Source organism: Salmo salar, chromosome 24 (genome assembly GCF_965601325.2).
Source record: "Salmo salar chromosome 24, fSalSal1, whole genome shotgun sequence".
Lineage (NCBI taxonomy): Eukaryota > Metazoa > Chordata > Actinopteri > Salmoniformes > Salmonidae > Salmo > Salmo salar.
The window spans coordinates 1,491,228-1,707,796 of NC_138314.1; the positions used below are offsets into that span (position 1 = coordinate 1,491,228).

General features: G+C 42.3%; 1 protein-coding gene and 1 long non-coding RNA gene across 6 annotated transcripts; both read right to left on the minus strand.

Annotated features, from left to right (window-relative positions):
* Positions 1-1,257: 1,257 nt before the first annotated feature.
* Positions 1,258-163,242, minus strand: msh3 (mutS homolog 3 (E. coli)). 5 transcript variants are annotated; one of them, XM_045707200.2, is made up of 25 exons: positions 162,952-163,242; positions 162,591-162,705; positions 155,714-156,021; positions 155,017-155,259; positions 154,758-154,874; positions 154,343-154,460; positions 154,031-154,170; positions 149,528-149,694; positions 130,539-130,648; positions 130,070-130,184; positions 129,877-129,961; positions 125,467-125,576; positions 124,113-124,245; positions 104,703-104,890; positions 93,239-93,407; positions 90,883-90,947; positions 90,501-90,617; positions 85,036-85,143; positions 84,700-84,814; positions 79,552-79,709; positions 58,519-58,705; positions 34,475-34,601; positions 30,137-30,305; positions 4,547-4,610; positions 1,258-4,437 (listed from the first exon to the last, which is right to left on the minus strand). In XM_045707200.2, the coding sequence occupies exons 1-25, from the start codon at positions 163,141-163,143 to the stop codon at positions 4,429-4,431; spliced, it is 3,429 nt and encodes a 1,142-aa protein (XP_045563156.1). In that variant the 5' UTR covers positions 163,144-163,242; the 3' UTR covers positions 1,258-4,428. The 5 variants fall into 5 exon arrangements, with proteins under 5 accessions (XP_045563156.1, XP_045563157.1, XP_014025956.2 ...); XM_045707201.2 differs by lacking the exon at positions 30,137-30,305; XM_014170481.3 differs by having other exon boundaries at positions 1,258-4,610.
* Positions 163,243-172,567: 9,325 nt separating this feature from the next.
* Positions 172,568-176,174, minus strand: LOC145863994 (uncharacterized). Its single transcript, XR_014382596.1, has 2 exons — positions 173,174-176,174; positions 172,568-172,961 (listed from the first exon to the last, which is right to left on the minus strand). It is a non-coding gene; the product is annotated as an uncharacterized LOC145863994 (long non-coding RNA).
* Positions 176,175-216,569: the final 40,395 nt, after the last annotated feature.

Consider the following 216,569-nt stretch of genomic DNA (forward strand, 5'->3'; position numbering starts at 1 on the left):
CACATTTGTGGCCTGCTGGAGGTCATTTTGCAGGGCTCTGGCAGTGCTCCTCCTGCTCCTCCTTGCACAAAGGCGGAGGTAGCGGTCCTGCTGCTGGGTTGTTGCCCTCCTACGGCCTCCTCCACGTCTCCTGATGTACTGGCCTGTCTCCTGGTAGCGCCTCCATGCTCTGGACACTACGCTGACAGACACAGCAAACCTTCTTGCCACAGCTCGCATTGATGTGCCATCCTGGATGAGCTGCACTACCTGAGCCACTTGTGTGGGTTGTAGACTCCGTCTCATGCTACCACTAGAGTGAAAGCACCGCCAGCATTCAAAAGTGACCAAAACATCAGCCAGGAAGCATAGGAACTAAGAAGTGGTCTGTGGTCACCACCTGCAGAACCACTCCTTTATTGGGGGTGTCTTGCTAATTGCCTATAATTTCCACCTGTTGTCTATTCCATTTGCACAACAGCATGTGAAATGTATTGTCAATCAGTGTTGCTTCCTAAGTGGACAGTTTGATTTCACAGAAGTGTGATTGACTTGGAGTTACATTGTGTTGTTTAAGTGTTCCCTTTATTTTTTTGAGCAGTGTAATTAAATGGCTACCCAGACTATTTGGATTGCCCCCCCTGCCCTCCTCTACGCTGCTGCTACTCTGTTATTATCTATGCATAGTCACTTTAATAACTCTACCTACATGTACATTTTACCTCGACACCGGTGCCCCCACACATTGACTCTGTACCGGAACCCCCTGTATATAGCCTGCTTTTGTTATTTTACTGCTGCTCTTTAATTATTTGTTACTTTTATATCTTACATTTTTTAGGTATTTTCTTAAAAATGCATTGTTGGTTAAGGGCTTGTAAGTAAGCATTTCACAGTAAGGTTGTATTCGGTGCATGTGACAAATAAAATTTGATTTGATAGACCTTTCTGGTTTATATGGTATGATGGTCATAACGCTTTTTGACAGTTTCATAAAGTGTATTCTCTTAGTCTAAGTAAAGTAACACATGATGGTCATAATGCTTCTTGTTATTTAAAATAATATGAAAAAACATGACTTTAAATAAAATGTGGGTTTTGAAACTAATTTAGGCGTCATAACCATCCATAAAATAACACAATGTCACATATTATGTCTGCTGTTATGACACTGGGTGTCAAGTAAAGCGTTACCCAAACGGTATCACTGAAACTAAATCAGACATTAAAAAAGGAAGGTAAGTATTTCATTAGACAGTGAATTTCACACTAGAGAAATTAACACAGATTCAACAGTATTTATTTTATTGAATTGTACAAGTCTGAATTCATTCTACCCACACAGTCTGAATTAGCCTGGGTAACATTCCACTCCTGCCACTTTCCAAATGACAGGAGTGGCAAGCAGTGGAATGATAGCTAAACAGACTGGTACCCAGACTAAATCTGAATTAGGGATTAACATGGGTAACCAGGAGCCTGGGACTGTCCCCGCTATTCACATTTCCCCCAAAAATGTAAATGACAAGAACTGGGAAATTACAAAAATATTACCCAATGTCGGCACTAATGCATTTCCACAAAATACACAACATACACAGCATCAGATTAGCAGAAAATAAAATAGCACATTATCCAAACAGGTTGTCGCATGGAAGCCTTTAGCCTAGCGTATTTACTTCACACAAAGTCGCCATGAATTCAAAGCACACTGCTGAACTGCACACGGGACCTGAATGCAGTTAATAAACCCTACAGAAAACCCCTACAGTAACCTATAAAATAACATGTGCCTCTTTGAGCTGTCATTGTGTCTCTTCAGACAGTCTCAAATTTGATAGGCCCATGCAAAATTCACTACATACAGTGGGGCAAAAAAGTATTTAGTCAGCCACCAATTGTGCAAGTTCTCCCACTTAAAAAGATGAGAGGCCTGTAATTTTCATCATAGGTACACTTCAACTATGACAGACAAAATGAGAGAAAAAAATCCAGAAAATCACATTGTAGGATTTTTAATGAATTTATTTGCAAATTATGGTGGAAAATAAGTATTTGGTCACCTACAAACAAGCAAGATTTCTGGCTCTCACAGACCTGTAACTTCTTCTTTAAGAGGCTCCTCTGTCCTCCACTCGTTACCTGTATTAATGGCACCTGTTTGAACTTGTTATCAGTATAAAAGACACCTCTCCACAACCTCAAACAGTCACACTCCAAACTCCACTATGGCCAAGAACAAAGAGCTGTCAAAGGACACCAGAAACAAAATTGTAGACCTGCACCAGGCTGGGAAGACTGAATCTGCAATAGGTAAGCAGCTTGGTTTGAAGAAATCAACTGTGGGAGCAATTATTAGGAAATGGAAGACATACAAGACCACTGATAATCTCCCTCGATCTGGGGCTCCACGCAAGATCTCACCCCGTGGGGTCAAAATGATCACAAGAACTGTGAGCAAAAATCCCAGAACCACACGGGGGGACCTAGTGAATGACCTGCAGAGAGCTGGGACCAAAGTAACAAAGCCTACCATCAGTAACACACTACGCCGCCAGGGACTCAAATCCTCCCGTCTGAAGTTTGCTAGAGAGCATTTGGATGATCCAGAAGAGGATTGGGAGAATGTCATATGGTCAGATGAAACCAAAATATAACTTTTTGGTAAAAACTCAACTCGTCGTGTTTGGAGGACAAAGAATGCTGAGTTGCATCCAAAGAACACCATACCTACTGTGAAGCATGGGGGTGGAAACATCATGCTTTGGGGCTGTTTTTCTGCAAAGGGACCAGGACGACTGATCCGTGTAAAGGAAAGAATGAATGGGGCCATGTATCGTGAGATTTTGAGTGAAAACCTCCTTCCATCAGCAAGGGCATTGAAGATGAAACGTGGCTGGGTCTTTCAGCATGACAATGATCCCAAACACACCGCCCGGGCAACGAAGGAGTGGCTTCGTAAGAAGCATTTCAAGGTCCTGGAGTGGCCGAGCCAGACTCCAGATCTCAACTCCATAGAAAATCTTTGGATGGAGTTGAAAGTCCGTGTTGCCCAGCGACAGCCCCAAAACATCACTGCTCTAGAGATCTGCATGGAATGGGCCAAAATACCAGCAACAGTGTATGAAAACCTTGTGAAGACTTACAGAAAACATTTGACCTGTGTCATTGCCAACAAAGGGTATATAACAAAGTATTGAGATAAACTTTTGTTATTCACCAAATACTTATTTTCCACCATAATTTGCAAATAAATTCATTAAAAAATCCTACAATGTGATTTTCTGGATTTTTTTTCTCATTTTGTCTGTTATAGTTGAAGTGTACCTATGATGACAATACAGGCCTCTCTTATCTTTTTAAGTGGGAGAACTTGCACAATTGGTGGCTGACTAAATACTTTTTTGCCCCACTGAAGGCCTCTCTGTCACAGACATGAAGTCCTAACAATTCAGAGAGGCATGAGGGAAAACTATCTTCTCCTGTCCTAGAGCCTAGGCCATTTTCCTATCCAGTCCCAATCACACTGAAACCAAAATCCTAAATCCTGTCTCGAATGCAAATTCCTGACTTCATTCTGTAAACCATAGGTTGCATTATCAAAGCATGTCTCTCGCCTATGCTTGTCAAAATAACTATATTCCCTGCTTCTCTGCGCGGTCTCATACTGGAATCACAGCAAGCGTGCAGCCATGCCATTAATGCTATGAGTTTCCCTAACCATAGATAAACTTGCTGTTTCAGCTGGTATTGACCAACAATCTATGTGGTAACTGGGTACTTTTAGGTATTTACTTACTTTAATACAATTAAACTACCTGGTACCAAAGAAAAACAATATTATTAATTCATTATTATGCATGCACTGCTCTATAACGCACCTTGGATTGAAATCCCGGCCAAAGACTGAGAGATAATCTATGCTGGTCAGAGGAAGCAGACACACACACAGACATTATAGTGATGGAGATGGCCATTGTGGTCCTAGCGGCCTTCAGGCAATTACTGGTTCTGAAAAATCCAGGATCACTGTTCCGTCTCTTTGCTGACTTGGGGCTCCCGAGTGGCGCAGTGGTCTAAGGCTCTGCATCTCAGTGCTAGAGGCGTCACTACAGACACCCTGGTTCAAATCCAGGCTGTATCATAACTGGCTGTGATTGGGAGTCCCATAGGGCGGCGCACAATTGGCTCAGCGTCGTCCAGGTTTGGCCTGTGTAGGCCGTCATTGCAAATAAGAATTTGTTCTTAACTGACTTGTCTAGTTAAATAAAGGTTCAATAAAAAAATGACTGGGTTTAGAGATAGGTCTCGCATCACTTGTCCCGCTAATCCGCCGCGCACTTGCATGTGCTCAGGCATTTAATGGTATGTGTGTCCATTTTCTATAGACACAGAGATTAATGCTGTTCCTCCTGTTCCCTCAGGGCTTTAGTCCTTCCTGAGTCAGGGCTAGAGAGACTTTATGGAGAACACAACAGGACAAACCAGGCTTAGAGTCACAACGGCCAGGGATTTCTGTGTGTGTACATTCGTGCATGCATGTGTGTGATCAGGAGTTTAGCTGTACCCAGTCCAAAAGAGCCTTTCTGTCGTCGATGCGCCACAGTTCAGCAAACAACCTCTTGCTCTTTCTAGAGAGAGAGAGAGAGAGAGAGAGAGCGAGAGAGAGAGGTTTTAATTCGATCCAATATAAGTGGAGGCCAACAGAGAATCATATGGAATTATTCTACTACAAATATTTCAGTCTTGAAGTAAATCCATTTTGTGTGTTCTGAAATGTTGCCCAATATCAAGCCCCCCGCCATTTATGTAGATCTGAAAGGACTGATAAGTGTCCGCAATATGGTAGAATCAGAGTGCAGCCGGACCAGATAGTCACATATAAAATGCTACGCTCTGAAAAGTATGTTTTACACTCATGGATATATATTCCTTTGCTACTACTGGTATGCAATTGACATTTGGCGCTAGTTGCAGGTGGAAATTTACTAGATCCTTTAAAGGAATGGGCTGGTGTCAGGATGGTGGAACCTGCAAAAACCAATCTGATTCTTTGAGAAAGATTTGGGGTTCTCTCACTAAAAATAAGACACCGGTCCCCAGGGGTGAACTGAGCCTTGATGGTAGAGGAATGAGTGGCAAGCCAGTACTCTACTGCATCCCACGGGCTCTGACTGTCTGGCACGAGACACACATTTCATATGGAGGGGATTACATGGTGTGTGTGTGCCTCTGCTGACAGGTAATTCCTATGGAGAGGATTAAAGAGGGAGACTGACTAAACTAGCTCTGTACGCCCTGGCCTGAGGGTTGCCTGACACAAGCAGACCCTGCGCAATAACCATCCTCACGATTAGAATATCTTGATTTTATTAGGGGAATGATAATTTCATATTCCGTAATAGTTAAATCTGAGTGTCACGACTTCCGCAGAAGTTGGTGCCTCTCCTTGTTCGGGCCGCGTTCGGCGGTCATCGTCACCGGCTTTCTAGCTACCACCGATCCACGTTTCTTTTTCCATTTGTTATGTCTTGAGTGGTCACACCTGGTTCCCATCTCATTATGATTATATCCCTATTTAACCCTCTGGTTCTCATTATGTTTTGTGCGTGGTTGTTTCTTGACTTCGTGTCAGTTGTTTTGTGTCAGGATTGTTATCCCTGCGTGGATTATTGGTTTATGATTTTTTCCGAGAGTAAAGTACGTTATTTTACTCAGTTCTGTGTGCTGCGCCTGAATCTATCCTCACCTCCACATAACTGACGACTGACACGGAGTTAGAAATTAAACAAAAATAAATCACTATTTTAGAAAAAGCACAAAATCTTTATAGGGTAAAGAAGAAAATACAATTTCTGAACATAAGCAGGAATATGATCTTTTACTTTTGAAGTGAGCCAACACATACAGGTTAATCTCCAATAAAGCCTACTACTCAAATAAACCTGGTAAACATCTTGCAGCCCTCATAAAATGAATACATGCCAAATCAGTTTAATTTAAAACGATAAAGATACAAATGCGTTAATTACAAAATGTATTTCAGAAGAACAGAATATGAGTTGGCCTACTGTATGTTATCTGGCTATGGGCCATGCTATAGTCTGTAGGTGTGTTCATATAGCTGACAAGATATGCGTAGAAGTCCCATTCCATTATTTTGTTGTAAGAAGAATATAATTGAACTTAGTTGAATAAAATAGAAAGGATATTTTTCCCATTCCAGAGCAAGTGCGCATATGAAAAGGCTAAGTTGAGCATAAATGTGATAATTTCAAACAGGTCCTATATGCTACATTTAGAGTTATTTGGCAACTTTAGTTGTGAATGATAAACTTTAGACTGTCTTAGAAATTAAAACATATGGGCTGCATGATGCGACTATACGCTACTGATAATTTGAGAAAGTCACAAAAAGCTTGCGCTCTCTTCCTTGCCTCAGGCTAGTTTCGTTTTAGAATGGCCCATTATCAAATGGGCAGGAACAGGCATTCGAATAGCGAATGGAGGCCGCTTTCCCACTGGCAGGCTACTCCGGTTATTTCACTTCATGCCTCAACCACTGTTTGAGGAGCATGCAGCCTCTTGCTGCTCGAAAGGTGATATTCCGCCCAAACTCTGTATGCCGTGCGCCCTCCAACCCTGTTCCTGCACCTACCCAGTGCTTCATATGGGAAACCAAGTGAAATCTGTTCGGGAACATTGATAGTAACATGTTTTCACAACAAACATATTTCATTAAACTGTTGACTGCCCCGATCTCTGCATGCTCCAGAAAGGAATGGAAGGTGAGAGAAGAGATGAAATGCATGATGGTGAGATATTCTGTTGCTAAAAGTAATGTGTCAGCCTATTAATTATGAAAATATAAAAAATGTAATCAATAAATCAACAGCTTCGCATAGGCCTGTAAGTTCTCTCCCAGACTCAAATATATACATTTTTTGAGCATAGCATAAGGTAACTAGTCCATCCAGTATGCATAATAATACAGTCCACACTCAAAGGTGATTATCAGTACCAAAGACACCTTAAATCAGTAAAAAAAAATATATATATATGCAGATATGCGTAATATGTGGTTGGCTATGTCATTGTATAACTGCACAATCATTATTTTAATTCAGTTTTTTTTGGGGGTGCTCAAATATAGGCCTATGCTTATGTATAATTTATGCATATTTGGATTTGCATAACACTTTTTTGGTTACTACATGATTCCATATATGTTATTTCATAGTTTTGATGTCTACAATGTAGAACATAGGAAAGAAATTAAGAAAAGCCCTTGAATGAGTAGGTGTCCAAACCTTTGAGTGGTACTGTATGTAAATAAGGTATGTTTTTAAAAATTATTAATACATTGGCAAAAAATTCTAAAAACCCGTTTTCGCTTTGTCATTATGGAGTATTGTGTGTAGATTGCTGAGTATTATTTTTTTATTTAATCAATGTTAGAACAAGGCTGTAACGTACCAAATGAGGAAAAACTCCAGGGGTCTTAACAGTTTCCGAAGGTACTGTACATATTACCTCAATTACCTCAACTAACCCATCTGTACCCAATACACATTGACTTGGTACCCCTTGTATATAGCCTCTATTGTTACTATTTTTCATTTGGTTTATTTAGCAAATTTTTCTTACTTTTTAAAAACTCTGCATTGTTGGTTAAGGGCTCATGAGTAAATATTTCCTGGTAAGGTCTACACCTGTTGTATTCGGCGCATGTGACAAAGTAAATTGATTTGAAAGACCAGGGAGGTTTTCCAATGCCTCCAAAGAAGGGCACCTATTGTATTTATTATGGATCCCCATTAGCTGCTGCCAAAGCAGCAGCTACTCTTCCTGGGGTCCAGCAAAATTAAGGCAGTTTATACAATTTTAAAACATTACAATACATTCACCGATTTCACAACACACTGTGTGCCCTCAGGCCCCTACTCCACCACTACCACATATCTACAGTACTAAATCCATGTGTATGTATAGTGAGTATGTTATCGTGTGTGTGCGTGTGCATATGTCAGTGCCAATGTTTGTGTTGCTTCCCAGTCCCCGCTGTTCTATAAGGTGTTTTTTTTTTAAATCTAATTTTACTGCTTGCGTCAATAACTTGATGTGGAATAGAGTTCCATGTAGACATGGCTCTATGTAGTACTGTGTGCCTCCCATAGTCTGTTCTGGACTTGGGGACTGAAGAGACCTCTTGTGGCGTGTCTTCTGGGGTATGCATGGGTGTCCGAGCTGTGTGCCAGTAAATAAGACAGACAGCTCGGTGCATTCAACATGTCAATACCTCTCATAAATAAGTAGTGATGAAGTCAATCTCTCCTCCACTTTCAGCCAGGAGATAGACATGTATATTATTAACATTAGCTCTCTGTGTACATCCAAGGGCCAGCCGTGCTGCCCTGTTCTGAGCCAATTGCAATTTTCCTAAGTCCTTTTTTGTGGCACCTGACCACACGACTGAACAGTAGTCAAGGTGCGACAAAACTAGGGTCTGTAGGGCCTGCCTTGTTGATGGTGTTGTTAAGAAGTCAGAGAATCACTTTATTATAGACAGACTTCTCCCCATCTCAGCTACTACTGCATCAATATGTTTTGACCATGACAGTTTACAATCTAGTGTTACTCCAAGTGTTTATTCATCTCAACTTGCTCAATTTCCCCATTATTTATTACAAGATTTAGTTGAGGTTTAGAGTTCAGTGAGTGTTTTGTTCCAAATACAATGCTTTTAGTTTTAGAAATATGTAGGGATAACTTATTCCTTGCCACCCACTCTGAAATGAACTGCAGCTCTTTGTTGAGTGTTGCAGTCATTTCAGTCGCTGTAGAAGCTGACGTGTATAGCGTTGAGTCATCCGCATACATATAAACTCTGGCTTTACTCAGTCAGTGGCATGTCGTTAGTAAAAAAATGTAAAAGCAAGAGGCCTAAAAAGCTACCTTGGGGAATTCCTGATCTACCTGGGTTTTGTTGGAGAGGCTTCCATTAAAGAACACCCTCTGTGTTCTGTTAGACAGGTAACTCTTTATCCACATTATAGCAGGGGGTGTAAAGCCATAACACATACATTTTCCCAGCAGCAGACTATGATCAATAATGTCAAAAGCCGCACTGAAGTCTAACAAGACAGCCCCCACAATCATTTTATCATCAATTTCTCTCAGCCAATCATCAGTCATTTGTGTAAGTGCTGTGCTTGTTGAGTGTCCTTCCTTATAAGCATGCTGAAATTCTGTTGTCAATTTGTTTACTGTAAAATAGCATTGTATCTGGTCAAACACAATTATTTCCAGAGTTTACTAAGGGTTGGTAACAGGCTGATTGGTCGACTATTTGAGTCAGTAAAGGGGGCTTTACTATTCTTGTGTAGCGGAATGACTTTAGCTTCCTTCCAGGCCTGAGGGCACACACTCTCTAGTAGGCTTAAATTGAAGATGTGGCAAATAGGAGTGGCAATATTGTCTGCTATTATCCTCAGTAATTTTCCATCTAGATTGTCAGACCCTTTATGCATATTTACTAGACGACAATACTTTTTTCACCTCTTCCACACTGACTTTACGGAATTCAAAAGTAAAATTCTTGTCTTTCATAATTTGGTTCGATATACATGGATGTGTAGTATCAGTGTTTGTTGCTGGCATTTCATCCCTAAGTTTCCTTATCTTGCCAATGAAAAAGTAATTTAAGTAGTTTGCAATATCAGTGGGCTTTGTGATGAATGAGCTATCTGATTCAATAAATGAAGGAGCCGAGTTGGCTTTTTTCCCAAAAATGTAATTTAAAGTGCCCCAAAGCTTTTTACTATCATTCTTTATAGAATTTCTTTGTTTCCTAGTGTAGTTTATTTTTCTTTAGTTCAGACACATGATTTCTTAATTTGCAGTACGTTTGCCAATCAGTTGGGCTGCCAGAATTAATTGCCATACCTTTTGCCTCATCCCACTCAACCATACAATTTTTCAATTCCTCATCAATCCAAGGGGATTTAACAGTTTTTACAGTCATTTTCTTAATGGGTGCGTGCTTATTAGTAACTGGAATAAGTAGTTTCATAAATGCGTCGAGTGCAGCGTCTGGTTGCTCCTCATTACACACCACAGACCAGCAAATATTATTTACATCAACATATGAATCACTAAAAAACTTATTGTATGACCTCTTATACACTATATTAGGCCCAGCCTTTGGAACTTTGGTTTTCCTATATATGGCTATTATATTGTGATCACTACATCCTATGGATTTGGATACTGCTTTAAAGCAAATATCTGCAGCATAAGTAAAAATGTGATCAATACTTGTTGATGATTCATTCCTGTGCTGTTTGTAACTACCCTGGTAGGTTGACTGACAACCTGATCCAGGTTGCAGGCACTGGTTACAGTTTGAAGTTGTTTCCTGAGTGGGCAGCTTGATGATAGCCAGTCAATATTTAAATCACCCAGAAAATAGACTTCTCTGTTGATATCACATACATTATCAAGCATTTCACACATATTTTCCAGATACTGACTGTTAGCAGTTGGTCTATAGCAGCTTCCCACAAGAATTGGCTTTAGGCGAGGCAGATGAACCTGTAGCCATATTACTTCAACAGTATTTAACATTAGATCGTCTCTAAGCTTTACAGGAATGTGGTTCTGAATATAGACCGCAACACCGCCTCCGTTGGCATTTGTGTCTTTTCGGTAGATGTTATAAACATGTATTGCTACCACTGTATCATCAAAGGTATTATCTAAGTGAGTTTCAGAGATTGTCAGAATATGAATGTCATCTGTTACAAGAAAGTTATTGACTTCATGGACCTTGTTTCTTAGGCAACATATGTTAATATGGGCTATTTTTAGCACTTATGGGTTGCTTGATTGTTTTTAATGCTTTACTGGGAAGCTTATCACTTACTCATGTTATTTACATTGGAGCTGATAGTGCAGGGTGAGCTGCATAAAGTTGTCTTCCTACTATTGCACACTGCCTCAGTGCTAACAGTGTAACTCTGGTTTATAGGCTCATGATTACTGTTTACAATAGCTGTAGGGTAAACAGATGTATTTGGTGCAATTAGGGGTACATAAATTAAATGACTTGTGACTTGTGTTTGCCAATGCCCCTAAGATCATGTATATTTGATGCAGCATTATGACGACTCATTGTCACAATGGTAGGGATTAACTGAGGTGGTCTTGGATCATTTACCAGTCATTGTTTCAACGCAGCCTTGAAATGCGTGGACAGAGTCCAGGAGCCAAGATGATTTGGATGGATCGTCATTCCTGTAGAGTATCTTCTGTTTCTAGAAGGTGTCAAAATTATCAATAAAAGTGACTCCAGCAGAGCTACAGTAGTCTTAGCCTGATGTGTAATGCCAGCAGTCTGCTGAATCTTTCACACCCGTGGCCCAACGATGGTACTGGACCTGAAATTATTGGCTGTTTTTTGGAGTCTTTTAATGCTAAAATCAGTTCTTTAAAATCAATTTTCAAATGTTCCGAGCTAGCCCTCCTGATGTCGTTTGACCCCACATGGACACTACGACAGTGTCAGCTCCCGGCATCTGTGGTAGAACAGTCAGAGGCAGCGTTGTTATGTCCTGTACTTGTGCTCCTGGGTTGCACAGGGTTTTTGCCTTGGGGACAGAGATGTATCTCACCATAGAGCTGCCTGTAATGTTGAATGGGCCGGTCTCTCAGGCAGCCTCGCGGTATGGTGAGAGCTCCGAGGATGGGAGCTCCGAGGATCTGAACCCGAGGTAGAAGCCACCGGAAAGGGAGACAGAGCCGAGGACGAAGATGCAGGTACCTCCGGATCCAATCTTGATTGGGAAGCCACCACAGATGAAGGTGCCGGAACCTCTGGATCCAGTGCGGCAAAGCTGTTTCTGGTCTGTGTCAGTTCCGAGCTCAACATCTCCATTGAGACCCCCGTTGTCAGAGGACACCTTCTTCGACTTCCATGGCGTGTGACGTCCCTCCATGGCTAGTTGGTTGGGTCGAGATCAGCTCCGTTCTCCAGGAAAGGGGGAGACCCCTTCCGGGATGGAACCCTGCCTGGCACCGGCCAGTTGGCTGTGGAGAGCCGACACGGCGGTGAAACTTCCACCAGACAAGAGAGGCGTACGGCTACTGGCGTGGAAGAAAAAGTAGGTGGGCGTGGGTTCCCCAGTAGCTTATGTAGATTTTCTAATTGCTTGCTAAGAGTAGCTACTTCGCTCCTGTAGTCCTCCGCAAGCAAAGCAGTTGCTACATTGAAAGTCAACGCGGTCCACATTGTCCCGGAACAAAGCAAAGTAAACGCAGCTCCTGCTTTTTTGGAAACGTTCAACAGCGACCTCCACTTGAGACACTCTAGGCTAGCTGGGCTTTCACCCAGCTAGCAGGATCCCTGGACAGATAGCAGCGCTCACAGCAATTTAGCCCAACAGAGCCGCAGGATTCAAAATCAAATAAAAGTATATAAAAACACTGTCAGCTTTTAAACCGAGGTCTTTAGTTCAGGTTTCAGCGTTCGACAGCATTCAACAACAACAAACATACGTTGCGCTCTGATGACGTCAGTGTTTCATCTGTACTACTGGTAGATTAAAAAAAAAACAGACACTGAATGTCCCCTTGAGCATGGTGAAGTTATTAATTACACGTTGGATGATGTATCAATAAACCCAGTCACCAGTGGTGGAAAAAGTACCCAATTGTCATACTTGAGTAAAAGTAAAGACACCTTTATAGAAAGTAGTCACCTAGCAAAAAAAGTAAAAGTCTAAAAGTATTTGGTTTTAAATATACTTAAGTATCAAAAGTAAAATTCCTTATATTAAGCAAACCAGACGGCAAAATGTTGTTCTTTAAAAAATGTACAGATAACCAGGGGCGCACTCAAACATTCAGACATAATTTACAAACAAAGCATTTGTGTTTAGTGAGTCCGCCAGATCAGAGGCAGTAAGGATGACCAAGGATGTTCTCTTGATAAGTGTTTGAATTGGACCATTTTCCTGTCCAGCTAAGCATTCAACACCTAACCTAACTGACAGAGTGAACAGAAGAAGCCTGTACATAATACAAAATATTCCAAAACATGCATCCTGTTTGCAACAAGGCACTAAAGTAATACTGCAAAAAATGTGGCAAAGCAATTCACTTTTTGTTCTGAATACAAAGTGTTATGTTTGGGACAAATCCAATGCAAGACATTACTGGATAACACTATCCATATTTTCAAGCATAGTGGTGGCTGCATCATGCTATGGGTATTATTGGAATCATTAAGGACTGGGGAGTTTTTCAGGATAAAAAAGATGTGGAAAGGAGCTAAGCACAGGCAAAATCCTAGAGGAAAACCTGGTTCAGTCTGCTTTCCACCAGACACTGGAAGATAAATTCACCTTTCAGCAGGACAATAACCAAAAACACAAGGCCAAATCAACACTGGAGTTGCTTACCAAGAAGACAGTGAATGTTCCAGAGTGGCCGAGCTACAGTTTTGACTTAAATCCACTTAAATATGTATGGCAAGACCTGAAAATTGTTGTCTAGCAATGATCAACAACCTATTCAACAGCTTGAAAAAATGTAATCAGATATTTCTGTATTTAATTATCAACAATGAAGCTAACATTAACAACTTCATAGTTAAGGACACTAACAATATGGAAGCATATTTTACGTATTCTACAAGAATCACTCCCGAAAATCACTCCCGAAAAACACAACCCTATGGAACAATCCACGGACATATTTTTAGAATTCAATGATAAATTGGTTCATATGGAAAAGTAAAGGTATAGAAACCGTAAATTACTTGGTAATAGGAAATAAATATATTTCCTTGACGGAATTAAAAAGCAATGTTTGGACTGACCAATGCAGATATTTTTTAATACATGCAACTGAAAAGTTTCATATCAAGACATTTTGATTTGAAATCTTTTGGACATCAAAGCAATCTTGAGGAAATCCTATTTGAGTTAGAAAAAGATATTCGTATGATCGGTAAGATATACAAAACCTTGCAGAGAGCCTATCCATCTGACAATCTCTTAGAAAAAATATCAACTATTGGAACCAAGACTTAAAAATAACTGACATTGGCACAAGATGCAGGGAACGAAATTAGAGTTAATGGAAATGTATGCTTAATCCAGTATAAAATAATGTATAGAATGAATTACACAAGACACAACATTCACAAATTCTACGGCATGTCTTAAGTGTAAAACTAACAATGACTCAATAAGAAGGTAGCATGGCGGTTAAGAATGCCTTGTGAAAAAGCATATAAATGAATGTCCCTAAAACTGACTAAATAATAGTACTTTTACGCTGATCTGCTCACTCGTGCGCAACAACATCCAAACTGGATAACTCAAAACAGCTTCTAAGGCCAGAGAATTGTATAGACAAAGACAACCAACACAGTCAACACCAAATCATAGCAGAGAGTAAACACAGAAAGAATAGAGAACCAAACTATATAGGAAAATGTATAGACTCTTTGACTGACACGGATTACCTATTTCACCACCCTGTACGTGGAAACCGAACTGCTAAAATCTATAAATGATAAATTAGGTGTGCTTGGGCATGTCCGTAAAAAGATGAAGGCAAGCCTAGAAATAAGAAATAATAAAATAGAACAATTAAGACTTTAACTATAAATACACTATACTATTCAATTTAGGGAATGTTGTAAAATGTTTGCTATTATATTTTTTATGTATAGTATTTATAAATAGATAAAAGATAGGATAATTCATGAAATAATAAATAACCAAATACAGTGAGGGGAAAAAAGTATTTGATCCCCTGCTGATTTTGTACGTTTGCCCACTGACAAAGAAATAAATGATCAGTCTATAATTTTAATGGTAGGTTTATTTGAACAGTGAGAGACAGAATAACAACAAAGAAATCCAGAAAAACGCATGTCAAAAATGTTATAAATTGATTTGCATTTTAATGAGGAAAATAAGTATTTGACCCCCTCTCAAACAGAAGGATTTCTGGCTCCCAGGTGTCTTTTATACAGGTAACGAGCTGAGATTAGGAGCACACTCTTAAAGGGAGTGCTCCTAATCTCAGCTTGTTACCTGTATAAAAAGACACCTGTCCACAGAAGCAATCAATCAATCAGATTCCAAACTCTCCACCATGGCCAAGACCAAAGAGCTCTCCAAGGATGTCAGGGACAAGATTGTAGACCTACACAAGGCTGGAATGGGCTACAAGACCATCGCCAAGCAGCTTGGTGAGAAGGTGACAACAGTTGGTGCGATTATTCGGCTCCATGCAAGATCTCACCTCGTGGAGTTGCAATGATCATGAGAACTGTGAGGAATCAGCCCAGAACTACACGGGAGGATCTTGTCAATGATCTCAAGGCAGCTGGGACCATAGTCACCAAGAAAACAATTGGTAACACACTACGCCGTGAAGGACTGAAATCCTGCAGCGCCCGCAAGGTCCCCCTGCTCAAGAATACATTTACATGCCCGTCTGAACTTTGCCAATGAACATCTGAATGATTCAGAGGACAACTGGGTGAAAGTGTTGTGGTCATATGCGACCAAAATGGAGCTCTTTGGCATCAACTCAACTCGCCGTGTTTGGAGGAGGAGGAATGCTGCCTATGACCCCAAGAACACCATCCCCACCGTCAAACATGGAGGTGGAAACATTATGCGTTGGGGGTGTTTTTCTGCTAAGGGGACAGGACAACTTCACCGCATCAAAGGGACGATGGACGGGGCCATGTACCGTCAAATCTTGGGTGAGAACCTCCTTCCTTCAGCCAGGGCATTGAAAATGGGTCATGGATGGGTATTCCAGCATGACAATGACCTAAAACACACGGCCAAGGCAACAAAGGAGTGGCTCAAGAAGAAGCACATTAAGGTCCTGGAGTGGCCTAGCCAGTCTCCAGACCTTAATTCCATAGAAAATCTGTGGAGGGAGCTGAAGGTTCGAGTTGCCAAACGTCAGCCTCGAAACCTTAATGACTTGGAGAAGATCTGCAAAGAGGAGTGGGACAAAATCCCTCCTGAGATGTGTGCAAACCTGGTGGCCAACTACAAGAAATGCCTGACCTCTGTGATTGCCAACAAGGGTTTTGCCACCAAGTACTAAGTCATGTTTTGCAGAGATGTCAAATACTTATTTCCCTCATTAAAATGCAAATCATTTTATAACATTTTTGACGTGCGTTTTTCTGGATTTTTTTGTTGTTATTCTGTCTCTCACTGTTCAAATAAACCTACCATTAAAATTATAGACTGATCATTTCTTTGTCAGTGGGCAAACGTACAAAATCAGCAGGGGATCAAATATACTGCTCAAAAAATAAAGGGAACACTTAAACAACACATCCTAGATCTGAATGAAAGAAATAATCTTATTAAATACTTTTTTCTTTACATAGTTGAATGTGCTGAGAACAAAATCACACAAAAATAAATCTATGGAAATCCAATTTATCAACCTATGGAGGTCTGGATTTGGAGTTACACTCAAAATTAAAGTGGAAAACCACACTACAGGCTGATCCAACTTCGATGTAATGTCCTTAAAACAAGTCAAAATGAGGCTCAGTAGTGTGTGTGGCCTCCACGTGCCTGTATGACCTCCCTACAACGCCTGGGCATGCTCCTGATGAGGTGGTGGATGGTGTCCTGAGGGATCTCCTCCCAGACCTGGACTAAAGCATCCGCCAACTCCTGGACAGTCTGGTGCAACGTGGCGTTGGTGGATGGAGCGAGACATGATGTCCCAGATGTGCTCAATTGGATTCAGGTCTGGGGAACGGGCGGGCCAGTCCATAGCATCAATGCCTTCCTCTTGCAGGAACTGCTGACACACTCCAGCCACATGAGGTCTAGCATTGTCTTGCATTAGGAGGAACCCAGGGCCAACCGCACAAGCATATGGTCTCACAAAGGGTCTGAGGATCTCATCTCGGTACCTAATGGCAGTCAGGCTACCTCTGGCGAGCACATGGAGGGCTGTGCGGCACCCCAAAGAAATGCCACCCCACACCATGACTGACCCACCGCCAAACCGGTCATGCTGGAGGATGTTGCAGGCAGCAGAACGTTCTCCACGGCGTCTCCAGACTCTGTCACGTCTGTCACGTGCTCAGTGTGAACCTGCTTTCATCTGTGAAGAGGACAGAGCGCCAGTGGCGAATTTGCCAATCTTGGTGTTCTCTGGCAAATGCCAAACGTCCTGCACGGTGTTGGGCTGTAAGCACAACCCCCACCTGTGGACGTCGGGCCCTCATACCACCCTCATGGAGTCTGTTTCTGACCGTTTGAGCAGACACATGCACATTTGTGGCCTGCTGAAGGTCATTTTGCAGGGCTCTGGCAGTGCTTCTCCTGCTCCTCCTTGCACAAAGGCAGAGGTAGCAGTCCTGCTGCTGGGTTGTTGCCCTCTTACGGCCTCCTCCACGTCTCCTGATGTACTGGCCTGTCTCCTGGTAGTGCCTCCATGCTCTGGACACTACGCTGACAGACACAGCAAACCTTCTTGCCACAGCTCGCATTGATGTGCACTACCTGAGCCACTTGTGTGGGTTGTAGACTCCATCTCATGCTACCACTAGAGTGAAAGCACCGCCAGCATTCAAAAGTGACCAAAACATCAGCCAGGAAGCATAGGAACTGAGAAGTGGTCTGTGGTCCCCACCTGCAGAACCACTCCTTTATTGGGGGTGTCTTGCTAATTGCCTATAATTTCCACCTGTTGTCTATTCCATTTGCACAACAGCATGTGAAATGTATTGTCAATCAGTGTTGCTTCCTAAGTGGACAGTTTGATTTCACAGAAGTGTGATTGACTTGGAGTTACATTGTGTTGTTTAAGTGTTCCCTTTATTTTTTTGAGCAGTGTACTTTTTTCCCTCACTGTACAAGGAACTGGTACACAAAGTACCCAAAGCCAAAAGGTAGGCTTAATCAACAAGATAGAAATAAAAACTCTACAAACAGAGGACATTGGGGAGGACAGGCTCTTGGTGAAGGCTGGAGCGGAATGGTATCAAATACATCAAACACATGGTTTCCTACTGCAAGTAGGCTATGCAGCCATGACAGAAATGTGAACGCAGTCAGAGACTCACTGAAGCAGCACCACCCCCTCAAGAGTCTGAGCCTGCCTGGCAGAGTAGGTCCATAAGTCTAAGCCCCCGAATGGGTGAGCATAATATACTAGGATTTTCTCAAAGCTGCTAATGAGAACCCATACCTAGCCGGTGGGAATTCCAGTGGAGTACCCCCAGGTACTGGCATTGCTGGCTACACTGGCTGCAGTAACCCATGGGGAGGGAGTCACACTAGGACAATCAATCAGAGAGGGGGCATATTATTGTGGCCATGGCGGCACAGAATAATCAAAATGGTCTAACTGCACAGAGGTTCTTGATAAGATTGGTCATAACGGGGGACCAGCGTGTGTGGGTGTTGGGGGGAAGAGGGGTATCTGAGCTCTATAAGCTAGGACTAGATATTGGTTAATTAAATCTTCCCAATGCTGCTCAATTTGTATATAGACAAACTGTTTTACACATTCACACATCAAGTCTTCCCTTGAGTTGGGGCCCAGGATGGAACAACTGCTGAACATTTTAGCTTGTGTGTGCGGGGGGGGGGGGGGGGGGGGTCGATCTATGGGCGGAAGGGGAGAGAGGGGCAGAGGTGTTTGTTTGGATGGGGTGGGTTCAGTGTGTCTATGCATCCCACATCTGTTGACAAAATGTAGAATTCATACTGCCAGCCCTTGTTACAGGTAACAATCCTTCGTGGAAGTGCTGATATTATTATGTGAATTATTCGTCAATTGTGGGAATAAATTAAGATATGCAATGTTTTTTAATATATATTTTTAAATAACTAGATTCAGTAAAACAGAGGTGAAGGCCTTCAAAATGCTGTTGGCTGAGAATCTGGTTCTGTACTGTAAGTGGCAATGTGCTATTTTTAAAGGATCAAATCAAATGTTATTGGTCACATACACATATTTAGCAGATGTTATTGCAGGCATAGTGAAATGCTTGTGTTCCAAGCTCCAACAGTGCAGCAGTATCTAAACATTCACAACAATACACAAATCTAAAAGTAAAAGAATGTCATTAAGAAATATATAAATATTAGGACGAGCAATGTCAGAGTGGCATTGACTAAAATACAGTAGAATAGAATACAGTATATACATATGAGATGAGTAAAGCAGTATGTAAACATTATTAAAGTGACTAGTGTTCCATTATTAAAGTGGTTAGTGATTCCATGTCGATGTATATAAGGCAGCAGCCTCTAAGGTGCAGGGTTGAGTATCCGGGTGGTAACCTGCTAGTGATGGCTATTTAACAGTCTGATGGCCTTGAGATTGAAAAATAGCTTCTGTCTCTCATTCCCAGCTTTGATGCACCTGTACTGACCTCGCCTTCTGGATGATAGCGGGGTGAACAGGCCGTAGCTCGGGTGGTTGATGTCCTTGATGATCTTTTTGGCATTCCTGTGACATCGGGTGTTTTAGATGTCCTGGAGGGCAAGCAGTGTGCCCCCTGTGATGCGTTGGGCAGACCACACCATCCTCTGGAGAGCCCTACGGTTGCAGGCGGTGCAGTTGCCGTAACAGGTGGTGATACAGCCAGACAGGATGCTCTCAATTGTGCATCTGTAAAAGTTTCTGAGGGGCCATGCCGAATTTCTTCAGCCTCCAGAGGTTGAAGAGGCACTGTTGCACCTTCTTCACCACACTGTCTGTGTGGGTGGACCATTTAAGATTGTCAGTGATGTGTATGCCGAGGAACTTAAATATTTTCCACCTTCTCCACTGCGGTCCCGTCGATGTGGATAGGGGAGTACTTCCTCTGCTGTTTCCTGAAGTCCATGATCAGCTCCTTTGTTTTGTTGACGTTGAGGGAGAGGTTATTTTCCTGGCACCACTCCGCCAGGGCACTCACCTCCTCCCTGTAGGCTGGGCCCGTATCTCTTAAAGGCCCTAGGATCCATGTGTACAGGGATTGCCAGCCAGTCACTGGGACGACAACCCGACTTGGGATGGGGGAGGTTTTAGCTGGTGGAATATTGGAGAACAATTAGAGGTCACATGTGCCGAATACAACAGGTGTAGGTAGACCTTACAGTGAAATGCTTACTTACAAGCCCTTAACCAACAATGCAGTTTTAAGAAAATACCTACATAAAATGAAAGAGATAAGAAAAACAAATAATTAAAGAGCAGCAGTAAATAACAATAGCGGGGCTATATACAGGGGGTACTGGTACAGAGTCAATGTGTCAATGTGCGTGGGCACCGGTGTCGAGGTAATTATGTACATACAGGTAGGGTTATTAAAGTGGCTATAATAACAGAGAGTAGCAGCAGCAGGGGGGTGCAAATAGTCTGGGTAGCCATTTAATTAGCTGTTCAGGAGTCTTATGGCTTGGGGGTAGAAGTTGTTTAGTAGCCTCTTGGACCTAGACTTGATGCTCCGGTACCGCTTGCCATGCGGTAGCAGAAAGAACAGTCTATGACTAGGGTGGTTGGAGTCTTTGACAATTTTTCGGGCCTTCCTCTGACACCGCTTGGTATGGAGGTCCTGGATGGCAGGGAGCTTAATCCCAGTGATGTACTGGACCGTATGCACTACCCTCTGTAGTGCCTTGCGGTCGGAAGCCCAGCAGTTGCCATACCAGGCAGTGATGTCACCCGTCAGGATGCTCTCGATGGTGCAGCTGCAAAAACCTTTTGTATGGGATCTGAGGACCCATGCCAAATCTTTTCAGTCTCCTGAGGGGGAATAGGTTTTGTTGTGCCCTCTTCACGACTGTCTTGGTGTGCTTGGACCATGTTAGTTTGTTGTTGATGTGGACTCCAAGAAATTTGAAGCTCTTAACCTGCTCCACTACAGCCCCGTCGATAAGAATGGGGGAGTGCTCGGTCCTCCTTTTCCTGTAGTCTACAATCAACTCCTTTTTCTTGATCACGTTGAGGGAGAGGTTGTTGTCCTTGCACCACACGGTCAGGTCACTGACCACCTCCCTATAGGCTGTCTCATCATTGTCGGTGTGTCATCAGAAAACTTACTGACGGTGTTGTAGTTGTACCTGGCAATGCAGTGATGAGTGAACAGGGAGTACAGGAGGGGACTGAGCACACACCCCCTGAGGGGACCCCGTGTTGAGGATCAGCGTGGCGGATGTGTTGCTACCTACCCTTACCACCTGGGGGCTGCCCGTCAGGAAGTCTAGGATCCAGTTGCAGAGGGAGGTGTTTAGTCCCAGGGTCCTTAGCTTAGTGATGAGCACTATGGTGTTGAACGCTGAGCTGTAGTCAATGAATAGCATTCTCACATAGGTGTTCCTTTTGTCCAGGTGTGAAAGGGCAGTGTGGAGTGCAATAGATATTGCATCATCTGTGGATCTGTTGGGGCGGTATGCAAATTGGAGTGGGTTTCTGGGATAATGGTGATGATGTGAGCCATGACCAGCCTTTCAAAGCATTTCATGACTACAGACGTGAGTGCTACAGGGTCGGTAGTCATTTATTCAGGTTACTTTAGTGTTCTTGGGCACAGGGACTACGGTGGTCTGCTTGAAACATGTTGGTATTACAAACTCAGACAGGAAGAGGTTGAAAATGTCAGTGCAGACACTTGCCAGTTGGTCAGCGCATGCTCGGAGTACACGTCCTGGTAATCCGTCTGACCCAGCGGCCTTGTGAATGTTGACCTGTTTAAAGGTCTTACATCGGCTACGCGGAGGGTGATCACACAGTCATCCAGAACAGCTGATGCTCTCATGCATGTTTCAGTGTTACCTCGAAGCAAGCATAGAAGTTATTTAGCTCGTCTAGTAGGCTCGTGTCACTGGGCAGCTCTCGGCTGTGCTTCCCTTTGTAGTCTGTAATAGTTTGCAAGCCCTGACACATCTGACAAGCGTCAGAGCCGGTGTAGTACGAATCAATCTTAGTCCTGTATTGACGCTTTGCCTGTTTGATGGCTCGTCGGAGGGCATAGCGGAATTTCTTATAATATATCAAGGAGTCCCGCTCCTTGAAAGCGGCAGCTCTACCCTTTAGCTCAGTGCCAATGTTGCCTGTAATCCATGGCTTCTGTTTGGGGTTTGTACGTACAGTCACTGTGGGGACGACGTCATCGACGCACTTATTGATAAGCCAGTGACTGATGTGGTGTACTCCTCAATGCCATTGGAAGAATCTCTGAACATATTCCAGTCCTGTAGCTTAGCAACTGCTTCATCTGACCACTTTTTCATAGACCGAGTCACTGGTGCTTCCTGCTTTTATTCTTACTTGTAAGCAGGAATCAGGAGGATAGAGTTATGGTCAGATTTGCCAAATGGAGGACGAGGGAGAGCTTTGTATGCATCTCTGTGTGTGGAGTAAAGGTGCTCTAGAATTTGTTTCCCTCTGGTTGCACGTTTAACATGCTGATAGAAATTCGGTAAAACCGATTTAAGTTTCCCTGCATTAAGGTCACTGGCCACTTGGAGCGCCGCCTCTGGATGAGCATTTTCCTGTTTGCTTATGGCAGTAATACAGCTCATTTAGTGCGGTTTTAGTGCCAACCTCGCTCTGTGGTGGAATGTAGACAGCTCCGAAAAAAAACGGATAAACTCTCTAGGTAGATAGTGTGGTCTACAGCTTATCATGAGATACTCTACATCAGGCGAGCAAAACCTTGAGACTTCCTTAGATATCGTGCACCAACGGTTGTTTACATAAGTCCATAGGCCCCCGCCCTCTGTCTTACCAGAGGCTGCTGTTCTGTCTTGCTGATAGAGTGTATAACCCGCCAGCTGTATGTTCTTAATGTTGTCGTTCAGCCACGACTCGGTGAAACATAAGATATTACAGTTTTTAATGTCCCATTGGTAGGATATACGTGCTTTCAGTTCGTCCCATTTATTTTCCAGCGATATAACGTTAGCTAGCAGAACGGAAGGCAAGGAAAGATTAGCCACTCGTCGCCTGATCCTCGCAAAACACCCTGATCTTTTGCCTCGAAATCTCTGTTTCCTTCTCCAGCGAATCACGGGGATCGGGGCCTGGTCGGGTGTCTGCAGTATATCCCTCGCGTCCGACTCATTGAAGAAGAATTCCTTGTCCAATTTGAGGTGAATATTCCAAGTTCTGATGTCCAGAAGCTCTTTTCGGTCATACGAGACAGTAGCAGCAACATTATGTACAAAACAAGTTACGAACAACACGAAAAAACTAACAAAATAGCATGATCGGTTGAGAGCCAATAAGACGGCAGCCCTACCTTCCGGCGCCATCACTGTCCCACCCACATTATGCTTAACAGTGAAAATATCATCGTACAGCTATATGGACACTCAATTATCATGGTATTTCTTAATGGTAAGTTTACAAACATATTATGGTATGTATAATCGAAACGTGTATCTCATTATGGTAAGTGGTGAAATAAGTATAGCTGGTTATAATTGTAATGGTTTAGCAGATAATAATAAAAGACGATCAGTCTTTACCTGGCTAAAAGAGAAGGAATATAATATCTATTGTTTACAGGAAACTCATTTTACACCTTTAGAAGAAGTCAAAAGGGGTGATGATATTAATGAACAATAATTTTGATCCGAATGTGCAAACTGTTCAAACAGATCAGCAAAGAAGGTGGATCCTTTTAAATATGCTACTGGACCATAAACAGATTTGGCTCATTGATCTACATGGTCCAAATAATGATGATCCACGCTTCTTCAAAAATATATACACTACCGTTCAAAAGTTTGGGGTCACTGAAAAATGTCATTGTTTTTGAAAGAATAGTCATTTACAACATTAATGTCTACACTGGATTTCTGATCAATTTTATGTTATTTAAATGGACAAAAAATTAGCTTTTCTTTAAAAAACAAGGACATTTCTAAGTGACCCCAAACTTTTGAACGGCAGTGTATAATAATTTATCGAGTTTACAGGCAATACATGACTCAATTATTACAGTAGGAGATTATAGTATGGTTTTAAGTACCTCAATGGACCGTAAAGGAATTCACATTACAAACTATCACCCTCATGCACTTAAAGAAATTACGAATATTATGGATATATTGGAACTAGTGGGTATATGGAGGCTTAAATATCCTGACCTAGTGAGATATACATGGAGGAGGCTCAATCAAGCAAGTCGTCTTGACTAATTCCTTATGTCATTTTCGTTGCCAGCAAATGTTTAAAGAGTGTTGATTGGGGACAGAATGCGGTCGGACCATCAAATAATTGGTATACACATTACTCTTACAGAATTTCTGCAAGGGTGAGGATACTGGAAATATAGTCAAAGCTTACTGGATGACAACTTGTTTTTAAACCAAGACAGAATAGTTTTTAACCAAGACAGAATCATTTATAACTGACTTTTTCCTACAGAACATAGGTACAGCAGATAACCTTATTGTTTGGGACACTTTTAAATGTGCCTTTAGAGGCCATGCAATTCAACACTCATCTCTAAAACAAAAGCAATTTAGGGTCAAAAGAGTCCATATTAACAAAGGAAATAGAAGGTCTAACAGTGCAGATAGACGGTAATAAAAATTGTACCATAGAGGCACAGGATAAGTTAGAGGAAAAACAAAAAGAAATGGAGGAACTTATTGAAGAAAGATCAAGTGTAATATATTATAAAAATAAGGCGAACTGGAATACGGGGAAAAATGCACCTAATTCTTTTTTTATCTTCAACATAGAAATGCGACCAAAAATAATTTACTGAAACTTGCTATAAATGACAGCGTCATCCATGATTCATGTTTTAATTTCAGTCTCCTCCATCTCCATTAACTGAAGTTAATTGTAAGGATTTTTTTCTATTAATAGAGTAAAATTAACAGCTATACAGAAAGACTCATGTGAAGGTCTAATTACAGAGGAATAACTTCTAGATGCAATTAAAGCCTTCAAGTCCATGAAAACTTCAGGGCTGGGTGGCATACCAGTTGAGTTGTATCAAATATTTTTCGATGTACTCAAAGTTCCCTTTTAACCACTCCTATAAAAGCAATAGACTATCAGATACTCAGCAAGAAGGTCTGAATTCACTATTACTGAAATAGGACCCAGGTGGTAAATACCGTATAAAGATCCAGTTCACCTAAAAAACTGGAGACCCCTTACACAGTGTTGTGATGCCAAAATCCTAGCAAAATGCATAGAGCATTTCATTAAATGCCTGGACCATCAGAATTTTGAAGAATCTCTTATACAATGGGTTAAAGTTATGTATAGTAACCCCAGGTGTAAAATAGTAAATAATGGCTACTTATCAGAAAGTATTAAATTGTAAAGAAGAGTAAAACAAGGTTGTCCATGATAGGCATTTCTATTTATTACGGCCATCGGAAAGTTAGCTATTAAAATCAGATCCAACAAAAATATCAAGAGGCTAGAAATCCAGGGCTTAAAAACAAAAGGTGTCATTGTATGCTGATTCATGTTTTCTTTTAAATCCGCAATTTGGATCCCTGCACAGCCTCACAGAGGATCTATATAACATTTCTAACCTCTCTGGATTAAAACCGAATTATGATAAATGCACCATATTTTATATTGAATTACTAAAAATAAAAGTTTGCCATTACCGTGTTGTTTACCAATAAAATGGTCAGACGGTGAAGTGGACATACTTGGTATTCATATCCCGAAAGAATGAAATGATCTCACTACAATACATTTTATTAGAAAGTTAGCCAAATTAGATCAAATCTTGTTACCGTGGAAAAATCACCCTGATTAATTCTTTAGTCATATCCCAGCTTACCTATTTGCTTATGGCACTGCCTACACCTAATGACTTGTTTTTTTAAATTATATGAGCAAAGACTATTGCACTTTATTTGGAATGACAAGCTTGACAAAATTAAACGGGCCTATTTATATAATGAATATGAATTCCAGGGGCAGAAATGATTAATTACTAAAGCATTGGAACTCTTAATAAAGTCTTCAATCATACAAAAACTATACTTAAATCCTAACTGGTTCTCACGCAGATATGAAACAATAGCTCACCTCATGTTCAAGAATGGACTTTTCCCATCATTCAGATTACAACCTTTCACTTTCGATTATTTAAAAATGAAATAATCTCCAAAATATTGCTATTTTTAAAAGAAGCCATAGAAAGGGGCGGCAGGTAGCCTAGTGGTTAGAGCGTTGGACTAGTAACCGAAAGGTTACAAGATTGAATCCCCAAGCTGACAAGGTAAAAATCTGTCGTTCTGCCCCTGAACAAGGCAGTGTTCCTAGGCCGTCATTGAAAATAAGAATTTGTTCTTAACTGACTTGCCTAGTTAAATAAAATAAAACATTTAACCTGTTATGGCTAGGGGGCAGTATTTTCACGGCTGGATAAAAAACGTACCCGATTTAATCTGGTTACTACTCCTGCCCAGTAACTAGAATATGCATATAATTATTGGCTTTGGATAGAAAACACTCCAAAGTTTCTAAAACTGTTTGAATGGTGTCTGTGAGTATAACAGAACTCATATGGCAGTCAAAACCTGAGAGATTCCTTTACAGGAAGTGGCCTGTCTGACCATTTCTTGAACTTCTTTGCCATCTCATTCAATTACAAAGGATCTCTGCTCTAACGTGACACTTCCTACGTCTTCCATAGGCTCTCAGAGCCCGGGAAAAAAACAGAATGTCGTCATCCCAGCCCCAGGCTGAAACACATTATCGCCTTTCTCAAGTGGCCGATCAAGGGACTGTGGGCTTAGGCGCGTGCCCTGGCCGCCCCCGTCTTTGTGAATTTTCCTCTGTTTGCCGAAAAGGAGATTCCCGGTCGGAATATTATCGCTTTTTTACGAGATAAATTGCATAAAAATTGATTTTAAACAGCGGTTGACATGCTTCGAAGTACGGTAATGGAATATTTATACATTTTTTGTCACGAATTGCGCCATGCGCGCGACCCTGATATACCATTTCGGATAGTTTCTGGAACGCACAAACAAAACGCCGCTATTTGGATATAACGATGGATTATTTGGGACCAAACCAACATTTGTTATTGAAGTAGCAGTCCTGGGAGTGCATTCTGACGAAGACAACAAAGGTAATAACATTTTTGTAATAGTAAATCTGATTTTGGTGAAGGCTAAACTTGCCGGGTGTCTAAATAGCTAGCCCGTGATGGCTGGGCTATGTACTTAGAATATTGCAAAATGTGCTTTCACCAAAAAGCTATTTTAAAATCGGACATATCGAGTGCATAGAGGAGTTCTGTATCTATAATTCTTAAAATAATTGTTATGCTTTTTGTGAACGTTTATCATGAGTAATTTAGTAAATTGTTAGTAAATTCCCCGGAAGTTTGCGGGGGGTATGCTAGTTCTGAACGTCACATGCTAATGTAAAAAGCTGGTTTTTGATATAAATATGAACTTGATTGAACAAAACATGCATGTATTGTATAACATAATGTCCTAGGTGTGTCATCTGATGAAGATCATCAAAGGTTAGTGCTGCATTTAGCTGTCTTCTGGGTTTTTGTGAGATTATATGCTAGCTTGAAAAATGGGTGTCTGATTATTTCTGGCTTGGTACTCTGCTGACATAATCTAATGTTTTGCTTTCGCTGTAAAGCCTTTTTGAAATCGGACAGTGTGGTTAGATAAAGGAGAGTCTTGTCTTTAAAATGCTGTGAAATAGTCATATGTTTGAAAAATTGAAGTTTTTGTATTTTTGAGGAATTTGTAATTCGCGCCACGCCTATCATTGGATATTGGAGCAGGTGTTCCGCTAGCGGAACGTCTAGATGTAAGAGGTTAAATGTTTGTTTTTTTTAAAAAGCTGGTTGCAATTTCATTTTAATATGGTATAATCTTTGTAAATTATATCATAAACAGGACTGTTCGAGTTACGTCACACATGCAGTTAACAAATATATGGAAATGTCTGCTCTATCCAAAATTACAACTGATTGCAGCATTACTACAAAAATGGACAAGGCAAGTGGAAACGGGAGAAGGTAAGGAACATGTCTGTCGGCCCTGCACTAAAGACAAAAAATTGGCTATGAATAAATTATTTGAATAAATTAGGAATAAAACAGTATACCAGTTTGATTTAAGGACCAAAAAATTGACAGCTGCGCAGATGCAGTTGGGAGGAGATTTGACACACCGATTCCATGGCACATGGTTTATGAACTGATACACAAAATGACGCCGGATTCAAAACTGAGTTTTTCTATTTAAATTATTATACAAATTCTTGCAACCAATAGAATGTTATATATATGGGGAATACAACCATCCTAGCTCTGCAGATTTAGCTGTGAAAAGACAATCACTGGTTTTGGTACTGCCCAAATGTACACTACATGACCAAAAGTAAGCAGACACCTACTTGTTGAACATCTCATGGGCATTAATATGGAGTTGGTCCTCCCCTATGCTTCTATACCAGCTTCCACTCTTCTGGGAAGGCTTTCAACTAGATGTTGGAACATTGCTGTGGTGACTTGCATCCATTCAGCCACAAGAGCATTAGTGAGGTTGGGCACTGACGTTGGGTGATTAGGCCTGGCTAGCAGTCTGCGTTACAATTCATCCCAAAGATGTCTGATGTGGTTGAGGTCAGGGCTCTGTGCAGGCCAGTCAAGTTCTTCCACACCGATCTCGGCGAACCATTTTTGTATGGACCTCGTTTTGTGACCGAGTACAATCCATTGCCCTGATGAAACAGGAAAAGGCCTTCCCCAAACTGTACCCACAATGTTAGAAGCACAGAATTGTCTAAAATGTCATTGTATGCTGTGGTGTTAAGAATTTCCTTCACTGGAACTAAGGGGCCTAGCCCGATCCATGAAAAACCACCCCCAGACCATTATTCCTCCAACAACAAACTTTACAGTTGGCACAATGCATTGGGGCAGGTAGCGTTCTCATGGCATCCGCCAAACCCAGACTCATTCATCGGACTGCCAGATGGTGAAGTGTGATTCATCACTCCAGAGAACACGTTTCCACTGCTCCAGACTCCAATGGCAGCAAGCTTTACACCACTCCAGCCGACACTTGGATCTACCAAGGCAGCAGCCACTTTTCCTGGGGTCCAGCAAAATTAAGGCAGTTTATACCATTTTAAAAACAATACATTCACTTCAGATTTCACAACAAATTGTGTGCCCTCAGACCACTACTCTACTACCACATATATACAACACAAAATCCTTGCGTACGTGTGTGTATAGTTTATCGTGTGTGTGTATGCATGTGTCTGTGCCTGTGTTTGTGTCTCTTCACAGTCCCTGCTGTATTTGTTTCTGTTTTTATCTCATTCTACTGTTTGCATCAGGTATTTGATATGGAATAAAGTCACATGTAGTACTGCGTGCCTCCCATAGTCTGTTCTGCACTTGCGGACTGTGAAGAGACCTCTGGTGGCATGTCTTGTGGGGTATGCATGGGTGTCAGTAGCGCCAGTTGTTCAAACAGACAGCTCATTGCATTCAACATGTCAATACCTCTCACAAATACAAGTAGTGATGAATTCAATCTCTACTCCACATTGAGCCAATTTTCCAAAATCCCTCTTTGTGGCACTTGACCACACGACTGAACAGTAGTCCAGGTGCGACAAAACTAGGGCCTGCAGGACCTGCCTTGTTGATAGTGCTGTTAAGGTAGAGCAGCGCGTTATTATGGACAGACTTCTCCCCATCTTAGCTACTGTTGTATCAATATGTTTTGACCATGACCGTGTACAATCCAGGGTTACTCCAAGCAGTTTAGTCACCTGAACTTGCTCAATTTCCACATTATTTATTACAAGATTTCGTTGAGGTTGCTTTTAGTTTTTCAAATATTTAGGACCTTATTCCTTACCACCCACTCTGAACCTAACTGCAGCAATTTGTTAAGTGATGCAGTCATTTCAGTCGCTGTAGTAGCTGAAGTGTATAGTGTTGAGTTATCTGCATACATAGACAAACTGGATTTACTCAAAGCCAGTGGCATGTCATTAGTAAAGATTGATTTAAAAAGTTTTGCAGAAGTGTTCTCATACTCAGTCATTGGACTGCTCAGCCGAAAGAGTGTCCCACTGTGTGGGACAGTGTGTGTCTTTGTATGTGTACCTCCGGGCGTCGACGATGTTCTTTAGTTCCTGTGCTTTGCGTGCGGCGATGTGGAGTATAGCTTCTGGAATCTCAGCCAATCGGGCAACATTTAGCCCATAGCTCTGCCCTGCCGCCCCCTCAGTCAGCTGGTACAGGAAGGTGATGAACTCTGGCTGCACCTCAATGTCTACACACACGCACACAGAAAGGTATAAACACAACTTCGCTATGGTTAGCCTTACTGGACTTAAGTCCACCGTCCTAACTAACCCTTAATAAACCCACAGCCTTGGTTAAACTCTACACAATGTTATTTCTATAAATAATAGGGCAATGTGTGACATTGTTTAATTGTTTTGAAACAAAAATAAAAAGGAGTTGTATGCAGTTCTATGTGTAATTAGAGGAATAATAGTGAATATATGCAAATTGGCCCATAACTCCACCTATACTACAACATATGGCTAGGACTACACATCCTTCAAGCAGGGTTCATACAGACATTGGCAAGTCAAATTCAAGGACTTTCAGGGACTTTTTCAAGTACTTATTTGTAATTTTTAAGGACCTCAATGTTATACAATTGTACATACGCTGAGTATTCCATGACAGACTGACCAGGTGAAAGCTTTGATCCCTTATTGATGTCACGTGTTAAATCCGCTTCAATTAGTGTAGATGAAGGGGAGGAGACAGGTTAAAGAAGGATTTTTAAGCCTTGAGACAATTAAGAAATGGGTTGTGTTTGTGTGCCATTCAGAGGGTGAATGAGCAAGACAAAATATTGAAGTGCCTTTGAACAAGGTATGGCAGTAAGTGCCAGGTGCACCAGTTTGTGTCACCAACTGTAACGCTGATGTTTTTTTCACACTCAACCATTTCCATTGTGTATCAAGAATGGTCCACCACCCAAAGGACATCCAGCCAACTTGACAACTGTAGGTAGCATTGGAGTCAACATGGGCCAGCATCCCTGTGGTGCTTTCGACACCTTGTAGAGTCCATGTCGGATGAATTGAGGCTGTTCTAAGGGCAAAAAGGGGAGGGGGTGACCAACGAACACAATTGCATTTTATCGATGGCAATTTGAATACACAGATATACTGTGATGAGTTTCTGAGTCGTGCCATTCATCCGCCACCATCACCTCATGTTTTAGCATGATAATGCACAACCCCATGTCGCAAGGATCTGTACACAATTCCTGGAAGCTGATAATGTCCCAGTTCTTATGGCCTGCATACTCAGACATGTCACCCTTTAAGCATGTTTGGGATGCAAATATCCAGTTCCCGCAAATATCCAGCAACTTTGCACAGCCATTGAAGAGGAGTGGGACAACATTCCACAATCAACAGCCTGATCAACTCTATGCGAAGGAGATGTGTCGTGCTGCATGAGGCAAATGGTGGTCACACCAGATACTGACTGGTTTTCTGATCCACGCCCCAACCATTTTTTAAAGGTATCTGTGACCAACAGATGCCTACCTGTATTCACAGTCATGTTAAATCCATAGATTAGGGCCTAATAAATTACATTCATAAATTAATTTCAATTGAATTATTTCCTTATATGAACTGTAACTCAGTAAATTCTTTGAAATTGTTGCATTTATATTTTTGTTCGGTGTAGCAGACACACAATAAAGCGTATGTAGCAGGAATCAAGGTAAGACCCAGATGTAGACTGTCGAAGTAAAAATGTTTATTGTAGCAATTGTAGCAGGCAAGACAGGTCAAGGCAGGCAGGGGTCGAAGATCCAGGGTAAGGCAAAGGTACAGGACGGCAGGCGGACTCCGGGTCAGGGACAGGCTGAGTTCAGTTATCCAGAGGTGGAGCAAAGGTGGAGCTTCCGGGTTCCAGGCACTCCACTTCACGGTCTGCCACACTGAGGGTGTCCTGCCGAAGCTGGAGTAACTTCCGGGCAGCCTCTCTCCCAGACACCGGAGCCTCAAACACCTTTCTCACCTCTGCCACAAATACCTCCAGACTGAAGCAGACGGCGGATTGTTGCTCCCAAACCGCCATGGCCCAGGCAAGTGCCCCCCTGGACATTAGCGTAATAATATACGCTATCTTTGAGCGGTCTGAGGGGAACGAAGAAGGCTGCAGCTCGAAAACGAGGGAGCACTGGGAGAGAAAGGCCCGGCAGGTTCTGGAATCGCCATTATAGCGCTCCCCTGGAGGTAAGCGGGGTTCCTGGGAAACCAGGGTGATGGCGCTGCTACCAGACGGTTTACAGAAGGGCTGGGAGGTTACCGTCGTGGTTGGCTGCTTAGTAGGCAACCCACGGACTTGCTCCCGCACAATGTCCAATGCTAGGTTAAGATGCTCGGCCGTGGTCTGGAACCCCTCCGTCATACCGCGAAGCAACACCTTGTGCCTACCAATGGTGGCTCCTTGGGAGGAGATGGCGTAGCAGAGCTGGTCCAAGTCTGCTGGGTCAGTCATGGCCAGTTCGTACTATCAGGGAATCAAGGTAAGACCCAGATGCAGACTGTCGAAGTAACAATGTTTATTGTAGGAACAGGGGCAGGCAAGACAGGTCAAGGCAAAGCTACAGGACGGCAGGCGGACTCCGGGTCAGGGACGGGCAGAGTTCAGTTATCCAGAGGTGGAGCAAAAGTACAGGACGGCAGGCAGGCTCAGGGTCAGGCAGAGAGGTCGGGCGGGTACAGGGTCAGGACATGCAAAGGTCAAGAACCAGGAGGATGAGGAAAGAGAGGCTGGGAAACGATAGGACCTGACAGGAAAAACGCTGGTTAGCTTGAATGAACAAGACGAACTGGCAACAGACAGACAGAGAACACAGGTATAAATACACAGGAGATGATAGGGAAGATGGGCGACACCTGGAGAGGGGTGGAGACAAGCACAAGGACAGGTGAAACAGATCAGGGCGTGACACTATGTTCATGAATAGCGGTAACAACTAAATCTCACAATTACTGTTTTTATAATGAGAAAGAAACCAAAAAACTGGTTCCTTTTGTAATGGAAGGATTTGTATGGAAAGCCAAGTTGAAACCAACATTAGATGTTGTCGTCCACATAATAACCGCACTGCAACAGAGTAGAGCAACACCCTTCAATTGAAGCAGCGGGAAAATGATGAAAGTGGACACATCTCCCACCGGCTGAATCCACGTTGTTTCCACATTTCAATGAAACTACATTGAACCACATTGAACCAAGACATTGAACTGAAGTCTGTGCCCAGTTGGCTCTCACAAAAAGTAATGAAATAAATAGATACAGAAAATTATAAGGGAGCAGGAGAACTTAGAAATTGGCAACAATAATTACAAGGACTTTTCAAGCACCAAATTGAGGAAATGTCTGATTTTAAAGGTAGGCTCATTCCAGTACTTACATTTCTGAGCCCCATATTCAAGTAGGCTACTTCAAGCCCCTTGTACTGTTTAAAATTGCAGGTGTAACATGTAAACAAAAATGTATTTGTCATGTTATTTCAATACCAGATCATATTGTGAATAAGCCCTCTAGGCTATGTAATTTGTTATACTTATATCCGGTGTTGCACAATAGTCTATCCTACACAATTGCGCACAGTAGACTATGTTCAATCCATGGCACAAAAACATATGAAAAGAGGAACTCATTACCTTGATGCTTTCTGTTACATCTAATGAGACACCTCACCCCTAATGAGACATTTTTATTTTATTTAACCTTTATTTAACTAGGCAAGTCAGTTAAGAACAAATTCTTATTTACAATGACGGCCTACCCTGGCCAAACCCGGACGACTCTGGGCCAATCGAGCGCCGCCCTATGGGACTCCCAATCAAGGCCAGATGTGATGCAGCCTGGATTCGAACTAGGTACTGCAGTGACACGTCTTGCACTGAGATGCAGTGTCTTGCGCCACTCGGGAGCCCAAATCATGCAGACAACAGATGATCAACATCAATTCGCTAGGGATATTAGAGCCAACGTGGATCCAGGCACAACTGTCTTCACCGGCGTAACGAATGACACAAAATACTCTGGACATTCCTCAAACAAATGTATGTTTTATGTCACACGATTCTGGACAAATCCATCAAGACACCAACCATGAGAAAGGATTAAACATGTAATGACAAAAATAAATTGGCAGATTATTATCAAATGACTTATAACAGCTGTAACAAGTTGTCAAGTGTAGGAAATCCCCACTAAGACCCACAAGCATGTGTACACACACACACACACACACACACACACACACACACACACACACACACACACACACACACACACACACACACACACACACACACACACACACACACACACACACACACACACACACACACACACACACACACACACACACACACAGCGTACCGTCTGTGGTGATGTCTGGTTCATTGAGGAGGAAGGCCATGTGGAAGTTGCCTACATGCAGAGGATACACCTTCTCCAGCTCACACAGAGGAGGGTAGTGGGTCACAAACAGAGTTAGAGACTTCACCTGAGAGGGGTAAGGGGGAGGAAAATGGATGAAGATAGAGAGAGAGGATGTGAGAGAAAGGGAGAGAGGGCGATAGAGACCAAGGGAGAGCAAGAGATTGAGGTCAAACATTCAACAGTAAGTGAATAATCATATTTTCAATTTCATTGAGATCACCTGTATAAATAAAAAGAAAAGTGTATGACCCTATTCAATCAACCCAGGTAATAATTTTTCTTCATGCTATTGCTTTACACTTATTGTGAAACCTGTTTAGAGGCTCTGACTGAGCTCTGAGACAGATCTCATATATTTTTACTTTTTCCCTCACTCAACTTTTTTCCTCACTCAACTTTTTTCATTCATCCCCGGAGGTTTTATCTGGACATGGTTCGTCAGGACTTCAAACAGCCGAAGCTAAGTAACATTAACATGATGCCTTCTAATTGCAGTCGTTGTACTTATAATATACAGGAGAACGATCGCCTTACGGCAAGGATAGCTGTGCTGCAAGCCCAGCTTCAGACGCGATCGTTAGGCAAGGGTAATTTCAGTGTAGGAAAGGATGAAACAGCGTCTGTGCCACCAGTAAGTACAGATAGTAACGTTAGTATAAACCCCCTCGCACGGTCCCCGCAGCCGGACATCTTTCTCATGGCTTCTGGAGGGAAACGCTGTAGGAATGCTCAACCGGTGTCGCTTATTCAGCCGACAGAAACTTTCAACCGGTTCTCCCCATTAAGCGAGTCGGAGTCGGAGGCCGAGACTTCTCTGGTCTCTACTCCTCCCGTTGTGGGGTCTGAGACGCCGACGGCTCCCACCATTAGCTCTGACAAATTGAAAACCCTAGTCATTGGCGACTCCATTACCCGCAGTATTAGACTTAAAACTAATCATCCAGCGATCATACACTGTTTACCAGGGGGCAGGGCTACCGACGTTAAGGCTAATCTAAAGACGGTGCTGGCTAAAGCTAAAACTGGCGAGTGTAGAGAGTATAGAGATATTGTTATCCACGTCGGCACCAACGATGTTAGGATGAAACAGTCAGAGGTCACCAAGCGCAACATAGCTTCAGCGTGTAAATCAGCTAGAAAGATGTGTCGGCATCGATTAATTGTCTCTGGCCCCCTCCCAGTTAGGGGGAGTGATGAGCTCTACAGCAGAGTCTCTCAACTCAATCGCTGGTTGAAAACTGTTTTCTGCCCCTCCCAAAAGATAGAATTTGTAGATAATTGGCCCTCTTTCTGGGACTCACCCACAAACAGGACCAAGCCTGGCCTGTTGAGGAGTGACGGACTCCATCCTAGCTGGAGGGGTGCTCTCATCTTATCTACGAACATAGACAGGGCTCTAACTCCTCTAGCTCCACAATGAAATAGGGTGCAGGCCAGGCAGCAGGCTGTTAGCCAGCCTGCCAGCTTAGTGGAGTCTGCCACTAGCACAGTCAGTGTAGTCAGCTCAGCTTCCCCCATTGAGACCGTGTCTGTGCCTCGATCTAGGTTGGGCAAAATTAAAAATGGCGGTGTTCGCTTTAGCAATCTCACTAGTATAAAGACCTCCTCCATTCCTGCCATTATTGAAAGAGATTGTGATACCTCACATCTCAAAATTGGGTTACTTAATGTTAGATCCCTCACTTCCAAGGCAGTTATAGTCAATGAACTAATCACTGATAATAATCTTGATGTGATTGGCCTGACTGAAACATGGCTTAAGCCTGATGAATTTACTGTGTTAAATGAGGCCTCACCCCCAGGTTACATTAGTGACCATACCCCCCGTGCATCCGGCAAAGGCGGAGGTGTTGCTAACATTTACGATAGCAAATTTCAATTTACAAAAAAAAAAACAACAATGACGTTTTCGTCTTTTGAGCTTCTAGTCATGAAATCTATGCAGCCTACTCACTCACTTTTTATAGCTACTGTTTATAGGCCTCCTGGGCCATATGCAGTGTTCCTCACTGAGTTCCCTGAATTCCTATCGGATCTTGTAGTCATAGCAGATAATATTCTAATTTTTGGTGACTTTAACATTCACATGGAAAAGTCCACAGACCCACTCCAAAAGGCTTTCGGAGCCATCATCGACTCAGTGGGTTTTGTCCAACATGTCTCTGGACCTACTCACTGCCACAGTCATACTCTGGACCTAGTTTTGTCCCATGGAATAAATGTTGTGGATCTAAATGTTTTTCCTCATAATCCTGGACTATCGGACCACCATTTTATTACGTTTGCAATTGCAACAAATAATCTGCTCAGACCCCAACCAAGGAGCATTAAAAGTCGTGCTATAAATTCTCAGACAACCCAAAGATTCCTTGATGCCCTTCCAGACTGCCTCTGCCTACCCAAGGACGTCAGAGGACAAAAATCAGTTAACCACCTAACCGAGGAACTCAATTTAACCTTGCGCAATACCCTAGATGCAGTTGCACCCCTAAAAACTAAAAACATCTGTCATAAGAAACTAGCTCCCTGGTATACAGAAAATACACGAGCTCTGAAGCAAGCTTCCAGAAAATTGGAACGGAAATGGCGCCACACCAAACTGGAAGTCTTCCGACTAGCTTGGAAAGACAGTACCGTGCAGTATCGAAGAGCCCTTACTGCTGCTCGATCATCCTATTTTTCCAACTTAATTGAGGAAAATAAGAACAATCCGAAATTTCTTTTTGATACTGTCGCAAAGCTAACTAAAAAGCAGCCTTCGCAAATGGAGGATGGCTTTCACTTCAGCAGTAATAAATTTATGAACTTCTTTGAGGAAAAGATCATGATCATTAGAAAGCAAATTACAGACTCCTCTTTAAATCTGGGTATTCCTCCAAAGCTCCATTGTCCTGAGTCTGCACAACTCTGCCAGGACCTAGGATCAAGGGAGATACTAAAGTGTTTTAGTACTATATCTCTTGACGCAATGATGAAAATAATCATGGCCTCCAAACCCTCAAGCTGCATACTGGACCCTATTCCAACTAAACTACTGAAAGAGCTGCTTCCTGTGCTTGGCCCTCCTATGTTGAACATAATAAACGGCTCTCTATCCACCGGATGTGTACCAAGCTCACTAAAAGTGGCAGTAATAAAGCCTCTCTTGAAAAAGCCTAATCTTGATCCAGAAATTATAAAAAACTATCGGCCTATATCGAATCTTCCATTCCTCTCCAAAATTTTAGAAAAAGCTGTTGCACAGCAACTGACTGCCTTCCTGAAGACAAACAATGTATACGAAACGCTTCAGTCTGGTTTTAGACCCCATCATAGCACTGAGACTGCACTTGTGAAGGTGGTAAATGACCTTTTAATGACGTCAGACCGAGGCTCTGCATCTGTCCTCGTGCTCCTAGATCTTAGTGCCGCTTTTGATACCATCGATCACCACATTCTTTTGGAGAGATTGGAAACCCAAATTGGTCTACATGGACAAGTTCTGGCCTGGTTTAGATCTTATCTGTCGGAAAGATATCAGTTTGTCTCTGTGAATGGTTTGTCCTCTGACAAATCAATTGTAAATTTCGGTGTTCCTCAAGGTTCCGTTTTAGGACCACTATTGTTTTCACTATATATTTTACCTCTTGGGGATGTCATTCGAAAACATAATGTTAAATTTCACTGCTATGCAGACGACACACAGCTGTACATTTCAATGAAACATGGTGAAGCCCCAAAATTGCCCTCGCTAGAAGCCTGTGTTTCAGACATAAAGAAGTGGATGGCTGCAAACTTTCTACTTTTAAACTCGGACAAAACAGAGATGCTTGTTCTAGGTCCCAAGAAACAAAGAGATCTTCTGTTGAATCTGACAATTAATCTGGATGGTTGTACAGTCGTCTCAAATAAAACTGTGAAGGACCTCGGCGTTACTCTGGACCCTGATCTCTCTTTTGAAGAACATATCAAGACTGTTTCAAGGACAGCTTTTTTCCATCTACGTAACATTGCAAAAATCAGAAATTTTCTGTCCAAAAATGACGCAGAAAAATTAATCCATGCTTTTGTTACTTCTAGGCTGGACTACTGCAATGCTCTACTTTCCGGCTACCCGGATAAAGCACTAAATAAACTTCAGTTAGTGCTAAATACGGCTGCTAGAATCCTGACTAGAACCAAAAAATTTGATCATATTACTCCAGTGTTAGCCTCCCTACACTGGCTTCCTGTTAAGGCAAGGGCTGATTTCAAGGTTTTACTGCTAACCTACAAAGCATTACATGGGCTTGCTCCTACCTATCTTTCCGATTTGGTCCTGCCGTACATACCTACACGTACGCTACGGTCACAAGACGCAGGCCTCCTAATTGTCCCTAGAATTTCTAAGCAAACGGCTGGAGGTAGGGCTTTCTCCTATAGAGCTCCATTTTTATGGAATGGTCTGCCTACCAATGTGAGAGACGCAGACTCAGTCTCAACCTTTAAGTCTTTACTGAAGACTTATCTCTTCAGTAGGTCCTATGATTAAGTATAGTCTGGCCCAGGAGTGTGAAGGTGAACGGAAAGGCTGGAGCAACGAACCGCCCTTGCTGTCTCTGCCTTGCCGGTTCCCCTCTTTCCACTGGGATTCTCTGCCTCTAACCCTTTTACAGAGGCTGAGTCACTGGCCTACTGGTGTTCTTCCATGCCGTCCATGGGAGGGGTGCGTCACTTGAGTGGGTTGAGTCACTGACGTGGTCTTCCTGTCTGGGTTGGCGCCCCCCCCCCCTTGGGTTGTGCCATGGCGGAGATCGTTGTGGGCTATACTCGGCCTTGTCTTAGGACGGTAAGTTGGTGGTTGGAGACATCCCTCTAGTGGTGTGGGGGCTGTGCTTTGGCAAAGTGGGTGGGGTTATATCCTGCCTGTTTGGCCCTGTCCGGGGGTATCATCGGATGGGGCCACAGTGTCTTCTGATCCCTCCTGTCTCAGCCTCCAGTATTTATGCTGCAGTAGTTTATGTGTCGGGGGGCTAGGGTCAGTCTGTTACATCTGGAGTATTTCTCTTGTCTTATCCGGTGTCCTGTGTGTATTTAAATATGCTCTCTCTAATTCTCTCTTTCTCTCTTTCTGTCTTTCTCTCGGAGGACCTGAGCCCTAGGACCATGCCTCAGGACTACCTGGTATGATGACTCCTTGCTGTCCCCAGTCCACCTGGCCGTGCTGCTGCTCCAGTTTCAACTGTTCTGCCTGCGGCTATGGAACCCTGACCTGTTCACCGGACGTGCTTGTTGCACCCTCGACAACTACTATGATTATTATTATTTGACCATGCTGGTCATTTATGAACATTTTAACATTTTAACATTTTGACCATGTTCTGTTTTAATATCCACCCTGCACAGCCAGAAGAGGACTGGCCACCCCTCATAGCCTGGTTCCTCTCTAGGTTTCTTCCTAGGTTTTTGGCCTTTCTAGGGAGTTTTTCCTAGGGAGTTTTTCCTAGCCACCGTGCTTCTTTCACATGCTTTGCTTGCTGTTTGGGGTTTTAGGCTGGGTTTCTGTACAGCACTTTGAGAATATCAGCTGATGTACGAAGGGCTATATAAAAATAAATTTGATTTGATTTGATTCATACACAGAGGGAGGAGAGACAAGGAGGCAAGAGGAAGGGAGGAAAGAGGAGGATAAATAGAGATGAGTAGTCACCTGGTGGCAACTTTTCCTGACCTGAAGAGGAGAGGAGCTTTGTACTAGGGAACTTACTACCTGTATCATAGCCAGCACTATGAATATGTGTGTGTGCCAATTTGTGTACCTTGGTTAACCTGCTGTCTGGTGTTCAAGGTAAAAGGCCATTATAGCACTATGGGCTAGTTTCCCAGACACAGGCTATGCCTAGTCTTGGACTAAAAAGCTATTTCAACTGAGAATCTCCATTGATCAGGTTTTTCAGTGCAAAACTAGGCTCAATCTGTGTCCGGGAAACCGGGCCTATTTTTATTTATTTTGTTCCTTTATTTAACTAGGCAAGTCAGTTAAGAACAAATTCTTATTTTCAATGACGGCCTAGGAACAGTGGGTTAACTGCCTTGTTCAGGGGCAGAATGACAGTTTTTTACCTTGTCAGCTCGGGGATTCAATCTTGCAACCTTTCGGTTACTAGTCCAACGCTCTAACCACTAGGCTACCTGCCGCCCCAGTCGTGTATCCTAAGGTCAACAACAGATTGCCAGGACAACCCCACCTGCCCTCCCGATGACCCTCGGAGGTTAGAGGTCAGGGTACAGGGTGGGACCACTCATCTAATAGAAGTCATTGTAGTCTAACAGGGGTTGGTATTGTGGTGTTAATTGTAATAATAGCAAGCTATTTCCAGGGCCAAATTCCAAAACCAGTTCTCACATGATGGTGCTGAAATGATGAAAATAAGGTCAATGAAGTTAAAATGCCTTGCAGTTGTATATAGTCATACAAGACAATGTGGGAGTAACAGTGCAGACTGTGAAATGTAAAAGGCGTCATTGTAAATAAGAATTTGTTCTTAACTTACTTGCCTAGTTAAATAAAGGTTAAATAAAATAAATAAATAAATGTGCTAGATATGTAACATTATTATGTTAACAGGCTGTCAAAGGAGATTAGTGCTAGGCTGGAACTAAAGCCTGCACACCATGTATCTCACCAGACCAAGTGCTGGTTCTGTGACTGCCAACGGAACTCCTCTGAGCTCTCTCTTTCTCCAAGTCTCTGGGAGACCTTTGCTATGGCAACCAGAGTCTCTCTCTCTTCTCCCTCCCCCTCCAAGTACCCAGAGAAAGAGAGAGAACGTTGAACTTCAAGGCTGTCTGTTCACAATGCTCCAATCAGAGTGTTAGGAAACAAGACACATACATAACTACAATCTACCTCACAGGTGAGCATAGGAGACCGGGACAGACTGGTTACTATGACAAACAGGACTCCTATTCTGATGCAGACTCATGTCGGATGGTGATGAGGGTAATGATGATGGTGTGGAAAAGAAGGAGGAAAAGGAAGAGGGGGTATGGTGATAGTATGTGTATGGACTGGAAATCACAGAAATGCATCAGGGGTATTTACTGTAGCTACCTAGTATTGCTTACAAAATGAAGGAGAAGTAAAAGCCCTGAAACAGTGCCATGTTTGTCTTTTTATAAACTCCTTCCTTTGAAGTTGTTCAAACAAAGCAATGCTATTACACAACAGGTCGTTAGCCTGTGCTTTTCTAGCCAAACAACCGCCAAAAACATCCCAGAAAGGCTTAGCTGCTACTTAAACATTTGCATTTCCCCAATTTACATAACAAGAACATTCAACTATTTATTTTGTAAAACATGAAACCTTTAGAGCTCTTTCAGAGAACTGTTTTTGTTTTACAAATGTGGATAGTTTAAAAGAGCAAATGCCCCTAAACTTCTCATTTAGAAAACAGCCTATGTGGCATCAAACATTTAATCTGTCAAAAGTGACTACAAAGCACAGCCTGTTCACACTTCTACCATTTAGAAGGCTAAGACAATATAGGTGAATCAAAGCTGGGACCGAGAGACTGATAAACAGCTTCTATCTCCAGGCCATCAGACTGTTAAACAGTCATCACTATCCGACTTCAGCCCAGTACCCTGCCCTAAACCATAGAGACTGTCACTAGCAGGCTACCACCCAGTACTCTACCCTGCACCTTAGAGACTGCTGCCCACTGGTCTCTGACTTTAATAATGTTTACATGATGTTATACCCACTCTATATGTACACTGAGTGTACAAAACATTAGGAACACCTGCTTTAAATACAATTATTTTTATTTCACCTTTATTTAACCAGGTAGGCTAGTTGAGAACAAGTTCTCATTTACAACTGCGACCTGTCCAAGATAAAGCACAGCAGTGCGACACAAACAACACAGAGTTACACATGGAATAAACAAACATGCACTCAATAATACAATAGAAAAGGTCTATATACAGTGTGTGCAAATGAGGTAGGATAAGGGAGGTAAGGCAATAAATAGGCCATAGTGGTGAAATAATTACAATATAGCAATTAAATACTGGAGTGATTGACTGTGCAGACGATGAGTGTGCAAGTAGAGATACTGGGGTGCAAAGGAGCAAAATAAATAAATAACAGTATGGGAGATGAGGTAGTTGGATGGGCTATTTACAGATGGGCTATGTACAGGTGCAGTGATCTGTGAGCTGCTCTGACAGCTGGTTCTTAAAGTTAGTGAGGGAGATATGAGTCTCCAGCTTCAGTGATTTTTGCAGTTCATTCCAGTCATTGGCAACAGAGAACTGGAAGGAAAGGCGGCCAAAGGAGGAATTGGCTTTGGGGGTGACCAGTGAGATATACCTGCAGGAGCACGTGCTACGCTGGGTGTTGCTATGGTGACCAGTGAGCTGAGATAAGGCGGGGCTTTACCTAACAAAGACTTATAGATGACCTGGAGCCAGTGAGTTTGGCGACGAATATGAAGCGAGGGCTAGCCAACGAGAGCCAGCCAACGAGAGCATACAGGTCGCAGTGGTGGGTAATATATGGGGCTTTGGTGACAAAACCGATGGCACTGTGATAGACTGCATCCAATTTGCTGAGTAGAGTGTTGGAGGCTATTTTGTAAATGTCATCGCCGAAGTCAAGGATCGGTAGGATAGTCAGTTTTACAAGGGTATGTTTGGCAGCATGAGTGAAGGATGCTTTGTTGTGAAATAGGAAGCCGATTCTAGATTTAATTTTGGATTGAAGATGCTTAATGTGAGTCTGGAAGGAGAGTTTACAGTCTAACCAGACACCTAGGTATTTGTAGTTGTCCACATATTCTAAGTCAGAACCGTCCAGAGTAGTGATGCTGGACGGGCGGGCAGGTGTGGGCAGCGATCGGTTGAAGAGCATGCATTTAGTTTTTACTTGGAGGCCACGGAAGGAGAGTTGTATGGCATTGAAGCTCGTCTGGAGGTTAGTTAAGCATGTCCCAGTTTAGGTCACCTAACAGCATGAGCTCTGAAGATAGATGGGGGGGCAATCAATTCACATATGGTGTCCAGGGTACAGCCGGGGGCAGAAGGTGGTCTATAGCAAGCGGCAACGGTGAGAGACTTGTTTCTGGAAAGGTGGATTTTTAAAAGTAGAAGGTCAAATTGTTTGGGCACAGACCTGGATAGTAAGACAGAACTCTGCAGGCTCTCTCTGCAGTAGATTGCAACTCCGCCCCCTTTGGCAGTTCTATCTTGGCAGAAAATGTTATTGTTAGGGATGGAAATTTCAGGGTTTTTGGTGCCAGGATTCAGACACAGCTAGGACATCCGGGTTGGCAGAGTGTGCTAAAGCAGTGAATACAACAAATTTAAGGAGGAGGCTTTCCATGACATAGACTGAGGGTGAATGGGCAAGACAAAATAAGTGACTTTGAACAGGGGTATGGCAGTAGGTGCCAGGCACACCAGTTTGAATATGTCAAGAACTGCAACGCTATTGTTTTTTTCCATGCTCAAGGTGAAAGGTGAATTCTCCCAGTGTCATATTTAATGGCGCCGGAGGGAATGGCTGCCGTTTTATGGGCTCCTAACCAACTGGTATTTTTTTTTGTTGCATTGTTTGTAACTCATTTTGTAAGTAATGTTGCTGCCACCGTCTCTTATGAGCGAAAAGAGCTTCTGGACATCAGAACAGCGATTACTCACCTTGAACTGGACGAAGATTTTTTCTTTAATAAGTCTGACGCAAAAGGTATACTGCTATGTCAATACAAAGCCCAAATCACTGTCATCAGTGTAAAGAAAAGACGGAGGAGAATGGGGAGAAGGGCGGGTTCCTTGTAAGAATTGGCAGACGAGTAGGTAAACCACCACTACCCTTCATATCATTGGAAAATAAACTGGACGATCTACGATTAAGACTATCCTACCAACGGGACATTAAAAAACGGTAATATCTTATGTTTCACCGAGACGTGGTTGAATGACGACACGGATAATATAGAGCTGTCTGGCTTCTCCGTGCATCGGCAGAACAGAGCATCTACGTCTTGTAAGACGAGGGGCGGGGGTGTGTGTCTATTTGTCAATAATTGCTTGTGCAGAATGTCTAAAATTTAACAAGTCTCGAGGTAGAATACCTCATGATAAGCTGAAGACCACGCTATCTACTAAGAGAGTTCTCATCTATATTATTCGTAGCCGTCTATTTCCAACCACAAACCGATGCTGGCACTAAGTCCGCACTTAACGAGCGGTATAAGGCCATAAAGAAACAAGAAAATGCTAATCTACAAGCGGCGCTCCTAGTTGCCGGGGACTTTAATGCAGACAAACTTAAATACGTTTTACCTCATTTCTACCAGCATTTCACATCTGCAACCAAAGGGGAAAAAAACTATAGACCACCTTTAATCCACACACAGAAACGCATACAAAGCTCTCCCTCGTCATCCATTTGGCAAATCTGACCATAATTCTATCCTGATTCCTGCTTACAAGCAAAAATTAAGCAGGAAGTACCAGTGACTTGCTCAATACGGAAGTGGTTAGAGATGACGCGGATGCTACACTGCAGGACTGTTTTGCTAGCACAGACTGGAACATGTTTTAGGATTCATCCAATGGCGGAGTATACAACCTCAGTCACTGGTTTCATCAATAAGTGCATTGACGACGTTGCCCCAACAGTGACCATACGTACATTTTCTGTGCTTTTCACTGTTGGGGCGACGTCATCAATGCACTTATTATTATTACAGGCAAAATCCTCAACGAACTAAAGGCTAGAGCTACTGCTTTCAAGGAGCGGGTAACTAACCCGGACACTTATAAGATATCCTGCTATGCCCTCAGACGAACCATCAAACAGGCAAAGCATCAATACAGGACTAAGATTGAATCCTACTACACCAGCTCTGACACTCGTCGGATGTGGCAAGGCTTGAAAAATATTACGGACTACAAAGGGAAACCCAGCCGCTAGCTGCCCAGATGTGAGCCAACCAGATGAGCTTAATGCCTTTTATGCTCGCTTCGAGGCAAGTAACACTGAAGCTGTGAGTATAACAGAACTGATATGGCAGGCGAAACCCCGAGGACAAACCATCCCCCCCAAAGAAAATTCAGCTTACCACTGTTTTCAATGGCTGTCACTTTATTATAAGGCGAAATCCTCCCAGATTGCAGTTCCTAGGGCTTCCACTAGATGTCAACAGTCTTTAGAAAGAGTTTCATGCTGGTTTTTGGAAAAATTTGCCAGAAATTGTAGTTTTTCTAGGTGGCTCCCATTTTGGCTGTAGTGTTTCCAAGCGCGTGGAGGAGAGCTCGTTCTTTGGTATTTTTCTCCGGTAAAGACAATAACGATTCTCCGTCTTACATTTTTGCGTTTATTTACGTATTAGGGTACCTAAGGTTTGATTATAAACGTTGTTTGACTTGTTTGGAAAAGTTTATTAGTAACGTTTGGGATTCATTTTGTATGCATTTTGATGGAGGGAAACTGGGTGGATTATTGACTGAAGCACACCAGCTAAACTGAGTTTTTATGGATATAAAGAAGGACATTAACAAACAAAAGGACCATTTGTGATGTATCAGGGACCTTTTGGAGTGCCAACGGAAGAAGATCATCAAAGGTAAAGCATTTATAATATCACTATTTCTGACTTTCGTGGCACACCTGCCTGGTTGAAATATGTTTTTCATGCTTTTGAATGCGGGGCGCTGTCCTCAGATAATTGCATGGTGTGCTTTCGCCGTAAAGCCTATTTGAAATCTGACACAGCGGCTGGATTAACAAGAAGTTAAGGTTTATTTTGATGTATGTAATGGAAATTATATGATTAAAGGTTTGACTAAATGATTTCACTCAGAAACCCTATAACCTGTTGAAATAAGGCTATAATAATGGGTTAACCTCTATGGGACCGGCGGGACGAATTCGTCCCACCTACGTAACAGCCAGTTGAATCCTGTGGCGCGATTTTCAAAACCTTTGAAATGCTATTACTTCAATTTCTCAAACATATGACTATTTTACAGCTATTTAAAGACAAGACTCTCGTTAATCTAACCACACTGTCCGATTTCAAAAAGGCTTTACAACAAAAGCAAAACATTAGATTATGTCAGCAGAGTACACAGCCAGAAATAATCAGACACCCATTTTTCAAGCTAGCATATAATGTCACAAAAACCCAGAAGACAGCTAACTGCAGCACTAACGTTTGATGATCTTCATCAGATGACACACCTAGGACATTATGTTATACAAAACATGCATTTTTTGTTCAATCAAGTTCATATTTATATCAAAAACCAGCTTTTTACATTAGCATGTGACGTTCAGAAAAAGCATACCCCCGCAAACTTCTGGGGAATTTAATAACAATTTACTAAATTACTCACGATAAACGTTCACAAAAAGCATAACAATTATTTAAAGAATTATAGATACATTACTCCTCTATGCACTCGATATGTCCGATTTTAAAATAGCTTTTCGGATGAAGCACATTTTGCAATATTCTGAGTAGATAGCCCGGCATCACAGGGCTAGCTATTTAGACACCCGGCAAGTTTAGCCTTCACCAAAATCCCATTTACTATAACAAAAATGGTCTTACCTTTCCTGTTCTTCGTCAGAATGCATTCCCAGGACTTCTACTTCAATAACAAATGTTGGTTTGGTCCCAAATAATCCATCGTTATATCCAAACAGCGTCGTTTTGTTCGTGCGTTCTAGACACTATCCGAAATGGTAAATAACGGTCGTGCACATGGCGCATTTCGTGACAAAAAAATTCGAAATATTCCATTACCGTACTTCGAAGCATGTCAACCGCTGTTTAAAATCAATTTTTATGCCATTATTCTCGTAAAAAAGCGATAATATTCCGACCGGGAATCTGCAATTAGCTAAACAGCCGAAGGAAAATACTGCACGGGGTCGAATCGGGCACGCGCCTAATTCCATTGTCCTCTGATGGGCCACTTGGAAAAGGCGATAATGTGTTTCAGCCTGAGGCTGCCTCGTCATCGTTCAGGTTTTTCCCGGGCTCTGAGAGCCTATTGGAGCCCTAGGAAATGTCACGTTACAGCTAAGATCCTGACTCTTCAATACACAGAAGCAAGAACAACAACACCTTGTCAGACAGGCCACTTCCTGCATGAAACCTTCTCAGGTTTTTGCCTGCCATAGGAGTTCTGTTATACTCACAGACACCATTCAAACAGTTTTAGAAACTTTAGGGTGTTTTCTATCCAAAGCCAATAATTATATGCATATTCTAGTTACTGGGCAGGAGTCGTAACCAGATTAAATCGGTACGTTTTTTATCCGGATGTGAAAATACTGCCCCCTAGCCCAAAGAAGTTAAAAACTATATTGCAATACTGTGTGTAAGACACTGATACCACTTCAAAATTAGCAGGGCAGAGTTGATAAAACGACCTTGGGAAAGGAACAGGAGAAGAGGCCTCCTTAAGTTAGGGAGAGAAACAACGGCCTGGGAACAGCTAGGTTGGTAAAAGATAAGGTGACAGGTGGTCTGGGTACTGTGGAAAAATACAGTCGCTTAAAGCTGGGTGGAGTTCTCTACTGATGTAACTTAGTGTGTGTGTGTGTTAATATAAAAGGCTTTGTACATTGTAAGGATTTTCAGAGCTCTCATAAATAAACGGTTTGAACCTTTTAGGCTGGCTATCCGTCTGCTTCATTCAACCAGAATCTTACACACTCTGGTGGGGTAGACTGAGTAGTTTAATTGAAGTTCGGCTTAAGAACATTGATAACTTAATTCACATAACAATGTATTACACTTGTGATTTTATGAAAGTTAAATATTTATAATTCTGAGGTTTGAATTTCGCGCTCTGCAATTTCACTGGATGTTGGCCAGGTGGGACGCTACCTAAGATTAAACAGGTCAACATTCACAAAGCTGCGGGTCCAGACGGATTACCAGGACTTGTACTCAAAGCATGCGCAGACCAACTGGCAAGTGTCTTCACTGACATTTTCGACCTCTCCCTGACTGAGTCTGTAATACCTATATGTTTCAAACAGACCACCATAGACCCTGTCTTCCATGCTGATTCTCAGCACCGCGTGCTTAGTCCCATCCTGTACTCCCATGACTGCATGGCTAACGATGACTCCAAAACCATCATTACGTTTGATGACGACACAACAGCGGTAGGCCTGATCACCAACAATGATGAGACCCCCCCCACCCCTTTGTTTTTACACTGCTGCTACTCGCTGTTTATTAACTATGCATAGTCGTTTTACAAATTACCTAACTTGTATCCCCGCACATTGACTCGGTACCCCTGCATACAGCCTCATTATTGTTATGTAATTTTATTTTGTTCATTTTTTATTATTATTATTAATATATATATATATATATATATATATATATATATATATATATATATATATATATATATATATATATATATATATATATATATATATATATATATATATATATATATATATATTATTTTACTTTAGTTCATTTAGTAAATATTTATTTATTGAACTGCATTGTTGGTTAAGGGCTTGTAAAGTAAGCATTTCACCTGTTGTATTCGGCACATGTGACTTGATTTGAAAGCAGACGGACCCAGGTTTTTTTTATAGGATTTTGCCTGTTCTTAGGTCTATTCCATTTCTTTTCATCCCCCCAAACTCCCTAGTCCTTGCCGATGACAAGCATACCTTAACCTGTCTGGGAACCTGGGACGCTTGCGTCCCACCCTAGTCAACAGCCAGTGGAATCTCGTCGCGCGAAATACAAATACCTCATAAATGCTATAACTTCAATTTCTCAAACATTAGATTGTTAACCTGTTGGGTCTAGGGGGCAGCATTTGCACGTCTGGATAAAAAAAATGTACCCGATTTAATCTGGTTACTAATCCTACCCAGTAACTAGAATATGCATATACTTATTATATATGGATAGAAAACACTCTAAAGTTTCCAAAACTGTTTGAATGGTGTCTGTGAGTATAACAGAACTCATTTGGCAGGCAAAACCCTGAGACATTTTCTGACAGGAAGTGGATACCTGATGTGTTGTATTGAGTTTAAACCTATCCCATTGAAAAACACAGGGGTTTAGGAATATTTTGGCACTTCCTATTGCTTCCACTAGATGTCACCAGCCTTTACAAAGTGTTTTGAGTCTTCTGGAGGGAGATCTGACCGAACAAGAGCCATGGAACGGTGATGTCCCATTAGACACCTGGCGCGCTACTTCATGTTGGGTACCCTCGTTCCAATACGTTATAAAAGGCTATGCATTCGTCCACCTTGAATATTATTCATGTTCTGGTTAAAAAAGGCCCTAATGATTTATGCTATACAACGTTTGACATGTTTGAACGAACGGAAATATATTTTTTCCCCTCGTTCATGACGAGAAGTCCGGCTGGCTTACATCATGTGCTAACGAGACGGAGATTTTTGGACATAAATGATGAGCTTTTTTGAACAAAACTACATTCGTTATGGACCTGTGATACCTGGAAGTGACATCTGATGAAGAGAATCAAAGGTAATGGATTATTTACATAGTATTTTCGATTTTAGATCTCCCCAACATGACGTCTAGTCTGTATCGCAACGCGTATTTTTCTGGGCACAGTGCTCAGATTATTGCAAAGTGTGATTTCCCAGTAAGGTTATTTTTAAATCTGGCAAGTTGATTGCGTTCAAAAGATGTAAATCTATAATTCTTTAAATGACAATATAATATTTTACCAATGTTTTCTAATTTTAATTATTTAATTTGTGACGCTGACTTGACTGCCGGTTATTGGAGGGAAACGATTTCCTCAACATCAATGCCATAGTAAAACGCTGTTTTTGTATATAAATATGAACTTGATAGAACTAAAAATGCATGCATTGTCTAACATAATGTCCTAGGAGTGTCATCTGATGGAGATTGTAAAAGGTTAGTGTATCATTTTAGCTGGTTTTATGGTTTTGGTGACCCTGTCTTTGACTTGACAAAACATTACACACAACTCTTGTAAATGTACTGTCCTAACATACTCTAAATTTATGCTTTCGCCGTAAAACCTTTTTGAAATCGTAAAACGTGGTTAGATTAAGGAGATGTTTATCTTTCAAATGGTGTAACATAGTTGTATTTTTGAAAAATTTGAATTTTGACATTTATTTGGATTCAAATTTGCCGCTCTTGAAATGCACCTGCTGTTGATGGAGTGCACCACGGGTGGCACGCTAGCGTCCCACCTAGCCCCAAGAGGTTAAGAGAGTACCCTGCCAAAAAAAAATCACACTGCCATTTTCAAAGCAACTAGCATGCATCACAAATACCCAAAACACAGCTAAATGCAGCACTAACCTTTGACAATCTTCATCAGATGACACTCCTAGGACATCATGTTACACAATACATGCATTTTCTGTTCGATAAAGTTCATATTTATATATAAAAACAGCATTTTACATCGGCGTGTGACGTTCAGAAAATATTTTCCCTCAAATGCTTCCGGGGGAATCAGTGCTACAATTTACAAAATTACTATTCGAAAACATTGTTAAAATTTTATATTGTCATTCAAAGAATTATAATAGATTAACATCTCGTGAATGCAACCGCATTGCCAGATTTAAAAATAACTTTACTGGGAAATCACACTTTGCAATAAACGAGGTGCTATGCTCAGAAAAATAGGCTAGGCGATACAGGTTAGCGCCATCTTGGAACCATCTAAAATCAAATATACTATTGTAAATATTCCCTTACCTTTGATTATCTTCATCAAAAGGCACTTCCAGGAATCCCAGGTCCACAACAAATGTAGTTTTGTTCGAAAAAGTTAGTAATTTATGTCCCAATAGCTCCTTCTTGTTAGCGCGTTCCGAAGGCTACTCATAATGTACGAGGCGCGCGGGACTTATCGTCACGAATGTGCAAAGAATATATATTTATGTTAGTTCAAACATGTCAAACGTTGTATAACATAAATCTTTAGGGCCTTTTTCAATCAGAGCTTCAATAATATTCAAGGCGGACGATTGCATCGTCTTACTAAACGTTTCGGAACTAAAGGGTACCCACGGGCGCCCGCGTCATAGTAGTAATGACCCTCCCCCTATGACCAACTTTCCAGGCCTCTCGTTCGGTCAGTTTTTACCGGAGAAGACTCAAACCACTAAATGAATCCTAACTCACGGTGTGTTTCATAGGCAAAGTGTTGAAGGTGATTCCACAAAACAGATTTCCACTTCCTGCATGGAATCTTCTCAGGTTTTTGCCGGCCATATGAGTTCTGTTATACTCACAGACACCATTCAAACAGTTTTAGAAACTTTAGAGTGTTTTCTATCCAAATCTACTAATTATATGCATATTCTAGTTACTGGGCAGGAGTAGTAACCAGATTAAATCGGGTACGTTTTTTATCCGGCCGTGCAAATACTGCCCCCTAGCCCCAACAGGTTAACATGCAGCCATTACCCTACTTGAAAATATGAAGAGTGGTACTAAGTGATGCTTTGTGTTGGATTTGCCCCAAACATAACGCTTTGTATTCAGGACATACATTTTATTGCTTTGCCACATTTTTTGGGGCGATTTGATGCGACAAAATGAACGTTTGTAGCCAATCTGAGCTCATGCCTGCCTTGAATTTAATTGTGAATATGGCTGAGATAATTGAACAAAATAATTATGCTGAGGGTCAACTAGCCAGCTAGCCAACTTGTGCCAAAGCTAGGCTGCTCGGACGAGACGTGAACCTGGGAGCCTGGCTAGCAAGCTAGCTATAAAACTAACTGAATAGATACAATTTCAATAATGTAGGCTATCTGGCCTGAATTACATTTTAAATATGGCTTAGATATGGCTGAGAACAAAATATTTTGAGCGTCAATATTGTCAGGATATAACATTAGCCTCTCTAGGCTAGGCGGGACGAATTCGTCCCACCTACGTAACAGCCACTGCTATCCTGTGGCGCGATTTTCAAAACCTTAAAAATCCTATTACTTCAATTTCTCAAACATATGACTATTTTACAGCCATTTAAAGACAAGACTCTCGTTAATCTAACCACACTGTCCGATTTCAAAAAGGCTTTACAACGAAAGCAAAACATTAGATTATGTCAGCAGAGTACCAAGCCAGAAATAATCAGACACCCATTTTTCAAGCCAGCATATAATGTCACCAAAACCCAGAAGACAGCTAAATGCAGCACTCACCTTTGATGATCTTCATCAGATGACAACCCTAGGACATTATGTTATACAATACATGCATGTTTTGTTCAATCAAGTTCATATTTATATCAAAAACCAGCTTTTTACATTAGCATGTGACGTTCAGAACTAGCATACCCCCCGCAAACTTCCGGGGAATTCGCTAACATTTTACTAAATTACTCACGATAAACGTTCACAAAAAGCATAACAATTATTTTAAGAATTATAGATACAGACCTCCTCTATGCACTCGATATGTCCGATTTTAAAATAGCTTTTTGGTGAAAGCACATTTTGCAATATTCTAAGTACATAGCCCAGGCATCACGGGCTCGCTATTTAGACACCCGGCAAGTTTAGCACTCACCATAATCATATTTACTATTATAAAAGTTTCATTACCTTTTGTTGTCTTCGTCAGAATACACACCCAGGACTGCTACTTCAATAACAAATGTTGGTTTGGTCCAAAATAATCCATCGTTATATCCGAATAGCGGCGTTTTGTTCGTGCGTTCCAGACACTATCCGAAATAGTAAAGAAGTGTCACGCGCATGGCGCAATTCGTGACAATAAAATTCTAAGTATTCCATTACCGTACTTCGAAGCATGTCAACCGCTGTTTAAAATCAATTTTTACGACATTTTTCTCGTAGAAAAGCGATAATATTCCGACAGGGAATCTCCTTTTCGGCAAACAGAGGAAAAAATCCCAAAGGCGGGGGCGGTCGGTGTCACGCGCATAAGCTAGTGTCTCTTGATCGGCCACTTGAGAAAGGCGATAATGTGTTTCAGCCTGGGGCTGGAATGACGACATTCTGTTTTTTCCCGGGCTCTGAGCGCCTATGGACGACGTGGGAAGTGTCACGTTAGAGCAGAGATCCTTAGTAAATGATAGAGATGGAAAAGAAGTTCAACAAATGGTCAGACAGGCCACTTCCTGTAAAGGAATCTCTCAGGTTTTGACCTGCCATTTGAGTTCTGTTATACTCACAGACACCATTCAAACAGTTTTAGAAAATTTAGGGTGTTTTCTATCCATATGTAATAAGGATATGCATATTCTAGTTACTGGGTAGGAGTGGTAACCAGATTAAATCGGGTATGTTTTTTATCCAGCCGTGTCAATGCTGCCCCCTAGCCCTAACAGGTTAACTAGCTAGCTAAAAACGAGTGTAGCCATCTAGCAACTGCTGCTAAGGTACAAGAGAGTGGCTAGGTTTCATGTTTGCGTAACAGCTTGGTACATATAACAGGTAGATTTCCAATGAGGACATGCTGCATATTTCACTTTGAATGAGACAGTATAGCTGTGTTCGAATACTCATACTAACCATACTATTTGTGACATAAATTGAGTATGTTGTATGCTTATTGGTCATAGTATAGGTATAGTTAGTATGCCAAAAGTTACCAAATGTAGTACTACATTCACCAAAATACAAAGAATATAGGCAGTGGACACTATTTCCGTGTTTTTAGGGCCCATAACGCAATTCTTCATAAAATGGGCGTGGCTTCACAACATTTTCAGATATAAAGAAAATCCGATGAGTGGATACAAATTCTTTGCTTTAACAAAAACATTTTTTTTGCAATGTAATAAAGTAATGCCTTTTCAAATAAGATAAGTTACACGTTATGTTGGCTAACAATTTGTTAGCTACACTATCCTTACGAACCGCATAGCATATCATTACAGCAGTATGTACCGGTATGCTAGCTTGCTACCAAACGTTAGTTGGCTACTAAAGATGTGTTCGTAAATTCAGAACGGTTCGGTTACGGAGCTGAGGAGCAGGGTTTATCCGAGCGTTCTGACCTCACAACGGCAGTCAAGCACCCAAGCTAACTGGCTAACATTGGCTAGCATGCTAGCTACTTCCAGACACAAATAAGAGAACACCTCACTCTGACCATTTTACTCGCCCTAGCAGAGCTGGTTAGGCTGTTTTCATGTTATCCTGAGCGTTGCTGACAATTTAATTACGCTTTTTTGCCGACGTTTACTGACATCAGCCATATTCAACGGGTGTTGAGTGTTCGTAAATTCATCAGTTATTCTGTGTTCTGGCACACTCAGACGGGAATGCTCTGAAATCGGAGTGAATAGCCAGAGTGAATTTACGAACGCAACCTATTGACTTAATTATTCAAGTGATTCTTAGCTTAGCTAAGTGGTATAGTCGTTGTGCGTTCTTAATGGACATTGTTAATGAAGTCGTAAGATGTCTAGCTAGCAAGAAGTTGCGTAGCAACAGCATCAACTTCCGGTAGACAGGCGAAGCGCTAGTACTCTCAACTGAAAGTTTACCGTTCATTGACAGTATATTAAAAATTAACTAATAGTATATAGTATATACTCATTAAGTATGTAGTATGTTAGTATGGGTATTTGAACACAGCTTATGATCTGTAATCCTAATTCTGTCTATCATTTTGTTTCTACTTCAACAATAATTAAATATTAGCCTGTTAACCCTATGTAATTAATTAGCTTTCCTTCATGATTTTCTGTAAAATATAGCAGAGAAAAGATTGTTGTTCATTCTCTGATATTCAACCGGAAGGCACTTCTGATATGTAATCTTTCGCTGTCATTGAAGTGTCACTGTTTTAAACTTACCGACATGTCCCTATAGAAGAATGCAACATTTCTATCCATCTTTCCAGCAAGAAAACTATCGTTGCGTCTATAATATACTGTACCATGGGGTTTTATACTGTATATTTAAATACTGTATTCTCAACATAGCTCATTCTAATATTTCAACTACTGTTCATTGCATTTTAGTTATACTGTTTATACACACCACATATCTATTTATATGCTGGAAGCTTGACATAGATAGCGCACTCTAATATATTTACTGCTGTACATACTGTATCATTCTTAGTACATCTTGCGTAAATTTATCCTGTGTATATATGAACAGATTGCATTACTGTTATAATACTTTTTGGGTTGTCAATTGGATTCGTTCCAACATTTCTTGATTTCTTTTACATTTCGATTTTTTTGTGTACTTGTTTGACAATTGTGCTGCATTGCTAGGAGCTAGTAACATAAGCATCTTGCTGCACCTGGTATAACATCTGCTAAACTGTGTACACAAGCAATAAACTTTTATGTGAACATAAAAATATTGTCTCAATTACATTGTGTAATTTATTGACGGTCCCTAACTACCCCCAGAGATCAGCTATCCAAAGTTAAACCAACTTTGCCTTGGTCGCACACCAGTCGGCTGAAGCTAATTGTCAGAATAATTTGTCTAACTCTTCCTACCTGCAAAAACACACCTGAGACACCGACATCAAACCACACACAGAAACTAACTCACGTTTGAATTCAGTCATGGCCGCTAGCGTTAATTAATTAACCAAATCTAAAACGAGGCCAGTGTTTTCTGTGATATGAATAAGATTAAATAGAAATAAAAGCTAATTGACCAACTTAGCTTGATTGCATTTAGATGAATATATTTGAGTCATTTAGCAGACGCTCCAATCCAGAGGGACAATAAGCACATTCAATTGAGGAAGGTGAACCAACAACCACATAGTAAAACCTTGATTGGATGTGTGCGCAGAGGTTGACAACAACACAGCTTTTACAGCCAGTGTGAGCATTATCATGGAGCTGCACACAGGGGCCCATTTCTCTCCAGCTCCATCAGCTTTCCAGCTAGTAAACATATGGTGGGTGATTCCTCACCACTGTAGATTCTGCTAAACAAGATACCCCATGTGCACCAATAAGCTCATTCCTCCAAGACCTGAATGTGCGCTGATAAATATATATTCCCCCTGGAGCGGTGGAGTCCAGATGGAACTAAATGAGACCTGAAAGGCAGAGAGACCATTAACATGCAGTCGCACGCACCCACATACGAGAGCACACACGCACACACAGATCAGGTAACAAGCCACTGTTCTGTCACTTAAGAGTCAAACCAGCAACAATTTTCAACAACATCCAGAGGAGTCCTGAGGGACATCAGGTAACTTCTCTACTCTCCACACCTCTATCTCTGCCTCTTCATGTCTCCTCTCCTGCTCTTTATGCATCTGCCTTCCTCTTCTCTCTACCTCCTATTTGGATCAATTCTCCCCTCCTCCTTTTAAAACAAATTTAAAAAAATGCAGTTCCTGAAGCAGAGGTGATGTAAGATCCTCTCCCACACATACACACACACAAACACTAACAAGCAGCTCCATTATATTAGCATTATAGATCAATTCTACCTCCCCCAATTATACTCCCTCTTATACTCCCTCTAGCTCTGTTCGGTTCCCAGTCTCTCTCTAGGGCCTACTCTACGTATGGAAAACAAACTATCACAGCGCTCTCACACACACACACACACAAAAAACACCCACACACAAAACACCCACACACATCACCAATAAGCTTTATTGGAGGCCATAACTTAGTGATTTGGATGGCGTCTGACATCAAACCCCACTGGAGGTGTTGACTCAGCTCTATGGGGTACAGGGGGAGGGAGGTGTGTGTGTATTGAAAAGTGTATATAGCACTATGTTACCAGTGAAGCCAGGGAGGCATATGTCAGGAAGGCTAAAACACACCATGACGACGAACGTCTAAAAGCAGTGGGTGGCTGTAGTGTTCGCAATCACCATGTGTGTGGTGATTTAACATGTAGATTCGTCAAGATTGAACAGAAAATGACCGCCGACTTTCTGGTCAGAGATGATAGGATGGCCACCCGCTGCTTTTTACCGTTCAACAGCACGGTGTGTTTTGGCCTTTACACTTACAGTCAAGTGAACTATAGTGTAGAAAATAACACCCTCTTTACAATCAAACATTGGGGAGGTTTGACAATGCTGTGGGTTTACTTTGCTGCCTCTGGTACTGGGGGCCTTGAACATGTGCAAGACATGAAACCAACAGATTATCAAGGTGTTATGGAGTTCAATGTTCAACCCTTTGTCCAAAAACTGGGTCTCCTTTGAATTTCGTGGGTCTTTCAGCAGGACAACAACCCCAAACACACATAAAAAGCACCCAGTGTTGGTTCAAGAAGAAACGGCGGACTGTTCTGGAATGGCCAGTGATGAGCCCAGATCTGAATCCCATCAAAAACCTATGGTGATATCTGAAAACAGCAGTTGGTCGAAGGCAACCCACAAACATTGGAACAGTTTGAAGTTGAAGAGCGGGCCAAAATGCCAATAGAAAGGAGCTGCAAGCTCATTGATGGCTACAAAAAGCATGTGTTGGCAGTTCTTGGCCAAGGGCTATGTACCTAGCTCAGGGGTGCCAATAATTCTGCCATTTGTTTTTATTTTCAAAATTTAAATGGTAAATTCTGTAAAAAAACTATTGGTTCTGCAATGTTGAAAATCCAATTACAGGTAGCAGGGTGGTTAGAGCGTTAGGCCAGTAACCGAAAGGTTGCTGGATCGAATCCCCGAGCAGACAAGGTAAAAATCTGTCATTCTGCCCCTGAACAAGGCAGTTAACCCACTCACCCCAGTAGGCTGTCATTGTAAATAAGAATTTGTTCTTAACTGACTTGCCTAGTTAAATAAAAGGTTAAATAAATGTAAAAAAATTAAATCTATTTCTACTTATTTTAGAAAAAAAAATGTGCAAGGGTGCCACAATATTACGTCGTAATTGTATCTAAAGCGAAGGGACCCCCCCCCCCAAAAAAAAGAGTCTTGTTGTGGAAGTATGCTCGTTCAACGACTAGGATAGGATAATAGGATGACATACAGATGCATGCACACACTCACATCTCTGATGAAGTACTCCAGAGTAGCATAGGCGATAGCTATCCCGTCGTGGGTGCTGGTGCCCCGCCCCAACTCGTCCAGGATGACCAATGACCTCTCGGTTGCCCGGGTGACAATTTCCGAGGCTTCCGTCAGCTCCTCCATGAATGTGCTCCGGCCCTTATAGATGCTGTCAGACGCCCCCATTCTACCAACACACACATTAATTATGCTTTCAGACCTTCCCATCCTACAGACCAATAACACACAGGAGAGAAGAATTTTAGAATGAAATGTGTCTATTTCATTCTACTCATTTCATTTCTACATTTTACAGGCAGAGAGGAGGAACACAGCTTTAGGGTGTTTGTGTGTGTGAGTGTGTTCCACAAGGCAGTGAAAAGACAGAACAGTTTGTATTTGTACTAATACCTACACTTGTTGGACCTGTGTGACACCAATAGCCTACTGTCCACAATCTCCTTGCACAACATTGAACCCCCTCCTACAGACTCCGACTCAACTCACAGAACAAAAAATGAACAGAGAAGAGGGAAAAGAGAGGGATTGAGAGGGACACACACACACAGGTACATGACGTAACCAAAAATACGTGGACACCTGCTCGTCGAACATCTGATTCCAAAATCATGCGCATTAATATGGAGTCGGTCCCCCCTTTGCTGCTATAACAGCCCCCACTCTTCTGGGAAGGAATTCCACTAGATGTTGGAACATTGCTGTAGGGACTTGCTTCCATTCAGCCAAATAAGCATTAGTGAGGTCGGGCACTGATGTTGGGCGATTAGGCCTGGCTCGTTGTCGGCTTTCCAATTCATCGCAAAGGTGTTAGATGGGGTTGAGGTAAGTACTCTGTGCAGGCCAATCAAGTTCTTCCACACCTATCTCGATAAACCATTTCTGTATGGACCTCGTTTTTGTGCAGGAAAGGGCCTTTCCCAATCTGTTGGCAGAAAGTTGGAAGCACAGAATCGTCTAAAATGTCATTGTATGCTGTAGCGTTAAGATTTTGCTTCACTGGAACTAAGGGGCCTAGCCTGAACCATGAAAAACAGCCCCAGACCATTATTCCTCCTCCACCAAACTTTACAGTTTGCACTATGCATTGGGGCAGGTAGCGTTCTCTTGGTATCCTCCAAACCCAGATTAGTCCGTCGGACTGCCAGATGGTGAAGCGTCATTCATCACACCAGAGAACGTGTTTCTTGGCAGTCCTGTTCTGTGAGCTTGTGTGGCCCACCTCTTCGCGGCTGAGCCATTGTTGTTCCTAGACTTGTCCGCTTCACAATAACAGGGCAGAAATGTTGACGAACTGACTTGTTGGAAGGGTGGCATCCTATGACGGTGCCACGTTGAAAGTCACTGAGCTCTTCAGTACGGGCCATTCTACTGCCAATGTTTGTCTATGAAGATTGCATGGCTGTGTGCTCGATTTTATACACCGGTTAGCAACGGTTGTGGCTGAAATAGCCGGATCCACAAATTTGAATGTCCACATACTATTTCAAGTAATTTTAGAGGCTGTGTGTGTGTGTGTGTGTGTGTGTGTGTGTGTGTGTGTGTGTGTGTGTGTGTGTGTGTGTGTGTGTGTGTGTGTGTGGACGTGTTTAACTATTCTTGTGGGGACCGGAAGTCCCCACAAGAATAGTAAACAAACAAAACATTGACCAACTGGGGACATTTTGTTAGTCCCCACGAGGTCAAATGCTATTTCTAGGGGGTTTAGGGTTAAGGTAAGAATTAGTGTTAGAATTACGTCAAGGGTTAGGGTTAGGAGCTAGGGTTCATTTTAGGGTTAGGAGCTAGGGTTTCTTTTAGGGTTAGGTTTTTGGGTTACGGTTAGGGTAAGAGTACAGGTTAGGTAGGAGTTAGGGAAAATAGGATTTTGAATTGGACTGAATTGTGTCCCCACAAGGTTAGGTGTACATTACTGTGTGTGTGTGTGTGTGTGTGTGTGTGTCAGGGTTTCTGTTAGGAAAATGTGTTTACTGAACATTTGACTGGAAAGATTTTAATTTCCCCGACACCGGATCCATATGCATCAGGAGCGCAACCTGATTAGGGCATCCACCCACAGTGCTCAGAATGACAGAAATCACATTTAGAATATGGTAATAAATACTAACAGAACATGCAAGTCGAGGATGCAACGATGTGCGGCCCCTTCCTACCGAATTCTGATTAGTTAGAATAACTGTCCACATTTACTTTCGTCAGCCAACAAGACGAGTAATGAACAGCAAAAACACTAGCTTATGTCAATCTACTATAGTAGAAACGACTAGGCTACCTATTCTATTGGTCAGCTTGTCGAGAAATAAATATTCTATTCCAAACAGACTAAGACAGTTGTGGGACGATAGATCCCAAAAGTAAACAACCAGTAGGCCTAGGCTACATAAAAAAAAAACGTTAAAACGCAATGAGTCTGAAGCAACAGATCAGAACGTTCAGCTTAAAATGTTGATAAACTATTATTTCTTCACATTATAAGCACAGCAATGTGCACAATGTAGTAGGCCAAATGTTTGTTCCATAATGCAATTAGCAAGAAAACACCATTGTCAAAAGGGCACTGCACTTGCGAGCGGTTTTTTATTTTCCCCAGCACAATGTGCACCTGTTATGATCACGCTGTTTAATCAGCTTCTTGATATGCCACACTTGCCAGATGAATGGATTATCTTCGCAAAGGAGAAATGGTCACTAACAGGTATGTAAACAAATTTGTGCACAAAACTTGAGGGAAATAAGATTTTGTGTGTATGGAACATTTCTGGGATCTTTTATTTCAGCTCATGAAACATGGGACCAACACTTTACATGTTCCGTTTATATTTTTGTTCAGTGTATATTAAAGCATTCAGGTTTCAAACAATTCAGAATGTTTGGAAAATGCATACTGCCTCCAGCTCATTGCAAAGTGGTGTGTGACGCACTGATGAAGCCTGCCTTCCATTGCCGTTTAATGCCGCATTCAAAACAACTGGGAACTCGGAAATCTCAGACTTCAGTGCGTTCAAGACAACAGGGGAAAGAAATATCTCTGACTGGGAAAAATATTTTTGAACGGTCATCCAACTTGGAATTCCAACTCGGGAACTCGGGCCGCTTTCTAGAGTTCCGACTTTCCGACCTGAAGATCACTGACGTCATGATTTGATCTCGTATATTTCAGAGTTTCCAGTTGTGTTGAAAGCACCAATCTCTTGCCCTGTCTGACAGACGTTCCACTCAAAGGCTCTGTATCTGTATGCTGTACGCATGTAATGAGATAGGTAATGGAAATACTGTACACGCGCCAATTTAATTTGTACAAGCGCTAATTTAATTCTATAAAAGTATGCAAATTAACCTATAGGCCGATAAGCATGACCAGTCAAATATATTTCCATCGACTGGTATTTCCATCATTAAATAGGCTAAAAAGCATTATTTCATAATGGGATTTTTTCCCCTAATTCTCCCGGTAAATTGACAATTTAATTTAATCTGCTTTTCGAAAATAAAATGTAAAAATAAATCGGACAAAAGCAGGCTATTAACGGCTAACGGAAATCCTGGTGTGTGTCTGCGTGTGAGCAGAGCCTTAGATTAGGATGCAGATGAGAATTCTGTTGAAATGCTGTCAGATAAACATGCAGCAAATCACAGGATAAGAGATTAATGAGACAAGACACAGAGAGAGAGAGAGAGAGAGAGAGAGAGAGAGAGAGAGAGAGAGAGAGAGAGAGAGAGAGAGAGAGAGAGAGGAGAGAGAGAGAGAGAGAGAGAGAGAGAGAGAGAGAAATCACAACTCACATGAACTAGATTAGTCTGTCCCTAGCCAGCTCTGGACTCTCACTGATAACCATTGACTAATAATGGATTGTTCACCTCTAAACATTTCAATATACAAATCAAACAATCCAAATATACAGTCAACAATACAGCCCAATTGTCCCAGTAGTATGACTACAGCCAGTTAGTGCATTGCAGGACAACTCAACTCCTACCAATACAAGCAACATTCATTTCATTTTAAATATGGTTTCCGCACCTCTCAACATGCTTATTGTCATTTGACCAATCAGATTAGCTGCTAACGTCTGTAACAACAGATGCAACTTGGGGCTCCCAGGTGGCGCAGCGGTCTAAGGCACTGCATCTCAGTGCTAGAGGCGTCACTGAACCTGAATCCAGGCTGTATTGGGAGTCCCATAGGGTGGAGCACAATTGGCCCAGCATCGTCCAGGTTTGGCCGGTGTAGGCCGTCATTGTAAATAAGAATTTCTTCTTAAATTACTTGCCTAGTTAAATAAAGGTTAAATAAAAATAATAATAATTTAAAAACCATGGTTACAGCACATGCCAGAGAGAGGGGAGGGGTGTGGGTCAGCATGCCTCTGCATCTCCTCAACCAATTAAGGTGTGCACGTTGCGTGCATGTGTGTCACACTCCAGGAAAATGTTATCAGTCAAATATATAATGTAGCCTTGCAGTGGATAGACGTAGAGTATAAGTCCATGAGGCTATTCAGCTGGCTCAGTGTTGCCATGTAGATAACATGCCAGAGCAAACTGTGTGGTCATTTATTTCTAAATAAAACAATGAAACTATTATTTGGATAATTTTATATTCTGTGGCTGTACGGACTAGCACTCACTCACAAAATAAGGAGCTGTTAGCTGCGTTTCACCAGACCATAAGCATCTGTGGACATCATGGCTGTCTGAGTTTCCTCTCGTTTAGGGAGTGATTTTCTGCTGATTCGCTGTACGCATTCATTTGTTTATTTATTCTGTTTCACTTCCTCCATTATTTAATTATTTATTCTCTCGATTAGGCCTCCAGAGTAGAGGCAGTTTGCCAGCGAAAACTCAGAGTCTAAGCGAAGCCAGATGGGTTGTAGGACCCTCCATGCCGTGCTCTAAAAAACCCACCCACCCGAAAGCCATTCCATGCCACCTCTGTCCACACTTCCAACAGAACAGACGCCAGTGGAACATTGGAAGACTTGCCCTTTACACAACAACCATGCCCTTCACACAAAACATCCCCGTCAATCCAGCTATGAAACATTCAGGGCTGGGTCTGGGTGAATGGACCATGATGAGCCTACTTGTGGACTAAAAACACTTTCAATAGAGAGTCTACATTGAAGGATGGTTTCCCAGACACAGATTAAGCCTAGTCTTAAAAGCAGGCTCAATGTAGAATCTCAGCTGAAAATGCTTTTTTAGTCCAGGATTAGGCAGAATCTGTGTCACAGAAACAGCCCTTTAAAGTCTACATAGATTGAAGGGGTCTGTCACTTCTGGAGTAAGCTTATCCTCACTCAGGGATCAATCATCTCTACTACTAAACTGTCTTTAGAAACAGCGGTCTATCAGTCCCTCCAGCATTTCACAACATTTTTGTATTATATTTGAGGGTTGATGGCTCACCTCTCTAACCGCTAGGCTACTTGTCAACCGGTAATAGTGCGGTGATTTTTCAAATCTGCATAAAATGCGGGAAATTGTTGATTTATTTAATTGATCACAAAATCCTGGAGAGACTAGTCTATCGTGTTTCTGCTGATAAGGGATTGACTACGTGTGGATCTTCTGAAGCTCAAAGTCCATGCAGGCTGCATCTAAAGCACTGTGTCAGAGAGATGCTACAATACAGACTGCAGAATCAAGACATGAAAACCATTTTGACATAATATATGACATGAAAACAGAGAAGAGAAGATAGGAGACATCAGAGAACAAATAGTAATGGCTGGTTTGAATGTACGGTCGATGTAAGGTCCTTTTCAAACAGCTTTCTACATTTCATTTCCTCTGCGGTTTCCATAACAACAATGAGGAAAAGAGAAAATATGCTCCATAACCTTCAGATTCAATATGTCCATCAGAGATAAAATACCATCAGAAACACATGGACAACACACATGCACTCGTCCATCAGAAGTCAAATACCATCAGCCCTGAACGCACAAACAACGAGACACATACACACTCTCCAACCAAGGGAACACTCTGGTGAACTCTTGAGTTCACCAGAACTAAAATAGCATTCTCTCTGTCCTTTATAACACACAGACACAAAGTGTGAGATAAAGAGAGGGATAAGACTGGCAGAGGAGGATGGAGGAATCTACCTTTTCTCTTTCAGTCATCTCAGAGGAGTATATATTCATAATGAGTTTATTATCCAGATAAAGCATAATCTTTCTCCTCTCTCCAAAACACTTAATTGTAAATGGCCATACAGCATATCTTATTTATAGTCTAGGAGAGAGAAGAGAGAGAATGAGAAAGGGATGTAGGAGAGAGAAAGAGAAGAAGAAAAGTGGGAACATGTGAGTGTTGGTACTAGAGGGAACATCAGCTACTTCTACAGGGCAGTACTTCAGAACAGAGGGGGAGAGAAATGGGGAGAAAAAGAGAGCGGGAAGAGAAAAAGCATCAGAGAAACCCTCATACTTCAAGCATTGCTGTGCTTTAAAGACTGGCAGAGCTCTGATCTACAGCCATAGTACTTAGATAGCCTTTTATACCCTACGAAAACTGTACTGTTCTTTACACCCACAACAACTGAAGTTTGTTGACCTGGTTTGACAGAAACATAGAGAGAGGAAAAAAGAGAGAGGGACAGAGGTTTCTCCTGTGTGTGCGCGAGCACACACACACACACACACACACACACACACACACACACACACACACACACACACACACACACACACACACACACACACACACACACACACACACACACACACACAGCCTGTAAATTAGCCAAAGTTGGCGCTCAGAGGAGTGATCCACATAACAAAGCAGCAGCTACTCTTCCTGGGGTCCAGCAAAATTAAGGCAGTTTATACAATTTTAAAAACATTACAATACATTCACAGATTTCACAACACACTGTGTGCCAGGCCCCTACTCCACCACTACCACATATCTACAGTACTAAATGTGTATGTAATAGTGTGTATGTTATGGAGTGTGTGTGTGTATGCATGCGTCTGTGCCAATGTTTGTGTTGTTTCACAGTCCCCGCTGATCCATAAGGTATTCTTTTATCTGTTTTTTTAAATCAGATTTTACTGTGTCAGTTACTTGATGTGGAATAGAGTTCCATGTAGTCATGGCTCTATGTAGTACTGTGTGCCTCCCATAGTCTGTTCTGGACTTGGGGACTGTGAAGAGACCTCTTGTGGCATGTCTTGTGGGGTATGCCAGTAGTTTACCTGTGTGCCAGTAGCTTAGACAGACAGCTCGGTGCATTCAACGTGTTTATTTATTTATTTTATTTTTATTTCACCTTTATTTAACGAGGTAGGCAAGTTGAGAACAAGTTCTCATTTACAATTGCGACCTGGCCAAGATAAAGGAAAGCAGTTCGACACATACAACAACACAGAGTTACACATGGAGTAAAACAAACATACAGTCAATAATACAGTAGAAAAATAAGTCTATATACAATGTGAGCAAATGAGGTGAGATAAGGGAGGTAAAGGCAAAAAGGCCATGGTGGCAAAGTAAATACAATATAGCAAGTAAAACACTGGAATGGTACATTTGTAGTGGAAGAAAGTGCAAAGTAGAAATAGAAATAATGGGGTGCAAAGGAGCAAAATAAATAAATACAGTAGGGGAAGAGGTAGTTGTTTGGGCTAAATTATAGATGGGCTATGTACAGGTGCAGTGATCTGTGAGCTGCTCTGACAGCTGGTGCTTAAAGCTAGTGAGGGAGATAAGTGTTTCCACTTTCAGAGACGTTTGTAGTTCGTTCCAGTCATTGGCAGCAGAGAACTGGAAGGAGAGACGGCCAAAGGAGGAATTGGCTTTGGGGGTGATCAGAGAGATATACCTGCAGGAGCGCATGCTACGGTGACCAGTGAGCTGAGATAAGGTGGGACTTTACCTAGCAGGGTCTTGTAGATGACCTGGAGCCAGTGGGTTTGGCGACGAGTATGAAGCGAGGGCCAGCCAACAAGAGCGTACAGGTCGCAGTGGTGGGTAGTATATGGGGCTTTGGTGACAAAACGGATGGCACTGTGATAGACTGCATCCAGTTTATTGAGTAGGGTATTGGAGACTATTTTGTAAATGACATCGCCGATGTCGAGGATCGGTAGGATGGTCAGTTTTACGAGGGTATGTTTGGCAGCATGAGTGAAGGATGCTTTGTTGCGAAATAGGAAGCCAATTCTAGATTTAACTTTGGATTGGAGATGTTTGATGTGAGTCTGGAAGGAGAGTTTACGGTCTAACCAGACACCTAGGTATTAGAAAGTTGTCCACATATTCTAAGTCAGAACCGTTCAGAGTAGTGATGTTGGACGGGCGGGCAGGTGCAGGCAGCGATCGGTTGAAGAGCATGCATTTAGTCTTACTTGTATTTAAGAGCAGTTGGAGGCTACAGAAGGAGAGTTGTATGGCATTGAAGCTCGTCTGGAGGGTTGTTAACACAGTGTCCAAAGAAGGGCCAGAAGTATACAGAATGATGTCGTCTGCGTAGAGGTGGATCAGAGACACACCAGCAGCAAGAGCGACATCACTGATGTATACAGAGAAAAGAGTTGGTCCAAAAATTGAACCCTGTGGCACCCCCATAGAGACTGCCAGAGGCCCGGACAACAGGCCATCCGATTTGACACATTGAACTCTATCAGAGAAGTAGCTGGTGAACCAGGCGAGGCAATCATTTGAGAAAACAAGGCTATCGAGTCTGCCGATGAGGATGTGGTGATTGACAGAGTCGAAAGCCTTGGCCAGGTCAATGAATATGGCAGCAGAGGATTGTTTCTTATCAATGGCGGTTACGATATCGTTTAGGACCTTGAGCGTGGCTGAGGTGCACCCATGACCAGCTCTGAAACCAGATTGCATAGCGGAGAAGGTGTGGTGGGATTCGAAATGGTCGGTAATCTGTTTGTTGACTTGGCTTTCGAAGACCTTAGAAAGGCAGGGTAGGATAGATATAGGTCTGTAGCAGTTTGGGTCAAGAGTGTCCCCCCCTTTGAAGAGGGGGATGACCGCAGCTGCTTTCCAATCTTTGGGAATCTCAGACGACACGAAAGAGAGGTTGAACAGGCTAGTAATAGGGGTTGCAACAATTTCGGCAGAACATTTTTGAAAGGGTCCAGATTGTCTAGCCCGGCTGATTTGTAGGTGTCCAGATTTTGCCGCTCTTTCAGAACATAAGCTGACTGGATTTGGGAGAAGGAGAAATGGGGAAGGCTTGGGCGAGTAGCTGTGGGAGGTGCAGTGCTATTGACCGCGGTAGGGGTAGCCAGGTGGAAAGCATGGCCAGCCGTAGCAAAATGCTTATTGAAATTCTCAATTATAGTGGATTTATCGGTGGTGACAGAGTTTCCTATCCTCAGTGCAGTGAGCAGCTGGGAGGAGGTGTTCTTATTCTCCATGGACTTTAGTGTCCCAGAACTTTTGAGTTTGTGTTGCAGGAAGCAAATTTCTGCTTGAAAAGCTAGCCTTGGCTTTTCTAACTGCCTGTGTATATTGGTTTCTAACTTCCTTGAAAAGTTGCATATCACGGGGGCTGTTCGATGCTAACGCCGAACGTCACAGGATGTTTTTGTGTTGGTTAAGGGCAGTCAGGTCTGGAGAGAACCAAGGGCTATATCTGTTCCTGGTTCTACATTTCTTGAATGGGGCATGCTTATTTAAGATGGTGAGGAAGGCATTTTTAAAAAGTAACCAGGCATCCTCTACTGACGGGATGAGGTCAATATCCTTCCAGGATACCCGGGCCAGGTCGATTAGAAAGGCTTGCTCGCTGAAGTGTTTCAGGGAGCGTTTGACAGTGATGAGTGGAGGTCATTTGACCACTGACCCATTACGGATGCAGGCAATGAGGCAGTGATCACTGAGATCTTGGTTGAAAACAGCAGAGGTGTATTTAGAGTGCAAGTTGGTTAGGATGATATCTATGAGGGTGCCCGTGTTTACGGCTTTGGGGTGGTACCTGGTGGGTTCATTGATAATTTGTGTGAGATTGAGGGCATCAAGCTTAGATTGTAGGATGGCCGGGGTGTTAAGCATGTCCCAGTTTAGGTCACCTAGCAGCACGAGCTCTGAAGATAGATGGGGGGCAATCAGTTCACATATGGTGTCCAGAGCGCAGCTGGGGGCAGAGGGTGGTCTATAGCAGGCGGCAACGGTCAGAGACTTGTTTTTAGAGGTGGATTTTTAAAAGTAGAAGTTCAAATTGTTTGGGTACAGACCTGGATAGTAGGACAGAACTCTGCAGGCTATCTCTGCAGTAGATTGCAACACCGCCCCCTTTGGCCGTTATATCTTGTCTGAAAATGTTGTAGTTAGGGATGAAGATTTCAGAGTTTTTGGTGGTCTTCCTAAGCCAGGATTCAGACACGGCTAGGACATCCGGGTTGGCAGAGTGTGCTAAAGCAGTGAATAGAACACATTTAGGGAGGAGGCTTCTAATGTTAACATGCATGAAACCAAGGCTATTACGGTTACAGAAGTCATCAAAAGAGAGTGCCTGGGGAATAGGAGTGGAGCTATGCACTGCAGGGCCTGGATTCACCTCTACATCACCAGAGGAACAGAGGAGGAGTAGGCTAAGGGTACGGCTAAAAGCTATGAGAATTGGTCGTCTATGACGTCCAGAATAGAGAGTAAAAGGAGCAGGTTTCTGGGGGCGATAAAATAGCTTCAAGGTATGATGTACAGACAAAGGTATGGTAGGTTCTGAATACAGTGGAGGTAAACCTAGGCATTGAGTGATGATGAGAGAGATTTTGTCTCTAGAAACATCCTTGAAACCAGGTGATGTCATAGCATGTGTGGGTGGTGGAACTGAAAGGTTGGATAAGGTATAATGAGCAGGGCTAGAGGCTCTACAGTGAAATAAGCCAATAAACACTAACCAGAACAGTAATGGACAAGGCATATTGACATTAAGGAGAGGCATGCTTAGCCGAGTGATCATAAGTGTCAATACCTATCATAAATAAAAGTTGTTATGAAGTCAATCTCTCCTCCACTTTCAGCCAGGAGAGATTGACATGCATATTATTAATATTAGCTCTCTGTGTACATTCAAGGGCCAGCCGTGCTGCCCTGTTCTGAACCAATTGCAATTTTCCTAAGTCCTTTTTGTGGCACCTGACCACACGACTGAACAGTAGTCCAGGTGCGACAAAACTATGGCCTGTAGGACCTGCCTTGTTGATAGTGTTATTAAGAAGGCAGAGTATTGCTATATTATAGACAGACTTCTCCCCATCTTAGCTACTACTGCATCAATATGTTTTGACCATGACAGTTCACAATCTAGTGTTACTCCAAGCAGTTTAGTCATCTCAACTTGCTCAATTTCCACATTATTTATTACAAGATTTAGTTTAAGTTTAGGGTTTAGTGAGTGTTTTGTTCCAAATACAATGCTTTAGAAATATTTTGGGATAACTTATTCCTTGCCACCCACGCTGAAACTAACTGCAGCTCTTTGTTGAGTGTTGCAGTCATTTCAGTTGCTGACGTGTATGGTGTTGAATCATCCACATACATAGACACTCTGGCTTTACTCAGTGGCATGTCGATAATAAAAATTGAAAAAAGCAAGGGGCCTAAACAGCTACCCTGGGGAATTCCTGATTCTAACTGGATTATATTTGAGAGGCTTCCATGAAATAACACCCTCTGTGTTCTGTTAGACAAGTAACTCTTTATATACATTATAGCAGGGGGTGTAAAGCCATAACACATACTTTTTCCAGCAGCAGACTATGATCGATAATGTCAAAAGATGCACTATAGTCTAACAAGACTGCCCCCACAATCATTTTATCGTCAATCATCAGTCATTTGTGTAAGTGCTGTGCTTGTTGAGTGTCCTTCCCTATAAGCATGCTGAAATTCTGTTCTGTCGATTTGTTTACTGTGAAACAGCATTGTATCTGGTCCAAAAAAAAAAGGTGGGCTTTATTATTCGTTAGCTTCCCTCCTGGCCTGAGGGCACACGCTCTCTAGTAGGCTTAAATTGAAAATGTGGCAAATAGGAGTGGCAATATTGTCTGCTATTATCCTCAGTCATTTTCCATCTAGATTGTCAAACCCCGGTGGCTTGTCATTGTTGATTGGCAACAATCATTTTTTCACCTCTTCCATACTGACTTTACGGAATTCAAAAGTACAATTCTTGTCTTTCATAATTTGGTCCGATATACCTGGATGTGTAGTATCAGCGTTTGTTGCGGGCATGTCATCCCTAAGTTTGCTTATCTTGCCAATGAAAAAGTCATTAAAGGAGTTTGCAATATCAGTGGGCTTTGTGATGAATGAGCCATCTGATTCAATAAATGAAGCAGCTGAGTTGGCTTTTTTCCCAAAAATTTCATTTAAGCTGCCCCAAAGCTTTTTACTATCATTCTTTAAAGAATTTATCATTGCTTCATAGTGTGGTTTCTTTTTCTTTTTATTTAGTTTAGTCACATGATTTCTTAATTTGCAGTACGTTTGCCAATCATTTGGGCTGCCAGACTTAGTTGCCATACCTTTTGCCTCATCCCTCTCAACCGTACAATTTTTCAATGTCTCATTAATCCAAAGGGATATAACAGTTTTTACAGTCATTTTCTTAATGGGTGCGTGCTTATTAGTAACTGGAATAAGTAGTTTCATAAATGCGTCGAGTGCAGTGTCTGGTTGCTCCTCATTACACACCACAGACCAACATATAGTCTTTATATCATCAATATATGAATCACAACAAAACGTATTGTACACTATATTAGGCCCAGCCTTTGGAACTTTGGTTTTCCGATATATGGCTATTATATTGTGCTCACTATATCCTATGGATTTGGAGTGAGTTTCAGAGATTGTCAGAATATGAATGTCATCTGTTAATAGCAAATTATTCATTTCATTAACCTAGGCTACATATGTCAATATGGGCTATTTTTAGCACTTTTCTGGGTTGCTTGATTATCAGAGGTAGACTTATGTTATTTACATTGGAGCTGATAGTGCAGGGTGAGCTGCATAAAGTGGTCTTCCTACTATTGCACACCGCCTCAGTGCTAACAGTGTAACTCTGGTTTATAGGCTCATGATTACTGCTTACAATAGCTGTAGGATAAACAGATGTATTCGGTGCAATTAGGGGTACATAAATTAAATGACTTACATTGTGTTTGCCAATGCCCCTAAGATCATGAACATTTGATGCAGCACTATGATGACTCATTGTCACAATGGTAGGGAGAACGAGGTATTTTTATTTTATTTAACTAGGCAAGTCAGTTAAGAACAAATTCTTATTTACAATGACGGTCCTACCCAAGCAAAACCCTCCCTGTACCAGCTGTTTTCTGCCGGGGGCTTGAGTGTTCCCGCCATGGCTGTGGATGCCCATCCAGCTACCTCTCCCTGTCCTAGTCAATCAACTGCCTGGGCACAGCCTGGACCACCACGGCCCCCCTCCGCTGGGCCGTGCTCTCTGGATCAGAGCTTCTCAGGTGAGTTCTGTGGCTCTGGCCTCGCAATGTTCTTCGAGGCCGTGATCATTCCGGTAATTTTTATAGGGAGTTCAATGGTGAGGCATATATCTGTACCTGGGGCAAAGACTTTGTGTTATCCTGGGGCAAAAGTTTAGGATATCACCAGGTTGCTTCCCGAGGCTGTGAGTCAGTCACCGGGTGCTGATACTGTCATGGTTCATGTGGGGTCAAATGACATTATGAAGGGCAGCTCAGAATGGCTCAAGATGGATTTTAAAGAACAGATTGAGGCTCTACTTGACACCAAGAAACGCCCCATAATATTTGGCCCTCTGCCCTCCCTAAATTGTGGCATTGAACGGTTCAGCAGACTTTTAGCCCTCCATAACTGGCTACGAGACTATTGCTGCTCTGTGGGTGTAACATTTATTTAGAATTCTGATACCTTCTGGAAAGAAAGCTTGTATTATAAGGAGGATGGGATCCACCGAAATAATTTGGGTTGCTGGATCCTTTCTCAGCATTATAAGACTTATCAATGACCCAAGTCCAGCTCATTGTGTCGCTGAGATGTCATAATGCTTCAGCAAATGTACATTATCCTAGGGGCGTTGGAAGACAATGTAAATAACCTAATTTAACATGTTAACATATGTAGCTTAAGAAACAAGGTTATTGAAATCAATAATTTGCTAGTAACAGATGACATTCACATTCTGACAATCTCTGTAACTCATTTAGATAATAGCTTTGATGATACCGTGGTAGCAGTACAAGGTTCTAACATTTACAGAAAATACAGAAATGTCGGTGTTGCGGTGTATATTCAGAACCACATTCCTGTAAAGCTTAGAGAGGATCTCATGTTAAATACTGTTGAAGTAATATGGTTACAGGTTCACCTGCCTCACTTAAAGCCCATTCAGTCAGTATCTGGATAACACGTGTGAAATGCTTGATACTGTATGTGATATCAATAGAGGTATCTGGGTGATTTAAATATTGACTGGCTTTCATCAGGCTGCCCACTCTAGAGACATCTTCAAACTGTAACTAGTGCCTGCAACCTGGTTCAGGTTATCAATCAACCTACCAGGGTAGTGACAAACAGCACAGGAATGAAACCATCAACATGTATTAGTCATATCTTTACTAATACTGCAGAAATTAGTTTGAAAGCAGTATCCAATTCCATCAGATGTAGTGATCACAATATAATAGCCATATCTAGGAAAACCAAAGTTCCAAAGGCTGGGCTAATATAGTGTATAAGAGGTCATACAATACGTTTTGTAGTGATTCCTATGTTGTTGATGTGAAGAATATTTGTTGGTCCATGGTGTGTAATGGCGAGCAACACTTGACACATTTATTTCTCATCCCAGTTACTAATAAGCATGCACCCATTAAGAAAATGATTGTAAAAACTTAAATCCATGTGGATTGATGAGGAATTGAAAAACTGTATGGTTGAGAGGGATGAAGCAAAAGAGATGGCAAATAGGTCTGGCTGTACAACCGATTGGCAAGCGTGAAGCAAATTGAGAAATCATGTGACTAAACTGAATAAAAAGAAGAAGAAACCACACTATGAAACAAAGATAAATGACAAAGAATGATAGTAAAAAGCTTTGGAGCACCTTAAATTAAATTTTGGCCAAAAAGATAGCTCATTCATCACAAAATCCACTGATATTGCCAACTACTTTAATGATTTTTTTAATTGGCAAGATTAGCATACTTAGGCATGACATGCCAGCAATAAACGCTGACACTACACATCCAAGTATATCTGATCAATTTATAAAAGACAAGCATTGTAATTTTGAATTCTGTAAAGTAAAAGGTGAAAAAAAAATTATTGTCTATCAGCAATGACAAGCCACCGGGGTCTGACAACTTGGATAGAACATTTCTGAGGATAATAGTGGATTATATTTCCACTCCTATTTGCCATATCTTCAATTTAAGCTCACTAGAAAGTGTGTGCCCTCAGGCCTGGAGGGAAGCAAAATGTATTCCCCTACCTAAGAAGCGCAAAGCCCCCTTAACTGGCTCAAATAGCCGACCAATCATCCGGTTACCAACCCTTAGTAAACTTTTGGGGAAAAATGGTGTTTGACCAGATACAATGCTATTTTATTGACAACAGACTTTCAGCACGCTTATAGGGAAGGACACTCGACAAGCACAGCACTTACACAAATGACTAATGATTGGCTGAGAGAAATTTACGCTAAAAAGATTGTGGGGGCTGTTTTTGTCATGCCGTGATCCGTTTCACCTGTCTTTGTGATTGTCTCCATCCCCCTCCAGGTGTCGCCCAACTGCCCCATTATGCCCTGTGTATTTATACCTGTGTTCTCTGTTTGTCTGTTGCCAGTTAGTTTTGTTCTTCATACCTACCAGCGTTTTTCCCTTTGCTCTTGTCTTGTCTATAGTTCCTGTTTTCAGTTTTCCCAGTGTTGATCTTTCTGACTGCCCTGACCCTGCCTGCCGTCCTGTACCTTTGCCCCACTACTCTGGACTACCGACCTCTGCCTGACCTGACCCTGAGCCCGCCTGCTGTTCCGGTGAATTACACCCAATCTGGATTATTGACCCCTGCCTGCCTTGACCTGTCATTTGCCTGCCCCTGTTTGAAGAATAAACTTCTGTTTCTTCAACACTGTCTGCACCTGGGTCATACCTTATAACCTCTTGGGGCTAGGGGGCAGTATTGAGAATTTAGAAAAAAATATGTGCCGATTTTTAACTGCCTCCTACACCAACTCAGAAGCTAGGATATGCATATTATTAACAGATTTGGATAGAAAATACTCTGAATTTTCTAAAACTGTTTGAATGGTGTCTGTAAGTATAACAGAACTCATATGGCAGTCAAAACCCTGAGACAAATTCTAACAGGAAGTGGATATCTGATGTGTTGAATAACTTTTAAGCCTATGCCATTGAAACACACAGGGACTTATTAATAATTGAGCACTTCCTATGCCATCCACTAGATGTCACCAGTCTTTACAAAGTGGTTTGAGTCTTCTACTGTGAAAACTGACCGAACGAGAGGCTTGGAAAGTTGGTCATAAGCGGATGGCCTATACTACTCTGGTGCGCGAGTGCATGTTTGGGTACTCTCGTTCCAATATGTTTTAAAAGAGTATACAATCGTCCGCCTTGAATATTATTGAAGTTCTGATTGATTGAAAAAGGCCCTAATGATTTATGCTAAACAACGTTTGACATGTTTGAACGAACGTAAAAGACGCCTGTCTTTGCATTGACAAAACATTACACACAGCTATTTTCAATGTACTGTCCTAACATAATCTAACTTTATGCTTTCGCCGTAAAGCCTTTTTGAAATCGGACAACGTGGTTAGATTAAGGAGATGTTTATCTTTTCAAAGGGTGTAAGATAGTTGTATGTTTGAGAAATTTGAATTATGACATTTAACCTGTTGGGGGTAGGGGGCAGTATTGACACGGCCGGATAAAAAACGTACCCGATTTAATCTGGTTACTACTCCTGCCCAGTAACTAGAATATGCATATAATTATTGGCTTTGGATAGAAAACACCCTAAAGTTTCTAAAACTGTTTGAATGGTGTCTGTGAGTATAACAGAATTCATATGGCAGGCAAAAACCTGAGAAGATTCCTTACAGGAAGTGCCCTCTCTGACAAGATCTTGTTCTTCTTGTCTCTGTTTATTGAAGACTGAGGATCTTTGCTGTAACGTGACACTTCCTACGGCTCCCATAGGCTCTCAGAGCCCGGGAAAAAGCTGAATGATATCGAGGCAGCCCCAGGCTGAAACACATTTGCGCTTTTGGCAAGTGGCCGATCACAGGACAATGGGCTTAGGCGCGTGCACGAGTCGACCCCATGCTTTATTTTCTTTCGTCTTTTTACCTAAACGCAGATTCCCGGTCGGAATATTATCGCTTTTTTACGCGAAAAATGGCATAAAAATTGATTTTAAACAGCGGTTGACATGCTTCAAAGTACGGTAATGGAATATTTAGAATTTTTTTGTCACGAAATGCGTCGTGCTCGTCACCCTTCTTTACCCTTTCGGATAGTGTCTTGAACGCACGAACAAAACGCTGCTGTTTGGATATAACTATGGATTATTTGGGACCAAACCAACATTTGTTATTGAAGTAGAAGTCCTGGGAGTGCATTCTGACGAAGAACACCAAAGGTAATAACATTTTTCTTATAGTAAATCTGATTTTGGTGAGTGCTAAACTTGCTGGGTGTCTAAATAGCTAGCCCTGTGATGCCGGGCTATCTACTTAGAATATTGCAAAATGTGCTTTCACCGAAAAGCTATTTTAAAATCGGACATATCGAGTGCATAGAGGAGTTCTGTATCGATAATTCTTAAAATAATTATGCTTTTTGTGAACGTTTATCGTGAGTAATTTAGTAAATTTTTTGTAAATTCACCGGAAGTTTGCGGGGGGTATGCTAGTTCTGAACGTCACATGCTAATGTAAAAAGCTGGTTTTTGATATAAATATTAACTTCATTGAACAAAACATGCATGTATTGTATAACATAGTGTCATCTGATGAAGATCATCAAAGGTTAGTGCTGCATTTAGCTGTCTTCTGGGTTTTTGTGACATTATATGCTAGCTTGAAAAATGGGTGTCTGATTATTTCTGGCTGGGTACTCTGCTGACATAATCTAATGTTTTGCTTTCATTGTATAAAGCCTTTTTGAAATCGGACAGTGTGGTTAGATTAACGAGAGTCTTGTCTTTAAAAGGGTGTAAAATAGTAATATGTTTGAGAAATTGAAGTAATAGCATTTCTAAGGTATTTGAATAATGCGCCACAGGATTCCACTGGCTGTTGAGTAGGTGGGACGATTTCGTCCCGCCGACCCTAGAGAGGTTAAATGTTTTCAAATTTGGCGCCCTTGATATTTCACCTGCTGTTGATAGGGTGTACCAGGGGTGGGACGCTTGCAAGCATATATGTCACATAAACCCAAACCACAGCTACATGCAGCACGAACCTTTGATGATCTTCATCAGATGACACTCCTAGGACATTATGTTATACAATACATGCAGGTTTTGTTCAATCAAGTTCATATTTATATCAAAAACCAGCTTTTTACATTAGCATGTTTTGTTCAGAACTAGCATACCCACCGAAAACTTCCGGTGAATTTACTAAATGACTCATGATAAACGTTGACAAAATACATAACAATTATTTTAAGAATTATAGATAGAGAACTCCTTTATGCAATCGCTATGTCCGATTTTAAAATAGCTTTTCGGCAAAAGCACATTTTGCAATATTCTGAGTACATAGCTCGGCCATCACAGGCTAGCTAATTTGACACCCACCAAGTTTGGGGCTCACTAAACTCAGAACAACTATTAGAAAAATTGGATTACCTTTTCTGTTCTTCGTCAGAATGCACTCCCAGGACTTCTACTTCAACAACAAATGTTGTTTTGGTTCCAAATAATCCATAGTTATATCCAAATACCTCTGTTTTGTTTGTGCGTTCAGGTCACTATCCGAAGTGAAGCGAGCGCATTTCATGACAAAAAATGTAAAAATATTCCATTGCTGTACTTCGAAGCATGTCAAATTTTTTCGTAAAATAGCAATAATATTCCTACCGGGCGACGTTGTATTCATTCAAAGGCTGAAAGAAAAAAAATGAGAATTCTCATGAACGCGCATCTCCAGTCTCACTGTCCCCAGCCTGACCACTCACAAAATCTGCTGCTGTTCTTCGCCCAGAGACAGGAAACACGTCATTCCACTTTCTGGCGCCTTCTGAGAGCCAATGGAAGCCTTAGAAAATGTCACGTTACAGCACAGATGCTGTATTTTCGATAGAGATGCAACAGAAGGATAACAAATTGTCAGACAGGGCACTCCTGTATGGAATCTTCTCAGGTTTTGGCCTGTCATCTGAGTTCTGTTATACTCACAGACACCATTCAAACAGTTTTAGAAACTTTAGTGTGTTTTCTATCCAAATCTACTAATTATATTGCATATTGTCGTTTCTGGGCAAGAGTAGTAACCAGATTAAATCGGGTATGTTTTTTATCCGGCCGTGAAAATACTGCCCCCTATCCCAAAGAAGTTAACGGCACTTTTAACAAGGCAGGTCCTACAGGCCCTAGTTTTGTCGCACCTGAAAATTGCAATTGACTCAGAACAGGGCAGTAAGGCTGGCCCTTGGATGTACACAGAGAGCTAATATTAATAATATGCATGTCAATCTCTCCTGGCTCAAAGTGGAGGAGAGATTGACTTCATCACAACTTGTATTTGTGAGAGGTATCGACATGTTGAATGCACCAAGCTGTCTGTTTGAACTACTGGCACACAGCTCGGACACCCATGCATACCCCACAAGACATGCCACCAGAGGTCTCTTCACAGTCCCAAAGTCCAGAACAGACTATGGGAGGCGCACAGTACTACATAGAGCCATGACTACATGGAACTCTATTCCACATCAAGTAACTCATGCCAGCAGTAAAATTTGATTTAAAAAACAGATAAAAATACACCTTATGGAACAGCAGGGACTGTGAAGCAACACAAACATAGACACGCATACAAAGAAACGATAACATGGATTTTTAACATGGATTTTGTGTTATAGATATGTGGTTGTAGAGTAGAGGCCTGAGGGACCACACTTAATATGTTGTGAAATCCTTTATAAATGTATGGTAATGTTTTTAAAATATATAACTGCCTTCATTTTGCTGGACCCCAGGAAGAGTAGCTGCTGCCAGCAGTACGGTATGAATTAGGGAAAGTCTTCTTCTAACGCTGATGTGTGTTTGTTTGGCTGCCACGCACTCAAGTTAACAATATCAAAACAAAAGTAAACATTTATGTGGCCAATACTATCCGTAGAGGTGTGTTATTGTGCAATTTGTGTATATATATATATATATATATATATATATATATATATATATATTTGTGTATATATAGATATCTATCGATCGATCGAGATATATACATATATATATATATATATATATACACACACACACACACAACACGATTTTAATATGTACCTTTCCGGTAGGGGCAGTGTTGGCCATGCAGTACTCAATATTGTCTTAAGTCTAATTTCACTAGAGAAAGAGAGAGAAAGACAAAGACAAAGAGAAAACAAAAGAAAAACAGAGCGATGGAGAAAAAAATAAAGTCTGCTGTTTTTGTATTTATTATGGATCCCAATACCTCCTTTAGTCTCTCTCTGCTCACATGGTAGCATAAGCGGTGAACAGAAACACGCTCGCTCGTGTATGTGTGTGTGCGTGCACGTGTGTGAGAGGGAGAATCGTCTCTGGTCTCTCTCATATTACCTGGCAACCACTGAGGAGCTACAAATGCCACCAGAACCACTCACAGTTGATTGCAGAACTAAGATGCTAATGAGTCGATAATGGGCAACAAGGGGCTGACAATGTGTCAATCATTAATCACATTTACTGATATATATATATATATATCATGTATATATATGTATGTATGTGTGTGTGTGTGTGTACCTGGTGTATATGCCATCCAGGATGCCCAGTCTTGCCTCTGTAGCTGGTACATATGATCCCACCTGGGCCATGATGCTGACTAGTGCCACCTGGCGGATGTAGGAGCTCTTACCCCCCATGTTTGGGCCTGATATTATCAGAGTCCTCCTCCCGTCACCCTGAACAAACGGAGAGGGGGGGACAAAGTGTAAATAGCTAATAACTAAGTGGTGTTATTTTTTTTTTTATTGACACCCCTAAGCTAAAAGCCACGACCTCCGACATATAGCAGCTGAGAAAACAACTCTAATACTTAATTTTCTTTCTCTTTAAAATCATGTGACAATCATGATACTTCTTCTTAGTTGTTTATCCTCAAAAAGATAGGGGTCAAAATGATTGATACCCCTGTTTTCAATACTTCAACTTGCAAGGATAATACCACTGAGGCTATTTATCTAAAATGTTTTATGAGATTGGGGAACACATTGGGAGGGATCTTAGACCATTCCTCCATACAGAATCCTTCCAGATCCTTGATATCCTTCGTCTGTACTTACGGTCAGCCCTCTTCAATTCAAACCACAGGTCTTCAATAGAGTCCGGAGACAGATAGCCATTGCAAAATGTTGATCTTGTGGTTAATTAACCATTTCTTTGTGGATGTGTACGTGTGCTTGGGGTTATTGTCTTGCTGGAAGAGCCACTTGTGGCCAAGTTTGAGCCTCCTCAAACTTGGCTCCTCAAACTTGTATTAGTATAAAATAATATAATTTCCCAAATATAGCTCAGTATTTGTGATTTATATTACTGTATACAGTCTTTTTTTGCTCATCTTTATCAAAAGGTACCAATATTTTTTGACCTGACTGTATATCAATTGATATTCTGACATTGAGCAGTTGTAAGCAGAGTAATCAGGCAAAATTGTTTCTGCCTGGAAAGATTTAAGACCTTAGGTGTTCAATTCTCAGTACCACCCTGTTGCAGAATCAAATGTCAATACATATTCAATCTTAATGCATAACGAATCACAATATGTATCGAATAGGGTATGTATCGTGAAATGTATCGTATCGTGAGATCCCTATCCTACTATCTTTCTATCCACCCTCTCATTGAATGTTATGACTTATGGACATGATATGAACATGGTAATATTATGAACATGAATAAACAGTCCATAGACAGTAATGACCATATGAGCACGAAGAAATAGATGCTTTTATTTTATTGCTCTATCTAGAGGGAGAGAATGAAAGAGAATAAGAGGGAAACTGAAATCCGTTTTACCTCATTTTTAACAGCATGTTACATGTACAACTTGAGATGACAAAACTCAAAATCACCTGTATTCTACACACTGAAATGGACACAAGGCCCTCCCTCGCCCTCCCTTTGGCAAATCAGACCATAACTATATCCTCCTGCTTCCTGCTTATGAGCAAAAACTCAAACTGGATGTACCAGTGATGCGCTCAATATGGAAGTGGTCCGATGGAGCAGACCGGAATATGACACAGACCGGAATACGTTCTGGAATTCACCCACATCAGTCAACGGCTTCATTAATAAGTGGATTGATTACCTCCTCCCCACAGTGACTGTAGATACTGTACATACACCAACCAGAAGCAATGGATTACAGGTAACATCTGCCAAGAAAACCTGCCTAAATGACTATCGCTGCGTAGCACTCACATCTACAGTAAAGCAATGAAATGCTTTGAAAGGCTGGTCATGGTTGACCCCTACACCATCATCCCAGACACCCTGGACCCACTCTAATTCCCATACCACCCCAACAGATCCACAGATGACTGGCCAGAAACAAAGACCTTTCTTCTGAAACTCGTCAGTCTATTCTTGTTTTGAGAAATGAAGGCTATTCCATGCGAGAAATTGCCAAGAAACTGAAGATCTCGTACAACGCTGTGTACTACTCCCTTCACAGAACAGCGCAAACTGGCTCTAACCAGAATAGAAAGAGGAGTGGGAGGCCCCAGTGCACAACTGAGCAAGAGGACAAGTACATTAGAGTGTCTAGTTTGAGAAACAGACGCCTCACAAGTCCTCAACTGGCAGCTTCAATAATAGTACCCACAAAACACCAGTCTCAACGTCAACAGTGAAGAGGCGACTCCAGGATGCTGGCCTTCTAGGCAGAGTTGCAAAGAAAAAGCCATATCTCAGACTGGCCAACAAAAAGAAAAGATTAAGATGGGCAAAAGAACACAGACACTGGACTGTCATGTGTGCTCCCTCTCCGGCCTCTAGGTCACCAGGGCGCTAGGGCGCACACCTGTCACCAGCGTTACACGCATAATGACACTCACCTGGACTCCATCACCTCCTTGATTACCTGCCCTTTATATGTCATTCCCTTTGGTTTCTTGCCCAGTCATCACCTGTTCCTGTTTCATGTCAGTGCGCTCTTTGTGTTTGTTTTGTTCATTTATTTATTCAATATATTCACTCCCTGAACTTGCTTCCCGACTCTCAGCGTACATCGTTACAGAATGAGAACTCAACAAAGGGAAGCATCAGGGAGTGTTTTTTTGTTATGTTTTTGTGTTGGGGGTGATGTCAGGTCTGGGTGTTTGAGCTACCTGGGAGGCCTCAGCCGGTTTGTAGGCTCCCATGCCTCAGCGGGTTTGATAGGCTCCCATGCCTAAGCTGGGTGAACAGGTCCCCGTGCCTCAACCGAGGCAACCGGGAAGGTCTCAGCCAGCTCATCAGGCTCTCACTCCTCAGCTGGTTCATCAGGTTTCTGCGCCTCAGCGGAGGCAACCGGTCCGCTCCGGATCCCTGGGATTGTCCCTGTGGTTGGCGTACTGCGGCTGGAGCCCGAACACGCCGGGGAGGGGGAACTTCCACGTATGCTCTCTCTCCGACACTCATGCTCCCGCGCCTTAGCCGGATCGACAGGTTCCCGCACCTTAGCAGAGGTGACCGGTCCGCTCCTGATCCCCAGGATCGTCATCTTGGTCGGCGTCCTGCGGCTGGAGCCATGCGTCGGGGGGTGCTGTCATGTGTGCTCCCTCTCTGGCCTCCAGGTCACCAGGCTGCTCGTTAGGGCGCACACCTGTCACCAGCATTACGCGCATAATGACACTCACCTGGACTCCATCACCTCCTCGATTACCTGCCCTTTATATGTCACTCCCGTTGGTTTCTTCCCCAGTCGTCATTGTTCCTGTTTCACGTCGGTGCGCTGTTTGTGTTTCTTGTTTTGTTCATTTATTTATTCAATGTATTCACTCCCTGAACTTGCTTCCCAACTCTCAGCTTACATTGTTACAGGACAGAGGAACTGTGCCTAGAAGGCCAGCATCCCGGAGTCGCCTCTTCACTGTTGACGTTGAGACTGGTGTTTTGTGGGTACTATTTAATGAAGCTGCCAGCTGTGATAACATAATTGCAAAAAGGGGTTTCTAATGATCAATTAGCCTTTTAAAATTATAAACTTGGATTAGCTAACACAACGTGCCATTGGAACACAGGAGTGACGGTTGCTGATAATGGGCCTCTGTACGCCTATGTAGATATTCCACTAAAAAATTTTTTTTTTAAATAATCGGCGTTTCCAGTTACAATAGTCATTTACAACATTAACATTGTCTACACTGTATTTCTGATCAATTTGATGTTATTTTAATGGACAAAAAATTTAGCTTTTCTTTAAAAAACAAGGACATTTCTAAGTCACCCCAAACTTTTGAACAGTAGTGCATGTAAGCATGCTGTTCATAGACTACAGCTCAGCATTCAACACCATAGTCCCCTCTAAGCTCATCACCAAGCTCAGAACCCTGGGACTGAACACCTGCCTCTGAAACCGGATCCTGGACTTCCTGGCGGGCCGCCCCTAGGCGTTGGGGGTAGGCAACAACACATCCGCCACGCTTACAATCAACACGGGGGCCACTCAGCGGTGTATGTGTAGTCCCCTCCTGCACTCCCTGTTCACCAACAACTCCAACACCATCATCAAGTTTGCTGACGACGCAACGGTTGAAGGACTGATCACCGACGACGAGGCAGGCTATAGAGAGGAGGTCAGAGACCTGGCAGTTGTGGTGCCAGGACAACAAAATATCGCTCAACGTCAGCAATACAAAGGAGCTGTTCGTTGACTACAGGAAAAGGAGGGACGAGCACGCCCCCATCTACATCGATTGGGCTGTAGTGGAACAGGTCAAGAGCTTCAAATTCCTTGGTGTCCACTTCACCGAGTTGTGAAGAGGACACAACAGTGCCTTTCCCCCTCATGACGCTGAAAAGATCTGGCATGGGCCCTCAGATCCTCAAAATGTTCTACAGCTGCACCATTAAGAGCATCTTGACTGGCTGCATCACTGCTTGGTACGGCAACTGCAAGGCACCTGATTGCAAGGCACTACAGAAGGTGATGAGTACGGCCCAGTACATCACTTGGGCTGACTCCCTGCCATCCAGGACCTCTATACCAGGCGGTGTCAGAGTAAGGCCCAATTTTTTTTTTTTTTAACTCCAGCTACCCAAGCCATTGTTCTCTCTGCTAACGCACGGCAAGCGGTACCACTGTCCGAAGTCTGGAACTCTCTCTCTTGCACTGACTATGCACACACACTGGACTCTACCCACACACTCACACATACTTACACCCCAACACATACACAATACAAACACCCACATAACATACGCACACATACATAGGCTGTTGCTCCACATACGTTGCTGCTACAGTCTATTACCTATCCTATTGCCTAGTCATTTTAGACCTACTTATATGTATATAGCTACTACCTCAATTACCTCGCACCCGTACACATCGACTTGGTACTGGTACCATGTTAATTTGACATGTTATTGTTATTCATGTCACTATTTATATTTTTTATCTTAAACTATGCATTGTTGGAAAAGGACCCATAAGTAAACATGCCATTTTCAATGTAAGCATTTCACCTGTTGTTTAAGAAGCATGTGACAAATAAAATTTGAGAGAAAGAGAGAGAACGATATATGGAGAGAGAGTGAAAGAGAGGGAGAGGTCGATATTACATTGCTGATCTGTACAGTGAGTAGGTGGGCAGTATGAGAGCTCGGATTCCTATTGGCGCCTTTCGCATTTCACAGGGAGAAGGATTAATCTACACCAGCTTGTGTGTGTGTTTGTCTGTATACCTGTAGTTCTGTGTTGTTGGGGACGTATTGTGTGTGCTCTCCCATCAGTAAGTCTATCACAGGATGTCTGCCGTCCCTGATCACGATTTGACGGTCTCCCTCACACAACACCGGCCTGGGAGAGAACACACAGTTATATACTCTGAGGTGAGAAGTAGGGGGTGTAGTTGGCGAGAGAGGGACACAGAGATAGAGGGATAGAGAGAGGGAGATGTTTAGGGTGTAGTTGGCAGTAGAACTAAGCCTTCTGGGCCCAGTCCACTCCTCCTCACAGGCTGTTTAAAACTGTAACACACACACACTCATACCTAAGGTAAAGGTCATCAGAGTGATTACCTGCAGTAGTTCCTCTGCTTAGCCACCTCAGCCAATGAGAACAGGCAGTCCACTGTTGCTAAGTTACCAACAGCCTTCTTCATAGTGTGGTAGTACTCCCCAAACTGACTGAGAGCGGGAGAGAGAGAGAGTTTGAGTGTAGAAGGGGAACAGGCAAAACTACCAAACATTAGCACCAAAAGTGATATGCGGTTGTCTTAATGTAATCGGTGTGAAATGGCTAGTTAGTTAGTTAGTGGTGCGCGCTAGTAGCGTTTCAATTGGTGACTTCACTCGCACCGAGACCTTGAAGTAGTTGTTTCCCTTGCTCTGCAAGGGTCGTGGCTTTTGTGGAGCGAGGAGAGGGACAGAAGCAATACTGTTAGATTGATGCTGTTGACCCGGATCACTGGTTGCTGTGGAGAAGGAGGAGGTCAAAAGGGGGTGAGTGTAACCAGTGCAAAATGGCTAGCTAGTTAGCGGTGTGCACCTATTTGGAACACCTATATAAACTTAAAAAAGTCTAATAAATGTATTTAATATACACCATCACAATAAATCCATTATTTATTTTGGTCAGGTCTAAAAAAACATTATGATAAAGAGAAAATGTATTTCAGAAGAACAGAATATGAGTTGGCCTACTGTATGTTATCTGGCTCTGCTCCATGTCATAGGCTTGTTCATTTAGCTGACAAGATATGCTTAGAAGTCCCATGCCATTATTTTATATGATATGATTTTATAGTAAGAAGAATATAATTGAACTTAGTTGAATAAAATAGAAAGGATATTTTTCCCATTCGGGAGCGAGTGCACATATGAAGTTGAGCGTAAAAGTGATAATTTAACAGGTCATATATGCTAGATTTGGAGATACTTGGCAACTTTAGTTGTGACCTTTGTTTGTGTATTAGAAATGATGGGCTGTGTCGTAGAATTCCAACATTATGTTAAATCACATTACTTTTATAATAGAATGTAAGCCTATATTAGTACTTACACTGTTTTTCTTAGAGGCAACATAATAGAGTTCTTAGAACTCTTATGTGTCTGTGTGGAGAGAGAAGCCTCTGAGATTTAACATTGACAGTAGATTTACGATGGCTTGGTGGTAAAACAACATTCCCTTCCATGATTAGTGTCTGTGTGCCTGTCTGTCGGTGCCAGGGAGACGCAATCTCCAGTTTATTTAAGGAAAGGACCTAGTATCTATGTTGCATTAGTATTTCTGTATAAGAAAGAAGTAAATGAACTAGAGACAGATATTTGGCGCCATGTAAATCTTGACGTTTGTTGCATGAGAGCAAAATGTACTTTTGTATAAATTCTCTCATCTGTGATTTGTCATGAATATCCAGGAGGATGGACTTTGTTATAAAATGCTGTGGCTGAGTTCTGCTGTTTGGGCTCTCAACGAATCACCTACTGTACAGGTGGGTCATTGACAAGCTCCGTTACTGCAGTAATTAAATAATAAAGTTTAATCTTGACTTTACTAATGTAAAATGTATTTCGATATACTGAACAAAAAGATAAAACACAAAATGTAAAGTGTGGGTCCCATGTTTCATGAGCTGAAATAAAAGATCCCAGAAATGTTCCATACACACAAAAATATTATTTAATTCAAATTTTGTGCACAAATGTATTACATCCCTGTCAGTGAGCGTTTCTCCTTTGCCAAGATAATCTATCCACCTGACAGGTGTGGTACCACATGTAACCAAGCCAGCCCAGGACCTCCACATCCAGCTTCTTCACCTGCGGGATCGTCTGGGATCGTCAATGATTCCGAGTAAGCTACTTCAGTTTTAGACCGAAGCATGTGCTTAATATGAGCTGCTCCAACCCTGTTCCTGCTGCTACTCAGTGCTTAATTTGGGAAACCAAGTGAAATCTGTTCGGGAACATCGAAAGTAACATGTTTTCGTACAAAAACATATTTCACTAATCTGTTGACAGCCCCTCTGAGCGCTCTAGAAAGGAATAAAGGAGAGAGAGGAGATGGAAATGCACGGTGGTGAGATATTCTCTATGGCTAAAGGTAAATGTGTCACCTAATTAATTTTGAAACTTAAAAAAATGCCCTATTACTAGGCTATTCAAAATCCAATATAAATGTACTATAATTGTAGGCTAACTCTGTATGCTGCCCTGCACAATCAATGAACCAACAGCATCGCCCAGGGCTATGCGTTCTCTCCCAGACTGCTGGATAGAAATTTGGGAGTGTAGCATTAAGTCCATCCAGTATGAATAAAGATACAGCCCACACTCAAAAGGCGATTATTCAAATTTGTTTAATTTTGGAGAATAGGCTAGACTGGAGGCGATTTTAGCATGTAAATCTTGGTGGGGCAAAACAAAATATAGAAAAGTGGGATGCATGCCAGCAAAGCCACTACACAACACTAAAGAATACATTTAGTGCACTATAACGGTGACAAACGGTGCCCACAAACTGTTAGGGCCTACATAATGCTGTCCCAACAGCAGTCCCAATACTTTACCACTGTTACATCTGGCTATCAGTATAGCCTTTTGTGGCAGCGAAACAGTTCATTCAGCCTCATTTACTGCCTTTTAAAAAAACAAAGCTGATATGGCTGACTTGCTTAAACAAATGTGGTTTCTAATGACAATTGAGATGTACAAACTATGTCATAAGGGGACAACAAGCGGATAAGAGGCAATCCATAATTTCGATTAAGACATTAATGAGCGAGCTAGGACGGACGTAGTCAATATAACTATTTGTTTAGCACTTTTGAAATGTTCTCCCTGTATGCCAAGTCAGAACCGTAGAATAAATAAAAGTGGCATATAAGCAGACAATGAAAGCTCTTACAATATTCAATGATTACATTTCTCCAAAACAAGTTATAGGCTACATGTGCACTACCAAGTCAGAACAGTAGTCTAAATTAAGAGGGGTGAATAGACCAAATTATTAGGGTGAGGCACATGGGCTACTAACATCTTACTACAAAACATACACTTATTATTACTTTCTTAGCTACAGTATACATAACTCCCTGGCATATTATATAATTCATGCAGCAGCAAACAATACATTTTTGGACTCAACTTGTTATGATGTGCTCACTTGAACAGGAAGGTGGCGCGGCGGTCCTTTGTGGGCATATTTCGTCATCAAAATACGGCATTCTCTGGATTTATGGTGCTTTCAAAACGTCTGGGAACTCGGAAAAAAAGGTTGAATCATGAGGACGTCATTGATCTTCAGGTCGTAGCTCTAGAAAGAGGCCAGATGACCGTTCAAACGTATTTTCCCTGTCAGAGCTCGTTTATTCCCGTCTTCCCAGTTGTCTTGAACTCACTGAAGTCACGTTTTCGCAGTTCCGAGTTAACAGTTGTTTTGAGCGCGACACAAATCATGCTTCATTGACAGCATGGCCAATGTTGAATGTTAATCATTTTAAGCCTGGAAAAGAGATCCTGAAACCCAGACTTGGGACCACATAGCCACTCCACAGGCTAGTGATTAACCACTGTCACTGATTCGTTCCAAACCACTCATTGTTGAATTTGCGATTTCCAACTTGTTGTGTAATGTTCATGTCTAATGGCCCAATGAGCACCGATATGTTTTATCTGTAACTTCTCTTCATTATTTCTCTTCATAAGACAAGGATTAAAAAGGATTTGCCAGTAGATTGTCGACTTGACTCATGTTGATGACTGCTAGCTAAGATTTTGAAAGTATGATGTTGACATGATCAGTTCAATCAAAGCTACAGTACATATAACGTGATTTGAAGTCATTTTATCTGTGGCCAATGACCTTGAGCCTTCTTGGATGGGCACTTCTAATGTAACTCTATGGCACTATCCAAGGGGCTACAAGTTTCTAGCTCTACCCTTAGACTTGGAGGTGACGTAGTGTCCCCATGAGTGACAGAACAGAGCCAATAATGGCGCAACGCTCCGTATTTTCTGTTGGCTTGCCACACCACCACAGAAAGAACTGAGATAGGCTGAAACACCTGCATTTTGGAGCAAGAAAACTAAAAAAAGAGACCATGTTTGTATGCGGCTTCATTGGCAAACTGATATGTGACACGTATTAATGTCAAAATAACATACAAACAGGCAAGCACCCCCACTGGGCTAGACCTATTATGTACCGTCTTAAATCAGTTTTGTTTTTTGTTTTTCTGGCATGGGTAATATGTGGTAGGCTATGTATTGTATAACGGCCTATGCATAAACTCTAATATGCGTATGGGTGTTTTAAATGAATCATCACCTTTGAAATTTCGTTCTGTTAGGCTTTGAAAAAACATCCACAACAACCATTTTTTACACTCAGTTTCAACCTGCTGTTGAAATTTCTTCAAATTGATCAGCACAGTGAGGTGAGTTTTAAAAGCATGATACTGTTTTGATGATAAGTGTTTGATGTGATTTTCGATTGCATTTGCATTGATATCAATGGTTAGAGGGACAATAGAGCCCCGTGTACCAGGCCATTAGGACCTGATGGTCATTAGCAAGTTGGGTACTACCAAAGCTTGTCCAGAGTGCATAAGAGGAGATTACCGTGACATGGAATTTTACTGCGGTCATGACACATGGCGGTAATACAGTCACCGCAACAGACCTAGTCACTCACTCCGAGACCTTGAAGTAGTTGTTGTGGAGCGATAGGTAACGGTTCTTCGAGGGTAACTGTTGTTGATGTGTGCAGGGAGTCCCTGGTTCAATCCCACATTGTGGCGAGGAGAGCGACGGAAGAAATACTGTTACATTAAGGTAGGTAAGACAAGCGCATATCACAGTCGCTGCAAGTAAAACTTTCCTCCAAGTACAGCTATTAGCACAATCAGTGATAGTAAGAAAATAAAGTGCAAGTGTTAGTGCAAGGGGGTGCTTGGGGGTTAAACCAAGAGGCTTTTGAAGAGACATTATTGGAAGCTGGGCAGGGACTCTGCTGTCTGGATTTCAGGAAGGAGCTTGTTCCTCCATTGTGGTGCCACGACAGAGAAGAGCTTTGACTGGTATTTGGGGAGCTGTCCCTCATAGGAGTGGAGGTGCCAGGAGACCTGACATGGCGGGTTGGAGGGAAGGATGTCTTTCATTTAGATTTTTTCATGCTTTTTTTTAAGGTCACTTTAAAACACCTAAAATGGCATATTACTGCTTCTTACCTTATCAGCTGGACTGGCTTGTAGTCCCAGTAAAAGTGCTAATTAGAAGTGAAATGCTAATTAGCTGCATTGTGCAGTGTTCTAAAAAGTATGTTTTACTCTCGTGGATTTCTAGCACTTTGCTACTACTGATATGTAATTGACAGTTGGTGTTAGTTGCCGGTGGAAATGTTACATGTAGCTCCTTTAAACTAGGTCTTAAACCTCCCATTGGAATTTCTGCTGTTTTACACATCAACCCCCTCCCCACTTTGGATGGATGTTAACAACATGAAATTGATGTACTGTAGGTGATGAATAAGGGATACATACTGTAGGAAGTTGGTCCATTCTTTCTGGCTGTCGATGAGCAGCTGTTCTCTGAGCTGGGACAGACTCCTACATCTTCCTATCAGGTACGGAGACTGGTACCTACTCACTGCCTTAGTACTTGAAGGAAGGGAGTAGGGGAAGGAGGGAGGGGGAGAGAGAGCGATTCATCCTCAGTCATAGATCATGGCCTTTGATTTCATTTCCCAGCTCAACAAATATCACAATTTCCTGTCAGGACCTCTATCTTACAAGACGGTGGTCAGAGAAATGAGACGGAGGGGAAAGGTAGACATAACAGGAAGAGACAACACTGATTAGAACAGATAAATAAAATGTGACAAAATGTGTAACACTCCCATCTCTGTCCTCTCTGTGTTCTCACCTGCTGATCTTAACCCAGTCGGACGGAACCACAGACACCATAGAGTTCTTCACCTCTATCAAGAACTGGGATGGGGGAGGCAAAGAGGGAAGCGGGAAGAGAGGGATGTAGTGGGAGAGACAAGGATGGAGAGAGGTTAGGAGGTAGAACAGGAGGGTAGATAAATAACTTGCCTGCAGAGACAACATCAATTTGATTAAAACACACAAACAAGCCTTAAAGATGTAAAGTCCCCTGTTTTGGGGACCTGTGTGGTTCTGGTACCGGTTAGGACAGACATTTGCGCTTATAAATCGATATGTGGACACCACAGATCGAAATGGCTTGCATTGAGAGGTAGCCCTGATTCTTACGGAAAGGAGTTTGTCTCTTCTGCCTGTGTGACGCAGGATGTGAAATCTGACACCATTTGAAGCTAGGCTGTCCCTCCTACCATTTCATTCGCTCTTCCGACTGTCCATCAACTCCTGGCTGAACCCTATTTTCATATTTGTACTGTGTACTTGAGCTTGTGTCTTCAAAAGTGACTACACCTCAGCAATGTATAACTATTTTTACCAGTAAGGGGAGATTTGAAACTTTCTTGAGCATTACTAATTATTGTTTATGGCAGGTTTTCCCAAACTCTGGGTGCACGTTTTGGTTTTTGCTGTAGCACTACATAGCTGATTCAAATAAACAACTCATCATCAAGGTTTGATTATTTGAATCAGCTGTGTATTGTTAAGCCCCCCCCCCCCCCCCCCCGCATCTAGGCGGGGCCCCAGAACAGAGTTTGGGAAACCCTGGTTTATGGCCCTCTTATGATAAATAATTACTTTGGGGGATTACATTAGGTTACATTTAAGCAGTTAATAAGTCAGACACACACATACACAACTAAAATCAGATCCCCACGGTGACCTAGCCACCTACAGAAAATGAGGCCATCAGTGCCCACCTAACACAAACACAAACGCATACACTCACCTATTCACCCGCAGCTTTTCTCACAAACATACACGCACGCCTAAATTAGATCACCACTGTGACTCAGCCACCTACACAAAAGGCATCTTCACACTTAGTAAACTTTTTGTAAAAATACCATAGACTACACATATTACTCAAATGCAAACTTGCGTACTTGCTACGTCTCGACCACTATCTCTGGAAGTAGCGCATGACACTCGCCCAACAGTTGCACCACTTGAAGCAGGGCAGTGTAAACAGAATTGTCTCGTTGAGTTAACACTCCTACAATATAAATGGTAATAGCAGTGCAATGTTTTTTAAACAGTTGAAATGTATAGACATTTTCCTAATATTTGAGACTTGTTTTATAGATTTTGTGCCTGTTACATTCTGAAATTGTCACAGTAGCCGCCGGCTGCACTGATCCTTGTAAAACTATAGAAGCCCATCCCCACCACCAAAAACATGGAAAATATAGATCATACAAATAGGATATGTTGTTTCATTTGTAGCGTTGATTTCAGAGGTGGCACCACAGGTCCCAGAGTGATGGTGGGGTAATTGTTTTCCTGGGGCCCAGAGTTTTTCCTGATCTGGTAGTATGCTAACCTAACCAACTCCGGATCCTAGTTTTAGCACATGACATAGTAATAAATCATCTGTAAAAACATTTTTATGTGGGACCAAATTAACAATAAGGTCATATGGTAAAAAAATAAATACTGGAAAGACTCCTGGCCCAGGGAGGATGAAAACAGTAAAACCATTTAAACAGACAACATCTGCGATTGGACAAAAACTAACAGGCTCGCTGTATGCAGGGTTGCATTGTGTAGGCCTTGGCAGCTGTAATTAAAAAGACACTCATCCAGTATGTCATCACTATTGTGATGATTGATTAATTAATTCCAGTCAATAATTTTGGATTCAAAAGGCCTAGGTAGCCTAGCCATCCAAAGTGTGAATTTCTCGCTACGTGATGAATACATGCTGTTAAAGCAACTGTGCTTTTGTCTACAATAGACCAACATAGCTACTGTAGTAAGTCAAAGTTGTGTGCTGGAAAACCTTGGCTGAGCATGGGTGGAGTAGGCATTGTGGTGCTCACGTGAATTTCCTTTCTTTATTGGCTTCAGACCAATGCCTCTTTCTCAATTAAAACACCATTTTTAGTTTTTAATTGTAAAATTGTCATTTTGAGCTGTGGACCAAGTATGGGACGTTGCCAGCCACAGCGAAAGGCAAGGCTGTAATGTGAATTGAAAAGTAGAATTATCAGACTCTCCTTCATATCTTGTAGTGGGAATAGGGCTAAAATGATATTAGTCTCCACCTAACACAAACACACACTCCCCTGTCCACCTGCAGCTTCTGTCACACATACTCTCTCTCTCTCCGTTACCTCTTGTCCACTGACTCTGACGTAGTCCAGTGTGGGGGTCCTGAGTGTTTTTCGGACCTCTCTCCGGTGGTCTTGTATCTCAGTCAGAACCGATTGGATCTCGACTCTCCTCCCCTGGAGCACTGGGAAGCCCGATAGGTCACAGAACAGCTCCCTCTTATCCCCTGACCTACACACACACACACACACACACACATATGTTTTACTTTCACCTGTATGCAGATGGCACTGTGGTGTATGCCATTGCCCCACAGCTGACCAAGCTTAGTCAGAGCTTCAATCTGCCTTTATTTCGAAACAGAAAACTTTTGATGAAATGAAATTTGTACTTAATGCAGGTAAAACAAGTATATGTTATTTACAAAATGACGTAAAAATGTTTCAGATGATTTGGATGGTGCCCACTTCTTAATATCTGGGCATCTGGAATGACGAAAAGCTATCAATCAAAAAGCAAGTTGATGAATTTGTTAAATTAAGAATTAATATAGACCTCATCTATAGGAACAGGTCCTGTCTTTCAGTAAATAGCAGAAAACAAATAATTAAGTCAACATTCATTCCGGTTATTGACTATGGCGATATCGTCTATAGGAATGTATTGAAGCCATTGGATGTAGTTTATCATAGCACATTGCACTTTATTACGGGTGATATGTTCAGTACACATCAATTACATTTTGTATTAAAAAGTAGGCAGGCCCTCTTTGAAGTCTCGAAGATCGATCAATTGCGCTCTTTTTGTCTATAAAGCCTGCTTGCATAAACTTCTGCAATACCTTACCTTATTGTTAACATTATTGATCATAGTCTGGTACTGGAAAAAGTATGTGTTATGGCTTTACACCCCCTGCTTTAATGTGGATAAAGAGTTACTTGTCTAACAGAACACAGAGGGTGTTCTTTAATGGAAGCCTATCAAATATAACCGAGTTAGAATCAGGAATTCCCCAGGGTAGCTGTTTAGGCCCCTTGCTTTTTTCAATATTTACTAACGACATGCCACTGACTTTGAGTAAAGCCAGAGTGTCTATGTATGCGGATGACTCAACGCTATACACATCAGCTACTACAGCGACTGAAATGACTGCAACACTCAACAAAGAGCTGCAGTTCATTTCAGAGTGGGTGGCAAGGAATAAGTTAGCCCTAAATATTTCTAAAACTAAAAGTATTGTATTTGGAACAAAACACTCACTAAACCCTAAACCGCAACTAAATCATGTAATAAATAATGTGAAATTGAGCAAGTTGAGAGGACTAAACTGCTTGGAGTAACACTAGATTGTAAACTGTCATGGTCAAAACATATTAATGCAGTAGTAGCTAAGATGGGGAGAAGTCTGTCAATAATAAAGCAATGCTCTGCCTTCTTAACAACACTATCAACAAGTCAAGTCCTACAGGCCCTAGTTTTGTTGCACCTCGACAACTGTTCAGTCGTGTGGTCAGGTGCCACAAAAAAAGGACTTAGGAAAATTGCAATTGGTTCAGAACAGGGCAGCACGGCTGGCCCTTGGATGTACACAGAGAGCTAATATTAATAATATACATGTAAATTTCTCCTGGCTGAAAGTGGAGGATTGACTTCATCCCTACTTTTATTTATGAGAGGTATTGACAATGTTGAATGCACCAAGATGTCTGTCTAAACTACTGGCACACAGCTTGGACATCCATGCATACCTCACAAGACATGCCACAAGAGGTCTCTTCACAGTCCACAAGTCCAGAACAGACTATGGGAGGCGCACAGTACTACATAGAGCCATGACTTCATGAAACTCTATTCCACATCAACTAAGTGACGCAAGTAGTAAAATTAGATTTAAAAAACAGATTAAAAAAACACCTTATGGAACAGCGGGGACTGTGAAGCAACACAAACATTGGCACAGACACATGTACAAACACACACACGATAACATATGCACTATACATACACATGGATTTAGTACTACAGATAGTGGTAGTGGTCTTTTTTTTAAGTGGGGGTAGATCAGCTTTAATATTGTGGATAGACTGTGCAGCTTCCATCAATGTAATTGTCTACATCATCTCCAATCCCCCATATATTTTGGGGAAAATATATACAGTGGGGGAAAAAACTATTTGATCCCCTGCTGATTTGTACGTTTGCCCACTTACAAAGAAATGATCAGTCTATAATTTTAATGGTAGGTTTATTTGAACAGTGAGAGACAGAATAACAACAAAAAAATCCAGAAAAACGCATGTCAAAAATGTTATAAAATGATTTGCATTTTAATGAGGGAAATAAGTATTTGACCCCTCTGCAAAACATGGCTTAGTACTTGGTGGCAAAACCCTTGTTGGCAATCACAGAGGTCAGACGTTTCTTGTTGGCCACCAGGTTTGCACACATCTCAGGAGGGATTTTGTCCCACTCCTCTTTGCAGATCTTCTCCAAGTCATTAAGGTTGAGGCTGACGTTTGGCAACTCGAACCTTCAGCTCCCTCCACAGATTTTCTATGGGATTAAGGTCTGGAGACTGGCTAGGCCAATCCAGGACCTTAATGTGCTTCTTCTTGAGCCACTCCTTTGTTGCCTTGGCCGTGTGTTTTGGGTCATTGTCATGCTGGAATACCCATCCACGACCCATTTTCAATGCCCTGGCTGAGGGAAGGATGTTCTCACCCAAGATTTGACAGTACATGGCCCCGTCCATCGTCCCTTTGATGCGGTGAAGTTGTCCTGTCCCCTTAGCAGAAAAACACCCCCAAAGCATAATGTTTCCACCACCATGTTTGACGGTGGAGATGGTGTTCTTGGGGTCATAGGCAGCATTCCTCCTCCTCCAAATACGGCGAGTTGAGTTGATGAAAAAAGGGCTCCATTTTGGTCTCATCTGACCACAACCCTTTCACCAGTTGTCCTCTGAATCATTCAGATGTTCATTGGCAAAATTCAGACGGGCATGTATATATATTCTGGAGCAGGGGGACCTTGCGGGTGCTGCAGGATTTCAGTCCTTCACGGCGTAGTGTGTTACCAACTGTTTTCTTGGTGACTATGGTCCCAGCTGCCTTGAGATCATTGACAAGATCCTCCCGTGTAGTTCTGGGCTGATTCCTCACTGTTCTCATGATCATTGCAACCCCACGAGGTGAGATCTTGCATGGAGCCCCAGGCCGAGGGATATTGACAGTTCTTTTGTGTTTCTTCCTTTTGCAAATAATCGCATCAAATGTTGTCACCTTCTCACCAAGCTGCTTGGCGATGGTCTTGTAGCCCATTCCAGCCTTGTGTAGGTCTACAATCTTGTCCCTGACATCCTTGGAGAGCTCTTTGGTCTTGGCCATGGTGGAAAGTTTGGAATCTGATTGATTGATTCTGTGGACAGGTGTCTTTTTTACAGGTAACAAGCTGCGGTTAGGAGCACTACCTTTAAGAGTGTGCTCCTAATCTCAGCTCATTACCTGTATAAAAGACACCTGGGAGCCAGAAATCTTTCTGATTAAGAGTGGGTCAAAAACGTATTTCCCTCATTAAAATGCAAATCAATTTATAACATTTTTGACATGCGTTTTTCTGGATATTTTTGTTGTTATTCTGTCTCTCACTGTTCAAATAAACCTACCATTAAAATGATAGACATAATTTCTTTGTCAGTGGGCAAACGTACAAAATCAGCAGGGGATCAAATACTTTTCTTCCCTCACTGTACATGTTGGACCCCAAGTATGCTGGCAAGAGCATCCTGTCTGGTGCAGAGATCAACAAAGCCTATGGTGTCATCACTACTTTTTCTCGCCACCTTGGCCTGGATGAGGGCAAGGTTCATGGCAGTCTGGCGAAGTACACTTCCAAGCAAGGGCTTTGGGATGGAGTTGCAATAAGGCAGTCGTGCCAACATATCTCATCAGCCACCTGGTGGAACTGACTTTGTGGATCTAAGGCTCTTTCCCCTGTTGCCGCCATCCACCTCCAAATCCCACCAACATCAGCCGCCTTAGAGTGCAACTGGTCCTTGTTCGGGAACACACACACACACACACACACCAAAGCATGCAACAGGCTGACCAATACAAGGGTTGAGAAATTGGTGGTCATCCGGGCAGATTTGAGGCTTTTTGAGCCTGACAACAAGCCATCCTCAACAAGGTTGGAAAGTTACAGTGAAGATGAGGCCTCAGAGTCTGATGTTCAAGAGGTGGACATTGAGGATGTCCAGGGAGAAGACATGGAAGCCTGAGAGGAAGAAAAAGCTTTAGTTTCTAGACTATACTTTTACAGATGTCTGTTGAAAACATTTTTGGGAGACGCGATGGATCATTGAGGATCATTCAATATTCCCTTTCTTTTGTTGTTCAGTGGAATCATCTCATTTAATGAAAGTTCAATTCATAACTAAATGTAAATGTTTTATTTCTATTGGAAGGATTTAATCATTTGCAATTATGTCAACTTATGATAAGGTAAAATGTATATGTTTCTGTCTCCATATCATATGGTAAATAAACTCAGCAAAGAAATGTACGTCCTCTCATTGTCAACTGTGTTTATTTTCAGCAAACTTAACATGCGTAAATATTTGGATGAACATAACAAGATTCAACAACTGAGACATAAACTGAACAAGTTCCACAGACATGTGACTAACATAAATGGAATAATGTGTCCATGAACAAAAGAGGGGCACCTGCAAGTTCCCGGACATTTCCGGGAACTTGCAAGGCACCTGCAAGTTCCCGGACATTTCTGAGGGGAATGGCCCTAGCCCTCACCCTCCGATCCAACAGGTCCCAGATGTGCTCAATGGGATTGAGATCCGGGCTCTTCGCTGGCCATGGCAGAACACTGACATTCCTGTCTTGAAAGAAATCACGCACAGAACAAGCAATATGGCTGGTGGCATTGTCATGCTGGAGGGTCATGTCAGGATGAGCCTGCAGGAAGGGTACCACATGAGGGAGCAGGATGTCTTCCCTGTAACGCACAGCATTGAGATTGCCTGCAATGACAACAAGCTCAGTCCGATGATGCTGTGACACACCGCCCCAGACCGTGACGGACCCTCCACCTCCAAATCGATCCCGCTCCAGAGTACAGGCCTCAGTGTAACTCTCATTCCTTCGGCAATAAACGCGAGTTCGACCATCACCCCTGGTGAGACAAAACCGAGACTCGTCAGTGAAGAGCACTTTTTCCCAGTCCTGTCTGGTCCAGCGACGGTGGGTTTGTGCCGGTGATGTCTGGTGAGGACCTGCCTTACAACAGGGCATCTTTCTTTTGGTGTTTTTCAGAGTCAGTAGAAAGGCCTCTTTAGTGTCCTACGTTTTCATAACTGTGACCTTAATTGCCTACCTACCGTCTGTAAGCTGTTAGTCTCTTAACGACCGTTCCACAGGTGCATGTTCATTAATTGTTTATGGTTCATTGAACAAGCATGGGAAACAGTGTTTAAACTCTTTACAATGAAGATCTGTTAAGTTATTTGGATTTTTACATATTGTCTTTGAAAGGCTGAGTTTAAATCCAATGCAAAAAACATCTACATTTAAATGGTATTAATATTAATGTGCATATATTCCCATATATTCCCGTTAATTCCCACGAAAAGTTTCCACCTCTGAATATTCCCCAAAATGTGCAACCCTATGTATGAACAATGCTCCATCACATATTCTGTCTTCCTTTTGTGGTGATTTTTTTGATAACTTTAATAGCAAATTAAGGGCAACAATTGATGCCAAAGCTCTTGTAAAGTTAGAGAAGGCCACGTCCAAACGGAAAGCCCCTTGGATGAGTGAGCAAACTAATAAATTAAAGAGAAAGTGCAGAAAGGCAGAGCAGAAGTGGAGAAAGTCGAAGTTGCAGGGCCATTATGATATTCTGATATCAAGGCATTTAGAAATGCCAGGCGGGCTCATTTTTCTAACTTCATCACTAATAATCATCATAATAATAAGAATAATGCAAGATTAATAATAAGACCTGATGATAAGTTTGATGATATGTGCCCTAGCATACCACGCAAAGGAACTATGAATTTATTTTCCCTGGTTGACAGACATGCTAAGGAAAGTGAAATATCAACTTAAGCCTTCTACCTGCCTTCTCGATCCTATCCCCTCCTTCTTCAAAACAGTTTTTAATTGCATATCTGAAAAAGTGCAAGCTATTGTTAATCACTCCCTGTTCACAGGTACTTTTCCCACTGCACTAAAAACTGCTATGGTGAAACCCCTTCTGAAGAAAAGTAATCTAGATGCTTTTCACTGCTACACAGACGATACCAAACTTTACATTTCTCTGTGTTAGAGCCGATTCGGACATATTTGTATAAAAAGACTGAACATACCGAGCTCCATGTACATTTGTGTAAATATATTAAATATGAATGTATATGATGAAATATTAGGTACGTACCTTTATGATTTATATTTACCTGATTGAGATATATTCATTTGTTGTTAGTGTAACTTAGATTTTGTCCCCCCCTCTTGCCCATTCATTGTACTGTGGTAAGAGTGTTAGGATAAAGGCAGGAAGTTGGGCCTTCGGGGAAGGGAGTCCTTGCTAGATGCGGGAGCGGTATAGTTTTTTGACCATACAGATATACAGACATAGAAACAGGTCATATGTATTTTCCATATCAAGTAATCTATGCTTTAAGTTGATTGGATAATAATTTTTTTGTTAGATATAAGAAGAATAAACATTTTTGTTGTACCATATCCCTGGACCTCACTGAATGTTTGGCTGTTTGGAAACGTTGAGTGTGGACTGTATGCATACCAAACAACCCCGCTTCAGGCTTGGGCAGTGGCTATGGTAAAGAGGAAGCCACAACACTCTGTCACCAGTGGATTTAAGCGCCACAGATAAATTACACTGTATTCGTGATTTAAATACTTGGATGGCTCACAACTACCAGCTAAATCAAGACAAGACTGAGGTACAGTGCGTTCGTAAAGTATTCGGACCCCTTGACTTTTTTGCACATTTTGTTACGTTAGTCTTATTCTAAAATGGCTGAAATTGCATTTTCCCCCTCATCAATCTACACACAATACCCCATAATGACAATGCAAAAACAGGTTGATAAATATTTGCAAAATATTATTATTCTTTTTTAACGGAAATGTTACATTTACATAATTATTCAGACCCTTTACAAAGTACTCTGTTGCAGAACCTTTGGCATTGATTACAGCCTTGAGTTTTCTTGGGTATGATGATACAAGCTTGGCACACCTGTGTTTGGGGATTTTCTCCCATTCTTCTCTGCATATCCTCAATTTCCTCAAGCTCTGTCAGGTTGGTTGTGGAGTGTTGCTGCACAGCCATTTTCAGGTCTCTCCAGAGATGTTTGATCGGGTTCAAGTCGGTGCTCTGTCTGGGCCACTCAAGGACATTGAGACTTGTCCCAAAGCCACTCTTGCATTGTCTTGGGTGTGTGTCTAAGGTCCTGAGCGCTCTGGAGCAGGTTTTCATCAAGGATCTCTCTGTACTTTGCTCCATTCATCTTTCCCTCGGTCCTGACTAGTCTCCCAGTCCCTGCCGCTGAAAAACATCCCCACAGTATGATGCTGCCACCACCGTGCTTCATCATAAGGATGGTGTCAGGTTTCCTCCAGAAGTTACGCTTGGCATTCAGGCCAAAGAGTTCAGTCTTGGTTTCATCAGACCATTCAACCTTGTTTCTCATGCTCTGAGTCCTGTAGGTGCATTTTGGCAAACTCCAAGCAGGCTATCATGTGCCTTTCACTGAGGAGTGGCTTCTGTCTGGCAACTCTACCATAAACGCCTGATTGGTGGAGTGCTGCAGAGATGGATGTCCTTCTGGAAGGTTCTCCCATCTCCACAGAGGAACTCTGGAGCTCTGTCAGAGTGACCATCGGGTTCTTGGTCACCTACCTGACCAAGACCCTTCTCCTCCGATTGCAAAGTTTGGCCGTGTGGCCAGCTCTCATTCTTACATTTAAGAATGATGGAGGCCACTTTGTTTTTGGGGACCTTCAATGCTGCAGAAATATTTTGGTACCCTTCCCCAGATCTGTGCCTCGACACAATCATGTCTCTGAGCTCTACGGACAATTCCTTCAACCTCATGGCTTGGTTTTGGGCTCTGACATGCACTGTCAACTGCGGGACCTTATATAGACAGGTGTGTGCCTTTCCAAATCATGTCCAATTAATATAATGTACCACAGGTGGACTCCAATGAAGTTGTAGAAACATCTCAAGGATGTTCAATGGAAACAGGATGCACCTGAGCTCAATTTCGAGTCTCATAGCAACGGGTCTGAGTACTTATGTAAATGTGATATTTCATTTTATTTATTTTTATTTCTAAGAATCTGTTTTGCTTTGTCAATATGGGGTATTGTGTGTAGATTGTTGCGGAACATGTTTTATTTAATCAATTTTGGAATAAGGCTGTAACGTAACAAATTGTGGAAAAAGTGAAGGAGTCTGAATACTTTTATTTGACAAGGCAAGTCAGTTTGTAAAAATAAGAATTTGTTCTTATTTTTACAATGACCGCCTACCCCGGACAAACTCTCAACTAACCCGGACGACGCTGGGCCAATTGTGCACCGCCCTATGGGTCTCCCGATCATGGCCGGTTGTGATATAGCCCAGGATCGAATCAGGGTCTGTAATGACACCTCTAGCACTGAGATGCAGTGCCTTAGACCACTGCACCACTCGGGAGCCCATACTTTCCGAAGACACTGTACTTATTGTTGGAGCCAAAGCACAGAGAGAGAATCTGGTCGCACATTTTAATTCATGCTGCAGTACGGGTACTGACCAAGACCAGACAGAGAGCACACATAACACTGGTTTTTAAAATAATCCACGATTGTGCACTCCAGTTCATGTTAGACATGCTTTAAAGTTATGTACCCAGTAGGTCCTTCAGGTCCTTTGGTACTGGCCTTTTAACTATCACAAAGCCTAGGACCAAGAGGCATGGAGAGGCAGCCTTTAGTTACTATGCCCCCAACCTCTGGAATAGCCTGCTAGAGAACCTGGGGGGGGGACGAAACTGTGGGAATTTTTAAACACACCTTTTTAGCTTTGTTTTTCCTTAACCTGTTATGGCTAGGGGCAGTATTTTCACGGCTGGATAAAAAACGTACCCGATTTAATCTGGTTACTACTCCTGCCCAGTAACTAGAATATGCATATAATTATTGGCTTTGGATAGAAAACACTCCAAAGTTTCTAAAACTGTTTGAATGGTGTCTGTGAGTATAACAGAACTCAAATGGCAGGTCAAAACCTGAGAGATTCCTTTACAGGAAGTGGCCTGTCTGACCATTTCTTTAACTTCTTTGCCATCTCTATCTTTTACAAAGGATCTCTGCTCTAACGTGACACTTCCTACGTCTTCCATGGGCGCTCAGAGCCCGGGAAAAACCTGAATGTCGTCATCCCAGCCCCAGGCTGAAACACATTATCGCCTTTCTCAAGTGGCCGATCAAGGGACTGTGGGCTTAGGCGCGTGCCCTGGCCGCCCCCGTCTTTGTGATTTTTCCTCTGTTTGCCGAAAAGGAGATTCCCGGTCGGAATATTATCGCTTTTTTACGAGATAAATTGCATAAAAATTGATTTTAAACAGCGGTTGACATGCTTCGAAGTACGGTAATGGAATATTTAGACATTTTTTGTCACGAATTGCGCCATGCGCACGACCCTGATTTACCATTTCGGATAGTGTCTGGGACGCACGAACAAAACGCCGCTATTCGGATATAACAATGGATTATTTTGGACCAAACCAACATTTGTTATTGAAGTAGCAGTCCTGGGAGTGCATTCTGACGAAGACAACAAAAGGTAATCAAACTTTTATAATAGTAAATCTGATTTTGGTGAAGGCTAAACTTGCCGGGTGTCTAAATAGCTAGCCCGTGATGGCTGGGTGATGTACTTAGAATTTTGCAAAATGTGCTTTCACCAAAAAGCTATTTTAAAATCGGACATATCGAGTGCATAGAGGAGTTCTGTATCTATAATTCTTAAAATAACTGTTATGCTTTTTGTGAACGTTTATCGTGAGTAATTTAGTAAATTCTTAGCAAATTCCCCGGAAGTTTGCGGTGGTATGCTAGTTCTGAACGTCACATGCTAATGTAAAAAGCTGTTTTTTGATATAAATATGAACTTGATTGAACAAAACATGCATGTATTGTATAACATAATGTCCTAGGTGTGTCATCTGATGAAAATCATCAAAGGTTAGTGCTGCATTTAGCTGTCTTCTGGGTTTTTGTGACATTATATGCTAGCTTGAAAAATGGGTGTCTGATTATTTCTGGCTTGGTACTCTGCTGACATAATCTAATGTTTTGCTTTCGCTGTAAAGCCTTTTTGAAATCGGACAGTGTGGTTAGATAAAGGAGAGTCTTGTCTTTAAAATGGTGTAAAATAGTCATATGTTTGAAAAATTGAAGTTTTTGTATTTTTGAGGAATTTGTAATTCGCGCCACGCCTATCATTGGATATTGGAGCAGGTGTTCCGCTAGCGGAACGTCTAGATGTAAGAGGTTTTAAGGTGCTTTTTAATCGTTCAGTTTTCATTGTTATTATTTAGTTTTGTTATCCTCATATGTTTGTTGTGTAATAACTATTTCAGTTTATATTTGCATTGTTTTATTTGTTTTTTCCTGTAAAGCACATTATGTTGCAGTCCATGTCTGAAATGTGCTGTATAAATAAAGACTGATTTGATTCTCCACTCAGATGAGAATTCAAAAATGGACATTCTATCAGCAATAAGGGCTCTGTGTCGCTACTTTTCTCTGGTATTTTTCTCAGTGTAGCCCACTTTTCTCAAATAAAATGCAAGATTAACTTTAAGCAATACATTAGGAAATGTAGCTGGCTACATTTTCTTTCTATGATAAACATTAGAAATATGATGGCCATGTAACGGTTTTGCAAAAAAACTTTTCATTGTCAGCTCATTTACTTGGGTGGCTGCCAGCCAAATAGCGTTGCACTTCGGGTTGTCAGTTTCTGCTAAATGCGTTGTACTAATGTATTTTCTGTGAAGGAAAACTAAAGTTGCACGCCCCTATTAAAGCAAAAAAACAAAAAAAAAAAAAACACTTGCCTTTCAATATAAAATGCGGCACCTGTCAATACACAGCTGGACTCACCTGCTCCAGCTTTCTTTCGTTGTGCTATTTACAAACAAACACGTAACTGGCTCAAATGTTCTGGGGAACTACGGTAAGCTTCATAATGTAAAACACTGTGGCAGGTGAAATGATCAATGCGATCTGCTTTATTTCCTAACGTATTGCACAAGTTGACTGCATGTATTTACTTAAAAAGTAGCTACAAAGATTAAAATGTATTGAAAAACTTCAAAGACATAGTTTCAAAGGTATTTAAAATTCATCCCGTGGCTATTTCCAAATACCCCAGTATACGGTATACCGCTCAAGCCTAACACACACACACACTGTGGTGACTCACTTGGCTGCCTTCTCGTTGAGGACTTTGAGAAAGTTGTGAGCGGGAGCCAGCAGTTCAGGTGTGTCCAATAGGAGCCCTCGGAGCAGAGTGGAGCTGAGCTGTGATTGGATGGATGGGAGCAGAGCCTGTAGTTCCACCCCCAGCCGAGAAAGACTGCTGCTGATGAGATAGAACTCCTGGGTGGAACACTGGAACACACACATGCAAACACATGGGTCATTAGAATGCAATGTGTGAGTTTGATATTAAAACTCAATTCATCTTTCATATATTTCCCTGTGGTGAGGTAATATCATTGACATAACTAAGAATGTATAAATTAGATCATGGAATAAAACAAGAGTATGTATGTGTGGGGAGAGAGATGGGATGCAAATTCCTCACTCTCATCGAATACTGATATGACAGCTGTTAAGCCTAATTTACATCTTACGCTTCCGCACTGTTAGGTCGGCTCAAATGAAATTATGCAAATATCGAATGTCTGCTACCCTCCACACATGTCCGCACGGACTTCCGAAATCTCTGTGTCCGCAGGACACTTTTCCTAGGTGGTGTGCGGACGTGGAACCCTGTGCGGAGATGTTCAATTGAAGCGGAAGGTGTAAAGTAGGTCTTAGGACACACACACTAACCTGTAAAGTAAGGAAGTAACCCTCCCTTTGAAAACAGCCTATGTGGCATCAATATAAGTCAGAATCATTTACTCTAGTGTCAAAAGTCACTACAAAAGTGTAATAGGATAATTTTGGTAATGAAGTTAATCTCGTCTAAAACAGAGTTTGGAACGTCAGTGCATCACAACAAGTAAATTAAGGTTGGGTTTGGATTACAATATGTGATAGAAAAATTACATATTTACCTGATTTGTTGGATATTTGACAATTTTATACTTAACTAAACAGTAAGACATTTCTGTTCTATTAAATGTCTGTGTGAACTGAGAAGAGCCTAAAAACCTACAGCTGGCATTCCATAGATGAGATGTGGTGGGTGTCAATGAGATCGAGATTGCCTGGAGGAACAGAACAAAGGCTGCAGTATTCCTAATTGTACTGGCATCTGGGAGACCACACCAGAGGATGAATCCAAAGTGGCTTATGGTGCTCCCCAATCTATATGGGAGGGGTTGAACCAGCTATGACTGAGCATTCTTGGTATCAGCTATATAAGGTACCGCATGGTCTGTAAAGGGGAGGCTACTCGGCCCAACATTCAAGACTGTTGGGCTGACTAGTGTAAGAATATTTCAAGATAAATACAGAAGACTAAGAGGACTAAAGGTCGAGGCCGAAAGGTCAAGAGGACTAAAAGTCAATAGAGTACTAATAGAGTACTAACGATCAATGGAAATAGTGTTTTTTTCAGAGACATGGAAGGGATTTGTCTACACATTGAGCCTGAAATAGGATACTTGTTATTTGGCCATTGGTCCAGTTTTATTGCAAGGAATCCTAATTGGTCAACCACAGGCTAGGGCTGGGTTATAAAATACATCCTGTCCCTTTGTTCTGTGGAGAGAATCACTGAGGACAGATGTGTCCGTACTTGTTGCACGTCATGTCGTCATCAGAGTGCGCAGCTGAACATTGTATGCTGGAAAACACTCGGTTTGCTATTTTTGATTGAAACAAAACCGATATTCATTAAATTATAGATGACCTGGAGCCAGTGGGTTTGGCGACGAATATGAAGTGAGGGCCAGCCAACGAGAGCGTACAGGTCGCAGTGGTGGGTAGTATATGGGGCTTTGGTGACAAAACGGATGGCACTGTGATAGACTGCATCCAATTTGCTGAGTAGAGTTTGAGGCCATTTTGTAAATGACATCGCCGAAGTCATGGATCGGTAGGATAGTCAGTTTTACGAGGGTATGTTTGGCAGCACGAGTGAAGGATGCTTTGTTGCGAAATAGGAAGCCGATTCCAGATTTAATTTTGGATTGGAGATGCTTAATGTGAGTCTGGAAGGAGAGTTTACAATCTAACCAGACACCTAGGTATTTGTAGTTGTCCACATATTCTAATCAGAACCGTCCAGAGTCGTGATGCTGGACGGGTGGGCAGGTGTGGGCAGCGATCAGTTGAAGAGCATGCATTTAGTTTTACTTGCATTTAAGATGCGGCAAAAGGAATGGCAAATAAGTAAATAAGTGCCTTTTGGCAAATAATGTGACTAAACTGAATAAAAGGAAGAAAATGGGTGCGGTTTCAACATGGCTACATAAAGATGTGTTCCAAGGCCACTCCACTAAGGGCTGATACTTCTATGTTTTAACCTTTTATCTATCAAAACAAGAACTAATTTTGCACACCTACTGACTCTAGCAACATTCGGGTGACATTATTGGATATGTCCGGAACCGGGAAAACAAGACACGTCGAAGACTAGCAACAAGATGGCAGATGCTAACGCTATGGAGACGCTAGTCACCATCCGTGCAGAAATGGCTACACTACGCTCTGATTTCATGACCAAACTTCGTTCCTCAAGTCTTCGAGCTGAAATTATGATGTCCAGTCAACTATGGCAACATTACAAACGACTTTCGCGACACAAACCCCAAAAATAAAGGATATGGAAACGCCATTGACCGACATAGATAATTGGCTTACCGAATTGGAAACAAAAAACCACGAGCTTACCTCCGAGAACGTGAAGTTAAAGGTTAGTCTAGATGAACAGGAAAAACGTTCCCGGAGACAGAACATACGTGTGGTCGGAATCACAGAAGGGACAGAAGGGCGCAATCCTACTGAGTTCATGGCCACTTTCCTGCTTGACGTCCTCGGCGGAGAGACGTTTGACCAGCCCCCAGTCATCGACAGGGCACATCGCACTCTAGCGGTAAAACCACAGCCCGGTCACCCTCCCAGAGCAATGCTGGTCCGCCTACATTACTTCCAGACCAAAGACAAAATTCTTTGCATCTACCGCGAAAGAGGACAACTGAACTACAATGGCAAGCGGATCCATATCTTCCCAGATTACTCTGCAGATCTGGCAAAACGCAGAGCTGCATACAAAGATGTGAAAGCCCACCTTCACAAGGCAGGAGTCAGATTTGGCCTGATACACCCAGATAAATGAGGATTACTTTACAGGGGGCTAGCCACACATTTGAAGATCCCCAGTCTGCGCTCACCTTCTACCGGGACAATATCCACTCTACAGCGGCACAGAACCCAGATCCGTGAAAGTTGCTAGTTGTGTTATTAGGGTGCACACATGGTCAGTGTATAAACATGAACTTGAGTAACTTTTATTTGCCCTAGCAAAATAATGCACCACATACAGATGGCTGAATACCTCGGGTCAGAACCATCTACCATGCAATGGTATTCAAAGGAATCGTTAATAAGCGTTGTGGTGTAATGTAACTAAGCTTTTTATTTATAGAACTAATGAGGTTCTTTCTCAAAAAAATGTATGAATGAATAAGCCAAATCCCAATGACGTTCCTGTTAATTTGCTCATTTAGTCGGGCAACAAGGTAGGCAAAGGGGTGTATTTACTAGGCTATATTCATTTACTTTAGGCCCGCAAGGCCAAACTCAATTTAGAGCATACAAAACATGTAAAAAAAATAAAAAATAATAATAAAGTTGTTTTTTACCAAGCAAAAATATTATGAGTTTGGTAACCGTCCGAGACATCTACTTGCACACCAAATTAAAAAAGAACAAAATGAAAGATCTATTAACTCTATAAGAACGGCAGATGGCTTCATTTCTCATGATCCATTGCTTATCAATAATGAGTTTTGCGACTTCTATAAATCGCTTTATACTTCACAATGTAGAAGATCGAACAACGAAATCACAAAATATCTGAATAAGATAACCTGTTAGGGATAGGGGGCAGTATTTTCACGGCCAGATAAAAAACGTACCTGATTTAATCTGGAAACTAGAATATGCATATAATTAGTAGATTTGGATAGAAAACACCCTAAAGTTTCTAAAACTGTTTGAATGGTGTCTGTGAGTATAACAGAACTCATATGGCAGACCAAAACCTGAGAAGATTCTATATGGGAAGGGCCCTGTCTGACGATTTCTTGTCCTTCTATAGCCTCTTTATCGAAAATACAGGATCTCTGCTGTAACGTGACATTTTCTAAGGCTTTCATTGGCTCTAGGAAGGCGCAAGAACGTTGAATGATAGCTCTGCAGTCTCTGGGAGAAAAACAGCAGGGGTTTTGGTGAGTGGTCCTTCTGAGAACAATGACACTGGTGCGCGCGTGCATGTGACGACTCCATGTTTTACTTTCAGTGTTTGAACGGATACAACGTCTCCCGGTTGGAATATTATCGCTATTTTACGAGAAAAATCGCATTAAAAATTGATTTTAAACAGCGTTTGACATGCTTCGAAGTACGGTAATGGAATATTTTGATTTTTTTTGTCACGAAACGCGCCAGCGCGTCACCCTTCGTATAGTGACTTGAACGCACGAACAAAACGGAGCGATTTGGATATAACTATGGATTATTTGGAACCAAAACAACATTGGTTGTTGAAGTGCATTCTGGGAGTGCATTCTGACGAAGAACAGCAAAGGTAATCCAATTTTTCTTATAGTAAATCTGAGTTTGGTGAGTGCCAAACTTGGTGGGTGTCAAAATAGCTAGCCGTGATGGCCGGGCTATATACTCAGAATATTGCAAAATGTGCTTTCACCGAAAAGCTATTTTAAAATCGGACACTGCGATTGCATAAAGGAGTTCTGTATCTATAATTCTTAAAATAATTATGTTTTTTGTCAACGTTTATCGTGAGTAATTTAGTAAATTCACCGGAAGTTTTCGGTGGGTATGCGAGTTCTGAACAAAACATGCTAATGTAAAAAGCTGTTTTTTGATATAAATATGAACTTGATTGAACAAAACATGCATGTATTGTATAACATAATGTCCTAGGGTTGTCATCTGATGAAGATCATCAAAGGTTAGTGCTGCAGTTAGCTGTGGTTTTGGTGACATATATGCTAGCTTGAAAAATGGGTGTGTGATTATTTCTGGCTGGGTACTCTCCTGACATAATCTAATGTTTTGCTTTCGCTGTAAAGCCTTTTTGAAATCGGACAATGTGGTTCGATAAAGGAGAGTCTTGTCTTTAAAATGGTGTAAAATAGTCATATGTTTGAGAAATTGAAATTATAGCATTTTTAAGGTTTTTCGTATTTCGCGCCAGGCGCTACCATTGGATATTGGCGAGGCGTTCCATGATAACCTTGCCCACTATATCAGATGAGCACAGAAATAGGCTAAACGCTCCCTTTACTCCTGAAAAGGTTTGGGAAACTATTAAGGCAATGCCTTCTGGCAAGGCACCTGGCCTAGACGGCTTCCCGGCAGGGTTCAACAAGAAATTCTGGTCTGAGATATGTCCCATCTTCATGCCTGCTCTAAATGATATGTTCGAAAGAGACATCATACCAGATTCTTGGAAAACTGCATCCATTAGCCTGATACTAATTAAAAGACCCTGCACTCATTGTCTCTCTCGATGCCGAAAAGGCTTTCGATAGAGTTGAATGGAAATTATTGTATTAGAAAAAGTTAATCTGGGTGACCATTTTATTAATTTAGTAAAATGTATTTTTTCCTGACCCATCAGCAGCCGTTAACACAAATGGTAAATGATCAGAAAGATTTAATATTGATAGGGGCTGTCGTCAAGGCTGCCCTTTATCTCCTGCTCTGTTCTCGTTAGTCATAGAACCACTGGCTGAGGCAATGAGGTCTAGTAATAACGTCAGGGGCATCTCTATGGGTGATGAAGAGCATAGAATTGTATTATTTGCTGATGATGTGCTTTTATACATGTCTAAACCAGAGACCTCTGTCACTGCAGTAATGGACATCATATATGAATATAGTAACCTGTCAGGGTACAAAATTAATGTGGATAAATCCATGGCATTACCTTTGAATATCCCCTCTACAATCAACTTAGAAACAATATCTCCATTCCAATTGACTGAAACAGCCTTAAAATACTTGGGCATATATGTTACTCCAAGTCTTAAAGACCTGTTCACTTCAAATTATATACCTTTGCTCACAACAATTAAACAGGATCTGATTAACTGGTCTACCCTACCAAACTCTCTTTTTGGCAGGATTAATGGCGTCAGGGTGAATATCCTTCCTTGGCTAAATTATTTATTCCAAAATATCCCGTCATATACAGTGCCTTGCGAAAGTATTCGGCCCCCTTGAACTTTTCAACCTTTTGCCACATTTCAGGCTTCAAACATAAAGATATAAAACTGTAATTTTTTGTGAAGAATCAACAACAAGTGGGACACAATTATGAAGTGGAACGAAATTTATTGGATATTTCAAACTTTTTTAACAAATAAAAAACTGAAAAATTGGCCGTGCAAAATTATTCAGCCCCTTTACTTTCAGTGCAGCAAACTCTCTCCAGAAGTTCAGTGAGGATCTCTGAATGATCCAATGTTGACCTAAATGACTAATGATGATAAATAGAATCCACCTGTGTGTAATCAAGTCTCCGTATAAATGCACCTGCTCTGTGATAGTCTCAGAGGTCCGTTTAAAGCACAGAGAGCATCATGAAGAACAAGGAACACACCAGGCAGGTCCGAGATACTGTTGTGGAGAAGTTTAAAGCCGGATTTGGATACAAAAACATTTCCCAAGCTTTAAACATCCCAAGGAGCACTGTGCAAGCGATAATATTGAAATGGAAGGAGTATCAGACCACTGCAAATCTACGAAGACCCGGCCGTCCCTCTAAACTTTCAGCTCATACAAGGAGAAGACTGATCAGAGATGCAGCCAAGAGGCCCATGATCACTCTGGATGAACTGCAGAGATCTACAGCTGAGGTGGGAGACTCTGTCCATAGGACAACAATCAGTCGTATACAGCACAAATCTGGCCTTTATGGAAGAGTGGCAAGAAGAAAGCCATTTCTTAAAGATATCCATAAAAAGTGTCGTTTAAAGTTTGCCACTAGCCACCTGGGAGACACACCAAACATGTGGAAGAAGGTGCTCTGGTCAGATGAAACCAAAATCAAACTTTTTGGCAACAATGCAAAACGTTATGTTTGGCGTAAAAGCAACACAGCTCATCACCCTGAACACACCATCCCCACTGTCAAACATGGTGGTGGCAGCATCATGGTTTGGGCCTGCTTTTCTTCAGCAGGGGCAGGGAAGATGGTTAAAATTGATGGGAAGATGGATGGAGCCAAATACAGGACCATTCTGGAAGAAAACCTGATGGAGTCTGCAAAAGACATGAGACTGGGACGGAGATTTGTCTTCCAACAAGACAATGATCCAAAACATAAAGCAAAATCTACAATGGAATGGTTCACAAATAAACATATCCAGGTGTTAGAATGGCCAAGTCAAAGTCCAGACCTGAATCCAATCGAGAATCTGTGGAAAGAACTGAAAACTGCTGTTCACAAACGCTCTCCATCCAACCTCACTGAGCTCGAGCTGTTTTGCAAGGAGGATGGGCAAAAATTTCAGTCTCTCGATGTGCAAAACTGATAGAGACATACCCCAAGCAACTTACAGCTGTAATCGCAGCAAAAGGTGGAGCTACAAAGTATTAACTTAAGGGGGCTGAATAATTTTGCACGCCCAATTTTTCAGTTTTTTATTTGTTAAAAAAGTTTGAAATATCCAATAAATTTCATCCACTTCATGATTGTGTCCCACTTGTTGTTGATTCTTCACAAAAAAATACAGTTTTATATCTTTATGTTTGAAGCCTGAAATGTGGCAAAAGGTCGAAAAGTTCAAGGGGGCCGAATACTTTCGCAAGGCACTGTATCTCAGTCCTTTTTTCTGAAAATAAATGTCAACTTATCAAAATATATCTGGAACAATGGAAACCTATAATCAAATTAACCAAACGAATTAAGCCTAGGAATTCAGGAGGGGTATCTTTGCTAAATCTGCAACTATATTACAGGTCTGCTCAGATCAAGCACATGATTAGTTGGTGCCTAGACAGACGCCCCTCACTTTGGGTTGGGATGGAATCAATAGCATGTCATCCAAGAGAATTAGCTTCCGTACCATTTATTAATAGCTTTGAAAAGATCCAGTCCTTACCTGACAATTTTACAACACATAATACACTCTTAGCTTGGAAAGATGCAAGGAGGCATCTGCAGATTCCAGACAAAATATCACTCTGCTCACCGATTGCCCTTAATCCAGATCCCCCGGAACCTACTTTACACCTGTCTGCCTTCACAGAATGTATTCCAATGCATCACAATTATGTTTCAAATGTAAACAGGATACTGGCACCTTCATGCACGTTTTTTGGTACTGTAGCAGAATCCAGTCTCATTGGAATGATATTCACTTACACATCCAGAAGATCTTGGGAAGACAATTTGAGTTTTCACCAAAGTCATATTTGCTCTACTTTGATTATAACATTGTGTTTGATCCTGACAATGAACGTCTGTTCAATACCCTTGTTTACTTAGACAAAAAAATGCATATTGTTATTATGTTCCACACCTGAAGTACCATCTGTGAGAATGTGGCTCTCTCAAGCTTCTGCTATCCAACCTCTAGAGAACCTTACCTTTGATTTACACCAGAGGTCTGATACATTTTGGAAAATCTGGTCTCCATGTTATAATTGTGATGTTTGTATATATTTTTATGACGGCCTTTTTGTATAAGGTTTTGCTCTATCCTTATTCATTTTATCCTCACTCAATTTTGTTGTCTGTGTAACCCCTGTTAAAATAAACAACATTCTAATAAAAAGATAACTACAAAAAGAAGAAGAAACTACACTATGAAACCAAGATAAAAGAAATAAAGAATGATAGTAAAAAGCTTTGGAGCATCTTAAATGAAATTCTGGGAAAAAAGCCAAACTCAGCTCCATCATTCATTGAAACAGATGGCTCATTCATCAGAAAACCAACTGATATTGCAAACTACTTTAATGATTTTTCCATTGGCAAGATTAGCAAATGTAGGGATGACATGCCAGCAACAAATGCTGACACTACACATCCAAGTATACCTGACCAAATTATGAAAGAAAAGCATTGTAATCTTAAATTCCGTAACGTTAGTGTGGAATGACATGCCACAAGAGTATGACAACTTGGATGGAAAATTACCGAGGATAATAGCAGACGACATTGCCACATCTTCAATTTAAGCCTACTAGAAAGTGTGTGCCCTCGGGCTTGGAGGGAAGCAAAAGTCATTCCGCTACCTAAGAATAGTAAAGCCCCCTTTATTGGCTCAAATAGCCAACCAATCAGCCTGTAACCAACCCTTAGTAAACTTTTGGAAAAGATTGTGTTTGACCAGATACAATACTATTTTACAGTAAACAAATTTACAAACTTTCAGCATGCTTATAGAGAAGGACATTCAACGAGCACAGCACTTACACAAATGACTGATGATTGGCTGAGAGAAATTGATGAGAAAATGATTGTGGGGCTGTTTTGTTAGACTTCAGTGTGGCCTTTGACATTATGGATCATATTCTGCTGCTGGCAAAACGTATGTGTTATGGCTTACTATATTGTAGATAACTCTTTATCTGTCTAACAGTACACAGAGGGTGTTATTTAATGGAAGCCTCTCCAACATAATCCAGGTAGAATCAGGAATTCCCCAAGACAGCTATCTAGGCCCATTCCTTTTTTCAATCTTTACTAATGAGGAAAGCCAGAGTGTATGTATGCGGATGACTCAACACTATACATGTCAGCTACTACAGCGACTGAAATGACTGCAACACTCAACAAAGAGTTGCAGTTAGTTTCAGAGTGGGTGGCAAGGAATAAGTTAGTCCTAAATATTTCTAAAACTAAAAGCATTGTATTTGGGACAAATCACTCAAGAAACCCTAAACCTCAACTAAGTCTTGTAATAATGTGGAAATTGAGCACGTTGAGGTGACTAAACTGTTTGGAGTTACCCTGGATTGTAAATTGTCATGGTCAAAACATATTGATGCAGCAGTAGCTAAGATGGGGAGAAGTATGTCCATGATAAGGCACTGCTCTACCTTCTTGACAGCACTGTCAACAAGGCAGGTCCTACAGGCCCTAGTTTTGTCGCACCTGGACGACTGTTCAGTCATGTGGTCAGGTGCCACAAAAAAATACTTAGAAAATTGCAATTCGTTCAGAGCAGGGCAGCACGGCTGGCCCTTGGATGTAAACAGAGAGCTAATATTAATAACATGCATGTTAATCTCTCCTGGCTCAAAGTGGAGGAGAGATTGACTTCATCACTGCTTGTATTTATGAGAGGTATGGACATGTTGAATCCACCAAGCTGTCTGTTTGAACTACTGGTGCACAGCTCGCACACCCATGCATACCCCACAAGAGGTCTCTTCACAGTCCCCAAGTCCAGAACAGACTATGGAAGGCACACAGTACTAAATAGAGCCATGACTACATGGAACTCTATTCCACATGAAGTAACTCATGCAAGCAGTAACATTTTATTAAAAAAAAAAAAGATTTAAAAAAAAAAAAACACCTTATGGAAAAGCGGGGACTGTGAAGCAACACAAACATAGGCACAGACACATGCATACACAATAGCATACACACTATACACTACTGCCTTAGCAGCGGCTAATGGGGATCCATAATAAATACAAATAAACATCTACCTCTCAGCATAACATCTATGCTCTTTGAATAAACCTATTTTTCTCGCCCTGATTTACTTTGGGGTCTGTGTTATTGAAGAGTAACATCAACTGCTAGCACTTGGTGCCGTGACCCAGATTAATTGGTTGTGACCAACAACAAGGAAAAACTCAACTGTGTGTTGATGCAGGGAAAAGAGAGGGCTGAGCGCAACCCACAGGATTCAACTCTTAATCTCCTGATTGCTGGGTGAGTCTAGACCGATGTCATTTAAAATAACCAAATCAGGTTAAAATTAGTGCATGCATTGAGTGATACGTATCTGTGATGTATAAGGTTTGAGTACTTTATTCTGTTACAGGGTTTAGTCGTTTATTTGCTCTGTTACAGATTTGTTAAATATCTATTATAGGGGTTCAAGTCCTCTATTAAAAGGTTTGAGTCCTTTTTGTTGCATAGAAGTGAGTTGCTATTTGAGTAGCAATTTGTACATGTGTGGGTAATGTAAGCCTTCAACAAGATTTTGAAGTTAACACAAGTTTTATGGTAACCAGGCCCTACAGAAACAATTTGTGTTCTAGAAGATAAGAGGTTTGAGTCCTCAAAAGGGGTTATACATGGGGTTATATAAATATATCAACATATAGATATATATATATTATACAACTTTTGAAGTTAATGTAATGCCATTGTTAAGTGAGAAAAACACTCTGGAGAAGGGCAGAACAGCTCCTCCGGATGTGAGCATGAAAAATATTTTAGTGATATGAAGAACCATTTCAAAGTAGACAAGTGTAGGCAAGAGATAAAGACATTCTGTCATTGTTGACAAAGATGGAATCTGTCTGATATACAAAAAGCTTGGGGGAAAATACAGAGAATGTCTAACTTGATGACAAAAACAAGACGGTATTTAAAATTTGTTAGGGATAGGGGGGCAGTATTCGGAATTTTGGATGACTGAGGTGTCCAAAGTAAACTGCCTGTTACTCAGGCCCAGCTCGGATATGCATATTCATGGTAGTATTGGATAGAAAACACTCTAAAGTTTCTAAAACTGTTAAAAGTATGTCTGTGAGTATAACAGAACTGTTTTGGCAGGCGAAAACCCAAGGACCAATTTTTTTTCTGTTGACCTTCCAGCCAATTCCAAGCTTAAGCTATTGAAACCAAAGACTTCCGCCTCCCAAATTGCAGTTCCTATGGCTTCCACTAGATGTCAACAGTCTATACATGGTTTCAGGCTTGTATTCTGAAAAACCAACGAGGAATAGTTGTTTATCCTCAGGAAGTCCCAAGGCAAAACTACTCTCATTGCGCGCATGACCGAGGGAGCACGCTGCGTTCTTTTCCTTTCCTATTGAAAATAGTTTGCTCTGTATGAAATATGACATTTTATTTAGATATTAGAGTACCTAATAATGAATTAGAGACGTTGTTTGATTTGTTTGGATAAACTTTACTGGTAACTTTTGGAACTCTTATGTCTGCATTCTGAACAGGTGGATTACTAAACTCAATGACGCCTACTAAACGGACTATTTGGGATATAAAAAGGAATTTATCGAACAAAACGACCATTCATTGTGTTCCTGGGACTCTTGTGATTGCGATCAGAGGAAGATCTTCAAAAGGTAAGTCACTTATTTTATTGCTATTTGGGATTTTGTGACGCCTGTGCTTGTTTGGATAATATGCTGTTGTGGGGCGCTGACCTCAGATAATCAAATGCTGTGCTTTCGCCATAAAGCCTTTCTGAAATCCGACGATGCTGAAGAATCATGTATGACACTTGTATTATCATGAAGGTTTAATATTACGTTTTCTGTATTTTGAATTTGGTGCTCTGCAATTTCACCAGATGTTGTCGAGGTGGGTCGCTAGCGGGACCCCTGCGCCAGAAAGGTTAACTGTATTAGCCAAAGTAAGGAAGAGGGATGAGAAATTATTTCTTGATAACAGTGTTAGTGTAATTTGCCAAGGCAAGAAACTCTGAGCGCAGCCCTATCCAGAAATCTGACAGTGGCTTCTGATTAAATTAAATTTTGATGAGGCTCTCTTGATCAGATATCAGTAAGTGGACTGGAGGCAGGGAATGAAAGGGATAACGAATCCAGTTGTTTGTGTCACCCGTTTTGGGAAAGTACCTGCGTAATTGCACACCCAGCTCACTCGGGTGCTTCGCTATATCACATTTGACATTGTCCGTAAGCTTGAGTTCATTTGCACACAAAAAACATACAATAATGGAAAGACCTGTGTGTTGTCCTTGTTAATGCAGACAGAAAAGAGCTCCAACTTCTTAATCATTCTGTCCCCCACATTGAATATAGTTATGGAGAGTCCCTGTAATCCTAGATTCAGATAATTCAGGCGAGAAACATCACCCAGATAGGCCAGTCGTGTGAGAAACTCGTTATCATGCAAGCGGTCAGACAACTGAAAATTATGGTCAGTAAAGAACTTTAAGCTTGTCTCTCAATTTAAAAAAGCGCGTCAATACTTTGCCCCTTGTTAACCAGCGCACTTCTGTATGTTGTAAAAGCGTTACATGGTCGCTGCCCATATCATTGCATAATGCAGAAAATACACGAGAGATCAGGGGCCTTGCTTTTACAAAGCTAGGCATTTTCACTGTAGTGTACAAAACGTCTTTCAAGCTGTCAGACATTCCCTTGGCAGCAAAAGCCTCTCGGTGGATGCTACAGTGTACCCAAGTGGCGTCGGGATCAACTGCTTGCACGCGCGTTACCACTCCACTATGTCTCCCTGTCTTGGCTTTGTACCATCAGTAAAGATACCAACAGATCTTGACCACCAAAGTCCATTTGATGTCACATAGCTGTCCAGTACTTTAAAAATATCCTCTCATGTTGTCCTGGTTTCCAGAAGAGGATGTCTTCCTTAATTGACACCCCATAAACGTAACGGACATATACCAGGAGCTGTGCCAAGCCCACCACGTCTGTTGACTCATCTAGGTATAACGCATATAATTCACTGGCGTCTATGCGAAGCAGTAATTGTTTCAAAACATCTCCTGCCATGTCACTTATGCGTCGTGAAACAGTGTTGTTTGATGAAGTCATTGTCTGTATAGTTTTTTGGGCCTTTTCCCCCAGCATTGTCCCAGTCATATCCGCGGTAGCAGGAAGAATTAAGTCCCCCACAATAGTATGGGGCTTGCCTGTCCTAGCCACTCGGTAGCTCACCATATAAGACGCTTCTAGCTCCTTATTAATGGTATCTGTTGCTTTTATACATGTCTTACGTCTCAAAAGTCGTCTTTATTCTCGCTCAAAAAACTCCCGTGGTTTATTTTTCAAATGGTCATGTTTCGTTTCTAAATGTCAGCGCAAGAGTGACGGTTTCCCACGAGAGAGTAACAGTTAATGTGATTGGATGTTAATTATTTGACTAGGCTACCTGTATTTGTCATTGTGTTGTTATTTCGCTGAACACTAGATGGTTTAATTTTATTTTTGGCAGTGAAACGAGGCTACTCAGGTGAGAAAAAAACCCGTTGGAAAATATAAATGTACGGTTTGAAAATGTGAAGAATTGTTTGTTTTCTTTAACAATTTCAAAAAAGAATTATATATATATATATATATATATATATATATATATATATATATTTTTTTTTTATTTGTGAATCACATTTTTATTTGGCGTACCTCCGACAGCATTGCGCGTACCCCAGTTTGGAAATACCTGGCCTACGGTATTATGTAGTATACGGGCAACACATAACAAAACCACAGGGTTGAGTCTTTGAGGTCGCCACAGGTCGACCCATGTCACAACCAGGCACGTTAAATTTGAGAAAAGCAGACGTTCACTTTATGAGTGACACAATGCTTAACTCTCTAATGCAGTAGGGGAAGCAGACAGACAAGTAAAAGAGGCGTGGGTAATAACTCCAGAGGGGGAACATGATGTAGTGTAAAAAAATATGTAACAGACACATTAGGGCCAAAATGGGAAGGTCCTTATCAAGTTTTGCTCATAATGAGGTCAGCAGTAAAAGTCCAGGGAAAATCACAATGGATACATGTCAATCATTGCAAGGTTGTCCATTTTGATGACAAAGCGGAGCCTGGAGAATAAAGAACTGATTCATTAGCAATTGGGGACTAATCTCGGGTGAAGAAGCAACGTAAGATGATCAGAACCTGACAAGCTTCTAGACCTTTCTTCTGAAACTCGTCAGTCTATTCTTGTTCTGAGAAATGAAGGCTATTCTATGCGAGAAATTGCAAAGAAACTGAAGATCTCGTACAACCCTATGTACTACTTACTCCCTTCACAGAACAGCCGCAAACTGGCTCTAACCAGAGGAGTGGGAGGCCCCGGTGTACAACTGAGCAAGAGGACCATTAGAGTGTCTAGTTTGAGAAACAGACGCCTCTCACAAGTCCTCAACTGGCAGCGTCATTAAGTAGTACCCGCAAAACACCAGTCTCAACGTCAACAGGGAAGAGGCGACTACGGGATGCTGGCATTCTGGCCATTTTGAGCCTGTAATAGAACCCAGAAATGCTATGCTCCAGATACTCAACTAGTCTAAAGAAGGCCAGTTTTATTGTTTTATTTAGGCCAGTTTTATTTAATGGGAAAAAGCTTTTCTTTAAAAAACAATGACATTTCTAAGTGACTTCAAACTTTTGAAAGGTAGTGTATGTAAATGTAGCAAAAAAAGTTGTAAAAAAACTAAATTATATTTGGGGGGGGTGGAGGGGTTAATAATAAGTTTAAAAAAAAATGTTTTCAAGAACAAACAAACAACACCTCCAGCCTGCTCACCATTGGTCAACGATGGGGAGAACATAATTAGGAGGCTTGGTCTGACCTGTTCAAACTTCAACAGAGTATAGATTTGTACAGTTGAAGTGAGAAATTTACATACACTTAGGATGGAGACATTAAAACACATTTTTCAGCCATCCCCAAATTTCTTGTTAACAAACTATAGTTTGGCAAATCGGTTAGGACACCTACTTTGTGCCTGACACATTGTTTACAGACAGATTATTTCACTTATAATTCACTGTATCACAATTCCAGTGGGTCAGAAGTTTACATACACTAAGTTGACTGTGCCTTTAATCAGCTTGGAAAATTACATAAAATTATGTCATGGCTTTACCAGCTTCTGATAGGCTAATTGACATCATTTGAGTCAATTGGAGGTGTACCTGTGGATGTATTTCAAGGCCTACCTTCAAACTCAGTGCCTCTTTGCTTGACATCATGAGAAAATCAAAAGAAATCAGCCAAAACCTCAGAAAAACAAATTGTAGACCTCCACAAGTCTGGTTCATCCTTGGGAGCAATTTCCAAACGCCTGAAGGTACCACGTTCATCTGTACAAATAATAGTACGCAAGTATAAACACCATGGGACCACACAGCCGTCATACCGCTCAGGAAGGAGACGCGTTCTGTTTCCTAGAGATGCACGTACTTTGGTGCGAAAAGTGCAAATCAATCCCAGAACCACTGCAAGGGACCATGTGAAGATCCTGGAGGAAACAGGTACAAAAGTATCTGTATCCACAGTAAAACGTGTCTTATATCGACATAACCTGAAAGGCCACTCAGCAAGGAAGAAGCCACTGGTCCAAAACCTCCAGAAAAAAAGCAAAGACAACAGTTTGCAACTGCACATGGGGAGAAAGATCGTACTTTTTGGAGAAATGTCCTCTGGTCTGATGAAACAAAAATATAACTGTTTCACCATAATGACCATTGTTATGTTTGGAGGAAAAAGGGGGAGGCTTGCAAGCCGAAGAACACCATCCCAACCATGAAGCACTGGGGTGGCAGCATCATGTTGTGGGGGTGCTTTGCTGCAGAAGGGACTGGTGCATTTGTGGGCAGAACTGAAAAAGCGTGTGCGAGCAAGGAGGCCTTCAAACCTGACTCCGTTACACCAGCCAAAAGTCACCCAACTTATTGTGGGAAGCTTGTGGAAGGCTACCCGAAACGTTTGACCCAAGGTAAACAATTTAAAAGGCAATGTTACCAAATACTAATTGAGTGTAAACTTCTGAACCACTGGGAATGTGATGAAAGAAATAAAAGCTTAAATAAATCATTCTCTCTACTATTATTCTGACATTTCCCATTCTTAAAATAAAGTGGTGATCCTAACTGACCTAAGACAGGGAATTTTTACTAGGATTAAATGTCAGGAATTGTGAAAAACTGAGTTTAAATGTATTTGGCTAAGGTGTATGTAAACTTCCGACTTCAACTGTATATCAGATTTCACCTTTTCATTCCATGTGTTACTGATGAACTCTGCCTCAACTCTGGCTACTTCTACAGATGGACGAGATGCTTTTGGTAGACGACAGCCTCGGTCCTTTGATTTGGAGACCATAATTGGGTAGGTTTTATCTGACCTGTTAAAACTTCAACATAGTACCCGTTTGTGTGTCAGATATTACCTATGATTTGGCTGGGGATTGAATTCCCAAACTTCCAATATCAGGGCGGCCACTCTAACCACAAGGGCACTGAGTTGGTCACACACTAACCTGTGTTCAATCACACAGACGTTAAAAGCCAATCTACTTCTTCAATAAAACTCAACAAAGAGCAGCACCATCTAAATCTATAACCACCATTATCTGTCCACATGACATACAGTGCCTTTAGAAAGTATTCACACCCCTTGACTTCTTCCACATTTTGTTGTGTTACAAAGTGGGATTAAAATGGATTTAATTGTCATTTTTTTTGTCAACGATCTACACAAAATACTCTGTCAAAAATGGAAGAAAAATTCTAATATTTTTAAAACATTTATGAAAAATAACACCAATAATATCTTGATTAGATAAGTATTCAATCCCAAGTCAATACATGTTAGAGTCACCTTTGGCAGCAATTACAGCTGTGGCTCTTTCTGGGTAAGTCTCTTAGTGCTTTCACACCTGTATTGCGCAACATTTGCCCATTATTAATTTCAAAATTCTTCAGTATTACTTTAGTGCCTTGTTGCAAACAGGATGCATGTTTTGGCATATTTCTTTTCTGTACGGGCTTCCTTCTTGTCACTCTGTCAATTAGGTTAGTATTGTGGAGAAACTACAATGTTGTTGATCCTTCCTCAGTTCCCTCTTATTACAGCCATTCAACTCTGTAACTGTTTTAAAAAGTTACCATTGGCCTCATTGTGAAATCCTTTGAGCGGTTTCCTTCCTCTCTGGCAACTGAGTTAGGAATTACTGTATCTTTTGTAGTGACCGGGTGTATTGATACACCACCCAAAGTCGAATTAATAACTTAAACATGCTCAAGGGATATTCTACGTCTGCTTTCTGTATTTTTACCCATTTACCAACAGGTGCCTTTCTTTTGCAAAGCATTGGAAAACCGCTCTGGTCTTTGTGTGTTTGAAATGTCTTAGCTTGTCTGATAATTGTGTGTGTGGAGTACAGACATGAGGTAGTCATTCAAAAATCGTGTTAAACACTACTATTGCACACATGGAACTTATGTGACTTGTTAAGCACATTTTTATTCCTGAACGTATTTAGGCTTGCCATAACAAAGAGGTTGAATACTTGACTCATTTTTTACTAATTGTATTATTCCACTTTGACATTATGGGGTATTGTGTGTAGTAGGCTAGTCACAAAAAAATATAAATGTAATCCATTTTAAATTCAGGCTGTAACAACAAAATGTGGAAAAAGTCAAGGGGCGGAAATACTTTCTGAAGGCACTATGTTTTAAAAATATACTATTGTTAATCATTATAGATACCACAGTTTTATTGATTCAGTGACCTGTATGTCAGTGGTGTATTACTGTTATTGGAGGGATGTGGCGTTATAGATAATATTGACTTCATATTGGCATTAAAACAGGTCAGAGGGTTAATGAGTGTCACAGTTTTAATGGTTCTCTGGCTTTGGGTCGAGTGACATGGTTTTTATGGTCGAGAGCACACGAAGGCTTGCTACCATAACCATTCCATTTCCTCTCTCCATTATGAAAATAGAGAAGCAGACCATTACACAACTCATCCATCTAAAGATCGCAAAATATGACAATTAATGTGTATGTGTATGTGTGTGTGTGTAGGGAGGGTGGAATAGTTTAGAAAAAACTTTTAACCAATCACAGTGAGGATGAAACTTTCAGCAGATTTTGAGGCAAGAGTACAAGCTGAGAAAATGATACTGTGGACAAGAGCAAGGTTTAGCATCAAATAAGCACATGCACACACTGATGAAAGCTCTTTGTCCTGACATTTGAGTGAAGCTTGTGGAAGAAAGGGACAATGTCATACTGGGAGGGGGGGAGATATGACAGTGAGGCAGAAAGAAAGAGGTGAAGCTAGAGGATTTGCTTCGCTCACAATCTGTCCGGGTGTGAGAAGCCCTTTTTTGTATTGAGGTCTATGAGAGAATATTGAATTACGTGAGGCTTGTTTGATCGAATATAAGTTTCGTAATGTTTAGGCTTTTACAAATGTACTGATATAAGTGGATGCACGTGGCATTCCAGCAACATTGAAATAAACAACTTACTTGTGCCTGTTGTTCACCCGCGTATCTTCCCTATCATTGGCTAGAATGGTCCTACCTGATCTCGCCTGCCTTCAATCATCGATGACATGCATTTCCATTGTTAGAGTGGTCACTCTTTAATCTTTGAGTGAGGCCACTGCTTCTAGACCGTGTGTGCGTGTGTGTGTGCATGCGTGAGCGTATTTGATTTGTGAGTGTTGTTTGTGTACCTTCTTGTGGTAGATGCTGCACACTCCTCTCTCCAGGTCTGGCAGTCGGAAGAGCAGGGCTCTAACGGAGGGCAGGGTGACGGCATCAGACTCCAGGATCTCACATACAGCAAATTGTCTCTCACATATAGACCTGTGGGGTGAAGAAGAGCCTCCAGGGTTGACATTCTGTATACAGAAGCACAAGTGCTATTTTCAGTTTCCTCCCCAGCAACACAATGTGCATTAGGCGTTAGAGTGGGACTGCAGAGTGCAGAGAGACATGTGCATGTGTGCAGGCATGTGTGTGTAATCTGGGTTTTATTCATGTAAGCGTGAAGCAGGGTTCTCTCATAACCTATCTGATGGTAGAATCGAAGATTTATAATCCTGACAGCAGATCTGAGCGAGTAAGTGAGATTACAGTCTCAGCCCAACCCCAAATCCATCCCTATCCCTCAGACACTAAGTGCAGATCTGAAAGGATTGCATAGGTCCGTGTGTGTACTTGCTCCAGGGTAAAGTTTCCCCTAGGTACATATTCCTAGGTTCAGCTTCCCCTCCCCTCCCCTAATCCTTAACCTTAACCATTAATGGGGGAAATGCAAAACTGACACAAGATCAGGGCCTCATGGCAACTTCACCGTACTCGGTTGCTGAAGCCCAAACCAGTCCCTTTCCTTTCCACTCGCCCCTCCATTTCCAAATTCACTCACGCCTCCACCATATGCACAAGTGATGTAAATCTGAGGGATTTAAAATGATCATGGGTTTAGGGGCCACTTTGACTGAGCCAGCAATGCTGCCAGCTCAAGAGCAAAGTGCTATCCCAACATGCACCGCAATATGTTTGGCGTTAACAATGTCATACAAAATAATGGAAAGGTGAGCCTAATTATATGCGAAATGCATTTGTTTGTGTCTGATTTCTAGGCTTGACACATGTAACAAATGAAATACCTCACAATTTAAATGTGTAACTGTTACGGAGGTTTCTATCTTGACAGGGGAAATTTGTTCATTTTAATTTAATCCTTGTTTTATTATTTAACGTGGAACATAAATTGCATCATTCAAGTCCCAAGTGTGTCCCGAAATTGATGGGTTAATTTGATCCCACAGGAGGTTGGTGGCACCTTAATTGGGGAGGACAGGCTCATGGTATGGCTAGAGTGGAATGGTATCAAATACATCAAACACATGGTTTCTATGTTTGATGCCACTCCGTTCCAGCCATTATTATGAGCCGTTGTTTGATTCACTCATCACTCTTGAAGTCATCCTCAGAGTTTCGTCAGCAACAGATGACCACGGAGGGCCCTCCAAGCAAGTTAGTATGGGCAAAGGACTGGTTTGGGATTCAGTGTGTACTTACTGTGCGTCTTTGAGGGGCTGGCTTACCCACTTCCTCATCAGTCTTCTACCAAATGAGGTGTGGGTGTGGTCTAACACCCACAACAAACTGCCCTTCATACCTCCATCTGTCTGTAACACACGCACACAAACCTTTCTGTGAAAAAGAGTACTGCACTTGGCCTAGTAATATCGTACCGTTCCAATGCTCCACAATAACAATTGCCCAAACTGAATTTAGGGCACAAAATAGCACATTTTAGGCCACGAACCCATGGTCTGACCTGAGTACCATTATATAAGATAAAGTTACATATGAAATACGGCCTTGTTGTATACAAGTAAACTGGAGGAAAAGTACAGTGGTTCGCCATGTAAAAGTTGCAGCGTACTGCAGCACAGCTTGCATGGTGCAGCAGAATTCTATGGCACGTTATTTAAGTGTCAGCCATTGTAACCATTAAAGCTAGTTAGTGCTAGTTTGACCACCAGAGGCATATTTGAGAAGCATTTGATAGCCTTCAATAGTGGCTGTACAAGAGCATATAAAACCTTTTTTGTAAAAACATAGTATATGGGACTGATTTTAATACATTTTGCTTCATTAATTTGATTAATATTATGGTGTTTCTATTCCAAGAAAAACCCTCAGGGTTTCCGTTAGGATGGAACGGAAAATATGGAGCTGTACAATGTGACGGTCGGGAGTAGGCTACAGTACTAAGAGCATAGCATGTCCACACCCTAATTGTATAATTCTAGTCTAACCAATACACAAACAGAGATTCAGTGAAAATAAAAAACTCTCATTGATTTACCAAGACCAGACCCCATACTTGTCTCAAAGCAGCGCGAAACGGTGCTAAAATAGTGACCACAGCGGGTAGGCTATTGCATCAAATGCTATTGCTTCTAACTTCAATATGCTTTTTAAATAAGACCTACACCACTTTTAACAGCACATTACTCAACACTAGTTAGACTCATGTTGCCTACAGTAGGCCTACAGTATATCGAAAATATTTTGATATTCAGATTAAAATCGCTCACTTTTATTTTTTTTACGAAATAACCTACAAAATATCGTTATTTATTATCAAGTTGATGGCACAGTCAAATAGCCCGGCAGCTACATAAAGCTGAGTGACTCACTCATTCAGGCTTTGGATCAAAATAAATATGTAGCAACATTCTTTCTGATAGTCTTTAAAAAATTACATGTTTTGGTTATCCCGACCTGGACACCATGTACATTATTATAATAGCCCTCCCGATTGGCGCAGCGGTCTAAGACACTGCATCACTGTGTAAAATGCATTGCTACAGATGCAGGTTCGTGACCAACAATTACATATGGGTATCCCGGTGGCGGCCGGCATGGGTATCGAACTTGCATCTGTAGCAATGCATTTTGCACTGCGATGCAGTGTCTTAAACTGCTGCGCCAATCAGGAGGGCTATTATAATACTGTACATGGTGTCCAGGTCAGGATAACCAAAACATTTCTTTATTAAAGACAAAAACTTCTGAGCCACAGTATTAATTATGAACACCCGGAGGTTCACTGGTAAGCAACATTTGCCTCGGGATCCATCCCAGTTGGTATTCTGTGCCAACTCGTGGCATCTCTTCGAACCCAGGAACGAGTAGCAACAAAGAAAGAAGCTGGCTTGATGAAAACAATGTCCATTTTGTCTGTCCTCTTTGGTCGCAATGTCATTTTTATTTAGATAAAGAGCTCGTTTTTGAATGGTAACTGTGTTAAGGGTGGAGTTTGGGGTGAGGTGAGGAGTACTGGAAAGGTGTGACTTTCAGCTTACAATAGACCATAAGTAGACAGCAGATCACCGATTATCCTCACTTTGATTATGCTGTAACAACATACTGTAGCACCATGACCAGGATCTCTATTCATTTAACTTCAAACGTCCCACCCTAGTCAACAGCCAGTGGAATCGCGTGGCGCGAAATACAAACACCTCAAAAATGCTAGAACTTCAATTTCTCAAATATATGACTATTTTACACCATTTTAACCTGTTAGGGCTAGGGGGCAGTATTGACACAGCCGGATAAAAAACGTACCCGATTTAATCTGGTTACTACTCCTGCCCAGTAACTAGAATATGCATATAATTATTGGCTTTGGATAGAAAACACCCTATAGTTTCTAAAACTGTTTGAATGGTGTCTGTGAGTATAACAGAACTCATATGGCAGGCAAAAACCTGAGAAGATTCCTTACAGGAAGTGGCCTGTCTGACAAGTTGTTGTTCATCTTGGCTCTTTTTATTGAAGACTGAGGATCTTTGCTGTAACGTGACACTTCCTACGGCTCCCATAGGCTCTCAGAGCCCGGGAAAAAGCTGAATGATATCGAGGCAGCCTCTCGCTGAAACACATTATCGCTTTTGGCAAGTGGCCGATCAGAGGACAATGGGCTTAGGGGCGTGCCCGAGTCGACCCCATGCTTTATTTTCTTTAGTCTGTTTACCTAAATACAGATTCCCGGTCGGAATATTATCGCTTTTTTACGAGAAAAATTGCATAAAAATGGATTTTAAACAGCGGTTGACATGCTTCGAAGTACGGTAATGGAATATTTAGAATTTTTTTGTCACGAAATGCGCCATGCTCGTCACCCTTCTTTACCCTTTCGCATAGTGTCTTGAACGCACAAACAAAACGCCGCTATTTGGACATAACTATGGATTATTTGGGACCAAACCAACATTTGTTATTGAAGTAGAAGTCCTGGGAGTGCATTCTGACAAAGACAGCAAAGGTAATAACATTTTTCTTATAGTAAATCTGACTTTGGTGAATGCTAAACTTGCTGGGTGTCTAAATAGCTAGCCCTGTGATGCCGGGCTACCTACTGAGAATATTGCAAAATGTGCTTTCACCGAAAAGCTATTTTAAAATCGGACATATCGAGTGCATAGAGGAGTTCTGTATCTATAATTCTTAAAATAATTGTTATGCTTTTTGTGAACGTTTATCGTGAGTAATTTAGTAAATTCACCGGAAGTTTGCGGGGGGTATTGCTAGTTCTGAACGTCACATGCTAATGTAAAAAGCTGTTTTTTGATATAAATATGAACATGATTGAACAAAACATGCATGTATTGTATAACATAATGTCCTAGGTGTGTCATCTGATGAAGATCATCAAAGGTTAGTGCTGCATTTAGCGGTCTTCTGGGTTTTTGTGACATTATATGCTAGCTTGAAAAATGGGTGTCTGATTATTTCTGGCTGGGTACTCTGCTGACATAATCTAATTTTTTGCTTTCGTTGTAAAGCCTTTTTGAAATCGGACAGTGTGGTTAGATTAACGAGAGTCTTGTCTTTAAAATGGTGTAAAATAGTCATATGTTTGAGAAAATGAAGTAATAGCATTTCTAATAACGCGCCACAGGATTCCACTGGCTGTTACGTAGGTGGGACGATTTTGTCCCGCCGGCCCTAGAGAAGTTAAAGTGTTGTTCTGTGCTACCCAGAGGGGCGGGGTAGGGGTCCACCCCCCCCCCCCCGCCCATCCTCATGGGCTAGGTCCGTCTTCTGTGCATGGCTCTGCGGCCCATCCCGTGCCCCTTGCACTCATGTCTTGAACCTCTCGCGCCCACTGCTACTTCAGTGGATACCAATATGACCAATATATATTGTCCTGCTAATAACAGGGTTAATAATATATATGTGTGAATATCCAAGGGGCTTTTATATCATTCTAAATTAATAATAATCGTTTTGTTTAAAAAAAAAAATATTTGAGATGATTTCGTTTGCAAATAACGTAAAATGAGCGAAAAAAAGGCAGAGAAAAAGGCCATTCTTGAACATGGGGTGAGACATTGTTACTAATTTGTAAATAAAGCCAGTTTGTTTTTTAGAATTATTTATTTCTGTTTTTAGAGGGAGAGAAACCAAAAACCTACAGTCATCTCATGGGTCTCCCATTCGAGGCCGGCACCGTTATTGAACCAGCATCTGTAGCAACACAGCTTTCACTGCGATGCAGTGTCTTAGACCGCTGCGCCACGCAGGCGTTGTACAACGTGACGGGGTCGGGAGTAGACTACAGTACTACAGTAAGAGCAAAATAATCCTAACATTTCCACATCCTAACTGCAGTGTAAGTTACTCTTAGAATAAAAACCTTAGTGTAACAACAGTTTTAGTAAGTAATACTTAAGTCGTGCACAATTATATATCTATCGATAATTAGTTAGGTGTATGTCACCCACTCATTGTCAGTTAGAGACACAGTAGGACCCAAAAGCATAATCAGTGCTCCAACTCCCCCTTGCGCTGGTCTGGAGCAATGAAGTAGTGACGCAGGGTACCATACGAAACCACAAATTACCTCTAAGTCCCGCAGCATAATCGCAAAACATTTAGTGGAGCAACCACTCATTCACTAACACGTACCTGGTTGGTGAGTATCTCCAGGTTTCTGAGAGTGGGAGCACTGAGGACCATACCGTCTGACTCACAGGAGAGGTGCCTGAACGAACTTAAAGTCACACACACACAGAGAATTACCACATACAATATTACAAGAGTCACAGGGAGTCAGTCTGTGGCAACCACAAGGGCGGTGTGTGTGTATGTGTGTGAGTACCTGTGGTGCAGTAGTACTCTCTGCAGGTTAAACTCTGTGAGGTAGTGGATGAGAGGACCCAGACAGCAGACCACAGGGCTTTCCAAAGAGGCTATACTGGAGAGAGGTCTGGAACCTGGGGATGGTCACACAAACACGCACACACTGCCATGAGTCACAACCTCGTGCCTCATTTTGTTTGAGAATACTTGTTTTGTTGATCGTCCGCCAGCGTCGCCAAAATCCACACCTACAGTACACGCTGTCCCAACAGAAAATATTTTTCACTTAAAGGACAGATGGAAGCACAGATCTGTAATTCATGACATGAAGCCTCTATTATTTTATTTTTTTCACTCACTCACACACACACACACACACACACACACACACACACACCACACACACACACACACACACACACACACACACACACACACACACACACACACACACACACACACACACACACACACACACACACACACACCTGAGTCCTGTGTGTGACAATAGAACTCAGTGACAGTGTTCATTGCAGAGGCAAAGTCAAACTGAGCACTGTCCCTCTTCTCTATACGTACACCATCACCAGCCTGCACACTGCAGAAAGAGAGAGGCAAATAGAGAGGGAGGGGAGAGAGGGAGAAGGCAGGTAGAAAAGAGTGACAGAAGGAGGGAATAGGAGGTAGAGAGAGGTTATTACACCAGCTCCTATAAGAATCAACCTGTTAGTCAGAACAACTCAGGCACAAAAATCTAAGATCAAGTAAAATATTTAAGAAAAATATACAGTACCAGTCAAAAGTTTGGACACACCTACTCATGCCAGGTTTTTTATTTATTTGTACTATTTTCTACATTGTAGAATAATAGTGAAGACATCAAAACTATGAAATAACACATATTGAATCATGTTGTAACCAAAAAAGTATTAAACAAATCAAAATATATTTTATATTTCAGATTTCTTCAAATAGCCACCCTTTGCCTTGATGACAGCTTTGCACACTCTTAGCATTCTCTAAACTAGCTTCATGAGGTAGTCACCTGGAATGCATTAATAGGTATGCCTTGTTAAAAGTACATTTGTGGAATTTCTTTCCTTCTAATGCATTTGAGCCAATCAGTTATGTTGTGACAAGGTAGGGGTGGTATACAGAAGATAGCCCTATTTGGTAAGACACCAAGTCCATATAATGGCTAAAACAGCTCAAATAAGCAAAGAGAAACAATAGTACATCATTACTTTAAGACATGAAGGTCAGTCAATCTGGAAAATTTCAAGAACTTTGAAAGTTTCTTCAAGTGCAGTCACAAAAACCATCAAGCGCTATTATTAAACTGGCTCTCATGAGAACCGCCACATGAAAGGAAGACCCAGAGTTACCTCTGCTGCAGAGGAGACCAGCCTCAGAAATTGCAGCCCAAATAAATGCTTCAGAGTTCGAGTAACAGACACATCTCAACATCAACTGTTCAGAAGAGACTGCGTGAATCAGGCCTTCATGGTCAAATTGCTGTAAAGAAACCACTACAAAAGGAAACCAATAAGAAGAAGAGACTTGCTTGGGCCAAGAAACACGAGCAATAGACATTAGACCGGTGGAAATCTGTCCTTTGGTCTGATGAAGCCAAATGAGATTTTTTCTTCCAACCGCTGTGTCTTTGTGAGACACAGAGTAGGTGAACGGATGATCGCTGCATGTGTAGTTCCCACCGTGAAGCATGGAGGAGGTGGTGTGATGGTGTGGGGATGCTATGCTGGTGACACTGTCAGTGATTTATTTAAAATTCAAGGCACACTTAACCAGCATGGATACCACAGTGATACACCATCCCATCTGGTTTGCGCTTAGTGGGACTATCATTTGTTTTTCAACAGGACAATGAATCAACACACCTTCAGGTTGTGTAAGGGATATTTGACCAAGAAGGAAAGTGATGTCGTGCTGCATCAGATGACCTGGCCTCCACAATCGCCCGACCTCAACCCAATTGAGATGGTTTGGGATGAGTTGGACCACAGAGTGAAGGAAAAGCAGCCAACAAATGCTCAGCATACACTACCGTTCAAAAGTTTGGGGTCTCTTAGAGATGTCCTTGTTTTTGAAAGAAAATCAATTTTTTTTGTCCATTAAAATAACATAAATTTGATCAGAAATTAAGTGTAGACATTGTTAATGTTATAAATGACTATTGTAGCTTAAACATCTGATTTTTTCTGGAATATCTACAGCACATAGGCATACAGAGGCCCATTATCAGCAACCATCACCCCTGTGTTCCAATGGCACGTTGTGCTAGCTAATCCAAGTTTATCATTTTAAAAGGCTAATTGATAATTGGAAAACCCTTTTGCAATTATGTTAGCACAGCTGAAAACTTGTTCTGATTAAAGAAGCAATAAAACTGGCCTTCTTTAGATTAGTTGAGTATCTGGAGCATCAGCATTGTGGGTTCGATTACAGGCTCTAAATGTCCAGAAACAAAGACCTTTCTTCTGAAACTCGTCAGTCTATTCTTGTTCTCAGAAATGAAGGCTATTCCATGCGAGAAATTGCCAAGAAAAAACAATGCAATTTCTAAGTGACCCCAAACTTTTGAAATGTAGTGTATGTGGGAACTCCTTCAAGACTGTTGGAAATGCATTCCAGGTGAAGCTGTTTGAGAGAATGCCAAGAGTGTGTAAAGCTGTCATCAATGCAAAGGGTGGCTATTATGAAGAATCTAAAATGAGAAATATATTTTGACTTGTTTAACACTTTTTTGGTTACGACATGATTCTTCATTGTTATTCTACAATGTACAAAATAGTAAAAATAAATTAAAACCCTTGAATTTGTGTCTTTTGACTGGTACCGTAGTTACAAAAAAAGTGAATAAAAATATCTAAGAAATATATTTAATAAAAAAGTAATTTAACAATAACATTGATGAAGATCGTCATATGTGACAATCTGTTTACATTATGCTTGCATTATGGGTAATTCCACGATAACGGAATTGCACCAAAAAAAACAGATTTCAAAGTTTAACAAACCATACAAGGACTATATTTAACAATGTACACTGAACATGTGCAAAAATCACATTTACTGGAAGAACTGTGCAGATGCAAAGTTTGGTAACATAATTTCTGTAAAATCTCCCTGTTTTTTGTGTGAACATGTCTTCCCAAAATTCTGTTAAATATCTGCTACGAATTAAGATTAAAATATGTCTGCAGGAAGAATGGGGTGTCAGCTATGACATGACACCTTGAGTTTATAAAAAATATATATATATAAAAAAAAAAAAAAAAAAAAAAAAAAATAAAAAAAATTTGGATTATTGAAGTGGATTTATACCTGGTAAAATAATTGCGGTTACATAATTTCATCATGGCTCCCTGATCTGTACTACACAGAAAGGCATAATTATGGATATGTAAGTCATTCTCTTCTTGGTGATGTATCCTAAATAGGTACACAAAGGTAGGAATATGCAATATCTTACTATGCATATTTGGGTATTATTCTATACACTGGCTATTATATTAATGAGCTCTGCCACCAAACACCAAATTTGGTTGGTCCAGACCAAATCTGAACCAATCATAGATGACTTAGATTGGACATCAAAGTACAGCACAGTAGAGATCAGTACAGTAGAGTTCAGTACATTATAGTTTAGTCAACTCTAGTGTGTACAGAGTAGAGTAAAGTACAGCACTGAACAGTAGAGTTCAGCACAGTATAGTTCAGTACAGTAGAGTATAGTTCAGTACATGATAGTGTAGTCAACTCTACAGTACTGTGCGGAACTCTACTTCACTATTATACTCTACTGAACAATGCTCTACTTTTCTTTACCATACTGTATTATACTGTACTGAACTATAATCTACTTTTCTTTACTGTACTCTACCGTGCTGTCCAAACTTGTGAAACAAACATCTAATGGGTTCAGATTTGGTCTTAACCAATCACGGACGTCTACGCTGAGTGTACAAAACATTAGGAACACCCCTTTCTATGACAGATTGACCAGATGAATCCAGGTGAAAGCTATGATCCTTTATTGATGTCACTTGTTAAATCCACTTCAAAATCAGTGTAGATGATGGGGAGGAGAAGGATTTTTAAGCCTTGAGACATGGATTGTGCATGTGTGCCATTCAGAGGGTGAATGGGCAAGACAAACGCTTTGAATGGGGTATGGTAGTAGGCACCAGGCACCCCAGTTTGAGTGTGTCAAAAACTGCAATGCTGCTAGGTTTTTCACACTCAAGGGTTTTCCGTGTGTATCAGAAATGGTCCACAACCCAAAGGACATTCATCTAAATTGACACAACTGTGGGAAGCATTGGAGTCAACATGGGCCAGCATCTCTGTGGAATGCTTTCGACACCTTGTGGAGTCCATGCTCTGACAAAATTCAGGCTGTTCTGAGGGGAAAAGGGAGTGTAACTCAATATTATGAAGGTGTTCTAATGTTTTGTACACTTAGTGTATGTTTGGGCCAAATTAAGGCCTGTCAAGACGTCTGTGGATGTTGAAATCAGGGCTGGTTCGGACCAACCGAATAATGTATGTAAACTAAACCGTCTGGTGTCGGTCAGTGGGTGAGGATGCTGGTTACAGTAAATGGAAAGAGATGGGGTTCATGAGTAGGTGTCAATAAGAGCTGGGAGCGGTGACATTAAATTGGAGAGAGACAGAAGAAAGAGAAGAGAGCGAGGGGTTGACCACCAGATAACAGAAAGAAGTTATTAGCTGAACATAACAGTATGCCAGCGGAAGGGAGAACATTAGCAGGTGACCCAACTGTGGTTTGTGACTGCTATGATTCCGCACTGTAGCCAATTCAATTGCTGAATTAACGTTAACGATTTTTTGCAAATTCTATTACTGATTTGGTAACAGAATCTTTTGTTTTAATCACTTAATAAAGTCAATTGATATCTGTAAAAACACTATATCTAATTGATTGGTCTACCTTTACGTGTTACTTCTTTGAACTTTCATTATCCTCCCTCCACATGCTGTATTAAAGAAATGTTAAAATATCTTAAAGATATGTTGATTTTTGGTAAGAGAAGGCCATGTTTCTTAAACTTACCGAAAAATAACCTAAAGTAAATATACAGTGCCTTCAGAAAGTATTTATACTCCTTGACTTATTCCACATTTTGTTGTGTTACAGCGTGAATTCCAAATAAACTTAGCAAAAAAAGAAACGGTTGAAAGTGAGAGGACGTTTCTTTTCTTGCTGAGTTTATTTCGAATTCAGGCTGTAACGTTTATTTTCAGCAAACTTAACAAGTGTAAATATTTGGATGAACATAAGATTCAACAACTGAGACAAACTGAACAAGTTCCACAGACATGTGACTAACAAAAATTGAATAATGTGTCCATGAACAAAGGGGGGGGGGGGGGGGGGTGGGGGTGGTCAAAATCAAAAGTCAGTATCTGGTGTGGCAACCAGCTGCATTAAGTACTGCAGTGCATCTCATCCTCATGGACTGCACCAGATTTGCCAGTTCTTGCTGTGAGACGTTACCCCCCTCTTCCACCAAGGAATCTGCAAGTTCCCGGACATTTCTGGGGGGGAATGGCCCTAGCCCTCACCCTCCCGGGCAAACAGGTCCCAGACGTGCTCAATGGGATTGAGATCTGGGCTCTTTGCTGGCCATGGCAGAACACTGACATTCATGTCTTGAAGGAAATCACACACACAGAACAAGCAGTATGGCTGGTGGCATTGTCATGCTGGAGGGTCATGTCAGGATGAGCCTGCAGGAAGGGTATCACGAGGGAGGAGGATGTCTTCCCTGTAATGCACAGTGTTGAGATTGCCTGCAATGACAACAAGCTCAGTCCGATGATGCTGTGACACACCGCCCCCAGACTATGACGGACCCTCCACCTCGATCCCGCTCCAGAGTACAGGCCTCGGTGTAACGCTCATTCCTTCGACGATAAACACGAATCCGACCATTACCCCTGGTGAGACAAAACCGCGACTCGTCATTGAAGAGCACTTTTTGCCAGTCCTGTCTGGTCCAGCGACGTTGGGTTTGTGCCCATAGGTGACTTTGTTGCCGGTGATGTCTGGTGAGGACCTGCCTTACAACAGGCCTACAAGCCTCAACCCTCAGTCCAGCCTCTCTCAGCCTATTGCGGACAGTCTGAGCACTGATGGAGGGATTGTGCGTTCCTGGTGTAATTCGAGAAGTTGTTGTTGCCATCCTGTACCTGTCCTGCAAGTGTGATGTTCGGATGTACCGATCCTGTGCAGGTGTTGTTACACGTGGTCTGCCACTGCGAAAACGATCAGCTGTCTGTCCAGTCTCCCCGTAGCGCTGTCTTAGGCGTCTCACAGTACGGACATTGCAATTTATTGCCCTGGCCACATGTGCAATCCTCATGCCTCCTTGCAGCACGAGGCATCTTTCTTTTGGTGTTTTTCAGAGTCAGTAGAAAGGCCTCTTTAATGTCTTAAGTTTTAATTGCCTACCGTCTGTAACCTGTTCGTGCCTTAACGACCGTTCCACAGGTGCATGTTCATTAATTGTTTATGGGTCAAGCATGGGAAACAGTGTTTAAACCCTTTACAATGAAGATCTGTCAAGTTATTTGGATGTTTACAAATTATCTTTGAAAGACAAGGTCCTGAAAAAGGGACGTTTCTTTTTTTGCTGAGTTTAGATTAAATATATACTTTTTCCTCACCCATCTACACACAATACCCCATAATGATGAAGTGAAAACACGTTTTTTGAAATGCTTACACATTTATTGAAAATGAAATACAGAAATATCTAATTTACATAACTTATTCACACCTGAGTCAATACTTTGCAGAAGCACCTTTGGCAGCGATTACAGCTGTGAGTCTTTCTGGGTAAGACTAAGAGCTTTCCACACCTGGATTGTGCAACATTTGACTATTTTCTAAATTCTTACAGCTCTGTCAAAGTGGTTGTGGTTCAGTTCTAGACAACCATTTTTAGGTCTTGCCATAGATTTTCAAGTAGAATTAAGTCAAAACTGTAACTCGGCCACTCAGGAACCATCACTGTCTTCTTGATAAGAAACTCCAGCGTAGATTTGGCTTTGTGTCTTAGGTTATTGTCCTGCTGAAAGGTGAATTACTCTCCCAGTGTCTCCACAGTCTTTAATGATTACAAGCATACCTATAACATGATGCAGCCACCACTATGCTTGAAAAGATGGAGGGGGAAAGGGAATCAAAGAGGTGCCTTAAATCGACATCCAGGTCTTTGGTGGTACTCAGTAATGTGTTGTATTGGATTTGCCCTAAACATAACACTTTGTATTCAGGACAAAAAGTGAATTGCTTCGCCACATTTTTTGCAATAAGGCACTAAAGTAATACTGCAAAGAGGATGCATGTTTTGGAATATTTTTATTCTGTACAGGCTTCCTTCTTTTCACTCTGTCAATTAGGTTAGTATTGTGGAGTAACTACAATGTTATTGATCCATCCTCAGTTTTCTCCTTTCACAGCCATTAACCTGCTGAGGACAGACGTTCCGCTAGCGGAACCCCGTTCCGCCTGCGGAACCCCTAGCCAACAGCCAATGGCATCGCACGGCGCCATTGGCTGTTTACACCATTTTAAAGATAACTCTCGTTAATCTAACCACATTGTTCGATTTCAAAAAGGCTTTACAGCGAAAGCAAAACATTAGATTATGTTAGGAGAGTACACAGACAAAAATTATAACACAGCCATTTTCCAAGCAAGCATATATGTCACATAAACCCAAACCACAGCTAAATGCAGCACTAACCTTTGATGATCTTCATCAGATGACACTCCTAGGACATTATGTTATACAATACATGCATGTTTTGTTCAATCAAGTTCATATTTATATCAAAAACCAGCTTTTTACATTAGCATGTGATGTTCAGAACTAGCATACCCACCGAAAACTTCCGGTGAATTTACTAAATTACTCATGACAAACGTTGACAAAATACATAACAATTATTTTAAGAATTATAGCTACAGAACTCCTTGCAATCGCGGTGTCAGATTTTAAAATAGCTTTTTGGTGAAAGCACATTTTGCAATATTCTAAGTACATAGCCCAGCCATCACGGGCTAGCTATTTTGACACCCACCAAGTTTGGGGCTCACTAAACTCAGAATTACTATTAGAAAAATTGGATTACCTTTGCTGTTCTTCGTCAGAATGCACTCCCAGGACTTCCACTTCAACAACAAATGTTGTTTTGGTTCCAAATAATCCATAGTTATATCCAAATACCTCCGTTTTGTTCGTGCGTTCAGGTCACAATCCGAAGGGTGACGCGCGAGCGCATTTCGTGACCAAAAATGTCAAAATATTCCATTACCGTACTTAGAAGCATGTCAAACGCTGTTCAAAATACATTTTTATGCTATTTCTCTTGTAAAATAGCAATAATATTCCAACCGGGCAACATTGTATTCATTCAAAGGCTGAAAGAAAAAAATGGAGTAGTCTCGTGAATGCGCATCTCAGTCTCACTGTCCCCAGGCTGACCACTTAAAAATTCTGCTGCTGTTCTTTGCCCAGAGACAGCAGACACCCCATTCCACTTTCTGGCGGCTTTAGAGAGCCAATGGAAGCCTTAGAAAATGTCACGTTACAGCACAGATGCTGTATTTTCGATAGAGATGCAACAGAAGGACAACAAATTGTCAGACAGGGCACTTCCTGTATGGAATCTTCTCAGGTTTTGGCCTGCCATATGAGTTCTGTTATACTCACAGACACCATTCAAACAGTTTTAGAAACTTTAGAGTGTTTTCTATCCAAATCTACTAATTATATGCATATTCTCGTTTCTGGGCAGGAGTAGTAACCAGTTTAATTCGGGTACGTTTTTTATCCGGCCGTGAAAATACTGCCCCCTATCCCAAAGAAGTTAAACTCTCTAACTGTTTTAAAGTCACCATTGGCCTGAAGGTGAAATCCCAGAGTTGTTTCCTTCCTCTCCGGCAACTGAGTTAGGAAGGACGGCTGTATCTTTGTAGTGACTGGGTGTATTGATACACCACCCAAAGTGTAATTACTAACTTCACCATGCTCAAAGGGATATTCATTGTCAGCTTTTTTTATTTTACCCATCGACCAGTAGGTGCCCTTCTTTGCAAGGCATTGGAAAACCTCCCTGGTCTTTGTGGTTGAATCTGTGTTTGAAATCCACTGCTCGACTGAGGGACCTTACAGATAAGTGTGTGTGGGGTACAAAAATTAGGTAGTCATTCAAAAATCATGTCAAACACTATTACTGCACACAGAGTGAGTCCATGCAATTGATTATGTGACTTATTAAGCAAATTTTTTACTCCTGACCTAATTTAGACTTGTCATAAAAGGGGTTGAATATGTATTGATTCAAGCCATTTAAGCTTTTCATTTTTTATTAATTTGCAAAAACATCAAAAAACATAATTCCACTTTGACACTTGGGCTGTATAGGCCAGTGACAACAAAATTGCAATTTTATATTTTTTTTATTCTGGCTAAAGGCACTGTAAGTGTTGATATTTGTTATAAGTGTTGTACATCAAAACATTTGTGTTGATGTACTTTAAAATCTTTTAATACTTTTTCTGGTAGATGTTTTCTAAGAGCCCCTTTTCTACCTGTTTGACAAGAAATCAAAGCCTGCTTATTCCACATTTTTGGGGTGGACACTTTTTGAGAAATGTATATATGCCTAGGGCTGTGGCGGTCATGAAATTGTGTCAGCCGGTGATTGTCAAGCAAATAACTGCCCGTCTCACGGTAATTGACCGTTAATTAGCATAAAAACATTTAGCATCTCCTGGTTTCCACACACCTACAAGCCAATGATGCAGACCTTTGGAACATCTACATTTTAAAATGTCTAATAAATCCATTTAATATAGCCTACACCATAACAATAAATCCATTATTTATTTTGGACAGGTCTAAAGAAACATATGAACAATGTAGTCTATTTCAGAAGAACAAAAAAGCATACTCTGCGTTGTCCTTATGTTAGCCCCTGATATGGCTAGAATTCCGGGCTACACTCGTTCATTTAGAGGCCAAGAGTTGTTTAGAATTCCGTGGCATTATTTTTAAAATGATTTTATAGTATGAAGAATACAATTGAACATAGCTTAATAAAAAAGTAAGTACTGTGCCGCCTTGTTCATAGATTTGTCTAAAGCTTTTGACACTGTAGACCATGTGATACATTTGGGTAAGCTGTCGTCAATAGGACTGGGATTGGATGCCTGTTGTTGGTTTCATGACTATCTAAAGGATAGAAGTCAGGCTGTTAGAGTCGACGGCATCCAGTCGGAGTCATTGGAGTTGGTCAAAGGGGTCCCAAAAGGTTCTATACTTGGTCCATTACTGTTCACTCTCTACATAAACAATATCGGTGATGAGATAAGAAAGTGTCAAATTAATTTATATGCTGATGACACTGTCATGTACTCTATCGCTTCAACGGCTACCCAAGCATTATCACTATTGGAGACAGATGAAGATATTACAAGGGTCAGCTGAAACTTGTTTTAAATGCAAAGAAAACACATTCTGATTTTTAGATTCAAAAAGTTGGTTGAAAATACACTTGCACTTACGAGCTTAGATGGCTCTCGAATTAATCAGGTCTCTCCATATAAATACTTAGGGATATGGTTGGATGATAAATTGTCTCTTAAAATGCATATTGACGAACCTTGTAAACGGCTAAAAATCAAGCTAGGCTTCCTCTATAGAAACAGGACATGTTTGTCCTCTACAAATAGAGGACAAATTGTGGAAGCTACTTTTATGTCTGTTATAGATTATGGGGATATTATTTACATGCATGCTACGGCATCCACACTTAAATCGCTGGATGCTACTTATCATTGCGCACTTAGGTTTATTATTACGGGTGCTAGCTACAGAACTCACCACTGTGTTTTATATCAAAATGTAGGTTGGACTTCGCTGTCTGTGAGACGAGAACAACATGCTCTCGTGTTTGTCTATAAAGCACTTCTGAATAAACTACCTTCTTATTTATCATCACTCATCAATATTAGAATTCCTAAAACCAGGTCTCAAGCATGGATTACACTTGAGGCCCATGCGATTTCCACAGAGTTGGGTATGGCTGCCTTTTCCTGTTACGCTCCTTGCTTATGGAATTGCCTGCAGACTAAACTTAAACTTGAGCCTCTTGTCCCCCTTGCCCATTTAAAAAATGTATTGGAGGATTTTTGTATTGCTTGTAACTGTTTCAGGTAATGCAAGTTTTTGTGCTGTTAGGGGAATAACTTGTGTGTAAATGTAATTTGCTGCTGTATTTTTTTGTGTTATCTATGATTGTTTGTCTAGTTTAGTTTCTTATATCATTGTACCTAAACTGTATGTGTAAACATGTATACGCAGGGCCCAGCTGTAAAAGAGACCTTGGTCTCAGTCTGTGTTCCTTGTTGAAATAAAGGTATAATAATAATAATAATAAAATAGAAAGGATATTTTCTCCAAACTATTTTAAAAGGAAATGCACACATGAAGCTATTCTGTGTTGAGCAGTTAACAAAGAAACTGGTCCTATTTGCTTAATTTAGAGTTATTTATGCAACTATAGTTGTAATACAAATGTTGGGCTATATGTTTAGATTTTTTATACATTCTAAGGCTGCATGATGGGACACAAGTTGCAAGCTGCACACACTTAATCAGTCTCTCATTCACAATTTGACAAGCACTTGATAATATTCTCACCAGTCCTTGAATTTCCCGGCAGCATCCCCCTTGTGTGGCCGTAATGCTCCCTAAAAAAATCCATGCCTTTTGCGGTCAAAGTGGCCGTTGGGCCAAATATAATAGGCTAATTATAATTCCCTTGTCCCGGCTGTCGTGCTCCGATGAAACTCTCACTCACATGGCTGTCTCAGATGTAGCCAATGCCCGCACAGGCATTTCAGGAAAGAAGTAGGCTACAAGTGAATGAAGACAGACACAGAGGACGCAACTGCGCACGTCCCTATTATCGAATTCCACTGCGTATATTGAAGATGTTAGAACATTTAGCCTACTTTCGTAAGCCAACAATATGTGTAGGCATAACAAACAGCAAAAGCACTAGCCTATGTCAATCTACTATCCCCATAGTACAGAATTTGACCTATTCTATTGGTCAACTTGTCCTTCTGTGCAATAAATAAATAAGCCAAACTCTGGGACAGTTGTGGGATGAGATAGATCCCAAATTAATACAACCACTCGCATCAAAAAAAAATTCAAAGCAATGAGGCTGATCGTCTAGCTTAAAATGCTGATAGCCTAATAGTTAGTTTATCATCCCCAAACTTGAAACACACTCCAGTATGTATGCCAGTTAGGCTCTATACCGGTTATAAAGCAGATTAATGTGCTTAATTTTAAGAAGTTATTTGTCCACTTTAGTTGTGATACAAACCTTATCAAAACATATAGGCCTATGGGCTAGGATACATGAGGTGTGCGACTATGATTACAAAAAGTCGCAAAAAAAAGGTATGCGCTGTTTCTTGCCTTAATGCACAAGCTGGCATCATTCAGTATAATACATCATTCATGTGATAGTCTGATGTGTGGCAATAGCCTATTCTTAATTGACTGTCTTTACATATACTAAATCATATGTGTGAAATTAGTTTTGATTTAGAATGGACCATTATCATGCACCTGTCTCAGAACAGGGGCATGGGAAAAAAACTACATGTCATCTATGCACTTAAATAACAAATGGAGGACGCTTTTCCCATGGTTCATTTTCATGCCAGCCAGGTAGGCTATGTTCCTGTGTTAAAGTGAAGCAATGTGCTTAATATTAGGAAAGTTGATAAATACAATTTAGTAGGCCCAGCCTATAGAAAGCTGATGGGACCCTCTCTTAATAGAGCCCATCAATATTCTGTGTTTCTCAAGCAATTGCATAGCCTACAGAAATGTTATGCAACATGAGCTCATGGGCACTCATGAGGTGTTTGATTAGATTTTCGAAAACATTTGCATTGATGTCAGAATGATTAGAGGGACAATAGAGTAGCAGGCAGTTAGCAAGTGTGGTACGCTACTAATGACCATCAGTAGCATCAGAGCTTGGAGAAGCCTAATTACCGTGACTAAACGGTCACGTAGATTTGACTGTCGTCATGACTTGTGACCACCGGTGTGGCGGTAATACGGTCACCATAGCAGCCCTATATAGGCCTTAATTTCTCAATAATATAGACTCTTAAGGGGTCTAACACAGTCTACGCAAACAGAGCCAATGGAAGATTCAGTATTTTTGGAACGGAGGAGACTAGTACTTCCGAGAACACAAACACCTGCATCTTTCATAGCGAGCTAGCGAGGGACTGGGAAAGAGGGGAGGGAAACAGATAAAGTAATCCTTCTAACCCCCCCTTAAAAGATTTAGATGCACTATTGTAAAGTGGTTGTTCCACTGGATATTATAAGGTGAATGCACCAATTTGTAAGTCGCTCTGGATAAGAGCGTCTGCTAAATGACTTAAATGTAAATGTAAACAGTATAGGCAGGTCGGCCACCAGACAGACAGAGTCAGAATTGTGCACTAGGCCTATCTATCGATAATCAAAAGCTGCATTTCGCAATAAAATGCTGTATCTGGCAATTTCTTGGCTTACAATGTCTCACAATTTCAGTAGAGCAGAGCCCATTATCAATGAATAGGCTAGGATATTCTACACACAACAGGCCAAAGACTGAACACCCACTCGCATCAGTAGCGAAGGGCAGGCGAGCCAGCGCGAGGGAGAGAGAGGAAGGGGCAGGCAGAAGGAATGTCTTAGTAATCTGTATTTCGCAATGTCTTGTTTTGGCAAATTCAAAGTAGCCTAAAGCTCGCCTTTTCCTTTCTGGTTTAACTAAAATTACACAACTTTCCCCAGGCCTTTATAGGCTACCGTTTAGTTAGCCAATAACATAGAAAATAATATTTTTTGTGATAACTGCACTGTGATTTTAATTTTGTGGGGGGAAAAAAACTATTATTTGTTTTACTGAATCTTCAATGTCTGTCAACATCATACAGTACCCATTTTTTGCTTGTGCCTGACAAGTATTTATTCCTATGAAAGTCTCTCTCTCCTGTGATTTCAAGGACTCTGTGGCTTTGTCATCTCTTGCTGTTTCCAAGACAACCAAAGCGCTCGAGAGAGAGAGAGAGTTGGAGGATTCTCTTTAACAGCAACACACTGCACAAACACAGACAACCAATTGAACCAACCATATATTAGTCTGTAGGATTCAATTGTTGAAAACACAGACACAAACACAAAATGCCTCCAGCTGACTTCCATTCTAGCTAGAGATGGTTATAAAATACCAGCTATAGACAGTTTCCAGCTGTGCTAACATAATTGCAAAAGGGTTTTCTAGTGATCAGTTAGCCTTTTAAAATGATAAACTTGGATTAGCTAACACAACATGCCATTGGAACACAAGATATGATTGCTGCTAATGGGCCTCTACGCCCATGTAGATATTCCTTTTTTTTTAATTAAAAGCTGGAAATAGTCATTTACAACATTAACAATGTCTACACTATTTCTGATCAATTTGATTTTTATTTTAACGTACAAAAAAATTCACTTTTCATAAAAAAACTAGGACATTTCTAAGTGACCCCAAACTTTTGAACGGTAGTGTAATTATAATTTTTTTAAGCCCTATAAGTTCGTTGTTTACTATTGCTATCGTTGACAGCCATTTTCAAGTCTTGCCATAGATTTTCAAGCCGATTTGAGTCAAAACTGAAACTAGGCCACTCAGGAACATTGAATATCGTCTTGGTAAACAACTCCAGTGTATACTTGACCTTATGTTTCAGGTTATTGTCTTGCTGAAAGGTGAATTTGTCTCCCAGTGTCTGTTGGATAGCAGACAATCAGGTCTTCCTCTAGGAATTTGCCTGTGCTTAGCTCTATTCCTTTTCTTTCTATTCTAAAAAACATCCAAGTCCTTAGCAATGACAAGCATACCCAAAACATGATGCAGCCATCACTAAGAGTTTTTTTTGCCCCAAACAGAACACTTTGTATTCAGGTCAAAATGTTTTTGCAATAAGACACTAAAGTACTACTTCAAACAGGATGCAAGGTTTGGAATTTTTGTATTCTGTACAGGCTTCCTTCTTCTCACTGTCATTTAGGTTAGTATTGTGGAGTAACTACAATGTTGTTGATCCATCTTCCGTTTTCTCCTATTCAACTCTAACTGTTATAAAGTCACAGTTGGCCTCATGGTGAAATCCCAGATCGGTTTCCTTCCTTTCCGGAATCGGAGTTAGGAAGGATGCCTGTATCTTTGTAGTGACTGGGTGTATTGACACACCATCCAAAGTGTAATTAATAATGTCACCATGCTCAAAGGGATATTCATTGTCTATTTTTCTTATTTTTACCCATCTACATCTATATTGATTCAATATGGCATTATCCAGACGGATGTCTGTATATTTATATCTCATAGGAGAGAGTCACACCTTCGCCGTGGCCTGGGGTCACTCACCAGGAGTGGTAAGTACTGACGAAACTTGAAATCAACAAAATTTATGTTAGTGTGAATTAAATTGTCATGTTTGGATTGTTTCAAGAGTTCATGAAGAGCTATGAATTTTGATATGGTTCATTGTACTGTAAGTTCTATGGATTTATTGTTACAAAGAAACTGTTATTCTGTTCGTCGGACAGTTCAAAGACAAGCGACACAGGAATGCGGCAATATAATTTAGATAAGGTTTTTGATGAGTAGATCCAAGAATGCGTGTGCTTTCATGCTTTTTGTTTGAATGTTTTGGGACATGCAAAGTGAAGTTAATTAGACGATGGGATATACTGGGATTTAGTGCTCTTGGAAGAATAAAAACTGGGTTTAAATCAAAATCTAATTTTATTTGTCACATGCGCCGAATACAACAGGTGTAGACCTTACAGTGAAATGCTTACTTACAAGCCCTTAACCAACAATGCAGTTAAGAAAATACCTAAAAAATTTAATAAAATTTAAGTAAGAAGAACAAATAATTAAAGAGCAGATGTTGGTCATGGTTTAAACACTGATCATGGAGTCATTGGTAAACCGATCTACGTTTGTATATCATAGCGGTGAATTTTCTATACTGTTAAGACATAGAATATTTTGTATTTTTATCGTGAAGATTTCTGGTATGTACCATTTGCTAATTGTATTCTTATTGCGGAACTGTAATAAAATCTGATCACTTTTAAATGTAGTTCTCACATTTGAGTAATATTTCTTGAATTATTATTTGGTGAAATGTCTAATGGTAAATGTTATTCACAACATACATAGCAATTATGCTTGGTCTCCAACTGTGCATCTGTAACTCAATAATTTAATGCTCGGCCATTGATTGCAAGATATTAGCTCCTTGTTAGAAATCTATATTATTCAATTACTACACCCACACTGCTCGCGTGCGCCAACGAGCGTCTGTGTTGCCAAGGGCTAAAATAGAAGTCAGATCTATTTCTGACACAGATTGCGCTGCAAGTCCTGCCTCTCCCATCTCCTCATTGGTTTATAGAAGCAGGTACCCACGTGCCATCTCCTCATTGGTTATACCCACGTGGGGGACTGAAGACGAACGAGGTCAGTGGCGGTAATGCACCTAATTTATGAAAGTTGCCAATCGCAATATAAAGTCAAGAGAAGAAAAAGCATGGAACGATGAGAGATGACTAGAAACGATTCGATTGACCGTTTTATGTGTGGATTAATTGGTGGAGTAGAGGACCTTGTGCATTTCAGGTAAAATAACAACTCCATGTTTATATCCCAGGACAGCAAGCTAGCTAAATAGGACAAATTAGCTAACAAGTGCAAGCTAGCTAGCTAAATGTCCATAAATGTTTAATGCTTTTCGACCTGTTCCCAAATTAATATAATTGGTTCAGAGTTTGTTTTGATATTTTAACCTGCGTGTCGTGATCGCGTTGGGAGTGGGGGGACAAAATACATTCATGCACGATGGCGCAGCCGGTTTGGGTTCCGTGTTAGCCTCTTAATAATTGCATAACGGTAAACCTAGACACGTGCATCTTATAGCATTTCTGGTTCCTCTCTAGGTTTTTGCCTTTCTAGGGAGTTTTTCCTAGCCACCGTGCTTCTACACCATGCTTCTACAGCTGCATTGCTTGCTGTTTGGGGTTTTAGGCTGGGTTTCTGTACAACACTTTGATATATCAGCTGATGTAAGAAGGGCTATATAAATACATTTGATTCCAAGTGGTGACGCAAGGCTCGCAACCTTGGTATACCCACTGGATATGATTATGGACCTTATAGCATTCACATGATAATGGAGTAGGATGGTATATCAGAGTAGGATCATAGACCCCTACACTAATTCTCTGTCATCCTTAGACAAAGTGAATTTTCACTATTCTACAATTGTAAAATGTTAAGCAAAAATGTTCTCCTGAACGTATTTAGGCTTGCCATAACAAAGGGGTTGAATACTTATTTTCACCATAACATTCACATGGGTAGGGTTGCAAAATTCCCCAAATTCCACCTGTGATTTCTAGAAAACCTCACAAGTCCAACACTGACATCAGTGTGTGCATGTGTATGGTTGCAAAATTCCTTTAGCCTGGGAATTGGGGAAAGTTTTCCAGAAATCACGGGTGGAATTTTGCAACCCTACGCATGTGAACGTTACCGTGAAAATGTTAAGGGTCTTACATTTTAGCAGCGTGAAAGACTTGACACAGCACCTACATTGGAACCCTCCCAGGATCTCATTAACTGGTCACTTGACAGCCATGTGACAACCACACAGAGACTGTTACTAAAGGGGCCTCTCTGGCTAGCCCACCACCAAAGACAAGTCAAGTTAACGTTAGTAGCACCCGGAGATGCTAAAACACATGTCATCATACAGAAGATGATATACCCACAATATAGGGCTCCCGAGTGGCGCAGCGGTCTAAGGCACTGCATTTCAGTGCTAGAGGTGTCACTACAGACCATGGTTCGATTCCAAGCAACCAGCCGTGATTGGGAGTCCCATAGGGCGGCGCACAATTGGCCCAGAATCGTCCAGGTTGGGTTTGGCCGGGGTAGGCGGTCATTGTAAATAAGAATTTGTTCTTAACTGACTTGCCTAGTTAAATAAAAATTAAATAAAAAATAAAACACCAGGCTAACCATATAAAACAACTTTTACACAATGCACATGAAATTCACAAGGTCAGGAGAATGTGAGATCATCTCCTTTTTGACACACACACACTCTTCAACAGAAGAGAGGGCAGAGGAGATGAGGTTAAGAGATTCACACAGACATGGCAGAAAGGAATAAGAGAGAAAGCTGTGAAAGAAAGAGACGTCATAAAATGAGAACAAAGAAAAAGGAAATAAATGAGTTAGAATGAAAAATGATTGAAAGATGAGGGAGAAAGGGACAGAAATGACAGCAGGTGGGAAGTTGGTCAGAAGAGTGTGAATAGAAAGGGAAAGGGATGGGAGAGAAGGAAAGTTAAGAGTGCAGAAGACATCCCTGCATCCTGCAGCCACTCACTCATAAATGACATCACTCAGAGACCATCAGCAGTGAGGAGTAAATCTTTAGACCAGGGCTGCCCAATCTTGTCCCTGGAGTGCTACCCCCGGTAAGTTTTCACTCCAACCCCAGTTGTAAGTAAACCGATTTGCTTATGAACCAGCTAATTATCAGAATCAGGTGTGCTAGATTAGGGTTGGAGCGAAACCCAAGAACAGGGTTGGGCAGCCATGCTTTATGACTAGTGGAGATGAGAACCTGACATTACCTTCTCCTCAGTGTTCACAGTCACTTAGAGAACGTACAACAATGTTTCCTTGTTCACATCCCCTCATGAATTTAAAAAGGAATTGACTGGTGTAATAAATGTAGTGGAAACTCATGCTTACCAAAACAATGACTTTAAATTAACTTTGGGGTAAAAGGGTAGATCATAGGAGCGCACAGTGTGTGTATATCTCTCTCTCACTCTCACACACAGACGTTTACTTCCCCCTAGTGTTCAGCACCTAGCACTGCCACCCAGTCAGAGATGGCACAACTGCAAAGGTTGTGCCAAAGGCTGGTCTAGCGGGAAACAACACCACCTGTAGTACACATGCACAACCCCCACGTGGGTTTGAATCCCAGCCCCATCACTATTCTGAATCTCCCTCCCTCCCTCTCACTGCATGCTATAAAATGAAAATACTTTAATATATGCAGAGGTCAGAGCAGAATCAGGCTGTGTAAGAGGTCAAATGTATTCATGTCTATTTTCCAAACCAGCCAGAAACTAGGCTGTTGTTGATGTCCCAGTCTTTTTGGGAGATGCATCACCTTTTCTTTTGTAGCAAACAAAAGCTTTAGTGCTCTTCAGCAGTCTGAGGAGAATGAGACGTCAGGGTTAGAGGTTACCTGGCAGTGACGATGCTCTGCAGCAGTCTGTGGGAGGAGTCTGAGAGGTCAGAGGGCACCAGGATCTCTACAGGTTTGACCTTTAAGACTCGCCCCTCCAGCTCACAACGCGTTGAGCCGTCCACAAAACAATCCAACAGCACGTCACCTGTACTGGGCTGCACCGCCTAACACACACACACACACACACACACACACACACACACATTGAGAGAACGGGTTAATATATATATTTGTCTACATTTCAGCACCAATTGGTAGATTCAATTATCTACAAGATCAGAATATTTAGGGTTAGGAAAGTATTTATGGATAATGAAAAATGGTTTTCAAAGCCTTTAGATACGAAATATATTGATCAATAAAAAAAAAAAAATACTGGTTCAATCCATAAAATATTGGAAGGTGAGAAAAGTGCACAATAGGAGTTGAATAATAGTCCTATAAATCTACCCTAATCCTCACTAATCATGGAACTGTAATGACAACAGTCCAGTCATTGTGAACCGTGCACCAGGCTCCAGGTTTAAACTGCTAAGTTTGGTCTGAGTTAAATAATGATTCAAATAGGCTGCAGGTACCAAATTATTGCACTACTTTAGCTTAATATTATCCACTATTGATAGCGACCCTCAGGAACAACTACACAGACAGAGGAAAGAAAGGTAAACGGAATGGAATAAAAAAAAAAAAATCGAAGAAAAAAAATAGAGCCTTTACGCAGAAATGAAAAAGGTGGTTTGATTAATTCTGAAAGCTTCAATATTCAGTTCATCAATGGTAAAATTGGAAGTAATATACAATATCATACACTGCGTGCGCAATTTTTAGGCAAGTGAGTATTCTGATCTTATCATTATTTCTATTCATATTTTCAAACTCCAAACCATATAAACTTGAATGCTTATTGGATTTAATCATTTTCAGGTGATATGTATTTGTGTAATGAGGGAGGGTGTGGCGAAAGTGAATAACACCTTATATCAAGGTGTACATAATTATTAGGCAGCCTCATTACCTCAGGTAAAATGGGCAAAAAAATAAATTTAACTGACACTGAAAAGCCAAAAATGTAAAAATGCCTTTCAGACGGATGCGACACTCTTTAAATAGCTAAACTATTGAGGTGTGACCACCGGACATTCAAACGTTTTGTTGCGAATAGTCAACTGGGGCGCAAAAAACACATGGGGAAGAAAAGGCGCAAATTAACTGCAGAAGACTTGAGAATAATTAAATGTCAAACTACCAGGAACCCATTATCCTCCAGTCCCACCGTATTCCAGAACTGAAACCCACCTGGAGTGTTCAGAAGTACAAGGTGTCAAGTGCTCAGAGACATGGCCAAGGTCAAGAAGACTGAAACAAGACCACCACTGAATAAGATTCACAAGTTGAAGCGTCAAGATTGGGCAAAGAAATACCTGAAGACAGATTTTTCAAAGGTTTTATGGACAAATGAAATGAATGTGACTCTTGATGGACCAAATGGATGGGCCCGTGGCTGGATCAGTAATGGACACAGGGCACCACTTTGAGTCAGGTGCCAGCAAGGTGAAGGAGGTGTACTGGTATGGGCTGCTATCATTGAGGATGAGGTAGTTGGACCTTTTCGGGTTGAAGATGGACTGAAACTCAGCTCCCAAATCTACTGCCAGTTTCTGGAAGATTCTTTCGTCAAACAGTGGTACAGGAAGAAGTCCTCAGCATTCCAGAAGGCCATGATCTTTATGCAGGACAATGCTCCATCACATTCATCCAAGTACTCCACTGCTTGGCTAGAAAGCAAGGGCCTCAAAGATGCCTGAATAATGACCTGGCCCCCTTCCTCACCGGACTTAAATCCTATTGAGAACTTGTGGGCCCTTCTCAAACGTGAGATTTACAGTGATGGAAAACAATACACCTTTTTGAACAGCATTTGGGAGGCTGTGTTTGCTGCTTCAGCGAAAAGTGATCATGAACAGATAAAGAAACTGACAGACTCCATGGATGGAAGGCAGTTATTGAAAATAAGGGTGGCTATATTGGTCACTGAATATTTTTGAAAGGCCAAAAATGTTATATAATTGTCATTTTGTGTTACTTATCTGTTACACTTACTCTAAAAATTGAGAATAAACAAGTGAGTTGAGAGAAATTATTTTTGTAATTTAGTTGCCTAATAATTCTGCACACTTATATATTTCCCTGAGAAAGACAAAACTCACTTTTCCTTTGTTAAACATTCAGGTTTGAGGTTCAATAACATTTTGGATTGACTGAGAGCATTGTGTTTGTTCAACAATAAAATTAATCCCGAGGAATACAATTTGCCTAATAATTGTGCACGCAGTGTAATATGGAGAATAGTATGATAAAATATACCCTAATTGCCCGCACTGATCATGAAACTGTGCGATGACAAGTGCCAAGTCTTGCGCCATGCGTCAAGTTCAAAGTAATGGTTTGAGCTCCATAATGATTTAATAAGCTTACTGTACATGTCGTGATTTATTTTTACTATAAATTTGTAATTGGCCTTCATAAAATAGTATCCACTATTACTTGACCCTCAATAACAAGGACAGGACAGCATTTACTGAAGAAACAAATAAAGTTAGGCTAAGTCAAACAAAGAGGAATGGAATTCTATGAATGTAAGGAAAGGGAACAAACACTAAATTATTAAATATTTATTACTTATGGTCGCTACCGATAGTGGCTAATAATATTTAACTTATAGCCTACAAATTGAAGAAAACTAGGGCTGGGAATTCACATGGACCTCACGATACGTATTGCGATTCGAAACTGTGATTTGAGGTTCCAAACATATAGCTCACCATATGTCTGAGCAGAGGGACAAGAGTGAGCCATGAGAAAACAAGTTGACTGGCAGCTTCATTAAATAGGACCTGCAAAACACCAGTCTCAACGTCAACAGTGAAGAGGCAACTCCGGGAAGCTGGCCTTCTAGGCGGAGTTGCAAAATAAAAAACAAACAAAAAAAAAGCCATATCTCAGACTGGCCAATAAAAATAAATTAAGATGGGCAAAAGAACAGACAATGGACAGAGGAACTGCCTAGAAGGCCAGCATCCCGGAGTCACCTCTTCACTGTTGACGTTGAGACTGGTGTTTTGCAGGTACTATTTAATGAAGCTGCCAGTTGAGGCATCTGTTTCTCCAACTAGACACTCTAATGTACTTGTCCACTTGCTCAGTTTTCAGCTGTGCTAACATAATTGCAAAAGGGTTTTCTAATGATCAATTAGCCTTTTAAAATGTTAAACTTGGATTAGCTAACACAACGTGCCATTGGAACACAGGAATGATGGTTTCTGATAATGGGCCTCTGTACGCCTTTGTAGATATTCCATAAAAAATAAGAATAAATTCCAGCTACAATAGTCATTTACAACATTAACAATGTTTACACTGTATTTCTGATCAATTTGATGTTATTTTAAATGGACCAAAAAAAATTATGCTTTTCTTAAAAAAAAACAAGGACATTTCTAAGTGACCCCAAACTTTTGAACGGTAGTGTACATAGACCGCCACCCCTTGTTTTACCAGAGGCTGCTGTTCTATCCTGCCGATGCAGTGTGTAACCTGCCAGCAGTATGTTAATCATGTCGTCGTTCAGCCACGACTCGGTGAAACATATGATATTACAGTTATTGATGTCCAGTTGGTAGGATATACATGTTTTTAGCTTGTCCAATTTATTTTCCAGCGATTGTACGTTGGCCAGTAGTACGGATGGCAAGGGCAGATTAGCCACTTTTCGGCGGATCCTCACAAGGCACTCCAATCTCTTTCCCTGTTATCTTTTCTGTTTCTTTCTCCTGCAAATGACAGGATGAGGGCCTGTTCGGGTGTCTGGAGTAAATCCCTCTCGTTCCGACTCATTAAAGAGAAATACTTCGTTCAGTTCAAGGTGAGTAATAGCTGTTCTGATTTCCGGAAGCTATTTTCATTCATAAGAGACGGTAGCAGCAACATTATGTACAAAAGAAAAGTTAGAGAAAATGCAAAGAAACTAATAAAATAGCACGGTTGGTTAAGAGCACATGAAACGGCAGCCATCCTTTCCGGCGCCATCTTCAAGCATAAAGAATACATGTTGATATGTTTTTCCATTTCCTACCATGACTGGTTTCACATGAATATCCAGTGATAAGGTAAAATATATCTAAAACAATTGTTATTTGGCCTATACACATACACAATCCCCTTATCCAAACTGATTACTCATTTACCTAGCTCTTATCAATGTATAAATTACAGTGCATGGAGTATGCTGTTATTTCTATCGTAAAAAAATTAAGTAAATGCTTTTTCCACTTGGAACCGGCAGGGTCGCTCGACTTTATTCATGGTTTCCACATGCGTAAAGAATACGCTTAGAGAGAAAAGTGTGTAAAATGGGGAATGAAGTTCCATTTACGTGCACATAACTCAGGTCTGAATTACCCCACTTTGAGCCCGTGTGCGTACAATTGAGTGTGTACTCACCACCAGCCCAATGATTAGTTGTTTTCTGTGTTTATCCCAGGTCTCACTGAGACAGAGCAGGTAGCTCTCTGGAGGATCTGTCACCACATCATCACACTCTCCCTCCTCCACATCAACCAGACTATGCACTGGGTTGACGTCTGATACCCAGGGTCAAGGGTTAATAAGCACACTATAGTGGAATGAAGACATCACACACAGGAGGACACTACTGCAGCTGTGAGCAATTGACTACTCTTATGCCTGGTCCATACATCACCTGTATGGATATGGTAAATAACACAACACACACACCAGCATATGTAAGGATACCCTCCCCCACCAGTGTAGACTTTGTGTAGAGTGCGCTGAGTTGGCGGGTGAACAAAGTGTTCTTATTGGCTCCGGAGGCCTTAATGGCCGACGTCTCTGTCTGCTTCACCACGCCCACCTGAGGTGAGAGAACCAATCACAGTCAATCAAACGTAAATCAGAAACACTAACATCTGTCATCACTGACAAATAATTATTTTTCTTCCTAAATGAATGTCTGAGATTAATAGCATTTGACTGTTAATCTGTGGCAGACAATAACATCACACATAAACAAAGGCTATGGTGACATTTAACAGTTGTATGCCTAAAACATTACATTACTTAAAATACTCTGTCTGCCCTTTGACTTCAATAATGAGTTGCAACAGTAATGGGCCTGACTGGAGAATCTTGAATCTGCCCTGTTCCACACCTTGTAGCCCTGGGAGACAAGGCGTCGTACGTGAACGAACAAGCGGTGTGTGGGAATGCTACACGTCATGAAGTTATGGTCCAGGTGACAGAAGATGTTCAGCTGCTTCGCTGCTTTCTACACACACAAACCAGTGACAGATGTTTAGCTCCCTTGCTGCTATCTACATACACACATTGATTAACACACTTCAGGAAGTTATAGTCCAGGTGACAGAAGATGTTCAGCTTCTTCGCCGCTCTACGCACACGCCTCTCACCTCTGCGTCCTCTCCAAAGAACCTGTACTTGTATCCACACTCCACAGCCAATAGAGCGTCGTTATGTTGCTCTTTAATCTGCAGGTACTGCTGCTCTAGAGGAGTGTACCCACTCTTAGAGATCCTACAGGGGGCACTGGTCACAGAGACTTCACCCCCTACTCCTGGAGGAGTCTTCATTACACCCCCCCTTCTTATTCTTCTTCCTTCTCCTGGCTTGGCAAACTGAATGAGGCTGAGGGCCTGGGAAGGATCACAACAATAAAGTTTCCATTCAAAGCTGCAATATGTAACTTTTTGGGTGACATGACCAAATTCACATAGAAATGTGTGTTATAGATGTGTCATTCTCATTGAAAGCAAGTAAGAAGCGTTAGATCTGTTATATGTGTACTATTGCTATGCTTCCTGTTCTTAAGTTTACTTTCAGTTTTGTACAGCAGCTTCAAACAGCTGAAAATACAATATTTTTGGTTATGGAGAACACATTTCACAGCAGTGTAGATGGTACAATGATTCTTTACACTATACTTGCTTCTTTTGTCACAAACTTAAATTAAGCAAACTATTAGAATTTTAGCAAATAGTTAATGCCGGAGCGATTTCTACATAGAGCAACTTTAACATACAGTTTCAAACTCACAGAATACAATTAATTAGAAGAAAATCAAAGAGAAAGGTGATGATGATCACTTACCTGTTTTTTGGTTGATGGCTCTGGACTCCGCCACTCCTCTTCACTTTTCTGTCTCTCTTGATCACCAGTCATTTCTCCGTGGGCCACAGCCTCCCTACCTCCTACATCCCCAGGCCCATTACCTCCATGAGCACACCCACCGCCTACGTCACCAGGCCTACCACCTACATCCCCAGGCCCGCCACCCGCATTCCGGGGCCCAGGAGGGCCTCTGCCTTGGGGCTCACTAGGGCAGACGAAGCCCTTCAGTCTCTCCAGGGTGGAAGAGGAGAGGATGCCTGCCCCTCGAGAGGAGGGGACCCTGATTTCTGATAGGAGAAAGGGATAAGAGTTGAAATGAAAACTGGTAGTGGCTGTGTAAACAAACCCAAAGTGTGGATTGCAGGCAAATTGAATTATTTCAAAGTACATATTTATACACTCTCCTTCAAGGTAAATCATTTTCTGATTTGGGTTAACATTTTCAGGGGGGTGCCTACTATAATTCTGAGTGTGGACTGGACAAGCCTCCACTCTCTAATTTGAAGCTTCCAAAATAGTTAACAGCTCCTTTACATGTCAGAATGTTGAATAAACTTCATTTGAAGTTAGTCTACCTAGTGTCCACTGGTTTCATCCTTATATTGTTGGAAATTTGAAATAAAATATCCACAGGAAAGTATTATTAAATCGCACTTCAAAATGAGTTTCTGTGCATGGCTCTCACAGCTTGTTCGTTAATCATGTGCACAAGCAAGTACATGCACGGATACACGTGCACAACGTAAGTACATGCACATATACCTACCAAGCTCTTGTAGGTGTTTATATGGTTTTGCCCATGTGCCAGGAGATTGAAATCTCAACGGCAGTACCAGTGTTTTGAAAAGTCGGTTTAATAATACTTTCCTGTAGATATTTTGTATAAAATTTTCAGAGGCATAAGGACCAACCGCCCAGACAAACGGTAGAGTAAGCTCAAATAACATTTTATTCATCATTCTGGCTTATAGCAGTTGTCAGAGAAAACAACTACCTTGTCTTAGCTGATTAGCTGTTGTTGTCTTACCCTTTGTTGTCTTAGCCAGCTCTCCCAATCAACACCTGTGATTGCTTTATGCCTCGCTTTATGTCTCTCTCTAATGTTAATATGCCTTGTATACTGTTCTTAAGGGTAGTTATCATTGTTTTATTTTACTGCGGAGCCCCTAGTCCCACTCAACATGCCTCAGATCCTCTTTTGTCCCACCTCCCACACATGCGATGACCTCACCGCATAACTAGTGCGTCCAGAGATGCAACCTCTCTTATCTTCACTCAATGCCTAGGTTTACCTCCACTGTACCCGCACCCTACCATACCCGTCTGTACATTATGCCCTGCATTATCCTACCACGCCCAGAAATCTGCTCCTATTATTCTTTGTCCCCAACGCACTAGACGACCAGTTTTGATATCCTTTAGCCATACCCTCATCCTACTCCTCCTCTGTTCCTCGGGTGATGTGGAGGTTAACCCAGGCGCTCTCATTTGTTGACTTCTGTAATGGTAAAAGCCTTGGTTTCATGCATGTTAACATCAGAAGCCTCCTCCCTAAGTTTGTTTTACTCACTGCTTTAGCACACTCCGCCATTCCTGATGTCCTTGCTGTGTCTGAATCCTGGCTTAGGAAGGCCACCAAAAATTCTGAGATTTCCATCCCCAACATTTTCCATCAAGATAGAACTGCCGACGGGGGAGGAGTTGCAATCTACTGCAGAGATAGCCTGCAGTAAAGTTCTGTCATACTTTCCAGGTCTATGCCTAAACAGTTCGAGCATCTAATTTAAAAAATGTATCTCTCCAGAAATATGTCTCACTGTTGCCGCCTGTTATAGACCACCCTCAGCTCCCAGCAGTGCCCTGGATTCATATGTGAATTGATTGCCCCCCATCTATCTTCAGAGTTTGTTCTGTTAAGTGACCTAAACTGGGATATGCTTAACACCCCGGCATTCCTACAATCTAAAATAGATGCCCTCAATCTCACACAAATTATCAAGGAACCCACCAGGTACAACCCTAAATCCGTAAACATGGGCACCCTCATAGATATTATCCTGACCAACTTGCCCTCCAAATACACCTCTACTGTTTTCAATCAGGATCTCAGCGATCACTGCCTCATTGCCTGCATCCGCTATGGGTCTGCGGTCAAGCGACCACCACTCATCACTGTCAAACGCTCCCTAAAACACTTTGTGAGCAGGCCTTTCTAATAGAGGTCGACCGATTAATCGGAATGGCCGATTAATTAGGGCCGATTTCAAGTTTTCATAACAATCGGTATTTTTGGCCACCAATTTGCCGATTTAAAAAATATATGTTTTTTTTTTTGGTTTTTTTAAACCTTTATTTAACTAGGCAAGTCAGTCAAAGAACACATTCTTATTTTCAATGACGGCCTAGGAACGGTGGGTTCAGGGGCAGAACGACAGATTTTTACCTTGTCAGCTTGGGGATGCAACCTTACGTTAACTAGCCCAACGCTCTAACCACCTGCTTTACGTTGCCAAGGTAAGTTGCTAGCTAGCATTAAACTTATCTTATAAAAAAAACAATCAATCAATCATAATCACTAGTTAACTACACATGGTTGATGATATTACTAGTTTATCTAACCTGTCCTGCTTTGCATATAATCGATGTGGTGCGCATTCCCGAAAAAGGACTGTCTTTGCTCCGACGTGTACCTAACCATAAACATCAATGTCTTTCTTAAAATCAATACACAAGTATATATTTTTAAACCTGCATATTTAGTTAATATTGCCTGCTAACATGAATTTCTTTTAACTAGGGAAAATGTGTCACTTCACTTGCAAACAGAGTCAGGGTATATGCAGCAGTTTGGGCCGCCTGGCTTGTTGCGAACTGTGAAGACTATTTCTTCCTAACAATGACAGCCGACTTCGCCAAACGGGGATGATTTAACAAAAGTGCATTTGCGGGAAAAAAATGCACAATCGTTGCACGACTGTACCTAACCATAAATGCCTTTCTTAAAATCAATACACAGAAGTATATATTTTTAAACCTGCATATTTAGCTAAAAGAAATCCAGGTTAGCAGGCAATATTAACCAGGTGAAATTGTGTCAGTTCTCTTGCGTTCGTCGCACGCAGAATCAGGGTATACAGAATCTGTCTCGTTGCGAACTAATTTGCCAGAATTTTACGGAACTATGAAATAACACTGTAGGTTGTGCATAACAGGAATATTTAGACTTATGGATGCCACCCGTTAGATGAAAAACGGAACGGTTCCGTATGTCACTGAAAGAATAATGTTTTCGAGATGATAGGTCATTATATGGTCAAATCCGGAAACTAAGGTTTATTATATTATAGTTAAGTCTATGATTTGATATTTGATAGAGCAGTCTGACTGAGCGGTGGTAGGCAGCAGCAGGCTCGTAATAGTCAAAGGTATATGGTTTAGAGAGAAATAGTCGACGCGTCATAATTCCTGTAATAACTTGCGGCTGAACTTGAAAGGGGTTCCTTCGTTATTTTACCGTTCATGTCTTCCATAGAGAACGTCTTGATCTACTTCAAATAAGGTCTGTGTTTTGTGCTTAAACTGCCTCGACGTTTTGATACCCGTGTAAATCTCACTACGTAACGTTTGTCAACATATTTTCATAAATCCACTCTACAAATTTTTTTATCTTCGCTTATATTGATCAGAGTTATATCCTATGGATATCTACACAGTTATAAAATTGGCAAGGTGGTCTAAGCCTAAACCAAACACAGACCTTATTTTAAATTAATCTAAAAATATCCTATGGAATAAATGAAGGAACCGCTTTTCAGATTTTGCTAGAAGGTGTCATGGGAATTATGACTCGCACTTTGGTAGTCAATTCTTACCATGCCCATTATTAAAATAGGATTTCCTGCATATAGAAATGACAGTTTTTGTTTTCAGCATTCATCACAGGCAACTTAAACTCTATTTTTATTATTCAAACAGTTGAGAGTATTTGTCTCCTAAGCAGACTCTTCAGTATCGTTGTCACTTCAGAGCTGTGTGTGTGTGTGTGTGTGTGTATATATATATATATATATAGTGCTCAAAAAAATAAAGGAAACACTTAAACAACACAATGTAACTCCAAGTCAATCACACTTCTGTGAAATCAAACTGTCCACTTAGGAAGCAACACTGATTGACAATACATTTCACATGCAGTTGTGCAAATGGAATAGACAACAGGTGGAAATTCTAGGCAATTAGCAAGACACCCCCAATAAAGGAGTGGTTCTGCAGGTGGGGACCACAGACCACTTCTCAGTTCCTATGCTTCCTGGCTGATGTTTTGGTCACTTTTGAATGCTGGCGGTGCTTTCACTCTAGTGGTAGCATGAGACGGAGTCTACAACCCACACAAGTGGCTCAGGTAGTGCAGCTCATCCAGGATGGCATATCAATGCGAGCTGTGGCAAGAAGGTTTGCTGTGTCTGTCAGTGTAGTGTCCAGAGCATGGAGGCGCTACCAGGAGACAGGCCAGTACATCAGGAGACGTGGAGGAGGCCGTAGGAGGACAACAACCCAGCAGCAGGACCGCTACCTCCGCCTTTGTGCAAGGAGGAGCAGGAGAAGCACTGTCAGAGCCCTGCAAAATGACCTCCAGCAGGCCACAAATGTGCATGTGTCTGCTCAAACGGTCAGAAACAGACTCCATGAGGGTGGTATGAGGGCCCAACGTCCACAGGTGGGGGTTGTGCTTACAGCCCAACACCGTGCAGGACGTTTGGCATTTGCCAGAGAACACCAAGATTGGCAAATTTGCCACTGGCGCCCTGTGGTCTTCACAGATGAAAGCAGGTTCACACTGAGCACGTGACAGACGTGACAGAGTCTGGAGACGCCGTGGAGAACGTTCTGCTGCCTGCAACATCCTCCAGCATGACTGGTTTGGCGGTGGGTCAGTCATGGTGTGGGGTGGCATTTCTTTGGGGGGCCGCACAGCCCTCCATGTGCTCGCCAGAGGTAGCCTGACTGCCATTAGGTACCGAGATGAGATCCTCAGACCCCTTGTGAGACCATATGCTGGTGCGGTTGGCCCTGGGTTCCTCCTAATGCAAGACAATGCTAGACCTCATGTGCTGGAGTGTGTCAGCAGTTCCTGCAAGAGGAAGGCATTGATGCCATGGACTGGCCTGCCCGTTCCCCAGACCTGAATCCAATTGAGCACATCTGGGACATCATGTCTCACTCCATCCACCAACGCCACGTTGCACCACAGACTGTCCAGGAGTTGGCGGATGCTTTAGTCCAGGTCTGGGAGGAGATCCCTCAGGAGACCATCCGCCACCTCATCAGGAGCATGCCCAGGCGTTGTAGGGAGGTCATACAGGCACGTGGAGGCCACACACACTACTGAGCCTCATTTTGACTTGTTTTAAGGACATTACATCAAAGTTGGATCAGCCTGTAGTGTGGTTTTCCACTTTAATTTTGAGTGTGACTCCAAATCCAGACCTCCATGGGTTGATAAATTGGATTTCCATTGATTATTTTTGTGTGGTTTTGTTGTCAGCACATTCAACTATGTAAAGAAAAAAGTATTTAATAAGATTATTTATTTCATTCAGATCTAGGATGTGTTGTTTAAGTGTTCCCTTTATTTTTTTGAGCAGTATATATATATATATATATATATATATATATATATATATATATATATATATACATATACATACATACATACATACACACATACACACATACATACACACATACATACACACATACATACATATTATAAAAATCATAATAATAGTCGGCCGATTAATCGGTATCGGCTTTTTGGTCCGCCAATAAATCGGTATTGAAAAATCATAATCGGTCGACCTCTACTTTCTAATCGACCTGGCCCAGGTATCATGGAAGGATATTGACCTCATCCTGTCAGTAGAGGATGCCTGATCATTCTTTAAAAGTATTTTCCTCACCACCTCAAATAAGCATGCCCCTTTCAAAAAAATTTGAACTAAGAACAGATATATCCCTTGGTTCACTCCAGACCTGACTGCCCTCAACCAGCACAAAAACTTCCCGTGGCAGACTGCACTAGCATCGAATAGTCCCCGCGATATGCAACTTTTCAGGGAAGTCAGGAACCAATACACACAGTCAGTCAGGAAAGCAAAGGCTAGCTTTTTCAAACAGAAATTTGCATCCTGTAGCTCTAACTCCAAAAAGTTTTGGGACACTGTAAAGTCCATGGAGAATAAGAGCACCTCCTCCCAGCTGCCCACTGCACTAGAAAGAGAGGGTCCAGATTGTCTAGCCCAGCTGATTTGTATGGGTCCAGGTTTTGCAGCTCTTTCAGGACATCTGCTATCTGGTTTTGGGTGAAGGAGAGGCTTGGGCAAGTAGCTGCGGGGAGCTAAATATACTTTTTTTTCTATTGTGTTATTGACTGTACGTTTGTTTATTCCATGTGTAATGCTGTGTTGTTTTTGTCGCACTGCTTTGCTTTATCTTGGCCAGGTTGCAGTTGTAAATGAGAACTTGTTCTCAACTGGCCTACCTGGTTAAATAAAGGTGAAATAAAACATTTAAAAATAAAAACATTCCAAGTAATTATATTGCTTTGTTTCAGACTGAGACCTTGCTATCAAGTCTGATGTATTATGGTGCTTTCAAGACAACTCTGAAAATCGCAACCTCTGATAAACGTATGCAACAACAACAAAAAAGCGTGAAGCTTCCTATTGGTTGATTTTGATACTTTTCAAGTGGGAAACTCAGTGCTCATCTTTCTCAACGAGTTTCCAAGTCAGAAATGTCAGCGTTTCCGGGTTCCGAGTTGTCTTGAACACGGCATTTGGCTAGGGGTGCTCACCATTGACACGCCAGGATATGACCTCACAGTTCATGTCCTCCTTTTCCTGTCCATTATGGGCCAATTTGGCTCGTTTCCATAATGACCCACGATTATTATTCGGAGAATGCTTATGCTGCACAATACAGAGAACACAGTAGAGGGAAATAGAATACAACTGAATTCATAGTGTGCAACACAATTGATATAGGTGTGTGTGAGAGCAAGGAAGTGACGTTAGCTAACAACAATAGTTACATGCAAAGTATAAAGCCATTGCTTTCTCACAACTCTGTCATGTACTTTGATTGGGCTATGTCTGAGTTAAATGTTTTATTTGTATACAGTTACACAATAACATTCGCACTGTCTGTGTCCTTACCTTTCCTCTAGGTCCTGGTTTCAGCCCAGCACATAGCTCAACAGAGTTACCGATAATACCGGATTGAACGTTTCTGTCAGAGGCACTGCTGCTCAACCCGCCGAAGTAGCTACTTATGGATGTCTGGGTAGTGCAGGACTTCTTGATTGATTTAGGCATTTTCACAGATATTTTGCGAATATAAAGTCTCATGCATAACGAAAAATTAATTGCATGCTTTGTTTCAGCTTCGATATTTGCGAATACGCGAGTCTTTTCCTCGCTTCTTCTTCTTTAAATTTGTACTGGCGGATGGCAACCAACTGAAAAGTGTATACAGCGCCACCTATCGCCTACTGTTAAGGAGTGCGAATTCAATACACTTTGTGAGACGAAAAAGGGAAGATAAATTGCCCCAGGAGGGTGCTGGGTGCTGCCGGATAAGCCACCAATCACCCCATTAAAAGGTGAAACATCTTACCAATCACACAATTCATATGGTGAATGTTGTATCCCACACGCCACGTGTGGTACGCATTACCTCTGAAAAGTGATTCAAACCACACATCGTACTGTGTAATACGCGACCCTTTCAATGGTGATTTTAACTGAAAGTCCGCATTTCACTATAGAAGCCACACCCAAAGTTTTCCCGGGAGTTTTTAGAGACAAATTCCTTGGTTTCGCGTGAAATTGTCTTTGAGCTGTATTTACCAATATTTACTAAACAGTTAAGGAAAGTTCTTCTACAACTGAATTATGTAATTGGCAAGTATGGTTCTTTATAAAAGCAGGATTTAATTATAACCTGGAGAGCTGTTTAGACGCTGATTTTCATAATTGCATAGTATCTGAGCTAGCTAATATAGCTAGTATCACCTAAAGCATGTACAGTAGCTAGCTATAAAAAGATTAGCTAGCTATCCTCATCACGCTAAATATAATTTCTTTGTTCCCATTCCACGCAATGACATCTCCCATCACTCAAGGTATGTTAAACAATTCCCTTCAATGTTTGTCTCAAAAGAATAAGTAAAACACTACAACAGGTGAAATATTTAGTCAGATTAGCTAGCTACTTGTCATTTGTTTTTTATAGGGGAAATCAGCCGTTTCTAGTTCAATTTTTGGACTTTTAAATTAATGATATATACCCATTGAGTCTTGAATATATAACTTATAAATGCCTTGTGAGCTTATTTCAACTGTCATACCCCACCAGAACCCAAAATAAAAGCCTGTTTTACTCCAATGTTTGTTAACAAAGTAAATGTACACAAACACTGTATAGCCTCAAGCTGTAACATTGATGGTCAGTCCTTGCATCCATAGTCCTTGCTATGAATTTGATTGGTAACATTTCTCCAGCCTCGTTCCATAGCTTTTTAACCAAACAGGAACATGGTAGATGCTTTATTCTTTCTACTGCTGATTGCAGCTTTAAGTGCTTTTCATATGCTTCAGAGTGCAGTATAATGAAAAGACTGGCTCCTACTACAATGACCAAGGGCTTGGTCTTGCTGGCAAAGGCTAATTACCATCCAGTTAGATAAAAAAAAAAGGCCTGAAGGCTCTTGCTCAAAGACTAGGAAACACTTACATGTTGCAATTTAATATTTCATATACCTTTGTTGTTGTAGGAAGAAACCTCATAACGGCTAACATCAGGGGTACCCTTGTGTCTTATCATGAACAGGGTATGAAAAGGAAGTCCTCAGCCCTGGTGACAGAGGCTGCTGTGGCTACAGGACTACCTGTGACTGTAGTAATAGTATGAAATGGAGGGAAGGGGTGGGGTGGGTGGGGGGTGAGAGAGAGGTGGAATTAGGGACATGTGACTACGGGGTTGGTGGATTTTGAGGGGTTAGTGGAAAGGGGGATTGGGGGGACAAATTGATTTTGGGGAAATAAATGCGTTCTGATACCCTGCATCCAGAAGTGTTCACACTTTCATTTCACCTCATGCATTTAAAAGCATTGGATTGGTGCAAGCATAATGGGGAGACATTGCACCACAGCACAACTGAACGACCCCAGGCCAAGTGTTTTCTTTCCTAACCCCCTGTATTATTAGAATATTGTAAAATAAAGAATAAACAATCCACCACTTAAAACACTGCTTATTAGGCAGGATCAGGCAACAGTGTAAAATCATGTTTAATTACGGTACTATAAACTGCATTTTATCAACACAGAAGTTATACAATGTTATGCTTGAATCTTTTTAGTTGAGTTACATCTAACGACAATGATTTCCTTTCTAATTACAGAACTGGATTGGTAACTAAGGGTGTTCACTTAATACCTCCTGCAACACCCGCCGACTCAAAGCTGCTGGTTATAAGCGCAGTGTCTCTGTCTATAACTTGTTTTGCACAGTGGTGCTGAAGGGTAAAGGTATGAATTCTCTGATTAATGTTTATTCCAACATAAAAAAATGTAGTCCTACATTCAGATGTGAAATGTTGATAATTGCTCTATCACTTTCACCTCTCCATTCAATAATGCGTCTTTCCACAGGAATCATTAGTTAGTCAGAAAAATATGATATATTCCTCATTTCAAATAAGACTGTTTCCCACTGGATTATTTTTAAAGTAAGAGTATTATTTAAATAATGATATTAACTGATAATACCAACATGTTTTAAGCAGACCACCATAGTGCCTGTGCCCAAGAACACTAAGGTAACCTGCCTAAATGACTACCGACTCGTAGCACTCATGTCTGTAGCCACGAAGTGCTTTGAAAGGCTGGTCATGGCTCACATCAACACCATCATCCCAGAAACCCTAGACCCACTCCAATTTGCATACCGCCCCAACAGATCCACAGATGATGCCATCTCTATTGCACTCCACACTGCCCTTTCCCACCTGGACAAAAGGAACACCTATGTGTGAATGCTATTCATTGACTACAGCTCAGCGTTCATCACCATAGTGCCCTCAAACCTAAGGACCCTGGGACTAAACACCTCCCTCTGAAACTGGATCCTGGACTTCCTGACAGGCCGCCCCCAGGTGGTAAGGGTAGATAACAACAAATCCGCCACTCTGATCCTCAACACAGGAGCTCCTCAGGGGTGCGTGCTCAGCCCCCTCCTGTACTCCCTGTTCACTCATGACTGCACGGCCAGGCACAACTCCAACACGATCATTCAATTTGCCGATGACACAACAGTGATAGGCCTGATCACCGACAACAATGAGACAGCCTATAGGGAGACAGCCTATACAGTCGTGAAGCGGGCACGACCAAACCTATTCCCCCCTCAGGAGACTGAAATGATTTGGCATCGGTCCTCAGATCCTCAAAAGGTTCTACAGCTGCACCATCGAGAGCATCCTGACTGGTTGCATCATTGCCTGGTATGGCAACTGCTCGGCCTCCGACCGCAAGGCACTACAGAGGGTAGTGCAAACGGCCCAGTACATCACTGAAGCCAAGCTTCCTGCCATCCAGGACCTCTATACCAGGCGGTGTCAGAGGAAGGCCCTAAAAATTGTCATAGACTCCAGCAACCCTAGTCATAGACTGTTCTCCCTGCTACCACACGGCAAGTGGTACCGGAGTGCCAAGTCTAGGTCCAAGAGGCTTCTAAATAGCTTCTACCCCCAAGTCATAAGACTCCTGAACATCTAGTCAAATGGCTACCCAGACTATTCGCATTGCACTGCCTCTCTCTGTTGTCATCTATGCATAGTAACTTTAATTAACTTTTCCTACATGTGTATATACTACCTCAACTAACCGGTGCCCCCGCACATTGACTCTGTACCGGCACCCCCCTGTATATATTGTTATTTTTTACTGCTGCTCTTTAATTACTTGTTACTTTTATCTCTTATTCTTATCCATATTTTTTTAAACTGCACTGTCGGTTAGGGGTTCATAAGTAAGCATTTCACTAAGATCTACACCTTTTGTGTTCGGCGCATGTGACTAATAACATTTTATTTGATAACTGGCCAATTACATCTTTTTTGGGGTGTTTTTATCCAGATTCACTACTACTAAAAATAATAATTCATTTTAATTTGGCAGATGTCTTTTAGGACACTCAAGGGCATCTTGCATTAAAAGTAGGCCTACATAAAATGAAATGCTATACATGAAGTCATAAAATCAAGTGCATCGATCAACAACAATATAAAATCGAAACAATCTAAAATCAAAGGACCAGATAAAAAGAGGGAGGTGTTGGGAAGAGGATACAAACCCGGTTTAGGGTAAGGGTTTGGTTTAAGGTGGTAGGCTACCCAGTTTAGGGTTAGGGTTTGTTTTAAGGTGGTAGGGTTGGGAATAAGAGCTAAGGGCCCCGGCACCCATTGTGGAATGGAGGGAGACAAGACCAGAAGAGGAGGAGAGGGAGGGAGGGAGCATAGATTGGGAGGAGATCAGAGAGGTAGGTGGGTGCCAGGTTGTGGAGGGCTTTGTAGGTGAGAAGGAGTATTTTAACGTTAATACAGGGTTGCACATGGAGCCAGGATTGGTTTGATTTGTTCAGTTGATCTGGTGCTGGTGTGGATTCTGGCTGCGGAGTTCAGAACCAGTTGTAAGTCTGTTGATGAGGTTGGTGGGGATCTGGTGAGGAGAGTGTTACACTAGTCTAGTCAGGAAGTAACCAAGGCATGGATGAGGGTTTCGGTGCTGGAGTGTGACAGTGAGGGGTGGAGCCTGGAGATATTGCGGAGGTGGAGGAATGCTGTCCAGGTGCTGGTTTTTATGTGGGGTTTGAAAGAGAGGGAACTATCCAGGGAGACTTTTGACGTGTTTACAGAGGGACGGGGAAACCATCTGTGGTGATGCTTGGAGAGAGTGGATTTAGAGCCGATGAGCATGACCTCTGTCTTGTTGCTGTTGAGTTTGAGGAGGTTTGTGCTCATCCAGCTCTGGATGTCCTGAAGGCAGCTGATGAGGGAGGGGAGTGGTGGGTTTGGTGGAGAGGTAGAGCTGGGTGTCATCAGCATATAGCAGTGGGAGTGAACTTTATGTTGCCTGATCTCGCCCAGGGGTAGGAGGAATATGGATTTTTCTGACAATAAGCATTCATGTTTGAGGAAGGTTTTTGCACATTAATGAGTGATTTACATGAAGGAGGTCTATGGTTTGAAAGTGAAATGTATTCAAAAATCTATTACTTAAAACTATGCGGTTCACTACAAATCACTTATCAATCCATAATAATTTAGCAGTTGTGAGATGGATGCCCATGTAAGTAGTAATGGCAGCGGATCTAGTCACACTGCATCAAGCTGGCCTCAAACCTATATAACTAGTACACAGTAATAAATGCAGTATCAACATTGTTCTGAAACATGTTGGCTGGAGTTGTGTGGTTATGTAATAACCAATATCGCTAGACTGTAATTACATAGCATTTATTATGGAAGTACAAAGTGATGCCATGTTTCCTAATTCATTTCCAAGTGAACAGTAAGAAAGCATTTTGATCCAGCTTGGCATTATCACACTTGAATTGACTGGCCAATGAATCACAAAGCCTTTGATACAGCCTAATGCAATTAGTTGTATCTGCCTGAGATAGATTTCAAATAGAGAGCATATTTATTTTCTGAAGCACCAATATGTTTCAGCACCAATATTAGAGAGTCACATCTCTATAATCACCATCGGAGCACTCCGCGGTAATATCACATAATCTTCAGCGCTAACGCTCATACAATGATCCTATCACCAATATATACTTATTAGCTTTCACTTTAAATTAGAAACAGCAATACATACAAAGGTTTAGGAAGGCATGCCCAGGGAGAAGGAGAGCTGATCCTGGCTGGAGGTTATACTTTTGCCATACTTACGATTCAACTACCATTACTGGAAGTTTGGTGTAAGTCACCTTCACTTCTCTTGTCCTCTCAAGGCAGGCCAACCTTTACAAATAATGGGAATCTTCTGACCACTGGGAAACACTGGAAATATATAGGGAAATCCCCACCCACCAATAATGAGATTCACCTTGGCGCTATCACAGTTAGATGACGCATGTCACACCAATAAAATGTGGGTTTTTCCATAATGTTTATTTGGAAAATAATTTAAAAATGATTTGTTAAAGCAATTTGTTTTCCAACATATTTAGAAAGAGGTTAAGCTACGCATGACTAAGTCGTGTGACTAAGACACTTAAAAGTGTCAGCTTAATGGTGTGTATTATCATATATTATTAAATAATATTATATGTGGACTATAATATCTTTAGAATATTGATACAGTCATGGGTCACGTGTGTTATTGTGTGTTTATAACCTACTGTGTCTGGCCTGTTAGTCAGTTGAATATCTGTTTAAATAGTGAAACAACATGGTGTGCTCGCCTTAGCTCTGTCACGGTAGAACTGTATCCCATGGCGCGGGAGCAAGAGCGCCCATTGTCTTGTACAGTGGTTCCTCCTTTAAAAGTTGCGAGCTTACACCGCGGGACTTAGAGGTATCCAGCGTCACGGCTTCATTGCTCCAAACCACCGCAAGGGGGAGTTAGAGCACTCATTATGCATTTTGGTCCCAAGGTTTTCATCTGACCAATCACATCGAGTGGTTCCAATGACGAATTTCACACGAGCCATCCATCACTGGTGACTTTCTTCAGCAAAGGAGGCTGACAAAACATTATGGTGGAAGCAAATGTAAGTAATTAAAATGTCATAATGAGTCAAGCAAAAAATGTACAATTCAGAGGAATATGTTAGTAAATGTAGAGTGAAACGATTGTGCATATTCTTTTGTCATAAAGTTAATTTACGAAAATCGCTATTTAGCAAGTTAGCTGACTAGCCAGCTAGCTAGCTAGTGTTATGAGTATGAAATTGTAATTTGTGTTGTTTAATGTTTTAGGGACTCCTGAGAAAACCGGGCTGTCATCTTGTGAAACAGTGGATGTAAAGAATCTAGCTAGCTAAAGCATTTACTGCAAATTGAATGTACAATTGTGTTAGCTTGCCTTGCTTATACTGCTCAAAAAAATAAAGGGAACACTTAAACAACACAATGTAACTCCAAGTCAATCACACTTCTGTGAAATCAAACTGTCCACTTAGGAAGCAACACTGATTGACAATAAATGTCACATGCTGTTGTGCAAATGGAATAGACAACAGGTGGAAATTCTAGGCAATTAGCAAGACACCCCCAATAAAGGAGTGGTTCTGCAGGTGGGGACCACAGACCACTTCTCAACTCCTTTGCTTCCTGGCTGATGTTTTGGTCACTTTTTAATGCTGGTGGTGCTTTCACTCTAGTGGTAGCATGAGACGGAGTCTACAACCCACACAAGTGGCTCAGGTAGTGCAGCTCATCCAGGATGGCACATCAATGCGAGCTGTGGCAAGAAGGTTTGCTGTGTCTGTCAGCGTAGTGTCCAGAGCATGGAGGCGCTACCAGCAGACAGGCCAGTACATCAGGAGACGTGGAGGAGGCCGTAGGAGGGCAACAACCCAGCAGCAGGACCGCTACCTCCGCCTTTGTGCAAGGAGGAGCAGGTGGAGCACTGCCAGAGCCCTGCTAAATGACCTCCAGCAGGCCACAAATGTGCATGTGTCTGCTCAAACGGTCAGAAACAGACTCCATGAGGGTGGTATGAGGGCCCAACGTCCACAGGTGGGGGTTGTGCTTACAGCCCAACACCGTGCAGGACGTTTGGCATTTGCCAGAGAACACCAAGATTGGCAAATTCGCCACTGGCGCCCTGTGCTCTTCACAGATGAAAGCAGGTTCACACTGAGCATGTGACAGACTTGACAGAGTCTGGAGACGCCGTGGAGAACGTTCTGCTGCCTGCAACATCCTCCAGCATGACCAGTTTGGCGGTGGGTCAGTCATGGTGAGGGGTGGCATTTCTTTGGGGGGCCGCACAGCCCTCCATGTGCTCGCCAGAGGTAGCCTGACTGCCATTAGGTACCGAGATGAGATCCTCAGACCCCTTGTGAGACCATATGCTGGTGCGGTTGGCCCTGGGTTCCTCCTAATGCAAGACAATGCTAGACCTCATGTGGCTGGAGTGTGTCAGCAGTTCCTGCAAGAGGAAGGCATTGATGCTATGGACTGGCCTGCCCGTTCCCCAGACCTGAATCCAATTGAGCACATCTGGGACATCATGTCTCGCTCCATCCACCAACGCCACGTTGCACCACAGACTGTCCAGGAGTTGGCGGATGCTTTAGTCCAGGTCTGGGAGGAGATCCCTCAGGAGACCATCCGCCACCTCATCAGGAGCATGCCCAGGCGTTGTAGGGAGGTCATACAGGCACGTGGAGGCCACACACACTACTGAGCCTCATTTTGACTTGTTTTAAGGACATTACATCAAAGTTGGATCAGCCTGTAGTGTGGTTTTCCACTTTAATTTTGAGTGTGACTCAAAATCCAGACCTCCATGGGTTGATAAATTGGATTTCCATTGATTATTTTTGTGTGATTTTGTTGTCAGCACATTCAACTATGTAAAGAAAAAAGTATTTAATAAGATTATTTCTTTCATTCAGATCTAGGATGTGTTGTTTAAGTGTTCCCTTTATTTTTTGAGCAGTATATATATATATATACATACATATTATAAAAATCATAATAATAGTCGGCCGATTAATCGGTATCGGCTTTTTGGTCCTCCAATAATCGGTATCGGTGTTGAAAAATCATAATCGGTCGACCTCTACTTTGTAATCGACCTGGCCCAGGTATCATGGAAGGATATTGACCTCATCCTGTCAGAAAGAAAATAAAAAAGTATTTAATAAGATTATTTCATTCATTCAGATCTAAGATGTGTTATTTTAGTGTTCCCTTTATTATTTTTTGCAGTATATTTGCCATGCAATGCAGCTGAAGTAACATAGCTAGCTAACTATCTATTTGCCTATTGTGTAGTGGAGGATAAAAATAACTTTATGCCTATGGATGTGCAGCTAGCTACAGTATGTAGCCGATCTGTGTATGGACCCTAAAACGTTTGGTATGAATATTAGTTCAGAACCTATGAGCCTCAGCTATCATAGTTGTTGTGTCGACTTCAAGTCTGAATGGCATTAATGAAGCCTATGGATTGAGAATAATATAATAGCTTTATTGTGCCATGGATGCAAGTCCTGTATACATGTACTGTAGTTATTACCACGCATGAGATCCCCACACTAGCCTGTACATTGAATATATTCACTGATCATGTACTCTTCCATAGCAAATAAAGGTGTGGTTCGGCTCACCTGAACCGCACCTTCAGGAGGTGAAATGCAAAATTGACCTTGGATCATTAACTCTGGGACTACTACATCTATCTGTATTTCTATGTAAAGCATCTTTAATAATACTTCAGTCATATCCAATACCAGGTGTTTCAAACTCCATTCTTTGAATGATGCTGTGTCTGCATGTATATATTACAATTATTCACTTCAACAGTGTTTACCACTCCTGCTCCTGGGACATCAATGATTACACATTGAAACTATGCAATAGACTAGAAACATGATTTTAGTAAAGGCTGATTTGTAATTCATATATACAGAAGAGGAAAAAGAACAGTACACTACACTTCCTATGCATATCTAACTCCCTTGGTCTGCATTAATGAGGACACAGGATAGGTGTAGTATTTCAATGAGATACTTCAATTCAACCAGTGGAGAATGTGAAACGCTTTATTGAAAGTTCATTAACCAGGTGTTATAAATACATGCATTATACATATAATAATTGTAATATATTATAAATACAAGTTCAATCTACTTCAATGCACATATGGTGTGCATTATAAAAAAAAGAAAAACAAAGAGTAGGTGGGGAGAGGTGTAGAAGAGAGAAAAGTAAAGAGGTTAAACAGAGGTGCAGGGAAGACAGAATATAATTAATGAATTACAGTGCTACCCTAATATTCTCTCAGTTCATCACAATTACATAGTGTTTCTAGCGGTGTCTCCTAACCAGCCTTGGGCTCCCAGTCGGCCTGAAGTTTATCTTAAGAGCGGGTGAGGTGGCGTTGACGGGACTGGCTTCCTCTCTCACATCAAAACATACCTGCAGACGAGAGACAGATGGATAGAGAGATAGAATAAAAAAAAACAAAGCTTAATCATGCTAACCCTGTCAGTCATTATAATCGTCAGGCGGTGAAATGCAAAACTGACCTTGGATCATTAGCTCTGGGACTACTACATCTCTATCTGTATTTCAATGTAAAGCATCTCTTTAATAATACTTCCTGTTGACCCGACCAAGTGACCTCTCACCTATGATCATGCTGTGCCCTCTGTGTCAGCCAGTTCAGATGCGGGAGGGGTTCCCCAACACAGCTGATATAACTGTGTGTAGTCTCACCTGGTGTCCCCACTAAGTGGAGTACTTTATCCTGAAAAACAGACACATGAGGACAAACAATAGAAGATAATGTCTTTATTAGACTTTTACATTACCAGATCACAAATAAATACATACATACCACTTGAAGCTTGATGATGACTTGATCATTTGAATCCACCAGCAACAGCTGGTGAGGTGTCAGGTTTGCCTCTGTACTTAAAGCGAGATTATTCCAACTCTGTGAAATGCTGCAGATCTGCCCGCAGATGAGGTAGTAACACATATCCCACACAGAAGAGGTGGATAGAATTCGAAAGGTCAAGGTAGCCTTCTTCCTCCAAACTGTGCAGCAAGTTGTAGTACTGACATGTCACAGCACTCCAAACATCTCCCCATAAGCGTTCCACTCTTAACAGAGAGAAATAAAAGGTTGTGGGGGGAGGAACCTAATCTCTGGTCCTGTGGTCTTCCTCCATGAATAGTGAACATTGAGGTGGGTCCGAGGTTATAGAAATGTAAGTTGTGTGTGCCTCTGTGTGGTTACTGACTATGTGGCGCAGGCTATGTGACGCAGACACCTATCTGAGTGTACCTGAAAGATTTAAATATAGAGGGCTATGTGTCTCACCACTTGGTTATTGCAAGGCTAACCCCCAGTGAAATCAAGACTTGGCAGCAACAGGGGCTTGATAGTCCAGTGAAAATGGCTGAGTGTTTATGTGGTATAAATCTGAAAATTAGCAGCTGACATCTTAAGGGTTTTTTAATTAATGCATGTGAGACAGGTTCCATGTACAACAAGACAGGCAGAGAGGAAGAGAGAAAAAGAACACAGAACAGTTTAATTAATTACCTCTGGTTATGGACACTTTTGCCAGCAATAAAGCTTACATGGCCTGTTCCTCGGACAGTGAACATCTGGCAATATCTACATTTTCGACCCCTTGATCAGCTCGCACTCTGCAGTAAAGAAAATAGCTTATTTTTTGTAGATATGAAAACAATAACTGAGATATGACCGTTCAATCTAAAGCAGCAGATGTCATTTTCAGGATACGTCAATACAGCACAGGAAGCTTAACGCCAGGCTGGTATTGTGGTTGTTCATTAGTTGATGGGAAATATGCAATACGCATGCAAAATAATTACTTACCTTCCTTGAAAATCCATCTATACCGCCAAAGATGACAATGTTGTATCTTGAAAAAAAGCATTGGAATTAAAAGTGAAATGTTTAACCTGTTAACCAGGGGAGCAGGAACAGAGTATTTTTGCAGAGCAATGCAACGAAGCTAGATCATTCTGGAAATGATATCTGCACCATCTACACGCTGCTAAGACTCCCTAACTCTTTGCTATTGTACACGATGGCTCATTTCTTGAAGACTTCCTTTGACCATTCTAAAGCCCGCATGGGGCATCCTTGCCTTAATGGCCCTGACTATCTGGTCTAACTCTTCATCTAACATATCAGAATAGCATTCCCTGACAGACAAATAGTATTCTTTCATCCTTCTGTAAAAAAAGCTAACCGTTACACTGTCATGAAATATGATTATATATCGACTATGAAACAAATAGGACATGGCCTGCTTATGAGTTGCCATGAAAGAAAGTTTGATGAATTCAACTGAAAATGGCAAGAACAGGCGTTCATAGCTAAATGTTTTTGGTTATCTTGAGAATAATAAATTGCATGATTTATCATTCTACGGTATGTACAGTCGTGGCCAAAAGTTTTGAGAATGACACAAATATTAATTTTCACAAAGTCTGCTGCCTCAATTTGTATGATAGCAATTTGCATATACTCCAGAATGTTTTGAAGAGTGATCAGATGAATTGCAATTAATTGCAAAGTCCCTCTTTGCCATGCAAATGAACTGAATCCCCCAAAAACATTTCCACTGTATTTCATCCCTGCCACAAAAGGACAAGCTGACATCATGTCAGTGATTCTCTCGTTAACACAGATGTGAGTGTTGACGAGGACAAGGCTGGAGATCACTGTCATGCTGATTGAGTTCGAATAACAGACTGGAAGCTTCAAAAGGAGAGTGGTGCTTGGAATCATTGTTCTTCCTCTGTCAACCATGGTTACCTGCAAGGAAACACTTGCCGTCATCAATGCTTTGCACAAAAAGGGCTTCACAGGCAAGGATATTGCTGCCAGTAAGATTGCACCTAAATAAACCATTTATCGGATCGTCAAGAACTTCAAGGAGAGCGGTTCAATTGTTGTGAAGAAGGCTTCAGGGCGCCCAAGAAAGTCAAGCGGCCAGGACCGTCTCCTAAAGTTGATTCAGCTTGGGGCAACACCAGTACAGAGCTTGCTCAGGAATGGCAGCAGGCAGGTGTGAGTACATCTGCATGCACAGTGAGGCGAAGACTTTGAGGATGGCCTGGTGTCAAGAAGGGCAGCAAAGAAGCCACTTCTCTCCAGGAAAAACATCAGGGACAGACTGATATTCTGCAAAAAGTATAGGGATTGGACTGCTGAGGACTGGGGTAAAGTCATTTTCTCTGATGAATCCCCTTTCCGATTGTTTAGGGCATCCGGAAAAAAGCTTGTCTGGAGAAGACAAGGTGAGCGCTACCATCAGTCCTGTGTCATGCCAACACTAAAGCATCCTGAGACCATTCATGTGTGGGGTTGCTTCTCAGCCAAGGGAGTGGGCTCCCTCACAATTTTGCCTAAGAACACAGCCATGAATAAAGAATGGTACCAACACATCCTCCGAGAGCAACTTCTCCCAACCATCCAGGAACAGTTAGCCTCTTACATCTAGACGTTCCGCTAGCGGAACACCTGCTCCAATATCCAATGATAGGCGTGGCGCGAATGACAAATTCCTCAAAAATACAAAAACTTCAATTTTTCAAACATATGACTATTTCACAGCATTTTAAAGATAAGACTCTCCTTTATCTAACCACACTGTCCGATTTCAAAAAGGCTTTACAACGAAAGCAAAACATTAGATTATGTCAGCAGAGTACCAAGCCAGAAATAATCAGAAACCCATTTTTCAAGCTAGCATATAATCTCACAAAAACCCAGAAGACAGCTAAATGCAGCACTAACCTTTGATGATCTTCATCAGATGACAACCCTAGGACATTATGTTATACAATACATGCATGTTTTGTTCAATCAAGTTCATATTTATATCAAAAACCAGCTTTTTACATTAGCATGTGACGTTCAGAACTAGCATACCCCCCGGAAACTTCCGGCGAATTCACTAAGAATTTACTAAATTACTCACGATAAACGTTCACAAAAAGCATAACAATTATTTTAAGAATTATAGATACAGAACTCCTCTATGCACTCGATATGTCCGATTTTAAAATAGCTTTTTGGTGAAAGCACATTTTGCAATATTCTAAGTACATAGCCCAGGCATCACGGGCTAGCTATTTAGACACCCGGCAAGTTTAGCACTAACCAATATCAGGTTTACTATTATAAAAGTTTGATTACCTTTTGTTGTCTTCGTCAGAATGCACTCCCAGGACTGCTACTTCAATAACAAATGTTGGTTTGGTCCAAAATAATCCATCGTTATATCCGAATAGCGGCGTTTTGTTCGTGCGTCCCAGACACTATCTGAAATGGTAAATCAGGGTCGCGCGCATGGCGCAATTCGTGACAAAAAAAATCTAAATATCCCATTACCATACTTCGAAGCATGTCAATCGCTGTTTAAAATCAATTTTTATGCCATTTTTCTCGTAAAATAGCGATAATATTCCGACCGGGAATCTCCTTTTAGCTAAACAGAGGAAAGAAAACAAAGCTTTCGGTCGACGCGGGCACGAGCCTGAGTCTCACAGTACTGTAACCAGCCACTACCCAAACGCGCTACTTTTTTTCAGCCAGAGCCTGCAAAGCCACGATTCAGCTTTTTACCGCCTTCTGAGACCCTATGGCAGCCGTAGGAAGTGTCACGGGACAGCTAAGATCCTCACTCTTCAATAAACAGAGACAAGAAGAACGACACCTTGTCAGACAGGCCACTTCCTGCCTGAAACCTTGTCAGGTTTTTGCCTGCCAAATGAGTTCTGTTATACTCACAGACACCATTCAAACAGTTTTAGAAACTTCAGGGTGTTTTCTATCCATATGTAATAAGTATATGCATATTCTAGTTACTGGGTAGGAGTGGTAACCAGATTAAATCGGGTACGTTTTTTATCCAGCCGTGAAAATACTGCCCCCTAGCCATAACAGGTTAAGGGACGAACAATGCCTTTTCCAGCATGATGGAGCACCTTGCCATAAGGAAAAAGTGATAACTAAGTGGCTCGGGGAACAAAACATCGATATTTTGGGTCCATGGCCAGGAAACTCCCCAGACCTTAATCCCATTGAGAACTTGAGAGGTGGGTGGACAAACAAAAACCCACAAATTCTGACAAACTCCAAGCATTGATTATGCAAGAATGGGCTGCCACCAGTCAGGATGTGGCCCAGAAGTGAATTGACAGCATGCCAGGGCGGATTGCAGAGGTCTTGAAAAAGAAGGGTCAACACTGCAAATATTGACTCTTTGCATCAACTTCATCTAATTGTCAATAAAAGCCTTTGACACTTATGAAATGCTTATAATTATACTTCAGTATTCCATTGTAACATCTGACAAAAATATCTAAAGACACTGAAGCAGCAAAGTTTGTGAAAATTAATATTTGTGTCATTCTCAAAACTTTTGGCCACGACTGTATGTATCTATGTAATATAGTAGAATTTATGAACCGTCACTTAATCGTAGGAGCTAACTACTAGCTATGTAGAAGTTGGACGGATGAACGCCCAGTGCTGCTTACCTGAGATGCCATCACACAGTCCTTCATAGGTGTCCGCTATGACTTCCTTTGTGTCGAAAAGAAAGGCTGAACAGTATTGGTTGTATCCAAACTGACACTCAAAAAATGGCGAAATGAAATTGTAGTTTTGTTTTCAAATACATTTTTTGTTCTCAAAATATTTTTGTGGAATAAAATGCATAAAGTTCTGCGATCTTGTCAGTGTCAGTATAGTGAAGATGAGGAATAGAGTCAAGTGCAGGACACCGAACTGAGTAAAACGTATTTGTCACGTCCTGGCCATAGAGAGGGTTTTTGTTCTCTATTTTGGTTAGGCCAGGGTGTGACTAGGGTGGGCGTTCTATGTTCCTTTTTCTATGTTTTTGTATTTCTTTGTTTTGGGCCGAGTATGGTTCCTAATCAGAGGCAGCTGTCTATCGTTGTCTCTGATTAGGAATCATACTTAGGCAGCCTTTTCCCACCTGTGTTTTGTGGGATCTTGTGTTTGTGTAGCTGCATGAGAGCAGCCCAGAACGTCACGCTTCGTTTTCGCCTATATTGTTTTGGCGAGTTTCATATTTATTAAACATGTGGAACTTTAACCTCTCTAGGGTAGGGGGCAGTATTTGCACGGCCCGATAAAAAACATACCCGATTTAATCTGGTTATTACTACTGCCCAGAAACTAGAATATGCATATAATTATTGGCTTTGGATAGAAAACACCCTAACGTTTCTAAAACTGTTTGAATGGTGTCTGTGGGTATAACAGAACTCATATGGCAGGCAAAAACCTGAGAAGATTCCTTACAGGAAGTGGCCTGTCTGAGCATTTCTTGGGCTTCTACACTCTCTTTATTGAAAACTGAGGATCTCTGCTGTAACGTGACACTTCCTACGGCTCCCATAGGCTCTCAGAAGGCGGCAAACCGGTGAATGATGTCTTTGCAGACCCTGGCTGAAAAACACTAGCGCATTTGGATAATGGTCGATCAGAGAAAAATGAGACTGAGGCGCGTGCACGAGGCGACACCATGTTTTTATTTTTCCGTCTTTGAACTAAAACAGGGTTTCCCGGGCGGAATATTATCGCTTTTTTACGAGAAAAATCGCATAAAAATTTATTTTAAACAGCGGTTGACATGCTTCAAAGTACGGTAATGGAATATTTAGAATTTTTTTGTCACGAAACGCGTCGGGCGCGTCACCCTTCGTCACCCTTCAGATAGTGTCTTGAACGCACAAACAAAACAGAGGATATTTGAACATAACTATGGATTATTTTGAACCAAACCAACATTTGTTATTGAAGTAGCAGTCCTGGGAGTGCATTCTGACGAAGAACAGCAAAGGTAATCAAATTTTTCTAATAGTAAATTGGAGTTTGGTGAGGGCCAAACTTGGTGGGTGTCTAAATAGCTAGCCCATGATGGCTGGGCTATCTACTCAGAATATTGCAAAATGTGCTTTTGCCGAAAAGCTATTTTAAAATTGGACATAGCGATTGCATAAAGGAGTTCTGTATCTATAATTCTTTATATAATTGTTATGTTTTTTGTGAACGTTTATCGTGAGTAATTTAGTAAATTCACCGGAAGTTTGCGGTGGGTATGCTAGTTCTGAACGTCACATGCTAATGTAAAAAGCAGTTTTTTGATATAAATATGAACTTGATTGAACAAAACATGCATGTATTGTATAACATAATGTCCTAGGATTGTCATCTGATGAAGATCATCAAAGGTTAGTGCTGCATTTAGCTGTGGTTTGGGTTTATGTGACATTATATGCTAGCTTGAAAAATGGGTGTCTGATTATTTCTGTCTGGGTACTCTGCTGACATAATCTAATGTTTTGCTTTCGTTGTAAAGCCTTTTTGAAATCGGACAGTGTGGTTAGATTAACGAGAGTCTTGTCTTTAAAATTGTGTAAAATAGTCATATGTTTGAGAAATTGAAGTAATAGCATTTCTAAGGTATTTGAATAACGCGCCACGGGATTCCACTGGCTGTTGAGTAGGTGGGACGATTTCGTCCCACATACCCTAGAGAGGTTAAGTACGCTGCGCCTTGGTCTACTCCTTTAGACGATCGTGACAGTAATTTTACTATAGAAAAACTCATCAGTCAAAATCCACGCAGGGATAAACAATATTGACAAAACACAACTAACACGACAAACAGGAAAATAATAACGCACAAAAGATCATGAGAACCAGAGGGTTTAAATAGGGAAATAATCATAACGAGATGGGAACCAGGTGTGAACAATCAAGACATAACATATGGACAAAGAAACATGGATTGGTGGCAGCTAGAAAGCCGATGACGATGACCGCCGAATGCCGCCCGAACAAGGAGAGGCACCAACTTCGGCGGAAGTCGTGACAGTACCCCCCCCCCCCCCCCCGACGCGCGGCTCCAGCAGTGCGACCACACCAGCTTTGGGGACGACCCGGAGGACGAGGCGCAGGGCGATCAGCAAGGAAGGGTCCAGTATGTCCTCCGCCAACACCCAGCATCTCTTCTCCGGACCGTACCCCTCCCAATCCCCGAGGTACTGAAGACCCCTAGCCCGACGCCTGGAGTCCATGATTGTTCTCACAGTATACGCCGGGGCCCATCGAGGGGGCGGGGGAACCTCCCGTACCTCAGATTGCTGGAAAGGACCAGCCACCACCAGCCTGAGGAGTGACACATGGAACGAGGGGTTAATACGATAATTAGTGGGAAGCTGTAACCTATAACATACCTCGTTCAGTCTCCTCAGGACTTTAAATGGCCCCACAAACCGTGGACCCAGCTTCCGGCAGGGCAGGTGAAGAGGCAGGTTTCGGGTCGAGAGCCAGACCCGGTCTCCCGGTAAATATACCGAGGCCTCACTATGGTGGCGATCGGCGCTCGCCTTCTGTCGCCTGATGGCCCGTTGAAGGCGTACATAGGCAGCATTCCAGGTATCCTCCAAGCGCCTAAACCAATCATCCACCGCATGTACCTCGATCTGGCTCTGATGCCACGGTGCCAGAACCAGCTGATAACCTAGTACACACTGAAATGGAGACAGGTTAGTGGAGGAGTGGTGGAGGGAATTTTGGGCCATCTCTGCCCAGGGGATAAACACCGACCACTCCCCTGACCGGTCCTGGCAATAAAGACCGCAGAAACCTACCCACATCCTGGTTAACTCTCTCCACCTGCCCATTACTCTCGGGGTGACCGAGACCCCCAGACGTTCCATGAACGCCCTCCAGACCCTTGATGTGAACTGGGGACCCCGATCAGACACTATATCCTCAGGCACCCTGTAGTGCCGGAAAACGTGAGTAAACAGGGCCTCCGCAGTCTGTAGGGCCGTAGGGAGGCCGGGCAAAGGAATGAGACAGCAGGACTTAGAAAACCGATCCACAACTACCAGAATCGTGGTGTTCCCTTGTGACGGAGGAAGATCCCCGTCACGAAATCCACCGATAGACGTGACCATGACCGTTGTGGAACGGGTAGGAGTTGTAATTTCCCTCTGGGCAGATGTCCAGGTGCCTTACACTGAGCGCACACCGAGCAGGAGGAAACATACACCCTCATGTCCATAGCTAAAGTGGGCCACCAGTACTTCCCACTAAGTCAGCGCACTGTCCGATCGATGCCAGGATGACCAGAGGAAGGTGACGTATGAGCCCAACAGATCAGTCGATCACGAACATCAGACGGAACGTACTTACGTCTAACTGGGCACTGGGTGGGAGTGGGTACCGCACGTAACGCCCGTTCGATGTCCGCATCAACCTCCCATGCCACCGGTGCCACCAGGCAAGGAGCCCGGAATTATGGGAGTGGGATCCATGGATCGTTCCTCTGTGTCATACATGCGAGACAGTGCATCTGCCTTAGCGTTCTGGGAACCTGGTCGGTAGGATAGAGTAAACACAAATTGGGTGAAAAACATGGCCCACCTTGCCTGGCGAGGATTCATTCTCTCGCCGCCCGGATGTACTCCAGATTGTGGTGATCGGTCCAAATGAGAAAAGGGTGTTTAGCCCCCTCAAGCCAATGCCTCCACGCTTTCAGAGCTCCAACTACAGCCAACAACTCCCGATCCCCCCATCATAGTTTCTCTCCGCCGGGCTGAGCTTCTTCGAGAAGAACGCACAGGGGCGGGGTTTCGGTGGCGTACCCGAGTGCTGAGACAGTACAGCTCCTATCCCAGCCTCGGACGCGTCCACCTCTACTATGAACTGTAAGGAGGGATCAGGATGAGCCAACACCGGAACCGAGGTAAACAGAGTCTTCAGTTGATTAAAAGCCCTGTCTGCCCCAGCTGACCACTGCAGTCGCACCGGTCCCCCCTTAAGCAATGAGGTAATGGGAGCCGCTATCTGCCCAAAGCCCCGGATAAATCTCCGGTAGTAGTTGGCAAACCCTAAGAACCGCTGCACCTCCTTTACCGTGGTTGGAGTCGGCCAATTACTCACGGCTAAAATGCGGTCATTCTCCATCTCCACCCCTGACTCTGACAGACGATACCCTAGAAAGGAGACGGACTGTTGGAAGAACAAACATTTTTCAGCCTTCACATACAGGTCATGCTCCAGCAGTCGACCAAGCACCTTGCGCACCATAGCCACATGCTCGGCGTGTGTAGTGGAGTATATTAGAATGTCATCTATATACACCACTACGCCCTGTCCGTACAGGTCCCTGAAAATCCCGTCAACAAAGGATTGGAAAACGGATGGAGCATTCATCAACCCGTACGGCATGACAAGGTACTCATAGTGCCCAGATGTGGTACTAAATGCCGTCTTCCATTCATCCCCTTTCCGGATACACACCAGGTTGTAAGCACTCCATAGATCCAATTTGGTGAAGAAGCGCACCCCATGCAATGACTCAGTCACACTGGCTATAAGAGGCAGAGGGTAACTATACTTCACAGTGATCTGATTTAAACCTCTATAGTCAATGCACGGCGCAAACCTCCATACTTTTTCTTCACAAAAAAGAAACTTGAGGAGGCAGGTGAAATGGAAGGTTGAATGTATCCCTGTCCCAGAGATTTGGTGACATATGTTTCCATAGCTGCCGTCTCCTCCTGTGACAGAGGATACACGTGACTCCTGGGAAGTGCAGCGTCTGCCAAGTGATTTATCGCACAGTCCCCCCGTCGATGGGGTGGTAATTGAGTCGCCTTCTTTTTACAGAAGGCGAGAGCCAAATCGGCATATTCAGAGGGGATGTGCATGGTGGAGACCTGGTTTGGACTCTCTACCATAGTTGCACCTATGGAAACACCGATACACCTCCCTGAACACTGATGTGACCATCCCTTAACTTCTATGGGCTAAGTGGGACGTTAGCGTCTCTATTCAACAGCCAGTGGAATCGCGTGGCGCGAAATACTAATATCTCAAAAATGCAATAATTTCAATATTTCAAACATACGACTATTTTACACCATTTGAAAGTTAAGACTCGTTAATCTAACCACATTGTCCGATTTCAAAAAGGCTTTACAGCGAAAGCAAAACATTAGATTATGTTAGGAGAGTACATAGACACAAATAACCACACAGCCATTTTTCAAGCAAGCATATATCCTGTTATGGCTAGGGGGCAGTATTTTCACAGCTGGATAAAAAACGTACCCGATTTAATCTGGTTACTACTCCTGCCCAGTAACTAGAATATGCATATAATTATTGGCTTTGGATAGAAAACACTCCAAAGTTTCTAAAACTGTTTGAATGGTGTCTGTGAGTATAACAGAACTCAAATGGCAGGTCAAAACCTGAGAGATTCCTTTACAGGAAGTGGCCTGTCTGACCATTTCTTGAACTTCTTTGCTATCTCTATCTTTTACAAAGGATCTCTGCTCTAACGTGACACTTCCTACGTCTTCCATGGGCGCTCAGAGCCCGGGAAAAACCTGAATGTCGTCATCCCAGCCCCAGGCTGAAACACATTATCGCCTTTCTCAAGTGGCCGATCAAGGGACTGTGGGCTTAGGCGCGTGCCCTGGCCGCCCCGTCTTTGTGATTTTTCCTCTGTTTGCCGAAAAGGAGATTCCCGGTCGGAATATTATCGCTTTTTTACGAGATAAATTGCATAAAAATTGATTTTAAACAGCGGTTGACATGCTTCGAAGTACAGTAATGGAATATTTAGAATTTTTTTGTCACGAATTTTGCCATGCGCGCGACCCTGATTTACCATTTCGGATAGTGTCTGGGACCCACGAACAAAACGCCGCTATTCGGATATAACGATGGATTATTTTGGACCAAACCAACATTTGTTATTGAAGTAGCAGTCCTGGGAGTGCATTCTGACGAAGACAACAAAAGGTAATCAAACTTTTATAATAGTAAATCTGATTTTGGTGAAGGCTAAACTTGCCGGGTGTCTAAATAGCTAGCCCGTGATGGCTGGGCTATGTACTTAGAATATTGCAAAATGTGCTTTCACCAAAAAGCTATTTTAAAATCGGACATATCGAGTGCATAGAGGAGTTCTGTATCTATAATTCTTAAAATAATTATGCTTTTTGTGAACGTTTATCGTGAGTAATTTAGTAAATTGTTAGCAAATTCCCCGGAAGTTTGCGGGGGGTATGCTAGTTCTGAACGTCACATGCTAATGTAAAAAGCTGTTTTTGATATAAATATGAACTTGATTGAACAAAACATGCATGTATTGTATAACATAATGTCCTAGGTGTGTCATCTGATGAAGATCATCAAAGGTTAGTGCTGCATTTAGCTGTCTTCTGGGTTTTTGTGACATTATATGCTAGCTTGAAAAATGGGTGTCTGATTATTTCTGGCTTGGTACTCTGCTGACATAATCTAATGTTTTGCTTTCGCTGTAAAGCCTTTTTGAAATTGGACAGTGTGGTTAGATAAAGGAGAGTCTTGTCTTTAAAATGCTGTGAAATAGTCATATGTTTGAAAAATTGAAGTTTTTGTATTTTTGAGGAATTTGTAATTCGCGCCACGCCTATCATTGGATATTGGAGCAGGTGTTCCGCTAGCGGAACGTCTAGATGTAAGAGGATATGTCACAAAAACCCGAAACACAGCTAAATGCAGCACTAACCTTTGATGATCTTCATCAGATGACACTCCTAGGACATTATGTTATACAATACATGCATGTTTTGTTCAATCAAGTTCATATTTATATCAAAAAACAGCTTTTTACATTAGCATGTGATGTTCAGAACTAGCATTCCCACCCAAAACTTCCGGTGAATTTACTAAATTACTCATCATAAACGTTGACAAAATACATAACAATTATTTTAAGAATTATAGATACAGAACTCCTTTATGCAATCGCTATGTCAGATTTTAAAATAGCTTTTCGGCGAAAGCACATTTTGCAATATTCTGAGTACATAGCTCAGCCATCACGGCTAGCTAATTTGACACCCGCCAAGTTCGGGGTCACCTAAACTCAGAATTACTATTAGAAAAATTGGATTACCTTTGCTGTTCTTCGTCAGAATGCACTTCCAGGACTGCTACTTCCACAACAAATGTTGTTTTTGTTCCAAATAATCCATAGTTATGTGCAAATACCCCCGTTTTGTTCGTGCGTTCAGGTCACTATCCAAAGGGTAACGTGCGAGCACATTTCGAGACAAAACATTTCAAAATGTTCCATTACCGTACTTAGAAGCATGTCAAACGCTGTTTAAAATCAATTTTTATTGTATATTTCTCGTAAAATAGCGATAATATTCCAACCGGACAATACTGTATTCATTCAAAGAGGAAAATAAAAAATGTCGAGGTCTCATGAAGCGCATTTCCATTCCCTTTGTCCTCAGGCAGACCACTGACAAACTGAGTTACTATACTTTGCCCAGAGACAGGAGACGCCCCAATCCGCTTTCTGGCGGCTTTAGAGAGCCAATGGAAGCCTTAAAAAGTGCAACATAACCCCATGGATACTGTAGTTTCGATAGACAAGCAAAAGGAGAACTACAAAATCGCAGACAGGCCACTTCCTACTTGGAATCTTATTCTCGTTTCTGGGCAAGAGTAGTAACCAGTTTAAGTCGGGTACGTTTTTTAACCGGCTGTGAAAATACTGCCCCCTATCCCAGACAGGTTAAGAGCCTTCTGTTGCCACGAAATAGTGGGGTCATGATAAGCCAACCAGGGAAACCCCAATACCACTGGAAACGCAGGAGAATCAATCAGGAAAAGACTAATTCTCTCCTCATGACCCCCCTGCGTTCTCATGCATAGTGGAACCGTGACCTCCCTTATAAGACCTGATCCTAAAGGACGACTATCTAAAGAATGTACAGGGAAGGGCACATCAACAGGAACAATAGGAATCCCTAAACTACGAGCAAACACACAATCAATAAAGTTCCGAGCTACGCCTGAATCTACTAGCGCCTTATGCTGAGAATTCGGGGAAAACTCAGGGAACTCTATAGATATATACATGTGCGCAACAGGAAGCTCTGGGTGAGTTGGGTGCCTACTCACCTGGGATGATCCACCAGTACCCTGCCTGCTGCCTCGATTTCCTGGGGTACCTCTCCAGCACTGACCAGCAGTGTGTCCTCTGCGGCCACAGGTAGTGCAGGAAATAGCTCCCCTCCAGTCCCCCTTAGAGCAGCTCCCCCGAGCTCCATAGGTGTAGAATCGGAGGTACTGGGGGATGGAACGGACGGACCCTGATCTGGACATGCGCGGGTAGCCAACAGGTTATCCAGCAGGGATGGATAAATCCACCAGCTGGTCGAGGGTAAGAGTGGTGTCCCTACAGGCCAGCTCCCGACGGACATCCTCTCGTAGACTACATCGATAATGGTCGATCAGGGCCCTCTCATTCCATCCTGCGCTGGCAGCCAGGGTCCTAAAGTCCAGTGCGAACTCTTGAGCACTCCTCATCCCATCTGAGATGGAATAACCGTTCACCCGCCGCTCTCCCCTCAGGTGGATGATCGAAGACAGCCCGAAAGCAACGGGTGAAATCCTCATAGCGGACCAACGTAGCGTCTATACTCCCCCATTCCGCGTTGGCCCACTCAAGGGCTTTCCCAGACTGACAGGAGATGAGGTCGGACACGCTCTCGTATCCCGAGGGCACTGGGTGAACGGTCGCCAGGTATAGTTCCATCTGGAGCAGGAAACCCTTGCACCCGGCAGCTGTTCCATCATAAGCCCCCGGAAGCGAGAGCCTAATCCCACTGGGTCCAGTTGACAGAGGGGTGGGCAGCGGTGGTGTTGGTTGAGGTGATGTGGATGAAGTCGTAGGAAAAACCCCTTTTTCCCAATGCTCCATGGTGAGCAGCACGCGATCCATGGCTGTGCCAAGATGTTGTAGCATTGTCGCGTGCTGCTGGACTTGTTCCTCTACTGGTACCGGAGGAACTGATGCGCCTGCTGACTCCATAATATGGTGCGTTATTCTGTCAGTGTCAGTATAGTGAAGATGAGGAATAGAGTCAAGCGCAGGATACCGAACTGAGTAAAAATAACGTATAACTAACACGACAAACAGGATAATAATAACGCACAAAACATCATGAGAACCAGAGGGTTTAAATAGGGAAATAATCATAACGAGATGGGAACCAGGTGTGAACAATCAAGACATAACAAATGGACAAAGAAACATGGATCGGTGGCAGCTAGAAAGCCGGTGACGATGACCGCCGAACGACGCCCGAACAAGGAGAGGCACCAACTTCGGCTGAAGTCATGACAGCTCTATTACAAAATATTTGATTGCAACATTTGTTTTTACTTTGAAGCCTCGTTTTTGCTTTCAGAACTATTATTTTTGGTTGAAAATAAAAAATGTTTTGCTCTCAAGAAAAATACACAAATGTACCTCCATAGCATATAACAATTTGCCTGTGAGTAAACAGACCTTCATACAAACTTGCTATACAGAATTCTTGATGCACAGCCGAAGGTGCTGCCATATCCTGCCAGCATGTCACGGATATCGTATGAAAGAGATCAAGGCGCAGCGTGCATATCATTCCACATCTTTATTACTATGTGAAACTATGCAAGACAGACAATAAACTATAAACAAAAACAACAAACCGTGACGAAGAGGTGCTACATGCATATTCTCAAAATAATCTCCCACAAACACTAGTGGGAAAAACAACAATTTAAATATGATCCCCAATTAGAGACTCTAATTGGGAATCATACGAAAACCCCAACCTAGAAAAAAGAACCTAAATAAACTAGACAAAACCCCCCAGTCACGCCCTGACCTACTCTACCATAGAAAAATACGAGCTCTCTATGGTCAGGACGTGACATTACCCCCCCCAAAGGTGCGGACTCCGGCCGCAAAACCTGAAACCAAAAGGGAGGGTTAGGGGGGGTGTCTAGTGTTGGTGGCGGCTTTGGTGCAGGACGAAGAACCTTCTCATCCCGCGGATCCTCCTGCATCGGAGGTGGTTCTGGTGCTGGACGAAGAACCCTCTCACCCTGCGAACCCGCCAGCATAGGAGGCGGCTCTGGTGCAGGACATAGAACCCTCTCATCCTGCGAACCCGCCAGCATCGGTGGAGGCTCTGGGCCATCACTGGAGGCTCCGGGCTGTCGCTGGAGGCTCCGGGCTGCGGGCCACCGCTGGAGGCTCCGGGCCGTCTCAGGAGGCTCCGGGCTGCGGGCCGTCTCAGGAGGCTCCGGGCTGCGGGCCGTCTGAGGAGGCTGCGGGCCGTCGTTGGAGGCTCCGGGCTGCGGGCCGTCTCAGGAGGTTCCGGGCTGCGGAACGGCGCCGGAAGCTCTGGACTGGGAACTGTCGCCGGAAGCTCTGGACGGGGAACTGTCGCCGGAAGCTCTAGACGGGGAACTGTCGCTGGAAGCTCTGGACGGGGAACTGTCGCCGGAAGCTCTGGACGGGGAACTGTCGCCGGAAGCTCTGGACAGGGAACTGTCGCTGGAAGCTCTGGACTGGGGACTGTCGCCGGAAGCTCTGGACTGGGAACTGTCGCCAGAAGCTCTGGACTGGGAACTGTCGCCGGAAGCTCTGGACGGGGAACTGTCGCCGGAAGCTTTAGACGGGGAACTGTCGCTGGAAGCTCTGGACGGGGAACTGTCGCCGGAAGCTCTGGACGGGGAACTGTCGCCGGAAGCTCTGGACAGGGAACTGTCCCCGGAAGCTCTGGAGTGGGAACTGTCGCCGGAAGCTCTGGACTGGGAACTGTCGCCGCAAGCTCTGGACTGGGGACTGTCGCCGGAAGCTCTGGACTGGGAACTGTCGACGGAAGCTCTGGACTGGGGACTGTCGCCGGAAGCTCTAGACTGGGGACTGTCGCCGGAAGCTCTAGACTGGGGACTGTCGCCAGAAGCTCTGGGCAGGCGCACTGGAGGCCTAGTGCGTGGAGCCGGGACAGGTGGCACCAGACTGGTGACACGCACTTCAGGGCAAGTGCGAAAAGCAGGCACAGGATGTACTAGACTGGGGAGGCACACTGGAGGCCTGATGCGTGGGACCGGTACAGGTGTCACCGGACTAGTGACACGCACCTCAGGGAGAGTTCGAGGAGGAGGCAAAGGACATACCTGACTGGGAACACGCACTTCAGGGAGAGTGCGGGGAGCAGGCACAGGACGTACTGGGCTGTGGAGGCGCACTGGAGACCTGGTGCGTAGAACCGGTGCAGGATATACTGGACAGTGAAGGCGCACTGGAGGTCTGGAGCATAGAGCTGGCACAACCCGTCCTGGCTGAATGCTCACTTTAGCCCAGCAAGTGCGGGGCGCTGGCACAGGGCGCACTGGGCTGTGAAGGCGCATTGGCGATACAGTGCGTAGAGCTGGTGCAGGATATCCTGGACCGAGGAGACGCACCGGAGACCAGGAGCGCTGAGCCGGCACAACCCGTCCTGGCTGAATGCTCACTTTAGCCCGGCAAATGCGGGGAGCAGGCACAGTGCGCACCGGGCTATGAATGCGCACTGGAGATACAGTGCGCATCACTGCATAACACGGTGCCTGACTGGTCACATGCTCCCCACGGTAAGCAAGGGGAGTTGGCTCAGGTCTCAACCCTGACTCAGCCAATCTCCCCGTGTGCCGACCCCCAATTCTTTTTGTTGAGCTGCCTCTCGGGCTTCCATTGTTGCCATGCTAGTTCCTCGTATCGTCGCCGTTCCTCTCTCGCTGTCTCCGCCTGCTTCCATTGCAGGGTCTTGTCCCCTGCCATTACTTCCTTCCAGGTCCAGGATGTCCTCCACTCTCTTCTCTCCCAGGCCCAGGATCCCTGCTCCTCCTGGGCACGCTGCTTTGTCCTTTGGTGGTGGGAGATTCTGTCACGGATGTCGTATGAAAGAGACCAAGGCGCAGCGTGCGTATCGTTCCACATCATTATTACTATGTGAAACTATGCAAGACAGACAATTAACAAAAACAACAAACCTTGATGAAGAGGGGCTACATGCATAAACTCAAAATAATCTCCCACAAACACTAGTGGGAAAAACAACAACTTAAATATGATCACCAATTAGAGACAACGATGACCAGCTGCCTCTAATTGGGAATCATATGAAAACCCCAACCTAGAAAAAAGAACCTAGAACACAACATAGAAAATGTAAACTAGACAAAAAACCGAACATGGAAAAAAGAACCTAGAACACAACATAGAACATTTAAACTAGACAAAAAACCCAACATAGAAAAAAGAAACTAGAACCAAACATAGAAATAAATAAACTAGACAAAACCCCCCAGTCACGCCCTGACCTACACTACCATAGAAAAATACGAGCTCTCTATGGTCAGGACGTGACACAGCACCCCACAAGCGAGCCACTCAGGCGGAGAATGACGCGTGGAAGAGGGCGAGGAATGAGATGGGAGTAACAACAATTTCTTGCAAGTTGGGGAGGGGGGATAATAGCTGAACATTAGACTATTCAGCCTTTACTAAAGAATAGTCCAATAGCTAGGCTAGGTGTGAAAAAAAACTCCTATCACAGACCAGATTTTCCCTAACGACCAAGGGGGAGTTAGAGTACTGATTATGCTTTTGGGTCCCAGTACACTACTGTGTCTCTAACTGACATTGAATGGGCAATATAAACCAAATAATAAACTTATAATTGTGCATGACTTCAAATGAAACAAGCAGGGAGCAGGTTTCGAACCCTCAACCTTCTTGCCCGAAGTCCAGCGCACTATCGACTGTACGCCAAAAGCATGCTCAAGCAGCAGAGTCGATAGAGCGCGTCCTCGCGGTAGCTTGCTACTCAATGTAATAAAGTAATGACTTTTGAAATAAGAACCACATAGCATATCATTACAGCAGTATGTACCGGTATGTTAGCTATCTACCTAACGTTAGTAGTTATACATCAAACTTGACAGTATATTAACTATAGGCTATTTAATTACCCAACGTTTATTGACTTGATTATTCCCGTCATTCTTAGCTTAGCTAAATGTTATAGTCGTTGTGCGTTCTCAATGGACACTCGGATGCTTTCGTAAATTCGCTCTGGCTATCTACTCCGATTTCAGAGCACTCTCGTCTGAGTGTACCAGAGCGCAGAATAATGAATTTACAAGCTCTCAACACCCGTTGAATATGGCCGGTGTCTGTAAACGTATGCAAAAAAGCGTAATTAAATTGTTTCCAGCAGCACAGTTACAGTCACCAACGCTCTGGTTAACACGAAAACTGCCTAACCAGCTCTGCTAGTACGAGTAAAATGGTCAGCGTGGTCTCATTTCTGTCTGGAAGTAGCTTGCAAGCTAGCCAACGTTAGCTGTAAGGCCAGACCGCTCAAGTCAACCCTACTCCTCGGCCCGAACGTCCAGTGTGCACTCCGAGAGCAAAACGGTCTGAATTTACAGATTGACAAAGCTCTGAATTTATGAGCGCAGGCACTCCAGATTGAATTTTACTAAGCACGTCAGTTAAGAACAGATTCTTTACAAGGACAGCCTACTCCTTCCTCCCCATTGGGGAATTGAACCCTGGTCTCCCACGTGCCCTGCCCGCACAACACAGGGATTCTTTAGCTAAATAGCCCAGTACTGAACTGCCAACCGTCACGTTGTACAGTGCCATATTTTCCATTCCATCCTAACGGAAACCCAGAGGGTTTTTCATTTTTCCTGGAATAGAAACACCATAATATTATTCAAATGAATTAAGCAAGTAGCAGTCAAAAGTTTAGACACACCTACTCATTCCAGGATTTTTCTTTATTTTTACTATTTTCTACATTGTAGAATAATAGTGAAGACATCACAAATATATAACACCTATGGAATCAGTTAAGAAGAAATTCTTATTTACAAGGACAGCCTACTCCTTTCCTCCTCGTTGGGGAATTGAACCCTGGTCTCCCGCTTGCCCAAATTATGTAAGGAATTAGGCACTTTCCCATGTTTACTACAGTATGTATTGTAGGCTACGTTTACTTGTTTGACTGCACAGTAGCCTAATAAACAAATGCACATGGCTAATATCTTCAAAATGCTTTAAATGCTTTATTATCCAAATGTGAAAGCATATACTGTACAGTACTGTATTTCTTCATCAGCATCTTTATGCTTTCATTATCCTGTCTGGGCTAGGGGGCAGTATTTTCACGGCCGGATGAAAAACGTACCCAATTTAAACAGGTTACTACTCTGGCCCAGACACTAGAATATGCATATTATTAGTAGATTTGGATAGAAAACACTCTGAAGGTTCTAAAACTGTTTGAATGGTGTCTGTGAGTATAACAGAACTCATATGGCAGGCAAAAACCTGAGAAAAATCCAAGCAGGAAGTGGAAAGTTTGAGAATTGTAGTTCTTCTTTTGATTCTCTATTGAAGCTACAGTGTCTGTGGGGTGACGTTGCAATTCCTAAGGCTGTCTAAAGCCTTCAGAAAGTGGTTTGAGCATTTTCGTGTCACTGGGCAGATAATAGGAGCTCAGTTACTGAGTGGTCTGCCTTGCAACAAAGGGATTGGATATGCTCGGTCCCGTGAGCGCGCCCCTCCTTCTTTTTCTTCTTGATATTGTATGCTATTGTCCGGTTGGAATATTATCGCAATTTTACGGTAAAAATACCATAAAGATTGATTTTAAACAGCGTTTGACATGCTTCTAAGTACGGTAATGGAACATTTTGACTTTTCGTCTCTCGTTCCGCGCTCGCACGTTATGCCTTTGGATAAGTGATCTGTACGCACGAACAAAACGGAGGTATTTGTACATAAATATGGATTATTTCGAACAAAAACAACATTTCTTGTGGAAGTAGCGGTCCTGGGAGTGCATTCTGACGAAGATCAGCAAAGGTAAGAAAATATTTTTAATACTAATTCTGAGTTTAGGTTGCCCCGAACTTGGCGGGTGTCTGAATAGCTCACCGTGATGGCTGAGCTATGTACTCAGAATATTCAAAAATGTGCTTTCTCCGTAAAGCTATTTTCAAATCTGACACAGCGGTTGCATCCAGGGGTAGTCTATCTATAATTCTTTAAATAATTGTTATATATTTTGTCAACGTTTATGATGAGTATTTTGTAAATTGATGTGCACATTCACCGAACGTTTTGGTAGGAATACATTTTCTGAACATCACGCGCCAATGTAAAATGCTGTTTTTGGATATAAATATGAACTTTATCGAACAAAACATACATGTATTGTGTAACATAATGTCCTAGGAGTGTCATCTGATGAAGATCGTCAAAGGTTAGTGCTTAATTTAGCTGTGTTTTGGGTTTTATTTGACACATGTCCTTGCATGGATAATGGCTGTGTGATTATTTTTGTCTATGTACTCTCCTAACATAATCTAATGTTTTGCTTTCGCTGTAAAGCCTTTTTGAAATCGGACAAAGTGGTTACATCAAGGAGAAGTGTATCTTTAAAATGGTGTAAAATAGTTGTATGTTTGAGAAAGTTGAATTATGACATTTTGTTGTTTTTGAATTTGCCGCCCTGATATTTCACTGGCTGTGTCCCGCAGGTGGGACGCTAGCGTCCCACCTAGCCCATAGAAGTTAATAAAATAATGATAAAAATACTCTTTCAAAGTGCAGATGTTGATTTAGAAATGGAGAACAAAAGGAGGTACAGCATCTGTCCACTAGTGGAGCGCAATAGTTTGTGATGTGAACTGGAGTTGTCAGACAATTTGCAGGTAAAGTACTATTGAAAACAGATTAAAAGCCAGACAATGTGGTTGCTGTGTTTCTTGTTTTCCTAAGCATATTTACCATAAATACCTATAATAATAATTAGGTGGGTTTACTTGTCCTTGTCCTATATTGTGTCATTCGTCACCATGTTATTTTAATTGTTCATAGGTGTAAACACAACTGGACCACAGAGGAGGGTGGGAGGAGCCCAGCAGATCTATTTCAGGCAGTTAAAGACGTCTTCAATTTTGCATTTAGTATGTTTATGTTTAAAGTGATTTCCTTTCTGACAATAGCAAACAGCAGATACATTTATTCAAATCAATAGATTACCGATACATTTAGGCACATCAATAGATTGCACATACATTTAGTCACTTCAATTGATTACAGACTAAATGTAATTTTATTGTTTAGTGTTACCAGTAATGTAGTATGTAACATTTTATGTTTGATATATACAGTATGTATGTTATCCATGCCAAGCTCTCTGTGTCTTCCCTGTTAGATGAATGTGGTGGAAATGGTTGGTTCCCCTACCGCTCTTTTGAGGGGGGGACCATCGCCATTAGATGTCTGGGGAATGAGTTTACCATCAATCGACCGTCATCTTTTGGGAAGAAGCAGCTGGAAGACATACTGGCAAAGGCAGGGGACTTCAAATTTGAAATGAGTATGTGTAAATTATTTATATCTTTGTCTCATTCTATTATTGTTACATTTTCCGATGAAATTATTACTTGATATAACTGAATAGATTTTGTAGGCCGGCCCCTGAAATGACTCTTAACAACGGTATGCAAGAGGTTTATTGTATGAAAAAGAAGTAAGGGAAGCTCTGCACAATAATTGATTTTTGTAGATAGAAGTTGCTCTTTTGGTAAAGGGGTTAATGTCTCCTACCCTCTCTGATCATGTGTAGAATAATGCCTTATTAATGGCAGTAATGTCCTGTAACATATGGTTTTGCCTTGTTATTCAATATTCACCTTTGATATTAATCTTTCAGATCTTTCTTGATAGCCTATTAGTGTAACTTAACAATCGTTTTTTTGCACATTTCTCCAGTCCCCCCCAGATGTGGCGAGGGCCTGCCGGGCCCCAGTGGACATCCAGTCCCCCCCAGACATGGCGAGGGCCAGCCGGGCCCCAGTGGACCTCCAGTCCCCAAAACAAGTGGCAAGGGCCAGCCAGGCCCCAGTGGACCTCCAGTCTCCCAAGAAGTGGCGAGGGCCAGCCGGGCCTCATTGGACCACCAGTGCCCCCAAGAAGGGGAGAGGTCCAACCAGGCCCCAGTGGACCTCCAGTCCCATCCAGATATGACAAGGGACAGCCGGGCCCCAGTGGATCTCCAGTACCCCTTGACGTGGTGAGGAACAGTCTGGCGTCATTGGACCTCCGGGGCCCCCCAGACTCCCCAAAACCCCTTGTTCCATCCTCACCTGGTCAGCCGGTGGGTCTACATTCTACCTAATCGTTTGATGGCAATTTTCAAAAGTTTGTCCAAAATATGCTTCTGCAACCACATTGCAACTAGCAAAGACCCTGAAGCAACAACAAAAACAGGGTCGTTGAAACCAAAATGTTCAGTTGAGACCAATTATCTTTCAGATACATTACTGTAGGGGAGTTGTTGTGGGGGCTGAGCTACAAATAGTGCCTACCTGTTTGTGAATGCAGGGGAAAGGCTATGGGCCTTATAAGTGCAATGATGTATAATTAGCAATTTCACATTCTTTGTTTCAGACCTTTGTGGTTTCTTCTGGGTATCCTGCCTTGGATACTTTTCTGGTGGGTCCACTTCTCTTCACTCCACCGATAACCAAAGGCCATATATTTCCTCATCATCCTTGCTGGTTTAGCTAGTAGTCCACTACACCTGTCACTAGTATAAACAACCCTGAACCCATTACAGATGTTTGTATTTAAGACCAAACCTTGACTGAAGTAGCCCACATCGTCCAAATCTCCAAGTGGAATGCAATTTTCACTTGAAGCCTTGTAAACAATTTGCTAATGTCGAGCTGAACACCTTAGCAAAATCCATTTAAACTCAGTTTTTCACAATTCCTGACGTTAAATCCAGGTAAAAATTCTCTGTCTTAGGTCAGTTAGGATCATCACTTACTTTAAGAATGTGAAATGTCAGAATAATAGTAGAGAGAATGATTTATTTCAGCTTTTATTTCTTTCATCACATTCTCAGTGGGTCAGAAGTTTGCATACACTCAATTAGTATTTGGTAGCATTGCCTTTAAATTGTTTAACTTGGGTCAAAAGTTTTGGGTAACCTTCCACAAGCTTCCCACAATAAGTTGGGGGAATTTAGGCCCATTCTTCCTGACAGAGCTGGTGTAACTCAGGTTTGTAGGCCTCCTTGCTCGCACATGCTTTTTCAGTTCTGCCCTCAAATTGTTTATGGGATTGAGGTCAGGGCTTTGTGATGGCCACTCCAATGCCTTGAATTTGTTGTCCTTAAGCCATTTTGCCACAACTTTGGAAGTATGCTTGGGGTCATTGTCCATTTGGAAGACCCATTTGCGACCAAGCTTTAACTTCCTGACTGATGTCTTGAGATGTTGCTTCAATATATCCACATAATTTTCCTCCTCATGTTGCCATCTATTTTGTGAAGTGCACCACACCCTCCTGCAGCAAGGCACCCCCACAACATGATGCTGCCACACCCGTGCTTCACGGTTGGGATGGCGTTCTTCAGCTTGCAAGCCTACCCTTCTTCCTGAGCGGTATGACGGTTGCGTGGTCCCATACTTGCATACTATTTTTTGTACAGATGAACATAGTACCTTCAGGCATTTGGAAATTGCTCCCAAGGATGAACCAGACATGTGGAAGTCTACAATGTTTTTTCTGAGGTCTTGGCTGATTTCTTTTGATTTTCCCATGATGTCAAGCAAAGAGGCACTAAGTTTGAAGGTAGGCCTTGAAATACATCTACAGGTACAATTAGCCTATCAGAAGCTTCTAAAGCCATGACATCATTTTCTGGAATTTTCCAAGCTGTTTAAAGGCACAGCCAACTTAGCATATGTAAACTTCTGACCCACTGGAATTGTGATACAGTGAAATATAAGTGAAATAATCTGTCAGTCAACAATTGTTGGAAAAATTACTTGTGTCATGCACAAAGTAGATGTCCTAACCGACTTGTCAAAACTATAGTGTGTTAACAAGAAATTTGTGGTTGAAATGCTAGTTTTACTGATTCCAACCTAAGTGTATGTAAACTTTCGACTTCAACTGCACACACACACACACACACACACACACACACACACACACACACACACACACACACACACACACACACACACACACACACACACACACACACACACAACCATTCAAAGGTTTGGGGTCACTTAGACATTTCCTTGTTTTTAAAAGAAAAGTAAAGTTTTTGTTCATTAAAATAACATCAAATTGGTCAGAAATACAGTGTAGACAGTGTTAATGTTGTAAATGACTATCATAGCTAGAAACAGCAGATTTTTAATGGAATAGTTACATAAGCGTACAGAGGCCCATTATTCCAATGGCACGTTGTGTTAGCTAATCCAAGTTTATGATTTTTAAAGGCTAATTGATCATTAGAAAACCCTTTTGCAATTATGTTAGCACAGCTGAAAACTGTTGTTCTAATTAAAGAAGCAATAAAACTGGCCTTCTTTAGACTAATTGAGTATCTGGAGCATCAGCATTTGTGGGTTCAATTACAGGCTCAAAATGGCCAGAAGCAAAGGACTTTCTTCTGAAACTCGTCAGTCTATTCTTGTTCTGAGGAAAGAAGGCTATTCCATGTGAGAAATTGCCAAGAAACTGAATATCTCTTACAACGGTGTGTACTACTCCCTTCACAGAACAGCGCAAACTGGCTCAAACCAGAATAGAAAGAGGAGTGGGAGGCCCCGGAGCACAACTGAGCAAGAGGACAAGTACATTAGAGTGTCTAGTTTGAGAAACAGGTGCCTCACAAGTCCGCAACTGACAGCTTCATTAAATAGTACCCGCAAAACACCAGTCTGAACGTCAACAGTGAAGAGGCGACTCCAGGATGCTGTCCTTCTAGGCAGTGTTGTTCCTAAAACATAACAGTGACAGATGTGACAACATTTCTAATCAATACTGAAATTCTATGCTTAGATTATTGATACAATGGTTTACCTGAAAAAGACTGCAATTTCTGCCATTTCCCTTTCTGCCTCTGTTGCAACTTCTGTTGCTCGGAAAGCCTCTGTCCACTAAAACAAAAGAAACAGGAAATTTTAGGAACATCACCAGAGTCAACCAGCATCAAGTAAATTAATAACAAATCCAAGTATACTAACGTTGCCTCTGGCGTATCTTTTTCCCATGGTGGAGAAGTGCATCAGTCAGGAGGTCAATACGATGGGACGGCGTCATTTCTTTGGTGATCCTCCCAAAGCGCCTCCGATACGACAACAGCCTCTCCATCTGCCAGTCCAGCACCTTCGACATATTAGCTGTTGAATTTCATCTAGAAATTTTAAATCATGTCATATGGGTTATTTGGTTAAACCTTAAAATATGAATAAATACCTACTGACAATATTAATGATAATGTTCAAGTACCAGGTATGTCAAGTCATGTCCATAAGCATGGAAAACTGGCACAATGAATTTGGTCCCATGCTTCAATTCAGGAAAGTTATGGACACATTTTTTTGTTAAAAACAATGTTTGGAGAAAACTGCTATTCAAATGTTAAAGTCAATGAGATATTGAATAAAAAAGGTGAATTACTTGCACATGTGGATGCACCTTGCATGAAGATGAGCTAATGTTCTTGCCTCTCATCCCCTCCATCTTTCGCAGCAGGTACACTGTATTTGACAAACTACAGAAGCGATATCATTATTTGCAAACTAAATTAATCAAACACTGAAAAAAATACTGAAAAATAAAAAAACTAATTATTACTGCATACCACCTTTCACCCTTTTAAATTGTTCAAATCACATCATATTTTATTTGTCACATACACATGGTTAGCAGATGTTAATGCGAGTGTAGCGAAATGCTTGTGCTTCTAGTTCTGACCATGCAGTAATATCTAACAATTAATCTAACAATTTCACAACAACTACCTTATACACACAAGTGTAAAGGAATGAATAAAAATATATATGGATGAGCGATGGCCGAACGGCATAGGCAAGATGCAGTAGATGGTATAGAGTACAGTATATACATATGAGATGAGTAGTGTAGGGTATGTAAACATTATGTAAAGTGGAATAGTTTAAAGTGAATAGTGATACATTTATTACATCCATTTATTAATTATTAAGTGGCTAGAGATTGAGTCAGTATGTTGGCAGCAGCCACTCAATGTGGCTGTTTAACAGTCTGATGGCCTTGAGATAGAAGCTGTTTTTCAGTCTCTCGGTCCCAGCCTTGATGCACCTGTACTGACCTCGCCTTCTGGATGATAGCGGGGTGAACAGGCAGTGGCTTGGGTGATTGTTGTCGATGATCTTTTTGGCCTTCCTGTGACATTGGGTGGTGTAGATGACCCCGGTGATGCGTTGTGCAGAACTCACTACCCTCTGGAGAGACTTACGTTTTTTGGCGGAGCAGTTGCCGTACAGGCTGTGATACAGCCCGACAGGATGCTCTCGATTGTGCATCTGTAAAAGTTTGTTAGTGTTTTTGGTGACAAGCCAAATTTCTTCAGCCTCCTGAGGTTGAAGAGGCGCTGTTGCGCCTTCTTCACCACGCTGTCTGTGTGGGTGGACCATTTCAGTTTGTCCGTGATGTGTACGCCGAGGAACTTAAAACTTTCCACCTTCTCCACTACTGTCCTGTTGATGTGGATAGGGGGCTGCTCCCTCTGCTGTTTCCTGAAGTCCACGATCATCTCCTTTGTTTTGTTGACGTTGAGTGTGAGGTCATTTTCCTGACACCACACTCCGAGGGCCCTCACCTCCTCCCTGTAGGCCGCCTCGTCGTTGTTGGTAATCAAGCCTACCACTGTAGTGCCGTCTGCAAACTTGATGATTGAGTTGGAGGCGTGCATGACCACGCAGTCATGGGTGAACAGGGAATACAGGAGAGGGCTGAGAACGCAACCATGTGGGGCCCCAGTGTTGAGGATCAGCGGGGTGGAGATGTTGTTTCCTACCCTCACCACCTGGGGGCGGCCCGTCAGGAAGTCCAGGACCCAGTTGCACAGGGCGGGGTCGAGACCCAGGGTCTCGAGCTTAATGACGAGTTTGGAGGGTACTATGGTGTTAAATGCTGAGCTGTAGTCGATGAACAGCATTCTTACGTAGGTATTCCTCTTGTCCAGGTGGGTTAGGGCAGTGTGCAGTGTGATTGCGAGCGGCGTTCGGCGGTCGAAGTCACCGACCTTCTAACCATCGCTGATCCACTTTTCATTTTCCATTGGTTTTGTCTTGTCTTCCATCACACCTGGTTCCAATTCCATCAATTACATGTTGTGTATTTAACCTCTATGGGCTAGGTGGGACGCTTGCGTCCCACCTACGTAACAGCCACTTGCAGCCTGTGGCGCGATTTTCAAAACCTTAAAAATCCTATTACTTAAATTTCTCAAACATATGACTATTTTACAGCTATTTAAAGACAAGACTCTCGTTAATCTAACCACACTGTCCGATTTCAAAAAGGCTTTACAACGAAAGCAAAACATTAGATTATGTCAGCAGAGTACCAAGCCAGAAATAATCAGACACCCATTTTTCAAGCCAGCATATAATGTCACATAAACCCAGAAGACAGCTAAATGCAGCACTAACCTTTGATGATCTTCATCAGATGACACACCTAGGACATTATGTTATACAATACATGCATGTTTTGTTCAATCAAGTTCATATTTATATAAAAAAACAGCTTTTTACATTAGCATGTGACGTTCAGAACTAGCATACCCCCCCGCAAACTTCCGGAGGAATTTGCTAACAATTTACTAAATTACTCACGATAAACGTTCACAAAAAGCATAACAATTATTTTAAGAATTATAGATACAGAACTCCTCTATGCACTCGATATGTCTGATTTTAAAATAGCTTTTTGGTGAAAGCACATTTTGCAATATTCTAAGTACATAGCCCAGGCATCACGGGCTAGCTATTTAGACACCCGGCAAGTTTAGCACTCACCAATATCAGATTTACTATTATAAAAGTTTGATTACCTTTTGTTGTCTTCGTCAGAATGCACTCCCAGGACTGCTACTTCAATAACAAATGTTGGTTTGGTCCAAAATAATCCATCGTTATATCCGAATAGCGGTGTTTTGTTCGTGCGTCCCAGACACTATCCGAATGGCAAAGAAGGGTCGTGCGCATGGCGCAATTCGTGACAAAAAAAATCTAAATATTCCATTACCGTACTTCGAAGCATGTCAACCGCTGTTTAAAATCCATTTTTATGCCATTTTTCTCGTAAAAAAGCGATAATATTCCGACCGGGAATGTCCATTTAGCTAAACAGAGGAAAGTAAACAAAGCTTTCGGTCGACGCGGGCACGAGCCTGAGTCTCACAGTACTGTAACCAGCCACTACCCAAACGCGCTACTTTTTTTCAGCCAGAGCCTGCAAAGCCACGATTCAACTTTTTACCGCCTTCTGAGACCCTATGGCAGCCGTAGGAAGTGTCACGGGACAGCTAAGATCCTCACTCTTCAATAAACAGAGACAAGAAGAACGACACCTTGTCAGACAGGCCACTTCCTGCATGAAATCTTCTCAGGTTTTTGCCTTCCATATGAGTTCTGTTATACTGACAGACACCATTCAAACAGTTTTAGAAACTTTAGGGTGTTTTCTATCCAAAGCCAATAATTATATGCATATTCTAGTTACTGGACAGGAGTAGTAACCAGATTAAATCGGGTACGTTTTTTATCCAGCCGTGAAAATACTGCCCCCTAGCCATAACAGGTTAAACAACATTTTGTTGTATTAAATCATTATAGTCTTTCAATTGTTCATATAGGCTGTGGCTTACTAAGAATGAAATAAAATTAAACAAAAAATGACTTATTAGTGCCTTTTGAATTCATTTTTAGAATTCATTTTTAGAAACACAATTTTGGCCAGTCTGTGGCATCAGGCTCATGCGATGGTGTGTGGAGAGTCGGCCAGCAGCGGAGAATATCCTCTCCACACTTGCAGAGCCACTGGGGATGCTAAACACCCTTTTGGCTACTCTTGCCAGGCTGGGCATAGATCCAGAGTTGTTTTCTTAATTTTTGTATAGGTAGGCCTAAAGGTTTTTAAGCAAAAAATAAGTTAATGAAAGCTCCTTCAATGTGGGAATATGGCAGGCCTATTGGGCCAAAATCAATTATGGCCTTTGTATAGATAAATAGAACAAAATGAATTAAAAGTTTAAGAGATCAGATTTTTTGTTTATAAATACTTTACTTGGTTTATAAATACTTTAAATACTCTTGACTCATGTATAGTCTATAGTAAATACTTATACTGTATAATCTATGCACCATCAAGGTTTTATTATTTTATTATTAGTCTTATTTTTAATTATGCCCAATTCAAGAGGCCCTTATGATGTGAGGCGTGAGGCAATTGCCTATTCTGCCTATTGGTAAGTCCGCCACTGGTGACATGCAAATAACATTGAAGTCCCTGTCTTTCCCTACATAACAAAGTCTCCCCCCCTCCCAAAAATAGACTACACGTTTGAAATACTATCGAACTAAATCAGGAAAGTAACCATGATCCAACATGCGAAAGTAAACAGAAGAAAGAGTACAATCAATGTAACAAAATGTATCCAAAGCAAAAACTCAAAACAGCAGAAAATGCTGAGTGAGCAGTTATAATGCGCAAGCGCCGCAAAAATATTTTCTTCCAAAACAGGAAGTCATAACCGTGCGGTGATTATTCACAATGTTCTCAAAAGCTAAGAATTGCTAGGCTATCCCCACATTTAGAAGGAAGAGTTCAACAACACAGTATAGGGAAACCGAGAGTGAGTAAAAAGAAAGAGGGGGGTGTATCGTCGCGCACACGGAGAATGGGAGTGTAGCCTACTCTACACTGTCTAGTAGCCACGCGCAAGACTGGATATGGTTGTAACACACACATACTAGGACACTCGAAAATAAGTTATGAAATAATTATCAAAACAATGTCAAGTAAATATCATTGTGAAGCTAGTGGCCACTTAGTCCGCACATTTCCTCAGGTGATCTGGATACACAGAAACCATAACTCATTTGTATACATTGAGAGAACTGTAGGCCTATTTATTGTTTTTCGCACTACAATCTATTCAATATTTCAATAATTCACATGGAAACATATTGCTCCATTATTAAACAAATATATTAGAAGAACACACTCTGCTATCTACAACCTAAAAGGGTTATTTGGCTGTCCCCATAGGAGAACCCCAAAGAATAACCTTTTTTTGTTCCATTAAGATTCTACATGGAACCCAAAAGTGTTCTATCTGGAAACAAAAACGGTTCTACCTGGAACCAAAATGGATTATCCTATGGGGCCAGCCAAATAACTATTTGAAACCATTTTTTCTAAGACTGTAGAGGCATACATTTAAACATAAGAATCTGCAACTTGCATTTAGCCTATGGAACCCCATTGGGGGAGAGAGTAATTATCATTTTCTATATCCATAGCAAATCCACTCTATAAAATACCTTCTATTCATCACCTCTTACATAAAGCATTGTGCGTGGCGCTGGTTTGATTTGGGGATGTGATCACGGTCTGTTGGACATCTAACTGTCACAGTATACACAGAAAATGGTGCCCCTCCTCGGCCGGGCGGCGCTCGGCGGTCGTTGTCGCCGGTCTACTAGCTGCCACCGATCTATGTTCTGTGTTCGTTGTGTTTTGTCTGTTTAAGTCCGCACCTGTTTCCGTTTCTGTAATTAGTAGGGGGGGTATTTAGTTTGTTCCTTGTGGTTTGTGTTTTGTGCGGGATTGTTTATTCGTCAGCGGGCAGGTCTGTGAACGTTTTGTGTTTTTTGCACATTTTTCCCCAGCGGATTCTCGCTAGAGGAATGTTATATTTGCCGGGCTGCGCCCCATGCGTATCTTTGTTTTCTCGGGGTTAACTGTGTTCCCGTGTGGTCTCTGGGCACACCCTATGCCCTTTTGTTACGCCGAGTGTTTTTTTTCGGTGAAATAAATATACCGTTCCACGGCACAACTGGACTACGTCTCCTGCGTTTGACTCTGCCTTTTCCTCCTGCCTTACGGAATCGTGACAGAATCCCGCACCAAATAAAATATGGAGTCAGCAGGAGTGGAAGCACCGTCAGTGGCCAAACAGGTGTCACAGCACTCCAACCTCCTCCACCGCCTGGGCTCGGCGATGGACCAAGTGCTGGCCAGATTGGAGAACTGGGAGAGAGGGGCTTCAATCACCAGACCAGCTCCGGTTCCTCAGCCGGCGCCTCTACAAACCCCACCTGAAGCGGTCGCGAGCGGCATCCGGATTACGCCACTGAGGGAGTTTGACGGGACAGCTACGGGATGTAAGGGGTTTTTACTACAGATTGAACTCTACCTGGCGACCGTTCGCCCCTCTCCCTCCAACGAAGAAAAGGTGAGTGCCCTTGTCTCTTGTCTTACGGGTAGAGCCCTGGAATGGGCCAACGCGGTTTGGGATGGCCCAGACTCGGCTCGGGGTGACTACCCGGAGTTCACCCGCCGCTTCCGGGCGGTATTCGATCATCCCCCGGAGGGCAGGGCGGCGGGTGAGCGATTGTTTCACTTAAGACAGGGGACGAGGAGCGCTCAGGACTTCACCCTGGAGTTCAGGACTCTCGCCGCGGGGTCGGGGTGGAATGAGCGGGCCCTGATGGATTCTTGATCGCTGCAGTCTCCAAGAGGATGTCCGCCGGGAGCTGGCCTGCAGGGACTATGCCATCACACTGGACCAGCTGGTGGATTTATCCATCAGACTGGACAACCTGCTGGCTGCCTGGGGACGTTCCAGTCGGGACCTGTTCGTTCCACCTCCCAGCCCTCCTGCTCCACAGCCCATGGAGATAGGAGGAGCTGCATCAAGGAGGACCGGGGGAGGGGCCTCTCCTGCACCCACTGCGGGCGCAGAGGACACACTGCGGACCGGTACTGGAGGGATCCCACCCGGAGTTCGGATGGCAGGCAGAGCACTTCATCGACCCCCCAGGTGAGTCAGCACCAGCCACACCCAGAGCCCCCTGTCGACAATCTGTACATTTCAGTTTGTTTTCCTGATTTTTCTCCTAACTTCCAGTATAAGGCACTAGTCGATTCAGGTGCAGCTGGGAGTTTTATGGACCGTGGCGTCGCTAAAAGGTTAGGGATTCCCCTGGTTCAGCTGGACCACCCCTTCCCTGTGCACGCCTTAGACAGTCGACCACTAGGGTCCGGCCAAGTGGGGGAGGCTACTGTACCACTGGTTATGGCGACGTAGGGGGGTCATGTGGAACGTATCAGCCTCTTCCTCATTGACTCCCCGGCATTTCCAGTGGTACTGGGTATCCCCTGGCTGGCCACTCACAACCCTCAGATTGCGTGGGGACAGAGGGCTCTTAAGGGGTGGTTAAGGGAGTGCTCAGGTAGATGTATAGGAGTTTCCATCGGTGCAACCACGGTGGAGAGTCCAGACCAAGTCTCTACTGTGCACATTCCCTCTGAATATGCCGATTTGGCTATCGCCTTCAGTAAGACAATCCCCCCATCGACAGGGGGATTGTGCGATAAACCTCCAGGCTGACGCGGTCCTTCCTAAAAGCCACGTGTATCCTCTGTCTCAGGAGGAGACAGTGGCTATGGAAACATATGTCGCTGAGTCCTTGAGACAGGGATACATTCGGCCATCTAAATCCCCTGTCTCCTCGAGCTTCTTTTTTGTGAAGAAGAAGGAGTGAGGTCTGCGCCCGTGCATTGACTATAGAGGTCTAAATTCGATCACAGTGGGGTTCAGTTACCCGCTACCTCTCATTGCTACGGCGGTGGAGTCATTTCACGGGGCGTGCTTCTTCACCAAACTAGATCTCAGGAGCGTGTAAAACCTGGTGCGTATCCGAGGGGGAGACGAGTGGAAAACCGCATTCAGTACCACATCTGGCCATTATGAGTACCTCGTCATGCCGTATGGGCTGAAAAATGCTCCCGCTGTCTTCCAATCCTTTGTGGACGAGGTTCTCAGAGACATGCTCGGACAGGGTGTGGTGGTGTACATCGATGACATTCTGATCTACTCCGCCACACACGCTGCGCATGTGGCTCTGGTGCGCAAAGTGCTTGGGCGGCTGCTGGAGCATAACCTATACGTCAAGGCTGAGAAATGTGAGTTCTCCAAACAAGCCGTCTCTTTCCTGGGATATCGCATTTCCACCACAGGGGTGGTGATGGAATGTGATCGCGTTACGGCCGTGCGTAATTGGCCGACCCCTACCACGGTGAAGGAGGTGCAGCGGTTCTTGGGGTTCGCCAATTATTACCGGAGGTTTATCCGGGGTTTTGGTCAGGTGGCAGCTCCCATTACCTCACTGATGAAGGGGGGTCCGGTGCGACTGCGTTGGTCGGCAGAGGCGGACAGAGCCTTCCGTCGTCTGAAGGTTCTGTTTACCGACGCTCCGGTGCTGGCGCATCCGGATCCCTCTTTGCCATTCATAGTAGAGGTGGACGCGTCCGAGGCTGGGGTCGGAGCAGTGCTGTCGCAGCATTCGGGCGCTCCTCCGAAGCTCCGCCCCTGTGCATTCTTTTCTAAGAAGCTGAATCCGGCGGAGCGCAACTATGACATGGGGGACAAGGAATTGTTGGCCATAGTCAAAGCTTTGACAGTGTGGAGACATTGGCTTGAGGGGGCACGTCACCCTTTTCTCATCTGGACCGACCACCGTAACCTGGAGTACATCCGAGCAGCGAGGAGACTTAATCCTTGTCAGACCAGGTGGGCCATGTTCTTTACGAGGTTCCAATTCACCCTTTCCTACATTCCGGGGTCTCGGAACTGGAAGGCCGACGCACTGTCGCGTCTCTACGACTCCGAGGAGCGGACCATCGATCCGACTCCCATACTCCTGGCGTCCTGTCTAGTGGCACCGGTGGTATGGGAGGTGGATGCAGACATCGAGCGGGCGGTTCAGGCGGAACCCACTCCCCCTCAATGTCCCGCGGGTCTGAAGTTCGTTCCGCTTGGTGTTCGCGATCGCCTGATCCGATGGGCTCACACTCTACCCTCCTCGGGTCATCCTGGAGGGGAACGGACAGTGCGAGGCCTGAAAGGAAAGTACTGGTGGCCCACCTTGGCTGAGGATGTAAGACACTATGTATCTTCCTGTTCGGTGTGCGCCCAGTGCAATGCTCCTAGGCACCTGCCTCGGGGGAAATTACAGCCCCTCCCCGTTCCACAACGACCTTGGTCTCACCTCTCGGTGGATTTCCTTACGGATCTCCCGCCATCTCAGGGGAACACTACCATCCTGGTTGTTGTGGATCGGTTCTCGAAGTCCTGCCGTCAGCTCCCATTACCCGGTCTTCCTACGGCCCTACAGACCACGGAGGCCCTATTCACCCATGTCTTCCAGCACTACGGGGTGCCCGAGGACATCGTATCTGATCGGGGTCCCCAGTTTACTTCCAGGGTGTGGAGGTCGTTTATGGAGAGGCTGGGGGTCTCGGACAGCCTGACCTCGGGTTTTCACCCCGAGAGTAATGGGCAGGTTGAGCGCATTAACCAGGATGTGGGCAGGTTCCTGCGGTCGTATTGCCAGGACCGGCCAGGGGAGTGGGCGAGGTTCGTGCCATGGGCCGAGATGGCCCAGAACTCTCAGCGCCACTCCTCTACTAACCTGTCACCTTTCCAGGTAGTGTTAGGTTATCAGCCAGTCCTGGTGCCCTGGCAGTAGAGCCAGACGGAGGCTCCTGCGGTGGAGGAATGGGTACAGCGCTCTCAAGAGACCTGGAGGGCTGTCCAGGAATGCCTGAGGCGAGCGATAGGTCGACAGAAAGAGAGCGCTGACCGCCACCGCAGTGAGGCTCCCGTTTATAATCCGGGGGACAGAGTCTGGCTCTCAACCCGGAACCTGCCCCTCCGCCTGCCCTGCCGGAAGCTGGGTCCGCGATTTGTGGGACCGTTCAAAGTCCTGAGGAGAATAAACGAGGTGTGTTATAGGTTGCAACTCCCATCATACTACCGTATTAACCCCTCGTTTCATGTGTCTCTCCTCAGGCCGGTGGTAGCTGGTCCACTACAGGACGCTGAGGTGCGGGAGGTCCCTCCGCCCCCCCTGGACATCGGGGGGGCCCTGGCGTATACAGTCCGGGCCATCCTGGACTCCCGGCGTCGGGTAGGGGGCCTGCAGTACCTCGTGGACTGGGAGGGGTACGGTCCGGAGGAGAGGTGCTGGGTTCCGGTGAGGGACATTTTGGATCCCACTATGCTCCAGGAGTTCCATCGTCTCCATCCGGACCGGCCGGCGCCTCACCCTCCGGGCCGTCCCCGAGGCCGGCGTCGGCGCGCTGCGGGAGCCGCGCGTCAGGGGAGGGGTACTGTCACAGTATCCACAGAAAATGGTGCCCCTCCTCGGCCGGGCGGCGCTCGGCGGTCGTCGTCATCGGTCTACTAGCTGCCACCGATCAATGTTCTGTGTTCGTTGTGTTTTGTCTGTTTAAGTCCGCACCTGTTTCCGTTTCTGTAATTAGTAGGGGGGGTATTTAGTTTGTTCCTTGTGGTTTGTGTTTTGTGCGGGATTGTTTATTCGTCAGCGGGCAGGTCTGTGAACGTTTTGTGTTTTTTGCACATTTTTCCCCAGCGGATTCTCGCTAGAGGAATGTTATATTTGTCGGGCTGCACCCCGTGCGTATCTTTGTTTTCTCGGGGTTAACTGTGTTCCCGTGTGGTCTCTGGGCACACCCTATGCCCTTTTGTTACGCCGAGTGGTTTTTTTCGGTGAAATAAATATACCGTTCTACGGCACAACTGGACTATGTCTCCTGTGTTTGACTCTGCCTTTTCCTCCTGCCTTACGGAATCGTGACACTAACAAAGTCTATGTCCTGTTTTTGGAACATTTTGTTCTCGACATATTGTGGGCATCACTACACAAGGAAAGTGAAAAGATTTTATAAGATACATGCAGATTGTTATACAACGTAGTGTGCTGTTTGTTCTGAAAAGCTTTCAGGAGTCCCTGGGTTCAAACTATACCTAATCCAACCAGTGCGTCCGAGATGCTCAGGCCGCTCATTGTGCCCTAATTCTCTGCTCCAACTCGCTCAGTACTCAGTACCCGAATTCTTCACCCATAGGTACAGAACGAGCGTGTGCGTAATAAGGCCCAAGATTACAATAAAACCCACCTTCATTCTATTGAAGAATTTTTTTCTCCACGAAGAAGTAGTATCTTTATTTACTTAAATTCCGTGCATTAGTACGTATGTGCTGTGCTTGCTTGAGGGCATGCTCGCCACATTGCCATGTGCCCAAGCGGCCAACTGAAGATAAGCGAGTACAATCTCGTTACACAATCGACTTTCCCTGCAGCCAAAATACATGTTTGAACATGACCTCAAAAGACTGTATCGCTTCTGTCTTTTCTAAATTATCACATAGCCAAATATCATTATTATTGAATGAGAAAATATTTGAAATCAAAATAGAGGTATTGATGATAAGCTATTATTCCACGAAATGTTTTGTATTAAAAACTGGGTGGTTCGATCCCTGAACGCTGATTAGATGACAGCCGTGGTATATCAGACGGTATACCATGGGTATGACAAAACATGTATTTTTACTGCTCTAATTACTTTGGTAATCAGTTTATATTAGCAAAAAGGCACCTCGGGGGTTTGTGGGAGAATGTCTGAAGGGAGAATGTCTGAGGAGGGGGTGATGTGTCAAAATAATGATTTATGATTATGTAATTACAACTTAATTAAAAAGTTGAGTGAAAACAATAATATCTTCAATAAAGATATTTAGAAAAGGATGAGATGACAGAGCAAAAAATAATGGGTAGAAAATAGAAAGTAAATAACCCTTATTTTTTGTTGTTATTATACATTCTTTTTAAATAATGGAATTTATTTTAATTTTTTTTTAATTTGGGGAGTGGATCAGCTTTAATGTTGCGGATAGATTGTCGCTTCCATCAATGTAATTGTCAACATCATTTCCAATCCCCTATATATTTTTGGGGTAAATATATATATTTATATGTCACGACACCTACGGAAGGTGGCGCCCCTCCTCACCCGGGCGGCGCTCGGCGGTCGTCGTCGCCGGCCTACTAGCTGCCATCGAATTATGTTTCACGTTCTGTTAGTTAGGCCTAGATTAGTTGCGCACCTGTTTTGTGTTAGTTGTTAGTGGGGAAGGGTATTTAGGCTAGCTAGTTAGGTTTGTTGTTTGTGCGGGATTGTTCGTTTGTCAGGGTGTGTTTTTGTTATGAGGTTCTGTATTTTGCCTTTTGGAGTTACGTTATTCGTTTTGGGCTACGTCCCTGGTTACGTCCTTTTAAGGGTGGTGCGTTTCTTTCTGCACACCTTGCACTCCATACCTTTTGCATATTTTCCGTGTGGATATTTTATTAAATTCATTCACGGAATCATTCTGTCTCCTGCACCTGACTCCACCTCTCCTGAATCCACAAGCCACCCATTGTGACATTATATATACAGTTGAAGTCGGAAGTTTACATACACTTAGGTTGGAGTCATTAAAACTCGGTTTTCAACCACTCCAGAAATATCTTGTTAACAAAGTATAGTTTTGGCAAGTCGGTTAGGACATCTATTTTGTGCATGACACAAGTACTTTTTCCAACAATTGTTTACAGACATATTATTTCATTTATAAATACTGTATTGGAAAATTCCAGAAAATTATGTCATGGCTTTAGAAGCTTCTGATAGGTTAATTGACATAATTTGAGTCAGTTGGAGATGTACCTGTGGATGTATTTCAAGGCCTACCTTCAAACTCAGTGCCTCTGCTTGACATCATGGGAAAATCAAAAGAAATCAGCCAAGACCTCAGAAAAAAAATTGTAGACCTCCGCAAGTCTGGTTCATTCTTGGGAGCAATTTCCAAATGCCTGAAGGTACCACGTTTATCTGTACAAACAATAGTACGCAAGTATAAACACCATGGGTGTCACGGGTGTCGTAGGGTAGAGACCAAGACGCAGCGGGAAAATGTACACTCATCTTCTTTTTTATTTGGTGAAGAAGGAAAAATACATAAACTTATACAAAACAAACCGAACTTGACAGTCTCGTCAGGCAAACAGCTAAACAAGAACAATCTCCCACAAAATCCCATGAAAAACAAACTCCTAATTATAGGACCCTCAATCAGAGGCAACAATAACCAGCTGCCTCCAATTGAAGGTCCAACCCCAATTAACTAAACATAGAACTACAAAAGACTAGATAGAACATAGAAATAACTAACATAGAACAATGACTAACAAACCCCGGACTAATAAATCAAATACCCCCTCTACCTAAACACATACACAAAACACACCCTGAACCACATAAAACAAACACCCCCTGCCACGTCCTGACCAAACTACAATAACAAATAACCCCTACACTGGTCAGGACGTGACAGTACCCCCACCCCCCCCCCCCACCCAAAGGTGCAGACCCCGGATGCACCTCACACAAAAAAACAAAAATAACCCCCAAAACAAAAATAAATCCCAAAACTAAAGGGACGGAAGAGAGGGTGGCTGCCGTCACTGACGGCTCCTGTGCTACACCCCCCCTCCCCAAACCTCCTACAGTGGAGGTGGCTTAGGCTCAGGCCTTAATCCCCTACCTGACCAAACCACCCCCACTGCATACCTTTGCCAGAGGCTAGTCACTGAAGACCCTGGACTGTCCTCTGGGAGCTCTGGACTGTAGGCCGACTCTGGAAGCTCCATGCTGTAGGCCGACTCTGGGAGCTCCAGACTGTAGGCAGACTCACTCGGTTCCGGACTGTAGGCCGACTCACTCAGTTCCGGACTGTAGGCCGTCTCACTCGGTTCCGGACAGTAGGCCGTCTCACTCGGTTCCGGACTGTAGGCCGTCTCACTCGGTTCCGGATGGCATACTGTTGCCGGATACTCTGGACGGGGCACTGTCGCCGGATACTCTGGACGGGGCACTGTCGCCGGACACTCTGGACGGGGTTCTGTTGTCGGACACTCTGGACTGTCGTCGGACACTCTGGACTGTCGTCGGACACTTTGGACTGTCGTCGGACACTCTGGACGGGGCACTGTCGTCGGAAGCTCAGGACTGAGCTGACGCACTGGAAGCCTAATGTGTGGGGCTGGTAGTGGAGGTACCAGACTGGGGACACGCACCTCAAGGCTAGTGCGAGGAGCAGGAACAGGCCGAGTTGGACTGGGCTGAACCACTGGAAGCCTGGTGCGTGGTGCTAGTTTAGGAGACGCTAGACTATGGATACGCACCTCAGGGTCAGCACGAGAAGCAGGAACTGGATATACTGGGCCATGGGTAAGTACTGGAGGTCTGGAGCGCACCTCTTGCACAATCCGTCCTGGCTGGATGGAAATAGCAGCCCTGCACAAGCGGACTGCTGGTACAGGGCGAACTGGGCTGTGCAGAGGCCTGATGGTTGCCGTGCGTAGAGCAGGCATAGGGTAGCCTGGGCCTAGGAGGCGCACTGGTGGCCAGATGCGCTGTGCAGACATCCTCCTTCCAGGCTGGATGCCTACTCTAGCACGGCACTTTCGAGGGGCTGGGATTGCTCGCACCGGACTGTGCGTGCGCACGGGCGAGATCATGCGCACTTCCGCATACTCCCTTACAGTTGTTTCCCATAATAAGCATGGGGAGTTGGCTTGCGGCTCAATCCTGGCCCCGCCAAACTACCCATGTGCCCCCCCCAAAAAAATTATTGGGGGAGCCTCTTGTGCTTCCCCATAGGCGCGTATAAAGCCTCATACCAGCGCCGCTCCGCCTTGGCTGCCTCTATCTCCTCCGGTGGGCGACGATATTCCCCAGCCTGGTGCCATGGTCCAGCCCCGTCCAGAATTTCCTCCCATGTCCATGATTCCCGACAGTCCTTCTGTTGCTGCTTCCTCTGCTGCTTGGTCCGTGGTTGGTGTGAGATTCTGTCACGGGTGTCGTAGGGTAGAGACCAAGACGCAGCGGGAAAATGTACACTCATCTTCTTTTTTATTTGGTGAAGAAAGAAAAACACATAAACTTATACAAAACAAAACGAACTTGACAGTCTCGTCAGGCAAACAGCTAAACAAGAACAATCTCCCACAAAATCCCATGAAAAACAAACTCCTAATTATAGGACCCTCAATCAGAGGCAACAATAACCAGCTTCCTCCAATTGAAGGTCCAACCCCAATTAACTAAACATAGAACTAAAAAAGACTAGATAGAACATAGAAATAACTAACATAGAACAATGACTAACAAACCCTGGACTAATAAATCAAATACCCCCTCTACCTAAACACATACACAAAACACACCCTGAACCACATAAAACAAACACCCCCTGCCACGTCCTGACCAAACTACAATAACAAATAACCCCTATACTGGTCAGGACGTCACAATGGGACTACGCAGCCGCCATACCAGTCAGGAAGGAGACGCGTTCTTTCTCCTAGAGATGAACGTACTTCGGTGCAAAAATTGCAAATCAATCCCAGAACAACAGCAAAGGAACTTGTGAAGATGCTGGAGGAAACAGGTACAAAAGTATCTATATCCACAATAAAACGAGTCCTATATCAACATAACCTGAAAGGCCGCTCAGCAAGGAAGAAGCCACTGCTTCAAAACCGCCATAAAAAAGCTAGACTAAGGTTTGCAACTGCACATGGGAACAAAGATCGTACTTTTTGGAGAAATGTCCTATGGTCTGATGAAACAAAAATAGAACTGTTTAGCCATAATGACCATCGTTATGTTTGGAGGAAAAAGAGGGAGGCTTGCAAGCCGAAGAACACCATCCTAACCGTGAAGCACGGGGGTGGCAGCATCATGTTGTGGGGGTGCTTTGCTGCAGGAGGGACTGGTGCACTTCACAAAATAGATAGCATCACGTGGAAGGAAAATGATGTCGATATATTGCAGCAACATCTCATGACATCAGTCAGGAAGTTAAAGCTTGGTCGCAAATGGGTCTTCCAAATGGACAATTACCTCAAGCATACTTCCAAATTTGTGGCAAAATGGCTTAAGGACAACAAAGTCAAGGTATTGGAGTGGCCATCACAAAGCCCTGACCTCAATCCTATATAAAATTTGTGGGCAGAACTGAAAAAGCGTGTGCGAGCAAGGACCTGATTCAGTTACACCAGCTGTGTCAGGAGGAATGGGCCAAAATGCACCCAACTTATTGTGGGAAGCTTGTGGAAGGCTACACGAAACGTTTGACCCGAGTTAAACAATTTAATGGCAATGCTACCAAATACTAATTGAAAGTATATCAACTTCTGACCCACTGGGAATGTGATGAAAGAAATAAAAGCTGAAATAAATCATTCTCTCTACTATTATTCTGACATTTCACATTCTTAAAATAAAGTGGTGATCCTAACTGACCTAAGACAGGGAATTTTTACTAGGATAAAATGTCAGGAGTTGTGAAAAACGGAATTTAAATGTATTTGGCTAAGGTGTATGTAAACCTCCGACTTCAACTGTACATACACATACCCACATATATAAATATAAACATGCATACATATACACATACATATAGATACGTACAAATACACATACACTACAGTTCAAAAGTTTTGGGTCACTTGGAATGTCCTTGTTTTTGAAAGAAAATCTAATTTTTTGTCCATTAAAATAACATCAAATTGATTAGAAATACAGTGTAGACATTGTTAATGTTGAAAATGACTATTGTAGCTGGAAACGGCAGATTATTAATGGAATATCTACATAGGCGTTCAGAGGCCCATTATCAGCAACCCTCACTCCTGTGTTCCAATGGCACGTTGTGTAAACTAATCCAAGTTTATCATTTTAAAAGGCTAATTGATCATTCGAAAACCCTTTTGCAATTATGCTAGCACAGCTGAAAACGGTTGTCCTGATTAAAGAAGCTGTCCTTCTTTAGACTAGTTGAGTATCTGGAGCATCAGCATTTGTGGGTTCGATTACAGGCTCAAAATGGCCAGAAACATATAACTTTTTGTTGAAACTCGTCAGTCTATTCTTGTTCTGAGAAATGAAGGCTATTCCATGCGAGAAATTGTCAAGAAACTGAAGATCTCGTACAACGCTGTGTACTACTCCCTTCACAGAACAGCGCAAACTGGCTCTAACCAGAATAGAAAGAGGAGTGGGAGGCCCCAGTGCACACCTGAGCAAGAGGACAAGTACATTAGAGTGTCTAGTTTACGCCTCACTAGTCCTCAACTGGCAGCTTCATGAAATAGTACCTGCAAAACACCAGTCTCAACATCAACAGTGAAGAGGCGACACCAGGATGCTGGCCTCCCCGTGTAGTGTTATTACGGGTCTCGTCCCGTGTGATGTTTAGAGGTTTAAACCTCACTCTTTTGTTTGGGTTACATCCCTGTATATTTTATATGCGTGTTTGTTTTGGGCTTCGTCCCCGTGCCTTTTTTCATGACATGTTGTATTTTGGGTGGAGTAATAAAACCATCTATTACGTATTCCTGCGCCTGTCTCCGATCCTTATACAACGTGATATTTATCAACCAGCACATTTGAGTTCAACCATAATATTTGTTGTAATATTTTAATAATATCTATATTTTCTGGGGGATGAAATTGCAGTTGTAACCAGCTCTGCAATGCTTGTTTGAAAAAGAGAGATACTTTGAACAAGGTTTAATTTTTTAATCGAAAATGAGACATGGCAATCTGCACTAAGGCAAAAAGGCAGTTTTTTTAACAAAGGATGAGCTTTTCTTAATAATCTACTTGAGAACCATTTTGGGTTCAAGTAAAACTTTTGGATAAGTGAAGAAATTAGAGAGAGGTTTACGGCTTTTATGTTTAATAATTTCAACCCACCCAGAAATTATATATATTTTGCACCTTACGGAACTGTTTCGGTTCTTCTCTTTGTTATTTTTGTTTTAGTGTTCAGTTTATTAAAGAAAGCATGAACACTTACCACGCTGCGTTTTGGTCCGATGATTCTTCCTCTTCAGACGACGAATACTGTTACAGGTTTTGCATCCCAGTTTTGCGCATATGATTTGAAAAACAAATCATCAGGAGTAGACAGTAAATGAGCAAACAGCGATATGACTAAGGACTTAATCAGTTACATGTCTCCATAAATAGACAGGTATTTACCTCTCCATGGTTGCAGGATCTTGCC

Bases quoted from the DNA above. Each gene is read 5' to 3' on its own strand.
- msh3 (XM_014170481.3), bottom strand. From the start codon at position 163,143: ATGAGACTTTATATTCGCAAAATATCTGTGAAAATGCCTAAATCAATC. The intron at 90,618-90,882 runs GTGAGAACACAG...CCTTCCTTCAAG, and splicing joins GACTGGGTTAAGATCAGCAG to TACTAAGGCAGTGAGTAGGT. The intron at 30,306-34,474 runs GTACGCTGTGTG...GCGTGTGTGTAG, and splicing joins ACCAGACATCACCACAGACG to ACATTGAGGTGCAGCCAGAG.